The sequence below is a fragment of the Lepidochelys kempii genome, chromosome 11, assembly GCF_965140285.1.
Source record: "Lepidochelys kempii isolate rLepKem1 chromosome 11, rLepKem1.hap1, whole genome shotgun sequence".
NCBI classification, from domain to species: Eukaryota; Metazoa; Chordata; order Testudines; family Cheloniidae; genus Lepidochelys; species Lepidochelys kempii.
In genome coordinates, this window is record NC_136390.1 from 80191127 (window position 1) to 80479484 (window position 288358).

The following is a 288358-nucleotide window of genomic DNA, read 5'->3' on the forward strand; positions in this document are numbered from 1 at the left end:
TTCAAGTCAAGAGGGCTTGATGAAATGCATCCTAGAATACTCAAGGAGCTGACTGAGGAGATGTCTGAGCCATTATCTTTGAAAAGTCATGGAAGATGGGAGAGATTCCGGAAGACTGGAAAAGAGCAAATATAGTGCCAATCTATAAAAAGGGAAATAAGGACAACCCAGGGAATTACAGACTAGTCAGCTTAACTTCTGTACCTGGAAAGATAATGGAGCAAATAATTAAGCAATCAGTTTGCAAATGTCTAGAAGAAACTAAGGTGATAAGTAACAGTCAGCATGGATTTGTCAGGAACAAATCATGTTAAACCAACCTGATAGCTTTCTTTGACAGGGTAACAAGCCTCGTGTATAGGGGGAAAGTGGTAGACGTGGTATATCTTGACTTTAGTAAAGCTTTTGATACTGTCTCACATTCCCTTCTCAGAAATAAATGAAGGAAATGCAACCTAGATGGAGCTACTATAAGGTGGGTGCAAAACTGGTTGGAAAACCGTTCCCAGAGAGTAGTTATCAGTGGTTCACAGTCATGCTGGAAGGGCATAACACCTGGGGTCCCACAGGGATCAATTCTGGGTCCAGTTCTGTTCAATACCTTCATCAATTATTTAGATCATGTCATAGAGAGTACACTTATAAAGTTTGTAGATGGTACCAAGCTGGGAGGGATTGCAAGTGCTTTGGAGGATAGGATTACACTTGAAAATGATCTGGACTAACTGGAGAAATGGTCTGAAGTAAACAGGATGGAATTCAATAAGGACAAATGCAAAGTACTCCATTGAGGAAGGAACAATCATTTGCACACATATAAAATGGGAAATGACTGCGTAGGAAGGAGTACTGTGGAAAGGGATTTCGGGGTCATAGTGCATCACAAGCTAAATATGAGTCAACAGTGTAACGCTGATGCAAAAAAAGCTAGCATCATTCTGGGATGTATTAGCAAGAGTGTTGTAAGCAAGACACGAGAAGTAATTCTTTCGCTCTGCTCTGCACTGATTAGGCTTCACCTGGAGTATTGTGCCCACTTCTGGGCGCCACATTTCAGGAAAGATGTGGACAAATTGGAGAAAGTCCAGAGAAGAGCAACAAAAATGATGCTCCCCGGCCCTGATCTGGCCCAGCCAATGGGAGCTGCACCTGTGGGCAGGGGCAGCGCATGGAACCCCCTGGCCACCCCTAAACCTGGGAGCTGGACATGCCGTCTGCTTCCCAGGCACAGCGCCACCAACCGGACAGTCAATGGCCCAGTGAGCGGTACTGACTGGCGCCACCAGGAGCCCTTTTCGACCTGGTGTTCCAGTCAAAAACTGGACACCTGGTCACTCTAGGCTCTTACTACAGCCTGACTCTGACTTCTGGCCTGGCCTTGGGGGGAAGAGCTGTAGCAGGGGCCAGGGCCATGGGGAAAGAGGAGGGCAGGCGGCAGGGGTTGGGGGGAAGGAGGGGCAGGGGATGTGGACACTGAGGGGCTCTTGCATGTGTCCTGCTTTTGCCTTTTGAAAAGGTGGTCAGCCTAGTTCAGAGCCCAGCTACTGGTTCAGGCCATACAGGCGAAGTAGGGGCTCCAGCTGGGGACTTGGTGCTGAGCAGCTCAGCAGCATCAGGCCGTAGGTGGTTGTGAGCATGCCCACTCTCAAATTTAGGGGACTTTACAGTTGAAATGCTTACAGGGTTAGGATGCAGCTGAGCAGGGGCTTTGAGGATCTAAACTTTGGTCTTGGGTGGCTAAGGTGGCCTTTAGGCACCTAAATCCCTTTGATTCCTTTGTTGACCAGCTTAGGTGCTTCTGACAATCCCTGTAGGCCCCTGTCCACATATGTAGGCGCCTACATATATTTATGGACCTGGCCCTAGATGCTATTGTAAACAGTTTCCATAATATTAAGTAAAAAACAGAAGTATTTGCTATATAACCATTTAGTTTAACTATTGAAAAGTTAAAGTTTTTGTGGTCGCAAAAGGGGCACTGCCAACTTTAATCAGATGCAGCCAAAATTTCTTTTTTCCTACTGTTGGTTTCAAGAAGGAGGCGTGGTAGATATGCTGGAGGGTAGAGATAGGATACAGAGGGACCTAGACAAATTAGAGGATTGGGCCAAAAGAAATCTGATGAGGTTCAACAAAGACAAGTGCAGAGTCCTGCACTAAGGACGGAAGAATCCCATGCACAGACTAGGGACCGAATGGCTAGGCAGCAGTTCTGCAGAAAAGGACCTAGGGGTGAAAGTGGACGAGAAGCTGGATATGAGTCAATAGTCGCCAAGAAGGCCAATGGCATTTTGGGATGTATAAATAGGGGCATTGCCAGCAGATCGAGGGACGTGATAGTTCCCCTCTATTCGACACTGGTGAGGCCTCATCTGGAGTACTGTGTCCAGTTTTGGGCCCCACACTACAAGAAGGATGTGAAAAAATTGGAAAGAGTCCAGCGAAGGGCAACAAAAATGATTAGGGGTCTGGAATACATGAGTTATGAGGAGAGGCTGAGGGAACTGGGATTGTTTAGTCTGCGGAAGAGAAGAATGAGGGGGGATTTGATAGCTGCTTTCAACTACCTGAAAGGGGGTTCCAAAGAGGATGGCTCTAGACTGTTCTCAGTGGGAGCTGATGAGAGAACGAGGAGAAATTGTCTCAAGTTGCAGTGGGGGAGGTTTAGGTTGGATATTAGGAAAAACTTTTTCACTAGGAGGGTGGTGAAACACTGGAATGCGTTACCTAGGGAGGTGGTGGAATCTCTTTCCTTAGATATTTTTAAGGTCAGGCTTGACAAAGTCCTGGCTGGGATGATTTAGTTGGGGATTGGTCCTGCTTTGAGCAGGGGGTTGGACTAGATGACCTCCTGAGGTCCCTTCCAACCCTGATATTCTATGATTCTATGAAAATGTTCTGGCTCAAAAGAATAATGCAATATCTGGTTACAGAAACAAGAGAATCTCGACTAGACGTAGAGACATTATTTTATCTTTGTCTTTGGCACTGAGGTAACCACTCCAGGCATACTGTGTCCAGTTCTGATGTCCACAGTTCAAGAAGGATGTTGATAAATTGCAGAGGGTTCAGAGAAGAGCCAAGAGAATAATTAAAGAATTAGAAAGCTGCCTTATAGAGGAGGAAATGGTGTCACAGAAGCAGTATGATTCTAGGATAGAAGCCCCTCATGCTGTCCCCACTTTGAGAGCCCCAAGAAAGATGTTGTGGGGTTTGGGAGGGATGGAATTCCTCACCTCTCAGCGAGATAAGGGCACGGTGATGGCCCATGCTCGTTCCCAGCCAGCCTCTTCCTCACGCCTGGGAAATGCTCTCCACGGTGGTGGATTTTTGTGGGCTTACCTGTAGAAAGGCAGGGTGAGGAAGGGACACTTCACTATTAAAAAAGCTCTGAAACAGTAACCCCTGGAGTGAGCAGCGACTGACCTCTGCCATAGGACAAGGGTATAACCTTTGGTAACCCTAGTCCAGATCACGTGACTGGGACTAGGCTGTAAAATTTCAGTTTCTTGCCAGCTGCTGCCCCCGCCGCATGCTTCCTGCCCAGTCCCCCTTCAAACTGAGGGATTCAGGAAGCATGTGGAGCGGGCAGTAGCATTCCCTCGTTCCCCTGAAAGCAGGTGACATGACAGAGAAACCAGAGGGAGTGAAATCCTTCAATCCGCATGTGGCAGGGGCATGGGAGAGCTGCAGTCCAGTGCTGTGGGAACATGAAGGGGACACCCTGATAGGCAAAGACATTCAGTAATTCTAAGAATACTATGGTCAACATAAGGGAAAGGCAGAAAATAAGGGAAAGGCCAGTTGGGAAAGGCACAAAACTTGCCACCAGATTAGACAATTGAGTATCATGTTACAGACCTACATGACAACACTAAGTCACGTGAATCTGAACAGTAAATAAATGGACCAATTAGAGACAGAATTACTTGTAATATAACCAGGTCAAAGCAATCACATGATGCCGTGGGGTGCAGTGTAATGCATTCAATAAAGGAACCATTTTACAAGCATATGTCACTCTTGGCACATACTGCAAAAAAATACTAAAGCAAAATACATTCTTGAACATACAGCTGAAGGACAAATCTATGCTGATGATGATGCAGGCAGAGCTCTTGGCTGAGGTTCTTAATAAATATACAAAGCAAATATCTGGTTGGTGATAGTAGAAGTAAATGAACAAAAAATTAATCTCAAAATAGATACTCGACCTGACTGCACTGTAAATTACAGGAGCTTACAGAAGGGTTAATTACTCACCATAATGGCCACTCTTGCTCTGGTCTCATCCTAACATTACTCCATTGCTGATCTCTCTAACAGGCCCCCCATCCTGTCAAATAGCTCTGCTCCTCCCTCACTGAATCCCACACTTGAATCTGCAGCCACCTTTGTCTCCCTCCTTAAACCCTTCCCCCAACCTCTCATCCCTCTTTACATGGAATCTTGCCAACATCTTCAGAAGTTGAGTTAATCCAACATGACCTCCCACTCCCTGCTACCCCTCAACATGCACTCCTCCTCACCTGTCACTGACACTGAGAATTCCTGCCTGGTCTCCTCCTTCCATATTCCCCTCCCAGACCTAGGGATAAAACCCACAATTCCTGATTTCCAATATTCTCTGACTGTCTGTCTAATAGTTATGTGACCCACGGGGTTAAGTCCCTCTCTTGTGGCTGGTTGACATAAAGAATAGCAACTCAAGTGACAGGAGTCTATGCTAGGTAACTGAAGAACCAGTTGTCAACCCATGTTGATGAGCCACATGGGAGGAGATCCTTGTGGCTGCATGAAATAGTTTGTTTTTCCCAGTTGTTGGTTTATTTTAATGGTTTATTTAATTCACACCATGAGAAAACATCCCTTAAAGCAGGCTTTCTTGTTAAAATCTCTATACACTATCAATTATGGTGACATGTAACAAAATACAGGTGTTCCATGTTTTGATAATGTTTCACACATTTTGATTGTGGGTGACACACTGACAGATCTGAGGTTGACAGACAGGGTGCGGTAAAGGATAGTGTTTTCAGATGAGGATGCTGCTGCATGTTTGTATGTGACAGAAAAGAAGGCAGAGGAGAGGTTTAGGGACATGATAATACATCTGATCTCCAAAGGTATTTAGGTGCTTGATTCCCACTGATTTCAGTGGCATTTACAGAATAACTGAGAATCTGGGCCAGGGAGATCAACATCTGAGGGGGGTTGGGCAAGGGGAACAGGTTGAGGGATTGAAACTGGAGAATAAATCATAGAATCAATCATAGAATCATAGAATATCAGGGTTGGAAGGGACCCCAGAAGGTCATCTAGTCCAACCCCCTGCTCAAAGCAGGACCAATTCCCAGTTAAATCATCCCAGCCAGGGCTTTGTCAAGCCTGACCTTAAAAACCTCTAAGGAAGGAGATTCTACCACCTCCCTAGGTAACGCATTCCAGTGTTTCACCACCCTCTTAGTGAAAAAGTTTTTCCTAATATCCAATCTAAACCTCCCCCACTGCAACTTGAGACCATTACTCCTCGTTCTGTCATCTGCTACCATTGAGAACAGTCTAGAGCCATCCTCTTTGGAACCCCCTTTCAGGTAGTTGAAAGCAGCTATCAAATCCCCCCTCATTCTTCTCTTCTGCAGGCTAAACAATCCCAGCTCCCTCAGCCTCTCCTCATAACTCATGTGTTCCAGTCCCCTAATCATTTTTGTTGCCCTTCGCTGGACTCTCTCCAATTTATCCACATCCTTCTTGAAGTGTGGGGCCCAAAACTGGACACAGTACTCCAGATGAGGCCTCACCAATGTCGAATAGAGGGGAACGATCACGTCCCTCGATCTGCTCGCTATGCCCCTACTTATACATCCCAAAATGCCATTGGCCTTCTTGGCAACAAGGGCACACTGCTGACTCATATCCAGCTTCTCGTCCACTGTCACCCCTAGGTCCTTTTCTGCAGAACTGCTGCCTAGCCATTCGGTCCCTAGTCTGTAGCTGTGCATTGGGTTCTTCCGTCCTAAGTGCAGGACCCTGCACTTATCCTTATTGAACCTCATCAGATTCCTTTTGGCCCAATCCTCCAATTTGTCTAGGTCCTTCTGTATCCTATCCCTCCCCTCCAGCGTATCTACCACTCCTCCCAGTTTAGTATCATCCGCAAATTTGCTGAGAGTGCAATCCACACCATCCTCCAGATCATTTATGAAGATAAATGAGTTACACAGAGCTGGTGACTGGGGTAACAGAAGCGATGGGAAAGGGTAGTGAAAGAGGTGGAAATGAGGGTTGAAAAGGGCTGAAAATGGAAGGATCTTGTCAAATTTCTTGGGAAAAAATCACGAGGCCCTGGGTGGAGAGAGAGAAGGATTGAACTACAAGAGAAGGCTTGAAAAGGTAGTCAAGGATGGTAAATAGGTGATGTGAATTGTAGGCATAGGACTCAAGGACGGAAGCTGTAGTTTTTTTGCAAGAAACATAGAGGTGAAGGGGAACAGGAATGTGTTTATGTGAGCAGGGGTCAGGAACAGCACTGCAGTGAGAAAGGGGGTCAGAGAAATAAAGGGTTGCAGGGGGGTAAAGTTGAGGAATTTGACTACAGAATCAAGGAAAGGGGAAGGAAAGGGGGGTGCTTAAAGCTGAAAGAGATTGGGGATGGTAGTGAATTGGAGGGCATGGAAAGACCAGGTGAAAGGCAGAAATGCAGGGCCTGGCAGACTGTTACAGGTAATCAGATGGTGACTGGAAACTAGTTAGTAAGAGGTTTGAGAATAAGTAGATCTCAGTGAAGATAAGGAAATGGCCTCATTGGTGTATAGGAGACTTGATGGTCAAACAAGAAGGTGAAGGCAAGAAAATGGAAGGCTAAAAGGTTGGACAGGTTGTCAACTCAAAAGGTGAAGTCACCAAGGTAGATTCTGAAGAGAGGAAGAGCCACATGTCAAAATCAGAAAGGAAGGAGTCAGAGAGTTGATAGATATCAACAAACTTGGTATTATCCAAAAGCTTCATTAGCAAGCAACTGCATATCTAGTAGCATCAAAATGGCAAATTTGTATTCATTGCTAAAAACAGAATTAATTTCCATAAGTGGATCATCTAAAAAAGAAATCTTTTACATTTTCTTGAGGTTTCATCGGAGTCAGTTTTAGAAGGAAGATGTGTGAGAATCCCTTTATAAATGTTCCAGCAAGGATAAGGGAGTATGATGGAGAACAAAGGGTGCTTTTATATTTCACTGTTTGCAGTGTTGCTGAAACTGTGTTGGTCTCAGCATATTGAGAGACAAGGTGGGGGAGGTAATATCTTGTATTGGACCAATTTCTATTGGTACAAGCAACAAGCTTTCGAGGTTACACAGAGCTCTCCTTCGGGTCTGGGAAAGGTTCTTCAAGTGTGACAGCTAAACACAAGATGGAACAGAGAAGGAGTTACCACGTTGCAAGAGACCATTCAGGGTGAAGTGGGCAGTTATACGACAGTCATAGGATGAAGGAGGGCTAGTAGTTTACAGATTGTTGCAATGAGTCATAAAGCCAGTGTCTTTATTAAGTCCATGATATTTGGTGGCTAGCAGAGTTACGTTTTACTAGAAAATTAATGACCAGATCCAGTATGAACTACTTCAGGGTAACTGCAATCAGTTAATTTGCAGTTAAAAACTGGTGAAAACAAGCCCTCAAGTCAAGCCTACACAGTTCTTGTACTGATACAACTATTTGGGTTCAAGGTGTGATTTTTTTTAACCCCAAGAGTTATACCTGTACAATCCCTAGTTAGACACAGTTAGATCAGTATAGTTTATTTCCCTTCCCATATGGGAAGAGCTATACCAAGAAAACACTCCCTTATCTCAGTATAACTCCACGCTGGGAGTTGTATCCTTTCATTATTGTTAAAGGATACAGCTTTTGTTCAGACCAGCCCTTAGAGAGTGAAATCCTCCCATGTGTGCAGGGCTAGGAATATTAGCAGTCTGTAACATATTCCTGTGGGAGCATGAAAGAGACTGAAAACGACTAGACAAAGTCACTCAGAAATCTCAAGGGTATGATGATCCATACAAGAATGGCACTTGGGAAAGGCTCGTTTTCTTTACAAGAAACTAGCTGCCATCTGAGACCACTGACCATTGTGCTACAGACCAACATAATAAAGCTAAGGCCAGGTCTACACTAGAAATTCTTGCTCACATAGCTATATTGGTCAGGGGTATAATGAGATGTGATTTATGCGATCAGTAGCTGTGCCAGCAAGAGCCTGTAATATGGATACCAGCAAAACTGCATCTGCAGTAGGAGCAGGGCAGTATACTGGTCTAGCTGGTACAGCATAGCACTCTTAGTATAGACCTGGCCTGAACCAGATGGATCTGAACAGTTAACTGGTGCAATGACCTAGAGAGTCAATTATTTATGGTATAACAGAGCAAGGTCAAAGCAAACTTATTGCAAGTAAGGGTCTTGATTTTGGAACCAACAATGGCTAAAATGCTTGCTGATGAAAGTTACATGCCCCATACTTCACCTGGAGGCCTCCCCCTATTTGGGGGAACAGTGTCTCCCAGTTGCTACCAAGAAAGATGCCTGGACCCTTTTCTTTTACCCAGATGGTGCGGGACGAGGGGCTCACTCCCCTGGGGGGGGGGGCAAACAACTTAGTTAGTTTTAGGAGAGAGAGGGTACAGGGTCTGAGAGAGAGGGTGACAAATTTGCGACTGGGAAGGGATGATGTGGTTGCTCGCAGTGACCAGTGTCAGCAGGGCTTAGCAGGCCTGGAGCTCCCTTCCAGTCTGTCCTATGTTCCCAGGACCTCGTGCTCCCGCGGGCCCGCTGCTGGGGGCAGGGAGGGGGCTCCCCACCCCCACGCACTTTGATGTAGCCCCTGGTCTCGGAGGCGCCAGGGCGGGGCGCAGCTGGAGGCGGGACACGGGGCGGCGCGGGCCAGGGTGCGGGACTCCCTCCGGCAGGTGCGTGGCGGGTTCGCTGGCTCGGGGGCCGGGGGAGGGCTCTTCCCCCCGGGCCGGGGGCCGGTGACCCCGGGGGCCTCCAACGTGCTCTGCAGCGCCGGGGCTCGCTCGTTTCCCGGCCAGCGCAGGGGCCTGGGTCTCCTCAGGCTCCCCCCCAGGGACACGTAACCCTGTGGCCTCCCGCGCTCCGTCCCCGGGCCGGGCCGGGCCGGGCCGGGCCACGCAGCGCCGCCGCCGCCGCCGCCCCCGGAGCGGCCCCCGACCCGCGCCCTGCACCTGCCGCCCAGCCCCCGCCCCCCTCGCGCGAGGGCACGCGCCACGCTGCGGATCCCGGGCGGGGAGCAGAGGCGCGTGCACGGCGCCGCCCCGCCCACCAATCAGCGGCCGGGGTGGTTCCTCTGACTCCTCCCCCGCGGGGCCGCCCGGCGGCCTCTCTGTCTGCGTCGCGCGCGCGCCAAGGCCCGCCCCTCGCCTCCTGCGGCCCCTTCAGCCCGCGGCCCCGGCTGGCGCGAGAGGCGCGTGAACGCGTTGGCGGGCTCGCGCCTGCAGGGGCCGTGGAGCAGCGCGCGTGCGCGCGGGGCCGGTCGGCCTGAGCCGAGCAGCGCCGTTGCCCGCCGCCGCCCGCGCTCAGTGTCGGCTGAGGGGAGCGCGAGGCGGCCGCCGCCCGCTGGTGAGCGGGGGGGCGGGGGGAGCCGCAGGACCCGCGGCCAGGTGAGGGGCGGCCCCGGCGGGGCTCGCCGCGGCTCGAGGGACCGCCCCGCCCCGCCGGGACCTGTCCAGGTCCTGACGCTCCGTCCCCGGGCTGCGCCGGCCCGCCGGAGGCTGCGGAGCGCTCGGGGCGGGGGTGCCGGCGGCGGGGCGGGCTCGGGGTGCCGGCGGCGGGGGCCGGCCCCGGGGCAGGGCGACGTCCTGTTTCGCTGGACCCGCGGCGGGTGGCGGGGCCGGGGCGGGGGGACTCGGGTCACAAGCCCGCCGCGGCCCCCCCCCCCCCCCCCGGGCTCCCCTCGCCCGGGCGCGGTGTCCGGGGAGCGGGACTGGCTGGAGGCAGAGGCGCTGAGGAAGCCGCCTGCATCCCCGGCATGTTTGGGGCGGGCGAGGCTGCGACTTGCTGAATCCGTAGCGCAGGTTTGCTGGGGCGCGCTGGGGGCCGGGGCACCGCGCTGGGGGCCGGGGCCGGGGTTGGGGGGCCGGGGCTGGGGGCCCGGGGCCGGGGTTGGGTCTCTCGCTCGCTCTCTCTCTCTGCAGGGAGTTCAGACAAGATTAGGCCCAAAGACCGCTGGCGATTTTCAGTCCATATGTGTGAGGGGTCGCTAGCCGGCTTTGCTGTGGCTGTGGGCAGATGCAGGGAAGACTCTTCAGAGGGTCCGTTTCTAGCTACCTAAAGTCCCTCGCGTCTGTCTTCGTGCTCTGCCGAGTTAAAACGCAACGTGTATTTTGTTCTGGCAATTCATATCCTCGGTAATTGCCTTTAAAATCAGTTGTGTAAGTCTACTCACTTCTCGCCACTCAACATATTGATAGCTAAAGCTGGAGGTTTTGGTTTTGGTTTCTTGATGCTTAACTAAAATGCAGTTTAGGAACCTAACATGCAACCAATGCCTCTGATTTGGGATTAGAAAATAGTATCGTTCAGTCACATTTAGAACACCGATTCAAAGACAAAGGCTCAAAATGGCTTTAAAGTACTCCATGTTCACTAAAATTACCTTTTAAAATTTATCCTTTTAAAAAAGTTGATGAAACACTATAAAAACTGACCAGGATCATCTGATCTTTAAATGTAGTTCATTGATGTGTGAGTACAATATTTTCATGCTTAATCTTCTATGGTGCAATGGTCTTAGGGAGTGGGTAAGGTGAGGGGATTCCACTTTAAAATGTATTTTTTTCAGCAGTTCGTTCTTGCATTTCCTAACTGTAGATTTATTTAGGGTTGTTTATGCATAGACACTGTCAACAAAACTTTTGTCTTTCATGGGTAGTTAAAAAGTCCCCCCACGAAGGACAAAAGTTTTGCCGACGCGAGTGGCAGTGCGAACGGGGCTTTGTCGCCAGGAGCGCTCTCCTGCCGACAAAGCTAATGTTGCTCGTGGGGTTGAAAGTATTTTGTTGGCAAAAATGCAGACAAAGTACCGAAAAAGAGCGTTTACGCACGCTGACTTTTAGCAACAAGGATGTGTCGACACAGCCTTGTCACTAAAAGCTGCGTGGCGTAGACAAGCCCTCAGAGTGGTATTACTCTAACAAACTCAAGTTCAAGAAACTAGTAGAATTGAGGGGTCCTGTCTGTAAAGAGCAACAATTAGAGAGGGATTGGGGGGCTGACTGAAGAAGATGCAGACACACACATACATCTCAACCAGCAGACAATAGTGATGTAAAGAGAAGCACAATTCCCTGTAGAGTAGTTGGTGATGGGGGCATGTGGTTTAACTAATTACAGAACTGAAAACCTGGACTACCAAGAAAGATTTATGCTATGCAATTTGAAACGCGATTAAGGTATTTGAGCACTGGGCTAAATAAAATAAATTCCTTAAATTACTTGTAATTTCAGAATTTCATTGGTGTATAGAATATTTCTTTTGGAGTGGCCCACAAGGGGTGAGAGCATCACAACATTTTAGTTATTAACAAATTTATGTTCTCCTGGTGGCTGAGATAGTTGTACCTAAATGTTTAATTACACTTGTGCATAGCTAATGGTCAAAGAACCCTTAAGTTTCTACTTTTCCAGTTCTGTAATCTAAAAATTCTAAAATAGTTTAGTGCTGCAAATTCACAGTTTACTATGTGGTTTGAATGTCAGCGGATGTAAGAAACTATATAAAATCTTTGGAGAAAATTAAATAACCCAACAAGGGTACCATGGCGAAGGAGGAAAAGAAAGTCTTTTTATTATAAGTCCACCATATCCTGCTTTTCTATTACCGTTAAGTATGTTTTTTAGAACTAACTTCACCTACATTAGGAATTCATTGTTACACTGAGTGCTCTGAATTTGTGATGTCTCAGGATAACTGAAGTGTGCCACCAGCAGGCTGCTGCATATTGGCTTCCAGCTGCATAATTTGCTTTATATATTACAAATGATAGTCCACAAACCTTAAGGACACTCCTTACTAAAAAAGGGAATAAAGTCTATTCTAACTAGCATCAGCTTATTAATTTTTTCATTTGATTTCTGAAATATTGTGGTTAAAGAAATGAATTATGCTGGTATGTTAACATGTTAGTGATACTTTTTTAAATGCTCAGTTATGAAAGAAGTTTACAGTGAGGTATATTTGTAGTCCTACCTAATATACATGGTGGTATTCTAAAATTATTAATTGCTTAATGTAATTGCTCTTCTTTACACCCTCACAGAAGAGTTTTATGTTCTGAACTAGCATGTTTTCAAAGTAAATATAGTGGTCTTGAAAAGATTAGCTTGTAAGCTTTTTTGGACAGGGAGAGTGAAATGTATGGAGCCGGCTGTAACACTTAACAAATATCAGCTATTACTAGACAGTAAAGTGTTCTGTTTCTTTGCAAAATAAGTATGGCAGGTGCAAAACAAACTTCCCCATTCTCTCCAATTTACATTGTAATTCTGTTCTAGAGATTTCTAGGAACGCTTACGGTGCAGAGGGCAAATTAGTCATCTTGGACCGTCATTGATCGCCCTCTTAGGCCTTGTCTACACTACAGGGGAAATTCGATCTAAGTTATGCAATTTTAGTTATGTGAATAGCGTAACTCAAATTGATGTAGCTTAGATCTACTCACTGTGGGGTCCACACTACGTGATCTCGACAGGAGATGCTCTCCCGTTGACTCCCCCATCTCTTCTCCATCCAGTGGAGTACAGAAGTCGATGGGAGAGCGATCTGCAGTTGATTTAATAGGTCTTCGCTAGACCCACTAAATCGACCGCCGATGCATCGATCACTGCTCGTCGATCCTCTGGTAGGTGTAGACAAGCCCTTAGACATCAGCAAGGGGCCTGACACAAAATGTTTAATAAATACCAATCTGGGCGGATAAAAAAGATTTTAAAAACATCCCATTTTTAATTTAAAAATTGTTTGCTTCAGTTTTTAAATTAAAGCAGATTTTTATTTGCATGTTGCTAGTTCTTTACTTTCTTCCCATTTTGTAGTCTTAAATTGCTAAACTGGGCTTTGTATATTAATTCCCTAGAATTTCATATTTTCCATGGAGGTATTTTCTACAAGAAGTATCCCATTTAAAATGTTCACTATGCTGGAAAAGAAGTCCAGAGCCTCATTAACATAGTTATTATGAGAACAATTGCAAATAGATAAGAAAATAGCCCATGCTGTATTTTCAGTCAGCATTGCCTGCTGATATATCAGGCTTCTACAAATCAAGAAAGTTGAATTGCATCATCCAGGCTATGCTTCATCTGAGGTTGAAGTCAGTGGGCCTTGTGCTACTAGTTCTAGTTCTTCATGATGTGACAAAGATTCTGTGCCACTAAGAAGTTTTTAATAAAAATACAATTTTAGCCTGTTATGCACTGAATGTTATGCAGATACAGGTATTTAACTTTAAGCCCATTGATAGCCCCACTGAAATCAGTGGGGCTAATCATGTGTGTAAAATCACGTATCTTCTTAAATGTTTGCAGGGTCAGGGCTTCAGTTGTAAGTATTTCATTTTTTTTCTTGTAGCAGCTCAATAAACTCAAATAAGGGACTCTTTCAGTAGTATGTCTTTATATACTTAGTTAATTATACATTAGTTTAAAAAAGCTTCAGCCTCAATTAAATCAATGATTTTAAAAAAAGTGATTTTTATATTGCTTCACCCTGATCATTAGATAACTCTTAAGTAGTGGTCTCGTCTGGATTTGAACTGCTGACCTAGAGGTGCAAAGTTCTATGAACTATTGCCGATCATTGAACCATTCACTTCATAGAAGGTATATTTTAATAACTTCTTGAAGTTAGTTGCTGTGCGACTAGCTGAGATCTATTCCTTGTTAGTTTTTCAGACTTTATGCTATCGAGAGAGCTGTTGCTAGAAAGGTTCTGAATTGCTGTATCCATTTCTAATAATTTCTAGCCAATCTTCAGAATTTCATTTTTAATATCTTGGACTCCTGTTCGATATTGTTCTCTTTTGAAGAGGAGAACTGTATGTGTGTATAGATTAATTACTGTAGAATAAAGAGCACCATGGCTGCTCTTTGAGGTCGAATGGCTTTGTTCCCTGATTGTTTAAAACAAGCTACATTGATTTTCCTAGCATGGCTTTGCCATCTGTTTCTCTGGCCTGTGTATACTTAGGTTTCATTATTTCTGGAGTATTTGGTTGGGTCTAGTTGGATTTTAAATTGGCTTCACAATTTTTTTTTTTTTTTTTTTGGGGCAGGCCAAGCTGTTACATTTTAATTTGGGTAAAATCTGTTTGTTGAAGGGTTTTTGTATTTTAAAATTCTTTGAACTATAGCTAAAGTGAGTTAACATAAGTCAACTTAATTATTGTTGCAGATAAAAACTAATTTGTTTGATGCTGCTTTTTCTTCAGACCAGTTTTAGATGATAGGAAATGTTTTAAAGATTTGAAGTCAAAACTGCCATTGCGATGGTATCAGATACTGAATCAAAACAGTATTTTTTGTGGCTTTCCTCACAATGTTGCTGTAAGTGGTGTTTAAATGTATGTAATTAGAAACAAATCGCTTTCCATTGCGGCATGTAGTAGTTAGCTCAGGGTGTCATATTAACACTTCATCATTTTTGCCCATATTTGAACTTCTTCTGTTTCCATCCCTGAGCATTTCTTTATTTTTTTTAATTTTTTTAAATTACATGACAAATTTACATTAAATATATCAGAGTTTTTCAACCTTTTTTCCCCACGTATAGCCCCAAAAAGAGCTGCTGTTTGTTTCCAGGTTCCTAATCCCACAGTACTTTGTAGCTGCATGCATCCTACACTCTCTTGTAGATTGCTGCCGCTAATTTTTGCACATTTAATTGAATATATTTTTCCAGAGATTGAGGAAGATTGTTGTGCGCTTGGGTGGTGGTGGAAGAGTGGCTGCTGCTTGTTGTAGATCCTCCCTTTTTTGTGCATTCCTGCTTGACCCCTTTGAGGTCTGGACAGAACACTGCTTAAGAATTTTTCATTCAGCTGATTTCTATAAGCGAAGGAACCTTGTCATCTCAAACTTGTCAAAAATGTTACAGAGGTATGTGTCGTTTTGAGCAGTGTCGGTCATAAAGTTGGATCAAGTCTTTAAAAGCAAAACTGTTTTTTGAGCTATGCTTTCCATAAGCTCTTCAGCTAGGTGCTAAATAGCAAAGATAAGACATTCCACACACATGATTCTAAATTAGTCTTTTTATTTTTCTGCTAGCAACTTTGAATGCTCAACTAGCACCAGAGCCAATGTGATGCACCTAGCATGCACCATGTTGGAATTTCCCTATTAGCTTTGAGGCTACTGAAGAAGCATAGAGATGAGGCTTGGGGGGCTCCGAGCAGGAGGTAGATGACATAATGGTAAAAATGCCAGAGCAATGTCTACTTCTACCCCTGATTGAGGGCTTGTCTACACTACTGCACGAGGTCGATCTAAGATACGCAACTTCACTGCGGTAAGTCGACAGCTGAAGCTCTCCTGTTGACTCTGCTTGCACTCCTCGTTCTGGTGGAGTACTGGAGTCAACGGGAGAGCGCTTAGCGGTCGATTTATCACGTCTATATTAGATGTGATCGACCCCTGCTGGATCGATCGCTGCCCACCAATCCGGCAGGTAGTGTAGACAAGCTGTTGGTTTTACCAGTAATGAATTAAATGATCCCATTTTTCTTAGTGTAAACAGGACCTATTGGTTTGAGTTAAGTATGTGGTACAATTTTGCTTACTTGAAAACACAGTAACACATTTGCCATGCTGTTTGACTCCGTATAAAACCTTGCTGCTTCTTCCATCAGGAGACTGTTCTACAGTAGAACCTCAGAGTTACGAACTGATCAGTCAACCACACACCTTATTTGGAACCAGAAGTATGCAATCAGGCAGCAGCAGAGAGATGACAACCCCCCCCCCCCAAAATACAGTACAGCAGTGATGAGCTGCCAAAATCTTAACAACCGGTTCCCTATAAAAAGTTATGATTTAAGGGATGTGCCACAGTACGTATTTTTTGTACCTTTTTCCATAAGAAATGGCAATGCATTGAGTCATTGGGAGTCATACTTAACAATAAAAACAATTTTTTTTACGTTTATTACAATAGAAACAAAGTATTGCTTTCTTAAACGAATTTAAAATACATTTGAAAAGAAGAAAATATAAAGAAGAGATGTATGAGTAAGCAAACGATAATAATATTTAAGAATGAAATGTCTATTATTCTTGTATTTTTAAAATATTACCTGTGAACTACTTAAGTTGTTAAAAATAAAAAGTGTAATATATTCATGTTGAAGTATACAATGCAACAAGCAATATTTTAAAGAATATTTAAGTACATTATTTATTACTAATTAGGTAGTAATTTCCAAATGGCTTCTTGATCTTCTCCATAATCTTTCGTGTTGGATACACAAACTCTGGTATCTAATGTGGATCGATGACTTCTCATCCATGCTTTAACATATGGTATTGGGTTCCAAGAACTTAGTGGTTTTCCCAACAAATAGATGGTCATAAAGCTTGAGATACGTTTAATTGTTAAATTCGCCCTTTTATTACTAAAAATAATATTCATCAATGAAAAAGCTCTTTCTGCTTCTGCAGAACTAATTGCAATTGTGTTCATAATTTGCTTTGCTTTCCTTATTGTTTCCAGATCAGGAAGATTTTTTAAAATCCTTTACATCAACTACACATTTTATGAATTTATTTAATTCATGCACTTTTTCTTCTCCTGATTTCTAAAGTAACCTGACTTCTTCAATATTCCATGAAATGGGATCCATAACATTGAATAATTCACCTGTTTTAGGTGTATTACTAGAATGACCTAAATTATCTTCTTTATATTTAATGTGATTTTCGTTTACTAATCTTGCCTTCATTTTTTAAATAATACACTCTATTACTTTGTCTCATGGCAGTGATTTAAACCTTACATTATCTTCAAACTCTATACATTTAAAAGCATCACTTTCTATCATTTCATTAATTTTATTTTCTTATATACTAAAACTATCTTTTAATTGTATGAAAAAATCAATTGTTCGTTTGATTAGCTTATCTGCCTTTGTTAAACTCAGTTGTCTCGCCTGCAGTGCATTTGATAATCATGCAAGTTCATCCAAAATGTCAATCGAAATGTTAATGCCAAGTCTTTTAAAAATTTTGTTTTTCAATCTTTTTTCCATGCCAGAAAATGTCTTATTTTTGGAAAAATAAATAAAAGAGCTGGATAAGCTCTCCAGACCACTTTGACAGCTCTAAGGCTACAAGAAGCCCATCGTGGACCAAAAACACTGCCTATTTTGATGATTTCAATATATAGTTCTTCAGAAACTTGTTTAAGTTCAAACTGTCTTTTATTTGACTGATGAAAAATTGCCTAAATCTTGTCCAAAAAATCTTGATAATGGCTTATTTATTGATATCATTTATAGCATCATCCAAAGCCAGTTGTAGCTGGTGATTCAAACAATGCCAAATTATAATGTTTGGAAAAATCTTGAAGCAGTCTTGTAGCAACTCCAGATTTATGTCCAAGCATGGTGCTTGCGCCATCAGAACAAAATCCGATTAAATTTTTCTTTAAATATTCTGTGTCAAGTCCTGTATCAGTTAATATATTTCTCAAAACATTATAAATATTTTCTGCTTTTGAAGAATCTTGTAATTCACATTTTATAAGACTTACAAGCACAGTTTTACTTGAAATTGTAGAAGCTTATTCAATAATAATACAAATCTTTGAATTGTTTTAGATGATTTTACTAAAAATTTGTTTTCTTATTAATTCAGCAATATGCTCTACGATTCTGATGGCTGAAAATCGAGAATGTAGGCCATTCCCTAAATCGGTTTCATTCTTAATTTGTAGCTCCACTTCATCCTCCATATCCGATATTGATCGGTTTCTTTTTACTAAGCTGTAAACTATGTTGAAAATTTTGCTGGTTATTGCAATATTTTGTTCAGTAAGTTTATCAATCACTATAGTGAGAGTTTCTTTTTTTAGATTCATTGAAAATATTTATAACTCTCAAATGAGAGCTTGATTCCAAACGTTCCTTCTTTTTTTCCCCTAATGAAGCTTGCTGAACTTTATCTGTTCCAGATGCTTTAATAGTACACTTTTGCCATTCTGAAGAAATGTGTAAAGATTTTCCTTCAATGACCCTCAAATGTGACATATTTGCACAGTGGAAACAGCCAAGTTTTTTGCCTTCAATTATCAAGCCATTATATTTCTTTAAAAAAATATTGTGCTGCTTGGCAGTCCAACAATTAGGTACTACATTTTCACAATCATGTAAATCCTCTTCCGTTGCAGACACATTTTCAGATGATTCAACATTTAAGGTATTTTCATCACCAAAATTGTCATCGGTGTTTTCAGTATTTAAATAATTATTTTCACTACTAGAACTACTGACTAATCATAGAATATTGGGGTTGGAAGGGACCTCAGGAGGTCATCTAGTCCAACCCCCTGCTCAAAGCAGGAGCAATCCCCAACTAAATCATCCCAGCCAGGGCTTTGTCAAGGCTGACCTTAAAAACCTCAAAGGAAGGAGATTCCACCACCTCCCGAGGTAACGCATTCCAGTGTTTCACCACCCTCCTAGTGAAAAAGTTTTTCCTAATATCCAACCTATACCTCCCCCACTGCAACTTGAGACCATTACTCCTTGTTCTGTCATCAGCTACCACTGAGAACAGTCTAGAGCTATCGTCTTTGGAACCCTCTTTCAGGTAGTTGAAAGCAGCTATCAAATCCCCCCTCATTCTTCTCTTCTGCAGACTAAACAATCCCAGTTCCCTCAGCCTCTCCTCATAAGTCATGTGTTCCAGTCCCCTAATCATTTTCGTTGTCCTCCGCTGGACTCTTTCCAATTTTTCCACATCCTTCTTGTAGTGTGGGGCCCAAAACTGGACACAGTACTCCAGATGAGGCCTCACCAATGTAGAATAGAGGGGAACGATCACGTCCCTCGATCTGCTGGCAGTGCCCCTACTTATAGATCCCAAAATGCCATTGGGCTTCTTGGCAACAAGGGCACACTGTTGACTCATATCCAGATTCTCATCCACTGTAACCCCTAGGTCCTTTTCTGCAGAACTGCTGCCTAGCCATTCGGTCCCTAGTCTGTAGCGGTGCATGGGATTCTTCCATCCTAAGTGCAGGTCTCTGCACTTATCCTTGTTGAACCTCATCGGATTTCTTTTGGCCCAATCCTCTAATTTGTCTAGGTCCCTCTGTATCCTATCCCTACTCTCCAGCGTATCTACCTCTCCTCCCAGTTTAGTGTCATCTGCAAACTTGCTGAGGGTGCAATCCACACCATCCTCCAGATCATTTATGAAGATATTGAACAAAACCAGCCTGAGGACTGACCCTTGGGGCACTCCACTTTATACTGGCTGCCAACTAGACATGGAGCCATTGATCACTACCCATTGAGCCCGACAATCTAGCCAACTTTCTGTCCACCTGATAGTCCATTCATCCCCCCCATACTTCTTTAACTTGCTGGCAAGAATATTGTGGGAGACCGTGTCAAAAGCTTTGCTAAAGTCAAGGAACAACACATCCACCACTTTCCCCTCATCCACAGAGCCAGTTATCTTGTCATAGAAGGCAATTAGATTAGTCAGGCATGACTTTCCCTTGATGAATCCATGCTGACTATTCCTGATCACTTTCCTCTCCTCTGAGTGCTTCAGGATTGATTCCTTGAGGACCTGCTCCATGATTTTTCCATGGACTGAGGTGAGGCCGACTGGCCTGTAGTTCCCAGGATCCTCCTTCCCTTTTTTAAAGATGGGCATTACATTAGCCTTTTTCCAGTTGTCCGGGACTTCCCCTGATCGCCATGAGTTTTCCAAGATAATGGCCAATGGCTCTGCAATCACATCTGCCAACTCCTTTAGCACTCCCGGATGCAGTGCATCCAGCCCCATGGACTTGTGCTCGTCCAGCATTTCTAAATAGTCCCGAACCACTTCTTTCTCCACAGAGGGCTGGTCACCTCCTCCCCATGCTGTGCTCCCCAGTGCAGTAGTCTGGGAGCTGACCTTTGTCATTTTATTGGAAAACCAATCACTAATGCTTTTCTGGCGTTTCATTATGAAGGGTAAATAATATTGAATAGAAAACTTTAATCTTCGAATAACAGTGCAGTTAGTATTACACACTGAAATATCACGCGCAATTTACTAGAAACAAACAGACCGACTATAACTCACTGGTCTTGTTGAATCGGATAGAAAACAGTTGAGCAAGTGCACGAACGAGGCAAGTGCGATCCCTGTTAATAAAATAATAAACTAGACGTTTGTCTCGCGTCAGGACGAACTTGGATGCAACTGAGTTGCAGCCTGTGACGACATTACATGCGCATGCATGTAGCAACATAAATCTTGACCTATCTGTTGTAGAAACGGCTCTTTAACGGCTAGAATTGTGCATCCCTTTGCATTTGAAGTTTATTTTATATACCATATTACAGGGGTCGGCAACTTTTGAGAAGTGGCGTGCCAAGTCTTCATTAATGTAAGGTTTCCCATGCCAGTTATAAATTTTACATTGACAAGAGCCCCCAGTGGAACCCCAGACTGGCAGCGGCCTAAGCGGGGCTGGCGGCCAGGTGACTGGAACCCCGGACCAGCAGCGAGGTAAGCGGGGCTGGTGCCTGGTATTCCAGGTCAGCAGCAGGCTGAGCGGGGCTGATGGCCAGGACCCCGGCTGGCAAGGGGCTGTCAGCCGGAACCCCAGACCATCAGTGGGCTGAGTGGGGTGGCGGACAGAACCCCAGACTGGCAGTGGCTCACCTGCCTCCGGTCTGGGGTTCAGTCCACCAGTTCCTGCCAGCTGGGGTCCTGGCCGCCGGCCCCGCTCAGCCTGCTGCTGGCTGGGGGCTCCGTTCACCCAGGCCAGCAGCGGGATGAGCGGGGCCAATGGCTGGGACCCCAGCTGGGAAGAGGCCAGCAGCTGGAACTCCAGACCGGCGGTGGGCTGCGCGGGGCCGGCGGTGGGCTGCGCGGGGCCGGCGGTGGGCTGCGCGGGGCCGGCGGTGGGCTGCGCGGGGCCGGCGGCCGCCGGTCTGGGGTTCCGTCTGCTGGCTCCTGCCAGCTGTGGGCCCGGTTGCCGGATCCACTCAGTTCCATTCACCCAGGCAGGCAGCAGGCTGAGTGGGGCCAGCGGTGTGGCAGCAGTGTGTCAGTAAAAATTGGCTTGCATGCCGCCAGTTGCCAACCCCTGCCGTATTATTTTCTACACTGTTTTAAGATTATTCGATTTTAAGATCATTTTATAACATTTGTTTTCATAACTATTTTTAACAACCGGTTTTAAAAGTGCTTCAAAATTTAACAACCGGTTCACGCGAACCGGCTCCAACTCACCACTGCAGTACAGTACTGTGTTAAACATAAAATACTAAAAAAAAGGGAAAGTTTAAAAAAAAAATTTGATAAAGTAAGGAAACTTTTTCTGTACTTGTTTCCTTTCAGTTAAGATGGTTAAAAGGTGCATTTTTCTTCTGCATAGTAAAGTTTCAAAGCTGTATTGAGTCCTTGTTCAGGGGTAAACTTTTGAAAGAACAACCATAACGTTTTGTTTAGACTGTGTAACTCTGAAATATTCATAACTCACCACCTCCATTCCTGAGGTGTTCATAACTCTGAGGTTCTACTGTAGATGTAAAATGTGTCATGTGCCAGGCTGTAGTGTCAATATGGGAGCTGGCTACACTTCTGGGGATGGAAGCAGGCCAATGTTTGGGAAGCAGGACATGTTTAGAATAATTAATGACAAAATAGCTTTTTAAAACTAATTGTTTATCTAATGCTCACTTGTAGTGCTAGCTACCTCTAAAAATATGCAGGCCTCCTGTGTAATAAATCTTTTACGTAAACAGTCATGTCTTGAATGACAGTTGATACTTTTGGAATGCTACTTACACACTGTTGCAGACTTTTGCGATTTTTATGATGAGTAATATGATGTAGCCTCTGTTGTAAACAGTCTTGCCATGATGAGAAGCTCTGGCCTCACAATTTTGGGAAAGAAAACCAGGTTGTGAGAGACTTCTCCAACAATTCCCTGCAAACCCAGACATCATGAGTTCTAGTCCCAGTTCTTCCATGGGCTGATGTTAATATTTTTGTATACCCTTATGAGAATATAGCTCAAACTGCTGTCTTGAGGGTATAACTGTAATTTGCCTATTTCAGAGGTAAGATAGCTGAGAGCTTGCACAAGATCACTACAAAAAGAAAAGGAGTACTTGTGGCACCTTAGAAACTAACCAGTTTATTTGAGCATAAGCTTTCGTGAGCTACAGCTCACTTCATCGGATGCATACTGTGGAAAATACAGAAGATGTATTAACATTAAGATATAAGAACATCTTCTGTATTTTCCACAGTATGCATCCGATGAAGATGTTCTTATATCTTAATGTTAATACATCTTCTGTATTTTCCACAGTATGCATCCGATGAAGTGAGCTGTAGCTCACGAAAGCTTATGCTCAAATAAATTGGTTAGTCTCTAAGGTGCCACAAGTACTCCTTTTCTTTTTGCGAATACAGACTAACACGGCTGTTACTCTGAAAGGTCACTACAGACACAGTTGGGAATAGAACCCCAGTTTCTAATATAACAGAGTAAATTTTTATCTACTTTACCACACAGTCTTTGAGACTGGGTGAATCTGTAGCACATGCTAACATAGTGTGGCACTGTGCCTTTACCAGATAAACCTTTACATGTTATCTAAGACAAGAGATCTGATTCTTCAGGTGAAGTGGTAGAGGTTCATGCTTTTACATCTATAGGTCCTGAGTTTGTTCCCCAGAGTTTACCAAAATAGGGGCATTGTTGCATTTAGTTATGCTATCTGTAACTACAATATCACAGTCTGTTTCTGGAGCAGGCTGAGAAATTGTTTTGGTAAGCTTATCTTTCAAAAACAAGCGTCATTCTCAAAGATGTAACATTAACAATTATGGGGAGTGGATGTCTTAAAGCTTTGCTAATGAACTGTAGAGGCTTTTGCCTGTATGTCACCAGTTTTGAATCCTGCCGAGTTCAATCAGGATGAATTGTCCTTATCTAATGGATTTTTGGTAGCCCATGTATGAAATGAGTTTGTGTTTCCTGTGTCCAACTCCCACATAACTAACTACACTTTGCACTAGATTCTAAGCTCTTCAGAGCAGGAACTGTCTCGTACTCTGTGTTTGTACAGTGCCCAGCACTACGAGATCTGTAAGCTGGCCAGAGAATTCTACATAAGAACGGCTATACTGGGTCAGACCAAAGGTCCATCTAGCCCAGTAGCTTGTCTTTGGCTACTGTCAGAAGACAGGATACTGGGCTAGATGGACCTTTGGTCTGACCCAGTATGGCTGTTCTTATGTCTTCCGACGGTGGCCAATGCCAGGTGCCCCAGAGGGCATGAACAGAATAGGTAGTCATCAAGACATCCATCCTTCACAACCTCTAGCGAGAGCTCCTGCAAAGGAGTCAAAGTTAAACATGGTTAATGTACAAAGTTAAACATCATTTAGTTTTTTTTCCTCAAAGTCATAAGATTTTTTTTTAATCTCATATTTTAGGTATCTGACCTGATTTTGGAAGTTTTGGAATTGTAATACGGAGAATGTACCAATAAGGCTATATACTATAAGCACATCTGTATATGATGTCCCAAGGCATTTGGTGCCAATAGTAATAAGCTAAAGAAAAAATTCTAGGCCAAAACCTTTATCTTGGGCACACAGATGGCTTGATATTCACAGGTGTTGTTTCAACAACTTCTACTGAAGACAGTGGATGAATGGGGCCGAAATACGGATTTTGGTGCTTAAGGTTAGGTACTAATGTTACATTTGGTTTTAGTTATATTTGGTTGTAGAGGCCCTTTTCAATGTGAAATTGAAATTTATAGCATACTATAAAGGACCTTTTAAAAAATGATCACATGAGGAAGCTTAAATTACTTTTTAAAACCACAGTTTCTTTTGTACCTACATTGAATGTGGCTATTTCTTGGCTGTTACCTATCTTTTAATAACAAAGAATGCATTTTTTCCCTTCTGTTAGAATATATTATTAATATTCTTTTGCATTTTAAGGATTTTATATAAATGGTGGACTTGAATATTTGGAAATCAGAAACTAATTAAATTCATTTTAGAAGATGGTGAAAATATTAATATTTAGTTTCATGATTTTAGTTTTTTAATCAGTAAAAGAGGTTTGTGTGCAGGATTGAGGTTTTTGTAGTTTGCAGGAGCTAGCTCTGAGTCTCAGACCCAATAACTGACAAGAACAAGGCGTTTTGGAATCCAGTTTTTAGAGAAGGGTCTAAAATCTACACTGCCACATGTAACTGCTATTTTATTTAATTTTCTGGGACAATTTTGTTACAATGGTATCAGCAACTATGACCTTATCACAAACAATATCACTCCATGCAGTGATAGAAATACCTGAGTCAACTGTAACATATGGGGTGCCAGGTATGTGTACAGTAGGATCTCAAGTATTTGAGAAGAGTGGAGAGTTCCAGCAAGCCTTTTTGAAGACAACCCATGGAGACTCCTGTAGGATCCAGGCATCATTTCAGAAAAATGGGGCGGAGTTGTCAGCATTTTGGCTTCCACTTCCTTGCTGAGTCAATGACTGCTTGTGGGAGGTTAGTGGGCTGGTCCTATCCCATAGTGGGCAGGGATGTGACATGACAGTCCTATTTCAGGGAATGTAGGGGGTCTCACTGAAGGCTGGTCATCTCAATGGCAGCAGGCCTGAGGCAGGGATTGAGGCGCAGCTCGCTTTGTGGTCAGCTCTGGCCCAGGTTGGTAGCTGCTTCCTGTCTTGACAGCAGTGAAAGGTGTTGGTGCCAGAGGCTGTTCAAGGTAATCTGCTGCCCCCCTTCTCATTGGCCTAGGGCGACATATTTTGCCTGGCTGCTGGAGGGAAGGCTGGACCAAATTAGAATGAGTGGCATTGTGATCTGGTTGCAGCCGCACTCAAATTTGGCCCTCCCACTCCTCTGTTGAGAAAGAGGGGTGGTTGAGCCAAATATGCCACTCTAGGAAGCTGTGCTGAAGAGCATTGATCTGGAAGAGAATCTAGTAGAATCAGAGGTGTGATGTCAGAGAAAGCCAGGAGCTGATTTGATGGATCTTTTGTTTTCTAATACCTTTCCAGACTATTGTGGACCTTTACTTCCTTAGAAGAAACAGGGAAAGAGTGAGAGCTAAGGCTTAGAGCAGAGATACTATGTATTAGAGCTGTTTGCAGAAAGATGGATGAGGATTTGAAGTTCCACTTTAGAGAACTTTATGATCTGGTCTACAAAAATTCCTTCAGAGATCCTGCTTCTGCCACTTGAGTCATGATTTTTCTGTGCTGAGGGGCTTTGGCAAAAAAGTTGAATGTATTTTGGGGATTGACAACCATGTAATGATTTTTTTTTCCTGTTGAACCAGATATAGTTTTAAGGAGATTATGTTTATGCCTTTCTTCCTTTCTGGAGTGGTCCATTCTAAGGTCATTCTTTTCAAGGGATTTTTCAATACAAAAGTCAGCTTTGTCCTTTCATCTCTCTAAGGGGATGTGGGTTGGAATGAGCTGAGAGTTTGGATCTGTTGTTTTTAGGGACACTGATAAAATCCAGGTATGTCCTCAGTGCACTCATTCAGGAAGGGATAGCATGAATAATCAGAATCGGAGTGCTTTAAGAGTGAGTGGAAAATAGGTGATGAGTTTGGGGACCAGTTGCAATGCCTGACTCGGAATTTCACACAGGTTTGTGCTTTTTGTTTTGGAAGTCTTGAAATTGTGAGAACAATTTTCTGTGGTTTATAACTAGGTCAAATCTGGATAGACTTTCACAGGGAAAGTAAATGGCATCTCTGATTTTAGGACAATCCTTCTGCCAAATTTCAGCTACTTACTCCAAACCACAGGTATACTAAAGCTGTTAACTTTTCTATCTGATTTTTATTTTTCACTATATTAATGTAGTTTTGCCAACCTCATTTTTGCAAAGGGCTGATCTGATTTAAGCTCGAGCAAAAGGGAGGGGGAAAAAACCTAATCTGAGGCAGACACCAGGCATAGAAAACTTCTGCCCATGCCGCTTGACAGTTATATGTTTTAGCCACAGGTATTTTTAGTAAAAGTCATGGACAGGTTACAGGCAATAAAAGTTCATGGCCCATGACCTGTCCATGACTAGTACTATATGCCCCTGACTACATCTTGGGGGAGGGAGATGGGGGTGGTCGTGCATGGCCCAAGACCTCTGCTGGTGCTGGGGGCGAGGGGAAAGGATTGGCAGGCTCCCTACCTGGCTCCATGCCTCCCCAGAAGCGGCATCATCCCCCTCCCTCTGCTCCTCGGTGGAGACATGGCCAGGCAGCTCTGTGTACTGCCTCTGCCCTGAGCTCTGGCTCCGCAGCTCCCATTGGCCAGGAACTGTGGCCAGTGGGAGCTGCAAGGACAGTGCCTGCAGGTGGAGGCAGTGCACAGAGCCCCCTGGCCATGCCTCCGCTTGGAGCCAAGGGATGTTGTCGCTTCTGGGGAGCTCCCCCAAGGTAAGCGTTGCCCAGAGCCTTCACCCCCTCCCACGCTCCAGCCTTGAGCCCCCTCCCACACCCAAACTCCTGCTGCTGTTGGGGGCAGGAGGCGTGGTGCCCTGAGACTGCCCCAGCAGCAGCCGGTGAGGCTAGCCTGGGGGCTGATCAGATGGCCCACAGGCCCGCCACACTGGCTGCTGCAGAAGTCACGGAAAGTCACAGAATCCATGACAAACTCACAGCCGTGGTTATAAGCAACTGAAAATGGGGTTTAAAATAGAAATTTTTATATGCAACCTTAATAACAGGCATTGTTGTGGCTCTGCCTACAATGTAGGCTCTTATTTAAGTGCATGGTTGCTGAGGTGCTGAGAGCCTGCAGCTCCCATTCCTGTTGAATTCAGTCGGAGCTGCAGATGCTTAGCATCTCAAAATGGGGCCACTTTCAGGTACAGTAGAACCTCGGTGTTGGACACCTTGGGAATGGGGGTTGTCAGTAACTCTGCAATGGTCCGTAACTCTGAACAAGATGTTATGGGCCTCAGCCACAGGGGAGTTGGGGCTGCAGCCGCAGGGCTGGGGTGGGTGTCAGGCAGTGTTCCCTCTAATTTTTGACAGGCCGTGTACACAAAATAATTTCTTCTGTGCAAATTTTTGTGCGCGCAGTGTTTAGGATCTGTGTGCACGCGCACACGCACACAGCTTAGAGGAAACAGTGTTGTCAGGGCTCAGGGTGGGAGGGGGTCGGGGCTTCTGACCCTAGGGGCCGCCAGGGCTCAGGGCTTTAGACTTGGGGGAGCGCTGGGGCCTGGGGCTTCAGCCCTGTGGCTTCGCGTCTGGTTTCAGCTGGGTGGAGTGGTGCTGGGATCGGAGCTTTAGCTATGGGGGAGTGCTGGGGTTGAAACAGGTGCTCCTCTCCTAGCTAAAGACCTGGTGCGCCCTCCCCCCTGGGCTAAAACTGGGAGTGGATCTGTCAGGCTGAAGCCCCGAGCTCGAGTGCTCCTCCCCTGTCTAAAGCCCTGAACCCCAGAGATCCCGAGCGTCAGAAGTCCCGAGCTCCCCTGCCTCTGCCTGGAGCCCTGACATCTCCCTCCCCTGCCACAGTGGCTGAAGCCCCAAGGCAGTACAGTATTTTCTTTTTTTTTGGGGTCTGTGCTGCTGGCTGATCTGGGGTGTCAGGTAGACTGGTAAGTCTGTAACGCTGGTGTTCGTATCTTTGAAGTTCTACTGTATCAAATATTCAGAGTCCTAACTTTACACTTGAAAATTTTGGTCAGTTTCTAGTAAACTTTATTTATTGGTTCTCTCTACTGCCATAATGCTGCAGTGTTTGGGTTGCAAATTGAAGGGAAATGATTATTGAAGACAAAACTTTTCATGAATTTTTTGAAATCAGTGACATTTCAGTTAGTTTTGTAAAAGCTTTTTGTTTGGCTCAAAATGTAGTGTTCGTAAAGTCTGTTTACTTTGCATTTTTCTCTAATGAAACTTTTCTTCTATCTAAAGTATTGAGTTTCTAGGGTTAATATGAAAGACACCACTGCTACACCACTGATTGGATCTTGTATAATCTGTAACTCAAAAGGCTGTTCAGCCAGCTCTACTCATTCAGAAGCTGTTCGCACAAAGATTAACTGGAACACGTAGGATGAATATTTTCATTAGGATTTTCGGAACCACATTTAAAAATAATATTGGGTCCACATTTAAGCTAAGTAAAAACAAGTTTTTACAAAACTGCACTGTTTTCATGATTAAAAATGCATTGGGAAAATGTCTTGCAAAACCATAAGGGAAGTTATTTGTTTAAAAAGATCGCATGACTAGTGTGTGAGAGTCAACAAGTGAACTAAGTGAACAAAAGTGAAATTGATTAGTTTGTTTCCATTGTGCAAGCTAATAGAAATGCAAAAGTAAATACTATGAGTAGTGAGAAGTCTTAAAACTATGATTTAATGTTGCACAGGTTAAAATTATTAGTAAAATAGGTAAGTAAATAAAAAGCTTTTAAACCTGACATTGTCCTTCTAATCCATGTGCAGTATGAGACTTAGTAATAAGTGCATTCTTGAATATTTTTATTGATTGAGCTCCAAAGAGACAGCAGCACAGTTTTCTTGCTACCCAGTGAAATCACGAAGAGCTGGACTAAGTGGGGGACCCTCAGAACACAGCATCGCAGAAGTGGTAGTGAGCAGCAAGCAGCAGCAGTGATAACAGAGGCAGGGATGAGTGGGAAAGAATGTATGTTTGGACATATCTTCTGTGTATAATAGAATATAGCTGTTAAAAACAACTTGAGTAGCTGTTTTTACAAAGTATTCTGTGTATCGGAGAATGGTCCCTAAATACTTGCACTTTTCCATTTTGTGCAGTAATGAAGATTACTTTGCACCATTCATTTCTTTTAAAAAAAACCCTAAGATTAGTGCTGAAGTCGTCTAATCCCTTTTAAGAGATACCATATTGAGCCTTACTTTGCAGTGCATTGCAAACATAACAGTGGAATGCATTGCTTGATACAGCTCCCTACCCGCTTTTCAGGGGTGGGAGCTAGACCCATGTAACTGCACCTCTGAAATCGAGGTCTTTGCTGACTAATGACAATGCTTGGGGTGCAGTGTAGGAAAAGAGTGGCGTGGTAAAGAGACATTCGTCCATCAGACTTTTACAAAGCAAAGAGGGAAACTGAGACAAAGGACATTGCCCAATGTATTGTGCTGTGGGTATTTCAAATGCTTATGGTTACATGCTTTTGAATTGTGGTTGTGGTGTCTTCCCAAATGAATTCTGGGTTCTCTTTCCTTTTTAATAAAAGTTTTCTTTTGTTATACACAGACTCTGTGCTTGTGAGTAGAACAGTGTTGCTTCTTAGAGGCTCTCAGGAGGATAAAAGGGACTTTCCTGCGTACATAAATAAAGTGCTCTGCATGGCCCTCCCTCACCACCTAATCCAACAGGGAAATGAAAAGAGGATGACAACTCTACCTCTGTTTATTGTACCTCTACTTCTTCTCATACAAGTAAAACAATGAAAACTAGATACTTTTGTCTTGTCTTGGGGATGGGATGGTTACCACCTTTAAATTTAAACGTTTTAAGAGAAAATGCATGCACATACTTATCAGAGTTCCCTTCCCCTTTATCAAGCTTATCCATGCTCACCTGGAAGGGCTGGCTAGAGTGTGATGGAATCTTGAACAGGTCCTGGCTCACAGTATTACTAGAGCCTCTCTGCATCCTCCTTGCTGTTCACTGCAGTGGTCTTTGTCTCTGGCTTTTCTGAGGTATCCACAGTAGTCTGTGGGATGCTGATGAGGTCTTTGACAAGAATGGCATGCAGTTCATTGTAAAAGCAGGAGGTCTATGGAGTAGCACCTGATCTACTGTTGGCCTCTCTGGCCTTACGGTATCCTTGGTGAAGTTCCACCACTTTCAAGTGGCACTGCTGCTGATCCCTGTCATACCCCTTTGACTGCATTCCCCATACAATTTGTTCATAGATGTACACGTTTCTACGGCTGGTCTGTAGCTCTGCTTCCACAACCTCTTCACCCCACAAGCCCAGGAATCATAGAATCATAGAATATCAGGGTTGGAAGGGACCCCAGAAGGTCATCTAGTCCAACCCCCTGCTCGAAGCAGGACCAATTCCCAGTTAAATCATCCCAGCCAGGGCTTTGTCAAGCCTGACCTTAAAAACCTCTAAGGAAGGAGATTCTACCACCTCCCTAGGTAACGCATTCCAGTGTTTCACTACCCTCCTAGTGAAAAAGTTTTTCCTAATAGCCAACCTAGACCTCCCCCACTGCAACTTGAGACCATTACTCCTTGTTCTGTCATCTTCTACCACTGAGAATAGTCTAGAACCATCCTCTCTGGAACCACATCTCAGGTAGTTGAAAGCAGCTATCAAATCCCCCCTCATTCTTCTCTTCTGCAGACTAAACAATCCCAGTTCCCTCAGCCTCTCCTAAGTCATGTGTTCCAGACCCCTAATCATTTTTGTTGCCCTTCGCTGGACTCTCTCCAATTTATCCACATCCTTCTTGTAGTGTGGGGCCCAAAACTGGACACAGTACTCCAGATGAGGCCTCACCAATGTCGAATAGAGGGGGACGATCACGTCCCTCGATCAGCTCGCTATGCCCCTACTTATACATCCCAAAACGCCATTGGCCTTCTTGGCAACAAGGGCACACTGCTGACTCATATCCAGCTTCTCGTCCACTGTCACCCCTAGGTCCTTTTCCGCAGAACTGCTGCCGAGCCATTCGGTCCCTAGTCTGTAGCTGTGCATTGGGTTCTTCCGTCCTAAGTGCAGGACCCTGCACTTATCCTTATTGAACCTCATCAGATTTCTTTTGGCCCAATCCTCCAATTTGTCTAGGTCCCTCTGTATCCTATCCCTGCCCTCCAGCGTATCTACCACTCCTCCCAGTTTAGTATCATCCGCAAATTTGCTGAGAGTGCAATCCACACCATCCTCCAGATCATTTATGAACAAAACCGGCCCCAGGACCGACCCCTGGGGCACTCCACTTGACACCGGCTGCCAACTAGACATGGAGCCATTGATCACTACCCGTTGAGCCTGACAATCTAGCCAACTTTCTACCCACCTTATAGTGCCAGCCCATACTTCTTTAACTTGCTGACAAGAATACTGTGGGAGACCGTGTCAAAAGCTTTGCTAAAGTCAAGAAACAATACATCCACTGCTTTCCCTTCATCCACAGAACCAGTAATCTCATCATAGAAGGCGATTAGATTAGTCAGGCATGACCTTCCCTTGGTGAATCCATGCTGACTGTTCCTGATCACTTTCGTCTCATGTAAGTACTTCAGGATTGATTCTTTGAGGACCTGCTCCATGATTTTTCCGGGGACTGAGGTGAGGCTGACTGGCCTGTAGTTCCCAGGATTCTCCTTCTTCCCTTTTTTAAAGATTGGCACTACATTAGCCTTTTTCCAGTCATCCGGGACTTCCCCTGTTCGCCACGAGTTTTCAAAGATAATGGCCAATGGCTCTGCAATCACAGCCGCCAATTCTTTTAGAACTCTCGGATGCAACTTGTCCGGCCCCATGGACTTGTGCACGTCCAGCTTTTCTAAATAGTCCCTAACCACCTCTTTCTCCACAGAGGGCTGGCCATCTATTCCCCATGTTGTGATGTCCAGCGCAGCAGTCTGGGAGCTGACCTTGTTTGTGAAGACAGAGGCAAAAAAAGCATTGAGTACATTAGCTTTTTCCACATCCTCTGTCACTAGGTTGCCTCCCTCATTCATTAAGGGGCCCGCACTTTCCTTGGCTTTCTTCTTGTTGCCAACATACCTGAAGAAACTCTTCTTGTTACTCTTGACATCTCTCGCTAGCTGCAGCTCCAGGTGCGATTTGGCCTTCCTGATTTCACTCCTGCATCCCCGAGCAATATTTTTATACTCTTCCCTGGTCATATGTCCAACCTTCCACTTCTTGTAAGCTTCTTTTTTATGTTTAAGATCCGCTAGGATTTCACCGTTAAGCCAAGCTGGTCGCCTGCCATATTTACTATTCTTTCGACACATCAGGATGGTTTGTCCCTGTAACCTCAACAGGGATTCCTTGAAATACAGCCAGCTCTCCTGGACTCCTTTCCCCTTCATGTTAGTCCCCCAGGGGATCCTACCCATCCGTTCCCTGAGGGAGTCGAAGTCTGCTTTCCTGAAGTCCAGGGTCCGTATCCTGCTGCTTACCTTTCTTCCCTGTGTCAGGATCCTGAACTCAACCAACTCATGGTCACTGCCTCCCAGATTCCCATCCACTTTTGCTTCCCCTACTAATTCTTCCCGGTTTGTGAGCAGCAGGTCAAGAAAAGCTCCCCCTCCCCCCCAAGTTGGCTCCTCTAGCACTTGCACCAGGAAATTGTCCCCTACGCTTTCCAAAAACTTCCTGGATTGTCTATGCACCACTGTATTGCTCTCCCAGCAGATACCAGGAAAATTAAAGTCACCCATGAGAACCAGGGCGTGCGAGCTAGTAGCTTCTGCGAGCTGCCGGAAGAAAGCATCATCCACCTCATCCCCCTGGTCTGGTGGTCTATAGCAGACTCCCACCATGACATCACTATTGTTGCTCACACTTCTAAACTTAATCCAGAGATACTCAGGTTTTTCTACAGTTTCGTACCGGAGCTCTGAGCAGTCATACTGCTCCCTTACATACAGTTTTCAGAGTAACAGCTGTGTTAGTCTGTATTCACAAAAAGAAAAGGAGTACTTGTGGCACCTTAGAGACTAACCAATTTATTAGAGCATAAGCTTTCGTGAGCTACAGCTCACTTCCTCAGATGCATATCGTGGAAACTGCAGCAGGCTTTATATATACACAGAGAATATGAAACAATACCTATTCCCACCCCACTGTCCTGCTGGTAATAGCTTATCTAAAGTGATCATCAGGTGGGCCATTTCCAGCACAAATCCAGGTTTTCTCACCCTCCACCCCCCCACACAAATTCACTGTCCTGCTGGTGATAGCCCATCCAAAGTGACAACTCTTTATACAATGTGCATGACAATCAAGTTGGGCTATTTCCTGCACAAATCCAGGTTTTCTCACATCCCCCCCACCCCCATACACACACAAACTCACTCTCCTGCTGTTAATAGCTCATCCAAACTGACCACTCTTCAAGTTAAAATCCAAGTTAAACCAGAACATCTGGGGGGGGAGGGGGGTAGGAAAAAACAAGAGGAAACAGGCTACCTTGCATAATGACTTAGCCACTCCCAGTCTCTATTTAAGCCTAAATTAATAGTATCCAATTTGCAAATGAATTCCAATTCAGCAGTTTCTCGCTGGAGTCTGGATTTGAAGTTTTTTTGTTTTAAGATAGCGACCTTCATGTCTGTGATCGCGTGACCAGAGAGATGACAGTCCCTACCCAGGCCATTTAGTCAATGTTTTATGTGTAAAATGTGTACTGTATAACCTGTCATTGTAAAAAGTGTGATACAGCAGGGCCAGAGGGCAGCAGGAGAGTGGTCGATGGGAGGTATATAAGCCCTAGGATGATCAGAGCCTTATTCCCTGTGGACTGGGGAAAGGTTATGACAGGTTAATTGGAGCACCTGGAGCCAATTAAGGCCCTGCCCCAGACCTAATAAAACCCCCTACTTCAGTCAGACAGGGAAGGGAAGGAGAGTTGACTAGAGTTGGAGGAGTACTGTTGTTAACCAGAAGACCAGAGTGCGGATAAGCAGCCCGCAAAGCTGAAGGGGCTGGGATCTGGAGTAGGGGGAGGACCTGGGTCCCTTCCCCGCTCCTCTCCCTCGCCCCCATGGGGGCACGAACAGAGCCCACAATGCCCAAGAAAAGGGGCAAGGGGAGGCACCCTGACCCATCATACTAAGGAAAAGCACAGTACCCACCATAGTAGTGTCAGTCATTTGCCACCAAAGGTACACCGTTTAGGCAAAAAGAGCATTGTCAAAGATGAGTGTGGTGAAGTTGTTAGCACATTCCATTATTTTGTCTGGGGAAAAATTCCTTGGTATGAAGTTGTTGCTCTTTCCTCTCTTCCATTGACCTTGGAACAGAAATGGATCAGATCATGAAAGATCTAGTTCTGTCACCTGGAGATGTTGTGTTGCCTACAGATCTCTCAACCACTTCCAACTCTGTAGAGTGTGCCAGTGTTCAGCACTTACATAAATTCTGCATGTTTCTGACTTAAAGCGGTTAAAAGAGTGGTTTGTCTCTCTCCCTTTTTGAGCCGTGTCTGTCTTAACTCCTATTTCTGAACCTGAAGACAGGAAAAGAGTGAGGGACCTGGGCTGCAGGGGAAAAATCAGATAAGATCAAAGAGAGAGAAGGGTTGGGAAGGATTTGGGGGTGGGGGTGGGAACTGGCGGGGATTCCTCCCAGCTGCTTCCTTAGTGGTTGGCTGCTCAAAGTACTCACTCCCTTCCATTCCCTGCTGAGGGGCCAGGATAGGGGCACACTGTTCCTTGCCCACTCTTCCTCTCCATTTCCCCCAAACTGGGCAAAGGCAGGGACCCACCAAATAGCTCCTTCCTATCTGCATACCTGTCTGCTTCCTCCATGTAGAATGTGTAGTAGGGCCCTTTATCCCCATAACCCTCACTGTCTACTTCCCTTCCACTCACTGTTTAGCACGTCCATGCTACATTTTGACCTTTTGATACACATTTTAGAGAGCTCTGCAGCACATCTTGTGTCTAGGAAATTGTGGCATGAGTGGTTGTGCTTTATAAATTTATGAATCAATAAAAATCAGTATGACAGAATAAATACCTAGTTTGAGTACTGGCAAAATAATTGATTTTTTCTATGGTAAATGAATCCTCAAAATACTTTGCCTCTTTAGAAAATTGTCAAAATAGTGTACTTTGATAATCTGTGAGCTGGACAGGAATTCCTTAATTTAAACTTCTATAAAAAGAGCTGTGTTTAATATCTAAAAATTCAGCATACAACATATGAATAGATAACTGCGCAGTATTATACAGGTAAGAAATGCTTTCACATGACAGTTTTACATTTCAGAAATTAGTGACATTGGTTGGTAGACTGAACAAGAGTGTGAATTTTTTTGCTATTTAGAATTAGAGAAAAGACTCTAAAACTTGCATAGCAAATTACACGAAACTTCTCGTAGCTAAAACACTTCCTGTTTGTGTACTTGGATAACAAACTTTTTGTTCCTGGATGTCTCAAAGGATGAAGAGTAGTTCTTGATCTCAGTCTCATTAGTTGGTTTCACAGTGTGATAGTTGCAGAAGCCAAAGATTGAAATGGTCATGGAGGCCTTTACTAGCCTTACCTCTAGAGGTGATCCTTCTAGAACAGGGCTTAGTGGTGCATTGTCAGGGCAATATAGGGAATCTTGCATTGTCAGAGTTGCTGTTCTGTGAAAAACTGACTATTCTCATGGGCTATCTATTAATCTTTTTGCTGTCAGTAAATTAATTCAAATCAATGAAATCTTTATGCACATTCAGAAATGTCCATCCAGACTTCTTAGAGACAAGGTGGGTGAAGTAATATACTATATTGGACCAGCTAATATTACCTCACCCGTGTTGTCTCTCTAATATCTTGGGGCCAACATGACTACAACACTGCTGCATACATCCAGACATATAGCAGATCTTCCTAACTAGAAACAGCACTGCTGAAAACTGGTACCAAGGATTCTCTTTCTTCACTGAGCCTCAGAGGTCTCAACAGCATGATGCTACTTCAAATAAAGAGATCCATTAATAATGGAAAAAGCTAGTGAAGAGAAGCAAGAAGTGTCTTGCTTGTGGGGCTCAGCTGTTCAGGCATGCTTACTGTGTGATTGGCTCACTGTTCCCCTGCTGGCCTCATATCTGATAACAGGGACATCAGCTTAGCGGTCCTAAATGCTCCTCAGCCAAGAGACTGTCATAGATCTGTCTTCTGAAGGACAAATCAAAAGCCTGTTATCAGTAGATGATGTAGCTGGACTATTCATTCCCTCCACCATCTCAGCATCTACTCACTGCATAACTCTCCTTCACATCCCTCCACAATGTGCACTAATCCTGCATTACCATTGGAGATAACCCACAGTCAGTTGAACGGATGTTTTACTAAACAAAAACTTAAAAACAAATCACCTACTGTTCCGCTGTGCATCTCCAATATGTGTGCACAGCACTCTGTTTAATGGTTGTCTAGGTTTGTCTTGGCTTGTATACTCCTCAGTGTAAGGACTTCTACTCCATATTACTATGATGCTAAGTACACTGTTAGTGCACCACAAATAACTAACACAGAACTATCATTTTTAGAGCAGAAACAAGGATCTAGAAAGCTTTCCAACTTTGAGGGGGTATACCTCTATGTGGAACACAGAGGTTGTCTTTCGCTTTTAAAAATTTTCACTGGTGATAGTTGAACTGTAAGAAGGAAAGCTGCAGGAGGACGACATTCTGGAGGACAGTCAAGATATTCCTAATTCACTGGTTTGTGGAGGGAGGCGAGTGCAGTGGCAATGTGCATTCTGATTAAAAACAAACAAAACAAAAAAAAAACCCCAACCAACTGTTCTTCAAGAATGCTTCAGGAGACTACCATGCCATTCATACTCTTCTGACTGAAGGGAATAGATGTAAATAAGTCATAATTTCCTTTCAAGAAGGAATATATTAGGAGCATTGTTTTAAAAAAACCAAAAAGACTGGCTTCGATGGCTGCCTTTTCTTTTGGGTCCATCTACTACTTTCAAGCAGTCTACACCAAGCAGTGCTGTATGATGCTCTGAAATAATGCATTGAGAGCAGAGACTAAGTCTCAATGTTTCCTTGTATTCCCCCGTCTGTCTGCATCTCTCTTGTCTTTTATTGTAAGCTTCTTGGGGCAGGCATTGTCTTTTTCTTCTGTGTATATACAATGCCCAGCACCATGGGGTCCTTGTCCATTACTAGGTTCTCTTAGGCACTACAGTAATGTATAAAATACATGCTATTTCTCACTATGTGCAAATACCACCACAGATCAATGGGTCCTTCTCCAGTACTAAAGGAATGCTCAATAGAACTTGCTTCAAATCTTTTTTCCTTTGGTGTCTCCAAAATAGCTTTCTGCTGATGTCTACTTCTTCATTCTCAAAATAACAGGGTTTGATGCCTGCTGTTGATATGAGACTCCTTCATCAGAGGCAAGCATTTTCATGGGGTCATTGAAGTCCATCACCAGGTGGTAAATTGCAAGGGAATATATCATCATGTACACTATGCAGATTTGCTCTTAGTATAACGGTTTTACGGATTCCCTTTATTTTCCTATTCTGGGGCACCTTACCAACACCACACAACGTTTTCCAGCTTGGTGTTGATAAAGCATCGCTGGTGCCCTGCCAAGTGTTGTGATGTCATAGAAGAGTTGGTAATGCTTAGGTAACCTAGACACAGCTCTCAGAAAACTCACTAAAATATAATGGTGGTTCAGCAACAGCTTTTAGATCGGGTAGGGTTTGTTTCCCTGTACCTTAACTACTGGCTAATCAGAGCTGAGTTGGAACACTGCCACATTAGTAATATGGTAAGTCTGCTGCTGGAAAAGTATGACTGAGTCATAAACCAGGGCATGCTGTTCCAGCTCAAGAGCTAGTGTAAGTATGTTCCACTTCCAAATTCAACTTTGCAAAGTCTCTGACTGAAGAACTACCAAATTATAGAATAAAGTCTCAACTCTCCTATATAGACATTAGGATCAGCAACAGGCTGGTCCAAGATAGTACCCTCAATGTATTTCCATATGTACATCCTATATCTCTTCCATCAGCATACTGATACGGTTTCACTGTACTGAGTATGAAGTCTGTTTTCTGATGTATGTTTCAGTGTTAATAAACATTTTGGAAATTACATTAATCTCTCAATTTTGCTGTTTTCCACTGAGATCTAATCTGGCAATTTACAGGGGAGTGATGTTGCTGCAACAACTCATTGTATTAGATGCTTGGCTAAAGATCATCCCTAAGCTTTTGTAAAAGCAGCTATAAGAATTAACAAGACAAATTTCCCTTTAAGGTTTTACTAGTTTCCATTAGGTCTGATAAGTGGTGTGCATGAGATCCAGGCTTGGAGACCACTATGTTAAATGCATCTAACTATTTATCTGCATACTACCTAGCCCCTCTTCTCTCATTTCCAGAAAACTGATCCCAGATACAAACCAATCTTCAACATGGAAGTTTGAAAGGCAGTAGCTGTTTTGAATTTAAAGTGTAGAAATGAAAAGGAGTACTTGTGGCACTTTAGAGACTAACCAATTTATTTGAGCATAAGCTTTCGTGAGCTACAGCTCACTTCATCGGATGCATACTGTGGAAAGTGTAGAAGATCTTTTTATACACACAAAGCATGAAAAAATACCTCCCCTGACCCCACTCTCCTGCTGGTAATAGCTTATCTAAAGTTATCACTCTCCTTACAATGTGTATGATGATCAAGTTGGGCCATTTCCAGCACAACCTCAGCCTGGTCCAGTCCACACAAGAGATCCACTTCCTGGACACTACAGTGCTAATAAACGATGGTCACATAAACACCACCCTATACCGGAAACCTACTGACCGCTATTCCTACCTACATGCCTCCAGCTTTCACCCTGACCACACCACATGATCTTGTCTACAGCCAAGCTCTGCGATACAATCGCATTTGCTCCAACCCCTCAGACAGAGATAAACACCTACAAGATCTCTATCAAGCATTCTTACAACTACAATGCCCACCTGCGGAAGTGAAGAAACAGATTGATAGAGCCAGAAGAGTTCCCAGAAGTCATCTACTACAGGACAGGCCTAACAAAGAAAATAACAGAACGCCACTAGCCGTCACCTTCAGCCCCCAACTAAAACCCCTCCAACGCATTATTAAGCATCTACAACCTATCCTGAAGGATGACCCAACACTCTCAAAAATCTTGGGAGACAGGCCAGTCCTTGCCTACAGACAGCCCCCCAACCTGAAGCAAATACTCACCAGCAACCACATACCACACAACAGAACCACTAACCCAGGAACCTATCCTTGCAACAAAGCCCGTTGCCAACTGTGCCCACATATCTATTCAGGGGACACCATCACAGGGCCTAATAACATCAGCCACACTATCAGAGGCTCGTTCACCTGCACATCCATCAATGTGATATATGCCATCATGTGCCAGCAATGCCCCTCTGCCATGTACATTGGTCAAACTGGACAGTCTCTACGTAAAAGAATAAATGGACACAAATCAGATGTCAAGAATTATAACATTCATAAACCAGTCGGGGAACACTTCAATCTCTCTGGTCACGACTGTTGAATTGGAATTCATTTGCAAATTGGATACAATTAACTTAGGCTTGAATAGAGACTGGGAGTGGTTAAGTCATTATGCAAGGTAACCTATTTCCCCTTGTTTTTTCCTACCCCCCCCCCCCCCGTTCCTCAGACGTTCTTGTTAAACCCTGGATTTGTGCTGGAAATGGCCCACTTTGATTATCATACACATTGTAAGGAGAGTGATCACTTTAGATAAGCTATTACCAGCAGGAGAGTGGGGTGGGGGGAGGTATTTTTTCATGCTTTGTGTGTATAAAAAGATCTTCTACACTTTCCACTTTATGCATCGGATGAAGTGAGCTGTAGCTTATGAAAGCTTATGCTCAAATAAATTGGTTAGTCTCTAAGGTGCCACAAGTACTCCTTTTCTTTTTGCGAATACAGACTAACATGGCTGTTACTCTGAAACATTATGCAAGGTGTAGAAATGAGTAATCACTATCAGTATTACATTTACCTTCCTTGGTGCTTCATAATACTGCATATTTTAAGTTCACTTAAGAATGGCCCTCCTATCTAGACCATATTCTATTTGCATTCTGCCTTTCCTGTGTTCCCCAAGTAATTTACTATCAGCCAGATTTTTGAATCTATGAATGTAGCTGCCTTGATGTGAAGCAGAGAGACTTGCTGGGTTTTGGTTCAAATTTAATACGGAAATGTCAATCTTCATATATTTCATCTGTATTTAAATTTTATTTTCAGGATCTAGTAGAAAATAACAGATTTCTTCACACATATAACTATGCTCTCCCTGTTTATTTTAAAGTTAACTATTTTAGTTTGAATGCTGTCAAGAAAATTTCACTATGTACTATAGTGGGAACAAATTTGACTAAATTGTCCTTTATAAGATAACTCAGTAGAAATTGCAAAGAAATAGCTATATTTTATAATTTCACTTTATTATTTATATTCCTGCAGAACCTAGCTAATTACATTGTTTATAATAAGAAAGCATCTGAGTGTTTATTTTAACAATTCTGAATATTTTCCAAAAATGTAAGGCCAGTTCTTTGCATCTAGACCAGTTTTAAAATAAAAGGGCCATCTCCAAGCAAACTTAGTTGTTTCATTTGTTAGGGTGATCAGTTCCTTTGAATAGACTAGGACGATACTTGGCACATATCCAGAGTCATTTCAAATACACATTAGATAAATGAAAATTTTGGTCCTTATCTGAACTTCTCTTTCCTATCACTATGTATATTGGTTTGATAGGTATTTGGGAATAAAAGGGGTATTCAGATTGAGGACATCACTTTTTGTTGAAAGCTGTTCTCAAAGAGGAAGGACTTTCTCAGGATGGTCTGTCTCTGGATTTGCCCGGTCTCCTCTGGAGCATTGTTCTGTAGCTGGATCCCTTTGACAGAGAATACTTTGTCCCTAGTTCTTAAATGCTTTGTGGCCTGCATTATCTCAAAGAAGTGCAGCTGTCATGGTGGTTCATAGATCAAAATTTGGTCTCTGATGTACCTGAGACTTGATTCATTAATTGCTTTGAAAATGAGGTCCAAGGGAGGGACTTCAGCAAGGGTCTGATGTGCTTACAGCAACCTGAACCATGGAGAAGATGGGCAGCTGCATTTTGTACCAAGTGGAGCCTGTGCATAGTCTTCGCATTCTGGTTTGGGTACAATCAGTTACTGTAATCCAGCCTGGAGGTGACAAATGCATGGATTACTTGACCACATTCTGGTCTAGGAGGAAGAGATGAAATTTTTTGTCAAACTGAAAGCGAAAGATGCCATTTTCATGCTGTCTGGTATGTGGCTCACAACTGAGTGTACCAGTCTCTGGTCAGACTGTCAGAAAAAGGGCAGACACCCCAAACTGATGGTATAATATGTAATTAGATTTTACCAAGCCAGTAACGGGTGCTCCTGAATCACTATATTAGTATTACAATGGAGCCACAAGCAATCCTCTTCAGCGCATCTTGCCACTCAGACAAACTGGACTTCTGTGATGAAAGGTTATTAAAACGAAAAATCACCTCACACTGTGTTTTTTCCAACCCCAAAGGGTCAGTCAATCACCCCAGGTCAGTGGATACTCCAGATCTCACCAAAGACAACGCTGAAGCCACTTTCTCTAGTAAACAGACTATAGATTTATTAGGTAAGAAATAGAAATGAGTTATTGACAGGTTAACATTGGTAAAATATATTAACAATTGAGTTAGAGTTTGCAAATCCAAATGATAGCAGAGATGTAGTATCTGCTAGTTTCCCATAAGTCTCTCAGGGCTACACAAAATGGCTTTGGGGATCTCTGTCCAATCGCTCAGAATTTCATCCTGTCAGAAATCATCAGTCCAGAGATACAGAATTGCTCCCATGGTTCATTTTTATAGCTGTTTTCCCCAGAAAGCAGTCTGGCAGGTGTTCCCATCACAGCATGGATCTTCCTTTGTTGGCTAAATGTAGGATAAGTCTGTGGATTTTCCATTGTTAAACACACTGACCCATGCTTTGAAGTTAGCATGTTTCTTCATTTACAGTTCTAAGACTCCAATCCTGTTTGATGGGCAAATGCCAAGTACACACAATATGTTAGCCAGAAACAATCCTTCATTAGTTTTTATGAAGCTTTACACATTAAGTCAATTCTCATTCTAATGTTAATAAATACTTTTGATCTAGGGTCATCTAATTACAGGCTATACATAAGGTAATGCGATCGTAAACAAGAAGTTATAGGTAAGTGAACTATTCCTTTGAAAGGTTTCAGAGTAGCAGCCCTGTTAGTCTGTATTCACGAAAAGAAATGGAGTACTTGTGGCACCTTAGAGACTAACCAATTTATTTGAGCACAAGCTTTCATGAGCTACAGCTATAGCTCACTATACACTATAGCTATAGCTTACGAAAGCTTATGCTCAAATATATTCCTTTGAACTATACCAACAAGTGAATTGGCCTGATCGCATTACAGTGCTTTTTGACACTTCGTAGATTCCTATTAGCATGCAAATGATTAGCCTGCTTTGGTCTGAGCTGGCAATCTGCTAGACAGCATCACAGATGTATTTGCAAACTGATGCAACCTGATCATCCAAGTTTAGCAACGAGTTCCAAGGGTTCTTTGACGAATTCAGTGGAAGGCGGAAACATCTTTGGCTAGCTCTTCTCAAGTGTTTCTTGTTTCTGACCAGCATCTCTTCCATCTTGCCTGTGTTCATATTCAGCTAGTTGTTTTTTATCCAAGACCTAATTTCCTGTTGGCATTCTCACATTGAAAGAAATGGCAGTGGTTGTATCCATTGAGAATAAGATATAGAGTTGAGTGCTATTTGTTGAAAAGCCCTTGGTGTCGCACTATCTCACCCAGTGCCAGCATGTAGATATTGAAGAGAAGCAGGGATAGTATGGATCCCTGTGGGACACTGCACACGACAGACCTGAGGAAGGAGCAGTTACCATCACCAGTCTACTTTCTGCTGGAGAGGAATGATTGGAGCCACTGCAGTGCTGGGCCATCAACCCCTGTGATGTCATGTAGGTGTCAGTAGTACCTTGTGCGTCCCCTGTGTCAAAGGCTGCAGTTCAGCAGTATGAGAATTGTAGTCTTAATTGTGTCCATGGCCATGAGGTCATCTTTTTATTGCCACTTAGAGCTATCTCTGTGCTGTGCCCCAGTCTGAACCCTGATTGTAAGGCATCAAGGATCTTGAATAATGTCACATGTTGGGTCTTTGTTTAAATTAGTTTGTCAGTTTATCCAGGAACAGAACTCTGGAGATGGGATGATAGTTGGAGAGTTGGCTTCTTGAAGATTGCATTTTTGAGGAGTTTGGTAGGAGTCCTTCTCTGAAGGCAACATTGATTATTTCCATTAGTAATGCGTATATTTGTTCTTCACTGGCTTGAACAAGCGTCACAGGTTCTGACTCGATAAATTATATTCATTACGTGTGATGGTGCCAAAATCAGTCAGGATGGTGGGATAGATTTGTTGATTGATTTTATCAGTGAAGTATGCTGACAGTTGTTCAGTGGCAAATGGCACATGAAATTTAATGTGGATAAATGTAAAGTAATGCACACTGGAAAAAATAACCCCAACTATACATACAATATGATGGGGGCTAATTTAGCTACAACTTATCAGGAGAAAGATCTTGAAGTCATTGTTGATAGTTCTCTGAAGACGTCCACGCAGTGTGCGGCGGCAGTCAAAAAAGCAAACAAGATGTGAGGAATCGTTAAAAAAGGGATAGAGAATAAGACAGAGAATATCTTATTGCCCTTATATAAATCCATGGTACGCCCACATCTTGAATACTGGCGTACAGATGTGGTCCCTTCATCTCAAAAATGATATAGGGGCATTAGAAAAGGGCAGCTAAAATGATTAGGGGTTTGGAATGGGTCCCATATGAGGAGAGATTAAAGAGGCTAGGACTTTTCAGCTTGGAAAAGAGAAGACTAAGGGGGGGATATGATAGAGGTCTATAAAATCATGAGTGGTGTGGAGAAAGTGAATAAGAAAAAGTTATTTACTTGTTCCCATAATATAAGAACTAGGGGCCACCAAATGAAATTAATGGGTAGCAGGTTTAAAACAAATAAAAGGAAGTTCTTCTTCACTCAGCGCACAGTCCACCTGTGGAACTCCTTGCCTGAGCAGGTTGTGAAGGCTAGGACTATAACAGTGTTTAAAAGAGAACTGGATAAATTCATGGAGGTTAAGGCCATTAATGGCTATTAGTTAGGATGAGTAAGGAATGGTGTCCCTAACCTCTGTTTGTCAGAGGGTGGAGATGGATGGTAGGAGAGAGATCACTTGATCATTACCTGTTATGTTCACTCCCTCTGGGGCACCTGGCATTGGCCACTGTTGGTAGAAGGGATACTGGGCTGGATTTACCTTTGGTCTGACCCAGTCTGGCTGCGCTTATGTTCATGTTTGGGTCTGCTGTCTGGGCTGTGAATCTGCAACTTAATGTCCTGACTTTTTTGGAAAACATAACTGTGTCATCTTAATATAGCTGTATGAAATAACAATAAGGAATTAAATGTTAATTACACAATATTGCACCCACTAATTACATGATACAGCCAAGTGGACATTTAGTTGGCATCCAGTTAGAATGCTCAGGCATTGTTCAAATTGAAAATAACTTGGTAAGCAATTGGAAGAGTGATAATAGCGATTATAAAAAGACCAGCCAGAGGGTGCCAGAATATCTGTGGTAGCTAGGACAAAGCTGTTTGAATAGATCAGGCCTTCTGATGGTGGCAGGAGGAGTGACAGACTGTGGAGTCTGAGGGGAAGAAAGGAGGGAGCAAAGGAGATAGAGTAATGGCTGTAGGAGCTCTCCATGGTACCCTGGGAAGAGGTAGATATTCTGCACAGTATTCTTGAAATGGGATTTGAATCCTAGTATTATAAAATTTAAAACTGGCAAACCTTAAAATGAAAATAGAAGTCCAATTTTCATAATGGCAAATATGTAGACAACTCTAACTTTGCTCTAAAATCCTTTGATCAAATTATAGTCCTGAAATCTAGTTGACTGTTAATTCATAAATACATATCGTGAGATATGCAGAGCACTCACTTATATAATCATTTAAGGCATAGTAGAACACCTCTTCTTCCTGCAAAGACTTTTTTGGTAATTGAACAGAAATGCAAGAGGAAGGAATAGGAAATGAACTTATCTTACTCTTTTGTGCAACAGCTTATACAAGCCTGTTATATTCACAGCAGTGCTGCTTAGTTATTGTGACTCATAAGTATTAATAATTGTACACTAGAAATAAGTCATTTGAGCAAATTAGAACTTAGCTTGGCTTTTAGATGATTATTTCATTCTTTTCATCCTGGATGGTGTGCTGCTTGTGTTTCTAAGAGCCTTCTCATCCTTCAGAAAGGGATGAACTCTTGGTGGTAAGCCTTCTTAAAGAATTATCCTTGATGGCATGTGCCACATTCTGAGTTGCTTGGTTTGCTTTATAATATTTTCTCATATTCTGAAGCAATATCTGGGCAGTTAGAAAACAGTACGCATTCAAAATAGTCAACTTAAATATCATTCATGGTTCCCAGTCCACTTGTTTTAATCTTTACAATACCATTGTCATTAAACACTTCAATATTTTCAGGACACAGATGCTTAAATGAAATAAGTTTTTAAAATTTTATTTTACTACTCGGTGAAATGTTGTTGAAAAGGTGAGAGGAGTTGATAGACACACATACCTGGATTTTCCTCAGCCTTTATTAAATGTAAAAGGCTACATTAATGAATCCTTAAGGATGAAAAATTAAAACAGGATCAATAAAATTCAAAAGTTAAAGATCCTGCAACTCCTTTAACTCAATCACATTGAGTATTCTCTTACAAATATACCTGCTTAGGCAGAGAGAAGATAGTATATGCAATGTAACCATTAATATTTCTGTAGAAGTCTGCTTTTTAATTTTTGTGTTTAAATTCTTAACCTCAATATTGAGTTAACGTACATTTTCACATTTATTATGTTTTTGGTGAAAATACATATATGGAATGTGAATGTTGAAAAGCAAAACCTCAGTTGTGCATAGGTGTATAATTTGCAATGTTTATTTTCCTATATTTGCAAATGTGCAGCAAATAATTTGTTGATACTAAATAGCAAATATAAGGATTGTTATGTGATCCTCCTGACTGCCAGTCACTTTTTGTAGAATGAAAGATGGAAAAGTTAGCGTGATAGCTCCTTCTACTAAGAAGCAAGGAGGAAAAGCATGGACAATTTCATTGTCCCCCAGTCTCTTCTTCCCAGTTCTTTTGCTACTTTTGATGTGAAAGAATGGAGTCTTCACCTCTTTTTCTTACTCTGTCTGTTTCTGTTCCCTCATATCTCTTCATTCATCCTTTACTAAGAAGATTGTCACATATTTGTCTATGAGATCTCTTGCACTCCATACATCTCTTGAAGTTGGGGGAACTTGCGTAGAAAGGGAAAACGGAAGACAGTTTTTCATTTGAGAGTCAGAGTCATTACCCTTCTCTCTGTGATTTGATACTGGAGATACCAGACATCCCACTTCTGTACAGGGAGTGGACACCGCCTCCAGTAGTTCCATCCCTTCTCTACCGGGCTGCTGGAAAACATGGCAATATTGCATGTTTTTATAGATCTCTCCTTCCCACTACACTTCAGGTTATGTCAGCTACCATCTCATTTGCTAGCCAGTTGATATACATTTGACTTGGGTGATCTCAGTAATAGAAAAAAACACTGTCCTATCTTTCAATACAATAGTACAATCACTGGAAACTGATGCATAGGCTATATTTAAGGAAATTAAGTTGTGCTAAAGAAGTTTAAGCAATTGTTGTATCCATGTCAATAGCTCAGGTCTCAAGTAGCATCATTTAGATGTCAGAGGTAACACAACCAAATCACTCTTTCCTTTCAAAAAGAAAAGGAGTACTTGTGGCACCTTAGAGACTAACCAATTTATTTGAGCATGAGCTTTCGTGAGCTACAGCTCACTTCATCGGATGCATGCCGTGGAAACTGCAGCAGACTTTATTTATACACAGAGAATATGAAAAAATACCTCCTCCCACCCCACTGTCCTGCTGGTAATAGCTTATCTAAAGTGATCATCAGGTGGGCCATTTCCAGCACAAATCCAGGTTTTCTCACCCTCCACCCCCGCACACAAATTCACTCTCCTGCTGGTGATAGCCCATCCAAAGTGACCACTCTTTACACAATGTGCATGATAATCAAGTTGGGCTATTTCCTGCACAAATCCAGGTTTTCTCATATCCCCCCCACCCCCATACACACACAAACTCAGGTCTGCAGTTTAGTTGTGGGAGAGGCTGTTGCCACAGCAGCTGTGCAGCATAACCCAACACAGGCAGCTGGACTGACTTTCTGTATCCTTGGAGACTTTGTCAACCCTACAGATATTCTAAGCTTCCCAGGATTCCCTCCACTGCTTCAGCTCAGAGTACCTGCAGAGCTCCCGTGTTTCACGTGCTTTTTGTGTCCTCATCCACCAGAACCTGTAGCCCTCATGAGAACTTGGCTAGCTTCCCTGAGTGATCTGCTTCCCTGCTTTTTAGCTTTCCCAGTGTGCAAATCTCTTGCAATAGGGGCAGTTGATATAATCACTGGTGTTTAATATTCATAATGAGTCTGAAATAGGACAGTCCAATAGTTGCTGTTACAGTAGCCTTCAGGAAAATATTCAATTGCTGCCCTCTAGTGGACATGCCTAAGGAATTCGGACTGGAAGCGTAATTCTTGCTATACAGTGGCATTGCATTGTAAAAACATAACATTTCTGAGAAGCGGTAGAAAACTAACTATGCTTATTAGTCCACAAGTTCATCATCTTAGTTATAGAGTAAGTATACAAACAATATCTATAGGTATGATGGAAGTAGGCTGTGTTTTGGAACGTACTGAAGCTTGGGGATTTGATTAGTTTGTGCTATTCAGGTCAGATGCTAAGTGAAAAAGATGAGTATTGACCTGAAAGGTACCATGGACTTAGGCTCAGAAGGAGAATTTGTTCCAGGTGGTGCAGCAGTATTGGGGAGACACTTAACTTATAGTTGAGGGACAAGAGTACAGAAAGATGATGGTATCTGAGGGAATTTAGGAATGGGCTGAAGGACTGGATGGGCTGAGGTTAAGGCAGAATCCATTAAATGGGGTGGGGGTGGGAGTTGCACTTCATCCTTAAAAGAAACCCAGTAAGGTATGAAGATGGTCCTCCTTCTAGGTGGCTATTGGGTGCACTTGGGCTGGATTTAAAAAAAGTATTTAAGAATATCATAAACTAGTCAGTACACATGTTGATCAGACAAAGTAGGCAGGAATGATCAAAGACTGGAGGGTGCCTTAGGTGACAGGGCAGATTTGCAGACCAAGGAACCAGCTGTTGAGTTGAGTGACTGACTCGTTCTTCACAACATGAGTGAATTGGAGATGGAGGATGTAGAGCTCTTGTGAAAAGCTATCATAATTGGTCTTAAATTTATTTAACTTACCATAATGACCTAGAATGCTATGGTATATTCTTTTAGTAAATGTTAACATGTAGAATACTACATGTGGAATTATTTTATTTTTCTACCATGCTGATCTCTTATGTGTAGGAAACATCCAACCAGTTGCTTGTCTGGCTTTGGTTTTATGGTGCTTGAACTACATCCAGTTATAAATACAATTTTTAATTATCGGAGATTACCCTTTAAAAGAAAAAACAAAAGAAAAATTAGAGACTAACCAATTTATTTGAGCATAAGCTTTCGTGAGCTACAGCTCTCTTCATCAGATGCATACTGCAGAAAGTGTAGAAGATCTTTTTATACACACACAAAGCATGAAAAAATGCCTCCCCCCACCCCACTCTCCTGCTGGTAATAGCTTATCTAAAGTGATCACTCTCCTTACAATGTGTATGATAATCAAGGTGGGCCATTTCCAGCACAAATCCAGGGTTTAACAAGAACGTCGGGGCGGGTAGGAAAAAACAAGGGAAAATAGGTTACCTTGCATAATGACTCAGCCACTCCCAGTCTCTATTCAAGCCTAAGTTAATTGTATCCAATTTGCAAATGAATTCCAATTCAACAGTTTCTCCCTGGAATCTGGATTTGAAGTTTTTTTGTTGTAATATCACAACTTTCATGTCTGTAATCGTGTGACCAGAGAGATTGAAGTGTTCTCCGACTGGTTTATGAATGTTATAATTCTTGACATCTGATTTGTGTCTATTTATTCTTTTACGTAGCGACTGTCCAGTTTGACCAATGTACATGGCAGAGGGGCATTGCTGGCACATGATGGCATATATCACATTGGTGAATGTGCAGGTGAACGAGCCTCTGATAGTGTGGCTGATGTGATTAGGCCCTGTGATGGTGTCCCCTGAATAGATATGTGGGCACAGTTGGCAATGGGCTTTGTTGCAAGGATAGGTTCCTGGGTTAGTGGTTCTGTTGTGTGGTGTATGGTTGTTGGTGAGTATTTGCTTCAGGTTGGGGGGCTGTCTGTAGGCAAGGACTGGCCTGTCTCCCAAGATTTGTAAGAGTGTTGGGTCATCCTTCACCTGCACTCTACATTTTCTGCAAAAGCTGCATGGTGGGTATTGAATGAGGTAGGAAATGGCGAGAAGTAAGAGGATGGTCTTCTTGTTAAGGTGGTGAGTCACTCACGAGAACTGGGCTCTATCCCAGAGTTTGCCGCAGACTTGCTGTGTGTTACTGAGCAAGTTATTAAATGCACTGATTGTGTGATCTTCATGTTCTTGGTGCCCAATTTGAGACATATGGGGTCTGATTTTTTTCAGAACCAAAACCAGAGGGACTATCAAACCTCTTATCAGAATTAATAGCAATAATGTCCAGAGCAGAGAGAGATGCAGTTTCTTTCAAGGAAGTTCATATAAAGGATACACCTCAGCTGCTACTTTTTTTTCCTCTGCTTTGATCTTAATCCTAGTTTGGTACTGTCCCAGAAGTCATTGTTTTCAGACTTTACAGAACCAGACAAGGAAACTCACTTGCATATGCAAAAAAGACCCAGACTTCCTGAATCAAGGGTCCCTTCTTAATCCTGATCCCTAGAGTATTTGCAATTGACAAGCCTGGGTTATAGAAGAAAAGTGTAATTCACCAGTGGTTCTCGGTTAGAGTCATTGATATGCTTTTAGTATCCAGATGGGACTCAACTATAAAAATCCATGTATTGTTTTGGTCAGCTTTTACTTTTGGTATGAGGGGAACAAGAATCTCAAAGGTCTGGACATCCTGACTGATGAGAGTTTCTTCAGGATGATTTCAGCAGACTCCTGTAAAGAAGCAATATGTAGCAAGAAAAAAAAAACATCCCTCAGAAGCATTCTTATACAGGCACATCAGTATCCTTAACTGAACATCCACAAGACTCCTTAAAAAGGCCAGAGCGAAAAGACTGTGTGCAAATCCTATTTCCTAAAATCATATGTTTCTAGGTATCTAAACTCTGGCAGTTACTTCATACTATCTGTAGATTAAATTCTGCTTCTCCAGAGGCGATCTTCAAAATCCTGGTTTTGAACAGTGGAACGATTTTAAATTCAATTTTAAATCACTTTAAAAATCCTCAAAGCTTCAACCTAATTTGAAAACTCGTGCTACTCCATTGGAAGACTAACATTCATAACAAACTAAATTATCAATCCTATTTTTAAACATCACCAAGAGTGGGGGTATCTCATTTGAGTCTTACAAAATTGCAGTGAACAAAATATTGGAAAATTTGGGCCTTGATCTTGTGAAAACACTTACGCACAAAGAAACTTTACTCACATGAATAGTCCCAATGACTTCAGTGACACTGCTTGTGCTTAAAGTTAAGCAAGTGCATTCGTATTTGCAGGATCAGAACTTTATAACAGCAAAGTGTCATAAAATTTTTGACTACAAAACAAAATTATTTCAATATTAACAAATGAAAACGGAGACTTGTGAATTTTTTCATACACACAATCTCAGATGTTACTAAATATTTTCATAATTCAGCCTGTTAAACATAATTGGAATCCTGGTCAAAATCACAAATCAATTAAAACTGAGTCAGTTAAATTTCATTGAGGGTGCTTTTAAGTCAATCAAAATAAGAATTCTTGAAAATGAAAACCGACTTTGAAGCATGATCTGTTTTCATGAAGTTTCTAATCTTTGGGAGCCCCAGGCCTAATGATGAATGTACTCAATGGGCACCTGCAGAAGAAGCCACAGCAGTTAACTGCTGAGATGTTACCTTAATGAACTGCATCCTTGTTTTCTTCTGGAGCATTTACTTGATTTTAGCCTCTGAATAACTCTTGTATTTTTCAGTATTTCATTGGAGAACATGACGTTTGAAGTGCAGGAGACTTGGCTTGCAGTCAAATGACTAGGAGTCTGGTGGCACCTTAAAGACTAACAGATTTATTTGGGCATAAGCTTTCATGGGTAAAAAACTCCACTTCTTCAGATGCATGGAGTGAAAATTACAGTTACAGGCATAAATATACTGGCACATGAAGAGAAGGGAGTTACCTTACAAGTGGTCAGGCTTGACAAAGCCCTGGCTGGGATGATTTAGTTGGGGATTGGTCCTGCTTTGAGCAGGGGGTTGGACTAGATGACCTCCTGAGGTCCCTTCCAACCCTGATATTCTATGATTCTAAGTGGAGAATCAGTGTTGACAAGGCCAATTCAGTCGCTCTCAGTCCCTATTGAAGCCCAAATTAATGGTGTTATGTTTGCAAATGAATTGTAGCTATTCAGTTTCCTTTGAAGTCTGTTTTTGAAGTTTTTCTGTTGAAGGATGGCTACTTTTAAATCTGTTATTGAATGTCCAGGGAGATTGAAGTGTTCTCCTACTGGCTTTTGTATGTTACCATTCCTGATATCTGATTTGTGTCCATTTATTCTTTTAGGTAGAGACTGTCCAGTTTGGCCAATGTGCATGGCAGAGGGGCATTGATGCCATATATCACATTAGTAGATGTGCAGGTGAATGAGACCCTGATGGTGTGGCTGGTGCTGTTGGGTCCTATGATGGTGTCGTGAGAGTAGATATGGAGACAGAGAAGGCAACGGGGTTTGTTACAGGGATTGGTTCCTGGGTTAGTGTTTCTGTGGTGTGGTGTGTAGTTGCTGGTGAGTATTTGCTTCAGGTTGGGGGGCTGTCTGTAAGGGAGGACTAGGCTGCCTCCCAAGGTCTGTGAGAGTGAGGGATCGTTTTCCAGGATGGCTTGTAGATCGTTGATGATGTGCTGGAGAGGTTTTAGCTTGGGGCTGTATGTGATGGCCAGTGGTGTTCTGTTATTTTCCTTGTTGGGCCTGTCCTGTAGTAGGTGACTTCTGGATACCCATCTCGCTCTGTCAATATGTTTCCTCATTTCCCCAGGTGGGTATTATAGTTTTCAGAATGCTTGATAAAGATCTTGTAGGTGTTTGTCTCTGTCTGAGGGATTGGAGCAAAAGCAGTTGTATCTTAGGGCTTGGCTGTAGACAATGGATCATGTGATGTGTCCTCGCTTGATGCTGGTTTCTGGTATAGGGTGGTGCTTATGTGACCATCACTTATTTGCACTGTAGTATCCAGGAAGTGGATCTCTTGCGTGGACTGGTCCAGGCTGAGGTTGATGGTGGGGTGGAAATTGTTGAAATCCAGGTGGAATTCTTCAAGGGCTTCCTTCCCGTGGGTCCATATGATGAAGATGTCACCAATGTAGTGTAAGTAGAGGAGGGGCGCTAGGGGACGAGAGCTGAGGAAGCGTTGTTCTAAGTCAGCCATAAAAATGTTGGCATACTGTGGGGCCATGCGGGTACCCATAGCAGTGCTGCTGACTTGAAGGTATACGTTGTCCCCAAATCTGAAATGGTTGTGGGTGAGGACAAAGTCACAAAGCTCAGCCACCAGGTGTGCGGTGGCCTCATTAGGGATACTTTTCCTGACAGGTTGTAGTCCATCCTCATGTGGAATATTGGTGTAAAGAGCTTCTACATCCATAGTGGCCAGGATGGTGTTTTCAGGAAGATCACCACTGCATTGTAGTTTCCTCAGGAAGTCAGTGGTGTCTCGAAGACAGCTAGGAGTGCTGGTAGCGGAGGGTCTGAGGAGAGAGTCCAAATAGCCAGATAATCCTGTACAGCTGAGGTTATGGGGCAAGTGATGCTATTTGTTCACTATTTCAGCCTGTACATGTGTGTGGAAACACATTATATAGAAGTCCAGTCTGTCATTTTGACCATCAGGAGGAGTCCACGCAGAATTCCTCTTCTTGTCGTGTTGGTAGGAGGGTCCCTGTGGGTCAGTGCACTGTTCAGTGGTGTGTTGAAAATATTCCTTGAGTCGGAGATGGCGAAAGTAGACTTCTAGATCACCGCAGTACTGTATTATGTGCATGGGGCTGGTGGGGCAGAAAGAGAGTCCCCAAGATAGGACAGTCTAAGTGTGTGGTTGGATAGATTAACAATATCTTTGGGTGAGTTAAGGGTACCACAGTTGTAGCCCCCGGTGGCATGTAGGAGTTTAGGTAGTTTACTGTCCTTTTTCCTCTGTAGTGAAGCAAAGTGTGTGTTGTAAATGGCTTGTCTTGTTTTTGTAAAGTCCAGCCACTTTACCAAGTTTGTGTGGGTTTTGTATGAGAGTCTCCAGTTTTGAGAGCTCATTCTTGATCTTTTCCTGTTTGCTGTACAGGATGCTGATCAGGTGGTTCCTCAGTTTCTTTGAGAGTGTGTGGCACAATCTCTCACCATAGTCAGTGCCGTATGTCGATTGCAATGGATTTTTTACCTTCAGTCAAATGACTGTCGGCAGAAATCCATTTCTACACAAAACCTCTTCCTCATACTTCAAAAGTATGTGTTGATTCTGTTGCAAGTAGAAACAGGCACACATGGGATTGATCATATGCTAGAAAATGACATGGTGCTAAAGCCTGATGGTAATTTTCAGAACACACATACACACTGCCATTATGTAAATGCAGTTTAGTAAAAGTTTCTCAGTCTTCTTGAACTCTTCATTTTCAGAATTGAACAAGAATTCCTATGCACATAATATAGTGCCATTGCTACCAGTTTTAATATTTAGACCAATTCCGTAGAAAATCTCAGACCACTTTTTTTTTTTTTACCATTTAATTTGGGCCACTTTGAAATTTACTTTCAGACGGTATGTATGTTAAAATATTCCACTTCATTTCTCGAGGCATGACAAATGTATGACATGTATCCTGTTTGAATTTGGCAGCTACTGGAATATAGTTAGTAACAAACTTAAATTTTTCTTCTAAAGGGAGATGTATACATATACACGTGCACTTTAAAGAGAATATAATTTCAAGTTCTCTCAATGGTAAAAAAACAACAACCCACATTTGTTTCTCCAGCACTGAAAGAACTTAGCTGGTGGCTAAAAATGTGGGGCAGGAGTTAGTCGTAGGGCCCCAAACAGCATCTGACTGCCTCTGATTTCCACAGGAAAGTGGCACAGTCTATTCATACATACAGAATTAGTGGAGAAGCTACTACCAAGGAAATCAATGGTAAGAAAAGGAGTACTTGTGGCACCTTAGAGACTAACCAATTTATTTGAGCATGAGCTTTCATGAGCTACAGCTCACTTCATCGGATGCAGTAGCTCACGAAAGCTTATGCTCAAATAAATTGGTTAGTCTCTAAGGTGCCACAAGTACTCCTTTTCTTTTTGCGAATACAGACTAACACGGCTGTTACTCTGAAATGGTAAGAAACTTTTCCTTCCATCTTCTTTCACCCACCCAGCTTGGATGGCCGGGAAGGTAAGGAAGGACTGGGTTTGTTTCCTCTTATAACAATATATTGGCTGTGTAGACCTTGAGATGTCATTTTGTGCTCCTTGGAAATTACTGTTCTTTAAAGACCTGAAAAAGAAACCAGTATATTGTGAATCTCTGGACAAGTTCAAGCTATATCCTGGAACTTGAGTATGAATCTTCTAGATTTCAGGTACTTCAAACAGCTACTTGATATTCTACACTCCTGAAAGCATTTTGCATCTAGGGCAGGGGTAGTCAATTATTTTTTGTCAAGGTATATTCAAGGTCCAGACCCCCACCCAGCTCCCCTCCCATCCCCTAACGTTATTAATTTCAGTTACAACACAGAATACAAAGTATACAGTGCTCACTTTATATTATTATTTTTGATTACAAATATTTGCACTGTAAAAATGATAAAAGAAATAGTATTTTTCAGTTCACTTCATACAAGTACTGTAATGCAATCTCTTTATCGTGAAAGTGCAACTTACAAATGTAGATTTTTTTTTTGTTACATAACTTCACTCAAAACTAAAACAATGTAAAACTTTAGAGCCTACAAGTTCACTCAGTACTCCTGGGGGAATTCGGTGCCAAAAAAATTAAAAATTTCTACGCACAATATTTTAAAATTCTGCATATTTTATTAGTCAAAATAACACAATATTATCACAGCAGTTTCAATTATTTTTGGTCATTTATTTCAAAATACCTGTCAGCAAGTATGTCTGTAACAATACAGACAACAACAAAAATTGTTTTTTTGACAAATAGATTCCTTATTAGGAATATTAATACAGAACTCTGAATAATAATTCATTTAAACTACAATACAGAATCGTATTTCCCACGCCCCTCAGAAGCAGTTGAAAGGCTTGGGGGAGTCAGGGGTAACAGAGGAGCTTAGGGAGAGGGAAGTAAATTGCTGGGAAGTAGCCTGGGTGTGAACTTGGAGGGTTGTTGGGTATGGGTGGGAAAAGTACGGAACAGTTTTTTTGGGGTGGGGAGGGATTGTTAGGGAGCTTCCCCCATGCAGACCCTGGCTAAACCCTAGCCTCTCCCATTCTGTCAGGCACATCTGTCCCTGTCCCCATGTGTTTCTGCACCTCCATTTGTTCTTGCACCCCCCGTCCACAAGTCCCTCCACCCCCACTCAGACATCCACTCCCCTCATCACCATATGGCCCTGCACCCCTCCCCCTGGACCCATGTGGCTCTGTATCCCATCCAACATCTGGCTCTGTACCCCGACCCAGCCACTCCCGTGTCCCTGGTCCCCCTCCCCCGTCCCCATATGTCTCTGTGACCCCACCCCACTCCCCTGTCCCTGTGTAGCTCTGCACATACTCCCCATCACCATGTGGCCCTGCACCTCCCTCCCTGCTGTGGCCCTGTGCCTCCATTCCCATTCAGCCCCTGCTCCAGTCTGTCCTCCCCCACTAGCCCTTATGAGCCCCTGTGTGACCCCCCACCCCAGCACCCTGTCTCCTGACCTGGCCTGACAGGTGCTGCAAAAAAGTTAGGCTCTTTCTCTTTTCTCTCCTGGCCAGGAGCTGCTTCTATGGTCTAACACCACAGCGCCCTCTGGTGGGCAAAAGGTGGAATCACAGTAATATTTCGGCAGAAGCTTTTTTCTGCGCAAAAAATTTAAAGTATGCATGACTCGTTAATTATGTGCGCGCACAGTAGTGCAGAATTCCCTCAGGAGTATCTCAGTTCTACTTCTTGTTCAGCCAATCACTAACAAAACAAGTTTGTTTACATTTATGGGCAATAATACTGCCCAATTCTTATTTGCAGTGTCACTTCAAAGTGAGAACAGGTGTTCATATAGCATGTTTGTAGCCGGCGTTGCAAGTTATTTACATGCGAGATATGCTAAATATTCGTATGCCCTTTTATGCTTCAGATACAATTCCAGAGAATATGTTACCATGCTGATGATGCTTGTTAAAAAATTAAATTTGTGACTGAACTCCTGCGGGATAATTGTATGTCTTCTGCTCTATGTTTTACCTCCTGTGATGGGTTGGATCACCTGATGTGCTGGGGTCCCACTGGTTCCGCCCATTCCACCAGCCTGGGTTTCCTCACCCTGTTATAGCTGTGCCAGGCCCTCATGCTTTCCTTAGCGCACACACACAGGTAAGGCCACACCCAGCTGCAGACACAGACTGAAATCAGCTCTGTGTGGGAAGATTCAGCTTGGGGATTTACTCAGCTTGGGGATTTACTCAGCACTGACGTGCAAGAGAGATCTGTACAGAACAAACTCATAAAAATCAACCCCTCCCTGAATGTGGAGAGAGAGATGCACAGCTTTTTGCTCCCCCTTCCCCCCCGATATGAATTGTACAAACTGGGATTTGTAATAAATAAAAAAGTTTATTAACTACAAAATGTAAATTTTAAGTGATTAAAGGGAGAGCAAACAGAACAAAGCAGATTACTGAGCAAATTAAACAAATCATACAAACTAAGCTTAATACACACAAGAAACAAGTTACAAAATATAATTTCTCACCCTAAATGTTCACTTTCAGGTGACATTGTAAACAAGAAGTAGGCAGCATTATTTCTCACAAATGTAAACAAACTTGTTTGAGTGATTGATTGAATAAGAAGTAGGACTGAGCGGACTTTGTTTTATTTTTGAGTGCAGTTATTTTTTGTACAGAATTCTGCATTTGTAAGTTCAAGTCATGATAAAGAGATTGCACTACAGTACTTGTATAGATGCATTGAAATACTATTTCTTTTTCTTTTTTACACTGCAAATATTTGTAATAAAAATACAGTGAGCGCTGTACACTTTGTATTCTGTGTGGTAATTGAAATCAATATATTTGAAAATGTAGAAAACATCTAAAGTATTTAAATGAATGACATTCTATTATTGTTTAACAGTGCAATTAATCGTGATTAATTTTTTTAATCCCTTGACAGCCCTATTATACTTATATTTATTTCATCTTATTGTTTAAATCAGGATATTATGCGACCTTCATTTTGTCCTAATCCACCTTACTCCTATGACGCAATAGCCCCACCTGGATTTCTTGGGCCATTACATTTCATTTGAACCCAACGTTTTCTGGAAAAATTATTTCTCAGTTTAATTCTCTGGCAAGAATAAAGGCCTTCTAAGCTTTGAAAGCAACATGCAGTTTTTTAGTAATCTTGTGTAGCAGTTAAGATTTAAGAATTCTGGAAAATTTCACCATCTAGCCTTAGAACACATTTTACAAGATTCAGAGTAGCAGCCGTGTTAGTCTGTATCTGCAAAAATAAAAGGAGTCCTTGTGGCACCTTAGAGACTAACAAATTTATTTGAGCATAAGCTTTCGTGAGCTACAGCTCACTTCATCGGATGCATAACTGAGCTGTAGCTCACGAAAGCTTATGCTCAAATAAATTTTAGTCTCCAAAGTGCCACAAGTACTCCTTTTCATTCCACAAGATATATTCCACTTCATGAATGGAGACTCAGATTCGTGAGAGGGAACTAGAAAAGCAGTTGTAATCTACATATTTATACTGCAGAATTTGATTTTATTTTTTAGCTAAAAAAGTGGGAGTGAAGCGGTGGGAGAGGAAGGAACATGGATTTTAATTGAATCCTTTCTTTCTGCACCTGTGCAGAGAGCAGGGCAGAGCAACTTGCTTAGAAGACCCCAGAGGCATCTAGAGGAGAGGTGTAGTTACTGGACATGCTCAGTAACTGTTTCTGAAGTTGTACAGATAGATTCCACTAAGCGCAAGCAATCTTGCAAGTTTCATACATTGACCATCTGAGAAATGAGGCAGTGAGAGTTCAGGGGAAAAGGTTATGCATTTAGGAGTTGGAGCTAGCCCAAGGGACTCAGCACCTGTTTAATGCAAAACCAAGAGAGGTCTTCTGTGCAGACTGCATCCCGGTACTTGACTACTTTATATGTGTGCTAAAGATTCCCTGATTTGCTAGGCACCAAAGAGATAATTAGCTAATTAGCTATTAGCTGAGGGATTGAAATTTGCTGCTGGCTGAAAGAATCTTTGGATTGTTTTGTTTAAGAGATTCTGAAGTGTTTGGAGGGGAGCCAGGATCCATTCTCCTGAGGCTCTGGGGGAATTCAGGAGAGACACGGGTTTTGAGGCTATGCTATAGACCAGAGGTAGTCAATAGGTGGACCACAGGCCAAATCCATACCATCAGATGCTTTTGAACTGCAAAATCTTATTTACTTATTATTATCAGTATTGTTATTGTGGTGTGAAAAGTGTTTTCCTGGAGTCTGGACCTTGACTATACCTTGATCAAGAAATTTGGACCTGAGAAAAAATAGACTATCCCTGCTATAAATACAGAAATTGTCTCTGTGAGAAGATCAGAGGGGAATATGTCTACAATATGAACTACAGTATAAAAGTGTACATGTTCTGTTGAAAACTTGCATTGAAATTTATGTAACAGCAACAAGATTGAGTAATGTATAAAGAACATAAATAGGTTTACTGCCTAATAGTTTTGTTTGTTTGCAAGTATTCCAAATACCAAAATTATTCCAACATTCGTAAATGTTGTGTATGTATTAGGCATACCTCTGCTCTTTCATAAATTATTACAGCATAAATGTGCCATCATCCTCAGATATGGCACTTGGTCATCGGGTTCTGCAGCGTGCTATCCTTGACCTTTGTTGCTACTTCACCTGCTCCATTTCTGGATTAGCTGCTTGCTAATTCCTAATAGTCCATTCCAGGCTGATGGATTGCTTGTGTATGACAGTGTGAATTTGTCCTTACTTGTACATTTGTCTTCTCTGAATGAGGAAATTAATCTGTTTTTATTCCCCCCACCCCACTTGTGACAATATATTTTAGTTTTATCATAGAACTTCAAACATTTGAAGCTATCTACTGGGCCTGTGGTGCTGATTTGGTTTGTACAGGGGGAGCACTTGGGTGCCAGACCTTCTATAAATTGAGCGGCCGCCTAATTGCTTGCAGATGAGCTTACCCAACAGTCTCTTTCAGACTGATAGGGTAGATTTTCTGATCTGAGAAGGCAAATTTACAGGTAAGGACCAAATTGTCTTATACCCTTTTACTACTCTTTTAATATATAGAATGGGGTCAAAATTTGTTTTATGTATTTCTGAAAATGTTTTGACTTTCCATCTTTGTTGGTGAACTCCGGCAAAGTTTGGAGGACTAGAGCAGTAGCATCAGGATAAACTGAAGCATGAATGCAGATCATAGAATCATAGAATATCAGGGTTGGAAGGGACCTCAGGAGGTCATCTCGTCCAACCCCCTGCTCAAAGCAGGACCAATCCCCAACTAAATCATCCCAGCCAGGGCTTTGTCAAGCCTGACCTTAAAAACTTCTAAGGAAGGAGATTCCACCACCTCCCTAGGTAACGCATTCCGGTGTTTCACCACCCTCCTTCTGAAAAAGTTTTTCCTAATATCCAACCTAAACCTCCCCCACTGCAACTTGAGACGATTACTCCTCGTTTTGTCATCTGCTACCACTGCGAACAGTCTAGATCCATCCTCTTTGGAACTCCCTTTCAGGGAGTTGAAAGCAGCTATCAAATCCCCCCTCGTTCTTCTCTTCCGCAGACTAAACAATCCCAGTTCCCTCAGCCTCTCCTCATAACTCATGTGTTCCAGTCCCCTAATCATTTTTGTTGCCCTCCGCTGGACGTTTCCCAATTTTTCCACATCCTTCTTGTAGTGTGGGGCCCAAAACTGGACACAGTACTCCGGATGAGGCCTCACTAATGTTGAATAGAGGGGAACGATCACGTCCCTCGATCTGCTGGCAATGCCCCTACTTATACATCCCAACATGCCATTGGCCTTCTTGGCAACAAGGGCACGCTGTTGACTCCTATCCAGCTTTTTGTCCACTGTAACCCCTAGGTCCTTTTCTGCAGAACTGCTGCCTAGCCATTTGGCCCCTAGTCTGTAGCGGTGCATTGGATTCTTCCGTCCTAAGTGCAGGATTCTGCACTTGTCATTGTTGAACCTCATCAGATTTCTTTTGGCCCAATCCTCTAATTTGTCTAGGTTCCTGGGTATCCCATCCCTACCCTCCAGCGTATCTACTTCTTCTCCCAGTTTAGTGTCACCTGCAAACTTTCTGAGGGTGCAATGCATCCTCCAGATCATTTATGAACATATTGAACAAAACCGGCCCCAGGACCAACCCTTGGGGCACTCCACTTGATACCGGCTGCCAACTAGACATGGAGCTATTGATCACTACCCGTTGAGCCCGACAATCTAGCCAACTTTCTGTCCACCTGATAGTCCATTCATCCCTCCCATACTTCTTTAACTTTCTGGCAAGAATACTGTGGGAGACAGTGTCAAAAGCTTTGCTAAAGTCAAGGAACAACACGTCCACTGCTTTCCCTTCATCCACAGAGCCAGTTATCTCATCATAGAAGGCAATTAGATTAGTCAGGCATGACTTTCCCTTGATGAATCCATGCTGACTGTTCCTGATCACTTTCCTCTCCTCTGAGTGCTTCAGAATTGATTCCTTGAGGACCTGCTTCATGATTTTTCCATGGACTGAGGTGAGGCTGACTGGCCTGTAGTTCCCAGGATCCTCCTTCTTCCCTTTTTTAAAGATTGGCACTACATTAGCCTTTTTCCAGTCATCCGGGACTTCCCCTGTTCGCCACGAGTTTTCAAAGATAATGGCCAATGGCTCTGCAATCACAGCCGCCAATTCTTTTAGCACTCCCGGATGCAGTGCATCCGGCCCCATGGACTTGTGCTTGTCCAGCTTTTCTAAATAGTTCTGAACCACTTCTTTCTCCACAGAGGGCTGGGCACCTCCTCCCCATGCTGTGCTGCCCAGTGCAGTAGTCTGGGAGCTGTTCTTGTTCGTGAAGACAGAGGCAAAAAAAGCATTGAGTACATTAGCTTTTTCCACATCCTCTGTCACTAGGTTGTCTCCCTCATTCAGTAAGGGCCTCACACTTTCCTTGACTTCCTTCTTGTTGCTAACATACCGGAAGAAACCCTTCTTGTTACTCTTAACATCTCTTGCTAGCTGCAACTCCAGGAGTGATTTGGCCTTCCTGATTTCACTCCTACATACCCAAGCAATATATTTATACTCTTCCCTGGTCATTTGTCCAATCTTCCACTTCTTGTAAGCTTCTTTTTTGTGTTTAAGATCAGCAAGGATTTCACTGTTAAGCCAAGCTGGTCGCTTGCCATATTTACTCTTCTTTCTACACATTGGGATGCTTTGTCCCTATAACCTCAATAAGGATTCTTGAAACTACAGCCAGCTCTCCTGGACTCCTTTCCCCCTCATGTTATTCTCCCAGGGGATCTTGCCAATCAGTTCCCTGAGGGAGTCAAAGTCTGCTTTTCTGAAGTCCAGGGTCCGTATTCTGCTGCTCTCCTTTCTTCCTTGTGTCAGGATCCTGAACTCTACCATCTCATGGTCACTGCCTCCCAGGTTCCCATCCACTTTTGCTTCCCCTACTAATTCTTCCCGGTTTGTGAGCAGCAGGTCAAGAAGAGCTCTGCCCCTAGTTGGTTCCTCCAGCACTTGCACCAGGAAATTGTCCCCTACACTTTCCAAAAACTTCCTGGATTGTCTGTGCATTGCTGTATTTCTCTCCCAGCAGATATCAGGGTGATTGAAGTCTCCCATGAGAACCAGGGCCTGCGATCTAGTGACTTCCGTGAGTTGCCGGAAGAAAGCCTCGTCCACCTCATGCCCCTGGTCTGGTGATCTATAGCAGACTCCCACCACGACATCACCCTTGTTGCTCGCACTTCTAAACGTAATCCAGAGTCTCTCAGGTTTTTCTGCAGTTTTGTACCGGAGCGCTGAGCAGTCATACTGCTCCCTTACATACAATGCAACTCCCCCACCTTTTCTGCCCTGCCTGTCCTTCCTGAACAGTTTATATCCATCCATGACAGTACTCCAGTCATGTGAGTTATCCTACAAGTCTCTGTTATTCCATCATAATCCTTGACTGTGCCAGGACTTCCAGTTCTCCCTGCTTGTTTCCCAGGCTTCTTGCATTTGTGTATAGGCACTTGAGATAACTCTCTGATCGTCCCTCTTTCTCAGTATGAGGCAGGAGGCCCCCCCCTCGTGTGCTCCTGCTCGTGCTTCCTCCCAGTATCCCACTTCCCCACTTAGCTGAGGTCTTTGGTCTCCTTCTCCTGGTGAACCTAGTTTAAAGCCCTCCTCACTAGGTTAGCCAGCCTGCTTGCATAGATGCTCTTCCCTCTCTTTGTTAGGTGGAGCCCGTCTCTGCCTAGCACTCCTCCTTCTTGGAACACCATCCCATGGTCAAAGAATCCAAAGACTTCTCTCCGACACCACCTGCGTAGCCATTCGTTGACTTCCACAGGGAGGATGGACGAGAACACCACTTGCACCTCAAACTCCTTTATCCTTCTTCCCAGAGCCACATAGCCTGCAGTGATCCGCTCAAGGTCATTCTTGGCAGTATCATTGGTGCCCACGTGGAGAAGCAGGAAGGGGGAGCGATCCGAGGGCTTGATGAGTCTCTGCAGTCTCTCCGTCACATCATGCATCCTAGCTCCTGGCAAGCAGCAGACTTCTTGGTTTTCCTGGTTGGGGCGGCAGATAGATTACTCAGTCCCCCTGAGGAGAGAGTTCCCGACCACCACCACCCGCCTCCTTCTCTTGGGAGCGGTGGTCGTGGAACCCCCATCCCTAAGACAGTGCATCTTATGCCTTCCAATCGGCAGAGTCTCCTTCCGTTTCCTTCCCTCAGATGTATCATCTAGTCCACTCTCCTCATGAGTACCTGTGGAGAGAACATGAAAACGGTAACTTACCTGTATCTGTGTTGCTGGTACATGGACGCTCCCCTTTTTTCTTCTGGAGGTCACATGCTGCCAGATTTCTTTACCGTCCTCCTGTCCCTGCAGTGCAGCTTGCTCTGAATCTTCAGAACGTTGTGTCCGAAGAAGCATATCCTGATGTCTGTCCAGGAAATCTTCTGTTTCTCTTATGCAATGCGGGGTCGATACCTGTTGCTCCAGACCTTGAACCTTCTCTTCCAATATGGAGACCAGCTTGCACTTTGTAGAGACAAAGTCGGTTCTGTCCTGTGGAAGAAAGACAAACATGGCACATCCAGTGCAGGCCACAACAGCTGAACACTCCCCATCCATATTACCTTCCTTCTACGAGCTTCCTCAGGAGTTGTAGTAACTACTCAGAGAAGCCGGCAAGATGTAAGCCTCAGTGGGCTCTCCCCAGGCAAATTCCCTCTGTTAGCCTCTCTGCTGTTCGCAGCTCAGTTGGTTCGTAGATCTGTTGTTGTCTAGGGGGAGACAACGTTGAGTGCTAGGTAGTCAAATTTAGTGTGAATTATTTGAATCCGGTTCCCTCTTAATTTAGAATTGGGTAATTGCAGCTCAGGTTTCTGATTAGTCTCCCTTCATTAATTTTATTGGAGGGAAGTCAGGGCTTAGATCTTAAAAAACAAAAAAAGGTCTCCAAAACCCAACCCTTGCTGAAGCTGTCTTTATAAACAAGAAGGGGCGTAAACATTATTATTGCTTTGTAGTTCATTCTTTAGAGTTTAAGGTGGTTTGAAATTTTAAGCTTCCATAAGAATTTGTCAGCTTAAGCACTTAGCTTCCTGTAAGTGCTTAGCCAACTTTTATCCTGAAGACAGTTTAAGCAGTGAAGGTGCCCCAAAGCTAAAGAAGTTACAAACGCCCACAACCTTCTTACTGATTTTAGTTTTGAGTTAACCTAGAGAGAACTATCTTGTGTTCACATACACATCTTTAAATCTTCATATCATAAATAAACTTAACCAATTTTCTCCAGATTTGGAATATTTCTTTTATTTTATGAATATTGTAAACAACTAAAGTTTAAAGTTTATAATTTCTGCCATTTGAAAGTTTATATCTAAGCAAAAAAATTTTAAAATGTGGGCAAAATACTGAATACTGAAATATTTAAATATGAACATACATTAAAAAAACCCACTTAACTATAAACAAGTGAGGAAAGTTTCAACCTAATAATTTGAGAAAATTATATGAGTAACTCAGTGGGGGGCGAAGAGGGTTGGAATGGAAACACTTTCAAAATTTCAGCCATAAGTATAGTTACAAATGCTTTAATAGACACTGAATTGTTTAATGAAAAACAACTGAATAATTCTAGACAAAAAGTTGTAACTCCATAATCAAGGCTTAGTTGAGTTTTGACTTAAAGAAGGAATTCAGCAACTCTGACTTCATGGATGAAAAATACAGCGTATCCTCCTGTAAATTATGCTACTTTATGAGTACAGAATGCATTTTCTGAAGATTTACAAATTGACTAGTTTGAATTCCAAAGAGGATGGAGCTTGGCTGTTCTCAATGGTGGCAAATGACAGAACAAGAAGCAATGGTCTCAAGTTGCAGTGGGAGAGGTCTAGGTTGGATATTTAGGAAAAAGTATTTCACTAGGAGAGTGGTGAAACACTGGAATGGGTCACCTAGGGAGGTGGTGGCATCTCCTTCCCTAGAGGTTTTTAAGGTCAAGCTTGACAAAGCCCTGGCTGGGATGATTTAGCTAGGGTTGGTCCTGCTTTGAGCAGGGGGTTGGATTAGATGACTACCTGAGGTCTCTTCCAACCCTAATCTTCTATGATTCTTTAATTCTATGAATTTAAAAAATAAATAAATGACTCCTTTAAGAGATTTGCTACTCTGTATAAGGCCTTTTTGTCCTAATGCTATCTTAATGGAGCAGTGCAGATTTTACACCCTTCCCATGTAGTTAAAACCCACTGAAACCTTGTGTGTAGGCTACATTTGAAGAACTTCTTTTTGAATTAATGGTCAGTTTTGTCCATTATTTTTCATAACTGACAGTTTCTCCTTCAGCAGAGCTCAAGAAAAAAGTTCTGCTTGAAAAGATTCTATAAAAACTGTCCATTTTCAAAATGGCTGACATCTCCTATCACTGTCGATAATACTGAGGCCACACTTAGAAAAAATAATCCCTGCCTCCATTCACCTTATTGTCACAATGCTCTCTTCCACGCCCTCAGAGTACAGGAGGCCTGTCGTATTAATTTCAATGGAATAAACAGGCCCAGAGTCAATGGTATTCATATGACCCTGTCAGTGTACAATATTAAACAGTTATACAAAGCCTGGGATACAGAGACCTTGGCTTGCTTAATCTTATGACACACACACTATTAATAAAAGGTTAAAAGATTTGAAAAGGAGAAACTGTTAAAACATTTGAAATGTAAAGTACAAAAGAAGCCTTTTGTTTTAACAATATTCCATATTCCCTTTAGTTGTAGAGAGATTTTTAGAAGAACTCTCATCCTCTTGTGAAAGTCTGTCTTTGATGGGATTAATGGTAAAAACTGTCCTTTGGGGGAAGGGAGGAGGAAGGGGGGAAGAAAAAGTGTTAGTTCAGATGGGCTGGAGCTGTTGTTGCTGTTGCTGAAGTCCATCCCTGTTTCCTATAAGGTGCAAACACAGAGTGGGAGAGAAGAGAAGAGCAAAGATAGCAAAGCTTTGGGCAGCTGCAGAGTGGCATAACCATTGCTGATAAAATTTGTGGATGACACACAGGTTGGCAGAGTGATAAATGATGACCAGGCATTCACACAGATTCATCTGGATTGCTTGGTAAACTGAGCCCATTCAAACAAAGGGCATTTTAATATAGCCAAGTGAAAGGACATACATCTAGGAAGAAAGAATGGAGACTATATTTACAGAATGTGGGGACTGTATTCTGGAAAGCAGTGGGTCATACTGGACAAACAGCTGAACATGAGCTCCTCATGCAAAGTGGTGGAGAAAAGGGCAAATGTGGTCCTTGGATGTTTAAATAGTGGAACCACAAGCAGGAGTAGGGAGGTGATTTTATCTCCATATAAGGCATTTGTGAGATAGATGCTGGTCTACTGTGTACAGTCTGGTTTCCACATTTTAAAAAGGATGTTGAAAAATTGGAGAGGGTGCAGAAAAGAGCTGCAATTCCAGTGTTAGAGAAAATGCCTTACTGTGAGATACTTAAGAGTTCAGTCTGCTTTTAGCTTATCAAAAATATTGAGAGATGACTTGATTAGCGTTTAAATATCTTTATGGGGAGAAAATACTGAGTATTAAAGGACTCTTTAAGCTAACAGAGAAAAGCATGGCTCAAGAACCACTGTCTGGAAGGTGAAGCCAGACAAATTCAAGTTGGAAATGAGGCATAGATTTTTAGCAGAGAGGGTGACTAACTATTGGAGCAAACAAATAGAAATGGTGGATTCTCCATCTCTTTGTGTGTTCAGGTCATTAGTGGATGCCTTTCTGGAAGTTCTTCCAGTGAGCTCCCTATGTGGATTCCAAACGTGGATATGCATATGCACCATGCGCTGGAGCAGGAACTGTTCATAGTAGTGTCCACTGACTCTCACGTGTGTCGACCACGTGGCGCGTCCAAGGCTTTAAGAGGCTCTGCTGGTCAGTGCTGCTCCAGTTCCTTCTTACTGCTGCATGGCCACAGTCGGAACCCCTATTCCTCAGTGCTTTTAGCTTGCTAAGAGAACTGTTCTTCGATTGTTGTCTGTAGATAGTTTTTCTAGTTGTATATAGTTGTCTGTTAGTTCGTTACTTCGCTAAATCTCCTTTATTGGACTTCTCCCCTTGCGGGGCTCCTCCCCAGCCAGGGTCTATGCCCTGGCAAGCCAGGTTTAAATATTGTGCTTTGTGCCTATGCTCCTTCTCTGTGAGTGGTGAGTACCAACATTACCTCTACTGTTTGGGCGAAGCTCGTATTGCTACCCGGTGCTCCATCTGCCACTCTTTCCCGGCTCGGACTTGAGAGGCTAGGGAACTTCACCTCCGCAAGTTCCTTATGCAGGAGGGAATGTGCCCACATGCACAACCAGATCTGGCACCGACGGATCCAGTGGAGTGCCACTTGTACCAGTGGTGTGCACTGCTCTGGGCCCTTCCCAGCCAGCACCAATGGCATGACTGCAACTGCCCAAGACCCACTGTGCTCACAGGAAGCACAGCCTTGGGCAAAAAGGTGGCTCCCCAGTGGGGACTGCCTCTAAATGCAGCATTGTCTCCCCAGGCTGTGCTAGGTCGGGTGAGAAGTTGTGCGTTAACCAGGATGCTCTAGCACTGAAGAAGTTCAGATCAGAGTATAAGTCGAAGTACTGCGCTCCATTGGCCCTGCCGCCATCACCTCTTGTCCCATCCACTCCACTGGAACTGTCTGGACTTGCATGCCTGGTCCCACGTACATTGGGGCTCTTGTCCCCTCTCATGCCGGTGGTTGAACTGATGTTGCCACATGCCAGCTCCCCTCCATGCTCTGGGCCTCATCACTTCCAGACTGCCGTCTCCCACAGATGAGCTGCTTCTTTTCCAGCATCCTGCTCCACTGTGTCTCTCTGCCGGGCCCTTCCACAGAGGAACCTTTTGCTCTTGGACTGTCTACCCTTGTCTCATCCGAGACTGATGGTTCTGCCCCTACCGGACCTGTCTTCAGCCTCTGAGTGGTTCTCCAAGCCAGACTCCGCCTTCTTGCCCACATGGTCATATAGCCTGGACCCACAGTGCCACCCATACCATCCAATGTATGCTCTGCTGGTCGACCTGTGCTTTCACTATCTGCAGGCATGGCCGATACCTGGCGACCCCTATGTCTGGCCATACTGGGCCACTTGGGACCCCTACCATGACCAGGGAGGGCAACCATGCCCTCATCATCATCCATCCCCGATGCACACCATCCCTCCCTCTGTCTATGAGGAGCCCCAGGACGTTCTGGCCCTGCCGGCACATATGGTACAGGTGGTACCATCAGACCCTCCAGTCTCTACTTGCGCCTCTTCCTCCCTGGACAATGCACTTATTCCATCCTCTGTCTCTTCCCCTGCCGACCACCTGCAATACCAGGGTCTGCTTTGACGGATGGCTACGGCCCTCAACCTGCCTGTAGAAGACGTACAGGACCCCCAGAGCCAGTTTCTGAACATACTGCAACCCCCCGGGCCCTTTCTTACCTCCCTGCTTATTCACAAGTCCATTTTATAACTGGCCTAGATGGTCTGGCACACCCTGGGCTCTTGTGCCCCTATTCGCAAGGGGGTAGAGTATCGTTATTTCATGCCCTCCAAAGGGACAGGCTTTCTGTTTACTCACCTGCCACCGAACTCACTTATAGTCCACACGGTGACTGAGCGCAGCCCATAACAGCATTTTAAATCTATCCCCCTTACCCCGATCACACCGCCAAAAAGCTGGACCTGCTGGGCTGCAAGGTCTGCTTTTCTGTGGGTCTGCAATTCTGTATTGCCAGCTACCATACCATCCTGGCGAAGTATAACTTCCTCTAATTTTTAAAGCTTGTAGAATTCCAAGCCTGCCTCCTTCCAGAGAAGCAGCAGGACTTCCAACAACCTTCTGGACAAAACCAAGTTGGTTGCCAAGGAGGCTCTCCAGGCAGCAGTTGATGCTGCTGATACTGCGTCCCTCTCTCTGGATTTGGGGTTTGTCCTCCACTGTGATTCCCGGCTGCAATGTAGCGGGTTTCCAAAAGAGTTCCAGACTATACTCGAGTATGACAACTCCCCTTTGATGACAACAAACTATTTAGTGACAAAACCGATGAATTCCTGCACTCCTTTAAGGACTCTTGTATACCCAACGACCGGAGGGTGGCACATATCTCAGCCCCAACCCACAGGCAACAGAAGTTGACCTTCAGACCCTACCCTTGTGCTGCTTACCAGTCCTAGCCTCAGTGTCCATTGGAACTGTCTCGGCATTGCCGGTGCTCACAGTGACCCTGCTATACCACTCCTGCTGCTCCTGCCACTTCTGCCTTCCTGCAATGTTCCTCCAAGCAGCCCTTTTGACTCCTTCCCCGAGAAGTGTGAACCTCCCTCCACCCTTCCAGTCATCCCCCAGGTTGTTTTTGGGGTCATCTCGCCCTCTTCAGTTGCAACTGGGGTGTGATTACCACCAATCTTTGGCTGCTGGGCATTGTTTGTTTGTTGGGGTACCTTAGAATTCCTCTCCTTTCCACCCTGTCACCAACCCTGGGGACCTCTGGGAAATACTTCCCAGTACCATCTTGTCCAAGAGGAAGCGGGTGCCCTCCTCTGGAAGGGAGCCATAGAACGTGTTCCACGGTGCTACCACAGTCATAGTTTCTGCTCCCCTTACTTTCTCGTACTGAAGAAGGCAAGTGGTCTCCGTCCCATTTTGGACCTCTGGTTGTTCAATAAATTTAACCACGGATTCCATTTTTGGATGGTCACGCACCCCCCATCATACCTCCTCTTCCCCCTTGTGCCTCGTTCACGGCTCTCAATATGAAGGATGCATATTTCCATATAGACATCCACCCCACTCATTGCAAATTCCTCTGCTTCATGGTGGGGCGTTCCTACTACCAATTTCAGGTCCTTCCCTTTGGGATTGCTACAGCCCCCTGCATATTTACAAAGGTTTTCGCCGTCATGGCAGCCCACATGCATCTCCTGAGTCACTCTGTATTTCCCAGCTAGACGATTGGCTTCTCGTGGCACTATGCTGGGCCCACCTCTTTACCATTATCTGGACCCTACGCATCCTCTCAACACCTCCATGACCCCACTCTCCACTCCCTATTTCATCTCTGGAGCATGGCGTTCTGGGATCTCTTCGCAACACCAGAGAACCACAAGCTTCCCTACTTTTGCTCTAGGGGCACCTTTGGACTGGGTTTCCAGGGTGACACCCTTCTTATCCCATGGACCACTGACCTCCACTATGCCTTTCCCCCATCCTCTTGCTTCCCCAAGTCCTGCTCTAGGTACGTCATGACCAGGCAACAGTTATTCTTATTGCTCCTTTCCTGCTTCTTCACCTTTCCATTCGCCCTTTGATCCGTCTTTCAGTCCTCTTGGATCTCCTCTCACAAGCTCACGGTCACCTGCATCACCCAAACCCAGGTCCTCTCCATCTCACAGCGTGGTATTTGGATGGAGCTCATGCATCAACAAGTTCTGCTCTGCCCCCGTCTGTGACATAGAATCATAGAATCATAGAATATCAGGGTTGGAAGGGACCCCAGAAGGTCATCTAGTCCAACCCCCTGCTCAAAGCAGGACCAATTCCCAGTTAAATCATCCCAGCCAGGGCTTTGTCAAGCCTGACCTTAAAAACCTCTAAGGAAGGAGATTCTACCACCTCCCTAGGTAACGCATTCCAGTGTTTCACCACCCTCTTAGTGAAAAAGTTTTTCCTAATATCCAATCTAAACCTCCCCCACTGCAACTTGAGACCATTACTCCTCGTTCTGTCATCTGCTACCATTGAGAACAGTCTAGAGCCATCCTCTTTGGAACCCCCTTTCAGGTAGTTGAAAGCAGCTATCAAATCCCCCCTCATTCTTCTCTTCTGCAGGCTAAACAATCCCAGCTCCCTCAGCCTCTCCTCATAACTCATGTGTTCCAGTCCCCTAATCATTTTTGTTGCCCTTCGCTGGACTCTCTCCAATTTATCCACATCCTTCTTGAAGTGTGGGGCCCAAAACTGGACACAGTACTCCAGATGAGGCCTCACCAATGTCGAATAGAGGGGAACGATCACGTCCCTCGATCTGCTCGCTATGCCCCTACTTATACATCCCAAAATGCCATTGGCCTTGTTGGCAACAAGGGCACACTGCTGACTCATATCCAGCTTCTCGTCCACTGTCACCCCTAGGTCCTTTTCTGCAGAACTGCTGCCTAGCCATTCGGTCCCTAGTCTGTAGCTGTGCATTGGGTTCTTCCGTCCTAAGTGCAGGACCCTGCACTTATCCTTATTGAACCTCATCAGATTCCTTTTGGCCCAATCTTCCAATTGGTCTAGGTCCTTCTGTATCCTATCCCTCCCCTCCAGCGTATCTACCACTCCTCCCAGTTTAGTATCATCCGCAAACTTGCTGAGAGTGCAATCCACACCATCCTCCAGAGCATTTATGAAGATATTGAATAAAACCGGCCCCAGGACCGACCCTTGGGGCACTCCACTTGATACCGGCTGCCAACTAGACATGGAGCCATTGATCACTACCCGTTGAGCCCGACAATTTAGCCAGCTTTCTACCCACCTTATAGTGCATTCATCCAGCCCATACTTCCTTAACTTGCTGACAAGAATACTATGGGAGACCGTGTCAAAAGCTTTGCTAAAGTCAAGAAACAATACATCCACTGCTTTCCCTTCATCCACAGAACCAGTAATCTCATCATAAAAGGCGATTAGATTAGTCAGGCATGACCTTCCCTTGGTGAATCCATGCTGGCTGTTCCTGATCACTTTCCTCTCATGCAAGTGCTTCAGGATTGATTCTTTGAGGACCTGCTCCATGATTTTTCCAGGGACTGAGGTGAGGCTGACTGGCCTGTAGTTCCCAGGATCTTCCTTCTTCCCTTTTTTAAAGATTGGCACTACATTAGCCTTTTTCCAGTCATCCGGGACTTCCCCGGTTCGCCACGAGTTTTCAAAGATAATGGCCAGTGGCTCTGCAATCACAGCCGCCAATTCCTTCAGCACTCTCGGATGCAACTCGTCCGGCCCCATGGACTTGTGCACGTCCAGCTTTTCTAAATAGTCCCTAACCGCCTCTATCTCCACAGAGGGCTGGCCATCTCTTCCGCATTTTGTGATGCCCAGCGCAGCAGTCTGGGAGCTGACCTTGTTAGTGAAAACAGAGGCAAAAAAAGCATTGAGTACATTAGCTTTTTCCACATCCTCTGTCACTAGGTTGCCTCCCTCATTCAGTAAGGGGCCCACACATTCCTTGGCTTTCTTCTTGTTGCCAACATACCTGAAGAAACCCTTCTTGTTACTCTTGACATCTCTGGCTAGCTGCAGCTCCAGGTGCGATTTGGCCCTCCTGATAACATTCCTACATGCCCGAGCAATATTTTTATACTCTTCCCTGGTCATATGTCCAACCTTCCACTTCTTGTAAGCTTCTTTTTTATGTTTAAGATCCGCTAGGATTTCACCATTAAGCCAAGTTGGTCGCCTGCCATATTTACTATTCTTTCGACTCATCGGGATGGTTTGTCCCTGTAACCTCAACAGGGATTCCTTGAAATACAGCCAGCTCTCCTGGACTCCTTTCCCCTTCAAGTTAGTCCCCCAGGGGATCCTGGCCATCCGTTCCCTGAGGGAGTCGAAGTCTGCTTTCCTGAAGTCCAGGGTCCGTATCCTGCTGCTTACCTTTGTTCCCTGCGTCAGGATCCTGAACTCAACCAACTCATGGTCACTGCCTCCCAGATTCCCATCCACTTTTGCTTCCCCCACTAATTCTACCCGGTTTGTGAGCGGCAGGTCAAGAAAAGCACCCCCCCTAGTTGGCTCCTCTAGCACTTGCGCCAGGAAATTGTCCCCTATGCTTTCCAAAAACTTCCTGGATTGTCTATGCACCGCTGTATTGCTCTCCCAGCAGATATCAGGAAAATTAAAGTCACCCATGAGAATCAGGGCATGCGATCTAGTAGCTTCCGTGAGCTGCCGGAAGAAAGCCTCATCCACCTCATCCCCCTGGTCCGGTGGTCTATAGCAGACTCCCACCACTACATCACTCTTGTTGCACACACTTCTAAACTTAATCCAGAGACACTCAGGTTTTTCTGCAGTTTCGTACCGGAGCTCTGAGCAGTCATACTGCTCCCTTACATACAGTGCTACTCCCCCACCTTTTCTGCCCTGCCTGTCCTTCCTGAACAGTTTATAACCATCCATGACAGTACTCCAGTCATATGAGTTATCCCACCAAGTCTCTGTTATTCCAATCACGTCATAGTTCCTTGACATCACCAGGACCTCCAGTTCTCCCTGCTTGTTTCCAAGGCTTTGTGCATTTGTATATAAGCACTTGAGATAACCTGTTGATCGCCCCTCATTGCCAGTATGAGGCAGGAGCCCTCCCCTCACAGACATTCCTGCCTGTGCTTCCTCCCGGTATCCCGCTTTCCCACTTACCTCAGGGCTTTGGTCTCCTTATGCATAGGCCACGCTCGCCCACTCAGGCCTACTACCAGGCCAAGTGGTGGTGTTTTATTGCATGGGTGCACTGTCACCATCACCCCATTGACTCTGCCTCTATTCCTTTTCTCGTTGACTACCTCCTTCACCTACGCCAGTCGAGCCTCACCAACTCCTCCATCTGCCTCCACCTGGCAGCACTTACTGCCTTTCTTCCCACCTGTGGATGGGTTCTCTGTCTTCACTCACCCGACCACCTCCTGCTTCCTTCATGGCCTTCTCAATGCTTTCCCCACTGTGTATAAACCTACCCCCTCTTAGGACCTTAACCTCATTCTGCCCGCCCTCACTGAGCCACCCTTTGAACCACTCACAATCTGCTGCCTTGCCCACTTTTTCCATGAAAGTGATCTTCTTGATGGACATCACATCCATGAGATAAGTTAATGAACTGTGGACTCGCCATTCATCATCTTCCACAAAGACAAGGTATCCCTCCAGCTCCATCCCAAGTTCCTTCCCAAGGTGGCCCCCCCATTTCACCTCAACCAGTGTGTGCATCTCTCAGTCTTTTACTCTAAACCGAAAGCCTTTTATCTCCAACACACGCATGCCTTCCAAGTGTCCCCTTGACTCTTTTTTGCCATTTAGAGGGCTGCCAGAGTTGCGCGCACTCTTCACAGCGACTCTCCAAGTGGATCTCCTGCTGCATTGCAAACTGCTATATACTCTTCCATGTCTTTCCCCGCTCCCTGAAGTCACAGCACACTCTACCCGGGCATATGCTGTGACATTAACTTCCTTGTGGATGTTCCCTGGAATGACATTTGTAGGGCTGCCACCTCGCACCTTTTCCACCCATTATGCCATTGCCCAGCCTCGGCGTTGGATGCTGCTGTCGGTCCTTAAGACTGTGTCTTCTGATGAGCCCTTGTGCCTGCCTCCACGCTGAGCACTGCTTGCTACTCTCTCATGTTGGAAATCCACATAGTGACCATCATTCGAAGAAGAGGAGAAGGTTACTTACTGTAATTGGAGGTTCCTCGAGATGTGTGATCCCTGTCTGGATTCCAATCCCGCCCTTCATCCCCTCTGATTCAGGCTCCTCTGCTTCCTGGTAAGAGGGAACTGGAGCATTGTCAACCTGCACAGTGTCTTAAAGCCTTGGACGTGGTTGACACATGTGCGGGTCAATAGACACTACTATGAACAGTTCCGGCTCTGGCTCATGGCACGCAAGTGTATCCATGTTTGGAATCCGGATAGGAACCACACATTAAATATTTACAGAATTTGATATCAGTTGGCTGTAATTTGGGGTGAAGTGATTCCCTGTATGCATATACGTATGTGTTTGTGAGGTATTTTTATTCTGAATGAAAGGCCTATATAAGTGTGTGTGATAAAGTTAATGAAGCAGAAAGACTAATTTGATTTGAAATAGTGTATCGTATACCATTTGAAAAAGGTTGGCAACTTTAATAACTTAAGTCTCAAACCTTTTGAGAAGTAGTGATTTGAGATGGTTGTAAATTAATATTGAGCAATTAAAAACTTAGAAATTATATCCATCTCAAACTTGATTCCAAATTAAACTAAAATATCCATACATGGTGGATACAATTTTAGTTCAAAATTACATGGATTTTTTAAAATTCAAACTATAAACCATGTTACCTTTATATTGAAATTATTTATGAAGCTAGCAGACATTCTGCTTAGTCTTCAGTGCCCTCAAGTGGTTACCTTTCATTTAGCACCTGTTGAAGTGTGTGTAAACTTCGGTAGTCTCTTTTTATAGTATGCTTGTATATGCGGTTATAATATGCACCACAGCATTTCATATTCTTTTTCACTTAAATGTTGCTTGCAAAAATGTACAGATATTGGACAGCTGACTGAGGAGATATCTGAGCCATTAGCAATTATGTTTGAAAACTCATGGAAGATGGGAGAGATTCCAGAGGACTGGAAGAGGGTGAATATAATGCCAATCTATAAAAAAGGGAATGAGGACAACCTGTGGAATTACAGACCAGTCAGCTTAACTTCAGTACTGGGAAAGATAATGGAACAAATAATTAAGCAATCAGTTTGCAAACACCTAGAAGATAAGGTAATGAGTAACAGTCAGCATGAATTTGTCAAGAACAAATCATGTCAAACCAACCAAATAGCTTTCTTTGATGGACTGACAAGCCTAGTGGATGCGGGGAAGCAGAAGAAGTGGTATATCTTGACTTTAGTAAGACTTTTTTGATACTGTTTTGCATGACCGTCTCATAAACAAAGAAGGGAAATATAACCTAGATCAGTGGTCCCCAAAATTTTGAGGGTTGTGCCTTCTCCTTACCGCTGTCCGCACCCTCCTGGAGCTGGGAGTGGGGCTGCAGCTGGGGTTGAGGGGGGGAAATGCAGACAGGGATAAGGGGGCTGGGGCTGGGAGTGGGACATGGATGGAGCCACGGCCAGGGGCTGATGCTGGGAGTGGTACTGGAGCCACAGTCAGGCCATGGTGGGGGCTGGCAGCCAGACCCCTGGCTGGATGCAGAGCTGTATTGAGGCTGGGGGGCGGAGCCATGGCTGTGAGGCGGGGTTGCATGCCGCTCCCTCCCTTCCCCTTGTGGTTGGAAAACTGTTCCCAGAGAGTAGTTATCAGTGGTTCACAGTCAAGCTGGAAGGGTATATTGAGCAGGGTCCTGCAGGGATCGATCCTGGGTCTGGCTCTCTTCAGTATCGTAGAATCATAGAATATCAGGGTTGGGAGGGACCTCAGGAGGTCATCTAGTCCAACCCCCTGCTCAAAGCAGGACCAATCTCCAATTTTTGCCCCCAATCCCTAAATGGCCCCCTCAAGGATTGAACTCACAACCCTGGGTTTAGCAGGCCAATGCTCAAACCACTGAGCTATCCCTCCCCCCATTGATTTAGATAATGGCCTAGAGAGTAAACTTATAAAGTTTGCAGACAATACCAAGCTGGTAGGGGTTGAAAGTGCTTTGGAGGAAACAATTAAAATTCCAAATGATCTGGACAAACTGGAGAAATGATTGGAAATAAATAGGATGAAATTCAAAAAGGACAAATGCAAAGTACTCCACTTAGAAAGGAACAATCAATTGCACACATACAAAATGGGAAATGACTACCTAGGAAGGAGTACTGCGGAAATAAATCTGGGGGTTATAGTGGATCACAAGCTAAATATGAGTCAACAGTATAACACTGTTGTAAAAAATAAGCAAACATAATAGTGGGATGCATTAGCAGGAGTGTTGTAAGCAAGACACAACAAATATTTTTTCTGCTCTACTCTGGGCTGATGAGGCCTCAGCTGGAGTATTGTATCCAATTCTGGGTGTCAAATTTCAGAAAAGATGTGGAGAATTTGGAGAAAGTCCAGAGAAGAGCAACAAATATGATGAAAGGTCTAGAAAACATGACCTATGACAGAAGATTGAAAAAATTGGGTTTGTTTAGTTTGGAGAAGAGAAGACTGAGATGGGACATAACAGTTTTCAAGTACATAAAAGGCTGTTAAAAGGAGGATGGAGATAAATTGTTCTTGATTTACCTCTGAGGATAGGACAAGAAGCAATGGGCTTAAATTGCAGCAAGGGCAATTTAGGTTGGACATTAGGAAAAACTTCCTAACTGTCAGGGTAGTTAAGCACTGGAATAAATTTCCCAGGGAACTTGTGGAACCTTCATCATTCCAGGATTTTAAGAGCAGTTTAGATTAAACACCTGTCAGGGATGGTCTAAATAATACATAATCCTGCCATGAATGTAGGGGACTGGACTAGAAGACCTCTCGAGGTCCCTTACAGTCCCACACTTCTATGATTGGTACTTTAATCATAGACGGTACGTGTCTCTTTTGTTTGGGGAGGCTTATGCGAGCACCAGAAGCTCCCTTGAAGTGGGGGTTGTGATGGGTTGTCACCTCCAGGGTTCAGTCTGGGAGCCCTGGGAACCGCTGTACCCTCTAATCCCCCAGCTGGGCAGGCTTCTCTCACACTGCTTTGCTGGAGATTCAGCCAGCCTCACCAGGCCCTGTTATCACCCAACATGACACCAGGTGGCACCACACACCCAACTGAGTTACCTGAGTGCTTTAACTAAGCCACTCAAGGACATATTGTGAATTTTCCAGCTACCCTGCCTTGCATCCCTGCTGGAGTATAAACCCAGAATTATACCGTTTTACACTGCACAAGGATCTGTACAAAATGAGCTCCTCAATATAGTTCTCTTTCCCCTCGTTGTGGGAAAGATATGCACAACAAGCTTGTGTGAACCAAACTGAGATTTTTTTTTCCCCAGACACTTCACTCAAAACACACTGGTAAAGATGAAACATAAAACAAGTTTATTAACTACAGAAGGATAGATTTTAAGTGATAACAAACAGATCAAAGCAGATTAGGCTTAGCTTGTGGTTTTGTTTATTACTAGGTAAGCTACCAGATAGGATTTGAATCCATAATCTCTCACCCTGACTGATGATACAAGCAGTCCACCAAGTTTCCATACACAGGCTAGAAATCCCTTTAGCCTGGGACCAGCACTTCCCCCAGTTCAGTCTTGGTCCTTCAGGTGTTTCCAGGAGTTCTCTTTTGTGGGGAGTGAGGCAAAGAGATGATATCGCTCACTGCCTTATATAGCTTTTCCATATGGCGGTAGCTCTTTAATCCAAATTGAGTTCCCAGTCCAGTTTGTGGAAAAATACAAGTACCAAAATGGAGTTCAGTGTTGTGGTCAGGTCACATGCCCTTGCAGGCCTTGCTCAGTCATAGCGGCCATTATCCATAGGCTGCCTGGAGTGTTCCCCGGAAGCTTCTCCTAAGGTCTGTTGTTTCCCCTAATGGCCCATTACCCTTCACAGCCAGCTGTCTAGACTGGAAGCATCTTGCCTAGTGGGTGTCACAAAGGTGTAACTACATTTGAAATACATCTTATGGAAGAATAACCACCAGTTTTTGGGTGTGTGTGCCCCTTTTCCCAGCAGCTTGTTCTGAATTTGGTATTCTCGGTTGTGACCCACAGAGGCACAGTGACAACCAGTCAGCCTAACTTCAATACCTGGAAAGTTACTGGAACAAATTAATCAATTTGTAAGCACCTGGAGGATAATAGGTTTATAAGGAATTGCCAGCAAGGATTCCCAGAAACAAATCATGCCATGCCAGCCTAATTTCCTTCTTTTACAGGGTTACTGACCTAGTAGCTGGGAATCACAGAATCATAGAATATCAGGGTTGGAAGGGACCTCAGAAGGTCATCTAGTCCAACCACCTGCTCAAAGCAGGACCCATCCCCAATTAAATTATCCCAGCCATGGCTTTGTTAAGCCTGACCTTAAAAACTTCTAAGGAAGGAGATTCCACCACCTCCCTAGGTAACGCATTTCAGTGTTTCACCACCCTCCTAGTGAAAAAGTTTTTCCTAATATCCAACCTAAATCTCCCCCACTGCAACTTGAGACCATTACTCCTTGTTCTGTCATCTGCTACCACTGAGAACAGTCTAGAGCCGTCCTCTTTGGAACCCCCTTTCAGGTAGTTGAAAGCAGCTATCAAATCTCCCCTCATTCTTCTCTTCCGTAGATTTAACATTCCCAGTTCCCTCAGCCTCCCCTCATAAGTAATGTGTTCCAGTCCCCTAATAATTTTTGTTGCCCTTCGCTGGACTCTTTCCAATTTTTGCCACATCCTTCTTGTAGTGTGGGGCCCAAAACTGGACACAGTACTCCAGATGAGGCCTCACCAGTGTCGAATAGAGGGGAACGATCACGTCCCTCGATCTGCTGGCAATGCCCCTACTTATACATCCCAAAATGCCATTGGCCTTCTTGGCAACAAGGGCACACTGTTGACTCATATCCAGATTCTCGTCCACTGTAACCCCTAGATCCTGTTCCGCAGAACTGCTGCCGAGCCATTCGGTCCCTAGTCTGTAGCAGTGCATGGGATTCTTCCGCCCTAAGTGCAGGACTCTGCACTTGTCCTTGTTGAACCTCATCAGATTTCTTTTGGCCCAATCCTCTAATTTGTCTAGGTCCCTCTGTATCCTATCCCTACCCTCCAGTGTATCTACCTCTCCTCCCAGTTTAGTGTCATCTGCAAACTTGCTGAGGGTGCAATCCACACCATCCTCCAGATCATTTATGAAGATATTGAACAAAACCGGCCCCAGGACCGACCCTTGGGGCACTCCACTTGATACCGGCTGCCAACTAGACATGGAGCCATTGATCACTACCCGTTGAGCCTGACAATCTAGCCAACTTTCTATCCACCTGATAGTCCATTCATCCAGCCCATACTTCTTTAACTTGCTGACAAGAATACTGTGGGAGACGGTGTCAAAAGCTTTGCTAAAGTCGAGGAACACCACGTCCACTGCTTTCCCTTCATCCACAGAGCCAGTTATCTCATCATAGAAGGCAATTAGATTAGTCAGGCATGACTTTCCCTTGATGAATCCATGCTGACTGTTCCTGATCACTTTCCTTTCCTCTAAGTGCTTCAGAATTGATTCCTTGAGGACCTGCTTCATGATTTTTCCATGGACTGAGGTGAGGCTGACTGGCCTGTAGTTCCCAGGATCTTCCTCCTTCCCTTTTTTAAAGATGGGCACTACATTAGCCTTTTTCCAGTCGTCCGGGACTTCCCCCGTTCGCCATGAGTTTTCCAAGATAATGGCCAATGGCTCTGCAATCACATCCGCCAACTCCTTTAGCACTCTCGGATGCAGTGCATCTGGCCCCATGGATTTGTGCTCGTCCAGCTTTTCTAAATAGTCCTGAATCACTTCTTTCTCCACAGAGGGCTGGGCACCTCCTTCCCATGCTGTGTTGCCCAGTGCAGTAGTCTGGGAGCTGTTCTTGTTCGTGAAGACAGAGGCAAAAAAAGCATTGAGTATATTAGTTTTTTCCACATCCTCTGTCACTAGGTTGTCTCCCTCATTCAGTAAGGGCCTCACACTTTCCTTGACTTCCTTCTTGTTGCTAATATACCTGAAGAAACCCTTCTTGTTACTCTTAACATCTCTTGCTAGCTGCAACTCCAGGAGTGATTTGGCCTTCCTGATTTCACTCCTGCATGCCTGAGCAATATTTTTATACTCATCCCTGGTCATTTGTCCAATCTTCCACTTCTTGTAAGCTTCTTTTTTGTGTTTAAGATCAGCAAGGATTTCACTGTTAAGCCAAGCTGGTCGCCTGCCATATTTACTCTTCTTTCTACACATTGGAATGGTTTGTCCCTGTAACCTCAATAAGGATTCTTGAAACTACAGCCAGCTCTCCTGGACTCCTTTCACCCTCATGTTATTCTCCCAGGGGATCTTGCCCATCAGTTCCCTGAGGGAGTCAAAGTCTGCTTTTCTGAAGTCCAGGGTCTGTGTTCTGCTGCCTTCCTTTCTTCCTTGTGTCAGGATCCTGAACTCGACCATCTCATGGTCACTGCCTCCCAGGTTCCCATCCAGTTTTCCTTCCCCTACAAATTCTTCCCGGTTTGTGAGCAGCAGGTCAAGAAGAGCTCTGCCCCTAGTTGGTTCCTCCAGCACTTGCACCAGGAAATTGTCTCCTACATTTTCCAAAAACTTCCTGGATTGTCTGTGGACCTCTGTATTGCTCTCCCAGCAGATATCAGGGTGATTGAAGTCTCCCATGAGAACCAGGGTCTGTGATCTAGTAACTTCTGCGAGTTGCCGGAAGAAAGCCTCGTCCACCTCATCCCCCTGGTCCGGTGGTCTATAGTAGACTCCCACCACAACATCACCCTTGTTGCTCACATTTCTAAACTTAATCCAGAGACTCTCAGGTTTTTCTGCAGTTTTATACGTGAGCTCTGAGCAGTCATACTGCTCTCTTACATACAGTGCAACTCCCCCACCTTTTCTGCCCTGCCTGTCCTTCCTGAACAGCTTATATCCATCCATGACAGTACTCCAGTCATGTGAGTTATCCCACCAAGTCTCTGTTATTCCAATCACATCATAATTCCTTGACTGTGCCAGGACTTCCAGTTCTCCCTGCTTGTTTCCCAGGCTTCGTGCATTTGTGGATGTGATATATTGATTTTAATAAAGCTTTTAACACAGTTCCACATGATATTCTCATAAGCAAACTAGGGAAATGTGGTCTAGATAAAATTAGTATAAGATGGGTGCACAACTGGTTGAAAGATGGTACTCAAAGAGTAGTTATCAATGGTTCACTGTCAAACTGAGAGGATGTATCTAGTGAGGACCCAGAGGAGTCAGTCCAGGGTCCAGTATTCTTCACTAATGACTTAGACAATGGAACGGAGAGTATGCTTATGAAGTTTACAAATGGCACCAAACTAGGAGCGGTTGCAAGCACTTAGGAGGACAGGATTAGAATTCAAAATTTGGTCTGAAATCAACATGAAATTCAATAAAGACAAGTCCAAATTATTACACTTAGGAGGGAAAAATCAAATGCGCAGGTGCAAAATGGGGGGGTAGCTACCTTCATGGTTGTACTGCTGAAATGGATCTGGAGGTTATAATGGATCTCAAATTGAATATAAGTCAACAATGTAATGCAGAAGCAAAAAAGGCTAGTATTCTGGGGTATGTTAATAGGTGTTGTATGTAAGACACAGGAAGTAATTGCCTACTCACTACTGGTGAGGCCTCCTAAGGCTGGGCACCACACCTTAGGAAAGGTGTGGACAAACTGGAGAGAGCCCAGAGAAGAGCAAAAAAAATGATAAAAAGTTTTGAAATCCTGACCTGTAAGGAAAGGCCAAAAAATCTGGGTATGTTTAGTCTTGAGAAAAGAAGACTAAGGGGGAACCGGATAGCAGTCTTCAAATATGTGAGGAGCTGTTATAAAGAGAACAGTGATCAATTGTCCTCTATGTCCCCCCCCGCCTCCTCCTAACCCTTTTCATCATGAAAATTTCTTATGACTTTCCTTTTCAATAGCTCTAATTGTTTGCAACAAGCCTTTGAAATTTGCCCAAGGGTGGGGAATGGGGGGGTGGTGAGGGAGGAGCAGCTAGGGATACGGCTTTTGCTAATTGCAGGTAAATCCATTCAGTTCTAGAGCTCAGTGCATGCACCGTTCCCCAGTACCTCACTGCAGCATTCCACAAGCCCCATATTGACAAGCAAAAAAGACGGCATTTTTCTTTTTTTCAAAATGCCCTGCTCAATATACCCTTCCAGCTTGACTGTGAACCACTGATGATTACTCTCTGGGAACAGTTTTCCAACCATAGGGGGCAGGGAGGGAGCGGCATGCAGCCCCGCCTCACAGCCATGGCTCCGCCCCCCAGCCTCAATACAGCTCTGCATCCAGCCAGGGGTCTGGCTGCCAGCCCCCACCATGGCCTGATTCCAGTACCACTCCCAGCCTCACCCACTGGCCGCGGCTCCATCCATGCCCCACTCCCAGCCCCCTTATCCCTGTCTCCATTTCCCCCCCTTGCTGTAGCTCACGAAAGCTGATGCTCAAATAAATTTGTTAGTCTCTAAGATGCCACAAGTACTCCTTTTCTTTATGTGTAGATGGGCGTCTTCCATGGTCCACTGTGAGTTAAGTGTACCTTGATGAGCCATTTAACTTGACTAGTTCCTTCATAATGTGCTGGCTAAATAGCTTGTTACCACATGAGCAAACATTTGAAATACAGGTACATAGTTAATATTTATAACCTGAGATACAAAAATGATACATTCATACAACTAGCATAATCATAGTCAGGAAATCATAACCTTTCCATAGATACCCTACTTGACATACTTTGTACAAGTTTTGTTGCAATTATATAACAGTGATAGCAATGATGTGTGTGGTCATATTTGAATTAGATAACGTAACACTGGTCTATAATTTCCTGGGTTCTCTTTGTTCCCCCTTCTTAGATATAAGTACTCTGTTAGCTCTTCTCCATTGTTCTAGGACCTCCAAGAGTTCTCAAAGATAATTACTAATGGTTCTGAGATTGCTTCAGACTTCAGTACATCTCACATATCTAATATTCTTTAATCTGTTCTTTCCCTATTTTGGTGTGTGTTCCTTTTTGACATTATTGACATAAACTGTGACCATATAGATTATTGTTGCAACCAAGGTCCTGTAGTGGCACCAAATATTGTAGAAAGGTTTTCATGTGAGGTGTCTATAAAAAGGTTATGATTTGCTGGTTATTATTATGCTATCTGTATGTGTGTATCATTTTTGTAGTTGAAACTATCAATATGTTAGTTATGTTCTTGTATCTCAATGTGTTTGATTCTAAATAGCCTCATTAAAGCATTTGGATAGTTTCTTGAGAAAGCAATTTGCAGATTAAGTGCCCAATCAAGAAACACTTAACTGACAGTGAATTTTGGGAGACGCCAGTCCACATCTGAGCTTTCCTGCGAACGTTCAAACTAACATGTAAACAAAGGCATAGGTCTGCAAACTGAGTCATGCATGGACATGTGACTGCCCATGTGACTCCAGGCTCCATCTTGCTGCTGTGTTTTTCCACAATAAGAACCAAGGGAGAGAATATAAAAGGCACTTGAAAACCCATCCATTTTGTCTTCAGTCCTGCTTCTTACTTCTGGAGGAATGTTGCTTCAAACTGAAGCTCAGAACAAAGGACTGAATGACCCATCCCAGTTGTGGATATACTCCAGAGACTTGATTTGAACCTGCAGTTTATTCCATCACTGCTACAAGACTGAACCAAGAACTTTGCCATTACTGTATGTAATTGATTCAATTTAACCAATTCTAGCTCTCATCTATATCTTTTTCCTTTTATGAATAAACCTTTAGATTCTAAAGGATTGGCAACAGCGTGATATGTGGGTAAGAACTGACTTGTATATTGACCTGGGTCTGGGGCTTGGTCCTGTGGGATCAGGAGAGCCTTTTTTCTTTTATTAGGGCATTGGTTTTCATAACCATTCGTCCCTGTAACGAGTGGCACTGGTGGTGATACTGGGAAACTGGAGTGTCTAAGGGAATTGCTTGTGTGACTTACGGTTAGCCAGTGGGGTAAAACCGAAGTCTTCTCTGTCTGGCTGGTTTGGTGTGCCTTAGAAGTGAGAAAACCCCAGCCTTGGGCTGTAACTGCCCTGCTCTAAGCAATTTGTCCTGAATTGATACTCTCAGAAGTGTCCCACCAAAGGCAGCATCATTACATCCTTTTCTCTTGTTGTTAATATTAATTGTGTTAAGTATCTGGTCACCATTAACATTTTCAGTGAACACTGAAGCAAAATAGGCATTAAACACTTCGGCTTTCTTAATGTCGTCAGTTGGATGACATTGGAATATTGTTGGAATATGTTTCTAAATAAAAAGCCTCCCATTCTTTGCTACTGTCATTATTAAAAAAGTAACATTTTCTTAAGAAAGGACACCAGAAATATGGGGCAACCCAGTGTTAGTATAATTTTAGATAACAATCGGAACTGTCCGAGGAAGAAATGTTTGGCTAAAAGCAGGGTTCAATTGAGATGTTTGAATTCAAGATAAAGTATTTTCTGTGAACTAAAGACACAAGAATCAAATGTGTGTGTGCAAAAATCAATTGAGCTTCGTGTCTATGGGACTATTTCGGGGTGGGGGGGATTGATGAAGGGGCACGGGATATGGTGCTTACAGCATGCTGATAAATCTAATCCAGGGTCCACTGAAGTAAATGGAAATCTTCTCTCTGTCTTCAGTGAACATTAGACTGGGCCTTGTCTCCATGTCACTTCCTTCATTGCATCATCCTCTAGGCAATATCCTTAAGATATTCTGTCACTTCAACTGTGCTTGTGTCTTCCAATGATTCTGAACATCATGAAGTGTTTTAAAAAAAAATCTGATGTGAATTAACCAGACTGTGGGTTTGTCTACCTGGGAACACTCAGGAAAATTAACCCAGATTAATTTTTAAAGTGGATTAGTTAAACCACATTAAACCGCAGTGTGGATACTCTTATTTGGAATTAAAATGCCCTTAATTTGGTTTAGTTTAATGGACTGAAGTGATCAATGGCTCCATGTCTAGTTGGCAGCCGGTGTCAAGTGGAGTGCCCCAGGGGTCGGTCCTGGGGCCGGTTTTGTTCAATATCTTCATAAATGATCTGGAGGATGGTGTGGATTGCACTCTCAGCAAATTTGCGGATGATACTAAACTGGGAGGAGTGGTAGATACGCTGGAGGGCAGGGATAGGATACAGAGGGACCTAGACAAATTGGAGGATTGGGCCAAAAGAAATCTGATGAGGTTCAATAAGGATAAGTGCAGGGTCCTGCACTTAGGACGGAAGAACCCAATGCACAGCTACAGACTAGGGACCGAATGGCTCGGCAGCAGTTCTGCGGAAAAGGACCTAGGGGTGACAGTGGACGAGAAGCTGGATATGAGTCAGCAGTGTGCCCTTGTTGCCAAGAAGGCCAATGGCATTTTGGGATGTATAAGTAGGGGCATAGCGAGCAGATCGAGGGACGTAATCGTTCCCCTCTATTCGACATTGGTGAGGCCTCATCTGGAGTACTGTGTCCAGTTTTGGGCCCCACACTACAAGAAGGATGTGGATAAATTGGAGAGAGTCCAGCGAAGGGCAACAAAAATGATTAGGGGTCTAGAACACAAGACTTATGAGGAGAGGCTGAGGGAACTGGGATTGTTTAGTCTGCAGAAGAGAAGAATGAGGGGGGATTTGATAGCTGCTTTCAACTACCTGAAAGGGGGTTCCAAAGAGGATAGCTCTAGACTGTTCTCAATGGTAGCAGATGACAGAACGAGGAGTAATGGTCTCAAGTTGCAGTGGGGGAGGTTTAGATTGGATATTAGGAAAAACTTTTTCACTAAGAGGGTGGTGAAACACTGGAATGCGTTACCTAGGGAGGTGGTAGAATCTCCTTCCTTAGAGGTTTTTAAGGTCAGGCTTGACAAAGCCGTGGCTGGGATGATTTAACTGGGAATTGGTCCTGCTTCGAGCAGGGGGTTGGACTAGATGACCTTCAGGGGTCCCTTCCAACCCTGATATTCTATGATTCTATGATTCTAAACCAAATTAAGGCCACTTGAATTCTGAGTAAGAGTATCCACACAGGATTTTTATGTGGTTTAACTAATCCACTTTAAATTCACATCTTCCATTAATTCAGATTAATTTTCCCGAGTGTCCTCATAGAGACAAGCCGTGAGTTAATGCAATATTTTAAAAAATGGCTCTTGACTTTAATTTATTTTAAGTGATCTTATGTAGTGCAGCATCTCCCTCTCATGGAACAAAACTAACATTTGAAATATTCTAGTTTCTGCATGAGAAAAGAAATCAAACTTGCTTAGTAGAAAAACCTTTATCCAAATACTGTAGAGGTGGTGTCTGTTTATGTTCAAATTGTACTTCTGCAGCAATACATCGTTTCTGAATTCTTGATTGCACAGCTGTTTAACCACAAATATTACTGTGGAAATAGTTTCTATGACTTATAGAATTATAGAAGATTAGGGTTGGAAGAGACCTCAGGAGGTAATGTAGTCCAACCCCCTGCTCACAGCAGGACCAACTCCAGCTTGGTGATACCCACAGCCATTTTGGAATTTGTCAATATAAACAGAAAAAATATTTTTAGGCACAGATGCAAGTATTACGATCCAACTAGTTTTTTATTCTGCATAGATGACAGCCCTGCCGGCTTCGTTTCTCAAGGGTATCTTTAGGGTATTTTAAATACAGCTTGCGGTTGTGTGCCATAGTAGGCGTGATTCTTTTCTGCACCCTTATGTTAGATACAGGAGAGCATGAATGGATCTGTGCTCTGCCCAGCCCTGGCTGCAGGTTACAGCAACCTCAGGGGCTGCTCTAAACTGTGCCAGCTGATAGGAATTCCCAAGAGGTTCTCCACCATCTGGGGATTTCCAGAGCGAATTGTTCCCTTGCTGGTGCTTTCCTGGTCCCCTCCCTGTGCCTGAGTGCTGCGTAGTAGTTGGCTCTGGTAGTTCTGTGTCTGCTGTGCGGACGCCTTAGCTGGCGGCTTGTGGCAGGTATCCACTCCCTTTGTGCAGCCTGAATAGAGCAAACAGGGAAGATAATCTCCTGCTAATAATGGTATGTTTTGCCACATGAACTGTAATCAGTGATTATAGGCCGAATCACCACCAAAGCAGCTTTGTCCCTTTATGGACAAAAAATTGCCACTTACTAAATGGAATGTGTTTTTTCTTGGATGAATCTAAGTGTGGTTGTTTTTTTGTTTTGTAGGTTGCAGGACCAGCGCGTGCTTCTAAGAGTTGAAGAGGTAAGCAGTAAATGAGCCAATTTAATGGCCTTTAATTAAGAAAAAAATACTTATGTTTACAAAATTATTACTGAGAGATTGTGTGGTTTCTAATTGATATATATTCAAGTTTTTTATGGAAGAAAATGTGTGTACACAATGAATTCTTCTGTCTTAAAAAAAATGTTAAAAAATCAAACATTTAAAACGTTTGTTTATAAATTCATTCAAGAATTAAAAGGTACAACTTTTAAATTTACAAAACCAAAACCAAATTTTTCAGTACAATAAAATCCTGAATCAGGACTGAAAATAAAAAACATGATATCCTGAAATATCTGATCTCTATCAAGTGAAACTGCATTTTAAAAGTTTACTAGTTCACTTAGTCCTGATTCTGCAAATCAGTATTTATCACATAAATAACTCTTACTCACACACTGACTATAATGAAATTACTTGTGAGAGCAAGGATTTCTTGTGTAAGTCAGGTTTGAAAGATTTGATACAGTATTTGTATCTAGTTTGGTATATTGTAGCAATTAGCATCAGTATGGTTAGTGTAAATTATTTTGGAAGATTTAGTGGTAAACTTGTGACATAATGAATGGTTTTTGTTTTATTTATGAACTAGAGGTCCCATCCTGCAACCTTTTCCTCATAAAAATAAAACCTGTTAGCGTACTATAGTGGCTGCTAATTGTACTCACTGTAGTAATGTTTTAAGCCAGTTAGCATTCTAGTGACTTGTTTGAATATTTTTTTGTTGTTTAAAAAACATTCACCTTTCAGACTGAAATTTTCTAAGCAAGGTCTGTGGCTGAATGTAGCAGATCAAACACTCATCCGTGCGGTGCCTCCTGCTGGTTGTCCGGGAATTAGCTCTTTGCAGGCTCAGAGCGCCTCCTGTTGGCCAGTGTCTCTCCTGCCTCAGGTCCCCGTGTCCCTCCCGGACCTTAGTGCCCTTTACTTTGGGGTTCTGTCTCCCCTCCCAGAGGCACCCCCCACTGTCTATGCCCACCTTGCCTCAGTGGCTACTGCCAGTCATCATCTAGCCCCCTTTCTGTAGGGCAGACTGCAGTCCTTAATGGCCACTCATCACTAGCAAGGGGGTTGGACCAGCTGCCTCTGCCTATCCCCGGGCTGCTCCTCTGCTGCCCCAGTACCTCCTTAGGCCTTTAACAGGGCCTCAGCCGGGGGAGTTGACAGGCTGGAGCTCCCCAGCTCCTCTTGCCCTTCCCCAGCACTGCTCTGCTTCCGATACCTTGTGCTCCCAGGCAGCCAGGTCCTTCCCACTCCAAGGCTGGAGTGAGACTGACCCAGCTCCTCCCTTAGCTGTTACATCAGGGCCAGCTGTGGCCTGATTGGGTGTGGCCCCAGCTGTGGCCGCTTCCCCAGTCAGCCTCCCTTTCCCCAAGTAGTAACTGCGGTAACTGCCCCACTACACTGAAGGTGAATATTTTCATTAGTGTGTGAGAAAAATCCCTTTAGCAGTTCTTCTGGTATGGAAGAATAGACAAAATACTCTTTCAATTAACCCCCTTCCCCCATTCTGTCCTTTTTGCTGTTCTTTTAATAGCAAGCCTCTAATCTTCAAAACCACTTAAATAGATATTAATAAGGTCCTATTCAATTTGTGATATTGTAGAAATTGTGAATCTCGCAATATTAGGCTTCGATTGCAATTTTGACAGCAGGTGTCCCAGCTATCAGTTCCGGGCGGCCAACAGCGGGAGTCCCCACTGTCAGCTTTTCCAAATTATTGCAAATAATAAGGACCATTATTTTTCTGCAGTTTTCCATGTCTGGCCCACAACTCAGCCGCAATTATTTGACAATTGTCCTGTGATTCAAGTAGGGCCTTAGGTATTAATTCAACTGACATACATAAACTACCCTTCTTTACACAGCAATACTTGGTTGTAGCTAGTTTATATTTTTTCCCAAAGTACAATAAAATGCTAACAGTATTCACCCAAAGATCCAGAATATTCTGGTTTTCTGGCTGAAATGGTATGTCATCCTTTTCACTTTCAAAATGTTGTTTTCTTGGTACCAAGCCCTACATCTGTTTTTTTCATCTGGCAGTATATTGGGGATCAAGAATTTGGCAGAAGTCTTTCAGAAATATTAAGTTATTATGTAATTAAAGGCTGTGTTGTAATATGCAAAGATTTGTATGCAACCTTAACTTTAGCATTTCCTGACTTTTGTGTGCTTAATTTTGTAATTTTAATGCTTTAACATAGTTTTTAAAGTGGAATCCTGTCAGTGGTGTTAATTTTATGCAATGTGATTGTGTTAATTGTCTTTTTTAATAATATATATTTTTACCTTCCCTTTAAGACCCAATTTAGCTAGAAGCACTCTTTTCAGATTAAGGTTTTTTTTGAACATATTACTGTAGAAATAAGTTTAAGACATTTTTTGGGAAAAAATAAAATTTTAGAGCTTTTTTCACTCACTGGAACATTACAAGAGAAATACAGTTGTGTATGTAGTCTGTAACATTAGAGGGTGCTGTTGGATTGCATTTCTGTATTTCAGGATTTTAACAAAACATGCTCTGTAGTCTATCGTTTACAGTACTAAATCAGTGGTTTTACTGTACAGTTCAGGCATTCTGGGTTAGTGACATGAGAATTTGTTTTACTGTGCAAATCTTATTTGGCCTATTACAAAGTTTAGCAATTGTACTAACTTACTGTAGTAAGCCCGCATAGACCTGGAGTTAAGTGAGCTGGCTGACTATTTAGAATAGCAGGAAGGTTGGTGCTGATGTACTGTAATAAAACATATGAAACCATTTTCCTTTATTCTGTTGTGCAAAAGGGGTGGAACACTTGGCTCAATCACTTAGTCTTGGAATAAAATGGTCCCTTTGACGGTGTTACCATTATCATAGTTGATTTAACTTGGGTGGGAATGAGTAAAAGCAAGATAGTAGTGGCTGAACATGCAAGTGAGAGTGAAACTTAGACTATCATTTTTATTGATCTGTGGAGTTATATTACATATGAGCTCAATCAAACGTGAAGTGATATCCTTTTGCTACATAAGTTTCCAATTCTATCTTGACATTGCACCTAATTCTCTTTTTTGATCTAGTGGTTCCGTAGCTTAGTTGAGAAAATAAGTGTTTATCAGTCTAGAGAATTATCAGATACAAAAGTTGAACCCAACCTGCCCCAAAATTAAATCATTCCATGTGACTGTAGGAAACATCCAGTAATTTCATACCTCTAATCTTCCCACTGATTTCAATATTTATCTTTCCTTCATTCTCTCTACTCTCACCTTCACTGTGAAAATTGAAGTTACTGAGGATTAGGTTCTATCCAGTGTTCTAGCTCCCTGCATTCATTTTCTTGTTTGATCTTCAGCCCTAGATCTGTTTTCCCACTCAGTGAGCACTGAACCTTCTCTGATCTTTTCATAATCAAATACCCTCTTTATGACCATCCAATCTCTTTTAACGGCCCACTCACCAATGAAGGGGGTCCCTCTCCATCTCATTTGTCTTCAGTTCCTTATCCTCCTCCTCATCTTCTCTTTTGTTACCTAGTGCTTCCACGGCACACTTATCACCATGGAGGACAGAGGTCTAATGGGAAGTTAGAACATCAGAAAGGGGTAACTTTTTAAAATCCGGTTTTCATTTATTTTATTTAAATTTATATAAAACATAAACAAGTACCTCTTAAGGGCTCTGGCTGCCTTTGCCATATACTCAGATTTAATACAAAAAAGAATCAATTCATCAGCCTGCTCAGAACAAGAAAGAAAAGAGGGACCCCCTCTGTGTACAAATACCAGCCTTCAACACACCCTTCCCTTGCGAGAACACTGAGAAAAGAGATGGGTTTTGCAATGTATCACAGCGATTTTCCTCCCCAGGAACAATCTGTTGTTCCCTACCCAAGGGGTTGTTTCCTCTTTCTGTCCCACCTCTGCAAAGGTCGAGAGTCAGGGTCCCCTGGGGCAGTACTCCAGTTTCCACAGTAGGGGGAGGCAGTGGATTTGCCTCCGTAGCCACTGACTCTTGCCTCTGTGTGTTTGCACTTAAGCCAGTTTGGCGCTCTCAACCTGTAGGGGAGTGGGCAGATTTTCTCCCTGCTTCCCCTCCCAATACGGGTCCATTTGTATTCTCACACACACCTGGGCAGTGTCCTAAGGTCACCTCCTTGTCATTGGAAGAGGGAAGGCATCTCCAACCTACTTTTCCCAGCTAATTCATTTGTATTCTTACACTCTTCAGCTGCTGTGCGTGAACAGAATTGCCTGAGCTTGCTCCAGTAGCAGGACTGGACCCTGACTCAGACTTGCAATGTCATTCCCCAATAAAATATTAAATGGAATATCCTTTAATGTTTCCCCAACCATCATTCTCAAGCCTTCCTAGCTCTTGACAGGGATCATGACAAAAGGCAAGGCAAATAACTTTACCCTTGGAACTCTTATCTATATCTGGCTGCCTTCCAGAACCTCATTTGATTTCACCACATGGGGCTTGACTAGGGTATGAGCAGTGCCTGTGTCTCTCCATTCCTAGAATGTCTCCCCATTAATTTTCACATTTTGCCCCCACTGGGGATCTGGTGTTTGTTCCCATTAGAGTGTCTGAGGTGTGAACTCAGCACCATGTTTGCTGTATGCCCCAGATGAGCTGACTAAGGCACACAGTTAACTCCATAAATTCGAGGTGTAGTCTGGATTGCTAATAGGTTAGTCCGTTGTGGCGCACTGTCAGCAGCCTAATATGTGGTTCCTTAGCAGTTAGCTCACTTGTTCTTTGTTCCTTGATGGTTAAAACACCTCAGATCTCTGGGATTTCTCTGAGGGGGCTAGCTTGGTCTAGTAGCTGCTTCCATCTTGGGATTTGTCATAAATATAAAGGGAAGGGTAAACCCCTTTGAAATCCCTCCTGGCCAGGGGAAAGCTCCTCTCACCTGTAAAGGGTTAAGAAGCTAAAGGTAACCTCGCTGGCACCTGACCAAAATGACCAATGAGGAGACAAGATACTTTCAAAAGCTGGGAGGAGGGAGAGAAACAAAGGGTCTGGGTCTGTCTGTATGCTGGGTCTTTGCCGGGGATAGACCAGGAATGGAGTCTTAGAACTTTTAGTAAGTAATCTAGCTAGGTATGTGTTAGATTATGATTTCTTTAAATGGCTGAGAAAAGAATTGTGCTGAATAGAATAACTATTTCTGTCTGTGTATCTTTTTTGTAACTTAAGGTTTTGCCTAGAGGGGTTCTCTATGTTTTTGAATCTAATTACCCTGTAAGATATCTACCATCCTGATTTTACAGGGGGGATTTCTTTATTTCTATTTACTTCTATTTTTTATTAAAAGTCTTCTTGTAAAAAACTGAATGCTTTTTCATTGTTCTCAGATCCAAGGGTTTGGGTCTGTGGTCACCTATGCAAATTGGTGAGGCTTTTTATCCAACATTTCCCAGGAAAGGGGGGGTGCAAGTGTTGGGAGGATTGTTCATTGTTCTTAAGATCCAAGGGTCTGGGTCTGTAGTCACCTAGGCAAATTGGTGAGGCTTTTTACCAAACCTTGTCCAGGAAGTGGGGTGCAAGGTTTTGGGAAGTATTTTGGGGGGAAGGACGCGTCCAAACAGCTCTTCCCCAGTAACCAGTATTAGTTTGGTGGTGGTAGCGGCCAGTCCAAGGACAACAGGTGGAATATTTTGTACCTTGGGGAAGTTTTGACCTAAGCTGGTAAAGATAAGCTTAGGAGGTTTTTCATGCAGGTCCCCACATCTGTACCCTAGAGTTCAGAGTGGGGGAGGAACCTTGACAGGATTAATCACTTTTCATTGCTGGGGTGCATCTGCATGTCCCCCTCCTGGGTCCCATACTTGACCACTTTTCTCTTGGGGTTCCTCCCAGAACCCGACCTACTGTCCCCATACTTGTCTGCCAGGCAGCTTGTGGTCAACTGCCCACATTTTAAAGTCATGGGAACACAGATGATAAAACTCTTACAACACAACCATTTCATACAACCTATCTAAGGTGGGGACTTTCTACTTTTGCCCCATTTGTGGCGGTAGTCCACAACTGAGTTTCCATCTCCATATAGAATTGTAGAACAGGAAGGGATCTCAAGAAGTCACCTAGTCCAGTCCCCTGCACTCATGGCAGGACTAAGTATTAGCTAGATCATCCCTGACAGATGTTTGTCTAATCTGCTCTTAAAACCACCAGTGATCGAGATTCTACAATCTCCCTGAGCAGTTTATTCCAGGGTTTACGCACCTTTGTAGGAAGTGTTTCCTAATGTCCAACCTAAACTGCCCTTGCTGCAATTTAAGCCCATTGCTTCTTGTCCTATCCTCAGAGGTTAATAAGAACAATTTATCTTCATCCTCCTTTTAACAACCTTTTATGTACTTGGAAACTGCTATCATGTCCCCTCTCAGCCTTCTCTTCTCCAGACTAAACACACCCAATTTTTTCAATTTTCTCTCATAGGTCATGTTTTCTAGACCTTTCATCATTTTTGTTGCTCTTCTCTGGACTTTCTCCAGTTTGTCCACATCTTTCCTGAAATGTGGTGCCCAGAACTGGACACAATCAGCACAGAGTAGAGTGGAAGAACTACTTCTCGTGTCTTGCTTACAGCACTCCTGCTAATACATCCCAGAATGATGTTCGCTTTTTTTGAAACAATCTTACACTATTGATTCATATTTAGCTTGTGATCCACTATGACCCGCAGGTCCCTTGCTGCAGTACTCCTTCCTAAGCAGTCATTTTCCATTTTGTATGTGTACAACTGATTGTTCCTTCCTAAGTGGAGTACTTTGTATTTGTCCTTACTGAATTTCATTGTATTTATTTCAGACCATTTCTCCAGTTTGTCCGGATCATTTTGAATTTTAATCCTATCCTCCAAAGCACTTGCAACCTCTCCCAGCTTGGTATCATCTGCAAATTTTATATGTATACTGTCTAAGCCATTGTCTCGATCATTGGTGAAGATATTGAACAGAACTGGAACCAGAACTGATCTCTGCAGGACCCCACTCAATATGCTCTTCCAGCTTGACTGTGAACTACTGATAACTACTCTTGGGGAACGGTTTTCCAACCAGTTATGCACCCATCCTATAGTAGCGCCATCTACGTTGTATTTCCCTAGTTTGTTTATGAGGAGGTCATGCAAGACCGTATCAAAAGCCTTACTAAAGTCAAGATATCTCCCCCTCTCCCCCTCCCCAAAGCTTGTTAACATGTCAAAGAAAGCTACTAGGTTGGTTTGACTTGATTTGTTCTTGACAAATCCATGCTGACTGTTACTTATCTTCTTATTATTTTCAAGGTGTTCGCAAATTGATTGGTTAATTATTTCCTCCATTATCTTTCCCGGTACTGAAATTAAGTTGACTGGTTTGTAATTCCCCAGGTTATCCTTATTTCCCTCTTTATAGATGGGCACTATATCTCTCCTGTCTTCAATGAGTTTTCAAAGATTATCGCTAATGACTCAGATATCTCCTCAGTCAGCTCCTTGATGTATTTCATCAGGCCCTGGTGACTTGAAAACATCTAACTTGTCTAAAAAAGAAAAGGAGTACTTGTGGCACCTTAGAGACTAACCAATTTATTTGAGCATGAGCTTTCGTGAGCTACAGCTCACTTCATCGGATGCATGCCGTGGAAACTGCAGCAGACTTTATTTATACACAGAGAATATGAAAAAATACCTCCTCCCACCCCACTGTCCTGCTGGTAATAGCTTATCTAAAGTGATCATCAGGTGGGCCATTTCCAGCACAAATCCAGGTTTTCTCACCCTCCACCCTCCAGGACAGTGGGGTGGGAGGAGGTATTTTTTCATATTCTCTGTGTATAAATAAAGTCTGCTGCAGTTTCCACGGCATGCATCCGATGAAGTGAGCTGTAGCTCACGAAAGCTCATGCTCAAATAAATTGGTTAGTCTCTAAGGTGCCACAAGTACTCCTTTTCTTTTTGCGAATACAGACTAACACGGCTGTTACTCTGTAACTTGTCTAAGTAATTTTTAACTTGTTCTTTCCCTATTTTAGCCTCCGATCCTACCTCATTTTCACTGGCATTCACTTTGTTAGACATCCAATTGCTGCTAACCTTTTTGGTGAAAACTGAAATAAAAAGTAATTTAATGCTTCTGCCATTTTCACATTTTCTGTTATTTCTCTCCCCTCTCCCCCATTTAGTAACGGGCCTACCTTGTTGTTGGACTTCTTCTTGCTTCTAGTGTTTTTGTAGAATGTTTTTTTTTTACTTTTTATGTCTCTAGCTAGTTTAATATCGTTTTGTGCCTTGACCTTTCTAATTTTGTCCCTACATACTTGTGTTATTTGTTTATATTCATCCTTTGTAATTTGACCTGGTTTCCGCTTTCTATAGGACTCTCTTTTGAGTTTCAGATCATTGAAGATTTTCTGTTTAAGCCAGGGTGGTCTCCCACACATTGGGATAGTTTGCTCTTGTGCTCTTAATAATGTCTCTTTGAAAAACTTCCCACTCTCTTGAACTGTTTTTCCCCTTAGACTTGTTTCCCAAGAGATCTTACCTACCAACTCCCTGAATTTGCTAAAGTCTGTCTTTTTGAAATCCATTATCTTTATTGTTCTGTTTTCTCTCCTACCATTCCTTAGAATCATGAACTTTACCATTTCATAATCACTTTCACCCAAGCTGCCTTCCACTTTCAAATTCTCAACCATTTCTTCCCTAATCTAGATATAAATCATCCTCTTATTCTTCTGAACCTCTCTCCCCTCAAAAAGCCCCTCTTTCTTTAAGCCTCTGGAGTCAGTTAAAATTTAAGGGGCAAGGCCATTTTATATTGGCACATATTAAATTGATTGAAAACTGGTTAACTGATACGTCTGACAGTGTAATTGTAAATGGGGAAACATCACTGAGTGGAATGTTTGTAATGAGGTCCTACAGGGCCCGGTTCTTGGCCCTACGCCATTCAATATTTTTGTCAATATATGGAGGAAAACATGAAATTGTTTTTGATAGTTTGCAGATGACACAAATTGGGGAGTGGTCAGCAATGAAGAGAACAAGTCACTGATAGTGATTTGGGTCGCTTGGTAAACTGGGTGCAATATGCATTTCAGTTTGGCCAAATGGAAGGTAATATATAACAAAACAAAATGTAGACCATACTTACAGGATGGGGGATTATATCCTGGAAATCAGTGAGTATGAAAAAGTATGAGACTCATATTTGATAATCAGCTGAACATGAGCTCGCAGAATGATGATGTGGCTAAAAAGGCTGGTGGGATTTATCTGGCTATACTGGAAGAAAGACAGGACAGGTTGGGTATAGTTTAGTTAGGCTGCACCTTTATTATTAGATGTCTGGGACTACTCGGCAGATAAAAGTGTACAGTACAGGTAACTCCATCATTTCAAAATTGACCTGGAGGCTTCTGTCAGCTCCCCCACCCCCAGCCAACCTGCTGCTGGGACCTTACCATCTCTCCACTCCCTTGAATGAAGGTTGAGGTGGCTTATAAAGGAGGCGGTGGTCTGCTCCCTGCTGTGCCAGTCATAGGCGCCCTAAACCCCCTTGTTCTGGTCCTTTAACATATACCTCATTTAAATCCTTTACCAAACCATTTGTCTGATTACTGTATCCCCTCCCTCTGGAGTACCTGCACAGGACATCCACCCGACAATTACACAATGAGTTGTGATATCATAGCCTAACTCCTATTCCCTACTCGCCCTAACAAAGCCCCCCCACCCCCCTCAACCCGCTGCAGGAAAGGCCAAAACCGCCCCAAGTCCCCCTTGGCCAATCTGGTTGTGAGGGGAAAATTCCCTCTCAGCCTCCCTGAGAAAGGAGCAGCTTGTAGAATGCCCACAGTGGATCCTGACCAAATCTGGTATTTTGCCATTTCCAAGGGTGGGAGGGTGAGTGCTGCTCTGCCTGGTTTGGGGAAAAGGGGACTTCTCCTACTGGCCTTGTCCTTTATCAGCTCCGTTCCCTTCTGGTCCCTGGGGGATGAGACAGCATCACCATGCTGATTCTCTCTGCTTCTGCAGCAGTGTCCGTGTCTCTCTATCCCACTTCCCACCCTAAAGAAGTATATTCCTTCCCCTAGTAAGCCAGACGGGCCTGTCACTTTGGATGTATATGTGGGGTAGAAGGGGAGATAGACATTGATATCTCACTGCATTTGAGAAGGCTTGTGACTTGAATCAGGTTTTCTCTGCAGATCAGCTCCATTTTCAGGGAATATTGAGTAGGAGTAAGGAGGATTTATTATCTCTGTTTTGCACTGGTCTGACCACTACTGGAATACTGTGTTAAGTATGGTGTTCTCAATTCAAGAAGGATGTTCAAAAATTGGAGAACATCCAGAGAATAGCCACAAGAAAGATCAAAGAAAAGAAAAAATTGTCCGATAGTGAGAGATTCCAGGAGCTCAATTTACTTATCTTATCAAAGAGAAGATTAAGGTGTGACTTGATTATAGTCTAGATGTATCTACATAAGTGCCAGAAATGTGATGACTGTCTTTAGCCTAGCACAGTGGTTTTCAACGTTTCTTCATTTGTGGACCCCTAACACATTTCAAATGAAAGTGTAAATCCCTTTGAAAATCTTAGGCATTGTCTGAGGACCCCAGGGTTCCACAGCTCATAGGTTCAAAATGACTGTTCTATGGTAACAACAACCTTCCATGGGCCCCTTAGACATAGTCTGCAGGCCCTCAGAGATCCGTGGACCACAGGTTGAAATCACTGGTCTAGTGGACAAAGGTATAACAAGATCCAATGGTGGGAAGTAGAAGCAGGGCAAATTCAGACTGGAAATAACGTACACATTTTTAACAGTGAGGGGAATTAACCACTGGAATTAATTACCTAGGGTTGTGGTCGAATCTTCATCACTTGCAGTTTCAAAATCAAGATTGGATTTTTTTTCTAAAAGATATGCTCTAGTTCAAACAGGAATTAATTCAGGGATGTCCTACAGCCTATGTTATGCAGGAAGTTAGACTAGATGACTTCAGTGGCCCATTTTGGCCTTAAAATCTATGAATAAACTCTATATTGCTCATAATCCCCACAGTCTGTACCTTCCATTTGGCTATAGGCCCCTGTGGTTTTTTCTACCAGTAATGGGATTAGAAGAGGGAGCTAATCTGCAAAGAAATTCAGATTTGAGTGAAAAGCCTTCTCAAGCCTCTTATCAAAGGTGAAGCGATGGGCTTTAATACCCTCCTTCCTTAAATTGGGGCATCAATTTAGCATCTGTGCTCTCTGCGGAGTTGGCATTCTGTGTTCCATCCCCAGTTATTGTTTATGTGCTTTGGCTAGGGTTGGGGTGTGCTCCAGGTGTGCCTCCTTCAGCTTCTGTGTAGAGTCCATTGTCCCAAGGAATTGCATTGGTCGTTGAGCCATTCAAAGGCAATGGCACTGCTAGGAGAACACCCAGTGTTCCAGTAGAAAAGAGTCCTTCATTGTTGCTGGTCCTTGTTAGCTATCTCATTGTTGGTACTTGTCAAGTGTCCCATCCCCTACCGTGAGCACACAACATCCAGAATAGACCCTGTCAAGATTTGACTGGCTTTCGACACCACCTGGATGTCTTAACCCAAGATGGAGGTTACAGTGCAAGGTGAAGGGTATAATTGAAAATGGCATTCACCAAACAAAATGGAATTCAGTTTGTGACAGACATAACCCACAACCTGTCATAGAATGTTTCCCCAAAGTCAGTGGATTTGGACTGTTTTGGACAAAGGAGAATGTGGAATGAATTCCAATGTTCAGGTCCCAAAGAGAATGGCCTGCCAGCACCTCTCTCCTAACTGTAGGAGCTTGAACACCCATGCTAACAGTGTTGCAGCAATGGAGAGAGGCAGTCTGTGTTAGGTAGATTCCAAGCCATTTAGGGCTTTATAAGTGAAAGGACCTAAACTCTACCTGAAAACAGTAGTCAGCAAGGTGAGTTCTGGGTGGTTTTTCTCACCTAAAAAGAAAGTAATTCAGAAACTGCCAGAATGCACATAGAACAGTCAAGGGACCCAAGTCAGTCCCTTATGAAGATAACTGCCCTGGCAAACTTCCATGTGTTGCCAGCTATGTAAGGGCGCGATGAAATCTGGGTAGTGAACTAGGGGAAAAATGAGAGTGGTTTAATGTATTGGACACTGGACTGGGATTTGGGGGACCTGGATTCTACTTCTAGCTCAGTCACTGACCTGCTGTGTGAATTTACACAAGTTACTTTACCAGTCTGTGGTTCTTTTCTCATCCCAGCCATTGTCTTGTCTCAGTTGGGACCTTGAGATGCTACTGTAATACAAATAGATAAGGGGAAGTAATGAGAAAGGATGGGAAGAGATCTAGGAAAACAGATAGAGAAGGGGAGACAGGTCTAATAGGAGGGATTATTTGACATGCATTTAAGAGGATTATGTAGTCAGGACTTTATCAATATCAATATCAATATTTGACCCCATCCTGATTATTTGTGTGTTTTGTCATTCCCTGCTCTTCTGCATACCAACCCACAGGCCTTATTTATGCTGTGTGTGTGTAATTTCCAATCCAGGAAAGAGAGAAGTAAACTGGATGATATAGGACTATATAAACCTCATTAATGCTATAACACGAAGAGCTGGCTGAGTGTTTAAATCCTTCTGTCCTGAGGTATTTGTCATTCTTTTTAGGTGACATGCTTTAGCTAGTGATCTCTGAGAAGCTTGAGGACCTCTCACAAGCCAGGCGATACTTCGGCTGTCAAGCATAGCTGTCTTTCCAGCCTGCTCCCCAACTATTCCCCCCATTCTTGAGTTGCGCCTAAACTCAATGAATGGCACTACTGTGGGGTCAGGGTTCTCCACTTATCTATGTTTCAAGTCTGCACTCCAAATACTGTGTTAAGCTTAAGTAAAACAAATTCATATTTTTCAAACAATACCTGCTGAAATACTGTGGAACCATAGCTGAACCGTAGCTCCAGCACAGTGTTTCTCAACTCTGGTCCACCACTTGTTCAGAGAAAGCCCCTGGTGCGCCGGCCTGGTTTGTTTACCTGCTGTGTCCACAGGTTTGGTCGATCGCTGCTTCCACTGGCCACGGTTCGCCACTCCAGGCCAATGGGGGCTGCAGGAAGGGCAGCCAGCACATCCCTCGGCCCACGCCGCTTCCCGCATCCCCCATTGGCCTGGAACAGCAAACCGCGGCCAGTGGGAGCTGCCATCGGCCGAACCTGCAGAAGCGGCAGGTAAACAAACCTGCCCGACCCGCCAGGGGCTTTCCCTGAACAAGCGGTGGACCAGAGTTGAGAACCACTGTTCTAGCACCTCCTATTCTATTTGATATCACGGAAGTTTTACACATTCGGCTTTGGCCCCAGAGGCACCCTTCCAAATTTCAGCCCCAAAAGAATTTATTTGAATATTTGAGAAAATGTGAACAATAAGGCTTATAATGGTAACTGTGATAAAAGCTTAATTTACCTTATGTAATGGCATAAGCAACAATAAAACTTTTGTCTAACTGGAAACTGGAGATAAGAAAATGTTGTACAAGTACTTTCATTGGAATTTAGAAACTTGATGTATACTGTTAAGCAAAACAAATAGAGCTTAATTTATGTTATGTACTTAATATTTAAACTAAAGTTAAGTTAGTCTTTGTATAAAGTGACATCTCAAGCAGTAAATCTTATGTATCTTATTACAGATCTCTTGATCTTGTGAAAACTGTACATAGGGCCTGTTCTTATTCTTCTTCGAGTGCTTGTTCATGTCGATTCCAATTAGGTGTGTGTGCACAGTCGTTGGAAGGTTTTACCCCTAGCAGCCCTCATCGGGTCAGCTGTGGAGCCCCCTAGAGTGACACCTTCATGGCGGTGAATATAGGACCCTGCTGACCTGCTGTCTCTTCAGTTCCTTCTTACCACCAGTGACAGTTGTTGGAACTGTGGTCGCTTGCCTTAGCAAATGCTTCCCCTAGTGATTGTAATTGAGCTTTCTGTAAATAGTTTAGTTAGTGTAAGTTACTTAGTTAGTTAGCTAGGTGTGGGAGGCCTTCCCCCACCCCAGTTTGTCTCCCCTCTTGGGGTTCAGGGCATGCCTCAATTCCAAGGGTTTAAACCCTGTGGAACCTGCCACAAGCCCATGCCAATGGGCAACCCCCACAACTATTGCCTCAAGTGCCTGGGGGAGGTGCATCAAACAGATTGGTTCAAGACCTGTAAAGGGTTCCACCCATGGACAAAAAAAGAATGGGACTTCAGGCTGAAGCAGATCCTGATGGAAGCAGCCCTCCATCCCCAGATGGCTCCAGGCTGGCAGGAGCCAGCACCAAGCACCTCTGTGCAGAGTGCTCCGGCCTCCATTCCAGCGGAGGGCAATAAAAATGATTAGGGGACTGGAACACATGACTTATGAGGAGAGGCTGAGGGAACTGGGATTGTTTAGTCTGCAGAAGAGAAGAATGAGGGGGGATTTGATAGCTGCTTTCAACTACCTGAAAGGGGGTTCCAAAGAGGGTGGAGCTCAGCTGTTCTCGGTGGTACCAGATGACAGAACAAGGAGTAATGGTCTCAAGTTGCAGTGGGGGACGTTTAGGTTGGATATTAGGAAAAACCTTTTCACTAGGAGGGTGGTGAAGCACTGGAATGCATTACCTAGGGAGGTGGTGGAATCTCCTTCCTTAGAAGTTTTTAAGGTCAGGCTGACAAAGCCCTGGCTGGGATGATTTAATTGGGGATTGGTCCTGCTTCGAGCAGGGGGTTGGACTAGATGACCTCCTGAGGTCCCTTCCAACCCTGATATTCTATGCTTCTTTGAAGGACTCCGGCCATAGAGATCCTCAGCACGAACACTCCCTGGCGCTGAAGCATGCGTAGACAGCACAGCACTGCTCGCATTCTCTGGTGCCACATAAGTGGCACAAGAAGGTGGACAGAGGGCGTTCGCCAACATCTAGAGCAGCCAGGTTGGACAGTGCCACCAGGGTGCATCCCATGCATGGGCACTCAGCGCCAGTCTTGCAGGAGCCGGCACCTTTTGGACTTGCAAGGGGGGTCTGTCGAGTCCAGTGCCGTTGGACTCCCCTGCTTGAGAGTGCCAGGGGAGAAGCTGGAGCTGCCTTCCACCCCAGACACATTTGAAGTGGCCAGGGACTTGATTGCCATGATGGCTCCACAGTCCCGTCAGCCAGGATAAACCTCTAGCGCTGCAATGCGCAGCACCGTCCAGAGGCAAGACCGCAATGATGAGGCGCTGCTCGCTGTCCCCATGGCACCAATCCCTGCGGCATCGTTCCCCAACACTGTCCTCGCAGCACCACACCCCATGGCAGTGTTCTCTGGCACCGTCCCACTCGGCACCGCTGTGGTCTTCGCTAGGGTGACTAGATAGCAAGTGTGAAAAATCGGGATGGGGGTTGGAGGTAATAAGCCTCTGTATAAGAAAAGGCCCCAAATATCGGGACTGTCCCTATGAAATCAGGATATCTGGTTACCCTAGTCTTAGAGCTCTATGTCCCAGTCATCAGACTTAGAGATGGAGTCCTGCTATTTGCGGCGCAGACACAGGCAGGATGCGAGGATGGTGCCGTGGCAGGGGCCTGCACCATGACCATTCTGGACCCCCATGGGCCTACCATTGGTCCAGGGCACGCACTCTAAAGGTTCCCAGTTTGAGGTATCGGAAGGACGTGTGCCCCTGCCAGCCAGGGACCATCCCACCCCTCAGGGCTCTGAAACAGCTTAGGTGAACGGCACGGAGCCTTGTCCAGGTCCTGGGTCCACGACTGGCACCGAGGCCGCAGTCAGCGCCAAGAAGCACAGCACCGAGCAGGACGAATCGAGGGAGCCGGAGGCCAAGAGGGCCCGGTATCGCCTCTGGCTACTTTGTTGTCCTCACTGGACGAAGCGGTAGCGGGGTCTTCATCCTCTGGGCCACCCCCTATCAATAGTAGAGCGCATCAGGCACAGGCGCCGACTTTCCAAAGTGCTGGGGGGTGCTCAACCCCAGGCTCTGTCCCCAATCCACCCCTTCCCGCCAGGCCCCACCCCACCCCACCTGTTCTTGCCCCCGCTCCGCCTCCTGCCCACCTCTTCTCTCCCAGTTCCCCTCCCCTAATCCCCAAAGCCAAAGGGGCTCTCAGACCCATCCTCTGTCTGGAAGGTCTCATCAGATTCATGAAGAAGTTGAGCTTCCACGTGGTCTCTCTAAATGTAATCATTCCACCTCTGGATCTGGTAGACTGATACCCATCCTCGACCTCAAGGATGCGTACTTCCACATCTCTCTAATTCCAGCCCACAGACGTTTTCTCAGGTTTGTGGTCGACTACAACCATTACCAATTTGCAGTGCTCTTTTGGTCTGTCAGTGGCCCCTCAAGTGTTTACCAAATGCATTGCAGTCATAGCTGCCTCCTGCAATGAAGGCAGGTGCAGGTATTTCTGTACCTCGGCAACTGGCTGCTCAGGGGCCGATCAAGTGGAACTCCATGTCAATTTGGTAAGATCTACCTTAGGCAGGCTGGGTCTCCTTCTCAACGAGCACAAATCAACCCTATCCCCTATGCAGAGGATAGAGTTTATTGGAGCAGTGTGAGACTCGGGTCAAAATGACCGACAACATACAAAGATTCAAGCAGTACCCCACCACCACAGCGAGGAATTGCTTGAAACTCCTTGGTCACATGGCAGCGTGTACGTATGTGGTACAGCATGCAAGGCTGAGGCTCAGACCTCTCCAGGCCTGGCTGACATCAGCCTATTGGCCAGGGTGTGATAGTTTGGACAAGATGGTCACCATCCCAGTGTCAGTTCTTGAATCTTTCCACTGGTGGCTCAACCCACAGAAGGTACGCGCGGGAGTCCCCTTTGCCAAGCCCCAGCCCTCCCTGTCTCTAGTGACAGATGCATAAGCATTGGGGTGGGGTGCTCACCTGGGAGACCTTCAGACTCGAGGTTTCTGTTCCCAAGATGAACTCTCACTCCACATCAATGTCAAGGAGCTGAGAGTGGTCTGCCTGGCATGCCAGACCTTCCAGGCCCACTTCTAAGGGAAATGCGCAGAGGTGATGACAGACAACACAACTGCAATGTTTTATATAAACAAGCAGGGTAGAGCTCATTCCTCCCCCCTGTGTCGGGAAGCCCTCAAGCTATGGGACTTCTGCATAGCCCACTCAATTCACCTGGAAGCATCCTATCTCCCAGGTTCTCAGAACGAGTTGGCGGACTATCTCAGCAGATCCTTTCACAATCACGAGTAGTCTATTTGCCTGGACTTGGTGAACAATATTTTTCAAAGTTGGGGCGTTCCCCGAATCAACTTGTTCGCCACAAAGAGCAACAGAAAATGCCTACAGTTCTGTTCCTTCCAGAATGATAGTCTGGGCTCCCTTGTGGATGCGTTCCTCCTCCCTTCCTGACGTTTCCACTCATCCACAAGGTTCTGCTCAAGATCTGCTGGGAAAGGGCTGTGGTCATTCTGATAGCACCAGCCTGGCCTCACCAGCACTGGAATGCCATGCTCCTGGAGCTATTGGTGGACACCCCAATCTCATTGCCCCTGCTTCCCAGACCGCAGCCGCCTTCATCATCGCAGCCTCAAGTCTCTTCACCTCACCGCTTACAAGTTTCTTGGTTAATCCCGACAGAGCTAATGTGCTCTGAGGCTGTTAGGGAGGTCCTACCTGGCAGTAGGAAACCTTCCACCAAGGCCACCTACCTAGCCAAGTGGAAAAGATTCTCAACCTGGTGTTCTCAAGTTCACGCTCTCCTGATGCTGGCACCTATACTTTTCATTTTAGACTACCTACTACATTTGAAACAGTAGGGCCTCTTGGTATCATCTCTCAAGGTCCACCTGGTGGCCATTTTGGCATTTCATCCATGAGCGGCTGGCCGTTCAGTCTTTGCCAACCTCATGGGCAGTCGTTTTCTGAAAGGTCTTGACAGACTATACCCGCAGGTTAGACAACCAATCCCAATTCAGGACCGTAATCTGGTCCTGTCCAGACGAATGCCCTCCCCCCTGCCCTTCAAGCCCCTAGTGACTTGTTCATTGCTCTACCTATCATGGAAGGTGTCATTTCTGGTCTCCATAACATCAGCAAAGAGAGTGACTGAGCTTAGGGCCCCATCCCTCCTTATATGTTTTTTTATAAGGACAAGGTGCAACTTAGGCCTCATCTGACCTTCCTTCCAAAGGTTGTCTCCCAATTCCATGCCAATTAGGACATTTTTCTACTGGTCTTTTACCCTAAGCCTCACGCAGATAGTTGGGAACAAAGACTACACTCCTTGGATGTTTGACGAGCACTGGTCTTTTACATTGAATGCATGAAGCCGTTCTGTAAGTCGAACCAGTTGTTTGTGGCAGTTGCAGATAGAATGAAAGGCTTCCTGGTGTTGTCACAGAGAATTTCATCATGGCTCACGTCCTGTATCCGAGCATGCTATGATCTGGCAAAAGTACCAGCCCCTGTACTAACTGCATATTCCACAAGAGTGCAGGCCTCCTTGGTAGCGTTCCTGGTCCAGGTACTGATTCAGAAGATTTGCAGAATGGTTCTCTCTTTCACCTCTCACTATGCTATTACCCAGCATGCCAGGGACGATGTGGTATTCAGCAGAGTGGTGCTTCAATCTGTAATTCCATAAACTCCGATCCCACCTCCTAGTTAGGGCTTGGGAGTCACCTGATGGGAGTGGACATGAACAAGCACTCGAAGAAGAAAAAATGGTTACTCACCTTCTCGTAACTGTTGCTCTTCGAGATGTGTTTCTCATGTCCATTCCAAGACACACCTGCCTTCCCCTCTGTCGGAGTAGCCGGCAAGAAGAAACTGAAAAGGCAGTGAGTTGGCAGGGTCCTATCTTCACCGCCATGAAGGCGCAACTCCAGGGGGCTCCACAGCTGACCCAACGGGTGCTGCTAGGGGAAAAACCTTTCAATGACTGTGCATGCAGTGTGCACACACCTAACTGGAATGGACATGAGCAGCACATTTCGAAGAACAGTTACGAGAAGGTAACTGTTTTTTTTTCCTCACCTTCTCCTAAGCCAAAATGAGGCAATGTAAATGTACGCAGGAGCCAGGTTGTAGTAAAGATACAAATTTAGGAAATAACCTAAATTATGGGAACTCTTCTGAGAAGTGGATCTGAAATAAATTAACATACAACAAGAGAGCTGATGAACAATTAGATGTAATCTGCAGTTCATGGCACACAAATTTAACATAATTAGGGTACCGTTTGTTTTGCTATGCTGATAGATTTTTAAATTACTCAGACTTTCAATAAAGAAAAAAAAATATGGTGTTGGGAAGATTTACTGTGTGTTCTTCCTCCTCAAATAATGCAGGTCAATAACAGGCTGGGTTGTCAGTTGGGGAAGCCTGTGGCGTGATGTCCATTTACACCTATTGAGACTCCGGCCCAACATATACATTGTTGTGTTAGGGAAGAAAATTCAGTAGGCCATATTTTGATCTTAGTTACACTTGTGTAAATCCAGACTAACTTCAGTGTTACTGTAAATGATGTAAGAATCTAACCCAGTACATTTTGATACTGACAGTAAAATGAAACCCGATTTAGAACCAAGGATTGTAATGTATGTTCTTGCTGCTTCTTAGAGCTTGTACCACCTGAGGCATGTTGTGCATAATCAGGATTAATCACCGAATTTGGTCTGCTGGTTGGATCATTAGCTTCCCCGGTGCATGCTGGGTACTGATGGGGAGATGCTGATCCATGCCCCCCTATGTTCTTGCTTGAATAACACCACCTTTTCTTTTTTGCTTTTCTTTCATAGATCTCAGAGTGCTTTACAAAGAGGTCAGTAATATTATCCTATTTTACAGATGGCAAAAGTGAGTATTCTAGTACTTTACCATAAGATTAGTATTAAATATAGATTCAATATTCCTTTTTTCTAAACTTATTACTGCTTTGCGTAAAGAGGATTTTTAGTCTAGTTTTCAGTTTTATTTTTTTATTCAAGAAGTACGACTTTTACAAACAGTCTGTTATTGAGGAGAACAGTTGCAGTTGCACCTGAAGACACAGGGCAGAAGAATCTTTATATGTATATATATAAACTTTTTTCAACAATGGATAACAACAGTAACATATTCAAAGTTTTCTTTGTACTAGTATAGTACATGTCCTCAGTAGTAGCTACAGATCTGGATGTAAGATTGTCTTGTAAGTGATATGAGTAAGAGAAGTATAATGTTGAAATTGAGTAATTGACAACTTGAGTGAAAAAAATTATTCTTGTGCTAGAAAAGATCTCTAGAAGAGAGCAGCTATTAAATATAAATCATTCAATTTTGGGCAAAGGGTGATTTACGAAATATTTTGCTGTATCATTCCTTTATGGTCACTACCGCTGTCTAATGAAATCTTCTGTTGTGGGGGAGAAAAACCCGCCTCACTAAGTATAAGGTTAAGGCACTGGAATGGGACCTACAAGACTTGGACTAAATTTCTGAATCTGTGTTTAGATTTTCTGTATGACCCTGAGCAAGTCGTTTACTGTGTCTCTCAGTTTCCATCTATAATATGGGGATATTACTTCCTGCCTTTTGTCTGTCTTGTGTGTTAGTCTGTGAACTCATCGAAGTAGGAACTGTCTCTTACCACATGTACTTTCAGTGTCTTGTGCAAAGGAGCTAGATTGGTGCTACTATAAAGCAAATGAGAGCAAACTCTGTTATCTGTATGCTTAAGCAGGAAACATTCAACCTCATAGGAGAAGATTCTCTGCTATGAAGAAACTTGACTCAATTTCCAGCCTCTTAGGTTGAGCAGATTTGTGTGGGTGTTTGGCCCTGGATCCTAGGAGAAAGGGGCAGAAATCAAGGTTTTATATATTGCTAGTTCTGTGATGTCCAAGAACCAGATTCAGAAGAGGATGGCTGCGGAGCAGTAACCCAATTTTGGCTCCCAGTTTTAGGTAAAAGCTTTTAGGTAAAAGACAGGTCAAGGGGCAGGGCGGTGGGGGTTTCAGAATAAAAATGAGAACTTTCCAGTGTAAAATGCAAGTATTGTGATGAGGGTAAGCATTCTTCAGGAAAGATGCCCTGCTGAAAGTACTGGAAGATGGATCTGGAAGTTTTGATACAGAATTTCTTCCTTAGGATCAACTTGGCTGGGCAGTGCAGGTATAGGATAGGATATAACTCACCTGTCCAGTTTTGGATGTGGACATACCGGGAGGAGAACACCTAGTCCCATTTTTGAGAAGGAATAGGCAGGTTGATTTGTTTGAAAAGCATCAAGAAGTCTGATCTGGAGGGCAGAGGGCTTATTGGGATCACTGGGCTAAAGGATGGGATAGAAACCTAAGGGATGAGAACCCAGGAGAAACACAACTGAGAATTCAAGAAACCACCTGTTGCACCAGGAAGTTGAGAATTCAAGCCCACATCTCTACAGAATAGAGAAGGAGGCCACTGTCCGGCGGCAGTTTGTCTAAGGGCGGAAGAGGCAGTGGCTTGGGTTCAGTAAATTTGCTTAGAAATAAAGGCAAAAGGGGTTGTATGGGAGTAATCCTGTAGGTGGGCTCTGAACTGCCTACACAGGGAAGAAAGCAACAAAATCAGTGGTGGCATTGTTAGGGTCCATGGGAAGGTCCCCAAGAGATGGGAGACCCTTTTCTGAAACGCATAGCAAGAAGAGAAAGAGGGCTGCCTTACTACAGTTAAATGTGTGTCTTGACAGTTTTATTGCCTGTTTCTTAATCAGTTTGTTTTTTCCCTAGTTAGGTATTTTACTTTTTTCTGATTGGGTAAGGGTTAATTGTTTGTTTATTATCTGCACTATTATGGTTCCTTAGCAGGTCAAAACTTTAGCCCTGGGGTGTGACTGCCTTAGCTGTTTGGCCTTTTTCTGCTGATTTGTCATGGCTCATGCTTACAAGATGGAAGGGTTGTGTACATTGTGTAACAAAACTCCAACCTTGCTGCCGTTGCGTGGAGTAAGGGCATTCCCCAATTTCCTAGTTGAGTGCTCTGATTGTGTGGGCTTCAAGTCTGCAGCTGAGAAGCAGAGAGATGTGCTAGAGGCTTTAACTGTTTGCAAAGCGCTTTCAAATTGAGCACTCTAGATTTGCCTTTGTCTGGTCTGATTTTGGTTGGAGCATTGGGCAATCTAACTCCTTGAACTTAGGGGCAAGTCAAACAATAAATATGCAAGATTACAGTAGTTCTTTCAAGACTGTACAATATATATATATTTACTAACCAAAGGAAAGGCTAATAAGGATACCCAATCTGGTAAATGTTACTAAAGATTATGGTTTTGTAACTCCTAGTTAAAAATGAAGCCAACAGCCCTGCAAACATGCCAGTTGGGACAGAATGCAGCAGACCATGCAATGTATCTCCCTCTTTGCACTAGCTCCTCATTGAATACAGCAATATTTAGTATCTCTCTTGTGGTATTTGAAGTCCTCTGTGGGTTTAGCTTAAACTGCCTGAGAAGATGTTTAGGGCACAACTGTCTATTACTTTGTGTTTTTACAGTAATTTACACAATGGGTCCTCTGCGTGTGACTGTAACTACAAATAAATAATCAGTTTTATATTTACCGACTAAAATAAATCATGGCTGTTTGTTCCATTTAGTGTTGCAGAGTGAATACAGTTGTGGGGGAGTAAGATTATATTTTGGTTCATGAAACAACAGATTTGTCAAACTTAAGTTCCATTTCCAGAGTCTCTATTATTAGTGGTGATGTATAAGGCTATATAATCTTTATGGGCCTCTCAGCTTTCGTGTGAAGTTGCCCTTTTTCTATGTAGAACGGTAAAATCAACTTTTCAGAGATTTTAGAGAAATTCAAACTTTCTGCTAGTGTTTCACTGTCATATGTGCAGAGACAAGCCTGAAAGCTGTGGATGGGACTGAGTTGTCTCTCCGAGGTAGAGCTGAGCCTTCAGGAGGGAGGGAGGCCTGAGGCTGGGGTGGAGCCAGCTTGACGTAGTCTTGAGCTCTCAGAGACTTTGTCTGCAGTTCATATCACTGAGAGCAGAGTGGAGAAAGGAAAAGAAAATGCAGGAGCTGAGAAGAAAGGGGGCTCTCTTCTCTCCCAAATAAAATGGTACTGTTTTCTCATGTGGACAGAAGGGCTGGGTCCTTTTTTCTGCTAAGTTCTTGTTCTTTGTGTAATGTCCCGATGGGTGCTCCACTGTAGGTGCATCTGTGCCCCTGCTCCTCTAATTGGAAATTTTAGGTAGCGGCATCCATTTGGCCTGCTCATGTGCCCTCCCTCCCGCATGGTTTGCCTCGAGGTTATCTAGTACTGTGCAGGTGAATTGCCCTCAGTTCCTTCTCAACCACCTTTGGCCTCGAATGGAGTAGGTACTTCTCTTCCTTTTTCTGTGTCATAAGAATAATTATGCAATAGAACCTCAAAGATACGAACACCAGAGTTACGGACTGACTGGTCAACCGGACACCATGGGGAACTGGAAGTAAGCTATCAGGCAGCAGCGGAGACCAAAAAACCCGACCACCAACAAAACAAACCAGCAAATACTGTACTGTACTGTGCCTATATTGCACCTTAAATGTAGGCACATCTGGGCTGCCTGTCCCCACCCTCACTCTCTACTCCCCATGGTGTGGGGCAGCCACTTACAGGAAGGAGGTGGTGAACACTATTTTCCCCTTTCCCTCCCCCCGTGGCTGGGAGGGGGACAAGCTTGCAAGCTCAGAGCCCAGGAAAGCATTTCTAGTTGCCATTACCTCAGGTTGATAGGAGAAATAGTGTCCCTGATGGCATACCTGCCCTTCATGGTCTTTTTTAAAGACAAAGTCACATTGAGGCCAAATCCCAAGTTTCTCCATAAAGTAGGCTCCCCACCTTTCATATGAATCAACTAATCCATCTTCCCATTTTTTCCAAAAACCTCATCATAACAACAGGGAGGCAATTCTATATACGCTAGATGTAAGAAGAACCCTAGCATTTTATTTGGACAAGACTAAGGACTTCGGAAGTCTCCTAAACTCTTCCTTTCATTCGCAGAAAGATCCAAAGATTCTGCAATGTTGGCTCAAAACCTCTCCAAATGGGTCTCTGGTAGTATTTATTAATCACTGTTACCAGGTGCACAATCTGCTGCTCCTGTTGGGAACCTGCACGCACTCCACAAGATCAGTTTCTAGCTTAGTGGTGTTTCTTAAAAATGTTCCCATCTTGGAAATTTGCAGAGCAGCGACCTGGGCCTCTGCCCATGAGATCACTGGAGACTCAGCCTCTAATGCCATCTTCGGCTCCATAGTACTGTCTTCAATAATAGACCCCACTCCGAAGCCGCAGTCCTCCATAAAAGATGCTGCTGTGAAGTCACCTACAGTGAAGCAACCATAGGAACACTACTTGAAGAAGTTACTCACTTATGCAGTAACGATTGTTCTACGAGATGTGTCCCTATGAGTGCTCCATAGCCCTCCCTCCTCCCCTCTACTTCGGAGTTCCCGATAAGGGTCTCTGTGGTAGAGAAGGAACTGAGATTCACCCATGCAGCGCTAGATCGCCTCGAGGGAAACCATGAGGGCACATGCACGGGCCAAACGGACACTGCAACCTAAAATCTCCAATGAGAGGAGCAGGGGTGCAGATACACCAACAGTAGACGCACATCTCAAAGAACCATTGTTACTGCACAAGGTGAGTAACTTCTTTTCTTTTCCAGATTCCCATTGCTGTGATCATTTTAGGAGAAGAGGGTCTCCCAAACACTGTTAACAAATAGTATCCATCTTCTGTGAATTGAAGCAGGAATTCCCATTCTCCTAAATAGTTTTTCCTCTTCCGCATTTCTGAATGGTTTAATCCTCCTCAGGTCCATACAGACTTTAGCTATCTTCCTTGCTCTCCAGGTAAGCGACTACTGACATACTTTTAAATTGATTGTTGTTGTTCAGTGTATGAGAAAATTAAGTTAACCCTTTTGAGTTATAAGAAGGTAAATATATTTTTCCTATTCTGAGTAACACATCCCCCTACTTTTTTTAAATAAGGGACATGGGAGTGTTTCTAGTCCTCAAGACTGTGCAGAAAAAAACTTGAGAATGTAAATGGAATGTAACCAATGCATGATGTCTGCCTGAGCCTGCAGGCTGCATTTAGCAGAGGGGGAAGCAGCAGCCCCTGCAGTCAGAAAGAAAACTACCCGTCCCTATCTTACCACCAGAGAAGACCAGGCCTCTGCTGCCCTACAATCATAGAAATGTAGGGCTGGGAGGGACCTTGAGAAGTCATCAAGTCCAGCCCCCTGCACTGAGTCAGGACCTAGTAAACCTAGACCATCCCTGACAGGTGTTTGTCCAACCTGTCCTTAAAAGCCTCCAATGATGGGAATTCTACAACCTCCCTTGGAAACCTATTCCTGTGCTTAACTGCCCTTATAGTTGGGAAGCTTTTGCCTAATATCTAACCTAAATCTTTCTGCAGATTAAGCCTATTCCTTCTCCATGTCCATTAAAGATAGACAAGAACGATGGATCACCATCCTTTTTGTAATGGCTGTCAACGTAGCCGAAGACTTACCAAGTCCCTCTTCTGTCTTCTTTTCTCAGGACTTAACATGCTTAGTTTTTTTTTTCACCTTTGCTCATAAGTCAGGTTTTCTAAATCTCTTACCATTTTGTTGCTCTCCTCTGGACTCTCTTCAGCTTGTCCTCATGTTTGCTAAAGTGTGGCATCCAGAACTGGACACAGTACTCCAGCTGAGGCCTCACCATTGCCAAGTAGCGCAGGACCCCCCATATCTTACATACAACAATTCCGTTAATACACCTCAGAATATTAGCCTTTTCACAACTGCAGTATATTGTTGGCTCATATTCAATTTGTGGTGCACCATAACGCTCAGATCCCTTTCAGCAGCACCTAGCAGTTAGTCCCCATTTTGTAGTTGTGCATTTGATTTTTTCCTTTCTAAGTGTAGTACTTTGCACTTATTGCTATTGAATTTCATCATGATGATTTGAGACTAATTCTCTTATTTGTCAAGGTCATTTTGAATTCTAATCCTATTCTCCAAAATGCTTGCATCCCCTCTCAGCTTGGTGTCCTCTGCACATTTTATAAGCATACTCTCTGCTCCATTATCCAAGTAATTAACGAAATTATTGACTAGTACTGGACCCAGGACTGACCTCTGCAGGACGACAGTAGCTGCGCTCTTGCAGTTTGACAGCAAACCATTGATAACTACTCCGACTACTCACTTTGTACTGGAATGGACCTGGTCATTTTAGAGGGTGTCTTGGATGTCTTTCTGTGTTCTGTGACTTGACTTCTTGATGGGGACTCAGATGTCCTTCTGGGCTCCTCTAGTGTTTTGGCTGTAGGATTTAGTTGGGAGTGTGGTGGTTGCTTCCCATGCATCATCCGTGTGTTGCACCAAAATGAGAACTCTTAGAGTAGATTGTTCCTCTCATTTCTTACAAAAAGAAAAGGAGTACTTGTGGCACCTTAGAGACTAACACATTTATTTGAGCATAAGCTTTCGTGAGCTACAACTCACTTCATTGGATGCATTCAGTGGAAAATACAGTGGGGAGATTTTATATACACAGAGAACATGAAACAATGGCTGTTACACTGTAATGAGAGTGATCAGGTAAGGTGAGGTATTACGAGCAGGAGAGCGGGGGGGGGGGGAACCTTTTGTAGTGATAATCAAGGTGGGCCATTTCCAGCAGTTGACAAGAATGTCTGAGGAACGGGGCGGGGGGAGGAGGGTTGTATTGTCCATTGTCTACAGCCAAGCTCTATGATACAACCACATTTGCTCCAACCCCTCAGACAGAGACAAACACCTACAAGATCTCTATCAAGCATTCTTACAACTACAATACTCACCTGCTGAAGTGAAGAAACAAATTGACAGAGCCAGGAGAGTACCCAGAAGTCACCTTCTACAGGACAGGCCCAACAAAGAAAACAGAACGCCACTAGCCGTCCCCTTCAGCCCCCAACTAAAACCTCTCCAACGCATCATCAAGGATCTACAACCTATCCTGAAGAACGACCCATCACTCTCACAGATCTTGGGAGACAGGCCAGTCCTTGATTACAGACAGCCCCCCAACCTGAAGCAAATACTCACCAGCAACCACACAACAGAACCACTAACCCAGGAACCTATCCTTGCAACAAAGCCCATTGCCAACTGCGTTCACATATCTATTCAGGGGACACCATCACAGGGCCTAATAACATCAGCCACACTATCAGAGGCTCGTTCACCTGCACATCTACCAATGTGATCTATGCCATCATGTACCAGCAATGCCCCTCTGCCATGTACATTAGCCAGACCGGATAGTCTCTACATAAAAGAATAAATGGACACAAATCAGACATCAAGAATTATAACATTCAAAAACCAGTTGGAGAACACTTCAGTCTCTTTGGTCACTCGATAACAGACCTAAAAGTGGCAATTCTTCAACAAAAAGACTTCAAAAACAGACTCCAACGAGAGACTGCTGAATTGGAATTAATTTGCAAACTGGATACAATTAACTTAGGCTTGAATAAAGACTGGGAGTGGATGGGTCATTACACAAAGTAAAAGTATTTCTCCATGCTTATTCCCCTCCTCCCCCCGTCACTGTTCCTCAGACGTTCTTGTCAACTGTTGGAAATGGCCCAGCTTGATTATCACTACAAAAGGTTTTTCCCCCCTTCTCCTGCTGGTAATAGCTCACCTTACCTGATCACTCTTGTTACAGTCTGTATGATAACACCCATTGTTTCATGTTCTCTGTGTATATAAAATCTCCCCACTGTATTTTCCACTGAATACATCCGATGAAGTGAGCTGTAGTTCACGAAAGCTTATGCTCAAATAAATTTGTTAGTCTCTAAGGTGCCACAAGTACTCCTTTTCTTTTTGCGGATACAGACTAACACGGCTGCTACTCTGAAACCTGTCATTTCTTACAGTCTTTGATCAGCAGTGAAATAATGAAGTGCTCATATTTAAATAGTCATCACTGGGCATGCAAGTTAATGCTCCATTGAGAGAAATGGGAAAGTTCACACTTCTCTTAGTACTGGTTTTTGGCTTTCTGCAGACCCAGGCAGACATCACTATGTTAGTTACATTCACTTAGTTTGAAAGTTTCCTTCTCAACCATAAGGGTTAGAGACTTCATGATTAATAATAAAAAATCTGAGATTCTGGAGAACAAGACTGCAGCCTTGGGGGGGGGGGGGGGGATTGCATGATTGTTTACCCACTCAACTTGAGCCCGAATAATTTTTATCAAAGTTTTAGGAAAATTTGAAGATGCCAGTGAGAGAATGCACCGTAAAAGAAAACTTCATTTGAAAGTGCATGCCCGACTAGCTATCAAAATACACTTTTTCAATTCCTTAAGTCATGAATTCATTTTTGTGCTCATTTTTGGTAACATGTTGGCTACCAGTTGGCCAAAGCTTATCTTATCAGAAAACTATGATCCGTAGTTGTGTGTGTGTGTCGGGGAGAAGGATGGGAATGACACGTATTTCATAGTGACAGAATAATGTGACAGGAAAATGTTGGGCAGCCACAGCAGAATTTAGTCTCACTGTGTGGTAGAATACAAGGAGTCTTACATAATCCCTCTGATAGCATATGTTATCTGCCCCTGTTGTGTTTGGTCTATGTAGAGGATAACAGTTTACTGTTGCTACTAGTTATTCCTTTAGTCTAATGTGGATATAGGGCCTGTTGTCAACCTTGTTGAATTACCAGGCGTGGGGGTTCAGTATAGTTTCATATGCTATAAACCCTGTTTTCTTCAGTGTATGTAATTTTCTAGCCTTTTTATAAACAATGTTAATGTTGCAATGTCCAACACTCAAAAGTTAGAATCTGTGTGTTAATCCATCTATGTAAAACAAAGTGTCTGTATACATAGTCATGTTTATATTATGTTCTTCGAGTGATTGCTCATGTCAATTCCAAGTAGGTGTGTGCACGCCATGTGCACGGTCGCCAGAAGGTTTTTCCCCTAGTGTTACCTAGCGGGTCAGCTGTGAAGCCCCCTGGAGTCGCGTCTTCATGGAGGTGTATATAGGTCTCTGCCGACCCACCGCCTCTTCAGTTCTTTCTTACTGCCAGGGATGGTCCTTGGAGCAGCTCCTCTCTTGCTAACAGCAAGTGATCCCCTAGTGGACTTTTTTCTTATTGTTATCTGTAAATAGTTAAAATCTTAGAGTTAGTTCAAATAGTCTAGTTAGTTTCGTCCCCAGGCGGTATCTGACCCGAAGTCCAGTACTTTGGTGTGGAGCACGCCAGCCTTGGTAAGAGAAACCATGGTGCCGAGAAAGGACTCTGGCTGCAGGGACCCTCGGCACCGCCATTCCCCAGCGCCAAAGACCTCTTCCAGTCCGAGTGCCTGGCACCACTCCCATTCACCGGTGCTGCACAAGAAGAAGAAAATAGAGAGCGGTCGCTCTTCCATTAAAGTAGTGGAGAGAGGAGGCACCAGTGGGGAGTGCCCCGTGCTGGGACACCTTGCCCCAGCTCCAACTCAGCCAGCATGTTGACTCCAGCCTCACAGGAAGGTCTGTTGCGTCTGGTTTTAGTGGACTCCCTGGTGCAGGAGAGTCAGAAGGAGGACATAGACCTTCCTTCTATACCAGACACTTTTGGGGCAGCTAGGGAGCTTATTCTGGTGACGGTGAGTCACCGGCACTGGTGCCACAAAGAGGCACCGTGCTACTTTGGGGCAAGCTGCTGCTGCTGAGGCACTGCTCATCCTCACCTCGGCACTGCTCCCTGGCACTGTCTCGCTCTGCAAGGTCGCCAAGGTCGGAGTCCTCATCGGACTTGGAGGTGTAGTCGCCTGTAGGGGAAGCCGGCACTGTTCCTGGTACCACTCGAGGCAACAGGAAGGGCAGCTGCTACCCATGATGTCCTGGCTTCCACGGTGGCAGGCACTGGCTCAATGGCCCTAGTGGGCCCCTTGGGCCTACCACCAAGTCCAAGGGCCAGGGTCCAGATCCTTGTCAGTGCCTTCGGAGGCATGGGTCCCTCCATCATCGACTTCAGTAGCCTGGGAACCTCTGCAAGGGCAGGAGATGGACACGCAGGTTGGCACTGAGACCACTGTGGGACCTGGCACTGGGGTCAGTACCTAGACGGGTTCAGGCCCGGGAAACAGCACCACCCCCTGCACCACACAGGGCGTTGCAACACAAGGGGATCCCCACGAACCAGAGGGACAGGAAGACTCGGTGCCCCCGCAGGCATCCTCGGCATCCTCCCCAGATGAAGCGGTGGTGGGTACCACCACGCTGCCTGCCATGGACACCAGGGCACACCAAGAGTTGCTCAGGAGGATAGCTCAAAACTTGAGCATGCACGTGGAGGAGGTCTCAGGAGACTGACCCTAAGGTGGATATTCTGTCCCTGAAGGTCCTTCAAGGGTGGCTTTGCCCCTCATTTAGACTATCCATAACCACTAAGGTGGTAGAGGGGTAGAAAGGGTAGAGAGGATATATTTTGTGCCCTCCAAGGAGTATGAGTACTTGTTTACCCATCCTCAACCAGGTACTCTGGTGGTGGAGGTGGCCAACCAGAAAGAAAGACAGGGACAGCTGGGGCCGACCCCTAAGCAAAGAGCAAATACACACCTCCATGAAGGCTCAACTCCAGGGGGCTCCACAGCTGACCCAATGGGTACCGCTATGGAAAAACCTTCTGGTGACTGTGCACACGGTGGACAGACACCCACTTGGAATGGACACGAGCAACACATCTTGAAGAACAACAGTTACTAAAGGTAGGTAACCAGTTTTTTTACAGCTATCCATATATACATATAATATATGCATATTTACCTGTGTAAAATAGAAGCATATATATATATAAATATCTGTGTGTGGTATATAAAGTGGAAAGCTAAAACTACACTAGTGCTACATTAAGTTGGAACAGTTAAAATGAGTCAACAAGAGTCAAAATGAAGATTCATGCAGGAACCTTAATATGTTGCTTGTACCTATCATGTAGTATTATTTTTTTTTGCCACATTATACCTTTAATATATTGTTCAGATAATTGCTACAAAATATAAAGGAAGAGGTACAGTCTGAGTTAACCTTGCTGTTGGAACCTTATCTTTTGTGTTTTCTTGCTTAATTTTACTGTAACAGTGATACAGGTTATTTCCATTTTATAACGGTGAAAGGAAAAGACAGACTGTAACTAGTTGGTGTCCTCATCTCTGGAAATATATGTTCAGTTTCATAAACCTGTCCCTCCTTGCTCTCTCATTTTCAAAACAATCTGTAAGGGTTAATTGTCACATGTGCCTCTTGCGGATAGTAGGAATGAACTGCAGTGTTTAGTGTACTGTGCAGTTAATCCTGCAGTTTGATGAATGGACCTTGAATAGACAAGGAGAGTTTGTAGTGCTGACATGTTAACACAAGAGTTAACTGTTCTCATTGCTTCTGTGGCTTGCTGAAATAAATCACTGTAGTAACACAGTGAGTTTTTGAGACAGAGTGAGATTTAGCACTCTGGCAACCTGAGCTGACTGGATTGTAGCACTTAGCCTGCATGGCATCTCTGCTAACTGGGACTTTGAACATGGGGACCTTCTTCAGCATTGTGAGGCGTCGCTATAAAAGGAGACGTAAGAAACGTTCTGAGAGGAAAGGTAGTATATTAATTTTTGTACTGTCAAAACAGAATATTGGTGAGCTTTTACAAATAGAAAAATGCATTGTAGAAATGTTTTCAGATTATACTGAAATGTAAATACTAAATATAATTTTTTCATACATATCTTTAAAAAATCATTTCTGTAACACTTTTTTAATTATGTTTGAGTATTGAACACCAAAAGCAATAAGCTTCAAATGGAAATCAATTTTCCAATATATTTCACTTTCCTTCCAGGCTTTCAAAATTCAAAATATTTATTTTTAGACAAACATGTGGAAGCCTTAAAGTTGCACAGCTTTTTGTATTTTACTGCTTATTTTATCCCTAATGAATTGTTTCATGTGTCAGACTGTAAGCTGTCTGTCTTGTCACTGGATATTCATTAATCAGCTCATAAAATGTGCTTCTTCTGTCTTTAAAATTAGCCTGTCTTGAACAGCAAGTATAAATTGAGAGCTGCTAAAAGTCTCCTTTATCTTTTAACTAAATTTGTAAGAAATCTGTAAAGTATCCAAACTATTAAAATCTCATTTAGATTGCATTGCTATTCATCGAACTACACCTTTGCTGTTTAACACATTTAGATTAGGTAAAGAAGGAATTATTTTATTCCTTAAAATCTGTCAACTAGCTTACATATCTCTTGAAAACAAAGTGCATTAATGAGAACCCTGGTATAGGCTCGTTATAATTTCTTGAAGTATTTTGTACTATTTGTATCTTTGTACAATTAGAAAATACTGAATTGTCTCTGGAGAATAATATGATATCTGGAAAAACAGAACATTTCATATATGACACTTCATAAAAATACATAAACCTTGTAGAAAGGTGTAATTCTGCTGCTGTAAATGTTATTTTTCTGATTCCATTTGTATCTGTGCATATCTGTAATTCTTCTGTCATTTTTGTATCTGGTTGATTGGTATGGCTGGCATGTAATGTATTTAGAATTACAGGCATTCTTGTCAAATGCTGCTCTTTGTATTTTAGAATATGGCAGTAGATACAGCCCTATATAGATGACATTAACTGCAGTAACTGTATTTAGTTACCAAATCTATTTTGTGTTTTTGATTAAATACATCAAATAACTCTAAAACAGTGATCATATATCTGAAAATACAGCAGAAGACTGTACTAACTGAAGCAATATCTCTAGGGAAAAATGATGGCTTGCAAACTGGAATTTGGTTTTTCATTATTTAGATTCCATAAGTGGTAATTAATTTATGTAAAAACTGAGTAACTCAACCCAAATCACTAACAAAGTTGAGCTGGCATGTTGGCTATATCTTATAGTACCTTTACCCTACTGCAAATCCCTGCTAAGCAAATATTTAAATTTTTTCTTGACTCTTGTCTTTTGTTTGAAAATACATTTTTTCCCAGTGCTTTCAAAGTTTAGTATTCAAATATTATGGATCATATTTTAGAACAGGCAGGAGAGGAAAAATTAAGAGGAAGGCTAAGGGCTGCATCCAGACAACTTAAATGGACTTTGGATCATGCCTATAGTGAGAAGATAATGATTATCTGACAAGACAACTTGAATCTGTGTAGAACTCTGTGCATTTTGTCACTGGACAAATTTCACTAAAAATCACTGATGGATAAAATAGATCATTTTTAGTTTTGATACTAGTGCATGCAAGCGTTACTCATTTTTCAGGTTCTGAAAGCTCTCTGGGTTAGTAGTGGATTAGTAGTATTGCATGAAGTGCATATTCCCTATTGCACATACATTCAAATCGATCGTGCAATGTTTTTTTTATTAAGATCCTTAAAATAAAATGTAAACATTGTATTGGAAAGTCCAATCAAGCTATGTTAGTTCTTTCTCTCTTATGTCCCATCTTTTAGATGAATTTAGAAAAAAATTATGTTTGTCAAAGTAGACTGGTGACATGATCCACGAATCTTGTAAAATAATACATCTGTTTGAGTCAAACTAGAAGTGTATGGAAGGAATATTTAAGCTCTGTGAATAACTGTATAGGGATGAAGAAATAAAACAGTTAAAAGAATAAAGCTTCAGTGTATAAAGTGCTATAGAAGATAGACTAGTTAAGGATTCAACAAAAACTTTTTACCAAATCAACACACACTTCACTTTAAAAAAACAAACAAACAAACAAACAAACAAAGCTGGAGATTTCTAAATCCCTTTAGAGACCTGCGAACAAGACTAGATTTATTGTACAGTGTGTTTTCAAATAATGTTAGGGATTTCTAAAGAGCCAAATCTTGGTCCCAGTGAATTTAATGGATGTTTGTCATTAACTTCAGTGGGGCTCGGATTTGTCTAAACGTGCTCTTTGGTTCTGTATGTATTTTTTTTATTCTGTTCTTGAACATTTGTTTACTGTTGACACCACTGAAGTGGAAATGTGAGTTTTACAAGGTGGCTGGTTTTTGTTCTTATATAATTAATTAACTATTTTGTAACAATTTCCTAAAATATAAAAATGTTTTGGTAGATTAATTTGGCATTTAAAAGATGAGGAATCTAAAATTCTGTTTATTATTTTAAGTAATGTGACTGATTAGAAGACATGATAATCAAAACATTGTTCTTCAGAATGTAATCTGAATCAGATCGGCTTGTGGTTTGAAAATTGATCAAGTTTGGGTTTGTTCAAAAGGGGAGCTGATTTGGGACGGCGGATGGCTTAATTTTAATTCTGTTTCTAAAACCTGTAATCCAGATTTTCCAATGTCTGTAGCACCCACTAGCTACTGTTCTCAATGGATTTGTTGAGAACTGAGCCGTCATGAAAATCTATCCCTTATGGCCCAATCCTGTTTCAACTGAGGCCAGCAGAAAAACTCCCATTGACTTTTTTGGGAACCAGAAAGCAAAATTAGACTCTTTGTTATACATACTTTCCTAAACCATGATCTTTACAGTTCTATTGTATTAATTTCAGAGATCAAGCATTAAATGGTGTTGTAAAATCTGTCATGGTCCAACATGAAACAGCGTAACAAAGGTTTGGAATTTTTTTTTCTACAGAGGCCTTGGTTTCACTTGGTTCCTTGGCAAACACCCAAAAGCATTAATTCTAAAGTTGAAATTTTATTGATCAAACACAAGAAAGAATAAGCAATTAAAACAAGCATGTATATTGAAATGGGGAAATTGAGTGATTATGGAAAACAAATGATCATAACCTTTAAAATCTCTCTCCTTTTTTGGAGACAAAATATCAGCATGTCATTTTCAGAACAATCTGTCTCTGATGAAAAGGAAAAGATTAATTCTACTTTTAGTCCTGATGTGTAAAGTGCATTCACTTCTGTTTCTAACAAACACAGACACATGGTGGAGGAGAGGGGATCGAAAAGATGAGGAAAATACAGCTTTTGTTGATGTGTATATATACCTACTGCTATGCTCTTATTATTAGAGAATGGAATTACTGTCCATAGAGATTCTATAGTACACTTTTTGGTTCATTTAAGATTTTTACTTCATTTTATTCTATGCTTTCTTTCACATATAGTGCCACTCCCCCACCAGCACGACCTGTTCTATCCTTTTAATATATTTTGTACCCTGGTATTACTGTGTCCCGTTGATTATCCCCATTCCACCAAGTTTCTGTGGTGCCTATTATATCAATATCCTCATTTAATACAAGGCACTCTAGTTCACCCGTCTTATTCTTTAGACTTCTAGCACTGGTATATAAGCACTTTAAAAAATTGTCACGTTTTAGCCGTCTGCCTTTACATGATGTAATTGAATGAGACTCTTTTTCATTTGACTGTTTCTCATCAAATGCTACTTGTATTTTATCATCTTCTATCTTCTCCTCCTTACTAGAACATAGAGAATCTCCATTTAATAGACCCTCCCCTAAGGGATGTCTCTGTCCGAACCACGTGCTCCTCTACACCTGTTGGCTTTCCCTCAGCCCTTAGTTTAAAAACTGTTCTATGACCTTTTTAATGTTAAGCGCCAGCAATCTGGTTCCATTTTGGTTTAGGTGGAGCCCATCTTTCCTGTATAGGCTCCCCATCTCCCAAAAGTTTCCCGAGTTCCTAATAAATCTAAACCCCTCCTCCCTACACCATTGCCTCCTGAGTGGTTTAGGTGGAGCCCATCTTTCCTGTATAGGCTCCCCATCTCCCAAAAGTTTCCCGAGTTCCTAATAAATCCAAATCTCTCCTCCCTACACCATTGCCTCCTGAGTGGGCTCTTGGAGCACAGGTGCAGCATAGGTGTGGGGCTGCACCTGTGCTCCAAGTGCCCACTCAGTCCTGACAGCTGAGGGCATAAAGGCAGGGCAGATACAACCTGCAGTCAGTTCCTTCACTAAGAATCCCCCAGGGGTAGGACTCTGATAAGCAGGGATGGAGGGAAAGCTCTGGAGTCCATGCACACAACACATCTCAAAGAACCAGTTACTTAAAATAACTGCATCCGATGAAGTGAGCTGTAGCTCATGAAAGCGTATGCTCAAATAAATTGGTTAGTCTCTAAGGTGCCACAAGCACTCCTTTTCTTTTTGCAAATGCAGACTAACACGGCTGCTACTTTAAAACTTAAAATAACTGTTCTTTCTTCAAATGATTGTTCACACATATTCTACTCTGGGTGAGTAACAAGCAGTTACCCCAGTGCTAGGAGGTGAGTGAGCAGAGGCCTTCTTGTAGAATGAACATAGGACTACCCTGTGAAAACAATCATTTGACCTGGCAGCTTGCATTAAGGAATAAGGCATGGTAATAATGTGGATCAAACATCTTGCTGCTGCTTTACATATTTCTGATACAGAATGTTACCCAAGCAGGCCACAGGGGCTACCTAGGCCCTAGTAGAATGAGTTCAACCTGTCCAGATGGGTATTTTAGCAAAAGCTGGAAAGTTCTGACACAGTGTGAGACCCAATGACTCTGGCTGTCCCTTTACCCTTTCAGCAAATGCCATGAAGAGTCTAGGTGTACATATGGATAACTTGGTCCTGTCCAAATGAAGCTCTCATAACATCCAATGCTTGAAGTCTCATTTTGTTTGGGGGGTGGGAAGGAATATGGGTTAGGGAAGAAAAGTGGTGGGGGATTGGGAATAGACTGATGTGGGAGTCCTAACCATCCGGAAATGTCAGGTGAGGCCTGAGAGCAACTGGGTGTAAGACCCTACATGGGGGGCCTGCCATTAGTCTCTCCTATCCTAACTGATACCACCATGACCACCAAAAAGTCTGTCTTCATCCATAGCTGGTAAAGAGAACAAGTAGCTAATGACCCAAAAAGGGAGGCTCCATCAGAGCAGCCAACACCAAACTGAGGTTCCAGGAAACAATGTCTTGAACTGCAGCAGGTACCAAAGGTGTACCTACCTCCTATATGCTGTCATTTCTCTTTGAAGATTGGATGTTTTCCCTGTGGTGGGGAAAACACCACAGGAACCCAACACTTTAGCATTTAATTTCAGAAAGGGGGACTACACAAAAACGAGGGAGTTAGTGAAACAGAAATTAAAAGGTACAGTGTCAAAAGTGAAATCTCTGTAAACTGCATGCAAACTTTTTAAAGACACCATAATCGACGCTCAACTTAAATGTATACCCCAAATTAAAAAAACCTAGCAGGAGAACCAAAGAAGTGCCACCGTGGCTAAACAACTAACTAAAAGAAGCAATCAGAGGCAAAAAGGCATCCTTTAAAAAGTGGCCATTAAATCCTAGTGAGGAAAATAGAAAGGAGCATAAACTCTGGCAAATGAAGTGGAAAAAATATAATTAGGAAAGCCAAAAAATAAATTGAGGAACAGCTAGCCAGAGACTCAAAAAGTAATAGCGAAATTTTTTTTAAGTACATCAGAAGCAAGAAGCCTGCTAAACAACCAGTGGGGCCACTGGACAATTGAGATGCTAAAGGAGCACTCAAGGAGGATAAGGCCACTGTGGAGAAAGTACATGACTTCTTAGCATTGGTCTTCACTGCTGAGGATGTGAGGGAGATTCCCAAACCTTAGCCATTCTTTTTAGGTGACAGATCTGCGGAACTGTCCCAGATTGAGGTGTCATTAGAGGAGGTTTTGGACCAAATTGATAATCTAAACAGTAATAAGTCACCAGGACCAGATGGTATTCACCCAAGAGTTCTGAAGGAACTCAAATGTGAAATTGCAGAACTACTAACCGTAGTCTGTAACCTATCATTTAAATCAGCTTCTGTACCAAATGACTGGAGGATAGATAATGTGATGTCAATTTTTAAAAAGGGCTCCAGAAGTGATCCCGGCTATTGCGGGCCGGTAAGCCTAACTTCAGTACTGGGCAAACTGATTGAAACTATAGTAAAGAACAAAATTGTCAGACATGTAGATAAACATAATTTGTTGGGGAAGAGTTAATATGGATTTTGTAAAGGGAAATCATGCCTGACGAATCTGCTAGAATTCGTTGAGGGGGATCCAGTGGATATAGCATACTTAGATTTTCAAAAAGCCTTTGACAAGGTCCCTCACCAAAGGCTCTTAAGCAAAGTAAGCTGTCATGGGAGGAGAGGGAAGGTCCTCTCATGGATTGGTAACTGCTTAAAAGATAGGAAACAAAGCGTAGGTATAAATGGTCAGTTTTCAGAATGGAGAGAGGTAAACCGTGGTGTCCCCCAGGGGTCTGTACTGAGCCTAGTCCTATTCAACATATTCATAGATGATCTGGAAAAGAGGGGTGCACGTTGAGGTGGCAAAATTCGCAGATGATACAAAACTACTCAAGATAGTTAAGTCCCAGGCAGACTGCAAAGAGCTATGAAAGGGTTTCAGAAAACTGTGTGACTTGGCAACAAAATGGCAGATGAAATTTAATGTTGATAAATGGAAAGTAATGCACATTGGAAAACATAATCCCAACTCTACATATAAAATGATGGGGTCTAAATTAGCTGTTACCACTCAACAAAAAGATCTTGGAATCATTTTGGATAGTTCTCTGAAAACATCCATTCACTGTGCAGCAACAGTCAAGAAAGTGAAGAGAATATTGGGCATCGTTAAGAAAGGGATAGATAATAAGATAGAAAATATCATATTGCCTCTATGTAAGTCCATGGTATGTCCACATCTTGAATACTGCCTGCAGATGTGGTCGCCCCATCTCAAAAAAGTTATATTGGAATTGGAAAAGGTTCAGAAAAGGGCAACAACAATGATTAGGGGTATGGAACTGCTTCTGTATGAGGAGAGATTAATAAAACTGGGACTTTTCAGCTTGGAAAAGAGATGACTAAGGGGGAAGATGATAGAGGTCTATAAAATCATGACTGGTGTGGAGAAAGTAAATAAGGAAGTGTTATTTACTCCTCATAACACAAGAGCTCGGGATCACCAAATGAAATGAATAGGCAGCAGGTTTAAAACAAACAAAAGGAAGTATTTTTTCACACACTGCACAGTCAACCTGGGGAGCTCTTTTTGATACTAAACTGGGAGGAGTGGTAGATACGCTGGAGGGGAGGGATAGGATACAGAAAGACCTAGACAAATTGGAGGATTGGGCCAAAAGAAATCTGATGAGGTTCAATAAGGATAAGTGCAGGGTCCTGCACTTAGGACGGAAGAACCCAATGCACAGCTACAGACTAGGGACCGAATGGCTAGGCAGCAGTTCTGCGGAAAAGGACCTAGGGGTGACAGTGGACGAGAAGCTGGATATGAGTCAGCAGTGTGCCCTTGTTGCCAAGAAGGCCAATGGCATTTTGGGATGTATAAGTAGGGGCATAGCCAGCAGATCGAAGGACGTGATCGTTCCCCTCTATTCGACATTGGTGAGGCCTCATCTGGAGTACTGTGTCCAGTTTTGGGCCCCACACTTCAAGAAGGATGTGGATAAATTGGAGAGAGTCCAGCGAAGGGCAACAAAATTGATTAGGGGACTGGAACACATGAGTTATGAGGAGAGGCTGAGGGAGCTGGGATTGTTTAGCCTGCAGAAGAGAAGAATGAGGGGGGATTTGATAGCTGCTTTCAACTACCTGAAAGGGGGTTCCAAAGAGGATGGCTCTAGACTGTTCTCAATGGTAGCAGATGACAGAACGAGGAGTAATGGTCTCAAGTTGCAGTGGGGGAGGTTTAGATTGGATATTAGGAAAAACTTTTTCACTAAGAGGGTGGTGAAACACTGGAATGCGTTACCTAGGGAGGTGGTAGAATCTCCTTCCTTAGAGGTTTTTAAGGTCAGGCTTGACAAAGCCCTGGCTGGGATGATTTAACTGGGAATTGGTCCTGCTTTGAGCAGGGGGTTGGACTAGATGACCTTCTGGGGTCCCTTCCAACCCTGATATTCTATGATTCTATGAGAGGAAGTTGTGAAGGCCAAGTCTATAACAGGGTTCAAAAAAGAACTAGATAAGTTCATGGAGGATAGGTCGCCCAATGGCTAATAGCCAGGATGGGCAGGGACAGTGTCCCCAACCTCTGTTTGCCAAAAGCTGGGAATGAGTGACAGGGAATGGATCACTTGATGATTACCTGTTCTGTTCATTCCCTGTGGGACACCTGCCATTGGCCACTGTTGGAAGACAGGATACTGGGCTAGATGGACCTTTGGTCTGACCCAGTGTGGCCGTTCTTATGTTACCATCTCCATTACCATTTTAGCCATGAAGTTATCTGCATTAGTAACCAGAACACATAATACCCTCAGTTTCAATATCTTTGAGTTTATCCCTCTTTCCCGTTCAACACATCGCACTATTATATTCCATACTGAATGAAAGCAAAACTCCTCTACATACATAATTTTCTAAGAACTCGAATGTATTTTGCTTGAGAGCTACATAGGCCTGATTAACAATTATTTACTGACCTCATAAGGTGCACGTATAGTTTCATGCTCTCCCTGAGCAGCCCTTGTCTATACTAGTAGTTCCCAACCTTTTCTTTGCCACGGGACGCCTCGATACCTTTGTTTATGTTGAGGTATACCACCATATTGTCTCCAAATGAACTCGCCCTCTTATTGCCTCAATTTAAGCTGCTTACTACTTTTGCCATTCACAGTCTGTACAATACAGTTAACAGTATTATAGTCTAATCTCACACCAGTTCAGTGCCCAGGCCCCACCCAGTTTTGCCCCCCAGTTCTGCCCCTCTTAGCTCCCCCAACTCACCCCCAGCCTCCACCCCCTTTCACCTCACCTCCGCTTCTTCTGGGGTTCTTTCCACCTCCCAACCCTGGGGGCTGCAGTGGGGTCCCTGCTTCCCTTCCAGGCTGAGAAGAGCAGCTCCAGGGGCTCTGCCCCGTGCCCTGCCAGTGGCTGCAAGGGGGAGAGGCAGAGGAGCTGACCTGTTGCTCACAGGAGGGAGAAGACCGAGATTCAGCTTTGATTGGTTGCTCTGTCCCTGGAGGAGGTGGGGCAGTGAGGCAGACAGCCAATAGAAGATGGCTTTCCCCTCCCCTGCTTGAATCCCGCAGGAGTCAGATTTGCTCTTAACCTGGCTTTGTGGAATGGAATGTGACACACATACATAGTATTTGAAAGGGGCCTCATCAGTGGTGAGCTGGAGCTGGTTCGCACCGGTTCGCTGGAACCGGTTGTTAAATTTAGAAGCCCTTTTAGAACCGGTTGTTCCGCGAGGGACAACTGGCTCTAAAAGGGCTTCTAAATTTAATAACCGGCCAAAAGTGGCGCCTTAGGCGCCGACTCCATGGGTGCTCCTGGGCTGGTTTACCCAAGGGGAAAATTTGGTGGGTGCAGAGCACCCACCGGCAGCTCCCCGCCCCACGCCCCTGGTCCCAGCTCACCTCCACTCCGCCTCCACCTCCTCCCCTGAACGTGCCGCCCTGCTCTGCTTCTCCGCACTCCCAAGGCTTCCCGTGAATCAGCTGTTCACGCTGGAAGCCTGGGAGGGCTGAGAAGCAGGCGGCGGCTTCGCGCTCAGGCCCAGGGAGGCGGAGGTGAGCTGGGGCGGGGGAGCGCGAGGAGGGCCGCCCATGCTGCGGCAGGTAACCTGGGGGGCGCGCAGGGGAACCGCTCCTCACCTCAGCTCACCTCCACCACCCTGGGCCTGAGTGCGAAGCCGCCGCCTGCTTCTCAACCCTCCCAGGCTTCCCGCCGAACAGCTGATTCGCGGGAAGCTGGGGGGGGCGGAGAAGCAGAGCGGGGCGGTGCCTTCAGGGGAGGAGGCGGAGCGGAGGTGAGGTGAGCTGGGGCCAGTGCGGGGCGGGGAGCTGCCGGTGGGTTCTCTGCACCCACCAAATTTTCCCCGTGGGGTGCTCCAAGGTTGGAGCACCCATGGAGTCAGCGCCTAAGGCGCCACTTTTGATGTGATCAGTGGGGGGAGCAGCCACTCCCCCTGCTTCCCCCCCCCAGCTATGCTACCCCCCCCAGGAGCCAGAGGGACCTGCTGGATGCTTCCTGGGAGCTGCCCCAGGTAAGCACCTCCAGGAGTCCCCACCTCGCCCCCCGGCAGGTCCCTCTGGCTCTTAGGGGAGGGGTGGGTACCCACTACGGTGGCCCACGAGACCCTCCTGCCCAGTTCTGGGGGCAGACACGGGACGGGGGTGGATGGGGCAGGGGTCCTGGGGGGGGCATCAAGGAGCGTGGGGGGGTGGATGGGGCAGGAGTCCCGGGGGGCGGGGTTGGGAAACAACCCTCTCATGGGGTGAGGAGGGAACCAGTTATTAAGGTTTTGGCAGCTCATCACTGGGCCTCATGCTGGAGAGCAAAAGTACAGAATGTGATCCAGCTCTAACACTAATTAAAATACAAGGAAAGTATATTTTGTTTTCACATGGACCTTTTCAAAAAATTCCAAGCAATACCTGTTCGGGCCTCATGGCACACTGGTTGGGAAACACTGGTCTATGCTACTGTTACATGATTATGTCATAACCTTATTACCACACAGTTTGGTTGTGCCTATGTAGATCAGACCAAATCATGTTATTACCATGTTAATGGAATCGTTAAGGTTTATTTCCCTTAACATGGTTGTAACATGATTTGCTCTGGTCCATGAAGATACAACAAAAATGTGTTCTGACATGTTTAGGACGAAACAGTGTTGTGGCTGGGGTCTCAAATAGGTGTGTAATTGTAATATAGACAATACAAGAGTGGTATTCCCTATGCTGATGACTCATCACCATATATATAAACTGCATCCAAAAAAACTATGTGAAAGAATATTGATTGCAAAATCAAGCAATCAAAGCCCAGGCAATGCCAAAATTAAGGTTTCCTGTACATACCTGATTCAGCCCTCTCGTAGATATGCACTGTGATACAATCTTTCATTACATATTTTTCCACAATTATTTTTCTATTTGTTTTAGTGTATTTTAATGTAATTTTCTAAGCTTTAAAAAAATTTAATAGGGAAAAAACAAAATATGGTTCCATATTGATCTCCCCACATGGGTCAACAGCAGTGCTGGAAGCTTTAGATTCACAACAGTCCTCTGCCACTTGAGCTAATGGAGTAACTGATCACAGCCTTCTACTACTATCTTCTACGTGAAGCACCTTACCAGAGGGGTTGGAGATGTGCACTTTGCCAGTGGGTTTCATCACAGTTTTTCCTAGACACCAGATGAATTTTGGAATTTGAGATGCCTGGGGTCAATTCCAGGCTCTGTAAGGAATTGTCTAGCAGTTATAAAGTTTTCTGTCCCTGCCCAGCCTCTCCCTGTCCCTTTATACTCCTACCGCCTCACTCCCCATCTGCTGTTGCTCCTCCTGTTCCACCTGATTATTGCCCCCTGTTGTTCCCCCCACTCCCAATGCCTGGCAAGTGCCTCTCTCTCACCTTCCTCCTTTTCCTGTCCGTTTTTCTCTTCTCACTCCCTTCCTACCAGGGGCATCACAAGGGGAGAAAGCACAGAACTCTTCCAGCCCTGTGGAGACAATGGCAGGGAGAGTGATCCAGGACGGGGGAGGGAGGGAGGAAAGGAAGAGCAAGCTCCTGCCAGGGTGGGGGAATGGAGGAAAGGAAGAGCAAGCTCCTGCCAGAGCTGGTGAACACAAAATGTGCCCCCCTGAAAAGGGGTCAAAGTTAAATTTCTGTACACGACCCTGCTTCCTACTATTTCTGAACTTTCAGCATTTGAGTTAAGCTGCTTCCTTCTTGCTCCCTGTATTCCAGAAAGGTGTAATTGAGAGCGTGCTTTTAGTATTTCTGTATCTGGTACCAAAGCAGCCCCAGCAGCCAGGAGGAGCAGTTGCTCAGAAACTCCTTCTTAGTTTCTATAGCCCTGGGATAGAACATGCTGAGTCTTTGGATGGTGCATATGCTTTCCAGTTGCCACACAGGAGCTGTGAGAGAATGCAGCACGCTGAGTGCAGTTGGAATCTGCAGCTAATTTAGCTGCCATACTCTAACAAGTCTCTACTGAACATGTGTGAACTGAGATTTTTCTCTAACCTTCTACTCAGAAACTGTACTTCAGCTGTTTTAGCTGAAACTTTAGAAAAGAAAGCAGATACACAGTATGAAAAGAACCTGAACGGTTAAAGTTTGGCGAAGTTCCAAGCAACCAAAAATGGGTGTTATAATAGGAAGTGCCGGACCACATTAAGCACAGGCATCACTGTGTTGATAAATTGGTATTTGATGTTAATAGATTGGAGAAGGTTCAGAGAAGAACCATGAGAATGATCAAAGGATTGGAAAACATGCCTTATAGTGTTAGACCCAAGGAGCTTAATCAATTGAGTTTAACAAAGAGAAAGTTAAGGGCTGACTTGATCAGACTATAAGTACCTACACTGGGAACAAAATATTTGATAATGGCCTCTTCAATCTAGCAGAGAAAGGTATAACATAATCCAAAGGCTGGAAGTTGAAGCCAGGCAAATTAAAAAATTAAAGAAGTTGCAAATTTTTACATGAGAGTAATTAATCATTGCCATAACGTACCAAGAGTTGTGGTGGATTCACCATCAGTGGCAATATTTAAATAAAGAGTGGATATTTTTGTAAAAAATCTGCGCTACTTCAAACAGGCATTAATTCAGGGGAGTCCAATGGCCTGTGTTAGGCAGGAGAACATTCTAGAGGATCACACTGGTCCCTTCTGACCTTGGAATCTATGACTCTGCTGCAGCACAATTCACCACACACCCATCCCCTGCTCCTGCCTGCCAATCCATCCCCCCAGACCTCACATCTCTGCTGCATCATTGGTTCCCCCTGGTTCACTGGCTTATTGGTTCCTTATCTTTAAGTCTGTCCCCGGAATGGATATAGTAAGGAGCAGGAGAGAGAAGATACAGTGATTGAGACTTTGAACCTGGGATAGGAAGTATAGTAAAATTGAGAGTGGAAATAGAGAAAAGAGTGGGAGGAGAGATATTATGAGGAAAAGAGGAGCAGTTCATATATGAAAAGATACAGTTTGAAATTGTCTGGAGTTCGAAGTAGAGATGACAGAGCAGCAGCTTGAAATGTGAAACTGAACAAGAGGGAGAAAGGTCAGATGGAGAGGTAGATTTGACAACTATCAGCATAGAGTTAGTGGTTGAAATAATGGAAGAGGCTGTGTACACCAATAGAGAGAGGAGAGAAAGAAAATGAAAGAACTAAGAACCAAACCTTGGGGGATAACACATGAAGAGAAGATAAATAACTGTTAAAGGAGATGGTGGAGGAATGATCCGGAAGATAAAGAATCAAAAGAATATAGCTGTGGAAACAGAAGAGAAGTTGCAATGGGAAAGTGATCAACCATATCTGAGACAGCAGACAAACCAAGAAAATTAAGTAGGTGTGGAGAGATAGCCAACACTGGGAATTAAAAGTTTCGAAAGCATGGGATGAGAGAGGATGTGATGGGACCTCTGTGCCCCCTTAACCCTTCAGCCAGGGCTGACTCTCACAATGCTTTACTAACCTTCATAAAGCAGCAAACCCCTCCAGGCCCTGTTATCACTCAGCACAACAACACGTGGAGCCCCACACCCAGCTAGATTGCATGAATCCTCCCAGAGCCACTCATGAATCACACAGGGAAAGCACCAGCCGAATCCTCCCAACTTCCAGCACTATACCTCAGGAATATACTATCTTGCACTGCTCAAGACGAGCAGTGCAAATTTATTAATTGGTTCACCATTTCATCAATGGAAAGTGGATATACACCAGACTTTGCAAACCTGAGCAGACACACTTCAGGGTAACTCACTGGTAAAGATAACCAGTTAAACAAATGTATTGACTGCAAAAGATAGATTTTAAGTGATTATAAGTGATAGGCAAAAAGTCAGAGTACTTACCAAAATAAAATATAAACACACAGGCTAAACTCTCAACCCTATTAGACTGGGCAACATCTAGATTAAGCAGTTTTTCTCATCCCACTAGATATTGCAGTCCTTAATATACAGGTTTGTCCCTTAAACCTGTGCCAGTCTCCTCTGTTGGAGTCTTCAGTCTTCTTCTGAGTGTCTTTGTTGCTTGCAGCATATGCAGGGGCAGGAGAAAGGCCAAGCATGGAGTCCCATGTTCTGTTTTATACCCTCAGTCCCATGTACTTGGAGAACACAAGTCAAGGCATGTCTGTTGGACATTGCTGAGTCCCCAGGCAAGGTTGCGCAATCCCCCTGGTGTGGCCTCATGCAGGTGAGTCATTGACTTGTAGTTCCCTTGCTGGACAATGGCTGTTGATGGCTGTTTGATACCCTGCCTGGGCGTTGGTTACTTTCCTTGCTGTTGTCTCTGGGGAGCTAATATCTGGCTGATTCCCCAATTTACAGCATGTTTTAGGGACAACCATACTACACAATCTCATAACTTCACATGCACTAAAGATATACATATTTAGATAGAACAGTGACTTTCAGCCAATCATAACCTTTTCAACAGGGGAGTGACAGTGGTCAGTTTTCATGAATTTGCAGAGGTGCCAGTTTATATTTTAAAGCTAAAATCTAACAAACTAGGTTTGCCAATTGAATAAGTGTTATAGCCAGTATAGAATGGAATCTAATAGGACAACATATTTTTATTGAGTTCAAGGAGTGTTAGTTTACTAATTTTATTGCTGGGTTCTTTTCAGTCAATTTACAACTTGAACAGTGTTTCTCAAATCAGACATTAGCTTATTCTTAACCAATCAACAATTTATTAATTCACTCAATAATAGTATACCATTTATGTAAACATTTTTGGATGTTTTCTACATTTTCAAATATATTGATTTCAATTGCAACACAGAATACAAAGTGTACAGTGCTCACTTTATGTTTATTTTTATTACAAATATTTGCACTGAAAATACAAAAAAAGTATTTCAATTCACCTAATACAAATACTGTAGTGCAATCTCTTTATCATGAAAGTTTAACTTACAAATGTAGAATTATGTACAAAAAATAACTGCAAATGTACCGAAACAAAACAATGTGAAACTTTAGAGTCTACAAGTCCACTCAGTCCTACTTCTTGTTCAGCCAATCGCTCAGACAAACAAGTTTGTTTACAGTCAGCCTCACCTCAGTCCCTGGAAAAATCATGGAGCAGATCCTCAAGGAATCAATTCTGAAGCACTTAGAGGAGAGGAAAGCGATCAGGAACAGTCAGCATGGATTCACCAAGTGCAAGTCATGCCTGACTAATCTAATTGCCTTCTATGACGAGATAACTGGCTCTGTGGATGAGGGGGAAGCAGTGGATGTGTTATTCCTTGACTTTAGTAAAGCTTTTGACACGGTCTCCCACAGTATTCTTGCCAGCAAGTTAAAGAAGTAAGGGCTGGATGAATGGACTATAAGGTGGATAGAAAGCTGGCTAGATGGTCAGGCTCAACGGGTAGTGATCAATCACTCCATGTCTAGTTGGCAGCCAGTATCAAGCGGAGTGCCCCAAGGGTTGGTCTTGGGGCCGGTTTTGTTCAATATCTTAATGATCTGGAGGATGGCGTGGATTGCACCCTCAGCAAGTTTGCAGACGACACTAAACTGGGAGGAGTGGTAGATATGCTGGAGGGTAGGGACAGGATACAGAGGGACCTAGACAAATTGGAGGATTGGGCCAAATGAAATCTGATGAGGTTCAACAAGGACAAGTGCAGAGTCCTGCACTTAGGATGGAAGAATCCCATCTACCACTACTGACTAGGGACCGAATGGCTCGGCAGCAGTTCTGCAGAAAAGGACCTAGGGGTTACAGTGGACGAGAAGCTGGATATGAGTTAACAGTGTGCCCTTGTTGCTAAGAAGGCCAATGGCATTTTGGGCTGTATAAGTAGGGACATTGCCAGCAGATCGAGGGACATGATTGTTCCCCTTTATTCGACATTGGTGAGGCCTCATCCGGAGTACTGTGTCCAGTTTTTGGCCCCACACTACAAGAAGGATGTGAAAAAATTTGAAAGCGTCCAGCGGAGGGCAACAAAAATGATTAGGGGACTGGAACACATGACTTATGAGGAGAGGCTGAGGGACCTGGGATTGTTTAGTCTGCAGAAGAGAAGAATGAGGGGGGATTTGATAGCTGCTTTCAACTACCTGAAGGGGGGTTCCAGAGAGGATGGATCTAGACTGTTCTCAGTGGTGGCAGATGACAGGACAAGGAGTAATGGTCTCAAGTTGCAGTGGGGAACATATAGGTTGGATATTAGGAAAACCTTTTTCACTAGGAGGGTGGTGAAGCACTGGAATGTGTTTACTAGGGGGGCGATGGAATCTCCTTCCTTAGAAGTTTTTAAGGTCAGACTTGACAAAGCCCTGGCTGGGATGATTTGGTTGGGGATTGGTCCTGCTTTGAGCAGGGGGTTGGACTAGATGACCTCCTTGAGGTCCCTTCCAACCCTGATACTCTATGATTCTATGATTTGCAGGAGATAATGCTGCCTGCTTCTTGTTTACAATGTCACCTGAAAGTGAGACCAGGCATTCACATGGCACTGATGTAGCCGGCATCACAAGGTATTTACGTGCTAGATGTGTTAAAGATTCATATGTCCCTGCATGCTTCAACCACCATTCCAGAGCACGGGCAGCGTGAGGGAGCCCCTGGAGCTCCCTGGTCCCTGCAGATGCAGGGGATCCCCACAGCTCCCGAGCCATCGCAAGCGTCAGGGGAACCCTCGCAGCTCCCCCGTCTGGGGGGAATCCCCCAGAACTCCCCAGTCCCTGGGTAGCGGGGAATTCCCCACCGCTCTCCAGCTGCCACAGGCGGGGGTCCCTCCCAACTCGCAGCCATGGGGTAGGAGCCGCAGCTCCCAGCCACAGCAGGGCAGGGTGTTCGACCCTCCTCCCTTCCTGATTTGTCATGGACATTTTTAGTAAAAATCAGGGACAAGTCATGACTTCTGTGAATTTTTGTTAATTGCCTATGACCTGTCTGTGACTTTTGCTAAAAATGTCCTTGACAAAATTGTAGCCTTACTTACAATCTTCTAAATTTGGAGGACCTACTCCATACATTCTTTGATCGTACATAGGCATTTTACAGTATTTAGGACTTACAAGAGACATTATCCACATAGAGAAGGATGTAGATCTGACTCACAATGCAAATAAATATGCAGCTTCTAATTTGGGGTGAAAGACAGCTCTATTTTATTGATCCATGGTCTCTGTGATTTACAAGGAAAACAATGTATAGTTTATCATTTGTGGTGAAAACATGTGGTTTGGATATCTTGGGGTAACAAGTAGCTCATCCAAGTGGACTGTCAATATTATAGCCAATCATTTCTGGTTTGCTTGGCTTGGTAACTTGGAGTTCTTTCCAGCTAGGTTGGCAAGGAGAAAGAGGTTTTAACTATCTGCAAATTATGAGAGATTTTTGCCTAAATGATTAATAATTTTAGCTAAGCCATTTTGTTTGTATTCATGGGGAGAGGAACTCCTGACCTTGGCTGATCTGTGAGTACTTAGACAGAGTCTCATGTGGTGTGAACCATTTTCTTACTTTACTTCCTAGGTGAATTCTGTTTTGGTATAAAAAGAGATGTATAACTCTTCTAATTTTTCAGGGGCAGGAGGAATCAGTAGTTATTAATCATTCAAGGCATATCTGTTTATATATATCCCTTGCATAGGAACTGAGTCAGTGACTGTGCACTACAGCAGATTTCTTGTCAAATGCAGTGGGTTTGGTTGCCATACATATTTGCGATTATAACTAAATTATAAAGTGCTGTCGTACTCCCAGTGTATAACTGATATGGTTGGAATTGGTGCATGAGGAGTAGCGTTATGGACAAAGGACAGATCACAAAGTGATTTAGATTTCTCACAAAAGGGACCCCAAAAAAGTGAGATAATTTAGTGAAAAATTGGCATAAGGGTTTATTTTGAACTCTTATTTTTTCTTTGTACTATTCCATTTTTCATGAAATCATCTTAAAAAATTCAAATAGTGCTCACAGTTTACATTCTGCATTCTGGTTTTCTCCATGTCAAAGAGATTTTTACAAAATAAAGTTTTAAGTTTCCTTTTAAATGGAAAACTGTAAGCGAGTCTTCTCTGTTACGGAACTACTGCTACACTGGTCCAGAGGTTTGTGTTATCGTTCCTCTAAACAGCAGGAGGTGAGGACAGAATATTAAGACTCTAGCAGGCTGCTGCCAAAGGAAAGAAGAAAGAAACAGGCCTTGGAGGACTAAAGGATGCACTGGTTATTAATCCCCTTTCTCTAGGCTTGTGAACTTATCAGATAAAGTGATTTAAATGTAATGTAACTAAGGAAGCCATCAACCTCAAAGATGTTTGGAGAATCTTTGTGAACTCATGTGACGAAGTTTGGATTGGGCTGATCAAGGCCACAAAAAATTAGAGTCAGAACCATAGGTTAGAAGGGACCACAAAGGTCAACTAATCTAACCCCCTGCCAAGATGCAGGATTTGTTAAATGCTGTGTGTGGAATGCTTGTTGAATGGAACACTGAGCACCAAACGCCCGTCAGCTTTGGGAAGTTAGGATTTGAATCTAATTCCAAAACTCGACTTCATAACTCAGATTGCTACCATTATACTCTTTCATCCTTTTGTGAACATCTGACAATTGTTTGCAGTTTATCCATTTCCATTCTCCCAGGTAGCTGAGTTTTAAATATGCTTTGAATATGGTATCTCTGCTTCTAATTACACAAAATCAAAGTGTTGCCCTGTTGTCAGTCTAGAGAAATTAATTTTCTATTTACTTAACTGTGAAGACAATTACATTACACAATGTGATAACAGGTAATCTGGTTGGTCATGGCATTAGTCAGTGTGGTATATCTTTTGTTGGCTAATTTAATTTTAAATATTCAGACACAGCCTGCGACCTGAAACTTGTGTCACCTTAATATAGATAAATAGATATATGTACAATTTAGGATTGCACTGCTGAGATTGTCCTCTTTAATAGAAGTGTTTTTATATTTACATATAATCATAAGTCCAAAGCTTGAGTTTTTTGTTTAATGTTTATTTAGGTTACACTCATTCCTTACTCTGGCACACCCTCAATGACTTCAGTGGGAGTTCATTTGTGTGAGGCCTGAGAAAAAACTGACAACGAACCTCAGCAGTATGGCGATCCGGGGAAGTCCCGGACGACTGGAAAAAGGCTAATGTAGTGCCCATCTTTAAAAAGGGGAAGAAGGAGGATCCTGGGACCTACAGGCCTGTCAGCCTCACCTCAGTCCCTGGAAAAATCATGGAGCAGGTCCTCAAGGAATCAATTCTGAAGCACTTAGAGGAGAGGAAAGTGATCAGGAACAGTCAGCATGGATTCACCAAGGGCAAGTCATGCCTGACTAATCTAATTGCCTTCTATGACGAGATAACTGGTTCTGTGGATGAAGGGAAAGCAGTGGACGTGGTGTTCCTTGACTTTAGCAAAGCTTTAGACACTGTCTCCCACAGTATTCTTGTCAGCAAGTTAAAGAAGTATGGGCTGGATGAATGCACTATATGGTGGGTAGAAAATTGGCTAGATTGTCGGGCTCAACGGGTAGTGATCAATGGCTCCATGTCTAGTTGGCAGCCAGTATCAAGCGGAGTGCCCCAAGGGTCGGTCCTGGGGCCGGTTTTGTTCAATATCTTCATAAATGATCTGGAGGATGGGGTGAATTGCACCCTCAACAAGTTTGCAGAAGACACTAAACTGGGAGGAGTGGTAGATACGCTGGAGGGTGGGGATAGGATACAGAAGGACCTAGACAAATTGGAGGATTGGGCCAAAAGAAATCTGATGAGGTTCAACAAGGACAAGTGCAGAGTCCTGCACTTAGGATGGAAGAATCCAATGCACCGCTACAGACTAGGGACCGAATGGCTAGGCAGCAGTCCTGCAGAAAAGGACCTAGGGGTTACAGTGGACAAGAAGCTGGATATGAGTCAACAGTGTGCCCTTGTAGCCAAGAAGGCCAGTGGCATTTTGGGCTGTATATGTAGGGGCATTGCCAGCAGATCGAGGGACGTGATCATTCCCCTCTATTCGACATTGGTGAGGCCTCATCTGGAGTACTGTGTCCAGTTTTGGGCCCCACACTATAAGAAGGATGTGGAAAAATTGGAAAGCGTCCAGCGGAGGGCAACAAAAATGATTAGGGGACTGGAACACATGACTTATGAGGAGAGGCTGAGGGAACTGGGATTGTTTAGTCTGAGGAAGAGAAGAATGAGGGGAGATTTGATAGCTGCTTTCAACTACCTGAAAGGGGGTTCCAAAGATGATGGATCTAGACTATTCTCAGTGATAGCGGATGACAGGACAAGGAGAAATTGTCTCAAGTTGCAGTGGGGGAGATTTAGGTTGGATATTAGGAAAACCTTTTTCACTAGGAGGGTGGTGAAACACTGAAATGTGTTCCCTAGGGAGGTGGTGGAATCTCCTTCCTTAGAAGTTTTTAAGGTCAGGCTTGACAAAGCCCTGGCTGGGATGATTTAATTGAGGGTCGGTCCTGCTTTGAGCAGGGGGTTGAACTAGATGACCTCCTGAGGTCCCTTCCAACCCTGATATTCTATGATTCTATGCTATTTTCCTAGGTCTCATTTCTGTGGGTTATTAGGATATTGAATCCATCATCTTATTACTTATTCCTCAAGCCAGTTCCTCGTCTTTAGTGGCATACATTTTACCATTTGGCTCCTTTTTGTCTGCACCTTGTATTTCTTCTTTCTTCTTTGAGTGCTTGCTCATGTCAATTCCATTATAGGTGTGTGTGCCCATGTCCATGGCCATTGGAGCTTTTTGCCTGAATAGTATCAATAGGGTCAGCTGTGGCATCCGCTTGAGTGCCACGCTCATGCATACATTTATTAGGTGCTGCCAGCCCTGTGCCCTCTCAATTCCTTCTTACTGCCCGTGCTGGTTAGTCAGAGCACCTTTCCCTCACCTAGCAAGGGTTAGCGGTTCTTCGTCTTCGGTCTTTGAGCCTTAGGGCCTTGTAAATAGTTTGTTTACAGTAGTTATTTGGTAAGTAGTTGTTAAGTATCAGAGTAACAGCCGTGTTAGTCTGTATTCGCAAAAAGAAAAGGAGGACTTGTGGCACCTTAGAGACTAACCAATTTATTTGAGCATAAGCTTTCATGAGCTACAGCTCACTTCATTGGATGCAAGTAACATGCATCGGATGCAAGTTAAGTAGTAGACTTTGCCCTAGGAGTGGCATGCCCCGGTCTCTGGGCTTTAAGTCCTGCTCTGACTGCAACAGCTGAAGCAGCAATTTCCCAAGGGGATTTTTCTATAGTCAGCTGAACTGAACATCTATCTACATATTATGTGATCCTCCCATAGGAGATATTTCAGCTTCACATGCAACAGACAACATTCTCAGTATGTTGCTTTATCTTTTCGCCTATCTGCCCCTAACCCTAGCCAAAGTGCTAACTAATATTGTGGCTTTCATTGAGCAGAAAAGGGTTCTTATATAAACATTCCAAGATGACCAGCCCATCAGAGCACCCTTCCTGCAGAAGGCACACAAAACAGCTCTTTCACAGTTGATTCTTTTCTGGAGCAACACGGATTGGTCAACTCTGACATGAACGGAATAACTCCAAGAAGTCTATATTAATTCTGGGGAGAGTCATAGATACCAAATGCCACACAAGATTATTTCTATAAAAGTTTTTCAGATGCTGGTGGTCACAATATCATCCATTCTCCATTCACATCTAACAGGGCTCTGATGTCTCTTGGTCCGGATGATGGTCTCTTGCAAAAGCAGACTGTTGTGCGGTGAAGTTTCACATGTTCTGTCCAGCATTTTCTTATTTTCCTGAGCCCACGAGACCCATCATCCCTGTCCTACATAGTCCCAATGCCAAAGCAATATTGATATCTTTCTCTTGGCAGCTAAAAGAAAGGAAATACTCAGAGAGCTGGGGTATGTCAGTGTCAGAGAGGGTAGGTGGAGACAATCTACACAAGCTTCAACAGCAAGGAAGCTCATCCAGGAAACAGTTTCATCTGAGGATAATGGCAAAACAGAGCTCCAACAATGTATCAATTAGCTCAAGCTCAGGGCAGTCATGTACTCTAAGAGCTGTAACACCAATCCTGCTCAGCCAAGATATACTGATGATGTTCTACAACACTGACAGTGGCTTGTATCAACAAGGAAACAAGTTTCAGGTCCTGAGACCAGCTATGAGCCTCTAATTTGCTCTGTTCCTACGTGAAGAAAGAAAAGAAATAAAATCAAACAAAATAACAATTTGCTGTCTTTCAAAAACTAACTTAAATAAATATCATAGCGGCTCATTAAGCAAGCAAAGGTTAGATCCAGGAGAGTGGAGAGTCAGACACTGGGATGCCTGCCCATCAGTTGACTTATTTGCATCATCCAGCAAAGGTTTGTGTGTGTGTAGTCCGTTGGTTCGATGATGACATTTTCATGCTATCTTTTTTGTGGATTCTGGAGTGACTCTGAAGTCCAAAGCATGACGCACGTGCTCGTGAGCAGATAGGGCAGACAAAGTCATTGATGAGCTTCTTGGTAGTTATAGCAGTAGTAAGACGCTTTTCCCTTGCAGCTAACAATCGATTATTTCTGTCCTTTTCAAAGGCTTGAAAAGCTCTGAGTGTTCTATGTCACCATGCTGATCTATTTAACACAGTCTTCTCAAGATCAACCAGTTTTATTGCACCAAAGTGTGTGCTGTTCTTGATGCTGTCCTTGTAGTGCTTTCTGGGGCGGCCTTAATTCCAGTGTCTTCATGCCAATTCTCCATAGAAAATTTTTCTGGAGAGTTGATGTTCAGGCATTCTAATGATGTGTCCAACCCAGCGCAGTTGGGCTTTTATCAGCATGGCCTCGATGCTTATGGCATTTGACTTTTGCAGAACCTCCAGGTTGGTAATTTTGTTCTGCCAGTAGATCCCCAAAATGGCTCACAGAGACCGCATATGGAAGGCCTTTAGCTGTTTGATATGCCATTTGTATGGTGTCCAGGTCTCACAGCTGTAGAGGAGAGATGTGAGCACAAAAGAATTATAAAGTTTTATTTTTGTTGAGAGGGTTATGTTGTGGGATTTCAGGACTTTGTTACGTAGCTTTCCTAATGACTGACAAGCTTTCTGTATCCTGTTCATGATCTCTTTCTCAAGAGATCCATCATGGGAGATGTTGCTGCCGAGATAGGTAAAACTGTCAACTTACTTTAGTTGGATTCCACTCATGGAGACGCTCGGGGATATGCCCCAGAGCGGTGATGAGATGATTGGTGCAACCCACAGGCTGATTGTGAGGCCAAACCATTTTGATGCTTCAGCAAAGCGAGCTACGATGCACTGGAGATCTCCCTCCGTGCGTGCTAGGAGGGCACAATCATCCGCAAAGAGTGCTTCTCTTAGTCGTAGTTTTGTTCCTTTTATTTTTGTTTTAAGCCTTGTAAGACTGAGCTGTCGTGTCTTTATCTGATGTATATGCCTCTGTTGAGTCCATTTGTAGCATGATGAGAACTTGGGTGAAGAAGAGGTTGAACAGTACAGGGGCAAGGACACAGCCTTGTTTGACTCCATTTGAAACGGGAAAGGAGTCAGTGAGATCTCCATTAAAAAGTACTTGACCTTGCATCCCCTCATGAAATAAATGAATGATCTTTACCAGTTTTGGTGGGCAACCAAGTTTGCTAAGGATCATCCATAATCCTTCTCTATTGACTGTATCAAATGCTTTTGTCAGATCAGTGAAAACACTAAACAGATTCATGTTTTGTTCAATAAATTTTTCTTGTATTTGCCTGATACTGAAAATCATGTCTATGGTGCTACGGCCAGGTCTGAATCTGCACTGAGTCTTGGGTAGATTGGCTTCTGAGACAGCTGAAATCAGTTGGTTCAGGAGGACACGAGCAAAGATTTTTCCAGCAACCAATGAGAGAGATATCCTCCGGTAGTTATGACAGATTATTTTGCTGCCTTTATTTTTAAATAAAGGAATAATTGTGGCATCTTTGAAGTCTTGTGGCATTCCTTTGTTGTCCCAGATGTCAGTAAGGATCTTCTGGAGTGTTGTTACCACGTTTGGAGCTGCAGATTTATATATTTCTGCCAGTATTCCATTTCTGCCCGAGTACTTTCCTGAGCTCATCAAACATATTGCCTTTTCTATTTCTTCAAGTGAGTGTGGTGAGTCAAGGTGGTGCTGAATAGGCTTTTGAGGTATCTGATTAATAGCACTTGTTTCAATTGGGGACGGTCTGTTCAGTAGTTAGCTGAAATGTTCAACCCATCTCTGTTCTATGCCATGTTTGTCTTTGATGACTGTCCTGCCATCAGCCATCATGAGCGAATTGTGCCCACTTTTGAAAGTCCATAGACTAGCTTCAAGGAATCAAAGAACTTTTTTGTTTCCTTTGTTTCTGCATACATTTGAGTGTCTTCTGCTACTTTCTTCCACCATTTATCTTGTATCAAGCGTAGTTGTCTTTGTGCCAACAAAGGTACAAAAGTTTTATTCAAGATGATGAGAGTAACAGGCCAAAGCAAGGATCATGCACTTTCATCAGTGGCCCAAAACATTGTTTGTATGTCTGTAGTTGTTGCTGCTGCTATATAGAGTTCCATAGGAAAACTTAAAAAGAGAGACAGAGACAGAGAGAGAAAGCAGAAGTGGTCCTATGTTGTTGCTAGTCCTCAGATCTAATTCAGGTGGCCCCCTTATGGAGGAAGGATCATCTCTCACAAGGATCATTTTGACAGGTTTCAGAGTAACAGCCGTGTTCGTCTGTCTTTGCAAAAAGAAAAGGAGTACTTATGGCTGGATCTAGCTACATGGTAACTAAAACATGCTAATTAAAATAGGTTATTTGCATGTGTTCATAAATACCCATTTAATCCTGAGAATGTATTCCACAAAAAGGGCATTTTCAGGGGCTTGTTCTATCTGTAAGGCACAGTGTAAAATCGTTAGCATGGATCCAGTCACGTCCTGAGTGAAATGTATTTTTGGAGTATATACAGGAAGGTTTTCATGTGGGCCTGAATCTTCACAATGTAATAAACCAAGTGATGGCCATTTCTAGTGCGCTAGAGAGCAAGTGGGTGGAGGATTTTGTTTCACCTGGATGTAGGAAGATTAGTTGCCTCATTTCTTTGCCCTGTGCCAAGAGGTCCTTCTTGGGATCTAAATTTTGTATTAAATGCCCTGACCAAGCATCCCTTTAATCCCTTGTCTGATATGCCTCCCTCCCAACCCCCTGCTATCTTTAAAGTTGTCATCCTGGTTGCAGTCACTTTTCAAGAATCATTTTGGAGTCCTGTTCCTCTCATGACAGCAAAGTTGTGCTGTGAGTGAGTAGAATCCTTAATACCTAACTAAACACTATTCCACAGGTCACAAGAAACTGTCTTTTCCCCCATCTTTTGCCACACATACAAAACACCCTAACCCCGCTCCCCCACACACAAAATCACCCTTCTGGTCTACTCTGCATATCACGAGACCTGTAAAAATCCACATTGGACATTCTCTGTTGTTCTATACCACTCATAAAATAAAAAAGCTGCCAAGGCTTCCGTTTTTAGATGATAAAATTGGTGTATTTCAGAAGTTTTCAGAGGTAAAAAGCAACTTTCCCCCCCAAAATCTCTCTGCTCATTCAAGTAGATGGAAATCGGAAGGATAATATGCAACATATAAAGAGATGTAGGGTGGCAACCTGGGCATTTGTTGACACCTTCACTAAGTTTTACAAATGAAACATGCATGCCTTATCAGTCCCTGGCGCTGAAGGGAGAGCAGTGCATACTATGTTCGCCCAGTAACGCTTCAAACAATACAGAATACAAAAATCTACTCATTCATCCTTTGTTTTCCTCCCTTGAGACACACTGATTAGACATCCCATTGTACTGGATCTGCAGACTTTCCCATTGAAGAATGGAATAGAATGTGTTAATTTACCCTAGGGTTGCCAACTTTGTGCTGGAACCTCCACTGCCCTGCCTCTTCCCCCTGAGGTCCCTCCCCTTCACCTGGGGCCTTACCCCTATTCTCTCCTCTTCCCCTCTCCCCCTCACTTGCTGCTTTTCCCCTCCCTCCTGCCCAGGTCGGAAGGGACTCATCTGTGGAACCGGGGGTGGGACCTGCAGTTGCCCAACACAGATAGGAGGCAGCCTCGGCTAAGTAGGGGCTGGTGCAGGTGATAACCGGTACCTCCCCCATCTGCAGTAACCAAACTTTGGGTGTCCAGTAAGTAGGTCTGACCGGACACTGTCAGGTCCCCTTTTCAACAGGACTTTCTGGTAGCAAACCGGACACCTGGCCACCCTAATTTACCCCAAAATTTCTTTTCTTCTACCAAGAGAATCTGCAGATCCCTCTCACCCAGCACAAGGATAATAATTCTAAGGGAAGGCTTGAATTCTCACATCTTCCTTTGTTTTCTATTTGGTGCACAATTTGTCTTTCTGCTAGTAGCTGGGGTGAAATTTGAAGTTCTGCAGTAGGAAAAGTGTGTGATAATTTCTGTTTATGTCTGATTACCTGTTAATGCTTAAATGAACTAGCTCCACGGAGCAACTTTGGAAGTATCTCAGGCTGCCTTGTTCTCTGGGAGTGGTGTCACTCCTAGCCTGTCTTGATTGACAGGGCCAGTTCTGTCCCCACAGAGCTGCAAACAGAGGTAAGACCCATTGTAAGTGATCCAAAGATGTTACTTCCAGAAGAAAGAAAACTTTTTAGGTAAGTTAAGAATTCTCCTATTTCAGCTATTTCAGCTTTTCCCCCAGGTTTTCTGCTTCCTCTAGAAAAAACACTGGTAGGGGGATTTAGGATGGGCGGAAACTGAGGGTCTCCTTGCAGCATTTCCTTTAACCCATTTTTATCTGATTGGGTCTCTTGCTCGCCAGTGGAATGGATTCCTCCCCTAAACCCTGCAGCTCTGTGGGGATCTACCGAAAGTAAGGTCTATCAACATGGAGACATCATAGTTTTGTGCTGGCCTGGAGTCCCCCTTTGGCTCCTGCCTGTCTCTACGTTCTTGGTTCCAATATAGCCACACAACAGGCTGTATTACTTTTTTACAGCTAGTCTGTAAGGAGATAGTGGAGCTGGAGGTGGAAAACAAGTTGAATGTCCATCCCCTCCCCTTATCTCATCTCAGCTTTCTAGTTCCTAATCCCTGCACCACACAAATCCTGACCCCCCAAAGAGTCTTCGCAAGACCCCAAGAAAGGAGTTATGTGCATGGATCTTGCGGGAATAATATGGACCTTGGTACCCTGCTACCAAGGATTCACTGCGAAAGTATGAAGCATGTTGAAACCTCTCCTCGGAGACTGACCATTGTTTCTTCAGTTATGTCAGTGCTACTGGGCAAATGAGTGGGTGTTCTGAGACTGGCTGTCCCGGATCCAGCTCTTCTGCCTGACAGTGCGTGTGGCTGCCCACTAAGTCATCAGGCTTGCTCCAGCAAGGTACTTTAAATAGTTATTTGAAAGGGAAAGCATTGCTAGGTGCTTGCATTTTGCTTCGTGTTGGCTTTTTACATTTAAAAAAATGTGTACAGATAAATTTGGAGTTAATGGGATCTGAGTAAACGTTGATTTACATATGGGAGTAATCGGAGATGCCTGTGGACAAACTAATTTGAAAGTTCACATCTTCTGAAGGTCAACTAGCATCACACATTTGTGCAGATAATTTAGATAATTAAACAGTATTATCAAGTGGTGACACAGACTGAATTATGAGTGGTATGGACATCAAGCAAACTCACAGATTGGGATGCTTCACTTCTCTCAGGCTATTTCATCTTCCGTCCAAAGTATAATCTCTAATTTCAAAGGTGCAGACACGTGCTATTGATATAAAGCTACAAGAAAAGGAGTACTTGTGGCACCTTAGAGACTAACCAATTTATTTGAGCATAAGCTTTCGTGAGCTACAGCTCACTTCATCGGATGCATACTGTGGAAAGTGTAGAAGATCTTTTTATATACACACAAAGCATGAAAAAAATACCTCCTACCACCCCACTCTCCTGCTGGTAATAGCTTATCTAAAGTGATCACTCTCCTTACAATGTGTATGATAATCAAGTTGGGCCATTTCCAGCACAAATCCAGGTTTTCTCACCCCCTCCCCACCCCACCCCACACACAAACCCACTCTCCTGCTGGTAAATAGGGTAACAGGGGACACCATCACAGGGTCTAATCACATCAGCCACACTATCAGAGGCTCGTTCACCTGCACATCCACCAATGTGATATATGCCATCATGTGCCAGCAATGCCCCTCTGCCATGTACATTGGTCAAGCTGGACAGTCTCTACGTAAAAGAATAAATGGACACAAATCAGATGTCAAGAATTAGCACATTCATAAACCAGTCGGAGAACACTTCAATCTCTCTGGTCACGTGATTACAGACATGAAAGTTGCTATATTACAACAAAAAGCTTCAAATCCAGACTCCAGCGAGAAACTGTTGAATTGGAATTCATTTGCAAATTGGATACAATTAACTTAGGCTTGAATAGAGACTGGGAGAGGCTAAGTCATTATGCAAGGTAACCTATTTCCCCTTGTTTTTCCTACCCCCCCCACCCCAGACGTTCTTGTTAAACCCTGGATTTGTGCTGGAAATAGCTCACCTTGATTATCATACACATTGTAAGGAGAGTGATCACTTTAGATAAACTATTACCAGCAGGAGAGTGGGTTGAAGTGAAGCTCCGATGAAGTGAGCTGTAGCTCACGAAAGCTTATGCTTAAATAAATTGGTTAGTCTCTAAAGTACCACAAGTACTCCTTTTCTTTTTGCGAATACAGACTAACATGGCTGTTACTCTGAAACCTGATATAAAGCTAGCAACTCTTTGCTGGTTTATCTTTTTATAATGCTGTAAAGGCTGTTACATTTTCGTATGATGATCATTTATATTATTATCTTTATAATAATTTTAAGTTGTACTACTGTAACATTATATTGTTACAAACTGTTACGATATTCTGTAGATCTTACTTCTACTAATGAACATTATATATTTTCTGGGCCAAATTCTGCTCTCAGCAACACTAACATAAATGCACAGTAACTTCATTGACAGCAATGCAGTTTTCTGGGTCAAACCACTCTCCTCTGTGGATGGTTTCTCTGGCGGTGAATGCACCTCCCCCTCTCCAACCCGTCCTAGTTGTTCTGCCCAGAGATTTATGCCTGAGAATTGTGGAAAGGACCAACGGTGGGGCTGCGATTAACATGTATCTTTTATGTTCAGGTTTTTAGACTGTAACTATCGTGGTTTGTCTCCCCATCCTCAGCTGCCAATGATAAATATCTAAAATGTTGTCGGAACCTGAGACTGCATTCATTTTTGCATTCCCCTCTCCACACTGTGGAAAACTCCCTTTAAGACTTTGTTTTCTCTACAGAGTTTTGTCGACAGAAGTAATCTTTCGTAAACAAAATAAGGTAAGTGTACACCCACAGTGTTCCTTCCGCCGATAAAACTCTCCTGCTTTGCCGACCAAAATAAAACCACCTCAACGCGAGGCGTAGAGCTTTTTGTGGCAAAGTTATATTGACAAATTGTCAGTATAGGCACTGCGCTTGGTTATGCTGATGTAAATAGCCTCCAGGAGGCATCCCACAATGCCCATCCTGACCATTTATGGTCAGCAGTTTGAACTCTGCTGCCCTGCAGCCAGATACACCGGCATCTGCCCCTTCCCCTTTAAAGGTGTGGGAATTTTTGACGTTCCACTTCCTGTTTGCTCGAGCTCCTATCACATCTTCCCAGCGAACTATGGTGACTCCGTAGCGAACGCTCCCTGCTTGGAGCACATCTGAGTTGGTGGATCTGCTGGCTCTGTGGGCAGAGGAGGCTGCTCAGTCCCAGCTTCACTCCCGCTGTAGGAGCTTCGATACCTACAGTCTGATTTCTTGTGGCATGTTGCATAAGGGGTATGAATGTGACACGCATCAGTACCGTGCAAAGATTAAAGGTGCTGAGGCAGGCATACCAGAAGATAAGGGAGTCATTTCATCACTCTGGCATTGCACTGAAAACCTGCCGCTTCTGTAAAAAGCTGGATGCCATACTCAGCAGAGTTGCTGTGCAGTATTCCTGATGTAGAGCTCCAAAGCATTTTACCGTTTGTGGATCACAAATAACGAGTATATCGGTGGTGTGCATTTGATACATTTATTATATTTATATACTACTGAAATTGCATGGAAGCAATGCGAGCATGATGCTTTTCGTATTTTTCTGTTAATATGTTAATACCATGTTACTACTGGTTTTTTAAAATACGGTTTTAAATCTCTGTTGGTCTGACACTTGTGCACACTGTAGAGCTAAGTATATTCCACACCATTTTTTGGTACTAATTGTGTTGTATTGAAATTTGAATTAGACATGTAAATGATCTGTACACTAGCAAAAGACCATCTTGGTCCACTTGGAATATTTTCTGAATTCACTGCTATTTGCCCATTCGGTTTAGTTTAAAAAGTAAACCTGAAAAATACCAGTACATATTTATTGGAGGAAGTAATATTAATACTTTGAGCTAAGAAGATATAAGGTGTTATGTAAAGAAGGATTTACAAAAATGAAGTGCCACAACACCCTGTGAACAAATTAGGTAGTATTACAACATTTTACATTTGGAAAAACTGATGCAGGTAGAATTTAAATGATTTGCCTACATTCACACAGCCATGACGGGTAGAGGCAGCCAGGGATACAGCCTAGAACTTCTCATAAATCCCATGTTTAACCATTCGACGCACTTCCCTTAAAATTTGTTTTGTTTTGCCAACGGAGACTGTGCAGTTAGTACTTCTTCCAAACTTTTACTTATGCAATCTTCATACACTGCACACACATTATATTGATATTTTGAACATGATAGTTAAAAGGTCTCTACTAAGGGACACATCTTGACCCCTGGATACACAGCAGTAGGAGGCCCCTAATTCTCCATAACAGCTTACCCCCTCCGAAGGATATCTAGGCTGCTACGTAAGATGAATGTGGCATCATGCCAGAGGAGAATTTTATGGCAGGATTTGAAGAAGGGCAAAGTGATAGCTTTGCAGAAGTAGCAGTATAGGAGAGAATGTGAAAATGTTGAAAAATTTTACAAATGAGCAGTCAAGACTGGCAGCATTTTGGGTGCAAAGGGGGCAGATGTCAATGTCTCTCTACAAATGAGATGATAGAAGTGTGTGGATAGGCCATAAAAAACCTTTGAAAGCAAATACAAGTAGCTTTGTGTTTGATTCATTGGAGTGCGGGGAGCCAAAGTAGGGATGGAAAAGGGATGTGTGAGAGACAAGGTTGAGGTGATGAGCCAAGATAAAGTCTTTGCAGCAGCATTATGTGTAGATGTAAATGGGGCAATATGGGTTTTTTCAAGGCCAGAGAGGAGAACTTTGCAGTGGTCAACATGTAGGGTGATGAGGGCATGGATGAGAGTTCATTATCATGATATCTGAGCTCCCCCTGCAATAAGTTGCACAATAATATTTCACATATGCTCTTTGCAGATAGATGAGTTCTCAGTCATCTTGCTCTAGAAATAAAAAGCATCATTGCCTGGATTTCTTCCAGTCATTTTTCAGGGTTCTCATTATACATGAGAGATTCTATAAATAGGTCACTAGATAGAATTGCATTCTCTGCTTAGTCATTTGGTTACAGTTAGTATTCTGCCTAGAAAGAAAATGCTGAATTTGGTCTCCATTCCCCTTTTCTATTTATATGGTTACTTTCCACAAATAGAACTGTGTATGTGATTTATTATCCCATTTTCTGTGGTGTTCAGGTTTTTATTAAGTACAACAGATGTGCATCTGGAAGGTTAACTGATATTGTAAACTGGACAAAAGCTTTATTGTAGAAAGGTAATTCTCTGTGTTCCTAATTTTGCAACATTACACAGTTTCTTTTAGACTTACTCTGTAAATAATTTAGCTGAATTAATCAGTCTGCAGTTATTAACTACCAACCAACTTTGCTATAGTCAATACTTTTTTGAGGGGTTAACTTTTTGAGAGAACTTAAATTATGAGAACAAATGAAGTCATGCATATGCATGCACAAATGCAACTTTACCATTATAACTTTTGAAATATACTACTAAGTGTATATATATATATAACATCATGTATAAGTAGGAGCATTGCCAGCTCATCAAGGGATGTGATCATTCCCCTCTATTTGGCATTGGTGAGGCCTCATCTGGAGTACTGTGTCCAGTTTTGGGCCCCACACTTGGCATTGGTGAGGCCTCATCTGGAGTACTGTATCCAGTTTTGGGCCCCACACTACAAGACGGATATGGAAAAATTGGAAAGAGTCCAGCGGAGGGCAACAAAAATGATTAGGGGGCTGGAGCACATGACTTATGAGGAGAGGCTGAGGGAACTGGGATTATTTAGTCTGCAGAAGAGAAGAATGGAGGGGGAATTTAATAGTGTCTTTCAACTACCTGAAAGGGGGTGCCAAAGAGGATGGATCTAGGCTGTTCTCAGTGGTGGCAGATGACAGAGCAAGGAGTAATGGTCTCAAGTTGCAGTGGGGGAGGTCTAGGTTGGATATTAGGAAAAACTTTTTCACTAGGAGGGTGGTGAAGCACTGGAAAGGGTTACCTAGGGAGGTGGTGGAGTCTCCTTCTTTAGAGGTTTTTAAGGTCAGGCTTGACAAAGCCCAGGCTGGAATGATTTAGTTGGGGATTGGTCCTGCTTTGAGCAGGGGTTGGACTAGGTGACCTCCTGAGGTCCCTTCCAACCCTGATATTCTATGATTCTAAGTTTTGTACAGAGAATTATTTCCATTTTGTAGTCTTCCATTCATGAAAATATTTTGGCAAGTGTTCTGATAATGAAAAAGAAAAAAAAATTATGTACAAGAAAAGAGTTATACCTCAGTTGGGTTGACTCCAGCAGAGCTGCCTTGGTAGTTGTCATCTCAAAATGATTTCAGTAGCAGAACTGGCCAATACAACTGTGTGTGATAGCTTAGTTCTTAGTAGGTGTATTAAGTACCTACTCCCTCTCAACCTCACTTTGCCTGTTTTGGGGATAATTCACAATATATTGATCAAAAAAATAGAATTTTAACATTTGCAGTTTTCCTTTGAAATATTGTTGACAATATTAGCATATCACTGGTCTCATTTTCCTTAACAAAAACATTTTTGTCTTTTCAGCATTTTGTAAAGAGCAATTCAAAAGCATTTTGGCACTAACATATACTTTAGGAGCAACTATCTTACAACTACAGTATTACTGTGTATATTAGGGATCTCAAACTCAAATCACCACTAGGGCCACATGAGGACTAGTACATTGCCCCAAGGGCCACATCACTGACACCTTTTCATATAAAGATATCAAAGCCCCGCCACCTCTGCCCCCATCCCCACTCCACCCATGAGGCCCCGCCCCACCCCGCCTCACCTCTTCCCTGCCTGCACTCCAACCCCTTCCCCAAAGTCTCCACCCCAACTCCGCCCCCTCCCTGCCCCAATTCCAACCCCTTCCCCGCCTCTTCTCCACCTCCTCCCCTGAGCATGTAGCTCCCCACTCCCTTCTGGAAAGTGATAAGCATCGCCAAACAGCTGTTTGGTGGTGGGAAGCGCCTGGAGGTTGCCAGAGAAGCAGGGACACAGCGTGCTGTGGGCAGCGGGTGAGAGGAGTTTGGCAGCCACAGGAAATAACTTGGGTCGGGGGTTGAGGAGCCAGGGAGCTTGGCAGGCCGTAGCAAATAACTCCACGGGCCACATGTTTGAGATCCATAGTGTATATTCTAGTAGAATGCAAAGGTCATTAGATATTTTCTTTTTATATTTTAAAATGATTTTCATGCTTGTAGAAGGGTCTGAGAAACAAGTCTTATTTATCCACAGAAGCTTTACCACATTTCTAGATATTTGCATTTGTTAATTGACTGTATTTTATTTAGTTATATTTTATTCAGAACATAGTAATTGCTAGACTCCTGCCATTGGGGAATATTGCAATAGTTCTTGCACCTTCTTGTAAAAAATGAGTTCTATTAAAGTGTTGATTAGTGAGACATCAGATAGTAAGATTAACTGAATTTATTAAGCTAGATAACTCTAACTAAAGAATATAACAGCCCATTACAGAAAGGGGTGAGGTTTACCACACCAATCTGGACTCCAGTCTGCAAACTCAACTTAACCCAACTTTGGTCATGCTTTTTCAGGTCTTTATGTGTAACTTGTTTACCTTGTATTACAGTTTGTGGTATAACTGCATGACTGGTACCATCCAGTCATTGACATATGTCAACTTGTTGACAGTACAGCTTATATCTTCCATTATGTTCCAAATTTCCATCATAACAACTTTAACCAACTTACAATAGAGCTTAGATAGTGAAAAACAAATCTTTCATATACCTGTGCTGTGAGTAAAATTCCCCTCAACCATTTCCATTTTCTTATACCCTTTCATGTGATTTCAGTTACAACTTAGCATAGCAGAAAACAATTTACATACAATAGGTTGTGAAGGTATATCATACTAATTTTTTTTTTTACTCTATAAAGAGTCTTAACTGGTACATTTCCATCATCTTTCTCTTAGCGTTACTTGCCAAACTTTATGGGAGTCTTGCATGACAATTCTTTTAGCATAGCCTTGGGGAATTCTTGGGCTTTAGGCCTCTGTACTAAAAATCCTCTCAAGCATCTGGTACTGGCCACAGCTGGCGACAGAATACTGGTCTAGATGGAAAACTCTTCTGACCCAGTACAGCAATTGCTGAAGCATGAGAGTTTCTATCTATAAGCATGTGGGACTCACCCCTGCGGCACCTCCTGCTGGTGTCCTGGGAATTAGCTCTAATTCCAGCCTTGGAGCACTCTCTGCAGGCCAGTGTCCTGCTTACACGAGGCCCCCTTGTCCCTCCTGGACCCGGTGCCCCTGGCAGTAACCCTCACTTGCAGGGTCTCCCCACCCAGGGGAACCCCCACCTCCTATCCCCACCTCAGACTTTGGCTACTGCCCAGTCACTATCTAGCCCCCGTTCACTGGGGCTGACTGCAGTATATAAGCCACACATCCAGTTTTGGGCCCCACACTACAAGAAGGATGTGGATAAATTGGAGAGAGTCCAGCGAAGGGCAACAAAAATGATTAGGGGTCTAGAACACATGACTTATGAGGAGAGGCTGAGGGAGCTGGGATTGTTTAGCCTGCGGAAGAGAAGAATGAGGGGGGATTTGATAGCTGCTTTCAACTACCTGAAAGGGGGTTCCAAAGAGGATGGCTCTAGACTGTTCTCAATGGTAGCAGATGACAGAACGAGGAGTAATGGTCTCAAGTTGCAGTGTGGGAGGTTTAGACTGGATATTAGGAAAAACTTTTTCACTAAGAGGGTGGTGAAACACTGGAATGCGTTACCTAGGGAGGTGGTAGAATCTCCTTCCTTAGAGGTTTTTAAGGTCAGGCTTGACAAAGCCCTGGCTGGGATGATTTAACTGGGAATTGGTCCTGCTTCGAGCGGGGGGTTGGACTAGATGACTTTCTGGGGTCCCTTCCAACCCTGATATTCTATGATTCTATGATTCATCGCAGGTAAGGGGGTTTGGACCTGCTGCCTCTGCCTACCCATGGGCTGCCCCTGCAACCCCAGTACCTAACTGGCCTTCAACTAGTCCCAGCCTGGGGGGTTTCCAGGCCGGGGTTCCCTTGGCCTTCCCCCAGCCCTACTCCACTCTAGGCACTTGGTTAGGCTCCCCAGCAGCCAGACCCTTCTCTCTCTACAGGCAGAGAGAATCTGTTTGGACTCCTGGCTCGCAGCCTCTTATAGGGGCCAGCTGGGCCTGATTGGGGCATGGCCCCAGCTGTTGCTGCCTTCCCCAATCAGCCCAGACTTCTTGTCCCAAGCCACAGCCCTCTCCGGGGCTGTTCTAAGCCCCTGCGGACAGGAGCGGGTGTCTACCCCGGTACACTATCCTTTCCAAAACTCTTTAAAAATATATTTAGTCACTGTTATTCCCAAACAAAAACTGAAGGAGTTATGGTTATGAGCAAATATCAGTAACTTAATGATATAAATGTTACAGGAATGTATTTTGAGGATAATTAGATAGCATAACAAATTTAAGAAAATCACACTTAAGGTTAAACTTAAGAGATATGGAAACATGTTAAGGAGAGGAAATGCACAGTTAAGGCATATGTCAATGATAACACTGTCCTGTAGGAACTGCATGTAGTAACTATGCAACTGTGATTCATGCATTCTAGTATTGGTGGGCAGAGATTAGATTAAACTGATATTTAAAGATACATTTGGTTGTTGCTCTCTCTATTTTTTCCTCTTATTGTGTTAGTACAGGGTAGTGTTATGATTGTGTTGGCCCTCTCCTTCAGGTCTTGCATGTTGTTTGTGTCTAAAAAAGATTCCATTGTAGGGCTTCCTGCAGGAGGACCAGCAGACTGTCCAAGCTCTCTTCAACTGGAGCAGGGACTTGAATCTGACTCTCTTACATCCCTGGTAAATGCCCTAGCTACTGTGCTGTGGAGTCTCCCTCTGGCACAATGAATATTTAGTTTTTATACAAAGTGGAACAACTTCAACAGGCTAGAGGACATAGCCCCATCCCAAAATACTCAAGCATCAGGGCAGTCACTTGGGATGTGGGTGACCTGGATTCAAGTCCCTGCTCTAACTCAGGCAGAGTGGGGATTCAAACTTAGGTCTCCCACATCCCACAGGAGTGCTCTAACCACTGAGCTGTTGGCTACCATACAGTAGGATTTCACTGTCTCCCCCCTGTCTTTGGGGTGTGTGGTGGGTTTTTTTTCTTTTTGTGTGAATGGACTGACTTGTCTTAGGTGCCTAACTCCAGGAGAGGATTCACGGCGGAGAATCCTGAGCAGATATAGGCACTTCCTGTCAGCCCGTAAGTCAGGTGCATAAAGGCTCAGCTCAGATCAGTAGGAGATAGGCACCAAAATATCTCTGAGGATCTGAGTCTAAGCCCCAGCCCTTTTCTCTGCATTTCACTCCTGATTTGTTTAGGCGGCTCGCTGCTCAGTTGCTGGCTTCTGAGAATCCTTTTGTTGGGTGCCGAGCTTTCCCCATATAATGCATAGGGAGCCTGTGCACTCAACTTCGGGCAGAGAATTGCAGCAGGCAGCAGGGTGCCTGGGAGTTGGGTGTTTCACTGCTCAGCATTGGAATACCTACATACCTTTGAATCTAGCCCAACATGCTGATAGAGTAAGAGGGCCTTTGGTTACTTTTTTTCCACTTAAGACTTCAACCCAGAGTGTAGGCCTAAATTGACTTAATGGCTCTAACTAAAGATGGCACTTAAAAAGCTGCATGGTGCTTAAGGGTTAACACTGTCTGTTCCCATGTTTAGTAGACCTGCCTCTGGGCTGTCTGACACACATGGTGGTAATACTGCATCTATTCTAAATACACCCTTCTCTGTTTAGCAACTATGACATGTAATGGCAGCTTTGGGGTGGGGGGGAGGCATCCTTCAAGTAAGGGAGGACAACACTATCACATACCCAGAAGAGAAATTCTGCCCCAAATGCTGAAAGGAAAGGACGTGGCCCTATGAAACCACTGCCCCCCTTTCCTGCCACGTGTAAAAGGTTCCAATACTGCAAGTTACTTTGTCCCCATTTCCATTTTAAAAATAAAAAAGACCTTCAGCACTTACTGTGGCCTCCTCTCATTTCTCTTCCTATGTGCCATTGTGGTCTGGCTCCTTTCCTCTGCTGCAGCAATCTTTAGAAAGCATGCCAGGTTTCCATTGTCCCTCTACAGTCTCTTATCTTTCCCCTCCAGCCTTTGCTCTATGTGAAATTCTCCGCCCCCCACCATTTTCTCCTCTAATGACTCCTCCCTCTCTCTAACACCACCTCTCTCTAAACTTTCCTTCCTTCCACATCCAAGTCTCCTGGAACACCTAAAACTCCCCTAGTCTCTTCTCCTTTCCCTCATACTTACCTCATTCTCTCCTTTTCCCACCAAAACCCCTTATACTGTCCTCTTCTCTGCAAATCTGCCAATCTCTCCTTTCCCTCATGGGAAATGCCTCATTTCCCAACCTCTTTCCCTGCCTCATACTCCCTTTATCCTCTTTTTCCCCGCATTCACCAGTCTTTCCTCTCTCTTATCCCAAACCACCTGATTCTTCATTTTGATTTTTCTGCTATTTTATTGTTTGTTGTTACACTGTACTAATCAGCGTGATAGTCCTCCTTCTCCCCCAGATCCTCCAGTCTCTCATTCCTCTCCTTCCAAACCACTTCATTCTCCTCACTATGCCTAGTGTCTCCTCTCTATACAAGACTGACTTCCTCAGTCTCTTCTCCCTTTCACAAATCACAGCTCACTTTCTTCTCTTCCCAACCCCCTCCTCCTCCTCTCCCTGGTGGCCTGTACTGGTTTCATTTTAAAGCTGTGAACATCGTATGGAGAGCTTCACATGCTTTTTTTTCAAGATGAAGTACAAGGAACCATATTTATTATTCATGCATTTCCATTTCCTGCCTTTATAAGAAAATGTGTGTGCTCTTTGATTTGATCAATACAGGCATTTGGTAGGTGCCTGTATCAATGTTTGCAAGAAATGTGTTATACACCTAAAACAGAAATTCACTGACGAGGCTAGTTATGGTCTTTAACAAAAGTGGGGGTTTTACTTAGTGTTCTTTTCAGTCATCATATGCAGTCCAAATGTATGCTGAAACTATAAACACAAAGCATGAATTCCAAATGGAAATCCATTTTTATCAAATTTTTCATTTAATTGTGGTTACTTATAGACTCATAGGACAAGTCTACACTTCAGCGCTACATCAGAATAGCTGCTCCGATGCAGCATTAGGCATGCTGGCATAGTTACTCTATCTCTGCGAGAATTGGCAGCTATGTTGTGGGGAGAGCGTCTCCCGCCGACATAGCACTGGTGTGGTGGACAGTGCAAAACTTGTGTCGCTCCAGAGGGGAGGGTGCTTTTAACACCCGATTGATGTAAGTTACAATGACTTATGCGGTAGTGTAGACCGGCCCATAGACTTTAAGGTCACAAGGCGCCATCGTGATAATCTATTCTGACCTCCTGCCCATCATTGACCGTAGAACTTCAGCCACAGACTCCTGTAATAGACCCATAACCTCTGGCTGAGTTACTGAAGTCCTCTGATTATGATTTAAAGACTTCAAGTTCCACAGAATTCACCATTTACTCCATTCCAAACCAGCAAGTGACCCATGCCTCATGCAGCAGAGGAAGTCAAAACAAAAATAGGGTCTCTGCCGATCTGACCTGGAGGGAAATTCCTTCCCAACCCCAAATACGGTAATCCGTTAGACCCTGAACTAGTCACCAGGGAAAGAATTCACTGTAGTAACTGAGACCCCTTCCCATCCAGTGTCCGATCTTCAGCCCTTTGAGATATTTGCTACTAGCAGTCGCAGGTGGGCCACATGCTCGGCCTGCTGGCGGGGGAGGGGTGCTCTGTCCTGCTGCTGCTACGCCTCCCCCCACCCCCGGCACTTCCAACTTGCTCAGCCCTCCCCCCGGCAGCTGGGCCAGGGCGGGAAGCTGAGGGAGTGGTACAGAGACGCTTCTCATGCCAGCTGACTCCCCTCAGGGTGTCTGCGAGAGAGCCCGGCTGGGGAGGTGGTGGCAGCCCACCCCCTCCTCTGCCTGCCTGGGCCCAGCTGTGTGGGAAATGTGCTGAGGAAGGAGTCTTGTGCTGATTTTTTAGCATAATTAAATGTCTGGAAAGCATAGAGAAGATACCACGCGCTGTAAAGGTGCAAAGTAGTAAGATTATAATCGTCTTGTCTCTTGTTGTAATGTGATGTCTATAGACTTCCCTGATTTTCAAAGACACCGAGCATCCATTGGTCCCGTTAAAGTGAATGGGTGCTCAGCACTTCTGAAAATCCAGACCATTATTCTTGTAACATAACCTCAGGTATTGCAAGTAACACCAAGATATTCAGGCAGTCCACATGTAGGGAAGAGACAGCACCATCTGTTTCTCTCTCCTGCGGATATGGTCTTCACCATCGCTATTCAGCAGCACAGCTTCTAGAAGGATGTTGGAGCAAAGGCTGGCTTTATGTATACAAATGTCTAACCAAACCCAGTCTTTACCACAAACCCCCTCTTTCCAGGAACTGTCCTTTTAAGTAGTAGTACCTGCTCTACCCTGCATATGATTTGCCTGGATTTTCTTGATGTTACCTGCAACATCAAGTTGCCAGTATTTTGACTTTGTCCTTTTTCCTCTGACTTGCTGGAGGGGAAGCATCTCTCCACTGAACCAGTTCCAGAGGTGCTGTCACGTGTGACCTTTTAACTGGTCACATTCCTTAAAATAGTCTGTTGGTGCAATAGACAAGGAAATGACCACATTTTCCAGTGAGAGTGCATAGTTTATATCTTGTAAGTATACGAACCAGGGAAAGTACAACAGATTAAAAACAGTATGCCCTTCTAGACAGTCTGCCATCTGAAAATGTAAAAATGCTTGTAAACATTAATGGGTTCTTAGCATCTCCATATTTTTGAGCTCGAGAAATAACATTACCCTTCTGTGGGAGAAAGACACACAGAGTTGTTCCTGATTGCACATGATTGTGGGAGAGCCGTGGAAACAACCCCGATCTCCTGACTCCTAGTCCCAGGCCTTCATCATGTGGGCTCTTTCATTTTACGTAATATAAGCTTAAAACACCCACTCTCTATTTTTCAGATAGAAGCCGTCTACGCCAGTCAAGAAACCAGCAAAAGTATTTCACTATGGATATAGATGATGAAGAAAATATGAGTAAGATATGTATATTTACATAATAAACAATATAGTCCTTTCTGCAAGAGCCATTTTCCTTGCAGCTGGGTGGGCATACAGAAACGATATGAATACAATGAGAGGAAATTTCTGTGTGTGTATAGTTCACTTTATACTTGTGTTCATTAAAAAAGAATTTCCATACTGGGAAAGCTTTCAAATACATTCTGATTAACACATAATCCAGTTACCCTTCACGTGACTGATATCTTCATACCATGATCACTAATCGTCCAAGATATTTGTATTTCAAAACAGCTTGCTCCCTCTTAGCCTGTTTTCTCCTACTTTGAACCTGCAGTGAAGTAATGATGATTAATTAATACATCTATGGTTTGCACTGAAGAAATGCGGAGTGATATACTCTATTGATACGACACGCGCGTACCCTGTGTAGCATACTGTCTCCTACAAAAAACTAGATGTCCCAACACCCTTAGCTCTATGTACTTTCTACCTAATATCCCCAAATGCCACCCTGCAGAAGAACTGGAAGTAGAGATTACAGGACTATCCTAAACTCATATGAGGTCTGGGTTAGTGTAAGAGAGGAGCTCCTGCCTCTTATAGTCTTCCAGCTAGATTACAGGCTGAACAGAGATCTTATCTGCCCTAAGGATCAGAGCCTTTGTGCGCCAGGAGCGTGCCTGTAGCAGCCAGTCAATCAACAGGCAACAGACGACACTAACCTGAGAGGAGTGGTAGATACGCTGGGGTAGGGCAGGGACAGGATACAGAGGGACCTAGACAAATTGGAGGATTGGGCCAAAAGAAATCTGATGAGGTTCAACAAGGACAAGTGCAGGGTCCTGCACTTAGGATGGAAGAATCCCATGCACCGCTACAGACTAGGGACCGAATGGCTCGGCAGCAGTTCTGCGGAAAAGGACCTAGGGGTGACAGTGGACGAGAAGCTAGATATGAGTCAACAGTATCTTGTTGCCAAGAAGGCCAATGGCATTTTGGGCTGTGTAAGGTGGGGCATTGCCAACAGATCGAGGGACGTGATCGTTCCCCTCTATTTAACTTTGGTGAGGCCTCATCTGGAGTACTGTGTCCAGGTTTGGGCCCCACACTACAAGAAGGATGTGCAAAAATTGGAAAGAGTCCAGCGGAGGGCAACAAAAATGATTAGGGGACTGGAACACATGATTTATGAGGAGAGGCTGAGGGAACTGGGATTATTTAGTGTGCAGAAGAGAAGAGTGAGGGGGGATTTGATAGCTGCTTTCAACTACCTGAAAGGGGGTTCCAAAGAGGATGGAGCTCGGCTGGTCTCAGTGGTAGCAGATGACAGAACGAGGAGTAATGGTCTCAAGTTGCAGTGGGGGAGGTTTAGGTTGGATATTAGGAAAAACTTTTTCACTAGGAGGGTGGTGAAACACTGGAATGCGTTACCTAGGGAGGTGGTGGAATCTCCTTCCTTAGAAGTTTTTAAGGTCAGGCTTGACAAAGCCCTGGCTGGGATGATTTAGTTGGTGTTGGTCCTGCTTTGAGCAGCGGTTTGGACTAGATAACCGCCTGAGGTCCCTTTCAACCCTGATATTCTATGATAGATGGAATGAGATTTGAAGGGAACAGAGATCATTATTACTTTTGGGGTGTACCTGGGGGAGGGGAAACTAGGTAAATTGGGCAAGAAAGAGAGTTTGGGAAACCTGGGAAAGGGATAGGAATTGTGAGGACATGGGGTACAGGAGAATGGAGGGAGGGAGGATAAAGTAGATCAAATATAAGGGTTTGTGAAACAAGAAAGAGGGAATGTATAAGGAGATAAATCAAGTAATGGAAGAAAGTAAAGGAAGAAAATTGTACAGTGCTCTGGTCCCCAGCTATTTAGAGTAACAGATTGTTCTCATTAACGGTTTAGTCTTGCTCTGGCTCAGATTTAGCAAAGCATTTAAGCAAATGTGTAGCTTTAGATATGAGTAGCCCCTTGGCTTCAATGGAACTCCGCAAGGGCTTAAAGTTAAGCACATTTCTAAATGCATTGTTGAATTGGTGTGAAAGTACTCAGCCTCCTGCAGGGTTGAGCCCTAATTACCTACAGGAAGAAATACTGCCACCACATTATTATGCAGTTATCTCATTTTAAAGGTATTTGGTCTTTTAACCATCCTTATTTTTTGTAAATGATAATGAAGTAGTGTATATGTGTTGCTCTTAAAGTACTGTGCATGAAAATCTCCTATGCTTTACTGTAAATTGTTCGATGCTGTTTAAACATGAGCATTTGTTTATTCTGGCCCTGAATTGTAAAGCTAACATATATCATACCCTTTCTTTGATAAAGACATCCTAACAGTACAGCAAGGCCTTGTATGGGAAAGATACAATTTTACATGGGACGTTACAGTGCATTTTTATTGGGAAATCAAGAAGCTGGGCTGTTGTAAAATGACTTCATTTTATTAAAATTTATTCTTCTGGGCTGTGTTTCTTTAATTAAAATACTAGCTTGGGTTGGCCTGTGTTTGCTGCCAGTTAAATAAATTTTCTTGCATATTCAGAAGATTTTAATGTAGAGAAGACAACGGAATCAACTAGACATTTAAAAACAACAAAATGATCAATTAGCCAAAATTCATTCAAACAGCACAAATAGGAAATGGCAGCAATGCCTTTGCCTTTCAACTGATGTAGGAACTACTAGAATCCCATAGTGCTGAATTGAAGTTTGTGAACTTTCCTGGAAAATAGTTTCAGTAAGTAGAGATAAATATTCCTGAACCCTTATCCCTTACTATTACCTTGCAACTAGGGAGGCCATGACACATTCATATTGGGTTTGTCTTTTTATTTATTTTTTTTAAGCCTAGCCTGTGCTCTGGAGGCTATGTTGAGAACAAGATCAACAATTTCCAAAAGACACTCCCATAATAAGGACTAAAAGAAGTCAGAGATGTAATTTTGATAATTCAAGTGAATTAAAGAAAATACTACATAATTAAATAGGCAAGTTCTAACTGAGTATGCCTGAATACAAATAAAAATGGCCCTGTAGAGTTTGAGGAAAATGTTATTTTTTTATATTGATGTCCTGTAAATTTCCTTATTCAAAATATTTAATATGTCTACAACTTTTTTAATTAAAATGAGAAATCAGTTAAATGCAATAAGCTTTTCATCTTGTCATATAAAAATGTCACTGCACCAAGGACGATGCATGAAGCATATGGTATAATCAAGGGATGTCTAAGGGAAACTAAATACAGCCAGTTACAGTTGGATGATGATGTCATGTATGATACAGAGGAGTCTGTGCATTTGTATGTCTCCTTAGTGTGTGCGTGCGTGGGGAAGGGATTTTATTAAGGGTAAAATTCTTCTAAATAAATTTGATAATATAACCTTTTAAATTATGAAAAAATCAGCCCATCTATCGTTGAATTCTACAAATATTAATATTCGCTATCTTTCTGCACTTTTAAATCACATGGAGCTGCAGCTTGTAATATCAGAAGTTAGCTATTAAAGCTTATATTTTTTGTGGAACTACTTTTTAGGGAAATCTTGACAGGAGAGGAAGGTGGACATATGCAATATCATAGCCTCCAACTATAATCTTTATTTTACCTGCAGAGACTAAAACTCACAAAATTGGTTGTGCAAAATTTGAACGCAATGGTTATATTTTTTTCCTAAAATAGGGAAAAAATTGAAAAAACACTTGTTGGGATTTCAGGTGAAAGTGGGTATAATGCCTTTTTGTCTTTTATGCATTGAAGGTGTGGAGAAGGTGGTATAACAACACAGAATCATAGAATCATAGAATATCAGGGTTGGAAGGGACCTCAGGAGGTCATCTAGTCCAACCCCCTACTCAAAGCAGGACCAATCCCCAATTAAATCATCCCAGCCAGGGCTTTGTCAAGCCTGACCTTAAAAACTTCTAAGGAAGGAGATTCTACCACCTCCCTAGGTAACGCATTCCAGTGTTTCACCACCCTCCTAGTGAAAAAGTTTTTCCTAATATCCAGCCTAAACCTCCCCCACTGCAACTTGAGACCATTACTCCTTGTCCTGTCACCTTCTACCACTGAGAATAGTCTAGATCCATCTTCTTTGGAACCACTTCTCAGGTAGTTGAAAGCAGCTATCAAATCCCCCATCATTCTTCTCTTCTGTAGACTAAACAATCCCAGTTCCCTCAGCCTCTCCTCATAAGTCATGTGTTCCAGACCCCTAATCATTTTTGTTGCCCTTCGCTGGACTCTCTCCAATTTTTCCACATCCTTCTTGTAGTGTGGGACCCAAAACTGGACACAGTACTCCAGATGAGGCCTCACCAATGTCGAATAGAGGGGAACGATCATGTCCCTCAATCTGCTGGCTATGCCCCTACTTATACATCCCAAAATGCCATTTGCCTTCTTGGCAACAAGGGCACACTGTTGACTCATATCCAGCTTCTCGTCCACTGTCACCCCTAGGTCCTTTTCTGCAGAACTGCTGCCGAGCCATTCGGTTCCTAGTCTGTAGTGGTGCATTGGATTCTTCCGTCCTAAGTGCAGGACCCTGCACTTATCCTTATTGAACCTCATCAGATTTCTTTTGGCCCAATCCTCTAATTTGTCTAGGTCCCTCTGTATCCTATCCCTTCCTGCCACCATATCTACCACTCCTCCTAGTTTAGTATCATCCACAAATTTGCTGAGAGTGCAATCCACACCATCCTCCAGATCATTTATGAAGATATTGAACAAAACCGGCCCCAGGACTGACCCTTGGGGCACTCCACTTGATACCGGCTTGCCATCTAGACATGGAGCCATTGATCACTACCCACTGAGCCCGACAATCTAGCCAACTTTCTATCCACCTTATAGTGCATTCATCCAGCCCATACTTCTTTAACTTGCTGACAAGAATACTGTGGGAGACTGTGTCGAAAGCTTTGCTAAAGTCAAGAAACAATACATCCACTGCTTTCCCTTCATCCACAGAACCAGTAATCTCGTCATAGAAGGCGATTAGATTAGTCAGGCATGACCTTCCCTTGGTGAATCCATGCTGACTGTTCCTGATCACTTTCCTCTCATGTAAGTGCTTCAGGATTGATTCTTTGAGGACCTGCTCCATGATTTTTCCAGGGACTGAGGTGAGGCTGACTGACCTGTAGTTCCCAGGATCCTCCTCCTTCCCTTTTTTAAAGATGGGCACTACATTAGCCTTTTTCCAGTCGTCCGGGACTTCCCCTGATCGCCATGAGTTTTCAAAGATAATGGCCAATGGCTCTGCAATCACAGTCGCCAACTCCTTTAGCACTCTCGGATGCAACGCATCTGGCCCCATGGACTTGTGCACGTCCAGCTTTTCTAAATAGTCCCTAACCACTTCTTTCTCCACAGAGGGCTGGCCACCTACTCCCCATGCTGTGTTGCCCAGTGCAGCGCAACAGAAGCAGTGGAAAGAGTTATAATTTATTTATTGAGTTGAATTTTTTACTGCTCCACGTTAAGTCCATCCAATGCTCTGAGTGTCCTTGGCAATCTTTTAAAAATGTTCATAATAATAAAAAGACCCATCGGTTACCTCAGTATAAAACCAGATAACCCTGCAACAGTATCAAAATATAAAAAATTATTTGACCTCCCCTCAAAATCCCTTCTCCCCACAAAATCCATCCCATTGCCCAGACCTACCCATCAGATTGTGTCTGAGAGAGAAGAGACGGGTCTTGCAGCACACCCTGAATTTGAACCATTCAGGTTGATGAATCCCTTTGTGGCTGTACTGATCTCTTTCTGTTTTTTCAAGTTTCTTCCCACAAAACTATCCAGAGAGTGCTCACCCATGTGTAATTGGTCTCAACATGCCTGTTGCAAGGGAAGTTGCCCTTGCTAAGAGTTCCGCAAAAAAGTTAATGAGAACAGCAATAAAGAGGATGCCAACATTTTTGCAGCTGTGCCTTAACCAAGTGGGTGAAATTTAGGCATGAGAGGGATAGCTCAGTGGTTTGAGCTTTGAACTGCTAAACCCAGGGTTGTGAGTTCAATCCTTGAGGGGGCCATTTAGGGATCTGGGGCAAAAATTGGGGATTGGTCCTGCTTTGAGCAGGGAGTTGGACTAGATGATCTCCCGAGGTCCCTTCCAACCCTGAGATTCTGTGAACAGAGATCATTCTTTCTCATCAGATGAGGGGACTGCCCCGATGGCCCACCTTACCTGCATGTATTTGTTAACCATGTCTTTGGCCAGGAAACTCTCAAAAATAAACAAGCACACTTATAACAGATGCCTCCTCTCTTCAAAGAGGTAACTGTTTTCTTTGTAGCACGCCTTCCTTCTTTATTCTGGTGCCTTATACGTAGTAAAGCTCCAGGGAAAGAACATTTCAGTGGCAAAACTTGTTTCTTCTTCTGCTGACAACGTCAATGGCTGATCCTATCAGACTTGATTTTTGCCAACTCAGATACTGCAAAAATGGCTGAAATCTCCTGTTCACCCTGGAATATTTTTTAGTGTACATAAAACAAATTAGCTTGTCTGAGAAACGACTCACTCTCAAGTTGTCTGGGGCCAAGATTTCCAAAAGTTGGATCCTGCAGTCAGACATCTAAATCCATACTTTGACTAGTTTGCAAAAGTGCTGCGCACAGAACAGCTCTCATTGACCATAATGGGAGCTGTGAGGTGTGCAGCACTTTTGAAAATCAGATAGATGCTTAAATACATATTTAGAGTTTAACTTTTTGAAAATCTTGACCCTAGTGGTTAAGTGACCACTGGAAGAGTGTGTATCTTCACCAAGGAGAGGTTCAAGTAGACATCTATTCACCTGTTCAACACAAAAGCTGATTTGAAGAAGTTGTATCCATTTTGCTCAGTGCAGTGTTTTAACAGTTCAGATAGTGAACCCTTTCTTGCAGTCTGTCAGCTAAGAATTTTACTTGCCAATAAAGTTGTTGATATTGATATTTCTGAGCATGCTGCTGGTTCTAATGGATATTTTGTTGAAAACTGTGACAGCAGCAGCACAAGATCTAATGTCAGGTTATAAACCAATTTCTTTTCATCGTGTTTTAGTACTCGTTTCACATTCAAATGAGTTAATTTATAAGCTAGATTTTCAGAGGATCTCAGCTGCCGTTTGGGCACCTTTATGAAGTGACCAACTTTTCAAAAGCTCCTATTTAGGACATCAGGAGCAGCTGTGGGCTGAGCGCTTTTGAAATGCTTACCACTTCATATAGTGGTCTAAATGGCAGTTGAGCTCTTTTCAAAATCTGATCCATAATCTTTAAATAAATATTAATACTTAAATATAAAAGGTTTTGTTTCCAGATTCAATTACAGTAGAATCTCAAAGATTCAAACGCCAGAGTTACGGACTTACAGGTCAGCCAGACACCCTGTGGAACCAGAAGTAATAAACCAGGCAGCGGGGAGACAAATTAAAACCAGCAACTACTGTACGGCCTCGGGGCTTTAGCCCTGGGACTCAGGGCTTCTGCCTTGGGGGTGGGGGTGGGGGGTTAGGTCTGCAGCTGCAGGATGGAGGTGTGGGTCAGGGCTCCAGGTGGGGGTGGGGAGGCTCAGGGTTTCTTAGCCTCGGGAGCACCAGGGCTCAGGGCTTCTGACCTGTGGAGTGAACCAGGGCTCAGGGCTTCATCACCACGGGGGGCACCGAGGCTCGGGGTTTCAGCCCCGCGGCTCTGTTCCCAGCTTCAGCCCCCGGGAGGCGCCAGGGCTTTAGCTAGAGGGGAGTGTCAGTTTCAGCCCCAGCGATTCCCCCATAGCTAAAGCCCCAAGCCCTGGCACACACACCCCCCAGCTGAGACCAGGAGCAGAGCCTTGGGGAGCCCAAGCCCCAGCGCCCCCCGCAGGTCAAAAGCCAGGAGCAGAGCCACAGGGTTGAAGCCCCAGCACTCCCCCCAGGTTTAAGGCCGTGAGCTCTGGTGCTTCCTCGGGGTAGAAGCCTGGATCCCCCTCCCTGGAGCCTGAGGTGTCTGTAACTCTGAGGTTCTACTATAATATTAAAGACAGTTAGATCCGCATTCTCCTTCACAACTTCCTTGAAGAGTTGGTCTTATTGTTACTGGTTTAGAACCCTTAATGAAAAGAAATTTATAGATGGAGGCCATGATTGGTATTTTATATCTAATAATTTCCCTTTAGTTTACAAATTATACCATTTCATAGTGAACTTCTGATGCCACATTCGCTGTTCGTTAAGTAGTTTTATTAAATTATGTTACTTAAATTCCCTCAACGCAGTACTACAGTATTATAAAAGAAACAAAACTTCATGAATTAACATGTTGTGTTGACTATTATAATCCACTAGTATATATACTGTGTACAATACCATTTGAGGTTCAACTTCAGAAATCCTTTTCTGATAAAATGAATTGCCAGAGCATGTTTCTAATGATCAAACTATTAGTAATTTGGGAATATGAGTGTTCCCCAAGAAGATTTATTTTACTTCTATTTGCCAATATTGTACCAATTTTTATTGTCCAATACCTGTTCGTTAACAACGTGTATGTTTCTACTTTGGCTCTTTCTTTTGATCTTTTATTCTTTTCGAGCACCGAAAGGAGTAACCTATCGAGCTTTTGCTGGAGGATGTTATAAATGAAAATTTAGTAACCATTCCATCAGCTTTGTAAACTGGGTGAAGTGGTGTGTGTGCACCAGTATTTGGGAAAATTAAGCAAAAGTTTGAAATCCATCAAAGTGCAAGAAAATTTCCACTTTGTTTTGTTTAAATTCTGGATTAATTTGTATAATCTGTTATCATTGTGGGTGTATTATATTGCTAGATATTTGAAATCTTTAAAACTGAAAGGCTGGAAACTCTTAAACTACTAAAATTGCATTTTAATTTACATAGACTAGTATAAATTCAAACTCTTTATTTGCAGCAGTTTCTTCACCTAACAAAAATTAGGATTTAAAAGCTGCAGCAGGAACAATTCTTAGAACTAACTCATAGTATGATATCAGCACCCAAGTTCGTAATTTCAAAAATATTATGTTAAAGTAATTTAATAATTTAATTTGTTTTTATATAAACAAATCAGTTCCATGAATAATTATCAGTGTACAACATGATTAATTTGTCAGGTTTAACCTGAACATGTATTACAAATCTTCTTGCTTTCTAATACTATCTTAATAAAGGATTGCTGTGTCTTAAGGGGGATGTTTGGAATAGGAACTCTGTCTAAAATAAAAGCAATTGCTTTTCCTTTGCAAAGAATTATAAAGTTGTGTGTAAAGGACTATTAGAAATATAAAATTTCTTGCTAGATGATAGTACAAAAAACATATATATTATTCTTCTGGAACAACATAATTTAAGCATGATTTTTTTAACAGAATTCTGAGGAGAGATGAAGTATGTCTATTACAGACTTTACTTCCAAGTTTTGAGGATTGATATCAGAAGAATAAATATGGGCACTGAGTTTGGCTCATTCCACTCTGCAGTGCATGTTTACAGTCTAATCTAACTACCTTTGAAGTCAAAAGAAAGAAAGAGTCTGACTGGCTTCAGTGGGAGTTGGTTCAGGCTGTTAACAAGTCAGCGTGGTTGGGTGAAAAGCTCTAGTTTCTTGTTGGAGTCTTCTCGGATGAACATTTAAATGATTCTAGATAAGTGCCCAGTTACCAGAAGTTAGTCATTTAAAGTTAGTCATATTGTTAAAATGGACACAGTTAAATATCTATATAGGTGATATATAAGTAGGGTTGTTTCAAGCAAATGAAAAGAAAAAGGTATATACAATATTTATGCACTCTTAAATCAGTGAACCTACAAAAGGAGCTTGTTATTTTTATTAAATTAATTAAATTACTCAGATTTTATATAACTTCTCTTTTTAAAATAAATAAAAATCATGTAAGATGCCATACTTGAGCCACAACATGAGCTTAAAGTGAAGAGGTTTGAATTAATATGAAAACTTATATCTCACTAGTACTCATCTTAAATGTTCCGTTTATTAGTTATTAATGGAAGGATTTTGAAATATAAGTATCAAAAATGTTGATTAAAATTATAAATAATCTTTCTGGGTTTAGAACATTTTTCAGAACAAAAGTAATTTAAAAATAGACCTTTTGTCTCAAAAGTAATCTGAGTGCAAAATAAAAATGGTGCAAATTTTTAATCCCAGTATTAATAAAAATGTCAAATGCATAATTTGTAACTCAGACCTGCACCTGATACTTCTTGGGTTATTAAAATTATGGTTTTTTGTTTGTCCTGCAAAGACATAAACCTATAAGCACACATCACTTCCAGTTACAAAGATAGATAAAGGAATCTATAAATTTTGCATTTACAAGATCCTGCAACGAAGGCATTGTAAGTTACTCTTTCTGGGCACCACAGGTTCAAGCAGCACTGATGTTAAAGAAAACCGCAACATGGACAACGTTCCACCTAAGGATGGCAGTGTGCAAAATACCAGGGAGGGGTCTCAACTCTCCAATGGTGGTGGTAGCAGCAGCAGAAAACGCCCATTGGAGGAGGGCAGCAATGGACACTCCAAGTTCCGCCCTAAGAAGAGGAAGAAAACACCAGGGCCTGTTTTGCCAAAGAATGCTCTGATGCAACTGAATGAAATTAAACCTGGTTTACAGTACAAGCTTCTATCCCAAACAGGACCAGTTCATGCCCCTATTTTTGTGATGGCAGTTGAAGTTAATGGACAGGTGTTTGAGGGATCTGGCCCTACAAAAAAGAAGGCAAAGCTTCATGCTGCTGAAAAGGCTTTGAGATCTTTTGTTCAGTTTCCAAATGCATCTGAAGCACACCTAGCGATGGGGAGAACACTCTCTGTAAACACAGATTTTACATCTGACCAAGCAGACTTCCCAGACACACTTTTCAATGGATTTGAAACACCAGTTCAGACTGACAATTCCTTTTATTTGGGGTCCAATGGAGATGGATCTTATAGCTCCAGTATAGACTACAGTCTGTCCTCATCCACTGTGGCCGGTACTCTTATCCAGTCCCCTCTTCCCACACCATCACCATATCCATCCACCAGTGGAAAGAACCCTGTGATGATTCTGAATGAGCTGCGGCCAGGGTTGAAGTATGAGTTTCTCTCAGAAAGTGGAGAAAGCCATGCTAAGAACTTTGTGATGGCAGTGACAGTGGATGGTCAAACTTTTGAAGGATCAGGAAGGAACAAAAAGCTTGCAAAGGCTCGGGCTGCTCAGTCAGCTCTTGCATCCTTATTTAACATGCAGCTGGACCAGACACCATCTCGCCAGCCCATTCCCAGCGAGGGTCTCCAATTACATTTACCACAGGTGAGAAATCTATACATTTTTCTTTAATATGTTTAGGCAGTTTCCCAGACTACATCAGCTGCTCATTTTTTAAACATTTCAAAGAATATTTCTGGTGTTAATGCTGTTTGTTTCATTATGTGATCTCTCCACTAATAATCTACCAGTGTGGAATCATCTTATTCAATTAGAAAGAAAAAATGCCACATTGTTGATTTTGTTGATCTTAAGTGCATGGTGTGTAATACAGTTCAAGTTCTAGTTTAGTGGTGGTTGGTGTTAAGGGAATCTTGGAACAATTGTTTTGTCTCTTGTTCTGCTGCAAAGCCTGGATTGTGAGTTGAAGTCAGGATTTATTGCTCTAGATTGTTTGACTACCTGAAAACAACTTTTACCAAAGAAGAAAATCACTTTCAGCTGCAACAAATGCTCAGAGTGAAAGGTGTTGAATAGTGGTTGTCAAGGAGAGGTTAAAATACGAGGGAAAATAAGGTTAATACAGGAGTTCCTTATTTTGACTATTTGACTAAAAGACAAAATTTCAACACACAATACCAAAGAAATCTGGAAATATATATGGTATAAATGGACTTTGCAATCATCTACTATAGCAGTTACAAGAAGTTTACAATTGCCTTCGAAAATATGTGTAAAATAAATATTTTTAACAAAATAACTAATAGGATATCCTAAGTATTGAGCATACTAAAAGTAGTCCAGTAACATTTGGTAGCTGCAAAGGTAACTTTATTGAGCTATCAATGAGAAAGCTAAAAGAGAGTCTACAGTCCTGGACACTAAAAGTTCAACTTATTTCCCCTAGGTCCAGCAGGGTCAATTCATTGAACAATATTGAAGTTCCTTCAGGACAGATGAAATTAAGTCTTTAAAAACTATATAATGATAGATACCAACAGTTCCAAAGGACAGGTTTTATGAACACATTTTAGCTTTCCTTTTTAGTGGTGCTTATTGTGTTAGGAAGAAGCTTGAATGGTCTGCCTGTTGTTATGTGCAATATTGTTGTAGCTGTGTTGGTCCCAGAATATTAGGGAAGCAAGGTGGGTGAGGTCATATCTTTTATTGGACCAACTTTGGTTGGTGAGAGAGGCAAGCTTCTTCCCAAAGACCTCTGTGTAAACTTGTCTCTCTCACCAACTGAAGCTGGTCCAATAAAAGATATGACCTCACCCACCTTGTCTCCCTAATTGCTCTCCAAGAGCAGTCTTGGCTGAGAGACCAGGTTGGTATGCTACAAGCACAGGATATCTCTTCCCCTCATAATGCTGATGATTGTGGCTGCTGGATGCAGGTATATTGTGCTGAAAGGGTTTTCCTGGGGGCTGGGTGGAAGTGGCCAGTAGTTTGCTGGGACTCAGGAATTGTAATCTCCTTGACCAGAATTTAGAAATGTATACTGTTCTTGAAAATATCAAACTTCATTATCTCCCCTCTTAGTCCATTATTTTCTGTACTTTTATAGTGTAGTGTATAGTATAGTGTAGTGTAGTGTAGCTTGTTAGCATGTCAGAATTTAGAAATATGTATGGGGGACACAAGTGGTCTCTTAGCCTTTGCTGGGGAATTGAATCACCCTGTCCCCACACTGATCAATATAGCTGCTCAGCAACAGAGAAGGGAGTTTGTTGTGCCGTGTTAAAACAGGTTGACACACAATCTCTTCCATAGCTCTTCGTTGCAGTGCAAGTCCACAACACCCTGACTTGGCGGTGTGGTATAATGCTCACTTGAATCCTTAACACCTTAACTAGTAGTTGCCACATCTGGGTAAAGTGGGCAAGTTACTATTACTGTTAATACCTCACAAAAGAGCAAATCCAAAGCCCTCTGAAGTCAGAGTCTTGCAGTGGACTTTTGATCTGAGCTCTATTGCATTTCTTCACTTTTGAGTTTGTTTACAGCCTATTATCATATTTACATGTTTTGAATTTAATTTTAAAACTCCATGAAATCAAAGGAGTTACATCAGGGCCCATTATATTTTACTGAGATGTTGGGAGATGTCTAGTGGGGTATTTAAGGTGTTGGTATTATGTCATGCTTTATTTAACTTTTTCACTTATAGTCTAGACCAGTAATTTTCAAACATTGGGTTGAGACCCAGTACTGGATCGTGGATTGCAAGGCACTGGGTCACCTTGCTCAGCACCCAGGGTACCTGGCAGCCGGCCAGTAAAAATTAATAGTCCCTACGTGTTCTGACACCGCACTGCACCCTTGAAGTGGCCAGCAACAGGTCCGGCTCCTAGGCAGGGGGGTGATGGGGTTCCACGTGCTGCCCCCACACCGAGCATTGGCTCCGCATTCCCATTGGCCAGTTCCCGGCCAATGGGAACTTGGGGGGTTGTACCTGTAGGTGAGAACTGCACAGAGCTGCTTGCACGCCTCCGCCTAGGAGACGGACCTGCTGCTGGCCACTTCCAGGGCGCAGCGCGGTCCACGGTGCCAGGACAGGTGGGAAGCCTGAGTCTGCACCCTGGCTGTGCTGCTGACCAGGAGCTGCCAGAGGTAAGCCCGTACCCCAACCCTGCGCCCCAATCCCCTGCCCCAGCCCTGAGCCCCCCTAACCCAGAGCCCCCTCCTGCACCCCAAACCCCTCATCCCCAGCCCAGAGCCTGCATCCCCACTCCCTGCCCCAGCCCAGAGCCCCCTCCCACACCCTGAACCCCTCATTCCTGGCACCACCCTGCAGCTCTCACTCCCACACCCCAACCCTCTGCCTCTGCCCTGAGCCCCCTCCCACATGCCAAACCCCTCATCCCCAGCTCCGTTGGGTCATGGACATCTACAGTTTTCTTCAACTGCATTGCCAGAAAAAAAGTTTGAAACCACTGGTCTAGAAGAGCAGGTAAACAGCATGTTAAATCTGGAGATGACTCTAAATTGGGAGGAGTTGCCAACTTTATTGAGGATAGAGAAAATACATATAGGGGCCAAGACACATTAGAAAACAGACAGAAAATAATAAAATGATCAAATTGGGAAATTGAAAACTAATATATCTAAGTGAAAACAATCCAGATACCAGATGTTCGAGGAAAGGGTGAAAGCAGTCATGCCAAAAGGCACTTATGAGTACTACTGGACAGCAGGATGGAAATTAATTTTCACTGAAGGATAGCAAGGTAAAAAAAGAGAATGCAGTTTGGGCTACATAAGCTGAGACACCATTGCATCATGGAGCTGGGAAGTTATAGTCCCTACTCTGTACAGGTCTGTGGCATCTGCGTCTAGTATATTTCCACGGTATGCATCCGATGAAGTGAGCTGTAGCTCACGAAAGCTCATGCTCAAATAAATTGGTTAGTCTCTAAGGTGCCACAAGTACTCCTTTTCTTTTTGCGAATACAGACTAACACGGCTGTTACTCTGAAACTAGTATATTATAGTCAATTTCTGCTTCCTTATTGCAAGAAAAATGGTGATCTAGTGGAGAGACTCTAGAGAAGGGAAGAAAATGATTAGGGAGATGGAGGAGCTGATTATCAGGAAATACTAAGCATTAAATATGTATTGTTTGGCTAAGCAGTGATTAAAGGGAACAATCTGAAGGATGTGTAGATCTTTTGCTGTTCAAATTACCTTTATTTCCATGTCAGAAAATACACATGTTTCAGCCTCTTTAGGTTGATATTGGTAGCTTTGAAACTTTAAAGTACATGGCTTATCATAAACCTGTAGAACTGGCAAGGAACCGAAGCTGATGAGAATTGAATGGAGGAGAACTCAGCTGTTCTGAGATGTGTGATTAATATGTTGAGATTACCTGAAAAGGCAAAAATGTCAAATCTTTGTGGTCAAAGTGGAGGAGCTAACATTATTAGATATTTGAAAATTGTGAGCATACGTTTTGGTATCTAATACTAGAAGAAATGAATGTGTTCAAGCACCAAGACCTAGGCTTATAGGAATTGAACATTTCATGATGCAGTGAAATGAAAAGTTTTGTGTTTGTAATTGTCAGCATTTCAGAGGGTTGATCAGATAGGAGGAAAGTATTGTTCATCTGACTAGTGTTATGTTTCAGTACACAGATGGCCTACAATTGTAGTGTAATACTTTGCTGTTGCAAAAAATATCTGAACCCCCCCCAATGCCCTCAGTTAATAAATAGCTAACCATAAGAGTTTTCATTATGTTTTTTCTTTTATGCATTATTATTCTGCAGTATACCAAAATAAAAAACATAATTAGGTCAGATATTCTTACATTGAGAGCAATGTGGATGTTGACATCATGCTGAACACTTCTATAATTTATGTCCTCTTATTTGTTTCTTGAAATTATGTAGGCTTTTCTAATTGATTGTTAAAAAATGTTGATGGACAGAACAGCTGCCTAATTACCTAATTTCTTCAGTGTTGTCGAGATATTTATTCAATTTGCTGGTAAAAGTATTTGGTCAGAAATAGTGTGGAGAGCAGGCCTGAGGGAACGGTCAATGTTTCTGTTTGTATTACAAAAACTATGCTGTTGATCTTTCAGTGCAGTTAGAATAGTCTCTCTCTCTCTCTCTCTCTCTCTCTCTCTCATTTTAGCTCTGATTTATTATTTATTATTGAAAATCTGCTTTTAGTAATCAGCCAAAAGAGTGGTGGTAAATTTTCTCTGCCTAGAGTAACTAAAGAAATCACAGACATCTCAATCTAAAAGAGCATATCCTACCTATGGCCTTTATTCATTAAAGCTCTCCAGCACATGCTTAAATTTACCCACATGCTTAAGTCTCATTGATGTCAATGGGTGTAAATGGGAAATTTATTTTTCCATATACTGTTAAAATAGGAGGCTTCAGTGGAGCTGTGCCGGTTTGCACTAGCTGAGAATCTGACCTATGGTTTTCAGTTTGTTAGACATTACTCAGCAGCACCTTTCATCAAGTCTCTCAGCTGAGCTTTCTGTGTAACTAATGATGAAGATCAAAAGAGAGAGATGGAAAATTTGTGAGCAGCTTGATGTATCTAAGAGCCTTATCCAGCAAACATTTACTCCAGTGCAGATGCTAATCTTGTGTACAGTTCCATTAACTGTAATCTGCAAGTCAGGTAAATATGGCCAGTGTAGTGTGTCTCTCCACCTGTTGGAAATACAAGTCACTTTTCTGTTGTGGTCTGAGTATTTTATATAGGCAGCAGATAAAATGATGTCTGGAGGCAAAATGTGTGGAATATCCCTCTCTGCTTGGTATTTCCATAATTTCAAAGCTTTGGATGGGCAGGTAATGCCCTAAAAGAGCTGCTTGTAATGGAGATCTGGTTTCTGGGAATGTACCTGTAGCATTAAACTGTTTCCTGATTAGGAACACAGGAATTGCCATACCTGATCAGATCAGCCATCCATCTAGTTTAGTATCCTAACTCTTATCGGTGATCAATACCAGAAGCTTCAGAAGGTCTAAAATCCCATAATGGACCACTGTAAAATAACATGCCTATTGGGGAAGTTTCTAATCCTCAAGCAGTGAATCTTAACTTTGGGCAATGAGCAGGGTGGATAAAATTTGATCAGATTTTTGTAGTTTTTATAAATAATATTTACTTAAATCAGGCTTTTTATTTAAATACAGGTTTATTTTTGTGTGGATAGAGAGGAAAGCCCACATCTTAGAGAAGTTCTGTAGTAAGAAGCAACATGATTTAGAAACAGCCTGGATTTGTAAACCTAGAGAGGTGACTGAGTCAAAGCTGAAGCCCAGACTATGGGTCTGAGTGATAGGTAGCATGGTGATGTTATGATGGTGGTTTTCTCCACAGTAACTGAGGAAAAGATGAAGGGGAGGGCTTGGCAGGGAAATAATCACAAGCTCAGTTTGGAACATGTTGACCTTATGCTGACAGCTGAAGATCCACAGAGAAAAACAGGCAGAGATTTTACTTTAAATGAAAGGATACAGGTCCAGAGTAAACAGGTAGATTTGTGATTCATCAACATAAAGATGATAGTTGAAGTGTTCCTTTTTAAACAAAATCACATGCATGTAAGATGTGGAGGGGGAAGAGGAAGGATCCCCACTGAAGGTTGGAGGGGGGAATATCGAAGATCTTCCAGATCGAACAGTGAAGGAGTGATTAGAGAGGTAAGAGGAAAATGAGAAGACTGAGTCACCAAAGTTGAAGTAAAACAAGATCTGCAGATAAGCACAGCTGTGTCAAAGGCATCTGACAGTCAAGGAGGATGAGAGTGAAATATTAGTTCTAAAAAATGGCCATGAAAAGGATGTTATAAACTTTGCTGACAGCAGTTTCAGTGAAGCTTAGAAAGTGGAGGCCAAATTGGAAAGAATCTAGGATGGAATTGGAGCAAAGAAATTCCAGATAGTAGTTATAGATAACACTTTCAATGAGCTTAGAGATAAAGAGAAGAAGGGAGACAGAATGGTAATTGGAGAGAGAAACAGTGTCATGGGTGAGTGGTTTTTAAGGGGAGGAGGAATGAAGAATGCTTGTATTTAGAGTGGAATCACCCAGAAAAGAGGGAGAAGTGGAGAACGGTGAGGGGGGAAATGAGAACTGGTGTCAAGCCAGGAGATGGGGTGGGATAGGGTCACTGAAGCAGGTGGGGCAAGAGGAGGAAAGTGGATGACAAACCTTGGTTTCTGTGACACAGGAGAAGTAGGAGAGAGTGATGAAAGAGGGAAAGTGGTAGCCATTTCAAAGCTTCTGTCTCCATGCATCCGTGGGTCATGACTGAGAATACCAAATCCAGGACAAGCTGCTGGAAAAAAGGGCAGACAGACCCCAAAACTGGTGGTTATTCTTCCATGACATATACCAAACCAGCAACAAAAGTAAACTTCTGTCTCACCACACTGGCTAACAAGAAGTCAGAAATGCAGCCTCCTTAGGTATTCCAGTCCTAGATTCGCAAAAAGAAAAGGAGTACTTGTGGCACCTTAGAGACTAACCAATTTATTTGAGCATGAGTCCTAGATTCAAAACCCAGACACTAGACGTAATGATGAGTGGTTATTTAAAACCTATTTCATCAAACAAAAGGGTTCTTCTGGTCCCAGAGGAGCGGCCACATACCTAGGTCAATATATAACTCAGATCTTACCCAATAGTCACACTGTTGCCAGTCCTTTAATATCTAATATCTAAAGGTTTATTTATAGAAAGAAAGAAAGAAAGAAAGAAAGAAAGAAAGAAAGAAAGAAAGAAAGAAAGAAAGAAAGAAAGATGAGAGTTAAAATTGGTTAAAGGAATCACATACATACAATAATTGCAAACTTCTTGGATCAGGCTTGTAGCAGTGATGGAATAAGCTGCTGGCTTGTTAAGTCTCTGGTTGCTTCCAAATCATGGGAAGGTCCTCAGTCCTTGGGTTAGAATGCTCCCGTTAATACAAGTTCATCATAGTCCAGAGAGTTGAGCAGCAAAGAAACAAAATGGACATGTTTCCAGGGCCTTTTATAGCTTCTCCCAAGTGAAGGGAAACCCATTGTTCTCACTGTGGAACGTTACAGGTAGCAAGATGGTGTTTGGAGTCACATGGGCAAGTCACAAGTCCATGTATCCTTCGCTTTGTCATAGTAGAGGCCATCCCCCATACTCCAGTTAGAATGTTCACATGAAAGTCCATTAAGTTTAGATAGGCATCTTCCAATGTGAGTTAAGTGTTCTTTGTTGGACAATCCAATTTGAATAGTTCCTTCAAGATGTGCAGGCTAAATACCTTGTGGGTGTTACTACATGAGCAAACATTTGAAGTACAGGTACATAGTTAGTATTCATAATTTCAAGTACAAAAATGGTACATGTTTTTAAATAGTATAATCATATTCAGCAAATAATAACCTTTCTATTGACACCTTACTTGTATAAGATTTATTGCAATTATATGAGAGTGGTAGCAACAATGATCTACATGGTCATATTTTAATCAGATAACGTCACACCTTCTCAATACATCTTTGAGAAAATCAGTATGATCTTGAGCAGACAGAGAAGTTAAGGGAGAAGGGCTTAAGGAGAGAATTAGAAGTGGCGAGTACGTAGCTGAGGTTTCAGGTGGGAAGACAGTCAGGGTGGAGAAGCGTGCTTGGCTAGGAAGCTGGAAAAACTGAAGGATGAGAGAACAAGTTCATAGCAGTGGAAATCAGCCTGGTCCAGGACTGCCATCACAGAAGACCTACTTCATGAAAGCAAGAGCCGAGGAAATGGAATTTCTTGTTTGTTTTTCTGTGCTTGTCTTTTTATGCTCTAAATTCCCTCTTTTATTTTCTAAATTCCTGTTTAGATTTTATTTGCCAGAGTTTATATTTAGGGCCCTACCAAAGTCACGGTCCATTTTGGTCAATTTCACAATCATAGGATTTTTAAAATTGTAAAATTTCGTGATTTGAACTATTTAAATCTGAAATGTCACAGTGTTGTAATTGTAGGGTTCCTGGCCCTAAAAAGGAATGGGAGGAGGGGATTGCATGGCTATTGTGGGGGTTGCGGTATTGCTACCCTGACTTCTGCGCTGCTGCTGGAGCCCCATTCTGAAGGCAGAGCCGCCTCCAGCACCAGCGCAGAAGTAAGGGTGGCATGGTCTGGTATTGCCACTCTTACTTCTGCGCTGCTGCTGCTGCCGGTCAGCAGCCGCCGCTCTCCAGCCGCCCGGCTCTGAAGGCAGCAGAGAAGTAAGGGTGGCAATACTGCGACCCCCATACTTTATAACTTTGTGACACACACACACCCCCACAACGCCCTTTTGGGTCAGAACCCCCAGTCTGAGAAATGCTGGTCTCCCCTGTGAAATCTGTATAGTACAGGGTAAAAGCCCACAAAAGACCAGATTTCACAGGGGGAGACCAGATTTCACAGTCCGTGATGTGTTTTTCATGGCCGTGAATTTGGTAGGGCCCTATTTACTTACTGCTCTCTTCACTTTGGTTAGAATTTCTTGAACCTAACTCTTTGCCATTTAACCATACTTTTTTCCTCCTTGCTTTCCTTTTTCTGTTTTGTTTACAAGATTGCATGTCTTCTAGCAGTGATTAAATAGCTACCATGCTTATTATAAAGATGTTAATAGTTTATATTAACATCCATGTGTGTGCAGAAAACGTTCTGTCAAAATTCGTAAAGTTGTCATTTTATCCTTTCATAAATAGCTCATTAAAACTTACCTCTGCTGTGATGGCTACAAATCACTGCCAGCTGGCACTGGTCAGGCAAATGGTGACCTTTGACTTCTGCTTCTCTAATTAACTGTATTCATTTTTATTCATCTCATCCATTCAATTCATCCCCACTCCATTTGTCTTTTTGTCTACCTGTTGCATCCTCTGTGACATGTAAATTGAATCGTGAGCTCTTTGGTTCTGGGGCTGTTGTCTGAAGTCTGTACAGTGCCTAGCAGAGTGGGGTCCTGAACTCTGTGTCTCTGAAGCAAAGTCATTAAATGCTTAGAAATCCTGCTGCGCAAACCCTGAGCAGGTCCTGTGTGCCTCAGTGGGTGGTGCTCAGTCAGGGAGTCCTAGAAAGCTCAAAGTATTGTGTATGATCTTTGCACTTTGCTGCTGCTGCTCATAACCCCCACATAGCTACTTTCTAGCCATCAGTGCCTGCACCTTATGCTGCAATTTAAAAAAATGTTTCACAAAGGGCCAACTATTCACATCCATGAGCCTTGCTGAATTCTGTGATTACATATGGCTGCTGTTTTCTGGGGTTCTTGGCTCAGTCCCCTTTTCCAAATTCTTTGTTTGGTCCTTTTTACCTTACATCTGACTGTTTTATTTTTATGTGACCCACAATGTGTATTTGAAGTCATGTTTTTGTCACCACTCCCCTCTATTGAGGTATGTGTTCTGCTCCTGTGGATCCACACCAAAATCATTTATTTAGTAATTCACGGGTTTACAGTTTAGTATACTGTCTGCACAACAGCGTTCTACAGTTTCCATCATGATCTCTGCAGTACCTTGACAACTGAGAACTTTTACACATTCTCAAATTTACTACTCTTTGTATGGCTTAACCTGGGTAGGGAAAAAATAGTGACATTCAGAAATACATTCCATATGCTTTCCAGATTCTAAAACAGAATGAAACACTGTTAGAAAAATACAGGCTAGTAGTTCATATTGCAACACACAATAACAAACAAAAAAATTCTACAGTATGACAGTGTACGATAGAGGACCACAAGATAACGGAGAAGGCAGTGGGAAAATCACTTCCTACAGTGGTTTTAGGCACACCACTCTGGCAGCTCCCCACCCAGCCAGTGGCATGTGATGGTTCATGGCTTCTCAGAGGTGTAGTGGGACTTCAGGATCTTTAGTGCCCATTCTAGTTGTAACCCATTCAGTTTTGTTTCCTTTTCCTTTCTGCTGGTTAGATCTTTTTTGTTTGTTTGTTTGTTTGTTTGTTTTTCTAACTGTTGTCTTCAGGTATAGCCATTTTTTTCCAAATAGGCACGGCCTTTCCACATGTATTGAAAGGTTCCCAGCTTTGTATGGCAGCTGAGGGGACTGAGCAGTAGATGTGGACGTTGTTTGCCCTGACTTGTACCTGAGTACCTACATGTGCGCCGAGCATGCAGTGGAGTTCATCAGTGCACAACAAGATCATGATGAGACTATTGTATGTAACAAAGTGCTTCCTGGGTAAACAGCTCTCAACAGGGAGCCCCAAAGTACCAGTGTGTCTGTGGAAGGAATACCCTTTCACATTTTGAGAGCACTGATGTGATTCAATCTGGTTATCTGTTGAATGACAGGCTAGCTGTCATTTTGCAGTCTCACAGAGGCTGAGCGCTGGCGCAACTCATCAGAGGATTCTTTACTGCCTTGCTCTATCTGTACCCAGCAGATACTGTACATGGGGCAGAGATTACAGTGTGTGATTCAGACATTTAAAGTGTCAGCTGCACTGTTCTCCCTCAGTGCCATTATTTGCATTAGACCTTCTTTCCTACTTTAACATTTGTTGCTCTTTGTAGCTGCTTATCTGGGTCATCACTTACCGTTTTTTATCCCGTGCTACTGTGTTGCTGCTTTGGGGTGTTCTTACACATTTGTGCAATGGTACTTGAGGAGACAACCACCAAAAGTGGGAAATGAGGTTGCTGTTTAGATACTTTTAGAGAGTGTGACAGTGGCTATGTTTTTCAAGTGTAGAATGTGACAAAAGATTATATGCAAGAAGAACGAGCAGTGTTACTCAGCCCTTTTTCATCAGCCTTAGCTGTCTTTCCTTGTCTGGGTTGTTAATATGGGGATAGGCAAGTCTTTGTGATTTGCAGATATTTCACAGCGATTAGGGACTGCTCCGCCAGCTAGGCTAAAGCCTCATTTCTTTGTGTGGGAACTGGGACGTGCCCATATTTGGGGAGTCCATTGCACAATTCCATCCAGCAGTATTGTGCTCTGTCATAACACCAGTATGAGTGCCAGAGCTTCCTCTCCACCACAGAGGGTCCCGCGCTTCCATTTAGCGGCAGGCTGGGATATTCCGCTTTTCCCTCAGGATCTTTCACACGCCCCTGGGCTTACTGTCCACACCCTGCTCCCAGAGCAGGGTTCCTCCCAGCCTCCCTGACAGGGGGAGTCGCAGGGAGCCTCTCAGTCTCTGGTTGCCCCTTCGGGTATGGTGGCAACAGACCAGACACCCAGCTCAGTCTCTCCCCTCTGGCGGGGTCTCTTCCCTCAGACCTCTGGGGCCCAGAAGGGCCGTCCTCCCTGTTGGGCAGGGATCTCCGGTCCTTTGCCTCTGTACCTGCGTGGCTTCTCTCCTAATGCTTGTCAGTGTCATCACTGCCTAGCTGTCCAGGAGCTCACCTTCCTCCCTCAGCTCCTATCGCGCACCCCTATCTGTCTGGAGGGGAAGCTTTTAATGGGTTCTGGCAGGCCCTTGGTTGGCCCCAGGTGTCATAATTAACCTAGAGTAACCCCTGTTCAGCTACCAAGTGAAAAGGGACCTGCTTATCCGGGGGCGAATATATGTGCCTTCCAGCACTCTCCTGTAGCCATCTGGCCTGACCCTGTCTCATATGACATCCCCTTGGCTGGTGGTTTCCAACTGCAAGCCAAGTTCTTCTGGAAGATCCATCAAGTTGTGGTTTGGGACAGGTTAGGTATGGTAATGTTAAAAACTAGATCTCCAGCTTTGCAGCTAGGAGACCCAATTTGTTGACTTGGCGGTATTCTTGAGGTTAAGAACTGAACTGGGACTCTGGTCTGGATTCAATGCTGGGCCTCAAGTAAAGCTTAAATTTTCTGAGGAACCTCCATAAAATCTGTTCATGAGTTTCTGAATTTGAATCATTTAACATAGGTCAGAAAAATTCACATTCCGCAGCTTGTGATCTTTCTAGCTTAAAAACTGAACGCTAGAGATAATAGACATTTTTTTATGGTGAGAGTTTATTTGGAGGTCTTTCTGACATCATGTAATTATTTTGTTAATGAACAAAAAGTAGGAAAAAATTGACAGCATTATTCATCATAATCAGATCACTGGAGAATGTGTTCTCTGTTGCCTACTGTCATTCTCTGATACAGTATGCAGAAGGATTTTTGCATAGTTAATGAGAGTAATACACCACCATCTTTTGTCATTTGCACACAGTAGTGCTTCCTGTATTGAAAGTAGTGGCTATTATGGTGTACAGGGAATGGATTTTGCTAGCCCAGTGGCATCTGTGTTTTGTCAGAAAAGATGATTTTCAACAGAGAACACCTACTTAGTCAAAGACCTGGATCTTCGACAGATCAGTGAGTTTTTTGTCAAGTATCCTGTTCATCATGAAACTGTTCTACTGGCACAAGAGCCTCCCCACCTGAGTTGGCTGAACTTTTTAAAGAAGGTCCTGGTCTTTGTGAAACTGTTCAGGAAGTTCAGTAGTAGAGTTCCTGGGCTGGCTGAATGGTTTTGCAAAGAACAGGATCTGCAACAAAACAGAGACGAGTTTCTTTGTGCATGTGCCCAGCTGTCTCAATAGCAAATCCTGTTCTTCATAAAAGAAGCCATAGTTGTATTAGATATCTTGTTTTAATCTATTGTCATTATTCTTCATAACTGAATCCTTATGTGCAATGGATAGCTAGTGAAAAACATGAAAAAGTTGAGTTTTCAAAAAGGACAAATAACAAGTAGAATTTGCTTAAATTTGCTTGATATATCCCTGTCATCTGCTTTGCATATATATATGCATATATGCTTTATTGTCAGTCTCTATAACGACAAAACCAGGACTGAAGCTAGCACCAAATGCAGCTTTCTCTGAGTTTTAGCCGGCGCCACTCAACAAGACTCTGGAAAAGTTCAAAGAGCTTAGGGTTATGGCCTGCAAGCTGGACTCATGTCCTCCTTGGCTAGTAAAGTCAGCCAGGAAGGAAATAGGCATTGAGAATTCTGCTAATTGTCACATTATTTCTCATCACTCAGTTTCCAAGGAAGATTGTTGAGAAGGTTGTGGTGAGTCAACTCTGACAATGTCTGGAGCCCTTGGGTTTCCTTGACCTATGACAGTCTGATGTTAGATCTGATTATGTTCAGGTGTCCATATTTTGTCTTTTAGATCTGTCAGCAACTTTTGGTACTTTTGACCATGAGGTATTCGTGACATGCCAGTGACCCTGTCTAGGGTAGAGAGAACAACTCTTGAGTGGTTTTGCTCTTCCCTGAGAGGACTCACAGGATAGTTGTGGACAAAGGCTTCTTAGTCCCATGAGCTCTCTTATGGATGGAACCTCGGGGTTTCCCTTACTTCACCTCTCCCCTTGTGTGTTGGGTATATGTGATCATTATGTGAGATAAAGTGGAAGTAGAGCTGCATTGTCTTCAGTATGCCCGTAATAAACAACTCTCTCTCTGTTCTGTCACATCTTGATGATGTGGTCTATCTGCTTTCCCAGTGTCGAGCCAAGCTTAGATGAGAGGTAGGTTCCCAAGGCCCAGTCTGTCTGTATAAGAAAAGATGATGATGACAGTAGGCTGGAGAAGACTATGAGAGAAAATATGGAGGTTATATCCATTCTCTGAATTGGGAGAGCATGCTCACCACTGCATGGTCAGATTCACAATTTGTGGGTCCTGTTACATCCTCTACTGCTTCTGGTTGTCTAAGTGATAGCTGTGGCCAAGAATGCCTTTTTGCCAACTGCGTGGTTGGCTAGAAGGTTTCAAGCATTTCCTTTGAACGTGGAACTTCCATAATCTTCTATGCCATTGTCATCTCCAAATTGGATCACTGCACTGTATTCTGTGGAATTACTGTACATATGAAAACTATTCAGCTACTTCCAAATGCAGTACTTTACTTATTTAGCAATATTTTTCACAAATAGCATCATTGTTCCATAGTCAGCGTTAGCTTCCAGTTTGTTTCCAAGTGAAATTCAAGATGTTGATTTTGACTTACAAACCTCTAAATTCTGTGTTTTCTGGCTACCTTAAAGATAGCTTTTCTCCTCACATGATAATATGTTGAGATCAGCTGTGGTGCTGGAACTAACAATCTCGAGATTTAAACAAGCTGGTGGTAGGTCATTTTAAAGGAGTTTTCCTTAAATCTGCAACTAGTCTTCACTCAGTCTGACAGACCGTAAGTTTGTTGACACTCAGGGCAAATTGCAAAGCCTTCTCTATTATTCCAGGCTTTCCTGAGGATTAAAGGAATAATACTTCTTTATTTTCGATGGACGTCATCGAATTTTATGTTGAAATTGTCCATTTAAAAATTGTATGTTTTTTGTAATAAAACAAAAAATAAAATAGTGTATATTCACCTAAAGCTAAGGGAATGGCACATTTTTATAAATGTGAAAAATAAATAACTATTTCTGGTGTAATAAAATATTTTTATATGTTGGTCAAGATGACCGATTTTTGTTGTATTTTGGCCTTATTTTCAGGCCCAGTGTTTAGGTCACTGAAATTAAATATTTTTGAGATACAAGGATAAAAACATGGACTCTTGTTTAGGACTTTAAAATGATGTATGTTGAGATAAAAGCGTTGAATCTTTCTGCCATTTCTTTGTTCTCCCAGGCCCAATTTTTCAAAATTGTCACTACTTTTCGGTCCCTCAGTTATTAGGTTTTCAGTTTTGGGTCCAAGAACCAAAACTCCAGTTGAAGTCTTTGGGAGGTGTTCTGCTCAGCATCCTGGAAAATCAGATGCTAGATATCTCAAGTAGGGCACCAAGAGTTAGTGGACACTGGGAAATCTTGGCCCTAATCAGTGGAGGATAAAAAATTAACAGTGTGGATGATTTTTTTCATCCATCATATTAAATGCCAACATTTAATCGTTGTTTCTTGTTTGATTCTCTCTAACGTGTATTTCTGTGATTCTGCAGGTTTTAGCTGATGCTGTTGCACGCTTGGTTGTGGATAAATTCAGTGATCTGACTGATAATTTCACATCTCCCCATGCACGTAGAAAAGTTCTTGCTGGAATTGTCATGACAACAGGTAAAAAAACCTAATCAGTACTATTTTTAAGTGTTCAGATGCCACGGTGATGGACACAATATAAATACCTCGATATTTAGAAAACATTTGTCTTTACACTTAATTTTTCTTTTCTCAAACTGCTCTGGTACATTTTTTAATGCATAATCATAATGATGGAGTAAATAATAGAATAACTGAAGTCAAGCCTTTGCAAGGTCTTTATTGTAGGCACTGCAGCAAAGTTCTTCTTCAAGTAATATCCCTTTAGGAGCTCCACTTCGGTGCGCATGTGCCACCAGTCACCTTCTATCAGAGATTTTCAGTAGCAGTGCCCCTTCTGCCCACGCACGCTCTATGCACATCCTCATGGTCTATATTGAGGATATATAGAGCTGCAAAGGCAAACTACACTCAGTTCCTTCTTGATCACCTTCCGCCTGAGATGGAACATAAAGCATGCCTGCTTCACTTACATGTAGTTAGTTAAACATAGTTTGTTCTGTTTCTTAGTTTAGTTTAGTTGTAGTATTTAGTTCAGGGAGTCTGTTGTTGGTTTTTCCCCATTTGTTCTTTCCCCGCTTGAGAGGTTGTTCTGGAATATGGGGTATGCCAGGATCCCCAGGCTTTGAGCACTGTCTTTCCTGCTGGGAAGCTATCCTAGTCAGTGACAGACAATCTCGGCACCTCTGTTGTTTGGGAGACATCCATATACGAGTCAAATATAAGATCTGCTTTTCCTGCAAAAGCAGATCTTGTAAAAATAGAGAAATAAAATTGAAATTGTTAATGATGGAGCAAGACTGGCCACCAACCCGGGCTCTGAGAATCCCCCGGTACACCAATCTTCAAGCACATTTAGTGCCCCTCTACCTCTGGATCCTGGTCACCAAGACCCTCAATGGATACAGCACCTGCTTCTGCATCTGTGGTACCAAGAGGCTTGTGCAGTAAGACTGTGTGTTCTGACAAGAGGAGCAGGAATGTTAGGTCTCCTACTAAAAAGTTTCGTTCACCAATCAAAAAAACTGTTCTGGAGACCTCAGGTCCCGAATGTGCACTGTTGAGAATTTCAGTGGTTCCAGTACCGTGAAATCATCTAAGGCTTCCTCTAAAAGCCACTCTAACAATAAGCTGGATTTGGTGCTGAAAACTTGTTCAGCATCAGGTGGTCATGTCCAGTCTAGTAGACATTCAACTTCAAAGAAGTCTGCACCATCAGACGCTACTGTATCTTTGGTATCTGTACACTGTCCCTGATCGCTCTATTGCTACTGCCTGAGTCTGAACATACTCAGTGGAAGCATTTAGTGCCCACAGCACCGATGCAATCTAGACAAGTCCCTACCTTGGTACCGTTGTCAGTCTCCACCGGATCCTTCTCAACACCCCTTCACATATCATCACTACCGCAGGAGTTAGATAGTCAAGGGATCTTTTTATGTTGGGGTCTCCATTACCTACTGGTACCATAAAGTTATCTGTACCATGATCTTCTGTGTTACAGGCTTCACATTTTTCATCAAGACCTCCTGCTTCACGGGCATCAACCATCTAGGGTGAAAGTTATCACCTTCTCTGAAATATGTTGAGGATGATTCTTCTGACTCAGGTTTCAATTCAGGGATCTCCTCTTTACTCTACAAGTCACTACTCTACTACTTAGAGACTTTTGGGGACAGACAACCTTGACCCCAATTTAGTTGGTGTGACCAGTGATGGGTGCCTTCTCCTATGCTCTGGAGCCCTACCAGTGACTTTATTGGGATCCCTGGGCCCTATATCACCAACAGTTCCTAAAGGTCCCAAGTCCCTCTCAGAGAGAGCACAGATAGAGGCATTCTCCTGCATCTTTGCTACCACCTCGTCACCTTGAGCCGTTAGAGTAGAACTTTGAGGAGCAGGAGGCAAGGGCTGATGAGGAGGTAACACTTCACACAAGTATTTCTTCATCATTGCCAGATGAAGCTGTAATGCCTCCGCCATCTTCCATTGCAAATGATTTTAGGCCGTTTTAGGAGCTGATGAAGGACATTGCAGATATGCTTCAAATTTGTTTAGAGGCGGTCCAAGACACTCATAAGCTCCTGGACATCTTACATAGTTCAGTTTTGTCACGTGTGGCCCTTCCTTTGAATGAGGCTTTATTAGAGCCTGCTAAGACCACCTGGCAGACTCAAGCTACAGCACCCTGTACTTTAAATGTGATGACAAAAATATTATGTTCCAGCCAGGGACTCTGAGGGACTTTTTTACACTTGTCACCAAATTCTTTGGTCAGAGAAGCAGTGAAAGAGCATGGTAGACATGCGAAGTCTATCCGTTACAACAAGGACCAGAAGTGAGGTTATCACTTCGGTCACAAAAGTTAATCCTCAGCAACATTACAGTTCAGAATTGCTAACCACAAAAAGTGGATGTCAAACTAGGACTCAATTAATTACAATAAATTGAACAGCTTTATAGAGCATTTACCAGAGGAGCATCGCAAGCAATTTAAAACCATCATAAATTTAAAACCATCATAATATTGCTCGGGCATGTAGGAATGATATCAGGAGGGCCAAATCGCACCTGGAGCTGCAGCTAGCAAAGAGATGTCAAGAGTAACAAGAAGGGTTTCTTCAGGTATGTTGGCAACAAGAAGATAGCCAAGGAAAGTGTGGGCCCCTTACTGAATGAGGGAGGCAACCTAGTGACAGAGGATGTGGAAAAAGCTAATGTACTCAATGCTTTTTTTGCCTCTGTCTTCACGAACAAAGTCAGCTCACAGACTGCTGCGCTGGGCATCACAAAATGGGGAAGAGATGGCCAGCCCTCTGTGGAGATAGAGGTGGTTAGGGACTATTTAGAAAAGATGGACGTGCACAAGTCCGTGGGGCCGGACGAGTTGCATCCGAGAGTGCTGAAGGAATTGGCGGCTGTGATTGCAGAGCCATTGGCCATTATCTTTGAAAACTCGTGGCGAACGGGGGAAGTCCCGGATGACTGGAAAAAGGCTAATGTAGTGCCAATATTTAAAAAAGGGAAGAAGGAGGAACCAGGGAACTACAGGCCAGTCAGCCTCACCTCAGTCCCTGGAAAAATCATGGAGCAGGTCCTCAAAGAATCAATCCTGAAGCACTTGCATGAGAGGAAAGTGATCAGGAACAGCCAGCATGGATTCACCAAGGGAAGGTCATGCCTGACTAATCTAATCGCCTTTTATGATGAGATTACTGGTTCTGTGGATGAAGGGAAAGCAGTGGATGTACTGTATCTTGACTTTAGCAAAGCTTTTGACACGGTCTCCCACAGTATTCTTGTCAGCAAGTTAAAGAAGTATGGGCTGGATGAATGCACTATATGGTGGGTAGAAAATTGGCTAGATTGTCGGGCTCAACAGGTAGTGATCAATGGCTCCATGTCTAGTTGGCAGCCGGTATCAAGTGGAGTGCCCAAGGGTCGGTCCTGGGGACGGTTTTGTTCAATATCTTCATAAATGATCTGGAGGATGGTGTGGATTGCACTCTCAGCAAATTTGCGGATGATACTAAACTGGGAGGAGTGGTAGATACGCTGGAGGGGAGGGATAGGATACAGAAGGACCTAGACAAATTGGAGGATTGGGCCAAAAGAAATCTGATGAGGTTCAATAAGGATAAGTGCAGGGTCCTGCACTTAGGATGGAAGAATCCAATGCACCGCTACAGACTAGGGACCGAATGGCTAGGCGGCAGTTCTGCGGAAAAGGACCTAGGGGTGACAGTGGACGAGAAGCTGGATATGAGTCAGCAGTGTGTCCTTGTTGCCAAGAAGGCCAATGGCATTTTGGGATGTATAAGTAGGGGCATAGCGAGCAGATCGAGGGACGTGATCTTTCCCCTCTATTCGACATTGGTGAGGCCTCATCTGGAGTACTGTGTCCAGTTTTGGGCCCCACACTACAAGAAGGATGTGGATAAATTGGAGAGAGTCCAGCGAAGGGCAACAAAAATGATTAGGGGTCTAGAACACATGACTTATGAGGAGAGGCTGAGGGAGCTGGGATTGTTTAGCCTGCAGAAGAGAAGAATGAGGGGGGATTTGATAGCTGCTTTCAACTACCTGAAAGGGGGTTCCAAAGAGGATAGCTCTAGCCTGTTCTCAATGGTAGCAGATGACAGAACGAGGAGTAATGGTCTCAAGTTGCAGTGGGGGAGGTTTAGATTGGATATTAGGAAAAACTTTTTCACTAAGAGGGTGGTGAAACATTGGAATGCGTTACCTAGGGAGGTGGTAGAATCTCCTTCCTTAGAGGTTTTTAAGGTCAGGCTTGACAAAGCCCTGGCTGGGATGATTTAACTGGGAATTGGTCCTGCTTCGAGCAGGGGGTTGGACTAGATGACCTTCAGGGGTCCCTTCCAACCCTGATATTCTATGATTCTATGATTCTATGATAAATGAAGGTCAGCTCTCAACAAGAACATCATTGCAGGCCTTCTTAGATGCAGCTGATACTGCAGCCTGGTTCATTTCCACCACAACTGTGATGCGACAAGCATCTTGGCTCCAATTGGCTAACTTCTCTAAGGAAGTACAGAGTATTGTTGAGGACCTTCCTTTTGATGGTGTCAAGCTGTTCTCTGAGTCTGCTGATGAGTTTCTTCACACTTTGAAAGGTTTGATTTAAACTCGTAATCATCTACTCTACTGGAGCCTACAGTCTCACCCTCCTTTCCCACCCCCCTTTTGGATACCGTGTTTACCATTTCCAACCTACATGGGAGAGAATAATATCCAACAAATGGGTGTTGGAGATCACAGTGCCTGATTATTCCATCCATTTCATCTCCATCCCTCCCTCCTACCCTCCTTCCTCATCCCTTTTCAGGGATCAATCTCATGATCAATTGCTGCAATAGAAAGTTGCCTCTCTTCTATGCTTAGGGCCCACAGAACCAGCTCCAGTCCAGCACAGGAGAAAGGGTTTCTATTAGAAGTACTTGCTGGGTCCCAAAAAGAATGGAGGATGGAGACCAATATTAGCTCTAAAGCATCTAAACAACTAAGTGAAACCACAAAAATTCAGGATGGTGACCCTTGCAGCTATAATTCCTTCTTCAGATTCCAAGGATTGGTTTGTGACCCTTGACATGTATTTTCATGTCACAATTCACCCCCTCACAACAGGTTTCTTCGTTTTACGAAGGACAGGTTCGCAATCCTAAAAAAATCTAATTTCAAAGGTTCAGGTATGTCCTTAAAGCTCAGCAAGAAATTGTCTCCAACTATTAGAACATATGGCAGCTTGTACCTTCGTAACCCAAAGCTCCTGGATACATCTTCAGTGCTTCCAGGGATGGCTCAAGGCAGTTTATATGCCGAATAAGCAGTCAAGACAAACATATTTCTGTTCCCCATTGTGTTTTGGACTCAGTCAATTGGTGGAAGGACCCCTTTAAAGTCTGTGCAAGAGCCCCTTTCATGCAACCTCCTACTACCATCATTATAACATTAGATGTGTCCCTTTTGGGATGGGGAGCATATCTATGGTGTCACAGCATTCAAGGTAAATGTTCTTCTCAAGATGACAGGTTTCAGAGTAACAGCCGTGTTAGTCTGTATTCACAAAAAGAAAAGGAGTACTTGTGGCACCTTAGAGACTAACCAATTTATTTGAGCATAAGCTTTCGTGAGCTATAGCTCACTTCATCGGATGCATACTGTGGAAAGTACAGAAGATATTTTTATTCACACAAACCATGAAAAAATGGGTGTTTACCACTACAAAAGGTTTTCTCTCCCCCACCCCACTCTCCTGCTGGTAATAGCTTATCTAAAGTGATCACTCTCCTTACAATGTGTATGATAATCAAGGTGGGCCATTTCCAGCACAAATCCAGGGTTTAACAAGAACGTCGGGGCGGGGGGGTAGGAAAAAACAAGGGGAAATAGGTTACCTTGCATAATGACTTAACCATTATGCAAGGTAACCTATTTCCCCTTGTTTTTTCCTACCCCCCCCCACCCCCGACGTTCTTGTTAAACCCTGGATTTGTGCTGGAAATGGCCCACCTTGATTATCATACACATTGTAAGGAGAGTGATCACTTTAGATAAGCTATTACCAGCAGGAGAGTGGGGTGGGGGAGAGAAAACCTTTTGTAGTGGTAAACACCCATTTTTTCATGGTTTGTATGTATAAAAAGATCTTCTGTACTTTCCACAGTATACATCCGATGAAGTGAGCTGTAGCTCACGAAAGCTTATGCTCAAATAAATTGGTTAGTCTCTAAGGTGCCACAAGTACTCCTGTTCTTCTCAAGAGTGTCCTTTTCACATCAACCTTCTAGAACTGAAAACAGTCAGAAATGCTTGCACAAATTTCGTTCCACTGATGAGAGTCAAATTGATCAAGGTCATGACAGACAACATGGCCTGCATGTTGTATATCAATCAACAGAGTGGGACATGCTCTCCCTTGCTTTGTGCCAAAGGAATAAAACTCTAGAATTTGTGCTTCTTACCTCCCAAGTATACAGAACACCATGGCCAACCATCTCAGCAGGCACTTCTCCTGGACTCACGAGTCCTCAACAGCATATTTCTAACCAGGTGGGGCTTCCAGAAGTGGATCTCTTTGCCGCCACCATCAACACAAACTGCAAAAAATTCTTCACGGCAGGGTGGGACTCAATTGAAGTATCCCTAGAAACACTGAAGTTGTAACCAGGTGTGCTGGGTTACAAAGATACCAGTTGTCACTAGAAGATGCCTTCCTTATTTCAGGGATGAAGGGCTGCCTTTATGCATACCCACCCACACCATTGCTTTGCAAAGTACTGAACAAGATCAAAAAGGACAAGGCTAACATCATTTTAATTGCACCAACTTGGCCAAGACAAGTGTGATATCCTTACCTGATTTGACTTCTCATCCACTGCTGAGAACTCCAACCAGTTGCTTCCTGTTGTCTCAGGATGCTGGTCAGACACTTCACCCCAACTGGAAGTTGCAGGCATGGCTCCTAGATGGTTCTTAGGAATAGAGACTTCCTGTTCAACAGAGGTGCAGCAGGTATTGTTAAACAGTAGAAAAGCATCTGTGTGATATACTTATTGTCAGAAATGGAAGATATTTGCCCACTGTGTACCCATCAACAAGTTTCTCCTGTTCACTCTTGTCTTTCCACTATCCTTGGCTATCTATTGGAATGTAAAAGGTCAGGTCTTACTATGATGTCCATCAAGGTTCTCTTGGTAGCTGAAACAACATTGATACTTCTGTGAAAGGTTTTTCAATTTGTACTCATCCCACAACATCAAGATTCCTCACAGCACTGATTAATCTTTTTCCATAGCTTAAGGAACCTATCCTGATATGGGACTTGAACTTTCTCATTAGTTCCCTTATGAAACACCCCTTTGAGCCATTAGTTACATGTTTGCGGCTTCACCTATCCATGAAAAAAGCTTTCTTGGTGACCATCGCTTCTGCCCAGAGTGTCAGAGAACTGGGGGCTTTAATGGCAGCTCCTCCCATCACTTTACAATATATGACAAGGAAGAAGTCTCATTTCAACCACATTCTAAGTTTCTACCTAAAGCGTCTTCTGAATTTCATTTTAATCAGACCATTCACCTTTAGTTTTTTCCCCTAAACCGCATCAGGCTAGGCAAGAAGCTGCCTTCCGTACCTTGGATTTCAGAAGGGCATTAGCCTTCTCGCTGAACAGAGCCAAACCATTCAGAAAGTCGCTCAGACTGTTCGTTGCAATTGCAGACAGATCCAAAGGAGCCACAATCTCCACTCAAAGATTTGAGGTGGATCTCTTGGCTTACTATCTCACGTTATGATTCTGCCAATATTCAGCCTCCTAGATTGTAAGCCCATTTTACAAGGTCGCAATCTACTTCTGTGGCATAACTGGATGTTCTAGTTGCTAAATTTGCAGAGCTGCAACCTGAACTTCAATACCTATTGTCTCCATGCACTATGCTTTGGTTCATTCCATTAGATCAGATGTGTCAATTGGCAATGCAGTTGTGTTCTCAGTATTAGACTCTGCTACAATGCTCCCTCTTCCCTGTGGGGATAGTGTTTGGGAGTCACCTGAACTGCAGCACGAACAGGGTCATTTCTCCAAAGGAGGAGAGGATACTCGCCTTGTGCAGTAACTGGAGTTTTTCGAGATGTGTGTCCCTATGGATGCTCCACTGCTTCCATTCTTCCCTCTGAATCAGAGATTCCTCTGCAGAACTTTGCAGTAGAAAAAGAACTGAGGGTGGTTTGCCCATGCAGCTCTGTATATCCTCGGTACAGGACAAGAGGGTGTGTAGATCACAGGCACAGGCTTGAATTGGCACTGCTATCAAAAATCTCCAGGTGCATGCACATCTGAAGTGGAGCACCCAGAGAGACACACATCTTAAAGAATTCCAGTTTCTACACAAGGTGAGTAACCTCTCCTTATTCCTGCACACACCTCTCTTTTTCACTGAGCTGTTTCACCATCTCCAGATAAGTTAAGTGAGTCTTCTGAGGCAAACCACATTCTATAAAATACACAAACCTTTTAAAATGAACTTTGAAAATAATTGTCAGGATGGTAAATTCATATATATCATTAGACTTGCATCTGAAGAAGTGGGTTTTTTACCCACAAAAGCTTATGCCCAAATAAATCTGTTAGTCTTTAAGGTGCCACTGGACTCCTTGTTGTTTTTATTATACAACAATACATTTCATGCATAAACTAGGTCATGTACAGTTTGCCTTTTAAATCTTTTCAAGTTTGCATTTTGTTTAGTTATTGTTACTGTGGTATACCTGATTCTTAAGTATGCTTGTACTTAATACAGAGATTACAGCAGTAAAATTACTTACTTGCAAACAGCAACTGTACAGATTTTAATGGCAACCACCGAATCTCCTGATTCAGCTAACAAGAACATTGCCAAGTATGCAAAGTACCATCAGAGTCTGAGCTTCTGTTTTCTGCTCATCTTATCAGTATAAGGATCTAGTGAGTTTGAATGAGAGAAGCTTTGCAGTCCTGATCACTTTTGAAATTCATTTTATTGAAATTCAGTTTTATGGATTATTAGTAAAGAGTCAAGTCTCATAAAGGAGAAAAACTAAAACTGAATGTTGTAATATACAAAATCCCAATGTGTCTAAGTATTACACAACAGGTAAAACACACAGAGTGTCTGCTCTGCGCTGATTGATTTAAAGGCTTTTAGATGGTTGGCTTGGGCTATTTTTTGTTTCCTTTCCCACATACATTTTATTTTGGGCTGGTTTTAAATACAAAATCTAACTGGGGTAGACTCAACAGAATGTATGAACAATAGGGGAACTACCTGTCCTGAATGTCAAGGGACATTCTGTAATATGTCATAAAACCTATCCAATAAGGTGTTTCTAAGAAGTATTTGGTCAGGTAGCAATTATGTTCCCAGGCAATAACCATGTAGAGCACCGTATATGTTCGTATCACAGTATGGGGTCAGATTCTCTCCTGCACCAAGATATATAGTTGATGCACGAAGACCATCAAGGAGCTGGTTTATGGTTGCCTAATTCTCAAGTTGATCCAGCCCTAACCTCATACAGAAACTAACTATGATTAAGGAACCAAATACCTGTGAATTGCCAGAGCTCCATCTCTCCCTCTCCCCGTCCTTGACATATACCCTCTTCAGGGGTTCTCAAACTTCATTGCACCGTGACCCCCTTCTGACAACAAAAATTACTACATGACCCCGGGAGGGAGGCCAAAGCCCAAGTCCAAGTCCCACCGCCTCGGGCAGGGAGGCCAAAGCCCAAGCCCAAGGTCTTCAGCCCCAGGCAGGGGGCCTGTAATCTGAGCTCTGCTATCCAGGGTTGAAGCCCTCAGGCTTCAGCTTCGGCCCCGGGTGGAGGAGCTCAGGCTTTAACTCTGGCCCCAGGCCCCAGCAAGTCTCAACCAGCCCTGGCGACCCAATTAAAATGGGGTCTCACACCACTTTGGGGACCCGACCCACAGTTTGAGAACTGCTGCCCTACAAGGAGGAGAGATGGAAGCAGCTGGCATAGAAGTTAGCTCTGCTGGCTATATATGATTTGAGAATTCCTCTCTTCTGGGAACATAGCAGGTGTCGTTTGCCAGATGTGGTCAGTTTCTGGTTCCTTTACAATAAATCAAGCATCACAAAGGAACGAAATCACAAATGGAAATGTGGCCCATGATTTTTTACCTTAAGTAAAAGTTTAGTGTTTTGTCCTTTCTCTGTATTTTTCATGCAGTTGTCCTTTCTTTTTTCCAAAGCATAGTCTGTCATCCTAAGAGACAATACACAGGATATTTTGCTAAATTTGCATATTAAGTTGTAGTGTGCAAAGTAATTATGCCAGAAATTAAGTCTTTGGATGTGCTATACAGCTCTGTTTTGCTATTCAAAATGATTAACTGTTCAAAAACCTGGTTTGCCAGTTGCATTTTTAAAAATCTAATTATATTTTCCTTGTGGTCCACATATTTTTCTTCCCTGGCATGCTTTCTAGTTTCTTTTAATGGGTCAGTGCCTTATAGTAAGACTAATTAATAAACCAGACATGATGTTCTTAAATGCTACCTGGGGGGCATGGATCAGCACTCATGTCACCCTCCCCATCAGTAGCCCACCCAGGCAAGGGAAGCTAATAATCCAAACAGTGGACCAAGTTTGGTGATGAATCCTGGTCATGTGCCACCTGAGGCATGTTGCCATATGCTAAGAAGAAATGATGCTGTCTACCTCCATGGGGCCAAGTTCTACAAACTGGAACTTAGCTTTCTATCACTCTGTCCCAGAGGAAATCTCCCTTTTTTACTAAGAACTAAATACCACAGAAGGTTACTTTCTAAAATTGGTTATAATTAAATTTTGCTCCATATGAATAACTTGATATTAGACCCTGTTCTTTAAGTTTTTCCCCTGTATGGTTAATTTTAAAATATGTTATAAAAACTCTGAATGAATAGAATTGTATGAAATCCAGAGACTTAAAGTACTGGTTACAGCCAAGCAGAGTATGCGCAAGTGCTGTGCCTTTCAAGCCTAATCTGCACAATCATTCCACCCATTCTGAGCCTCTACTTTACAGAGCTTGGCAAACAGTTTGGCAGTTTTGTGAAAATACACATGTGGGGCTAGTATCAGACCAAATTCATTCAGTATTCCCATGAGCCCTGATCCTGTAATGAGATTTATCCCAGTGAAGCCATGGACCTGCATGAAACCCCATTTAAGTGGTGATCCATCAACAGTACAAAGGAAAACTACAAAGCACGTTTCAGAGTAACAGCTGTGTTAGTCTGTATTCGCAAAAAGAAAAGGAGTTCTTGTGGCACCTTAGAGACTAACCAATTTATTTGAGCATAAGCTTTCGTGAGCTACATCCGATGAAGTGAGCTGTAGCTCACGAAAGCTTTTGCTCAAATAAATTGGTTAGTCTCTAAGGTGCCACAAGAACTCCTTTTCTTTTTACAAAGCACGTAATAGTCTTGCTGACTTAAATGGAACTACTCACATGTTTCAAGTTGAGCATGTGTTTGAATGGTTTTCTGGATTGGCATCTAAAATTTTTGACTTTAAATCACTTGGGCTAAGTATATTATTTTCATTGAAACTTGAAACTAGATAGCACTCTTCTTTGTAAAGAAAACTTTTCCCTGCTGTACCAGAAGATTCATGAAACTGGACTGAGTTTTGGAATTTTAACCTAGATTCAATCCCTCATCTCACTTCCATCTCTCTTCTCCTATCAGGCCTTAGTTTGTCCCCTTACTTTAAAGAGCTTTCTGCAGTTGGCCTGGTTTTTCCCCACCCACTCTTTCCAGGGTCTTCAAGAGGCACCAAAGGATTACTCCCCAAGATCTACTGCCTCCTGAATTCTGAAAAGGGTCTTTTGGGTTGAGTTCCAGAATTCACTTGGGGTATAGTTGAGGCTGTGGAACATTGGCATCAGATTTCAAATGTGGTTTGAACCTAAAGCAAATCTGAAAGAGCTGACCCCATGAACCTATGTGAACAAATTCCACTTCTTCAAGTTTACTATATCCATGCAAAGCTATGCCAAAAGGCTTTAAAAAATTTCTGATAATTACCAAAGCTGCGAATTTGCCCAAGACACTAGGAATATCACCTTATTCCTGCAGTAAGTGCCATGGGATCTTCCATCAGTGTAAGTTACCAGAACCTTGACTTTATATCTCATCCAAAAAATTGCATTTCCAAGAACATCATGCCTGCTATCATTGTGCTGGCATATTAGTTCAGTACTAACTGAGGAAAGTGTACCATCTAATGATACAGTCTCCCACAGTATTCTTGCCAGCAAGTTAAAAAAGTATGGATTGGATGAATGGACTATAAGGTGGATAGATAGCTGGCTAGCTTATCAGGCTCAACGGATAGTGATCAACAGCTCGATGTCTAGTTGGCAGCTGGTATCAAACGGAGTGCCCCAGGGGCCGGTTTTGTTCAACATCTTCATTAATGATTTGGATGATGGGATGGATTGCACCCTCAGTAAGTTCGTGGATGACACTAAGCTGGGGGGAGAGGTAGATATGCTGGATGGTAGGGATAGGATCCAGCAAATTGGAGGATAGACAAATTGGAGGATTGGGCCAAAAGAAATCTGATGAGGTTCAAAAAAGACAAGTGCAGAGTCCTGCACTTTGGACAGAAGAATCCCATGCACTGCTACAGGCTGGGAACCAACTGGCTAAGCAGCAGTTCTGCAGAAAAGGACCTGGGGGTTACAGTGGATGAGAAGCTGGATATGAGTCAATAGTGTGCCCTTGTTGCCAAGAAGCCTAACGGCATATTGGGCTGTATTAGTAGGAGCATTGCCAGCAGATTGAGGGAAGTGATTGTTCCCCTCTATTCGGCACTGGTGAGGCTACATCTGGAGTATTGCGTCCAGTTTTGGACCCCCCACTACAGAAAGGATGTGGACAAATTGGAGAGAGTCCAGTGGAGGGCAACAAAAATGATTAGGGGGCTGGGGCACATGACTTACGAGGAGAGACTGAGGGAACTGGGCTTATTTAGTCTGCAGAAGAGAAGGATGAGGGGGAATTTGATAGCAGACTTCAACTACCTGAAGGGGGGTTCCAAAGAGGATGAAGCTCAGCTGTTCTGAGTGGTGGCAGATGACAGGACAAGGAGCAATGGTCTCAAGTTGCAGTGGGGCGGAGGGGTCTAGGTTGGATATTAGGAAACACTGTTAGGAGGGTGGTGAAGCACTGGAATGGGTTACCTAGGGAGGTGGTGGAATCTCCATCCTTAGAGGTTTTTAAGGTCTGGCTTGACAAAGCCCTGGCTCCTGAGGTCTCTTCCAGCCCTAATCTTCTTTGATACTATGATTCTATGAACAGTATTCTTGCCATAGAGGTCGACTCCTCCTGCAAAGAGGAGCAATGGAGCCAGTCCCTGCAGACCCTTAGGGCACAGGATTCTACTCCAACTACTTCCTCATACCCAAGAAGAAGGGAGGAAGGAGACCAATCTTGGATCTCTGACACCTCAGCCGATTCATTTGAAAATCAAAGTTCCGCATGGTCACACTTGTGGCAATTCATACCTTCACTAGAAGGTGGTTCATGGCTGTAGGTATGCAGGATGCCTACATCCATAGTGACATACGTGTGACCCACAGATGATTCCTGAGGTTCATGGTGGGTCCTCGGCACTTCCAATACTGGGGTCTCCCATTTGGACTTACCACTGCTTCACGAGATTTCACAAAAGTTTTCTGTGTTGTAGTGACTCACCTCTCATGACAAGGAGTCCTTCTCTTCCCTTATCTAGATGATTGACTGCTGGTGACACAGTCCAGAGCAGCAGCTTGAGAATTGGCATCCCAGCTTCTTCTATTCCTCTCCTCCTAGGAGTAAGCATCAACACAGAAAAATCAACTTTACGCCCTACACTATCCCTAGAATTCATAGGAGCATGCATCAGCGTGGCCTCCACACACGCTTATCTCCCAAAAGACAGATTCCTGAGCTTACTGAACCTGATCACCTTAGTAACTTCCAGCCCCTTGGTATCAGCCAGAAGAACTTGCCTTTCCCTCCTCGGTCACATGGCAGCATGCACATACGTCATGCACTTCACTTGCCTAAGATTCGTCTGTCTCCAACTCTTGCTGCAGGGAGTCTACTCTCCCATGCACCAGTTCGTGGACACCATTCTCAACGTTCCACCAGAAATCCTCTCTTCCCTCTGATGGTGGACAAACCCACTCCACATTTGCTTCAATATGCCCTTCCTTCCATGCTCCACAAGTGTTACAATTATAATGGATGCATCACTCAAAGGCTGGGGTGCCCACAAGGGAGATCACAGGATGCAAGGCGCTTGGACCACTCGGGAAGCCAGGATGCACATCAACATCCTGGAACTTTGAGCGGCATGCAAGGCATGCCACATGTTCTTAACAACTATCTGTTCTCATCATGTCCTCATTATGTCAGACAACACTACTAAGGTTTACTACATAAACAAGCAAGGGGGCACGCGGTCTCGAGCACTATGTGTGGAACTGGAAATGGTGCATTTCACATCAGACCCTCCTGTCGGCAGCCTATCTGCTGGGAGCTCAGAGTGTACTGGCCAATGCTCTCAGCAGAAACTTAGTAACCTGCTACAAATGGGAATTGCATGACGCGGTAGATGTGGACATTTTCAGCCACTGGGAAACACTGATCAGGGACCTCTTTGCATCTCACCAACACCAAGCGCATTCAGTACTGTTTGAGGGGAGGACTCAATGTCCACTTGCAAGGGGACGCCCTGATCATGAACTGGTTGGACCAGATCAGCTACGGTTTAATATAGTGCCCTCTATTGCCACATGTTCTGCACAAACTCAGATGGGAGAGAGCGACGGTCATCCTGTGATTACTCCATATTGGCCTCCCCAGTTCTGGTTTCCTCTTCTTCTTCACGTGTCAGTGTCCATCACTCCTGCTCCCAACATTCCCGCAGCTACTCACGCAACACAATGGCACACCGAGGGCACCTCATCTCACAGTGTGGTATTTGGATGGATGCCTCTCCTAATGCAGGAATGCTCACAGGCAATCTGAGACATCCTCTCTAATCGCAGAAAGGAGTCCACAAGGTGATCCTACTAGGCCAAATGGACCTGTTTCACTACCTGGGCCCTACATAGAGGTCTTGACTCCAAGGCCATGGGCATCCCCATGCTATTAGACTATTTTCTCTCTCTAAAGACCTTAGTGCTCACTCTCAACTCCATCAAAGTACATATAGCGGCCATTAGTGCCTTCCACCCTCCCATGGAGGGGCACTTCGTCTTCACCCACCTCTTGACTACCAGATTCTGGAAGGTCCTTGTACACAAATACCCGTCCATCCAGGCTGTCACTCCTCAATGGAACCTCAACTTAGTCCTCACGTCATTAATGAACTCCCCCTTTGAACTTTTGGCCTCTTGCCCCCTGTCTCTTCTTTCTATGAAAGTAGCTTTTCTGGTCGCCATTACCCCTGCAAGGAGGGTTGGTGAACTGGTAGCTATGATGGAAACCCCCCCCTTTTACTACATTCCATAAAGACAAGGTCTCAATACACCTGCATCCTAAATTTCAACCAAAGGTGGTTTCCTGCTTCCACCACAACCAACCCACACACGTGCCTGCTTTCTTTCCCAAACCGCACGCCTCAAGTGAGAAACGGCAGCTCCACTCTTTGGATGTACGTAGGGCCCCTGGCCTTTTACGTGCGAAGAACAAAGTGTGGTATATGGTGTATTGCCCCCCTACTTCTGTGCTGCTAATGGTGGTGGTGCTGCCTTCAGAGTTGGGTGCCTGGCCAGCAGCTGCCGCTCTCTGGCCGCCCAACTCGGAAGGCAAAAAACCAGAGAACCGCTGTCACAGGAAATTTGTCACACTGTCACACCACGTGATTTGCAGGGTGCGGCTGGGGCGGGGAGTTTCAACTTCAAAACACTATACAGAACAGCAAATCTTTCAGTACATCATAAAAGACGTTACTTCCTAGAGGTTGTCTCTTATATCTTCTCTGTCCAGCTGGTTTAATACAATGCTATGAGAAAAGATCATTTATAGATCAGGTTTCCTTCTTGCTGGTCCGTAATTGCAGAGTTAATATTTAAAAAAAAAAAACAAATAGGATAAAGACTTATTTTACCTGTTTTGTTTTTGGATATGTAATTTTTTAAAAAAAGTGGGAGGTAGGTAATCTAAAACAGAAGTGCACTCTTTCATAAATTCCAGTACAACGGGGTGAGCACTCCATCACCTACTACAGGAATTTCCACGATCCGTAGCTGTGGAAATGGAGTCTCACGAGATTAAGGCTTAAAAAACTTACTCACAATAACCAGTCAAACGGAGTACAGAACATACAGCGCTTGGTTTGCCTGGGTTCTCTTGTTATAATTGTATAGCAACCACCTAGCAACTTCTGTGTTAGCTAAAAAACAAAAAGCAATAATAAAAATATATAAACAAGTGCAAAAACCATGGCATAAAGGATATAAATTTTGGACGTAGACATATATTGTCTGCTATTAAACAATCTTTACAAAAATAATTTGATTAGGCTAATCAGTATTATAAAAGATGATTCCAGTGCTTATTCTGAAGAAATTATCTTTATTAGGAATTAATTTGTAGAGTAATTCCTGTGCAAACTCTAACATTCTAGCTTTAACAGCATTACACATCTACAATGTCTGTCTCAGAATCAGCAAGAAAACATGCTTTATCTCTCACAACATGCTCTGTATATAGCCAGTAGGAGTCTGCCATATGTGATTTTACTTCGGGATAAAAAGCATAGAATCGTTCTTTATTCCTCATGACAGCAGCAAAACATCAAAATGTTTGCAGACAAATCAACACAAATATAGCGCTGCTCCAAAACTCTGAACTGCTGAGCTGCAGCAGGAGCTGGGGACAGATCTTGGAACCTTCCTGAGTTAAGTGAGATTAAGAATATGAATAAGGACTCCTTACAGCGTAAAGGTTTCAGGCTCAAATCTTTGGCTCCTGCTGGTAGGTTTCTGCATGCTCCCAAGAAGAGAGTAAGGGAAGGAGAGAACCTAAGCAGACCTAGGGGGAGATGAACTCATCTTGTCCTAGTGCAGAGAAGCTGAGAGATGGTAGTCACTGATAAAACTGACAGGTTTCAGAGTGGTAGTCATGTTAGTCTGTATCAGCAAACACAACAAGGAGTCCTTGTGGCACCTTAGAGACTAACAAATTTATTTGGGGATAAGCTTTCGTGCGCTAGAACCCACTTCATCAGATGCATGGAGTGGAAAATACAGGAGGCAGGTATAAAAATACAGCACATGAAAAGATGGGAGTTGCCTTACCAAGTTGGAGGTCAGTGCTAACGAGGCCAGTTCAATCAGGGTGGAAGTGGCCCATTCTCAACAGCTGACAAGAAGATGTGCGTATCAACAGAGGGAAAAATACTTTTGTAGTGACCCAGCCATTCCCAGTCTTTATTCAGGCCTAATTTGATGGTGTCAAGTTTGCAAATTAACTCAAGTTCTGCAGTTTCTCTTTGAAGTCTGGTTTTGAAGTTTTTTTGTTGAAGAATGGCCACTTTTAAATCTGTTATTGAGTGTCCAGGGAGATTGAAGTGCTCTCCTTCTGGTTTTTGAATGTTACAATTCTTGATGTCTGATTTGTGTCCATTTATTCTTTTGCATAGAGACTGTCCGGTTTGTCCAATGTACATGGTAGATGTACAGGAGAACCAGCTCCTGATGGTGTGGCTGATGTGGCTATGTCCTATGATGGTGTCCCTTGAGTAGATTTGCAGACAGTATTTTCCACTCCATGAATCTGATGAAGTGGGTTATAGCCCACAGAAGCGTATGCCCAAATAAATGTGTGAGACTCTAAGGTGCCACAAGGACTCCTCGTTGTTTTTGCTGATAAAACTGAGTGCGATTTCAGGCATCTAATCTGAAACGTATGTCTGAAATTATTTGTAAAATACACAGTAATAACTATCATAATGAATAACCCCTTCTCCCCTAGCTCCTCCCACACTTCCTTCTCTCCTAACCCCTGCACTCCCCTCCTGTGTCTCTTCTCCCCCAAACCCTTCTGCACCCCTTCTCCCTTAACTCCTCCTGTGTCCCTTCTCCCCAGTCCCCTGCACTCACCTCCTGTGCCCCTTCTCCCCAGTCCCTTGCACCCCCTCCAACGCTAGGTGCTCCTTGTGTCCAGATCACTTCCCCCATGTGGGCTGCATAAGGGAAGGGCAGGACAGCAGCTCCTGATGCTACACAGCCCTGGTGGAGAAAGTGACCTGGACGCACAGAGCGTCTGGTGTTGCTGCTCATCCCCCCCTCCCAGCCCAGAGGAACATTCTGGGGGGAGGGAGCCCAGCAGCAACACCAAGCGCTCCATGTGTTGCCACTCACCCCCCTGAACACATTTTTCCATGGGGAGAAGCAGGAAGAAATCTGGGCACACCCTCACGCATTGCCTCTGTGAATTTGCGGGGGGGGCAATGCCCCTGTGCCTCCTGAAAGTTCACCCATGTGCAGCACTCCCTGCTGTCACTCACTGTTCCGGGTGCTACCCTTCGCACCAGCAGCACACCTCTGCACTGCGCATGGCGCCCCCTGACCACGGCACCTGGGGGGTCACCCACCCCTAAGGCCAGCCCTGCTGCCCTTTACCACCTTAGTCGAAACGATGAGGCAATGTAAGGGCACATGCATGGACCCAAGGACATTACTACTTCGGAAAGCTCTGGCTGTGGGCACTTCGCTTGCACCTTGCCCTCAGTGGAATGCAGAAAGGGACCACACATTTCAAGAACCTCCAGTTCCAGGTAAGTAACCTCCGCTTTCAGATTGAAGCTTTTTTTGTAAAGAAAATGTTTGAAGAAAAATACTTTCTTTTTTAAGAACATGTTTGAATTCCAAAAGGAAAGTCAGTTATTAAATTTGTGTGCATTTAATTACATTTTCTTCCTGAAATTTGTTTCCCAGGTACAGATGTGAAGGATGCCCAGGTTATAAGTGTTTCCACAGGGACGAAATGCATAAATGGAGAATACATGAGTGACCGTGGTCTTGCATTAAACGATTGCCATGCAGAAATTATATCTCGCAGGTGCCTGCTTAAATTTCTTTACACACAACTTGAGCTGTTTGTAAGGTAAGTTTAAGGAGGCTGAGATTGTGCTATGAACATCATGTGTCTATCTGATGATTAGTTGAATTGTAACACAAAGCTAAGGAGTCCCATTGAAAAAATTATCATATAAAATAGCTGAAGTTACTGAAATTTTAAATTGAACGCTCTGGTCCCTGTCACAAAGTGTGAGCTTAACAGAAAAACACTCATTTAAGGAGGCATATCTATAACTATATTGAACTCTGATATTTTTATTATGGTTCAGAAATAGTGAGTTATGAATTAATCATGTCGTTCTTCAAAGTGTAAACACATTTTAGTTATTCAACTGTTCTTTGAATTGGTGGAAATAAAATTAAAATGCCATCAAATGGACTAGCAGATGTATAGTTTTGTTTCAGTTACTAATGGTCCTTTATAAGTTCACTGGGCAATGTCAGGTACTCTTTATTTCTTGTTTCTAACTTCTTTTCTTTCTGTATGGTTTGCAGTAACGCTTAGGTGACACATTTGATGCCATACGTTAATAATTTTAATGTATAGTAAGTTACACTGGGCTTAATCTCCTGCATTTGTTTCTCTTCAGGTTTTGACTACAGTTCTCTTCTTTGTTTATATTCCAGTAATAAAGAAGATCAACAAAAATCCATCTTTATCAAGTCTGAACGAGGCGGATTTAAACTGAAAGAAAATGTGCAATTTCATCTCTATATCAGCACCTCTCCATGTGGAGATGCTCGGATTTTCTCACCACATGAAGCAGCACAAGAGGGTATGATTCTAGCTATCAAGGAATTGCTTAGAGTATATTTGATTACAGACAAATGGCAACATTAGAAGTAAGCAGTCATTTTAATTCTGGCCTCTTGTATATGGATTTGGGGGGGGGAAGAAAGATCTCTTCTTGAAAATCTGGACCATTTACTTTAGACTAAATATAAACAGAAAAACTGGCCATTTGGGCTAGAAGCTAGAGCTGGGAAGATCCTGGGTTCTGTTAGGGATAAGCCAATAACTCACTTTGTGTCCTTATGGAACTCATTGGGCTTCCTCATCATTGCTGCCTTTTAATGATTTTTGTTGCTCTTCTCTGAATTTCCTGATTTGTTAATGAGACAAAGTGAGAGAGGTAATATCTTTTATTGGCCCAACATCTGTCAGTGAGAGAGCTGGTCCAATAATAGATATTACCTCATCCACCTTGTCTTTCTAATATCCTGGGGCCCACATGGCGAAACTACACTGATTTGTTAATTTCATTCTAGCACTGAAATGCCCAGAACTGAACTTCAGAACTAAATACTATATCTGAGATGTTCTTTCCTGAAAAGCTTGGTTTAATAGAAAATGTATTTTGGAGAATATTGTATACAAGAAAGATATTTGATGCTGTAGCTAAATTAAAATGAGTAATAGAAATCGGTACCAAACTTTGTGACCTTTTCCAAGATGGTTACCAGCATAAAAATATATTGCCTTCACTCATTTCATGACCACTGCTTCTGTACAGTTGTTTCTTAATTGACTTAAAACAATTTTTGTCATTCAGATCAGGGAGACAGACATCCAAACCGGAAAGCAAGAGGACAGCTACGGACAAAAATAGAATCTGGAGAAGGGACAATTCCAGTCCGATCTACTACTACCATCCAGACGTGGGACGGAGTATTACAGGGAGAGAGACTGCTTACTATGTCTTGCAGTGACAAGATAGCTAGGTAAGATATTAAGTGTCTGGTTTCTCTTCCCTATTATTTCGGTTTTATTCTGAAATGGGGACTCTGGTTACAGCTTGCATCCTAAAACATAGGTTGCTGGAGGGTGTACTTAATATCTGCTTTCCGCATAGCCTGAACATCTGGATGGATGGAAATTCTACATGGTCTTCAGATGTCATGTTGACAGTGTCTTGTCTGAGTCACTCATTAGTTGACCCAGGAGGTGAATGTAAAGGTTGTAGATCAAGCTCGTTGTCTAGACCCCCAGCATGAGATTAGATGCTCTGATTCTGCTCCCATTGAAGTCAGTGACAAAATTCCCATTGGCTTCAGTGGTGAGGCTCAAGCCCAAGAAGGATAGGAATCATTTATTCCATCCAAAACTTATCCCACAAGCATATTTTCTCTCTTCAAGGTGGTAGAGTGCCATAGAGTCTAATTCACTAAATTTGCTACTTTGTTATATCTGCATCATTTTGTATTGTTAATATCTTGAATAATATTATTATTACAACATGTAGCTTTCGTCAGATATAATGTGGTATTGGCAAAATACAACATGCATGAGTATGTTGTGTAAGTCATGCTTCTATATAACTTCGATCAAAATATAGACTGTGCCAATGTGCTGTAGATATATGTCTATATACTTCATATGTAAATGTACAATATCATTTTAAATGGCAAAACATCGTTAGTTAAGAACCTGTTACTTGGTTGATACAGTTAAATGTGACCTTTTTAAAAAAAATTAATGGCTAGAAAGCTTTTTAATAAAAGTAGTGTTTTCGTCTGTGAAAATGTGACACTGATTTATTTTTATTGTTTTAGTTATTGTGCTCTTTCATTAGTTAAAGACTTTGTTAAAATGTAAACAAACAAGCTCAACCAACCTATTGTCCCCCAAATTAAACAGCTGTATCCTCTGAAAAGTGTAGCAACCTCAGGGAAATTTTAGGAAAATGACAAGCTAGCTTTTCAAATCAGCTCTACATTTTCCCAGTACCCCATAGGGTCCCACAAATCACACAAAAGAAATGGCAGCTTTTCTTAGTTGAGGATATTGTGTATGTATGTCCTTTTATTTTTTTAATAAAAAATAGTTTATGCATTTTATCAAACCAGGATTAATTGATTAAAATATTGTTAGATACATTTGTAAAATACAAAGTGGGTTGAACCTATTCACTGTGCTGTATAAGCGTTATATGAGAATTAAAACCAGAGAGAGAGATCTACTTGCTTGATTCTCCATTCTCTGTCCTTGTGGGAGAACCAACAGGGTTCCTACAGTGTGTGAGAAATGTATGCTTTTATATGTTAAACTTCTATGAATAAGTCAGGACCTGTTGGGAGATCGCAAAAGCTCCATTTTGAAAATGTTACTCTACTTACAAACCTTCATTCCATACTGGTTCCAGACTATCCACTGATTCAAATACGGTTACACACTAAAAATTGATTCTATAAGAATGACATGCGCATTCCTTATTTATTCTTTACGATGACTGGCCACACAAATTTCCTAGCTTACAATTCAAGGTGACATACCTAACTGCCAACTCTGTAAACTCCATCTGAGACATGAAAACTGTGTTGTATTCATCACGAGTTAAAAAAAAACAGATTATTCAGCCAGAATTCATTTGACTATTTTGTTGATTCTGTGTGACGCAGAACAGAATCCAGGTCAGTCTCTCATAGCTAGTTGTAATTCAGGGGGGTAACCAGAGTAAAAATGTGAGTGTCACTAGAGAAAGCAGATGCGACCCTGAGACACATAGAGGGGATGCTGTATGAGGAGTAAGGAGGCCCAGTGTTTACATTTATAGTCATGTTCTGCCAATTTCACTTTTAATGGGTTTATTACTATGCAATTTCCAGTATTCAGTACCATACCATTACTAACCAATTTCAGATGCCATTGAGTTTTTTTTGGGATTTAACAAAAGATATGACACCATTTGCATTATTGAAATAATTTAATGCATAAAAACTGTCCAGTAATGAAACAAAAGTAACATTATGGTCAAACGTTTTGTATTTTGGTAAAGATAAAGTTTACTTGCATAGTAAATCCTCTAGTCTGGCAAAGACTATTGAGATAACTCTGCCCATAAAAGGTCATACAGGCAACTCACTGATTAAACTTTCTGGCTCCTGAACAGCTTCCTCTGTATATTCTAAGCTAAGCTACAATGTCACAGCCCTGTCCTCTGTCTCTGGTCCCTCAGTAGCAGCTTGCTACTGGGCTGGCTCGGCTATGAGCCTGTTAAGAATGCTGCAGGCCTCTAGGAAGTGCCTCTATCCATTCATGCTTTTATCCTCTCCATTCTTGTCTTCTCTCCGATCTTCACAATGAAGAGTCTGGAGTGGTCAGTGCTGCAAACTCAGTGCAGATCATTGACCATCTTCTATGATGGTGGGGAGCTAGTCCCACCACTCATCAAAATTAGCTCACCTCACTTACACCTGCCCGAGTCTCTCAAGCTGCAGATATTCCATTCCCAAACTTGATAACTCTTTGCTCCATAGAGATATCCTCCCAAGGAGATCTGAACATCCAAAGACTCTTTTGTATTTGAATGCTACTCACAAGATCATTATTGTTCTATATCAATCCTCTGTCATCCTACATCAGTAGATTAAGAGACAAACAGCATCATGATGCCCACTACTGTGAAGCAAAGAGATGTGAAGTTCTGCCCTTGATCACTTAGCCTCAGCCAGAACATCCTCTTACCAATGTTGTTTGCCTTTTCTCCTGAGTCTCCTATTCTTTCCTTCCCACTGCCTCTTTCACTCTATTTCCCTGTTGCAGGGTCACTAAAGAAGAAAAGGAGGTAAGAAATCTTGAGAGCTCTCCTTCAGGCTAGGAGGAGAGGGTGAAAGAGCAGAGCTCCGAGCCAGGACACTCAACCTTAATGCTACCCTGTAGTGACACCATGAGAGGAAAAGATATGAAAAAACTGAGTCTTTAAAAATCAGGATAATGTAGTCTGGAAGCACAGTCACTAAAATGGATTCATCATAATCGTGTGGTTATTGCATGCTGCACTGTACTGCAGTGGTAAGGTTGCTTGGGTGCCTTCGCTGTGCATTTCCAAACAGTAACATGATTACATTTCTTTTAAGTGAAACCTTAACACTGAATTTCCTAGGTTTGTGATACTTCTTTTGGGATAACTAAAACATTCCGGTAGTGTTTTTTACCCTTACAATGCTGATATATACATTGCACCTTAACTGCATATTCATGTAGGATTTTTGTCTGCAAATATCAACTTATAGGTTCTAATAGGACTTTACAGATACTAATGAGACAGGCCTCACAATCTGACTGAGACAGGGAAGTATTTGTGTCCTTGTTTTGATGATGGTGAGACTTAAGCACTGAGAGTTGGAGTAAGTTCAGGACTTATTTCCCTTGTAACTTCCCTGTTGCCCATATGGCACTCCTTCTATTCCCTGGAGGAACCCTTGTTTTTACACTAACAGTTTGTCTCTCTGGACTGGTGGGCTTCTCCATCCACCCTTTCTTTCTGCCTTCTCTTCATCCCTCACTTCTGTATTCCCCACCAATATGAGACTCTTCGAATGGGGTGATGCAGTGAACAGATGGCCAGCCCAGAGTCACTGGTCCATGGAGCAATGCAGGTTGAGTATCAGTCTTCTCAAGCTACACCTTTCATGTTGCTCTTCTGCCATCGGAGAACCTGGTACTTGAATTACTACATCCTGTTCCACTGTGACAGTCTAACTGTGATGACTTCTGTCGCCTGCCAGGGCAATTATCGGGGTACCCCTCTTTTCACACACTATATTTCTGGGAGTTTTTCTCCTTGATCCCCCTATGTCTGGATGGCGGCAAGAATGTCTTTGCATACTCTCTGCTCTCAGGATACCTCCAGCAGCCACAGGGTCTTGTAGTCTCACAGTAAGGAATGCCTGCCTTTTGAAGTTACTGCATGTGATGTCTGCGGTCTGGGTTTGAATCCACTGCCATAGGATAGAAGAAAATAGATACTTATGGCAAGGGGATATTACTTCCTATGAATTCTGTTTGTCATCTCCTTTTCTCCCATTCTGCATCCCACCCTCCTACCCTGTTGGAGGTTGGTGCCATTGCTTGTTTGTGAATTATTTGTCTCACTACCTTGCATTCTGTTCTTAGTCTGCAGGTCTCTTTAACAGGAGTGATGGGGACTGGCTGAGGCCTATATAGTCAGGAGTGGGGGCTCACAACACTTTACCTCCTTGCTTCCCAGTTGGTAGCACCGTAAGGCTTAGAGGAGTCTATCACAAACAGAATTACTAGTAAATAATTTTTAGACTCTTTCCCTTATCATAGAATCATAGAAGATTAGGATTGGAAGAGACCTCAGGAGGTCATCCAGTCCAACCCCCTGCTCAAAGCAGGACCAACACCAACTAAATCATCCCAGCCAGGGCTTTGTCAAGCCAGGCCTCTAAGGACGGAGATTCCACCACCTCCCTAGGCAACCCATTCCAGTGCTTCACCACCCTCCCCCCTGCTGAAAAAGTGTTTCTTAATATCCAACCTAGACCGCCCCCGCTGCAACTTGAGACCATTGCTCCTTGCTCTGTCATCTACCACCACTGAGAACAGCCAAGCTCCATCCTCTCTGGAATCCCCCTTCAGGTAGTTGAACGCTACGATCAAATCCCCCCCTCACTCTTCTCTTCTGCAGACTAAACAATCCCAGTTCCCTCAGCCTCTTCTTATAACTCATGTGCCACAGCCCCCTGATCATTTTTGTTGCCCTTCGCTGGACTCTCTCCAATTTGTCCACATCCTTTCTGTAGCGGGGGCCCCAAAACTGGACAAATACTCCAGATATGGCCTCACCAGTGCTGAATAGAGGGGAATAATCACTTCCTGCTGGCAATCTGCTGGCAATGCCCCTACTTATACATCCGAAAATGCCATTGGCCTTCTTGGCTACAAGGGCACACTGTTGACTCCTATCCAGCTTCTCGTCCACTGTAACCCCTAGGTCCTTTTCTGCAGAACTGCTGCCTAGCCATTCGGTCCCTAGTCTGTAGCAGTGCATTGGATTCTTCCGTCCTAAGTGCAGGACTCTGCTCTTGTCCTTGCTGAACCTCATCAGATTTCTTTTGGCCCAATCCTCCAATTTGTCTAGGTCCCTCTGTATCCTATCCCTACCCTCCAGCGTATCTACCTCTCCTCCCAGTTTAGTGTCATCTGCAAACTTGCTGAGGGTGCAATCTACACCATCCTCCAGATCATTTATGAAGATATTGAACAAAACCGGCCCCAGGACCGACCCTTGGGCCACTCCACTTGATACCGGCTGCCAACTAGACATGGAGCCATTGATCACTACCCGTTGAGCCCGACAATCTAGCCAGCTTTCTATCCACCTTATAGTCCATTCATCCAGCCCACACTTCTTTAACTTGCTGGCAAGAATACTAGGGGAGACCATATCAAAAACTTTGCTAAAGTCAAGGTATATCGCATCCACTGCTTTCCCCATATCCACAGAGCCAGTTATCTCATCATAAAAGGCAATCAGGTTGGTCAGGCATGACTTGCCCTTGGTGAATCCATGTTGACTGTTCCTGATCACCTTCCTCTCCTCCAAGTGCTTCAAAAGATTTATCACATTTATAGATCACATTTGTTGATCTCACAAATGATATTAATAAGAATAACTTTGGGCATAAAAGTGGGAAATACCACTTTTTGTCAAGTTTTTCATTCCATGGTAAATATAATTTCATTGTTCAACCAGTGCTGTTTTGGCATTAGACTGAGGTCCTGTAAACAAAGAATGCCTGAGATAAACTCTGATACTGCACATTCTAAAGGTTATGAATTTTAATTGCATAAAGCAGTTCCTTGTGTACTTCTATTACTGTACAAATAACAGGATGTTAGGAAGAGAGTTGTGAACATTCTACTTTGTCATCTGCTAAAGTTACGCGCCTTCGTTCCTGTTGTTGCTCCAGAGTAGTGTAAATAACAAGTGTTCTATAGAATCAATTTTTAAAAATTGCAGCATAAATTCCCATCCTCTTATTACAGCAAGAAGTACATTGGCAGAGTCTGTGCTTGTGTACTGATGCAGAATTAGACATATATTTATCTCTCTCATCTGTTCAGAGATGAAATCGGTTTAAATAAATACATTCAGAAATGTCAAGCGCCTGCAGCCCACTTGGCTATGGGCATATATTAGTTTGAGGCGGAAATTTGACAGCATAGCAGGGAAACCACGACTCTCCCTATTTGAAAGATTCTGATGTGAACCTGTGGTTTTCCTTCTCTCATATTAAATGTGAAAAGACTGAAAATAGAAAAAATCAAGAAGCACAAACGTGTGTGTAATGCTGAGGCAATGTTAGTAGCACAGATAAAAAGTGCATTCTGAATAAAGAGAAAAGGAATGTATATGGTAATTCTGCAAAATTCACCTAATGTACCATAGAGAGAAAATCCTTCAAACTGAGTAAATATTAGAATTTTTAAACAATTAATTTGTAACATCAGTGATACAACAGCAGTTGTATATGTTTCTGTATCTATATTAATGGCTTGTCTGATTGAATCCTTGAAACAACTGCATTGACAGCAACAGTCAGCTGGTAGGAGTTTAATTATATATTAACTGAAGTAGAGATTTGCACTGGAAACTGTTGGCCTCTGGTCTGAGAAGATGACTGACACACAGAAGGGTTTTTTCAAAGGAGGTGAGAGGGGCACTCTGTAACAGGAAAGTGCCAGTGCTCTCTTTTGCACACCCTGAACATGAGACTGATTTCCAGAGGGCCTGAAGGGGTCTCAGAAGCAGGAGAGATAGGAACCCTGCGGCCACACCACTGCTCGTCCAGCTGGAAAACCCAGTCCAGCTAGGAGAAGGGGACATGAGGTACCTGAACTGCAGCTCTTGTGAGCCTCTGCGGCAGCATTTCTAAGCCAGTGTGGGTTTCAATTTTAGATGAAATTTTTCAGATGTTCGGGGGTTTTTTGATGGCACATCATAATTTCCATAGCTTTTTTTTTTTAATTTCTTTGTGCCAAAAACCCAATTTTCTATCAGTAAAAAAAGAGAAAGGGGAGAGAGAGCGAGAGAAAATGTTGATGGAAAATTTTCAACCAGGCCTAGTTGGCAGTAAAGCTGATAACAAAGACAAAAGCTGCATTACAGGTTATGCAATTCCTCCTTCATAAAATAAACAGTGATTATGGAACTTCATTCACTCAGATAATGATAAAGAGGTATGTCATATGACAGACCAGGACTAATCTGTACTCTCAATCTAAAACCTAATCTTGCATCTCCTTGTTCAGTTGAGTAGCCCAGTTGAAATCAGTGGGACGACTTGAATTAGTAGGAATTGCAGGTTCAGCCCTTCTGTAGTTCTAAAAGCTAACTTTAAAGCTTGAATCATACAAGCAAATCGCCTTAATCTTTGCCTTTTGCTTGCAAACCCCTAATTGCTGTAACTATTCAGTAGCCAGATTTCTAAATAAAATGGCATCACTTATGTCTATTTTTTCTAAGAGAAGCAGCAGCAGCTAATAAACATAGTAATGAGAACAATGATAAACTCTTAACCAGAGTGGTGATAGTGAGAGTCACTATAACAAAACTTGCAACCTCTTATCTGTAAAAAAGGGCTGGATTGCTACTTTGAATTGTACCTTTTAATTGCCATTTTCATGTTTAGGCACCTTTTCTAATTGTTTCTAGGACAGGATTACAAAGTAATCAAAGAAATTCTGATGCCTGATCAAACAGATTGTTTAAACATAATCTTTGGCTAACCTTGGTGATTATTAAAATGAAAGCCTGACAAATGCCTTCTATCCATGGAGTGCTCTACATCCGTATTTCTCAATGGCCAGACCCTGAGATCTCCATGACACAGCTTAGGAAGGCAGCAAGCCTGTCCCCTGTATCAAAAAGGCTGAGAAACACTGCCCTGCCTCATGAAAGGCTGCTCAGAAATTAACGTCAGTTCTTAATCCCTTCTGTATATGCTTGCATGCCAGTATTTCAGGGCAGCACTTCCCCATATCAGTTTGAATGGCTTCTCCTTGCATTGTGTGTAACTCACAAAAGTGCAGAGTTGTAGTTAGAGGAATGTTGCATATTGCCAATTACTTTACTTTTTCGTATGACTGCACAAAAGTTTAAAATGGAAATATATGTTTAAAATGTCATTTCTATTTTATAGCTTTAGAAAAGCTCACGAAAGGGAGTTGATTGCCAGCCCTATGAACTTAAACCCACAAGCACGAGCAGCGCAGGTTTTGTGCACGGCTGTTCCACAGAAACCAGATCTTAGGCTGGGAAGCGGTCTTCATGCCCATTGAGGCCTCTGTTCAGCAATACATGAGAACACATGTTTAACTTTAAGCACTTGAGTAGTCAGTCCTATTAACTTCAGTGGGATACTCAAGTATCAGGGGATAGCCGTGTTAGTCTGTATCCACAAAAACAACAAAGAGTCCAGTGGCAGCTTAAAGACTAACAGATTTATTTGGGCATAAGATTTCGTAGGTAAAAAACCCACTTCTTCAGATGCAGTGGGATACTCGTGTGCTTGAAGGTAAGTATGCGCTTAAGTATTTTCCTAGACCAGGGCCTCAGTCTTTATTCTCTCTGTTAAGGGTGAGAAAGGATTGAGGGACAGAGGTAGCCATGTGTTTGTGACGTGGCTCTCTGGCCTCTACGAACTGAACTAAGATCACCAATTTATTTCACGTAGGCTTTGTGGACTTTTGCTCACAACTAAGCTGAAATGAAGTTGAACTGATGACCTACTGGTGAAATATTTATTTTTCATTACCAGTTTCATGAGCCATCCAATCCCCCTAAATATAGCACTGTGCCCTTGGGCCAGATCTTGTGTCTTCCCTACTGCAATGTGTAACATTGAAAAGCTAATCAATTATTATAAACCTATTCTTATAAACCTATTCTTAAGCCAGGTGGGAGAGGGGTAGGTTTGTGTTTGGTTTGTAAATCAGGTGCAAGGCCACCTATATTTGGTTTGGAGGCAGCCACTTTCTCTTAATATTTTATACACTGATTTGAAGAGAGCACTTTTCATAGACCCCATAATACTGCAGGGACATGATGCATCCTGTGAGGTTACTAAACTCTGTGGCTAAATTTTGCTCTCCCACCTTTGTAACCTCATTGTTTGCGGTGAAGATAAATGGATGTAGATGAGGAGAGAATTTTGGCCTGTTAACTTCAAAAATTTGGGCTCTAAATTTGGGCCCTAAATGTACATGTCCATGAAACAACATTGAGAAGATGTTTGTGACCCTTTTAAAAAATAATACTACAATATACTTAGAAAATGAGAAGATGCTAATACGCGATGTCATGTTTGTGTTCATGAGAGTGAAAACAAATAGTATTAACTTCAAAAGCAAATATAACCTGGAAATTGGCTGTAAAAACGTTGCCTACGTACCCCTGTCATTGTGTCTTGGTTATGACCTACAGTATTTCCATTCAAGTCCCATGTTTTTCTCAAACAGAAAAACAGCCTGAATCATAGAAAATTGCTCAATCATTTTGTGGTATTGAAAAATATCCACAGTGATTCTGATGGGGCTAGTATGATCATTTTTAGTTGTGAGCGAAATCAAATTTGAATCTAGTTTTCTAGGCACAAATGCATTTAAGAGATTTAGTTTTGCTTTAATCAATATAATTTTTAAACCAGCCCAGATGTTAGTTTTCATCTTCTGCACTGAGTAGGGTCACCGAATTGTGTAGTTGAAAAACTATAGATACTTAACAAAGGCAGGGAGAAAGGCGGCAGGGGGAAGGTTTTGGTCAGGGTCACAGAGGTGTGCACAGGAAGGCTTGGGTTAGGGTCACACTATGCATTCTGGTCTTCCTGGTAGGGTTTTTGAAATTTAAATGTAATAGGCTGGGCTTGTGGAAGCTGTCCTTAATTTGAGTGCACATAGATTACAGGTGCAATTGTAAGACCGAAACTGACATCGTTTGCCCTTGAATTCATTCCAGTTTTGTATTAAATAGTGCTACCTCTGTATTTGCAGTAGTCCATATGCTTCCTCATACGTGGTATAAGGAATACTGCAAATACTGAGGCAACACCTTGGCAATTGGAATATTGGTAAGGAGAACCATTGTGAGGTATCTGGTCATCTAAATATCTGCTTGTGCCAGCAAAATTCTAATTCTGGTAAAGTCTGGAAATGTTCTCAGTGGATCTAATTCTAAAATTGTGACTGACTTCTCACATATAAAGATGATCATTAATGTAGTCTTTTATATATAATGTGTATGTAAAGTGTTATTCTGTTGTAAACCTTGTTTAGCTTTAAAACTAATGAAATACATTTGAAATAATTTTCTCACAACTCCTTTATTTTTATTTTCCAATATTTGGCTAACAAATATAATGTAAATATGATATAAAATATGCCTTAATCTTTCCCTTACACGTTTTGCATTACTGCAAAATGCTGCTTGCTCTCCCAGTAACTTGGGACAAACATTTTTAATGACAGGTGAGTAAACTGGTATATGGTGTTTTCATGTTCATCCTTACTATAGTAAGCTTGAGCTTTTTTAGTAATGTTACAGGGTTCTTACACAGGGTTATAAGTTTAGGATTTCGTTGACCCTTTTTAACAATTGTGTCCTGTAATCTTTGGCCTGGGCTGAGAATGTGGTGGAGCTGTGCCATCCCAGCTGGAGCTCAAAGAAGTACAGTGCCTCAAGCGTGTGCTTCCCTCTGCTGCCCCATCTGTTCCTGGCTCCTTACGAAGGGCTGCTAACACCACAAGCCCCATGCTTAGATGAGCCCAAGAACTACAACTGTAGCTAGTTCCTATGCAAGGGCACCAAATTGTACCTCCCCTCCTTCTTCATCCACTCGGGGGCCGTTAGGGTTAAATTTGATATATTAATTTTGCAGAAATATTCTGCAGGTGCACTGCAAGACAGAGACTGATCCAAATACCCCAGAATGGGGATTGAGGTTTTTTAAAGTCTTTTAAATGCTTGGCAGTCATCTAAATCCTGATGTATTTGAACATGGGTGTAAAAGGTAGTTTACTCCTGCACATATTGGTTCCATACCAACCTGACCTACCCTAAGGATGGTCAGACCAATGCAGACAAGGCTTCCACAGTCAAAATCTGTGAAGCTGCTGAAAGGGGCAAAGACTGTGTGCGTATGAGCTCCTAGATTAGAGAATCCCTTTGCAGAGCCCATAGACACGATAGCGGTTGTGGAGTTGCAGTTATCCATTCAAAGCAGCAATAGAGGAAGGGCGACTTGTGGGTGAAGGGGACAGAATTGTCTCCTGTGGGGAGGAGGAGAAACTTTGGGAAGTGTCCTGCATCCCGACCCTGGGAAAGGGGACTTTCCCACTGACGGATCTGTTTTGAAGACATCAGTGCTCACTTCAAGCTAAGAGCTCTCATCCTGTCCTGTGTGACTGACATTCACTCAGCTGGATAGATCTCATCCCTCTCCCTACACTAGGACGTTTGGAGAGGCCCCACCAGCTATGGCAGTGGGGAACCAGAGTCATGGACTCTGCCTCTGAAATTGGGCCTTGGCTGCCATATCGCAGATTTGCAGCACCTGCTGATGTTCAGGACTCCAGGATGTGCTTCACAGGCATGGTGTAACGCTGTGCTGTGGGACTCTGGCTGGGTACACAGCTACAACAAAGTCAGGCTTTGGGCAAGAGGGGAGACTGAAAGTCGAGTCCATTGAGATTGTCTCCTTTTCTTTCTAGTCAAGATTACTTGTTCTGTTAAAAAGAAAGTGTTTTTTTTTCCTTCCCCTTAGGTGGAACGTGTTGGGTATTCAAGGATCCTTACTTAGCCTCTTTGTGGAGCCAATTTACTTCTCTAGCATCATCTTGGGGAGTTTATATCATGGGGACCATCTATCCAGAGCAGTATACCAGCGGATAGCAGAGATAGAAGATCTACCACCTCTGTATACGCTCAACAGACCTTTACTTAGTGGCAAGTATCTAATGGAGAAGGCTGTACGGTAACTGAATCTGTTCCAACAGTAACATAATTTTGCAATTCTCAACCCTTTGCAAATTATGTACTGTGAGCAAGTTGCTTTGTGACTACAGCAAGGAAGTTATGACCCAAACCTGAAATTAAGCTATAAACAGCTAGAATTCCTATTACAGGACCCCCTTTGTGTGTTACAAGACCCTAACAGGAGTTTCTGTGAACTCTTCTATGTGAGCCATTTCCTGTGGCTGTATTTATCTGCAATTTTGAGAATGCAGGTCCCCCAGCAATACATTAGAAAAGATGAAAGCCTGGGTTTGGTGAAATCTCTCTTCCTTTCCCACCCACAGAATAGTGTGAGGTTTCAGTGTTTCTGCTCTTGCCATTGGAGTTATTTGTTGAGCCATCTCCATCATGTTAACAGTGTGCCAAGATACACAAACATTTGTTTCTCAATTCCTAGATCAATAATCAACTCAAAATGGACAGAGAAAACTTCCCAGCTGTCATTGGTTGCATTTTCTTCCTGTCATCAAGCTCTGCTGGCTGAAGTATATGGGTTGGGGTGCAGGTGGGGGTGAGGGCAACAACTCGAAGTGCAGGCTGGGGGTGAGGGGTTCAGGGTGCAGGAGGGTGCTCTGGGCTGGGACCAAGGGGTTCGAGGATGGAAGGGGGGATCAGGGCTCGGGCAGGTGGTTGGGACGTGGGTGGGGTCAAGGGTGCAGGCTCCGAGTAGCACTTACCTCAAGCAGCTTCCAGAAGCAGCAGCCTGTCCCGCCTCCGGCTCCTATTCAGAGGTGCAGCCAGGCAGCTCTGCACACTGCCCCATCTGCAGGCACTGCCCCTGCAGCTCCCACTAGCCGTGGTTCCCGGCCAATGGGAGCTGTGGGGGTGGCACTTGGGGTGGGTGCAAACCGCAGAGCCCCCTGGCTGCCCCTAAGTGTAGGAGTCAGAGGGGGGACATGCCGCTGCTTCCAGGAGCCACGCGCAGTGGGGCAAGCCCCTGACCCCGCTCCTCGGCTGGAGTGCCGGAGTGGGACAAACCCTGCTCCCCAGCAGGAGCTCGAGGGCCGATTAAAACATCTGGATGGCCAGATGCAGCCCCCGGGCCATAGTTTGCCCACCCTTGCTTTAGAGCCTACAAGCCCACTCAGTACTACTTCTTGTACAGCCAATCACTCAGACAAACAAGTTTGTTTACATTTGCAGGAGATAATGCTGTCCGTTTCTTGTTTACAGTGCCACATGAAAATGAGAACAGGTATTCGTATGGCTCTGGTGTAGCCGGCATTGCAAGATATTTACGTGCCACATTTGCTAAAGATTCATAATCCCTTCATGCTTCAGCCACCATTCCAGAGAACATGCGTCCATGCTGATGACGGGTTCTGCTCAATAACAGTTCAAAGCAGTGCAGACCGACACATGTTCATTTTCATCATCTGAATCATATGCCACCAGCAGAAGGTTGATTTTCTTTTTTGGTGGTTCGGGTTCTGTAGTTTCCGCATTGAAGTGTTACTCTTTTAAGACGTCTGAAAGCATGCTGTACACCTCGTCCCTCTCAGATTTTGGAAGGCATTTCAGATTCTTAAACCTTGGATCAAATGCTGTAGCTATCTTTAGAAATCTCACATTGGTACCTTCTTTGCATTTTGTCAGATCTGCAGTGAAAGTGTTCATAAAATGAACAACATGGTCTGGGGCATCATCAGAGACTGCTATAATATGAACTATATGGCAGAATGCAGGTAAAACAGAATAGGAGACATACAATTCTCCCCCAAGGAGTTCAGTTACAAATTTAATTAACGCCTTATTTTTTTAACAAGTGTCATCAACATGGAAGCATGTCCTCTGGAATGACCAAAGCATGAAGGGGCATATGAATGTTTAGCATATCTGGCATGTAAATACCTTGCAATGCTGGCTACAAAAGTGCCATGCGAACACCTGTTCTCACTTTCTGGTGACCTTGTAAATAAGAAGCGGGCAACATTATTTCCTTAAAGGTATGCAAACTTGTTCGTCTTAGTGATTGGCTGAACAAGAAGTAGTACTGAGTGGGCTTGTAGGCTCTAAAGTTTTACATTGTTTTGTTTTGAGTGCAACTGTGTAACAAAAAAAAATCTACATCTGTAAGTTGCACTTTCATGTTAAAGAGACTACACTACAGTACTGGTATGAATTTCAATTGGTATTCTATTGATTAAAACGGCAATTAATTTTTTTTAGTTAATCGCATGAGTTAACTGCAATTAATCGACAGCCCTAGTCTCAACCACCCAATCGACAAGGTTTTACAGCTGTAACATCCTCTTCGGATGCCCCCTCTCCTATTTTCAAGCTTCATGGGATGGTATAACATCGGACGATGGGTTTTGGAAGCCACAACATCCAGTTACGCTATCCATTTCAAATCTATCCCTCCACCCATTCCCCCTCCACAGACTTATTTAAGGACCCTTCTCATGATCAATTGCTGGTGCAAGAGATTGCCTTTCTTGTACATTTAGGAGCAATAAAACCTGTTCTTGTACAGCATAGGGGAAAGGGAGTCTATTCAAAGTACTTCCTGATACCCAAAAAGAATGGAGAGTGGAGACAAATTTTGGATCTCAGGTATCTAAACAGATAGGTAAAACAGCAGAAGTTCAGGATAGTGATCATTTTAGCAATAATTCCCTCATTAGAGTTAGGAGAGTGGTTCATGATTCTCACCTGGAGTATGCACATTTTCATGTCACTATTCACCCTTCACATGAGGTTTCTTCATTTTCTAATGAGCAACGAGCACTACCACTACAGAGTGCTCCCTTTTGGCCTATCTTCTGCCCCAAGAGTATTCTCAACAATTCTGCATGGTCAGGGGCAGGTCACATCAAGAAGTGTTGACACCAAAGATGACATGTTCTCTGTTCCACAGCCTGGGCCTTCAAATCAACCTCAAAGTCTACAGTGTCTAGATTTCATAGGCGCTTCCCTGAATGAATTGACAGGCAGAGCATACCTCCCTTCCAGAAGATTTCTTGCACTAATGAATCTCATCTCAAGAATTCAGGGCAGTCCTCAAGTAACAGTATTCTATTGTCTTCAACTGCTAGGACACAGCTTGTATATTCGTAGTGCAACACCCCGGCTTACATCTAAGAGGCCTCCAGGAGTGGATTTGAACAGTTTACAAACCAAGAAAGCACAGCTTAGGCTCACTCAACGATAGCAGTGAAAAATGTTTGCCTATACTTTCTACATACAATCAGATCCAAGTCAATAAAGATAAGGACAGACAATGTGGCATTCATCTGTTATGTCAACCATAAGGGAGGAGCATGTTCCCCATATGTCTGAACCAAAGTGATAAAACTCCTAGAATTGGTGCATATCCAACCAGATAGTCAACTCAGTTTCATATCTCCCAGGTATTCAGAACACCGAGGCAGACGACCTCAGCAAACATTTCTTCTAAATCATGAATGGGAACTGAACTCCCGAGTCCTTCACAAGATATTCTTAGCTTGGAGGTTCCAAGAGGTTGATCTGTTTGCCATAGCAACCAACACAAAATGCATCAGGTATTGCTGCAGAAGGGGTCTTGAACCCCAATCCCAAGGAGACACTTTTCTCATCTCCTGGATAAATGGGTTTCTTTATGTATATCCGCTGACACCGTTACTACTAGAAGTTCTCAACAAGATCAGGCCAAAGCCATACTGATTGCACCAATGTGGTGATGAAAAGTTTGGTCTCTCTGTCTGACCAGACTCACCTCTCACCCTCCATGGCAGCTTCCATTCATTCCTTGCCTACTGATTCATGATGCCGATCAAACTCTTCACCCCATCCTAACAAAAGAACGGGCACACACACACCCCATTTATGGTATTCATCAGAGAGAAGGTTGTGCTATGGGCCCATCCAAGATTTTTACCTTGGGTGTCCTCAGAATGAATTAATCATTCATCTCCTGTTTTTCCCCTAAAGCCACATCAGACTAGTCAAGAACCCATGTTCCATACCCTAGATGTCAGGAGGGCATTAGCTTTTTACTTAGATCGGACCAAACCTTTTAGAAGATCTCCAAGACTATTTGTATCCTTTGTGGACCAAAACAAGCATTCTGTTATTTCAAAACAGAGATTATCAAAGTAGATGTCTGGATGTATCAATATCTATTTAACTGAACTCATTTTCAACCCCTTTGAGAGTGACTGCACATTCAACAAGAACACTATCTGCATCTCTAGCCTGACTTAAGGATGTACCAACTGCAGACATTCACAGAGTGGCAACTTGGTCCTCTGTTTGTACTTTTTCTAGCCATTATGCCTTGGTGCTTGCTGCAAGATATGACACTGCTCTGGGCAGTGCAGTTCTCTCCTCTGTATTGGACTCTGTTCTGAACCACCTGCGTCCTTAGCGGGGTACTGCTTAGGAGACACCTGAAGCAGAGCACCCACAGGGCTGATACTCAGAGGAGGAGGAGAGGATACTCACCTTGTGCAGTAGCTGGAGTTCTTTGAGATGTGTGCCCCTGTGGGTGATCTGCTACCCACCCTCCTCCTCCTCTGCTTCGGTGTCTCCCTTTTGGGACTTTGAAGCGGAGAAGGAACTGAGGGGAGTTCGCCCACACAGCCCCATATAACATCAGTGCGGGGCACAGGAATGTGTAGGATGCATGCATGGGCTGAAGAGGCATTGCTATGATCAAAGACGCAGGGTGCAGGCATAGCTGAAGTGGAGCACTCACAGGGACACACATCTTGAATAACTCCAGTTACTGCACAAGGTGAGTAACCTCTCCTTATAGACTCAAAAAACTTAAGCTACTTAGCTCAACACAGACAAGGTTAAGGGGTGACTTGATTACAGTCTATAAATATCTACATGGGGAACAAATATTTAATAATGGGCTCTTCAGCCTAGCAGAGAAAGGTCTAACATGATACAATGGCTGGAAATTAAAGCTAGACAAATTCAGACTGGAAATAAGGCGTAAATTTTTAATAGTGAGAGTACTTAACCATTGGGACAATTTCCCAAGGGTTGTGGATTCTCCATCACTGACAATGTTTAAATCAAGATTGGATGTTTTAGTATGAGATCTGCTCTAGGAATTACTTTGGGGAAGTTCTCTGGCCTGTGCTGTACCTCAGGTCAGACTAGATGATCATAGTGGCTTCTTCTGGCCTTAGAATCTATGAATCTTTGATAGCTGCAACAGCACTATATTCCTAGCACCATTGTGAGGCTCCAGTATTACTGTCTGATGTGATCTTGTTACAGATCTTTCTACAATCTCTTTACTTCCCTACCATCACCAGGACAAGCATGCATGGATTTTCAGATTTCTGAGAAAGCAGACATGCACAACTGAGCATGGTAGCAGCAGATGACATCTTAGCTGCACATTCCCCATAAATAGTAATGGAATGTGCATGGCTAAATCCTCAGGTAGCTGTTGAAAATCATGGTGGTATTTTAGAACCACAGCTATAAGAATGCCTAACAATATGATCTGTATAGCACCACCCAATCACTCCTTCATCTATAAACAACTAAGCAGGAATTTTCACATTTTCATTATTATGTACCTCTTCCCTTTCAGGTATTAGCAATGCAGAAGCCCGCCAGCCAGGAAAAGCACCTAATTTCAGTGTAAACTGGACAGTAGGAGACACTGGTCTTGAAGTTATTAATGCCACAACTGGCAAGGATGAGATGGGTCGTGCATCTCGCCTTTGTAAGCACGCTTTGTACAGTCGCTGGATGCGTATTCATGCAAAGGTACATGTCCAAAGATAGGAGTGGTTTTTTACTGCTGGGTTTCAATTTTGCTCAGTCTCATAACCACCTTTCTAATAAAAGGTTGTAATGTGCTGGCTTCTTGTATTGTAGCTTTTGCAAGTGGATATAAAAAACCTTCTCTAAAACATTTTCAAAGTTAGTAATAGGTGTGTTACTGAACCATGGGTAAAAATGGGGAAGAGAGAAGTCTTGCTCCACATTTTCTTTATTATGGTCATTTCTAGTGTAAATGTATGTGAGGATCTAATTACCTGCCTCTAGAACTAAGTAAAGTAAAAATGTTGACTCCTTTGAGCTTTGCTTATAATTTTAATGTACTGGACAACATAGTCTCTTTTAGTAGCTCTTCCGGAGCCGAGCACACGGAACACTAAGGTTAAAAACCAGTAGAGCTAAGATTTGCCAGATCATACCCTGAGACCATCCTATGACATAAGAGGTGGGGTCTGTTGTCTGTGGGGTCTGTAGTTTAGTGTGAAGAGGCATTCCTGTTTGAGTACATGTGGGGTAAAATCCTAGCCCCATTGAAGTCAAAGGTAGTGGCTTCAGTGGAACCAGGTTTTCTCCCCTGGTCCTCCCCAGAAGGTGCAGGTAAAAGTCAAAGAATTGTTTTTTGAAAGTTTGGATTTCTTTGCCTCATGATCGTTGATAAACTCTATAAAAATGGAAAGATACAAGCAGTAGACCATGATCCTTAGGGTTCTCCCAGTCCTCTCTTCAAAGCGTCTGTATTGATAGAAGCAAATAGCACCTTGAGCCAGTCATTTCCGCAGAATCAGTATTCCTACAACAGTCCTTTGAAGTCTATCATTTCTTATTGTAGTGCAGCAAGGCACTGAAATTTAGACAGCTGGGTGCTGAGATTGTGGCATAAGCTTGTCATTCACTTTCACTAGGTTACACATAGGCCTTCCACCCGTGCTGCACAGGGTATGTGTATCTCCTGCTTAGGGCCCTGGAATACTGCTTCCCTCCCCCAGCCCTGCTGTCAGGGGAGCCTCTGCACAAAGGTGGGTGGGAACTGTCCCATGAAGAGTAGAAGGGGTGGGTTTCAAAGAGAATTGCAGCCAGTTGCTATCAAGCAAAATGACGATGGTTTCAGTTTGACCTTCAAGGTGCTTATGGAAATGAGTAGATCCTCAGGGTTCCCACTGGACCAATAGTTTTGCTATGAGCTGTGAAGTGATATGTAGTTGGATACAAATCAACAGTAACGTTCTATCTATAGAGTGTTTGTCATTCTTTCAAATTGCTGCACTCATTCTCTCGTTTTTCTTGATTCTGGTTCCTGGAATGGCTTTGTGTAATGGTTTGTTTTCTTTCTTTTTCTATTTGTGCAGCTTTCCTCTAGCCTGCGTGCAAAGATCCTCAAACCAAACCTGTACCATGACACTAAGCAGGTGGCCACTAAGTATCAAACGGCCAAAGAATGTTTGTTTAAAGCGTTCCTGAAGGCAGGGCTTGGAGCCTGGGTGGAGAAACCAATAGAGCAGGATCAGTTTTCTCTCACTGTCTAATTCATGGACTGCACATCACTTTGGAACAGGGGGTCATTCTGGAAATCCTGGCGTCCGGCATCGTTTTCTGGCATCAGCTGTCAAAGCATCTTTTTAACACTTTGAAACTAACTGGCAAATTGTTGTTATGTTTTGCTCAAATATTGAAAGTCAATGATAAGTTGCTACAATAATTCTATATTTTGTTATAAAAATCGTTTTGGTTTACTTCTCTAGAAACTCCTGTTACTGTAGAAAAAACTGCAGTAAGGCTTTCTTTAACAGTACCAGATGACTCATATTTTTCTGGGTTAGAAAAAATTCCTTTTTTTAATGCAATATAAGCAAGTGCATGAAAACATGTAGTAGATTGCATTAGGTTTTACACTGCATTTTTTTAGTCTGTAGCTTAATTTAATCAAAAAAAGCTACAAAGCGAATTTCTGCGCTTCTGTTAGCTTGGTTTTTCTTTTAATTGCAGGGTTTTAATTGCAGAGCATATAGGTGACAAAGCCAGAATGGATTTTGGACAGCTAGCTTTTCCCTTCTTCCTTGCTCTTTAAAACCAGCTGCTGAAAACGTCATGTCTTTGATGTACGTATTTATTAGTCTGTGACCTGGTTTTTAACATACAGCTTTTTATTCTGTTTTTTAAAATACCTTTACCTCCCATTTACATGCATTGTAAAGTCATCATTTTTTACCACTGTAAACTGGAAACAAAAAATAAGTATTTGTAAGTTAAGAAATTTAGTCTGTAGTGTACAAAACCTGTTTAGAAGTAGGCAGTTTGTATATCCCAGGAACTCATGCGAACACCACCATAACATTAACAGTAATGTGGCAACTTCAGAAAAACAGTTTTTCGTTTTGGAGAAATAATTCTGCTTTGCCAAAATAACCCATTCGTAGAATATTAATTACAGTTTTTCTCAAAGAAATGAGAGGCCTACTGAAGATGAAAGTATTGTTAAACTTCTTTCTTGTGGTCTTCAGAGACTTAACAACTGGACTGTTGGGTCCCCTGAAGATTTTATTGGCTGTAGCTTCACATACATGATGATCTATAAAAGTCTTATTTCTAAGTTTTGTTTGCTCTAGTATATATTTAGAATGGTATTTTATTTATAAAAGCTCTTTTTTGTTAAAATTTTCACATATGCTAGATGTGAAAATGAAAAATAGCAGGGAAAATACTGCCAGGTCTGTTAAGTCAATGAGTGCATAGACAGCACTTTTAGAACAATTTGTAAGCGAAATGGAAGGCTGACAATGGATTGAAAAAATCCTCTTTTTCTCAGCATACCAGGTATAATTCTCTAGTTATGTCCAATATGTCTAAGTACACGATGTGACATGTGTGTATCAAAGATATTGTGTGTACAAATTCCGAAAAACACCTCAAAGTATTTTTAAGTCCTATTTTTAAAATAATTAGTTGATAATAGCAGTAACTACCTCAGCACAGGGCATTTCCTGGGGAGTAGCGGCTCCCTGGGTGTTGTGGAAAGTGATGCAAAAACTCTTTCCAGCCAGTTATGAATGTGCTGGAAATGCCCTGTCCTGCAATCATTATTGCTCAATTATGAATCAAAGTGAAAAAAATTATCAAGACTAAAAGTTGCCTGAGTATTGTATTAAACCTCCTAATTAGAGTCTTAGTAGCAATACATTAATGTGTAAAATAAACTCTTGTAGGGGAAAAACATTCAGAATGTGTGAAGGCAAGTAATGTACATGCTCTTTCAAAACACAAGATTTACATTGTATCTGTCTTTGCAAATGTCTTTGGCCCTGAACCTGCAAACTCTTTTGCAATTGCTTAAAGTTAAGCATAAGTAGACCCACGGAACTGCTCATTTGCTCAAAATTAAACGTGTGCATAAATTTTCAGGATTGAAGCCAAAATGTGGAGCAAGAACTGTAAATTAGAGCAATTTATGAATTTTCTAGCTGGTCTAACCATGTGGATATTCTTGGAATTAGTCTTACTTATTAAATGAAATCTCTGTTTTAAGGGACTCTGTCTACTGATGATTTCACTTTGCAATCTTAATCTATTTTTACCAATCTTTTTAAATTTCTCATTCAGAAGTTGAGCTCTCTTCAAATTTTATTTTGAAGTTCAGGCAGTTATTAGGTGAGATTATTTTTGTATTGATGAAGTCCTGAATGTGAGTAATATATTTAAGTATTATTGTAGGCATACATTTTAAGACATTCAAATTTACTATGAATATATGGAAACTATAAGTGAGAGTTCCATGCAGAATTCTTTTTGATAAAAAGGGAAGCATTTGATTGATATGAGGAATGAGTTCTCATTCTTTATAGTTCTAGGGTTCTCAAAAATGTTTTCCAGGATCATGTGCAACCCATATCTGTCCTCTGGAAGCCAATGGCTTTCCGCATACCTGCTTATTTATTTTTGTTCGGTAATATTGAAGATCAGAAGTTGGGGGAAGAAGTGTTCCTCTAAAAGATGTATTTGAGATTGTTATATTCAGCTAAATTCTGCCATGTCCCTCTTTTGTCATTCTGTGCTCCTTTATATTCTTGGCCTTTGTATTCTTTGTAATACTCCTGTATTCTTTACAGATGACCATCATCAAGCATGGATGGCTTTTTATGCATTTAATTGTAAATGATTGCAGAGGATAAAGGCAACATGGCTGCCAACAGCTGTTGAAATTTGGGGTTGACCTTTCTCTATCGAGCATTTAGCTTAGCATTTATTTTGAAAGGTTGGATGGTCTTCTTGAATATCTTCACTGTGCGATTTAGTATGTCATGGTTGTGGTGGCTAATCTTAGCAAGGATTTGTTATGCAATCCTGGGAATTCTTGGTTTTTTTTAAGTTGATATAAGGGTATATCTCAGGTTCGTCACAAAATTTAAATGAGTAACTTTAAAGTTAATAAATACTTGAAGAAATATAATTTAAAATGTTTTTCCAAATGACATTCTAGCTATAATAAAAGATAATAGGTTAGTAACATAGAACGCTGTAAATGTAGGGATTTTTAAAAAAAAATATTCTGTAGGGGTGTGGAAAAGAACTTGGACGTGGAGGTGAAACTTGAAGCATTTGGTTATTTCTGTGCTCAGGATTTAATACCCATAGAACATTTCCTGTCACTTGTTGATGATGAATCATACTGTCTTCACATTAATATGCTAGCTCTTTCCTATCCCCCCACAAAGCTCCCAGTCCTTTAGCGTAGTTAGTGATAAAAATTATGATAGTTAAATAGTGTGCAACTTACACACATACAACAATGGGCTCCCTGCACAGGTGACAGTTTTAGTATCTTCCTCGTGCTAGATAGTACAAAACACACTAGGGTAGAAAATAATTAATGGGGGGTATCCCTCAGAGTAGCAGCAGATCTTTATATGGTACCACTCCTGTGTCCTCATTAAAACCTAAAACAACTCACGACTGAAATTTCAGGCGCCTTAGAGCTGCATCACTGGGGTTTTGTTTTACCAGTATGCAGCTCTGAAGTTAAGTATTTTATCCACCTAAAAATATAAACGATCTTTCAACTGGATATCGTGTATATACAAATGATAATACTTTCTGCTGGTGAAGGAATAAAATTATTAGTTGTGGGCTGCTGATCCGAGCTAACAGTGTTAGGAATGAAAGAGTAAAGGTGACATCATGAAAACTGTTTTCTTTCCCATCTCTCCCAAAGACAATTTTTTTTTACCAGGGGAAAACGATTTCAGTTTTGAGACATTTTGAGTTGAGGTTGCCACATAACTGAAGTGGAACTTTCTTTTTCTTTCTTTCTTTCTTTCTTTCTTTCTTTCTTTCTTTCTTTCTTTCTTTCTTTCTTTCTTTCTTTCTTTCTTTCTTTTTAAATAATATGCTGAAGTTTCTCCATACATTGAAAATTATCTTTTTGCCTTTCACCAAAGCAAGCTTTTTCACTCCAAGGGGATACTTACAAGTCTTTGCATTTTCATCATAATAGAATGTCTGGTATGAAAATCATCCTGAAGTTTTTTGAATGGGAAGGTGAGCTGTGATTCAGATATGTGATGGGAATCAAAATGTTTAAAGTTATTTAAAATATAAAAGTGAGCCCACAGAAATAAAGTGTAAACAAAATGTATAAAATATATTATCCTGTCTCCAAATCGCTGTGTGGTTTTTGGTTTTGTTTTTTTAAAGACAGGCAGCCTTATAACATATGATATCAGCTGAATTGAAAGTTTTTTGGTGCAATTTACAGTAATACTTGGGTACAATCCCAATCAGATATAGACTGGACATGATGAAAAGTGCTACATAAGAGCGTGGTATGGTTTTTATTTATTTATTTATATGCATATTAAGAATATCATAGAAGATTAGGGTTGGAAGAGTCCTCAGGAGGTCATCTAGTCCAACTCCCCTCTCAAAGCAGGACCAGCCCCAACTAAATCATCCCAGCCAGGGCTTTGTCAAGCCGGGCCTTAAAAACCTCTAAGGATGGAGATCCCACCATTCCCATTCCCGTGCTTCATCACCCTCCTAGTGAAATAGTTTTTCCTAATATCCAACCTAGACCTCCCCCACTGCAACTTGAGACCAATGCTTCTTGTTCTGTCATCTGCTACCACTGAGAACAGCCAAGCTCCATCCTCTTTGGAACCCCCCTTCAGGTAGTTAAAGGCTGCTATCAAATCCCCCCTCACTCCTCTCTTCTGCAGACTAAATAACTCCAGTTCCCTCAGCCTATCCTCATATGTCATGTGCCCCAGCCCCCTAATCATTTTTGTTGCCCTCTGCTGGACTCTCTCCAATTTGTCCACATCCTTTCTGTAGTGGGGGGTCCAAAACTGGATGCAGTACTCCAGATATGGCCTCACCAATGCCGAATAGAGGGGAATAATCCCTTTCCTTGATCTGCTGGCAACTATATATATATATATATATATATATATATATACTAATGTAGCCCAATATGCCATTAGCCTTCTTGGCAACAAGGGCACACTGTTGACTCATGTCCAGCTTCTCATCCACTGTAATCCCCAGGTTCTTTTCTGCAGAACTGCGGCTTAGCCAGTCAGTCCCCCAGCCTGTAGCAGGGCATGGGATTCTTCCGTCCTAAGTGCAGGCCTCTGCACTTGTCCTTGTTGAATATCCAGAATTATCATAATTAATTAAGCAATTTTGAAAGGGATATTAAATCTCATACTTTAAAGCTTAAAGCAATTACAAATTAGGATGAGCCCTAAAGGGCTTGGGTGTCAGATTACCCCACCTGTGCTACTCAGGGTTTTTACACCTTCCTGGTATTCCCCATTGTCAGAGACAGGATACTGGACTGGATGGACCTTGGGTCTGGCCCAACCTGGTAACGCCTGTGTTCTGTGCTGGTGAGAGCTCAGAAGCCACAACACAGAGACGAGAACTCTGGAACTTGATTTTGGAATTCATTTGTCCAAATTAGGAATTGAACCTTCTTATATATCATCTGGCCCATCACGCAGTGTCACTCATCTTTACATTATAGCACATTTCTCAGCAGGCTTCCACCTTCTGATAAACAAGCAAGAAAGGAACCAGAGCTGCTCTCAAAGTTATGTGCCTAGCAGCATTTATATTCAGATGGTCCTGTGGGCTTATTTTGCACAATTTTATTATACAATTCTGCCATATACTTTTAAGGATGTTAATTTTTAAAATAAGTTTTCTTTTGAATCTTTTGCATAAAATTGACATTGCAGTGGCCCAGATTGTCACTGTTCATGCTGGGCAGAAGTCTTTTATGACAAGCACAGAGACTGGCAGAGGAAGGTGGCTCAATTTCAAACACTAGATTGGTTGCCTAATCAGTTTCTGACTGAAACAGACAAAATCGAAGGAAGTTCTTGTTTTTCTTCCTAAAGCACAAATGGCCTTGTAGGATGTAACACTCCATTCCTACATGCACTGTCAGCTCCCAAAATGTGTCAAAGGAGGTAAATGCTATTAGTGTAAAAAATACCTTTGAAAATCTGGCCCTGTGTCTTTCATAAACTGGGTAAAGATTTTTTTTCCCTCCACTATTTCTGTAATGACGGAATAAGCTGTACTGACAACAGAACTAGAAGCAAATTATGGGTGTTATCCTGGCTCCATTGAAGTCAGTGGCAGAGCTCCCATTGAGTTCAGTGCATCCAGGATTTCATCCTGTACATTTAAATATTGTTGACTTTAATAATGAAGCAAAACAAAATCATTTAAATAAATATCAAAAGTAACACTGATTTTGAAATCCCTGTACTGACAATTTTGTACTCTGGCTGCTAATCATGCCAACAGTGTAGAAGAAGGCTTTTGTGAGTGGTCATGTTTTGTTTTTGTTTTCTTTACTGAAACTATAAAACAGATATAAGAAATGTAATTTATGTACGTAACAATCTAGCCCATTTGGAGACAGCAGATGTGACATTTTAAAGATTTTTTATCTTTGAGTGACAGAGTCTGTTGTCTAGGAAGCCCAAAATGTCATCACATTGCTTTTTAAAATGTTTTCAATATTATCATGCACAGACCAGTCTAGTTGCAGTCAGCAGACACAGGGTTAGAAGATTAAAATACAATGTACATAAATTGCTCTATGTTATTTGCATGAAGCAGTTACTCTTGCCCTATTTCTGACTTTGTGATGTTGTGATGGCAACACACCTGCCTTTAATAACTGATAAAGGGATATTAAAAGAGCACTGTCAAATACTTTCATGACAATGTTTATTTTTGGGTGTCCTCTCCATCCTTCCTAATCCCTCCTTAGAATATGCACCTTAGCAGTGTCTATAAAAATGTTATTTTCCTTGGGCCACAAGCCCTCCCCACTCCGGCCCATAGTGCTACTGAAACACACTCCACCGGCTACCCTAACTAATTACTCTGCTTTGCATACTACCTTGCTTTGTTTCATTCATTACCATTTGTACAGAGAGTTGAAAACACAAAGTTATATAAATACTAAGAATTATTATTTGTACATCGGTATAGTCAGTATCAGAAAAATGTACCCTGATCGGAGAGCTGTGTCACTTATCATCAGAAGTTGTAGATCCAACACGCCCAGCACAAAACATTGTGTGGGTCCTTCCAACGCCTCGTTATCATGTTCGTTACATCATGAAGAATACTCCAGAACAATTCCAGTACTTTTTTTGAGGCTACCATCTTGTTCTCTGTAATCTCAGCTTTCACTTAAAACAAAAAATCAAAACAAATAGGGCTTATTTACAGCTGGAAATTTACTAAAATGTCTATGCCAGAGCAGCGCCCCCTGATTCTGGAATAAGAGTGCCTTTTTCTGAGTTAGCTTATTCCATGTCCAAATCCACTATGGAAGTGGATTAAACTAAATCAGAATTGGGCACTCTTAGTCCAAAATAAGTGTGTCCACACAGGGCTATTGCGGTTAATTTCCAGATGTTGACAAACCCTAGGTCTCTTACCCTGATTGCAAGGAAAACCAGAAAATGTGAAGTACACACCAATATCCTTGATGTGTACACCATAATCTGTAGAGAGCCTAAAACAATAGCTGTAAGAAGTGTGAACTGTCCCTGTGCCCCAATGGCATGCTGACACAAATGCCTAATTACAATAATTTAAGTTTCAGAGTAACAGCCGTGTTAGTCTGTATTTGCAAAAAGAAAAGGAGGACTTGTGGCACCTTAGAGACTAACCAATTTATTTGAGCATTTGTTAAAACAAGGGGCATCCGATGAAGTGAGCTGTAGCTCACGAAAGCTCATGCTCAAATAAATTGGTTAGTCTCTAAGGTGCCACAAGTCCTCCTGTTCTTTTTGCGAATAATTTAAGTATCAGCATTACTGGGAAAAGGAGGGGAGAAACTCACACACAGATCTGCACATCTAGCCCAGTATCCTGTCTTCTGACAAGTGGCCAGTGCCAGATGATGCAGAGGGAATGAACAGAACAAAGCAATAAATCAAGTGATCCACCCCCTGTCATCCAGTCCCAGCATCTGGCAGTCAGAGATTTAGGGACATCTAGAGCATGGAGACACATCCCTGACCATCTTAAATAGCTATTGATGGACCTATTCTCCATGAACTTATCTAATTCTTTTTTAAACCCAGCTATACTTTTGGCCTTCACACCGTCTTCTGGCAACGAGCACCACAGACTGACTGTGCATTGTGTGAAAGAAATACTTCCTTTTGATTGTGTTAAAACTGCTGCCTGTTAGTCTCATTAGGTGACCCCTGGTTCTTGTGTTATGAGAAGGAGTAAATAATACTTCCTTATTCACTTTCTCCACACCAGTCGTGATTTTAGAGACCTCTATCATATCATAGAATCATAGAATATCAGGGTTGGAAGGGACCTCAGGGGATCATCTAGTCCAACCCCCTGCTCAAAGCAGGACCAACACCAACTAAATCATCCCACCCAGGGCTTTGTCAAGCCAGGCCTTAAAAACCTCTAAGGATGGAGTTTTCCCCTCATGGTCATTTCTTTTCTAAAATGAACAGTCCCAGTCTTTTTTCCCCTCATGAGGAAGTTGTTCCATCCCCTTCATCATTTTTCTTGCCCTTCTCTGTAATTTTTCCAATTTGAATATAGTTTTTTGAGATGGCCCCACCAGAACTGCATGCTGTGGGTGTACCATGGATTTATATCATGGCATTATGACATTTGCTGTCTTATTACCTATCTGCCAGTCATCTGGTACAGAGGCTGATTTCAGCCATCGATTACATACCAGAGTCAGTAGTTCTGCACTTCCATATTTGAGTCCCTCCAGAACTCTTGGGCGATATACCATCTGGTCCTGGGGACTTATTGCTGGTTACTTTGTCAACTTACATGGGGAGTTGAGGTTGGCACCTCCAGGCATAGGGTTCAGGGGGCAGAGTTCCCACCCACAGGACCCCTGCTGCGCCGGTGTTCCAGAGGTGCACAGGGAACAGAGGGCCCTGGTGTGCAGCAACAGGGACCTCAATTCCACCTGTGCACAGGTCTCTGCATGTGAATTTCCTTTGTCTTTCAAGCACACCCCTGAGGCTGGCTGGTGGGGGGCTTGGCCAGCTCCCTAGCACCAGAACAGGTTTACTCTTTCCTGGATGCGAAGCATCGTTGCAGACAATATTAGCCCTTGCTGCGAGTCTCAGTGAGTCTGACGAGGGGTCACCCTGAACAATGGTGCTCCAGAAACAGCCACTCCCAGAGAGCACCCTGCAAACCTCAGGGCCCAGAGAGCCACCCCCTCGTCCCAGAGAAAAGCTTCATCACCACGGACTATTAAAATATACACTGCAGCCCTCACCTGCATTGTCACCAGACATCCCCCATCTCCCTGCCATTTCCACGGGGATAAGCTGAGCAGAGTGGTATGCACAGGGACCTGAGTGCTGGGAACCATGGGTAGATCTCAGGGCATAGACTCTATTACCAATTTTAAAATAGTGAATCTGCGCGCTGCCCTGGTCCACAGCCCTGCAGCTTCTGGCACAGACGCCTCATGTAGTCCTGATGAGACAGCTGTGTGCGCCCCATGCCTGTTCTCTCTCCTTGTACAGCAAGGGGAGTCAGGGCCGTAACCGCCTCCTTGCGCTTTGACCGGAGCAAACCGGGCTCAAGGGAGCCTGGCGCCTGGCTGGGACACTGCTGCAATGCGGATAATAAATGGCAGGAATATTTCAGACTAAGAGACCAGGAACATTTCACCCACAAAGAGACCAGAATTGAACCGATCCGCATGCAGGGGTTTGGTCCTGCAGGGGCATGAGCCCCATCGTCGTTTTTATAGGGAGCAGCTTCTCTCTGCTTGTTTTTCTTCCTTCTTTTGAACTGTGGCTTTGTCAGCTGGCCAGCCAGGTAAGCTGCTGCAGCACGAGCCGGCCTGTGCCGACTCGCATTCTGTGTCTCCACGGGGCCTGCGTGAGCTTTCCCTGTCGCACGGACGTCCTGCTGGAGCTGTGCGAGAGGCCTGCTCAGACCTACCCGCCGGGCTTAAAGCACGGTGTAAGTAACACAGAGGTGTGGCACTGCCTTCTGAGTGCAGGGTTTCCTGGGTTTTCTGCTCTCACTGCCTCTCCTTTGGCCCAGCCCGGGACCCCTCATGGCCCCACCTCTCTGCTGTTTTGCTCTTGGAGAGGGAAGTTATGAACCAGCTGCCTAGAGCCCAGTCAGCTTTCTCCTATGATTCTTAAAACCCAAATATGAGCAGACAGGTTATTGCTCTTACAACTCCATTTTCTTCTCATCCTGCTGTAAGCAGAGACCTAATTTTGTAGGTTGTATGAGTTATGCTTGCTTTGCTTAGGTCCCTCTCTGCCCCTGCCTTCACATCCCTGTGGGGGGCCCAATGGGCTTTCTTTGCTCAGCACTGGGCAAGGCTGGATTTACAGCCCTTGAGTCCTGTTTGTGATCGGTCCCAGCATTTACCCCGTCATTCCCCCGGAAGCTGGAGTCACAGCCTCTGCCCTACTGACAGCCCATGGAGGGAGATGGGGGAAGCCAAGTCTCCACACAGCATGGCATAGCATTGCTACTGCCCAATCTCTATCAGGCTTTCCTGTTTTTCTCTTAAGTGCTCTAGACTTGACTTCCTCCTAGACCTTAGCAGTGAACCCTCCGCCCCAGAATAGCGGGAGTGGCTCTTCCTGAAGCAGTGTGTAAAACATCTGGGGTTCCGGCAGTGTTCCCTCAGCCATACCTTGGAGGTGTTGGCTTGTATTATTTTAACTGAACAGAAGAACGGCCAGACTGGGTCAGACCAAGGTCCATCTATCCCAGTATCCTGTCTTTCAACAGTGGCCACTGCCAGGTGCCCCAGAGGGAATGAATAGAACACAGAATCCTCAAGTGCTCCATCCCCTGTCGCCCATTCCCAGCTTCTGGCAAACAGAGGCTAGGGACACCGTCCCTGCCCATCCTGGCTAATAGCCATTGATGGACCTGTCCTCCATGAATTTATCTAGTTCTTTTTTGAACCCTTTTATAGTCTTGGTCTTCACAACATCCTCTGGCAAGGAGTTCCACAGGCTGACTGTGCATTGTCTGAAAAAATACTTCCTTCTGTTCGTTTTAAGCCTGCTGCTTCTTAATTTCATTTGGTGGCCCCTAGTTCTTGTGTTGTGAGAAGGAGTGAATAACACTTCCTTATTTACTTTCTCCACACCAGTCGTGATTTCATAGACCTCAATCATAGCCCCCTTTAGTCGTCTCTTTTCCAAGCTGAATAGTCTGGGTCCTGTTAATCTCTCCTCATACGGCAGCTGTTTCATACCCCTAATAATTTTTGTTGCCCTTTTCTGAACCTTTTCCAATTCCAATGTATCTTTTTTGAGATGGGGCGACCACATCTGCACACAGTATTCAAGATTTATATAGAGGCAATGTGGTATTTTCTGTCTTATTATCTATCCCTTTCTTAATGATTCCCAACATTCTGTTCGCTTTTGTGACTGCCGCTGCACATTGAGTGGATGATTTCAGAGAACTATCCACACTGACTCCAAGATCTCTTTCTTGAGTAGTAACAGCTAATTTAGACCCCATCATTTTATATGGATAGTTGGGATTATGTTTTCTAATGTGCATGACTTTGCATTTATCAACATTGAATTTCTTCTGCCATTTTGTTGCCCTGTCACCAGACATGCCAAACCCATGGAAAAAAAAGCAGAAATTAGTCTTGTTTTTGGCTTAATTGGCTTGTGAGCTGCTTGTTGGCTAGTTTTTGTCTTATTGCTTATTGTAGCTTGTTGCTTCTTTTTTTTTGATTGGCTCCCAGCAAGTAGGGACAAGGGGGAGGCAAGGAGGAGAGTGAGTCGGGGTGCACGGGGGGCCCACCACAGTCCCAGACTGCATCCTGGGGGGATCTAGTCAGATAAAGTACTGGGGGGATCTAGTCAGATAAAGAATTCTTAGGGATTGGCTTGTTTTGGCCTTGTTTTGAAATGGGATTAGCTTGATTTTTGGCTTACTGTGACGGTGGGGGTGCTTATTTACTGTGTGAAAGTTGGCAACTGTGCCAGTCACCCAGTTTGGGAGATCCTTTTGTAGCTCTTTGCAGTCTACCTGGGACTTAACCATCTTGAGCAGTTTTGTATCATGTGCAAATTTTGCCACCTCGCTGTTTACCCCTTTTTCCAGATCATTTATGAATGTGTTGAATAGGACCAATGTTCCTTCTAATTTTTGACAGGCCGTGTGCCCAAAAAAAACTTCTTCTGTGCAAATTGTTGTGTGCACGGGGTTTCACTGTGTCCACAGGGTTTAGGATCTGTGTGCGCACGTACACGCTCACAGCTTAGAGGGAACAGTGAATAGGACTCATCCCAATACAGACTCCTGGGGGACACCGCTATTTACCTCTCTCCATTACCCTTTGTCTCCTATCTTTCAAGCAGTTACCAATCCATGAGAGCACCTTCCCTCTTATCCCTTGGCAGTTTACTTTGCGTAAGAGCCTTTCGTGAGGGACCTTGTCAAAGGCTTTCTGAAAATCTAAGTACACTATATCCACTGGATTCCCCCTTGCTGGCCCCCCAAAGAATTCTAGTAGATTGGTGAGGCATGATTTCCATTTACAAAAACCATCTTGACTGTTCCCCAACAAATTATATTCATCTATGTGTCTGACGATTTTGTTCTTTACTATCGTTTCAACCAGTTTGCTTGGTACTGAAGTCAGGCTTACTGGCCTGTAATTGCTGGGATCACCTCTGGAGCCCTTTTTAAAAATTGGCGTCACATTAGCTATCCTCCAGTCATCTGGTACAATTTCACATTTGAGTTCCTGCAGAATTCTTGGGTGAATCCCATCTGGTCCTGGTGACTTATTACTGTTTAGTTTATCAATTTGTTCCAAAACCTCCTCTAATGACACCTCAATCTGGGACAGTTCCTCAGATTTGTCACCTAAAAAGAATGGCTCAGATTTGAGAATCTCCCTCACATCCTCAGTCGTAAAGACTGATGCAAAGAATTCATTTAGTTTCTCCTCAATGGCCTTATCGTCCTGGAGTGCGCCTTTAGCATCTCAATCATCCAGTGGCCCCACTGGTTGTTTAGCAGGCTTCCTGCTTCTGATGTAGTTAAAATTTTTTTGCTGTTACTTTTGAGTCTTTGGCTAGTTGTTCTTCATATTCTTTTTTGGACTTCCCTAATTATATTTTTACACTTCACTTGCCAGAGTTTATGCTCCTTTCTATTTTCCTCCCTAGGATTTAACTTCCACTGTTTAAAGGATGCCTTTTTGCCTCTCACTGCTTCTTTTACTTTGTTGTTTAGCCACGACGGCTCTTTTTTGGCTCTCTTACTATAGTTATTCAATTTGGGCCTCTATTATGGTGTCTTTAAAAAGTTTCCACCCAGCTTGCAGAGATTTCGCTTTTGGCGCTGGGCCTTTTAATTTCTGTTTCACTAACCTCCTCATTTTTGTGACGTCCCCCTTTCTGAAATTAAATGCCACAGTGTTGGGCTGCTGTGGTGTTTTCCCCGCCACAGGGATGTTAAATTTAATTATATTATGGTCACTATTACCAAGCTGTCCAGCTATATTCACCTCTTGGACCAGAAGCTGTGTTCCACTTAGGACTAAATCAAGAATTGCCTCTCTCCTTGTGGGTTACAGGACTAGCTGCTCCAAGAAGCAGTCATTTGAGGTGTCAAGAAACTTTATCTCTGCATCCTGTTCTGAGGTGACATGTACCCAGTCAATATGGGGATAGTTGAAATCCCCCATTATTATTGAGTTTTTTATTTTAATAGCCTCTCTCATCTCCCTGAGCATTTCACCGTCACTATCACCATCCTGGTCAGGTGGTCAGTAGTATACCCCTACTACTATATTATTATTTGAGCATGGAATCACTATCCATAGAGATTCTGTGGTACAGTTTGGTTCATTTAACATTTTTACTTCATTTGATTCTATGCCTTCTTTCACATATAGTGCCACTCCCCCACCAGCATGACCTGTTCTGTCCTTCTGATATATTTTGTACCCTTATGTTACTGTGTCCCATTGATTATCCTCATTACACCAAATTTCTGTGATGCCTATTATATCAATATCCTCATTTAATACGAGCCACTCTAGTTTATTATTTAGACTCATAGCATTGGTACATAAGCACTTTAAAAACTTGTCACTTTTTAGCTGTCTCCCATTACATGATATAATTGAATGAGACTTTTTATCATTTGACTGTTTCTCATCAGATCCTACCTGTATTTTATCATCTTCCATCCTCTCCTCCTTACTAGGATATAGAGAATCTCCATTAATAGACCCTCCCTAAGGGATGTCTCTGTCCGAACCACGTGCTCCTCTGCACCTATTGGCTTTCCCTCAGCCCTTAGTTTAAAAACTGCTCTACGACCTTTTTAGTGTTAAGCGCCAGCAATCTGGTTTCATTTTGGTTTAGGTGGAGCCCATCCTTCCTGTATAGGCTCCCCCTTTCCCAAAAGTTTCCCCAGTTCCTAATAAATCTAAACCCCTCCTGCCTACGTCATTGTCTCATCCACGCATTGAGACCCTGTGGTTCTGCCTATCTAGCTGGCCCTGCGCGTGGAACTGTAAGCATTTCAGAGAATGAGACCGTGGAGGTCCTGGACTTCAATCTCTTACCTAACAGCCCAAATTTGGCCACTAGGACCTCTCTCCTATCCTTTCCTATGTCACTGGTACCTACATGTACCACGACCACCCATTCCTCCCCAGCACTACACATAAGTCTGTCTAGATGTCTCGAGAGATCCGCAACCTTTGCACCAGGCAGGCAAGTCACCATGCAGTTCTCCTGGTCATCGCAAACCCAGCTATCTGTGTTTCTAATGATTGAATCTGCCATTACTAACACCTGTCTCTTCTTAATCACTGGAGTTCCCTCCTCCGGAGAGATATCCTCAGTGCGAGAGGATACCACAACATCATCTGGAAGGAAGGTCCCAACTATGGAATCGTTTCCCTCTGCTCCAGTTGGATGTTCTCCTTCCCTGAGACTTTCATCTTGCTCAACAGCACAGAGTCTGTCTGATCAGGGGTGGGACCATTCTACTGCGTTCCGGAAAGTCTCGTCTATGCACCTCTCTGTCTCCCTCAGCTACTCCAGCTCAGCCAGCCTGGTCTCCAAAGCCTGTACATGGTCTCTGAGAGCCGGGAGCTCCTTGCCCTGAATGCACACATACACCACCTGCCCATAGGGCAGGTAATCCTACATGCTGCACTGGATGAAATAAACGGGGTAGCCCCCACTCTGCTGCTGGTCTTCTGCCTGCATTCTCTTTTTACTCCTGAAGTTAGTTCCTTTGTTGAAGTTTGTTTTTATCAGGGGTTTTGTGGCGTAAGTTTGAGGAATGTTCCATGTTTCTAGCCCCCCATTCCCCCTGTAAAGTCCCATGCACAAGTTCCCTGTTAGCCGCTCCTGTTCACTAGCTCCTCCGGTGGCTTAGGAACAGGCTTTTTAAAGCCCTGGTCTCCCTGAGCAGCCCCACCCCCTGGTTAAGGGCTGATGGGTACTAAAGGGCTTAGGGGGTCACAGCCTCATTAAGAAGCTCTCAGCTCTCAGCCTTGCCTAGCAGGCCGCTAGGCTCAGCACCCACCCGGTCAGCACACGGTCCCCTGAACAAACAGACCACACGGACTATTTCAGTCCAGCAGCAAGCACACCACAACAAACACAAACACACACACACCAGACAACAAACTTACCCCATGGGTCACGTCACTGCTCCTCCTTCACCTGGTGAAGTCCTTTGGAAAACTCCCCTGGTTCCCCCTCCTGTTCGCTCCTGGTTCCCCCTCCTCTGGTCACTTAGGAGCAGGCTGGTCTTCCTCTGTAACTGAAGATGCCTGTCCTCTGCGCCATACCCCTTGCTGAGAGAGGTTCCTGCTCTCTCCAGGCCGGGGGGACCAGCCCAGGAGGGGGCAGCCTGGGCGCTAGCTGGAGGTAAACTGTCGCAGGGAGGCTGGGCCTCTCCAAAGGGCAGTGGGTGATCCAGGCAGTGGAGTGCCAGGCAGGTCACTGAGTCAGGTATGTGAGAGTCCGTGTCCGCACAACACCTGGGTCCAGAGTCGCACTCGCCTGCATCATTCACTTGCCACAGCTGTCTCAGCAGGAGACAAAGCAAGGGGGTGAGGGGAGCAGGGTGGGTGCCAGGAGGCCCAGTTGGATAACCAAGCTCTGCCTCTCCCTTGTCTTCTCCCAGGTGTCAATGCGATGGCAGCTTTGTAAATCGAGCTTCGTAAAAACCCTGGGCATGGGACTCAGGGGCTTGGCAGCCACACTGGGCATCATTTCAGGTGCACATCTGGCAGCATGAGTCACTGTTCACTTTCTCATGGAGACTCTATATTGGTTATTATTTTGTTCATCTGCGATAAGGCAATTTCCTCCTGTATTTCCTAAATGCTGTGAAATGTTTGCCTTTTCCCATGCACCATCAGAGCTCAAACGAATTCCAGAGCAGTTCTCCCAGAAGTTCGGAGGGGTCCGTGTTTCGTCTGCATTTCCCCAGTTTCTGAAAATGTGCTCTTTAAACATACCTCGAGGGCCTCTGGGGTGGTGCTACCAAACAGCCAACAGGGAAGACCTAGAGGCCAGATTTCCACCCTGGATACCCTCTCTGGTTGTTCTGGGACTTGGAAATCCCACCTTCTACAATGCCACACCAATTGTCTAACGTTCCTGATCAGACCTACGAGGTGACCTATATTGAGACAGATCAGTGGAGCGGAGAGTGGGCAGGTCACAGAATAGGGCTGGGGGCTGGGTCACCCCTGGAAGTAGAAACAAACACTATGGTTAGGGCCCAGCCAAATTCAGGGTCTTTTTTGGTCAATTTCATGGCCAGGGGATTTAAAAAATCGTAAATTTCATGATTTTAGCTATTTAAATCTGAAATGTCACAGTGTTGTAATTGTAGGGGTCCTGACCCAAAAAGGAGTTGTGGGGAGGGGTTGCAAGGTTAGTGGGGGGGTTGCGGTACTGTTACCCTTATCTCTGCGCTGCTGCTGGCGGCGGGGCTGCCTTCAGGGCTGGGCAGCTGGAAGGTGGCGGCTGCCGGCCAGGAGCCCCGTTCTGAAGGCAGAGCCCCCCAGCACCAGCGCAGAAGTCAGGATGGCCTGGTTTGGCATCGCCACCCTTCCTTCTGCGCTGCGGCCGGCAGAGCTGGGCCCTGCATCAGCAGCCGCCGCTCTCCGGCCGCCCAGCTCTGAAGTCAGCGCAGAAGTAAGGGTGGCAATGCTCTGCTCCTCCCTAAAACAACCTTTTGATCACCGTACAACTCCCTTGTGGGTCAGGACCCCCAGCTGGAGAAATGCTGGTCTCCCCTGTGCAATCTGTACAGTACAGGGTGAAAAGAGATGTGCCTGCCGCTCTGAGGCTCACGCTTTCTAGCTGGGTCTGAGCCTCTCTGGGCTCCGGTGCGGAGTCCTAGGAGCCAGGGTCTGCAGAAGCACTTCTCAGTGAAGAAGATTTGCTATAAAAGGTTTCAGAGTAGCAGCCGTGTTAGTCTGTATTTGCAAAAAGAAAAGGAGTACTTGTGGCACCTTAGAGACTAACCAATTTATTTGAGCATGAGCTTTCGTGAGCTACAGCTCACTTCATCGGGTGTAGTTCACAAAAGCTCATGCTCAAATAAATTGGTTAGTCTCTAAGGTGCCACAAGTCCTCCTTTTCTTTTTGCTATAAAAGGGCGTGCTCTGTGGCCAGGGCTGGTTTTTAGGAATGCAGAGATGCATTTCACCCTCCTGAATGGGGCACATTCCATAAAGGGTCAGGATTTTAACTGAAGTTGATGGACTCCCGTATATTTTATTGTGATGATAAGAGAGGTGAAGATTAGCTCAAAGCAGAAGGAGATGCTTGCATTTCGAGAGTTGACAGGCATGTTTAACCAAAGCCGGAGAAGGATGACCTTCAATTCACAATTTGTTTTTCCTCTTGCCTAGAAGCTAATCAGCTTAGCTCCTGGTTGGGTGAAGGAGAGAGATAGGAGATCTCTGTATTGGTAATGCACCTTTAGAAATAGGCTTTTTGTAAGAGGCACTTATCTGTCACTCTGAGCCTTCCACACAAACAGCCAGCGTTAATACAGAGAAATCAAAGGCCAGGCACGTGCCAGGTTTCAAACCATGCAAAAGCAAACACCATCAAAATTAGAGCATTTGGAATATTTCTGAGGAGAACTGGTGATTAGAAGTTGGATGTTGTCACCTGCCAAGTATTATGCTCCCCAACACCTTAATAATTCTTATCTGTTCCAGCCACATGGTGATCAAAACTTGGCACACTGGGGACATGACTCTGTGTCATATCAGCACCCAGCACCTGTGCGACGTAAATGAGACAGAAAGTAATCTCGCCAGGATTACCTGTCTGTATGTATATTGGAGACCAGCAAAAAATGTCATGAATAAACGCTTGTTCTTGGTGACAAAAAAGGTAATTTAAGATAGTGCTGATTAATAGTGAGTAGACAAGTCTATGGAGAAGAAACCCATTAAGAAAATTCTTTTTGTGTCTCAGTTTTCTTCTCCATATTTGTACTGTCTGTTGCCTTTTCCCTCCCCTTCAAAAAACTGAAACATCCTGAAATTGCTCACAGGAATTGGGCATGGAGTGGAGCAAACTGGATTAGCTGGGACACATCATTTAACTAAGCCCCTCTGGAATTCATTTAAACTGACAGTTCGTTTATATTTCATCGAGAATGGAAATCGTTTTGCAGATTAAGGACAGAAGTGATGACATTTGTTTGACCTACAAGAGTGGGTAGGAGCAAGCCTGCTAGAGGAGGCAGGGCTGCTGTGTGCAGTGCGAGGCAATCTTAAACCAGTAGGAAAAGCAAAAGGCTGTTTAGATTTTCCTTCCATTCCCTGGTTAACCCCTCCTGTCAACCCGAGAGGACAAATCACTTTAACGGGACATTTCAGGCTGGATTTCTCAGCAGGATGGGGATGTTTTGGGAGGTGGTTTACTTGGGCCCGGGACCATTATATGTTACTTTTATTCCAGCAGCACCTTGGAGCCCCAGTCAAGGGTCAGGACCCATTGGGCTAGGAGGTGTGCAGGCAAGAAACAGACAGTCCCTGCCCCAGAGAACTCAAATATTGCTCATCAGACCGGTTGCAACAGGTGGATAAGAGCCCAATGGAGGGTAGTGTGGAAGTATAACATTGTATAAGTATAGCGTTGTATAAGGGGACATGCTGGATACATTGTATATGAGAGGGCATGCCAAAACATGTTACAAAGTATCTGAGGGAGCACATGTAGGGACAGTTAGCTTTTGAATGGAGACGCAATTAAGATAGAGCCAGCACGTCTAAGAAGCAGGCATCAGAATGGAAGGTGTGAAGGGCAATTAGTTAAGTTAACTGGAAGCTGTTAAAGGAGATTGTTAAGGGTGGCAGGTAACTGAAGATACGTGACTGGTCTCAGGGATCTCGAAGGGTGGTGACTAAAATCTTTTTCTTCTTTTGTCTGTAACTTCTCTGTAACTTGTTCTCCAAAAAACTGTATAAATTAAGAGACACAAGCCCCACTCGGGGGGCTCACTTCTAAATGTATTAGCAGAGCAGCTTTGCTAATAAAACAGAGTGGTCTGATAAATTGTGAGTCTGAGTCAAACTTTGAAAATTTGGAGGTTCCTCCGAGATGGCAAGCGGCTTCACTGAGGCTGTGTGATCCCTGACTGCCTTGCAGGACGATTGTGGCAGCCGGCGCCTGGACGCTTAGTCCAAGCGATCCTCCACAAGACAGAAAGGTACACAGCAGCAGCGCAGTCTACGCCATTGAACTTGTTGGTTCCCACTCTGTTCGGGTAGGGGTCTTTGGATCCAGCTTCTGGAATGAGACGTCTCAGGTAATTATTATTTTTGTGCTTTAACCGCTTTGAGGATTGTCTTGTCTTTGTGTCTATCTGTCTTCCCCATGGTGTGTGTGTGAATCTGGGAGCCATCTCTGTCCGGAGACTGGCTGACCCACGGGTCCCCGTCCCCACGGTCTGAATAAGTGGAATCTGCGCAGCTGCAGCCGCACCACGCCTTGGGTATAACCCCTGGTGTGAAAGCAAGGGTAGTTGAGGCAGTAGCCTGTGGGCTCCTTTCTGTGTGTTGCACCGGGCACCGCTCTGCTGAGCCCGAATTTCCTTCTTTTGTGAGTGCTGTGTGAAGTCCTCCTGGATGGGTAATCAGAAGTCTAAGGTAGAACAGTTCCCTAAGGGAACTCCAGCTTATTTTATGTATTTTAGGAGGGGTCCGGACTCTTGTAGGTTTCTTGAAAAATGGTCCAGATTAGCTCTAGAGAACCCCAAATTACAGTGGCCACTGTTAGGTTCTTGGGACAAGGATAGAGTGGACGCTTTAAAAAGCAAACTCGTCCTCCCAAAAAGCAAATTGGAGAGAGGAGAAGTAGACTGCTTCATGCAGTGGTGGGAAGAGGCAAATCGTAGATGGACTGAGGCAAAACTCACCTCTCTTAAAAATTCTATCCAAAAACTAACAGTTCAATTGGATGCAGTCTCTCCCATCACTAGTCCGAGCGCTCCCCTTTGCCCAGTCCTGTGCAATGATCCGGATCAAACCCGACCCCCACCATACTCCTGCGCAAATCAGAAATCAGAAAAGGAAAAATCTTCAGTGACTACAGATAATGAAAGTGAAGAAGATACCCTCATTGGCCTCGCAGCTCTGCAAAATATTATGAAGAAGAAATCCAAAGCAGACTGCAAAGATTCTCTTGACATCTCTTCTTGGAAAAGAGAGCCTGATGGGAGGTTAATGAGAGATTCTGATCAAACTGTTGTGGCACCCTTACGAGTCCTTAAAATGGGAGAAAGTGAGTCCATATGGGATTATAAGCCCTGGACTCGTACGGAACTTTTATCTATAGTTAAAAGTTTTCCCAAACCACAGGAAAACTCTGTCAAATTTGCTGAGGAGTTTCTGTTAATCTGTGAAACCTATGAACCCTCTGAGACAGATCTCCTCCAACTGTGTAAATTGTTAGCTCCTGCCAGTTATTATGAAAAATGGTTGGCTGCCGCAGACTGGCCAGCTGAGGCACGCCACTCAACCATAAAAAGTACTGGCCCAGATTCGGCATCCAGAGACCGGTGTATGGCTCTTTGGAAGCGCCTGCATCAAGCCATTCCCAAAGTGTGGTCTCCTAAAACAAACTGGACAGCAATACGTTGCTGTAAGCAAGGGCAAGGAGAAAGCCCAGGCGACTATAGGTCCCGGCTAACTGATATTTTCCTACAACATTCAGGAATACAAGAGCCCGATGTAAATGGGCAGGGGGCCTTGGCACATGCATTTGTTGATGGTCTTCTCCCTGCCACAGGCAGCATGTTAAAACGAATAAGTGTGGGATGGGAGACTGAAACCATGGACAAATTGCTGGCAGTAGCAGAGCATTGCCACCGCACTTTAAAAGGAAAGGAGGAACAGTCCTCCCAAAAGTTAATGGCTCTGCAGATACAGCATTATTCAGGACTAAGCAGACCACACCGGGGACACGGACGGGGTTGCGGAAGGGGGCGGGGGGCTGGATTAACTGGGGTTTGTAACTACTGTAAACAGTCTGGACACTGGAAGAAAGAGTGTCCAAGACGACCTAATAATTGTATGGGAAATCAAGTGAACCCCCCGCTGGTTCCTCCAGCTGATCCGCAACCCTATTTTTCACCCCAACAATGACGGGATGCTGGGGAACCTCACAAAGTTTTAGCTCCCTTATTACCTCTGTCCCCTACTGGAGAATGTGTCCTGACTGTAAATGATCTCTCTCTCCCTTTCCTTGTTGATACTGGAGCTTCTCTTTCTACAATCCGCACCAGTGACTTGCCTGAGGTTCCCCGATCTGGAAAATCTGTGTCTGCTGTTGGCATTACAGGGATCCCTACCTCTTTTCCCCTCTCAAAACCTTTGTCTGTTCAGGTCCGTCCCCTCTCTGAGGAGCATGCATTCCTCCTCTCTGATTCCACCCCTGCAAACCTTCTGGGACGGGACTTGCTATGCAAACTTGGCTGTACTATTTACTGCTCACCTCTCCTCTGCTCGCCTCACTAGGTATGAACTTTTGCTGCTTTCAGCCTCACATATCACTATTAAGCGCTGCTCCCGGTTAAACCCTGCTACCCTCCTTCCTTTACCTAGTGATGTTGAACCCCATGACTGCCTTGCAACTGTCTCCGCTATCACTGTCCCGCGCCCCGACCTTTCAGATGTACCTCTCCCTAACTCTGACCCGGTATTATTCACTGATGGGTCCTGTTATAGAAATGACCAAGGCCACCTTCTTGCAGGGTACGCGGTGGTCTCTCTCTCTGAGACCATAGAAGCTGCGCCCTTACCCTCTGTGACCTCTGCCCGGGTGGCTGAACTGATTGCTCTAACCCGTGCCTGCTTTCTAGCCAAGGGGCTCTCTGCCACTATTTTTACTGATTCTCGGTATGCCTTTGGGGTTGTGCATGACTTTGGCACCCTCTGGCAGGCTCGAGGTTTTCTTACCTCTACTGGTACCCCTATCAAGAATGGCCCCTACATTGCCGCCCTCCTGTAGGCAGTTTTACTACCGTCTGCCTTGGCAATTGTTAAGTGTACTGGCCACTCAGCGGCAGACACCGAGGTGTCAAAAGGTAATGCACTTGCTGATGCTGCTGCAAAACATGCCGCCACTATAAAACCTTCACCAGAAGCGTTTCTTGGTCCCCTCTCTGTCTCTGTAACGCCGCCATCCCTGTCTCATCTCGCTCAGCTCCAGGATTCTGCCCCAGAAACAGAGAGAGACTCCTGGAGTGCTTTGGGTTGCTCTTTGCATTCTGATTCCCTTTGGCGATCGCCCACCGGTACCTTTGTAGCCCCCCTCTCACTCTACCCGTCTCTAGCCGCCCTGCTACATGGTGTTTCGCATGCCGGCAAGGAGGGGATGGTCTCTGCTATGAGTAAGGCAGGGCGGTGGGCTCCCCATTTCAGCTCCTTTGCAACCCGCCACTGTGCCGCTTGTGTTACTTGTCAAAGCCACAATGTCGGCAAATCTGTAAAAGTAATTGCGCAAATCCTGTTGCGCCCCCCACACCCAGGGGAGAAGCTCCTACTGCCCCAAGAGTCCCCTCGCTCTCCCCCCTGTGCCCTCTCAAACCCGCTTCCACTACCTGCTTTCCTTTGGCAGGAAGCTCCCTGGCCCTTCCTCAGGCCTCGCATGGCTGACGCTGGAGCTCTGCAGGGCTGGGCACAGGGCTGGGTAAATGGCTGGTGTGGTCTAGCTGCCCTTCCAAGTTAAAGAAGTGTGGGCTGGATGAATGCACTATAAGGTGGGTAGAAAGTTGGCTAGATTGTCGGGCTCAACGGGTAGTGATCAATGGCTCCATGTCTAGTTGGCAGCCGGTATCAAGTGGAGTGCCCCAAGGGTCGGTCCTGGGGCCGGTTTTATTCAATATCTTCATAAATGATCTGGAGGATGGCGTGGATTGCACCCTCAGCAAATTTGCGGATGATACTAAACTGGGAGGAGAGGTAGATACGCTGGAGGGTAGGGATAGGATACAGAGGGACCTAGACAAATTAGAGGATTGGGCCAAAAGAAATCTGATGAGGTTCAATAAGGACAAGTGCAGAGTCCTGCACTTAGGACGGAAGAATCCCATGCACCGCTACAGACTAGGGACCGAATGGCTCGGCAGCAGTTCGGCAGAAAAGGACCTGGGGATTACAGTGGACGAGAAGCTGGATATGAGTCAACAGTGTGCCCTTGTTGCCAAGAAGGCCAATGGCATTTTGGGGTGTATAAGTAGGGGCATTGCCAGCAGATCGAGGGACGTGATCGTCCCCCTCTATTCTACATTAGTGAGGCCTCATCTGGAGTACTGTGTCCAGTTTTGGTCCCTCCGCTACAGAAAGGATGTGGACAAATTGGAGAGAGTCCAGCGGAGGGGAACAAAAATGATTAGGGGTCTGGGGCACATGACTTACAAGGAGAGACTGAGGGAACTGGGCTTATTTAATCTGCAGAAGAGAAGAGTGAGGGGAGATTTGACAGCAGCCTTCAATTACCTGAAGGGGGGGTCCAGAGAGGATGGAGCTCGGCTGTTCTCAGTGGTAGCAGATGACAGAACGAGGAGTAATGGTCTCAAGTTGCAGTGGGGGTGGTTTAGGTTGGATATTAGGAAACACTGTTTCACTAGGAGGGTGGTGAAGCACTGGAATGCGTTACCTAGGGAGGTGGTGGAATCTCCGTCCTTAGAGGCCTGGCTTGACAAAGCTCCAGCTGGGATGATTTAGTTGGGGTTGGTCCTGCTTTGAGCAGGGGGTTGGACTGGATGACTTCCTGAGGTCTCTTCCAACCCTAATCTTCCATTCTATGATACTATGTGTCTTGGGATGGGAGGCAAGCCGAATAAGTCAAGACAGGCTGGAGTGCCCCAGGGGACCGTCTGTGACTCCGTCATACAACTGTTGTGGTGTTTCAGGAGTTTGCAGTTGTTACTGAGCTGGTGAAATGTAATTGCGGAGCATGCCGCCAGCTTGGGGGCTCTGCCCTGCTTTTCGACAGTCTGCCCGGAAGCTGGCACTCACCGGCATGAAGCGCTCTCGGCAGCATGACCAGAAGCAGCTGCAAAGAGGTAACTGGCCATGATTGCCCTCTGTGATGAGCCCTCTGGTCGGGAGTGACTGGCCCTGATTACCTTTGCACAGTCATCCTGGGTGGAGGTGAGTTATAGCTTTGGTGGGTAAGTAAGGCCACGTGTCCACACGCTCACTTATGTCAGCAGAACTTACATCACTCAGGGGTAGGAAAATACACCCCCGAGCGACATACGTTTTGCGGGTGTAAGCGCTCGTGTGCATCGCACACCCACTCTGCTGCCAACCCAGCCAGGGCGGCTCGTTGAGGTGGTTTTACTGTCTCACTGGAGGGGCTCTCTCCCGGCGGCACGGCACGGCGACACCAGCCCTCGCTCAGCTGCCTCCGTGCTGCTGTACGCTCACGCGTGTAGCCCTGGCCTACGGTGGCCTTGGTCTCCTGAAGGCTCATCTCTGTCACGCCTGAGCGCGTGCCCCGCGGGGGTGTGACTCCACAGTGCATTCGGACGCTGGGCTCGAGCCTGCTACCACACCCTGGAAGGGCCCAGTGTGCCCGGATGAGCTGCCGTCTGCAGCAGGAGCATGTGGAAGCATGCTGGAGACGCTGACTGCGGGGGAGCAGGGTCCACGTGGCCAGTTAGTGCACGGCAGATTTGGGCCCCAGCTGCTGCGTGCTAAGTCGCAGTGTAAACACATGGCCACAGCTATGGGCGTGTGATGTGAAGTGCTTCGGTCCCCACGAACAAGCAGGCCAAGGCTGGCACAACGTATATTCCAGCGCCGTCCCTGAAGACAAGAGGAGGCATTGTCAGAACCTGCCCTGTCACCCTAGCTGTTGCCATTGTGAAATCACTCCAGACTCGGCTTTGGCAGGGGTGGTGTGCGAACCTAAACGAGCAAACACACGCCCCTGGCATGATCCATCACAGGTGCCAGTGTAACGAGAGGGCCCTTGCTCTAGTCTGGTCCATTTTGTGCGACTTGGATGGTTTTTGTCAGGCTGATTGTCTGCTAAGCCCCTGGTTTCCCAAGGCTCGGCACCCACATTCAAGCCCAGAATTGCTCAGCATGCTTGGGGCACGCAGGGTGCTGAATGGCCTTGGAAACTGGCCCTGGGGTCACCGGGATCTTCCAGCTCTGGGAACGCCATCCCGAAGGAGGCGCTGAGCCCTGCTCCAATGGGGACCGGTGACTGGTTCTGAGCCACTCAGACGTCTCTTTCAAACCAGTGGAATCTGTGTCCAAACCCTGAGGAATCTCTTCTCCGTGTGCTTAAAATGCTTTGTGCCGCTCTGATCTACCTTCCTCCGCCCGGATGCGCTACCGGGGTCCATAGGGGTGACTGTGCTGCTTATGTGCGTCTCTGGGAAAGCTGGCTGAAGAAGGGGTTGAGTCCAGTCGCTTGCAGATCACAGAGAATTTAAAAATCAATTAGCCCATTTCCTCACCTCTCTGTGGAGAGCTGTAATGGTGATGGTAGTGAGAATCGTCAGGCTGAAACGAGAAGCTTTCATTGTTTGTCTGTTCCATATATTGAACACAGGAAGGAGGTTTTGTTCCTGCTGCATCTTCTTCTGTAACTTCCCACTCAGCCCCGGCCTCTGATCAATGGCTTTATTACAATAATGGTAGCGGATCAAATACAAAGCCCTGGTTTGTCATATAATGCCTCTGAGGTAAATTGATTTGGTGCTACCTCGGGCGGGGTTGAAACCCTTTCCATGCACTCGTGGGTACAATAAGGGAAGTGTCTAAAGCCCTGTGGTGGCCAGGCAGGCTTCAAAGTGACAGGCCACGATCAGCATTACGAAGCCTGCAGTGGGCACTAGGCAGTAATGCCATAAGGGCAAGAATTCCCAGCAGCTCTAGGCCTGGGTGCAGATTCTGTAGGACCCGCATTAATGGCTGCTGTAGCCCAGGACCTGCGCCGGAGGGCAGAGCTTGACTCCAGAGTGAGGCTGGAGTTCTGGTACTGTCATTTAGCTGCTTTGGCAATTGCAGCTTGACCATTTTTCTTGTTTCCTTTCTGCTATCTGGCCTTTCTAAAGCTCCCAGGGCACACTACCTGGGGAATGGGGAGTGTGTGTGGGAGGAGTGGGGGGATTATTTTAGGCATACTCAGTTCTGTTGCTCAGCTGCACTTGCAAAAGTGATCAGAGTCCAAGTTTCAGTTATGTTCCCCAGGAAATGGTGAGGGACTGACTTCAGTGGGAGGCAGGAGCTGGGCTTTAGCCTCTAGGGGTCTGTTACAAGCCAGTGCAAATTAGAGCAGCTGGAAGGCTGCTCTAATTTATGCTGCGAGGAGGACAAGCTGAGGAGCATAAAGCTGGTGCAAGGCCACACAGATTAAACACTGACAACCAAATTCTGATCCCAGTTACCCGACTGAAATGGAGGGGCTTGCTCTGGATAGCTGGGGCAGCCCAGTGTCTCTTCTGGCTAGAGGAGTGCCGGTACACGCTCAGTCCCCTGGAAAGAGAGGGTGGGGCCTAGACAGGTTTGACCCGGGTGATTTTCAAAGAAGTGCTGTGGGGTCTTGTATGTGTCATCAGGAGACAGGTGCGGGGAACTGAGTTGACCCTCTCAAGGAGGTAGCTCTTCCTTCACGCTGTATTGGCAGGACAGTATGTGGTGCCTCACTCCTCCGTGTGAGAAAGGGCCCAAGATCTGCTGCCCTGCAGGTCAGATCTGACCAACCCACCCGTCCCGGGGGTGCGATTCCTTTATTCCTTTCTGCAGTGCTCGACCGAGCCTGCAACAAGCCAGCTCTTCTCTCTCCGCGCCGATCTCCGCACAAGACTAGAGCAGAAGGTGGGCTCTGGGGAGTGAGTCTCGACCACGCCCTGCAGTGTCGTGCCAGGCACAATGGATTAAATGGCAGGTTTCCTGCGGCTCTCACCCGCTGGGGATCAGGCAGCCAGGGATTTTGAGCCTTACCAACTCCATTTTGGCAGCAGCCATAATTCAAATGTACAATGGCATTTTTACTCCTGGGTTCTCTTTGATTGAAAAGGTTATTTGTGATACGGTCCCTCTGCTCTCTTCCCCTGCTTTCTCCGGCCTTAGTGCGCCTCTGCTTAAGGGTTCACTCACATCGGATACAAACCTGAGACTGGCGTCCTAGCTAAATGCCGTGTCTCTACTTTCTCATTGAGGCGGTGGTTGGTATTGGCCGTCCAAGGCTCCTGTGAAGAGACATGAGGAAATCAGAGCCCATACACCACAGACTCCAGCCTTTGCCAGGGCGAGTAGCCAAAGCTAGAGGGAATGTCAGCGCGTGGTGGGAGTTGTCGCCTTAATGCCCGTCCTGTGTCCACAGACGTGGGCTGTGCGGGCCGCTCAATGCTCATCCAGGAGGTGGCAGAAAGGAGCCTTTGCGTTTTAGTTGGCTATGCAGCGTCTGAGCCCCGGGGCAGGAGTACCCTGGGGTGGAATTACGGGGCAGACACAAACTCGTGCTCCTCTCTGCATGTCTCTGGGGGGTTGCAGATCTGGTCTCCCATTAATATAGCCCAGGCAAATCCGGGTTTTCTGTTCCCCGCCAGCTTGTCAGTTACTCGACTGCACTAAAATAGCCGAGGCTGAAATAAGTCCTGGTACAGAAACCGCAGCTTTTCTTCAAGAGTCTTTGAGAAAAATCTCTTTGCTGCTCTGCCGACGAGGGAGTCGAGGCGCGATTTTCCCTTTGAAACCCCACCTTTGGCTGTCCCTCCACATTCACCCTGAGTTAGGGGCCAGTGTCCACAGGGCCCTGCTGGCACCATCGGCCATGGCAGCTGTTGCTCAGTGTGACAGAGACAGCAGTCTCCGCGGAAGACCTTATTGTGTTGTGTGCGTGCGTGTGTATTATAGTGGGCTGGGATTGTACGTAACCTCCTGGGGCGGGGGAGGTGTGACCGCTCTGAGACCTGGCAGTTCAAAAGTCTCAACTGAGAATGTGTCCCAGCAGGTGGTCTTTGGGGACCGGAGGATTTCCTGGGGAACCCCTCGGGGGAGGGGAGTGCAGATTCCCCACCCCTGGTTATTCCAAGATCTGCCCTAAGGAGAGTGCCCAGTGTCTGCTGATCACTTGTTACGTGAGGCCACGCTCAATGGAGTTGGGGTTGGGGTGATCTCGAGCATGCGTGTAGGATGGTTTATGGTGTAAATGCTTTTCTATGTAATGCTTTTAGCTTAAGAATTGACGTGCACGCTTTGGGGCTGTGTGGGAACTTGTAACAGCGGCAATGCACTGGTCGCGGCCCGCGGTCAGAAAGCAAACTGCAGGCACTGGCCTTTTAGGCAGCCTGCCTCTCTGGGGAACTCACGGTGTAGGCAGGGAGCTATGCAGCCTTAAAATCTCCGTTCAGGAGGGAGAGAGAGACGCAGGTCTCCACCCAAGGGAGGTGGTGTGCTTCAGAAAGGTTCTCCCTCTCCAGCCAAGTTGCGTGCCTCACGCTGTCGGCCTATTTGCATCCTGAGTCAGGGCTAAATAAGAGACTGAAATCTACAAGCCAGGAAATCTGCAGGCTGAACCAAGCAGCAGGGGATTATGAATAAAGACAGAGGATGCGTCTGGTATATCTGGGGGTGCAGAGGAGCGCACTGGGTCCTTCACCAAGGAGCTAAGCTGACAGCACGCATGTCTCAGGGAAGGAGGGTCACAGCCAGCTGGGCCATCAAGCCCTGCGTGGACTTTGGGTGAGTGCTGTCATCAGATGCTGGCTGCGCGTGTGTTCTCTCTGCGGGCTGCCCTGGCTCTGGCCAGCTAACCCGGACAGCGGGCTCCGATCGAACGGCCCAGTAGCCCCCGTCCCGTTAGTAGCGAAGGAACTCGGTTGTGCCTATAATCGCTACAAGTACACTAAATACACGTGTGCCTGTGACAATGGACGCAGCTCAGCGCGTGGCGGAACTTTCCACTGCCCCCTCGGCGGGGCAGAGACGCTCCCTCTGAGCTACGTCTTATAGACCAGTACAAACAAGTGACATACCACCCCGCTGACGCGGTTAGGTACCACCCATTCCTTGTACAAGTTGGTTTGATCAAAACATCTCAATCCATCTCTCTGTCATCCTGACGTTCTCGTTAGGCGGGGTCAGTGTGTCCCTGTTATCTTTGGAGGGGGTGGTTTGTACCATACTTGGTATGGGCTGTTCTGGGACCTCCCTTCTGAAATGTGTTTGCGCGAGTGTCCTGTCCCGAGCACTTCCCAGGCACGTGTGTTTTTGCAGCACCAGCCAGGGTCCGTGAGCTTGCAGGACATGTTTTACGGCAGGGCCTGCCTGGTGCTCACAGCCTGAGTTTTTCTAACTTTGCTTTATATCAGCAAAGCTTGCCCACTGCTTTAGCTCAGGCCTCAGGCCTCCGTCTCCGGCTCTCTCTACTTCAAACATTTCTCTACTCGACATGAGGCAGATAGTTAATTAAGTTTAGGCTATAGAATGCATGTTATGATTTTATTTTATAGGTAACCCATGGGTGGGCAAACTATGACCCGGGGGCCACATCTGGCCCTTCAGACATTTTAATCCGGCCCTCGAGCTTCCACCAGGGAGCAGGGTCCGGGGCTTGTCCCGTTCCGGTGCTTCAGCTGGGGAGCGAGGTTGGGGGCTTGCCCTGCTCTGCGCATGCTCTGGCTCCATGCAGCTCCCAGAAGCAGCTGCATGTCATAGAACCACAGAATATCAGGGTTGGCAGGGACCTCAGGAGGTCACCTAGTCCCACCCCCTGCTCAAAGCAGGACCGATCCCCGACTAAATCATCCCAGCCAGGGCTTTGTCAAGCCTGACCTTAAAAACTTCTAAGGATGGAGATTCCACCACCTCCCTAGGGAACGCATTTCAGTGTTTCACCACCCTCCTAGTGAAAAAGTTTTTCCTAATATCCAATCTAAACCTCCCCCACTGCAACTTGAGACCATTACTCCTCGTTCTGTCATCTGCTACCACTGAGAACAGTCTAGAGCCATCTTCTTTGGAACCCCCCTTCAGGTAGTTGAAAGCAGCTATCAAATCCCCCCTCATTCTTCTCTTCTGCAGACTAAACAATCCCAGTTCCCTCAGCCTCTCCTCATAACTCATGTGTTCCAGTCCCCTAATAATTTTTGTTGCCCTCCGCTGGACTCTTTCCAATTTTTCCACATCCTTCTTGTAGTGTGGGGCCCAAAACTGGACACAGTACTCCAGATGAGGCCTCACCAATGTCGAATAGAGGGGAACAATCACGTCCCTCGATCTGCTTGCAATGCCCCATCTTATACAGCCCAAAATGCCATTGGCCTTCTTGGCAACAAGATACTGTTGACTCATATCCAGCTTCTCGTCCACTGTAACCCCTAGGTCCTTTTCTGCCGAGCCATTCGGTCCCTAGTCTGTAGCAGTGCATGGGATTCTTCCATCCTAAGTGCAGGACTCTGCACTTGTCCTTGTTGAACCTCATCAGATTTCTTTTGGCCCAGTCCTCCAATTTGTCTAGGTCCCTCTGTATCCTGTCCCTACCCTCCAGCGTATCTACCACTCCTCCTAGTTTAGTATCATCCACAAATTTGCTGAGGGTGCAATCCACACCATCCTCCAGATCATTTATGAAGATATTGAACAAAACCGGCCCCTGGACCAACCCTGGGGGCACTCTGCTAGATACCGGCTGCCAGCTAGACATGGAGCCATTGATCACTACCCATTGAGCCCAACAATCTAGCCAACTTTCTACTCACCTTGTAGTGCATCCATCCAGCCCATACTTCTTTAACTTGCTGACAAAAATACTGTGGGAGACAGTGTCAAAAGCTTTGCTAAAGTCGAGGAATAACATGTCCACTGCTTTCCCTTCATCCACAGAACCAGTAATCTCGTCATAGAAGGCGATTAGATTAGTCAGGCATGACCTTCCCTTGGTGAATCCATGCTGACTGTTCCTGATCACTTTCCTCTCATGTAAGTGCTTCAGGACTGATTCCTCGAGGACCTGCTCCATGATTTTTCCGGGGACTGAGGTGAGGCTGACTGGCCTGTAGTTCCCAGGATCCTCCTTCTTCCCTTTTTTAAAGATTGGCACTACATTAGCCTTTTTCCAGTCATCCGGGACTTCCCCTGATCGCCATGAGTTTTCCAAGATAATGGCCAATGGCTCTGCAATCTCAGCCGCCAATTCCTTCAGCACTCTCGGATGCAGTGCATCCGGCCCCATGGACTTGTGCTCGTCCAGCATTTCTAAATAGTCCTGAACCACTTCTTTCTCCACAGAGGGCTGGTCCCCTCCTCCCCATGCTGTGCTGCCCAGTGCAGCAGTCAGGGAAACTGACCTTGTTCGTGAAGACAGAGGCAAAAAAAGCATTGAGTACATTAGCTTTTTCCACATCCTCTGTCACTAGGTTGCCTCCCTCATTCAGTAAGGGGCCCACACTTTCCTTGGCTTTCTTCTTATTGCCAACATACCGGAAGAAACCCTTCTTGTTACTCTTAACATCTCTCGCTAGCTGCAACTCCAGGTGTGATTTGGCCCTCCTGATTTCACTCCTACATGCCCGAGCAATATTTTTATACTCATCCCTGGGCATTTGTCCAATCTTCCACTTCTTGTAAGCTTCTTTTTTGTGTTTAAGATCAGCAAGGATTTCACTGTCCCCCCTCCGGTTCCTACACGTAGGGGCAGCCAGGGGACTTCGCATTTTTCTCCCACCCCAAGCACCGCCCCCGCAGCTCCCATTGGTTGGGAACCACGTAGGAACCGGAAGGGGGACATGCCGCTGCTTCTAGGAGCTGCTTGAAGTAAGTGCCACCCAGAGCCTGCCCCCCTGCCCCCTCCCAAGCCCCAACCCACTGCCACAGCCTTGATCCACCTCCTGCCCACTGAACCCCTTGGTCCCAGCCAGGAGCACTCTCCGGCACCCCCAACCCCTCATCCCCAGAGCCCACACCCCCAGCCGGAGCCCACACACACACACACACACACCTGTGTACCCTGGGAAGTGACATAATACCCTGCAGCAGACGCTGAACTTCTGAACCAGCCAATCGGGACCCTTTGGGTTTTAGAGACCCATCCATGCCACACAGGGAAAGCAGCCAGTGTTATGCCTCCAACATCTGGGAAACTCTCACTTACTGTGCATAAATGTCTGTGACCCACACCCACTCCTTGTGGTGCTCTGTCCCCCTCTAGTGGACACACTGTGACCCACACCCACTCCTTGTGGTGCTCTGTCCCCCTCTAGTGGACACACTGTGACCCACACCCACTCCTTGTGGTGCTCTGTCCCCCTCTAGTGGACACACTGTGACCCACACCCACTCCTTGTGGTGCTCTGTCCCCCTCTAGTGGACACACGGTGACCCACACTCACTCCTTGTGGTGCTCTGTCCCCCTCTAGTGGACACACTGTGACCCACACTCACTCCTTGTGGTGCTCTGTCCCCCTCTAGTGGACACACGGTGACCCACACCCACTCCTTGTGGTGCTCTGTCCCCCTCTAGTGGACACACTGTGACCCACACTCACTCCTTGTGGTGCTCTGTCCCCCTCTAGTGGACACACGGTGACCCACACCCACTCCTTGTGGTGCTCTGTCCCCCTCTAGTGGACACACTGTGACCCACACTCACTCCTTGTGGTGCTCTGTCCCCCTCTAGTGGACACACTGTGACCCACACTCACTCCTTGTGGTGCTCTGTCCCCCTCTAGTGGACACACTGTGACCCACACTCACTCCTTGTGGTGCTCTGTCCCCCTCTAGTGGACATGCTGAGGTTAAGCCTGCTACAGTGGGGGCTGGCGGAGCCCAGCCTGTGCTTGAAGATCCCAAGGTTTCAAGACCAATCTCAGCTGCCAACACCGCACGCTGGGACCTGGTGTCACATGTCCAGTGATGCAAAGCGGGCACTCAAACTCCTTCCTCTCTCTCCATCACGTCCAAAGTCCGAACCCCATGCCCAGGCTCCAGGCTGCCTCCCACTGCAGAAATGCTTCCTGGAAATCGGTTTTTAAGAGCCTCATTGGAGACTCCAAGACTTTAAGCATCAGGGAAACAACCCAGCAAGAAAGAACAGGTGTAAAGGCTCCATGCTAGTGAGCTGTTTGTGCTCTCCATGGCAGAACCAGCTTGACCGGACCCAGCTGGAGAGCTGTTCAGCAGCCATGCCGGCAGGCTTCTTGGCAATGGAGCATGTACAATGCAGAAACCAGAGCCGCCCCCTCTGTTCAGCTAACTGGCCACCCCCCGCTCCCCCAGGCATGCACGTCAGCACACGCAGGCAGCCTCCATGCTCCCATTGCCGCGACTCCACTCCCTGGCTCTGGCTTGGCCCAGCTGGCTGCTTTTTGTCACTAGAGTAAAACGTTCAGGTTCCCATCGGCCTTGATTGTCAAATTCGATTTGCCGCCTTCACTCCTGCGGCCTGGAGGTTCCCCCCTTACAGGGAGCCAGGTGGGACTTTGCAAGGCCGTGGCTGGGCTCAGAGGTAGGGCAGTAATGGTGGGGGAGGGGGTGAAGCACAAAGCTGGACTTTACCTATGATTGAGTGTGTTCTGGCAGCCTGAACGAGGCTCCTGCTGGCAGGTAACGGGATCCTTTGTCTGGTTCCTTGAAGGAACTGATCAGCTGACACCTCAGCTTTGCGCATAAATCTTCAGCTGAACAACTGGCAAAGGGCCTGTCTACACCGCAGGGTGGCACCTAGAACCTGTGGCAGGATCCGTTTCACAGCAGTGGCTCCCTTGCCTGGCTGCTCTCTCCAGAGCAGACAGAGCAGCCGTTGGGTACTGAATTTTAAAATGCCATCTGTGGGGCTTGTGAACAGTTTATTTAAAGGGTGCTGGACTGAGAAGGGCTGCTGTGCTGGGCAAACCACAGCATTTATACGGGTCAGCTTCTAAGAGCCACGTGGAGCAGTGCCCCATGCCTTAAACGGCCCCACTGAACAAAGGGACCAAGTGGAGCGCTAAGGTACAACGCAGTGGGAGCGTATCGGAACCTGGCCCATGGATCTTTATGCAGACCACGCACTCTGCAAACAGTAAGTAGTTAATCCCACAACACCCCCTACTAAGGAAGTAGGCTAATATTATCTCTCTTACAGATAGGGAAACTGAGGCACAGAGCAGGACTGATCTTCCCAAGGTCACACAGCAAATCAAGTGTAACTTTTAAAGCCAGGACTAAGAACAGTTCCCTAAAGTGGGGGCATTAGTGCATGAGACTAAGCGGAATGTCACCAGACCTGCCGCACTGCCATAGCGTAGGCTGGGATTACACAGCTCAGCGGTTCCCTCTTTCAACAGTAGGGTTCATGTCTCTCTTGTGACAGGCTGGGTTTTCTGCTATTAGCGGGTGCAGACTCTGGGCCTGTACCAGCCATTGACTCTGGGGTGAGGAAAGTTCAGCGCATCTTCTGGCATTTCTCTGAACAGCTCCCACCGTGTTTGCTAGGTGTCTCCGCGTTGTGTTTGTCCCGAATAAAACAGAACTTGCTGATACACGGTGTCAGAGTAGCAGCCGTGTTAGTCTGTATTTGCAAAAAGAACAGGAGACTTGTGGCACCTTAGAGACTAACCAATGTATATGAGCGTAAGCTTTCGTGGTGGCTAGTGCTTGTCACTTCGTTTCCTTGGGAGAGATTTGAAGTAATTGTTGCCTGTAAAGCAGCCAGCTTGGAGCCCCTCAGGGCTGAGAGTGTGACATTTCTGATACTCCACCCCTTATCACACTTTGCCACGTCCCAGAGCTGGAGACAGCCTAATGTTATCTGCATGGGGGACAGATGACAACCGTTCTCCAGCATCGGCACCCAGGTCAGGTTTCAGTCCTTTCCGGTGGCCTGCGTGTACACACCCCGAAGAATCCAGGGGGTGCGGAATCATCAAGCATACACCTGGGATACGGGCGGGAAAAGGGAATCAGGTGTCGGAAACTGGCTGTGCCATGTGACTGTAAGATGCTGAGGAAAACAGCCCCAACATTGACCAGCCGCAGAGTCGGGTTCTGGGGGCTCAGGGCCAGTCTTGGAATATTTCATTCACGCAGCTTGGCACATCTCTCCCCTGCATGGTGTTCTCATGGAGCAGCCAGGAGGGGAGAGCAGGCTTGCAGGGGGCTCTCTGCTCCCCAGCCAGCCCTGGAGCCCTGAGCCACAGGCTCCCTCTGACAATTGGGTCAGTCGTTTTATCTTTCTGGCCCCTGCTGCTTTTGCATTGCGGGCAGACACCACACTGGCCAGACTGGTCTTGGCAGAGTGCATAAACACATGCCTGAAGCCCCGCAGAGTCTCTTGAGCCTGTCAGCAGCACGTCCAGGCTAGAAAGAGGGTCTGGGTTAAAAAATCCAAACGAGCTGTGAGGGCAGGGGCGATTTGCTCCGGGTGTCTATGGAAGTTGGGGCTCACTCCACCCTGATGCTCCCCTTGCCGCTCTCCTCTCTGTAGGCAGGTTTTTTCTAGCAGTCACAGAAACGTACACAGGCAAAAGGACAGGGGAGAGTCACTTAATTTGCTTTAAAATAAGCAGAAGTAAATGTCAGGCCAGGTTCCCTCTCCACCCCTGTTCTTTTTGCGGATACAGACTAACACGGCTGCTACTCTGACCCCTGTAAAGGAGGCTTAGAGGGTCCTTTCCCTTGTTAAAACAGCCCTGTGGGCAGCAATGCGAGCATTTCCCACCCCTTTGCCCTGCTCCCTGACACTGAGGAGATCCAGCCACAGGCATCGCCTTTGTGTGAGCAGAGCAGGGCAAGTGAACCCCATTCCTCCCAGTTCATTGCCTGGGGGCTGTGTCAGCAAAGCACGTCGTCGTCACACGCTTACCCCTAAGCGCACCGAGAGCCCCCGGACTTCACTCAGACGCCTCACACGCTCCAAGCGCCTCCTCTGCTGGAGTGGAGGTTGGAGCAGGCCAAGTGATCAGCACCTTGCAGGAACAAGCCCTTGGTGCCTTCCCAAGCCCTTTCCCAGTTAGCACGGGGCCCAGTTTGGCTGGGGGAGATTCCTCACTGCTATAGCCTACAAATGCCTGGGGAGAACGTGCACTTACAGTGCAGGCTGGGGCTGGGGGCTAACACAGAGGACAGCTGCAACCTTGAGTCCTTTCACCTCTAGATCCAGCTATTGCACCTTGGATGGCCAATTGCAGAGCCAGGTGAACCAGGCACAGCGAGAGTGGCAAGTCCCCATGAACACGGTGGTCTCATTAGCCCCCCTAAGAGCGACCAGTGCAGAGCTGAGCTCCATCTCTCAGACGGGCTTTGCAAGGTGTTGTATATTTTAATCCTTTGTATGCCATTTGACAGGCATGGGGGAGGAGGGGCATGTATAAGAAGAGGGGAGTATCCCTTTAAATAGTCTGAGCCCCCGAGCTGGGCTCCCTGCGGTCCCATGTCGCAGAGCGGCAGGGTGTCGCTGTAGCTGTGTCCATTTAGTAACCACGGTTATTTGGAAGCCACCGTTCTGGTCTGGGTCCCTCTCGCCTAACGAGCAAAAGACACAAACCTGCCTCCTACGAGGCGCAGCGGAACGTGCTTGGCAGCAATGCGCTGCGCCTGGGAAGGTGGCCGCCGGAGCTCTGCCAGTCGGTCTCCGGCACGGTGTTCCCTTGCCGTCCGGGGGGCTCCGCTCCCTGTCGCCCTGGCCACGGCTCCTCCCATGCCCTCTTCCCCTCCAAACCGTCTTTTCAGCTCCTGCTTGCTCACACAGCCCTGGGCCTGGATGAAAAGCCTCTGAGACAGTCATGCTGGGTCAGCTTTTCAAGGACCCTGTGTGAAACTCTTTGCATAAACATATAATAACTAACTTCCTCCATGCCAACACCTTATTATGTCCGGTACAACGCAAAATACATGCAGCAGGGCATCTTTCCAAAAGGCATCAGCAGGGGGAGGGGCTGGGGTTGGGCCAAAGAAATTTGCGTCTTGCTGACTTTGCTCTGTGGTATCAAATCTGACAAATAATGAACGAAACAAAGAAGTTTCCAGACAACTGGCAAATTAGTGGGAATGTGAACTGATAGTCCACGTGTCTCAAAGATGTTGGAGGTGTAAATATTTCCACCCCAGAGTTTATGGGTAAGTGAGTATTCCTGTGTCTGCAGTAAGACACGTTGTGCAAATGAGCATCAGTGTCAGTTTCACGTATCTATACAATAACAAGAAATGAAAGTGTTTACGCAGGTTTCAAACATTTAAAATCCTCAAAAACAATGAGGAGTCTGGTGGCACCTTAACAGATTTATTTGGGCATAAACTTTCGTGGGTTAGAACCCACTTCATCAGATGCATGGAGTGAGAATTACGGATAGAGGCATAAATATACAGGCCCATGAAGAAAAGGGAGTTACCTTCCAAGTGGAGAACCAGTGTTTAAAATCCCGGAGCCCAGGAGCGTGGGTGGGAAATAAGGTGCACTGATTTTGACAAATTGGAAAATTAAATCCGATGTGACATATTCCTAAACTCTTGCTAGTCACTCTTTTGCTACCAACCACGTTTTGTTTGCCCAGGGCTTTGTGGAAAAGCAGACCTGTGTGTGGCTTCTACCGTGTGACTACGAACTAGGCTGGTTTCAGCTGGAAGTGGGAGTGGCAAACCAGACCATTGAGCGAGCAGAGTTGAATGTCAAAGCTAACCTCAGGCACATCAAGTAAAGCATAGCCCTGTGTGAAGCCACGCGTCCTCCTCACGTGCACGGCATGACACAGCCATTGGGTTGTCCCACAGCAGGCACTCCATAGCAGTGGTTCCAGTGGGGCCTGGCCTGTTCGGGGAATCAGTGGAGTCCACGGGTCTGCACAGCCATTCCTCACCACAGCTCGCGTATGCGGCAAGTGACAGAAACCATCAAATGCAGCTGTGAATAAACTGGCAAACGGGCTGATCACCCAACGCATGAGCAGACCTGATGTGTAGCCAAAGATACAGATGGATACAACTGGCCTGGGCTCTAGTGCAACAGAGACACGAGCCAGCCAGTTCCACCACGCTGGCTAGCATGGGTGCGAGGGTGACGGCAGTGCTGCCCGGCCGCCGTAAGAGACTCAAAAGTCAAGTGGCTTGTCCACTTCCACTTTATTACGGTTACTATTGTCCAGTCAGGGAACAGAAACAATACCATGTGACTAGCCTCACCACTCTCATACTTAGGGCCCTACCAAATTCCCAGTTCACTTTGGTCAATTTCACGGCCACAGGGTCTTAAAATTGGTCACTTTCATGGTTGCAGATGTTTACATCTGAAATGTCACCGTGTTGTAACCGTGGGGTCCTGATCCAAAAGGGGATCGTGGGGGGGGGGGTCCTAAAGCTGTTGTAGGGGGGCTGCAGGATTTGCCATACTCACTTCTGTGCTGCCTTCAGAGCCCAGCGCTGAAGGAAGCAGTTGCGGAGTTTCCTGCAGCTGGAGGAGGCTCCCGGAGGTGGAGGTAGGTCCAATCTCCCCAGTGCTGCTGGGAGCGACACAGCCAGGGGCTCCTAGCTGCTAGTCAGGGCCAGTGATGGATTAACGCATGGGCACACAGGGCCTGTACCCAGGGTCCCCAGGCAGTTTGAAAAAGGAATGCCTCAACCCCCGGCAGTGGGGTGCAGGGGGAAGCAGCAGCCCTGGCAGGAGCCATGGGGGAGAGGGAGCGAGCCCTGGCAGGAGCTGTGTGCGGGCGGGGGCAGAAGCTCTGGAACTAGGGCGCCCTGAGCCTGGGCAGGAGCTGTGGAGGGGCGCAACCCCCAGCCCGGGCGCCCCCAGCCCCAGCAAGAGCTGCAGGGAGGGGGCAGCAGTCCAGAGCCCAGCTCTGGAGCTGCTGCCGTGCAGGAGTGAGAGTGACCATCCTCACCGCTGTGCGGCCTGCGGAGTGGGGGCTGCCAAGTCCTGTCCCTCCCCAGCCTGGCTGACGTCGGGGAGATCAGATTTCATGGAGCAGGGATTATTTCATGGTCTGTGACATGGTTTTCACAGCTGTGAAATTGGTAGGCCCTATGTGTACTGGTAAACGCTGTCCATAACCCACCCAGAGGCTGCCGTTAGTCTGAAAAATGACGTATAGTGAACAAACCTGAAAAAAACCCATATCTAAAGCCCAAAATCTTTGCCTAAGTCATGTGACCAGCTCTACGTCACAGGGCTTGTGACTGACACATTAAACTCACAGAGCATGTCTGTGTCAGGGCAAATCATTGGCTTGACGGGCACAACTTTAATTGGATTCCAAACCCACTGGGGAGAACAGTCCTTGGTGTATTTCACCACCATGGTCAGCTCAGCTGATCGATGCCCTTATGATTTGGCCAGACGTTATGACAGGAGAAATTTCAATGGCTGATGAACGCTCTCACGGTGCAAACTGACAGCCTCTGTCAGGACTTGTTACCCAGCTGTTACCAAAAATATATTGTGATATAAGTGATGCTGTAACACTTGACAAGGTGTCCGCTACAGTAACTTCAGACAGCTCAGTTAACTGTGGGGGGGATAGCTCAGTGGTTTGACCCTTGGCCTGCTAAACCCAGGGTTGTGAGTTCAATCCTTGAGGGGGCCATTTAGGGATCTGGAACAAAAAAAATGGGGATTGGTCCTGCTTTGAGCAGGGGGTTGGACTAGATGACCGCCTGAGGTCTCTTCCAACCCTGGTATTCTATGAACTGAAGGTACTGGACTGTAGGTTTGATAACTCATATCTCATGTTGCAATGTACTTACTATATGTCGCTCTGTAACTGTAATGTCATTGTAAGCAGAGTCAGGATGAGCTCCACCCTGACATCTGGTGGTGAGGTGTGGCAGGTTGTGGAAGAGAACTTCAGGGGCTGATCTCATTTGCATAGACACACCCACCCTGCCTAGAACGAGACCATAGCTGCCCAAATGGTCACTTTGGCTGCTGTGGGATCCCCAGTGACTCTGTTATTGGGGCAGGAAGAATAAATTGTTATTACCCTGATTATGGGAATCAAGGACAGTGGAACTGTGCTTGGCCTTTTGTTATAATGGAGGGACTCGCCATCAACTAAGTAGCACTCGCTAGGCAAGAGACATGGGGTCCAATTCTCTGTGAATTGAGAGGCTGGGAACAGGTATTAATACTTGGTGGCATGGGCCCCCTGGTGAGGGCATCACATGCTAATTGTACTGCCTTCTCTCTCCACTGTGGAATATCAGAGCTAATTTTGATTCCATTAGGAGTCTAGTTACAGGCTGCTGAGCTGAATTCACTTTGGGCTAAGGGTGCACCAGCACTGAGGCTTGCCTATTACAAGCTGAAATCACAAAAGAGCTAAACTTACTAACAGCTGAAATCACTGAGTGTTGTGTTAAGTAGTGGGGGAGCCTGAAGATATATGGTGGAGCAGTTTGCGGGACAGCGAGTGGAGTGGCTGGTGGAGCAGAGCAGTTTGTTGGAGGCCTAGAGCAGCCCATGGGGCAGCTAGCAGAGCCCCATGGAGAGGTGGAGCCATCAGCTTTAAACCACATAAGGTGCCCCTTAATGCCCCCCCCCCATCTCCACCCAGGTTGGGAGGTAAAACTCTGCAGATAAACTTTCGAACTCTGGGGCTGCCCTGACCAGGGACAGAGACTTTTGGGTCGTTGGACTTTTGGGACTTTGGATGATTTGGGGTTGCTGGACTCAAGAACCAAAGGGAAAGGGGCATGCCCCAATTTGCTTGGGGTGGGTTTTTTGCTCCTGGGTTGTGTTATGAATCCTGTTGGTGGTGTTTCCCCAACATAATGCCACATGGTTTCTCTGTTATTAAAAGGCTTTTTGCCACACTCAGACTCTGTGCTTGCGAGAGGGAAGTATTGCCTCTGGGAGGCGCCCAGCGGGGGTGGTATATATTTGTCCCAGGTCACTGGGTGGGGGCTCGAGCCGGTTTGCATTGTGTTATTGGAATGAAACCCCTAGATACTGAACCCGGCCCTTGTTGCTGCCAACTCTGACGGGCAGACGGGTTACATCATTAGTCTGCTACACAGCGCGCCTCTAAATATCTAGGAGTCTGCTGGTTGCACAGGCAGGCAGCAATTTTGCATTCAGTTCAGTGCAGCTGCCAGAGGAGATGCATGCACTATTTGCTTTCTAATGCAGGCATTACTTTTGTTCTTAATTTAGAATAAATCACTGGCCAAGAAGATTGGTTTGTGTGTGGAGAACCATAGCACCCAGGCTCAGAGGAGAAACTGATCTGAGACGTGTGGGGGTTGGGGAGGGAAAGGGGAGAAGGCGGAAGGGGAGAGAAATGCCATGACAAACTTTTGAAGTGTGGAGTCCTTGTCCTTTGAATAAGGGAGGGAAGAGGTGGATGTTTGGGCCTAGGATGGGGGCAGGACAGGGAGTCTGCATGGCTGGGCTTCTATGTCTCTCATTCAAATACATCCACTCAGTCCCAACACTTACATTCTGTCTTGCAGAAAATGCTGGATTTGATGATAATTCTCAGCTGTCTTTGACTGCGGGTTGTGTCACCGTCTGCCCCCTGAAATCAGCAAGAGGCTTAGGAAGGAGTAAAGTACCTCAGGGACCCTTTTAAAACCCTGGCTCAGCACAACTGCCTGCCCCGTGCCGGAGCCTGGACGGGAAAGAGTATGGTGCAGGACCAGCCAGGCCCGACTTCATGCTTTTCTGAACAGCTGACTCTTTTCCAGGCAGAAGTTTGCCAAAGTTACGAGTAGAGCGAATGCCCAGCTAACTGCCGTCCTCTGGAGGGAGCGGCAAACCCTGAGTGCCAGCCGATGGGGCAGGTGCTGCAGCTACAAAAACGCCTGGCATGGAGGGCTGAAGGAAATGGAGAAATGCTACGCGGGGAGATTAAAAGCCTGGAGAATATGTAGCCGTGACAACCACAGCCCAGGGCACTTCAGCTTCAGCTAAGGAGCAGGTGGCTGCACCTAAGGCCATGAGACGCCCAGCAAGGTCCCCAGCCAATAGTCAAAAGAACAGGAGGACTTGTGGCGCCTTAGAGACTAACCCATTTATTTCAGCATGAGCTTTCGTGAGCTACAGCTCACTTCATCGGATGCATGCCGTGGAAAATACAGTGGGGAGATTTATATACACACAGAGAACATGACACAGTGGGTGTTACCATACACACTGTAATGAGAGTGATCAGGTAAGGTGAGCTATTACCAGCAGGAGAGCGGGGGTGGAGGGAGGAACCTTTTGTAGTGATAATCAAGGTGGGCCATTTCCAGCAGTTGACAAGAACGTCTGAGGAACAGTGGGGCGGGGGAATAAACATGGGGGAATACTTTTACTTTGTGTAATGACCCATCCACTCCCAGTCTTTATTCAACCCTAAGTTAATTATATCCAGTTTGCAAATTAATTCCAATTCAGCAGTCTCTCGTTGGAGTCTGTTTTTGAAGGTTTTTTGTTGAACAATTGCCACTTTTAGATCTGTAATCGAGTGACCAGAGAGATTGAAGTGTTCTCTGACTGGTTTTTGAATGTTATAATTCTTGACATCTGATCTGTGTCCATTTATTCTTTTACATAGAGACTGTCCAGTTTGGCCAATGTACATGGCAGAGGGGCATTGCTGGCACATAGAATCATAGACTTTAAGGTCAGAAGGGACCACTATGATCATCTAGTCTGATCTCCTGCACAACGCAGGCCATGGAATCTCACCCACCAACTCCTGTAACAAACCCCTAACTTATGTTTGAGCTATTGAAGTCCTCAAATCGTGGTTTAAAGACTTGGTAAAACAGACCAAGCTGTAACTCTGCTGAAATCAGTGAAGTGCACTGACTTTAACAGAGTTAAAGCAGGGATGAATTTGCAACACTCAGACAGCTTGCACATTGGTAGATGTGCAGGTGAACGAGCCTCTGATCGTGTGGCTGATGTGATTAGGCCCTGTGATGGTGTCCCCTGAATAGATATGTGGGCACAGTTGGCAACGGGCTTTGTTGCAAGGATAGGTTCCTGGGTTAGTGGTTCTGTTGTGTGGTTGCTGGTGAGTATTTGCTTCAGGTTGGGGGGCTGTCTGTAGGCAAGGACTGGCCTGTCTCCCAAGGTCTGTGAGAGTGATGTCAATGACTCAATGTTTTTGCTGAAGTACATTTGTATGAACAGACTGATTTGAGATGTCCATGATGGGGTTTTTTTCGGATGCAAAAAGCAGGGGAAAGGCCCCCAGCTGGAAGCCACAATTTCTCAGCCCAGTGCTCGGCTAGGAAGGATGCTGGGACTTCCGGGCTGCCCCCCGCTGGTGTAGCACTATGAATTCAGTGCAGCTATGCCAATTCTGCTAGCTGGGAATCCGTCGCAATGCCCCTGGGTGTCGTGTGGACACCACACAACTACAGGGTTTTGCATGCACCTCGGTACAGTGTCAGTGGCTTTTAATCCTTTTTACGGCTAGACGTGACCACTGTGACCAGCCACCTGCATGACACATGCCACAGAACCACCCAGCCTATAAGTTGGGTGTGAACTAGACTGCAGAATGCAGCAAGCATCCAATCTCATTTAAAGTCTTCAGTGATAGTGAATCCACCACCTCCCTTTGTGGGCTGTTCCAAGAGTTAATGGTTACATTTCCAGTTCGAACTCTGCTGACTTCAGCTTCCAGCCATTGGCTCATGTAAAACCTTTGTTTGCTAGATTAAAGAGTCCTTTCACTGTCTACGTACTTATAGATCATGGTCACGTCATCTCTTAACTGAAACCAACTGGACGGAGCTCCTTGAGCCTTTCACCGTAAGGCAGGTTTTTCAGACAGCGAATCATTCTTGTAGCTCTTCTCTGAGCCCATGCCATTTTTTCAACATCCTCAGTGTGGATGCCAGATCTGGACATGATAACCAAGGCCACAGCTGAGCTAACAGCACCTCCTCACTGCTATGTGTTATTCCCTTGCGTGGACATCTGAGCCTTGCATTCACCCTCATGGCCACAGCATTGCCCTGGGAGCTCAGAGGCTTGTGATTGGCAGCAAAGATCCCTCATTCCTTTCCAGAGTCACCGCTTTGCAGCCCTGTCTCTTCTGCTTTCCTATAACAACCAGGACACATAGAACTGTAGAAAGACTACAGAGCTGGTTGAAATGTTATACATGAAAAATGACTTTTTTCATCCAAAAATGGCCTTTTAGTTCAAAAACCAAAACTTTTTTGTGAAAAATTGTCATTATTGAAAAGTTTGTGGGAAATGGCTGTCTCTGACTGCTGAGCAATGGAAACAAGGTCACATTAGTTTGCAAAATCGTGTTCCAGTTTTCAACCAGCTCTAGACCACTATTGCCCTGGGGCGGAAAGAGAGAAATCTCCATGAGGCACCCGCTTCTTCCCCTGCAGACCCGCATGCCTCACTCCCAGACCCATCGCTTTCCTAACCTGCGAGGGAACAACTGCCGCACTGGTCCGCTGGACCTTGACTGACGTAGAACGTCCCTGCTAGGGTCTCAGGCCCTAGCGCAGCCAACTGGCGTGTGCATCCTCAGTCTCACCGTTTGAAAAGGAGCTAACTAGTTAGTCTCTGTATGAGGTTTATGGAGGGCGGGTTTATGCACATGCGTATAGTCTGGTGAGTGCAGCCACGAAATGCATGCTTTGCAGTGGGCTCCATTGTCACCCGGGCCGTGTTTCTGGCTGTTACGTGGACAGACAGAGCAAACGTTTTCACAGGTGGCGAGTTATATGGGCCCGTGGTGCCCGTGCTCCACCAATATTCGGGAGCGTGGGCCCGGCTCCACCAATGTTTGGGCTTATATTTTCAGAGCTGTCCCATCCATAGGACGGACCGGGGCAATCGCCCCCAGCCCCGTGCTTTGGGGGGCCCCTCGCTTCAGGGAGACGCAGGGTCCAGGGTGGCCTGGGATGGGTTGTGGGGGGCCTGGCTCACAGTGAGCAACGCAGCCCCAGCCCACCCCGCCTCTTCCCGCTCCAGATCTGACCCCCTCCCACCCCCACTGCACCCCTTGCCCCAAGTCCCCGCTCCACCTGTTTCCGGCTTCTGCCCCCTCCCCCAAGCAATGCCAGGAGCCAGCGGGGGGCGGGCTGGGGCCAGGTTGCCAGCTGCTGCTGGCACCGGGTCCCCTGCTAACCTCCCAGACCGCCCTGGACCCTGCAACCCCCTGGGGCCCGGGGCTTCCCAAAGCACAGGGCCCGGGGCGGTTGCCCCCGTCTGTCCTATGGATGGGACGGCTCTGCTTGGACCTATTCTGGGCACCACCAAAAATTATACAGACCTGGTGCCCATGAAAGTTTTGAGCATTTGGCACCTTGTGTTTCTCTCCCGCCCCCTGCTTGCCAGTGCAGCGCGCCTGGGCGACCAGCTGCTGTTTTCTCTGCCATGGCTGCTGCGCGCTTGACAAAGCTGTTTCCTGAACTCGTTCATCACGCGGACTGCACCGCTCTCCGTGGTGCTTTGACCCCCGCCAGCTCCCTCCCACGCCAGCAGCGGAGCAGGGATGCCAAAGGAAGTCCATTCTGCTGCAGTCTCCTTTGGGCCCAGCTTCCCCACAGGACCAGCCCAGCAATTTCAGGGCATGTTAGCAGCAGCGAACGCCAGGCAGATAGCCTTGCCGCCAAGCCCATTCCCACTCTTCCCCACGAGACCGATTTCACCCGAACGTCTGGGTTAGTTCTGGTACCGTTTACACTGGGGTGTTTTGATTTCACCCTGATGAATGGCTGGAAGGGCTACGCGGTGACAGCTGCAGGCTGGGGCTTGTGAAAGGACAGCCAAGAACTGAAGGCACGACACAGCAGGACAATCCAGCGTTGGGGTTAGCGAAAGGGAAGCCAGGCCAGGGCAAGCCAAAACGAGCCATGCAGCGCAAGGCCATTCGCTCGCTGTCTCACTCGTTCTCCTCTGAGAAGCCGCAGACCAGATACGCTACACGGAGGCAGACTTCAAGACCTAACAGTGAGAGGGTGCCTCCCTGGAGCTGCAACAGTGACTCACAGCGCTTTAGGTACTGACTGGCTACAGGGCTGGAGTCTCCGCAAACTCTGTTAATTCCCTACGTAAAGCTCTGATGTCCGCCCCTAGCCTAGTACTGACCTGCTTTAAACACCTCTTGTTCTCACCCACCCCATGTTCCAACCATGCCAGCGCTCCCTTCTCCTAGGTCTATTTGTCTTCACACAACACAGCAGCTGTGTTTAAGGAATGCTACATAGGCACGCAAACGTTAGGAAATGCCAGATTTACAGCTGACCCCACAACCAGAATTCTGGCCCCTTGTGTGTTCACCCTCCTGGGCACTGAATGAAGCAGGGCCTGTGGAAAAATTCGTATATGATCATGGGATTAGACACTGCCTCGTAATGCACACATGCAAGAGAGGGGTGAATTAAACTTGCACCAGCAACCTTAAAGCTGGCATTTCTTCACTTCTGAGTGCTTGACTTTGCCACATAAATAACAGCATTTTAAACGTGTGTGTCATTTCCTAGGGGTTTTTTTTTAAAGAAGTATGTAAAAATTAAACTAAAGTTCTATTATGGGCCACTGTTGATCACCCAGCTACCAGCTGGGTTTGAACCCTGAGCTTTCACTGCAGTACACACTGTTCCCGCTACAGGTCTGATGCTGGCAGCTAGCAGCAGACGAAGGCTGGTGTTCCAGAGCAGTGGGTGGGTAGCTGGGTCCAGATGCCGGGTCCAGCAGGTGGTCAGGGGAGCTCCTGCCGCAGGAGGTACTCCCTGAGGCATGGGAGTTGTGGGTGCTCCCCTCTTCTGAAAGCAGGCCTTTGCGTTGGGTGCTTAAATATGGATTTAGGAGTTCAGCTTCAAGCCCCATAGTTGAAAATCTTGGTCTAAAAAGTGCCAAATTTTCACAAGTGCAACCATGCATGACTGACAGAAGCCAGGTGTGTAACTGGGGCTTGCCCACCCACATGTGCGTCTGTGCACACACACACACACCCAGGCTGTAACACATCAGGGGCACATATGTTTAAATGAGGGGGGGGTGTGTTCACACATATGTGCATTGTTGCACACGCAGCTTTGACAGTCAGGCCCATAGCAGACAGTGCAGTGAACTTCCTCCTCCCCAAAGGTGCTGGGAACCAGAAGAACCTTGTAGAAAACCCTGATTGTCCATACACACCCGCTGAGCTGGGCCAAGACTGGAATGAGCTGCAGAAACTGCCCTCGCGCCAGACCACTTGTGCGTAAACAGAGGGGATGTCAAAGAGGCCATGTCTTAAATCTCGAGGACCCAAGCCATAGTGCTACTGGGCTACCCGTGTAACGTACGCCCTAGGAGAAGCGCCGTTCTGCGCTGGCTGAGGTTCTGTGGTGGCTCTGGGGAGCAGACCCCCTCGCATGCCTGCAGAAGTAGGGAGGGGACACGCCAAGGGCAGATGGTGAAAGCAACGTTCTTGGCTACTGCTCCAACCTGAAACTCTAGGTGCAGGGGAGGTGCCTGTAGGACTGCAGTGCTAGCTGGCAAATCTCGGTACTGAAAGGGATGCAAATGTGATGGGCCCCATCTTAGCTGGCCCAGGGACGTCCACAGCTAAAAGCATGAGCGGCTCTGGCTTGTGCTAAGAAGTCGTACTGGGGGCAGTAGCAACGGGTCTCCTTTGTGGCTTAGCACAAAGGGGCCCCGCAGTGCACCCTCCCCAGGGGATTACATACAGCCCAAGGGTCCGGAGCCAGTGGGCTGACCTGAATCTGGCCATTTCCCCCAGCCTGGCCACTGTCTTAGCTGCGCTGAGCCTCAGCCAGTTCACTCTTAGCCAACCCCTCATTGCGGCTGGGGCATGAACTCCGGCTGGTGCTGAGACCCAGGCAGAGCCCCCAGCCCACGAACGTACCAGGGAAGGGCTGGATGACGGCGGAGGAGCCTGCAGTACTCACTGGGCCAAGGGGCACTTCGCCAGAGCACCGTTCCGTGGCTGAGCGCAGCCAAGCCTGATGTGAAGCAGGGGAGGGGCAGGGGATTGCAGGGACTGGCTGGCTGTCACGCAGGGAGGGGAATTTGTGCCAAGCCAGCCAGGCAGTCGCAGGAGGGGCTCAGAGAATTGCCAACAGCTGTTTCATAGATACTAAGGTCTGAAGGGACCATTATGATCGTCTAGTCCAACCTCCTGCACAACCCAGGCCACAGAACCTCACCCACCCACTCCTGCAAAAAACCTCACACCTATGTCTGAGCTATTGAAGTCCTCAAATCGTGGTTTAAAGACTTCAAGGAGCAGAGAATCCTCCAGCAAGTGACCCGTGCCCCATGCTACCGAGGAAGGCGAAAAACCTCCAGGGCCTCTTCCAATCTGGCCTGGAGGAAAATTCCTTCCCAACCCCAAATATGGCGATCAGCGAAACCCTGAGCATATGGGCAAGATTCATCAGCCAGATATTACAGAAAATTCTTTCCTGGGTAACTCAGATCCCACCCCATCTGATATCCCACCACAGGCCATTGGGCCTATTTACCATGAATATTTAATTACCAAAACCATGTTATCCTATCATACCATCTCCTCCATAAACTTATCAAGTTTAATCTTAAAGCCAGATAGATCTTTTGCCCCCACTGCTTCCCTTGGAAGGCTATTCCAAAACTTCACACCTCTGATGGTTAGAAACCTTTGTCTAATTTCTAGTCTAAATTTCCTGGTGGCCAATTTATATCTATTTGTTCTTGTGTCCACATTGGTACTGAGCTTAAATAATTCCTCTCCCTCTCCAGTATTTATCCCTCTGATATATTTATAGAGAGCAATCATATCTCCCCTCAACCTTCTTTTAGTTAAGCTAAACAAGCCAAGCTCCTCGAGTCTCCTTTCATAAGACAAGTTTTCCATTCCTCGGATCATCTGAGTAGCCCTTCACTGTACCTGTTCCAGTTTGAATTCATCCTTCTTAAACATGGGAGACCAGAACTGCACACAGTATTCCAGGTGAGGTCTCACCAGTGCCTTGTATAACGGTACTAAAACCTCCTTATCCCTACTGGAAATACCTCTCCTGATGCATCCCAAGACCTCATTAGCTTTTTTCACAGCCATATCACATTGGCGGCTCGTAGTCATCCTATGATCAACCAATACTCCAAGGTCCTTTTCCTCCTCTGTTACTTCTAATTGATGCATCCCTAGCTTATAACTAAAATTCTTGTTATTAATCCCTAAATGCATGACCTGACACTTCTCACTATTAAATTTCATCCTATTACTATTACTCCAGTTTACAAGGTCATCCAGATCCTCCTGTAGGATATCCCGGTCCTTCTCTAAATTGGCAATACCTCCCAGCTTTGTATCATCCACAAACTTTATTAGCACACTCCCACTTTTTGTGCCGAGGTCAGTAATAAAAAGATTAAATAAGATTGGTCCCAAAACCGATCCTTGAGGAACTCCACCGGTAACCTCCCTCCAGCCTGACAGTTCACCTTTCAGTAGGACCCGTTGTAGTCTCCCCTTTAACCAATTCCTTATCCACCTTTCAATTTTCCTATTGATCCCCATCTTATCCAATTTAACTAATAATTCCCCATGTGGCACGGTATCAAATGCCTTACTGAAATCTAGGTAAATTAGATCCACTGAGTTTCCTTTGTCTAAAAAATCTGTTACTTTCTCAAAGAAGGAGATCAGGTTGGTTTGGCACGATCTACCTTTTGTAAAACCATGTTGTATTTTGTCCCATTTACCATTGACTTCAATGTCCTTAACTACTTTCTCCTTCACAATTTTTTCCAAGACCTTGCATACTACAGATGTCAAACTAACAGGCCTATAATTACCCGGATCACTTTTTTCCCCTTTCTTAAAAATAGGAACTATGTTAGCAATTCTCCAATCATACGGTACAACCCCTGAGTTTACAGATTCATTAAAAATTCTTGCTAATGGGCTTGCAATTTCATGTGCCAATTCCTTTAATATTCTTGGATGAAGATTTTCTGGGCCCTCCGATTTAGTCCCTTTAAGCTGTTTGAGTTTCTCTTCTACCTCAAATATGGTAATGTCTACCTCCATATCCTCATTCCCATTTGTCATGCTACCATTATCCCTAAGATCCTCTTTAGTCTTATTAAAGACTGAGGCAAAGTATTTGTTTAGATATTGGGCCATGCCTAGATTATCCTTGACCTCCACTCCACCCTCAGTGTTTAGCAGTCCCACTTCTTCTTTCTTTGTTTTCTTCTTATTTATATGGCTATAGAACCTTTTACTATTGGTTTTAATTCCCTTTGCAAGGTCCAACTCTACTTGACTTTTAGCCTGTCTCACTTTATCCCTACATGTTCTGACCTCCATAAGGTAGCTTTCCTTGCTGATCCCTCCCATCTTCCACACCCTGTATGCTTTCTGCTTTTTCTTAATCACCTCTCTGAGATGCTTGCTCATCCTGCTTGGTCTACAACTCCTGCCTATGATTTTTTCCCCCTTTCTTGGGATGCAGGCTTCCGATAGCTTCTGCAGCTTTGACTTGAAGTAATCCCAGGCCTCCTCTGCCTTTAGATCCACAAGTTCTTCAGTCCAATCCACTTCCCTAACTAATTTTCTTAATTTTTGAAAGTCAGCCCTTTTGAAATCAAAAACCCTAGTTGCAGATTTATTTTTATTTATCCTTCCGTTCAGTTTGAACTGAATTAGCTCATGATCACTTGAACCAAGGTTGTCCCCTACAACCATTTCTTCTATGAGGTCCTCACTACTCAGCAAAACCAAATCTAAAATGGCATCCCCTCTTGTCAGTTCAGCAACTACTTGATGAAGGAATCCATCAGCTATCGCATCTAGGAACATCTGAGCCCTATTATTATTACTAGCACTCGTCCTCCAGTCTATATCTGGGAAGTTAAAGTCTCCCATGATCACACACTTTCCATTAGTGTAAGCAGTGTCAGGATGAGCTCCACCCTGACATCTGGTGGTGAGGTGTGGCAAGTTGTGGAAAAGAACTTCAGGGGCCGATCTCATTTGCATAGGCACACCCACCCCGCCTAGAGTGAGGCCATAGCTGCCCAAATGGTCACTTTGGCTGCTGTGGGATCCCCAGTGTCTCTGTTACTGGGGCAGGAAGAATAAATTGTTATTACCCTGATTATGGGAACTGTGCTTGGAACTGTACGTGGCCTTTTGTTATGATGGAGGGATTCACCATCATCTAAGTGGCACTCGCTAGGCAAGGGTCATGGGTTCCAAAACTCTGTGAATTGAGAGAGGCTGGGGACAAGTAATAATACTTGGTGGCATGGGCCCCTTGGTGAGGGCCTTACATACTAATTGCACTTCCTCCTCTCTCCACTGTGGAATATCAGAGCTAATTTTGATTCCATTAGGAGTCTAGTTACAGGCTGCTGAGCTCACTTTGGGCTGACGGTGCACCAGCACTGAGGCTCCCCTACTAGAAGCTGAATTCACCTAACAGCTGAAATCACTGAGTGTTGTGTTGAGTAGCGGGGGAGCCTGAAGATATAGTGTGGAGCAGTTTGTGGACGGCTGGAGCGCCTTGTGGACAGGCTGGTGGAGCCGTTCATAGGACGGCGGGAGCTGCTGGTGGGACGTGGAGCAGTTCGTGGACCGGCTGGTGGAGCAGTTTGTGGGACGGCGGGAGCTGCTTGTGGGGAGCGGAGCGAAGCAGTTCGTGGGGCGGCTGGCGGAGCGGAGCGAAGGCCTATGGAGCTGTGGAGTGGTCAGCTTCAGATCATGTAAGGTGCCTCTTACCTCTCTTCCCCCCCCATCTCCACCCAGGTTGGGAGGTAAAGCTCTGCAGATAAACTTTTGAACTCTGGGGCTGCCCTGACCAGGGACAGAGACTTTTGGGTCATTGGACTTTTGGGACTTTGGGGGATTTGGGGTGGCTGGACTCAAGGACAAAAGGGAAAGGACACACCCCAGTTTGCTTGGGGTGGGTTTTTTTTTTGCTCATGGGTTGTGTTACGAATCCTGTTGGTGGTGTTTCCCCAACATAATGCCACATTGTTTCTCTCTGTTATTAAAAGGCTTTTTGCTACACTCAGACTATGTGCTTGCCAGAGGGGAAGTATTGCCTCTGGGAGGCGCCCAGCGGGGCTGGTATATATTTGTCCCAGGTCACTGGGTGGGGGCTCGAGCCGGTTTTGCATTGTGTTATTGGAATGGAACCCCTAGATATTGAACCCGGCCCTTGTTGCTGCCAACTCTGATGGGCAGAAGGGTTACATTAGTATTTACTTTATTAAAAACATTAAAGAGGGCTCTATCCATATCCAGATTAGATCCCTGCGGTCTCTAGCCCACCCCAAGCACTATCCCAGGGGAGGCTCTAATAGTTTTCTTCCCCAATGTAATTTTTGCCCAGACGGACTCAGTCTTATCCATTTCATCGCTTCTTATTTCTTTACATTCTACCTCATCCTTGATATACAGTGCTACTCCACCACCTTTACCTTTATTTCGGTCTTTCCTAAACAGCACATGCCCTTCAATACCCGTAGTCCAGTCATGACGACTGTTCCACCCTGTTTCTGTTCTCCCTAGAATATCTGGTTTCACTTCCTGCACCGGTAGGTCTAGTTCCTCCATTTCGTTACCTAGGCTCCTCGCATTAGTGTACAAACATCTTAATTTTTGCTGTTTGGCCTCGCTCACATTCTGTACCCGATTAGGCCCGGTCATTTTACTACCAGTATAACCTATTAGACTGGTATCCACACTGCCCTTCCTCCTTATATACATTCTCCTACCCACGGCTGTATCCTTTCTTACTTCGTTTTCTTCCCTCTCAAGGCTAAAATCCGGCGTGGAGATTACCTGGACATCTCCCAACCATCTCCCCCTAATTCCTAGTTTAAAGCTCTCTTAATCAGTTGTGCCAGCCTCCGTCCTAGAAGTCTATTTCCTTCCCTACTCAGATGAAGTCCATCCTGAGAGAACTGTCCTCTGTCCAGGAATGCCTCCCAGTGGCCATACATCCCAAAGCCCTCCTTATAGCACCACTGCCTAAGCCATCTGTTGATAGTCATAATCTTGTCACACCTTTGTTGCCCTTCTCTAGGAACAGGCAGAATCCCACTAAAGATCACCTGAGCCTCAATTTCCTTAAGCATCTTCCCCAGCCTAGTATAGTCTCCCTTAATACTTTCCAGTGAGAATCTAGCCGTATCATTTGTTCCCACATGAAGGATAATTAGGGGATTCTTTCCTGCTCCCTTTAGGATCCTTTTCAACCTCAGGTCCACATCCTGTATCTTAGCACCTGGAAGACTGCACACCCTCCTATTCTCTGGATCAGCTCTGGTTACAGGGCTGTCTATTCTTCCCAGTAAAGAGTCCCCAATCACATAGACCTGCCTTTTCCTAGTGACGGTGCTATTCTCCAGTCTATCCCCTGTTCCCTCTGGCTGCAAGTTCTTTCCATTCCTATTCTCCCTTGTAATCCTCTTTAACCCATCCTGTATCCTTCTGGGGCTCATATTTGGTGTAGTCTCCATTAACTCTTCCCCTTTTCCTATAGGACTAGCCGCTCTTCTCTTCTTCCTTGCCCCTCCACCTTCAGTGACTACCTGCTGAGCCCCTTCTTCATTTTCCAACTCTGCAAACCTATTCTTGAGCTCTATTTCTCCTTCACTAGCCCGTCTTTTCCTCTGCCTGGTTCTTTTAGTCACATGCTTCCACTGACCACTTTCCTCACCCAGTCTCCCCTCAGAATTCCCCAGTCCTGCTTCCATCTGCAAGTCTGAGCTTTTCCCTTCAGATACCTCATGTCTTTGCTCTATAATCTGCTCAAACCCCTTTCTAAACTCAACCAGACTTTCCACCTGCATCTCCAAACCTCGGATCTTTTCCTCCATCAGCTCGAGCAGACGGCACTTCATACAGACAAAGCTCTTACCAGGTCCCCCCTCCAGGATCATGGACATACCACAGCTTCCACATCCAGTCATCTTCATTGTGTCTTCCACGACATGGGTCACTCCCACTGCTGCCTCTGTGTCTGTCATCGCCTTCCCACCGAAATCCTGTTAATCTGGGAAACACAAACCACACCAAAACCCCACCCCCCCACAGCAAAAAGAAAACAACCCAAACAAGCACCACAAGACAAACTCCTCCTCGCACTCCCCTGTTTACAGCCCTGTTTGCTGGCCCCTATACCCCTGCAGCTGTCTGTTCTCCGGGGGGAAGCTCTCATTATGCACACACACTGTGACGGGGTCCTGGGGGTGCCACCTGGACTGTGGGACCCCTGAGCCCTCCCAACCCACCAGCCTGGGCTGTCCCTCACACAGTGCTGCCGTGTCAAGCTACAAACCTCCGGCAGGCCCTGCGCTTACACAGCCGACCACAGGCAGGGACACGAGCATTGGCACCTGGGGCTAGGGCTGTCTGCCCAGTGCCCTTTGCAGGTATGCCAGCCAATGGGCTTTCAGGTACAAGCCTGAGGGGGTGCTGGTAATCCAGGGAGAATGCGAACCTCTTACGGCAGCGTCTCCTGAGAGTGGTGCAAAGGCAAGGTCCCTCCCCAGCTTGCCCCTGAGCCTTAACATCCCATTGGACTGAGCATTAGTGAGTGACATCCTTGCCCTAATGACATCATTGGAAGTTTGGCCACTGAAGCTGGGATTTCACCCATTCGCTTTTGCCATGGAGGCAATGTCACTTCCTGGCAGCTTAGACTTACAGACAGCAGATGGGCTGTTGACACCAGGGGTGACAGGAGTCTCAGGGCGGGTGGGAGGACAATGTTTTTAAAATAATAGCTTCTGAAAAGCCACCAGTGGCCCCATCTGGACATTTCTGGAGCCACGTGTCTGTCTACTTGGCTTTGCGCAGTGTCCCTTTCCCATGCGCAAAACGGGAAAGAGGCGAATCTTTCAGCCATTGTAGTGTGAAATATGGCAGCAGGAGTGCCCAGCGGGGATGTGCATAACTCACTTGCCCTCTGGGCATGCATGCAGACTCCAGCTAGCAGTGCCGGGCACGGAAACTGGCTTTGGGGCTGAGTACATGTGCAGGTCCCTTTGCAGCATCAGTGCGCTGGCTGCATCAGATCAGCCTCTGACTTTAGGGGCAATGGGGAGTGAGGGTGGGGGAGAGACACTGGTGACGGGTTAGATCACAGAAACCCCCTGGGAACTGCCACCTGATGTGCCAAGACTGCTTCTGCTTTCCTGCCCTGTCAGCTTGGGACTCCAGCGCCCTGTCTTGTTGAGCCAGACATGCCAGTCCGCTCCAACACAGACCCAGGGTCTGAACCACGTGCCCCAAAACTGCAGACTTAACTGAAAGCAACTTAAGAAGTGTTCTTGTCTTTAACACTGAGATGCCCAACTCCCAATGGGGTCCAAACCCCAAATAAATCCATTTTACCCTGTATAAAGCTTACACAGGGGAAACTCATAAATTGTTCGCCCTCTATAACACTGATAGAGAGATATGCACAGCTGTTTGCCCCCCCCACCCCAGTATTAATACATACTCTGGGTTAATTAATAAGTAAAAAGTGCTTTTAGTAAATGCAGAAAGTAGGATTTAAGTGGTTCCAAGTAGTAACTGACAGAACAAAGTGAATTACCAAGCAGAATACAACAAAACATGCAAGTCTAAGTCTAGTACAGTAATAAAACTGAATACAGATAAAATCCTCACCCAGTAAGCTTCCTTTTACAGACTAGTCTTCTTCTAGTCTGGGTCCAGCAATCACTCACACCCCCTGTAGTTAGTGTCCTTTGTTCCAGTTTCTTTCAGGTATCCCTGGGGGTGGAGTGGCTCTCTCTTTAGCCAGCTGAAGATAAAATGGAGGGGGTCTCCCCAGGGTTTAAATAGACTTTCTCTCGTGGGTGGACAGCTCTCCCTCCCCCTGTGTAGAATCCCAGCTACAAGATGGAGTTTTGGAGTCACTTGGGCAAGTCACATGCCCCTGCATGACTCAGAACTTACAGATAGCAGCCATGGTTCACATGCTACCTTGAACGTACTCAAGTAGACTTCTTATGAGGATTGGAGCCTTCCAAGATCCATTGTTCCTTAAGTGCTTCTTGATTGGGCACTTAACTTTGCAAATTCCTCTCTAAAGAAGCTGACTAAGCTTACTTAGAAATCAAGCAAGTACACAGCCACTATTCATAACTTCAAATACAAAAATGACACCTGCATACAATTAGGAGGAATGTATTCAGTAGATCATAACCTTTACAGAGATCTGTCACATGGCCTATGTAGCAAGGAACATGTTCCCGTTATGTCAGATCTACAGTCATAGCCATATTTCCATAAAGCCTTATGGGAGGCACTGTCACAACGCTCACCAGCAGCTTTCTCACTAACCAACACAACCTGAAAAGCTGCATGAGCCTGAGTTTCCACTGCCCTGTGAGCTCTTCAGAGTTGGGCATTTTGGGAATAAAGCATGAATCCGAATTACCCAGCCACACCCACAGGGGCACGTTCCACCACCCTGCACTGTGGCGAATGGCAGCATGAGGGGGAGGGTCAGATGCTGTGGGTCAGACCCTGAGGTCTGCCAGCACTGCATAGCTGGACAGGGGGGCTAGGTGGCTTCCTCTCCGCTCCGTTGTAGGACGACTGGATGGCCAGCTATGCTGCCGGTATGCATTAGGGCGGCCCCAGGGGGTGCTCTAGAATCACAGAGTGTCGGGCCAGAAGGGGCCAGCAGGTCAGTCAGTCTGACCACCTGTATATCTTCAATGCACTGTAGCTCAAAGCAGTGGCTCTCAACCTTTCCAGATGACTGTCCCCCTTTCAGGAGTCTGATTTGTCTTGCGTACCCCCAGGTTACACCTCACTTAAAATCTATTTGCTTAAGAAATCAGACATAAAAATACAAAAGTGTCACAGCCCACTGTTACTGAAACGTGGCGGACTTTCTCACGGTTACCATGTCATTATAAAATAAATGGGTTGGAATATAAATAGTGTCCTTACGTTTCAGTGGGTAGTATGTAGAGCAGTATAAACAAATCATTGTATGAAATTTGAGTTTGCACTGACTTTGCTAGTGCTTTTTATGTAGCCTGTTGTAAAACTAGGCAAATCTGTAGATGAATTGATGTACCCCCTGGAAGACCTCTGAGTACACCCTGGGGTACGTGTCTCCCTGGTTGATAACCACTGCCTCAAAGCAGCACCCTGGAACCCCTATATTCACCACTGTGATATCTTTATATGTTCTTTACCTTGTGAGGTATCATTTAAAAAGTCTTGATCTGTTGTCCATTAATATCCTGTTGGATTGTATGTGCTGTCATTGTGTGAGGAGTTAGGAAGCTTTGCTATGTATGCACAGGTGCCGACTCTGTGGGTGCTTCGGGGCTGGAGCACCCACAGGGAAAAATTAGTGGGTGCTCTGCACCCACTGGCAGCCAAGGACCCCCCATATCCTGCGGCATCTCCTCCTCCCCTGCCCCTCAGTGCGCCGCATCCCCACTCCTCCACGTGCTTCCCCCTGGCCACCACCAAACAGCTGTTTGGCGGCATGCTGGAAAGGGGAGGCGGAGGAGCAGGAACGTAGCATGCTCAGGGGAGGAGGTGGGGCTGGGGCGTGGATTTGGGGAAGAGGTTGGAATTAGGGCAGGGCAGGGGTGGGGCCGCATGGAAGGGGTGGAGTTGGGGTTGGGGCAGAGAGGGGGGTCGAGCGCCCAGGGGAAAGCGGGGAAGTCGGTGCCTATGTATGTTTGTTACTGAAATACGTTGTGAGGTTGGGAACACCCACAGGCAGCCTTTCAGGTGCAACAACGGAGAGCCCAGACAGCATTAACGGCCCACAGTCCAGGCTCACCCCAGGGACCCCATCACAATATCACTGGCCACCAACACCACCTGCACACTACCCCCAACAATATCAATTAGCCCAGAGCCAATTAGCCCGAGGCCTTCGCCACGGCAGGGAAATGATTAGCTGAGATACACCCACATAATCCTGGTAAGTGACTGGCACCCATGTGCTGCAGAGGAAGGCACCTCCCCACCACGGTCCCTGCCAATATGAGTTTGGGGGGAAATTCCTTCCCAGCCCCACCTATGGGATCAGTTAGACCCTAAGCATGGGAGCAAGAACCAGCCAGCCAAGCACCTGGGACAGAGCAAGCTCGGGGCTGCCTCAGAGCCCTGGCCCTCCCCATCCAGTGTCCCATCTTCATTCGTGGCCATCCCAGACCCTGAAGAGGAAGGAGATTAAAGACAAACTGACCCCAGAATACCTTTGATGGGGGGAAGGAATCAGCTTCCTGACCCCTGCAGGTAGTTGGCTTGAAGCCTGAGTTTTAGGAACATAAGACGCGATCCAGAAGTGAGCCCCAAGCTGCTGAGCCCTGCCTCCACCCTCACCAGCAGCCCCATCAGACAAGCACATTCACAACTCTGTCCACCTCGCTCGTTAACGCCTACTGGGAGGCTGCTGCAGCCCCTCCCCCGTGGTCGTTAGACACCCCCTTCTCATTTCTAGCCGGAATATGTTCGTGGCCAGTTATTACATTTGTTCTTGTGCTAACATTGTCCATTAGCTTCACTAGCCCTTCACCCTCCCTGGTACTTAGCCGCTGTCAGAGGTATCCCGGCACCTCCCCATAAGCACCCCGCCTGGCTTGTTCGTATGGTCTATGCTACACGCACACCCAGGTTCTTTCCCTTTCCCCACATGTGCCCTGAACCGTCAGTTCCAGAACGTACCAGACGGGACACAGCAGCAGACTTCCGCACTGCTCCCCAGCCCCCTGAGCCCGCTTCTTATGGCCCAGTTCCTCCCAAATACAGCCTCCCAATTACTGAACCAACGGCCTCATTAGCCCAGCAACTGCACCCACCCGGCAGCGATCCCCAACAGACACAGGTTTATTAGCTTGAGAGAAGCCTGCAGCGGTCCCAGTGCTGTAGCAAAGTCAGTGACCAGGGATTTAGCCCATGCCTGTTTTTATGGCACGGTTCTATCGTGGGAATGCTGCCGTACGAGGGGGGGATTGTCACACTTCTCACTGGCAGCTAGACAGCTGGCAAAGCGAGCGCCCGCCATGGGCTCTGTGGGTCGCACTGCCGCTGTCCTGCAGGCTGTATTGTCATTTCCACCCGTGCCCCAGGGTCGGGGGGAGGTGGAAGACGCGTCCCATTGTCTCTGAGCTGAACCCTCTATTTAGCCTCTTCTTGGCACTACCCGCTGGGTCTACTCAAACCACTGCTGGCCGGGCAGAGCTGCTGGGACTGGGACCAACACACGCAGTGGAAGGCTTCGCCTTTTCTGGTCACCTGCTACCACATTATTCACATACGATTGCCCTTAAAGCTGGTGTATTGTAAGTTAATTGGTTGTGTCATTCTATCCCTGAACAAATGGCCCAATTTAATTATCTAGATAGCTCTCATACTGAAAGGAAAAAATTTCTCTGCAGGAGCTATAGAGAAATGGAAACCTTTATCTTGGAGGTCAAGCCTCCATTCCTGCCGCTGAAGCCTGTCAATGGCCTTTGAAGTTGACAGACTAATTAGAACATCAAACTGCTGTCTCTATTCATGAGGCAAAAAATTAAACAGGCCCAATTTGCATCATGACCTTCCGGATGCTCTGGTGAAGCTGCCCTTTCCCACTTAGCACCGGGGAGCCAGAGCTGGGGGAGAAGTTTAAATGTGTCAGCACAGGAAGAGACAATGGAAAATGGAAAGGTTAAAAAGGAGAGATTAGCTGGTTTTTCATAAAGAAGTCGGCCCAGAATAAGCGGGTTCAGCCTCAGGCAGCCCTTATCAGTGGCTTTGTTTTCTGTCTTCATGATGTAAATTCCACCCTCCCAGCAGCCCGGCTCAGTGGCCAGTCACTGGTTCAAATCCCACCCGGCTAGGCAAGGGCTAAAAGTGGGTCCCACTGGTGCTTACTTGAGACCTATCACAGAGGCATCCCTGGTGGGCAGGGCCTGACGGGCTCTCCCCACACTGGG

At 44.4% G+C, this 288358-nt stretch overlaps 1 protein-coding gene and 1 pseudogene across 11 annotated transcripts; one reads left to right on the forward strand and one right to left on the reverse strand.

Moving 5' to 3' along the window:
* Positions 1–9342: 9342 nt before the first annotated feature.
* LOC140895276 (E3 SUMO-protein ligase KIAA1586-like) lies at positions 9343–18144 on the reverse strand (annotated as a pseudogene).
* ADARB1 (adenosine deaminase RNA specific B1) lies at positions 9511–234710 on the forward strand. 11 transcript variants are annotated; one of them, XM_073306973.2, is made up of 16 exons: positions 9547–9635; positions 88155–88191; positions 108004–108026; positions 112898–113084; positions 146902–146974; positions 147590–147708; positions 149672–149711; positions 161022–161096; positions 171466–172397; positions 187695–187809; positions 206794–206962; positions 207565–207713; positions 208491–208659; positions 220507–220688; positions 226297–226475; positions 227837–234710. In XM_073306973.2, exons 8-16 carry the CDS (start codon positions 161069–161071, stop codon positions 228011–228013), a joined length of 2100 nt encoding a protein of 699 aa, XP_073163074.2. In that variant the 5' UTR covers positions 9547–9635; positions 88155–88191; positions 108004–108026; positions 112898–113084; positions 146902–146974; positions 147590–147708; positions 149672–149711; positions 161022–161068; the 3' UTR covers positions 228014–234710. The 11 variants fall into 11 exon arrangements, with proteins under 11 accessions (XP_073163082.2, XP_073163083.2, XP_073163074.2 ...); XM_073306972.2 differs by lacking the exons at positions 146902–146974; positions 147590–147708; positions 149672–149711; XM_073306981.2 differs by lacking the exons at positions 112898–113084; positions 146902–146974; positions 147590–147708; positions 149672–149711 and having other exon boundaries at positions 9511–9676; positions 108004–108061.
* The last annotated feature ends 53648 nt before the right edge of the window (positions 234711–288358 follow it).

What these genes read in the sequence shown, in the direction of transcription:
- ADARB1 (XM_073306983.2), top strand. Translation starts at nt 119,777, where the DNA reads ATGGCATCTCTGCTAACTGGGACTTTGAACATGGGGACCTTCTTCAGC. An exon ending in TCCAATTACATTTACCACAG is followed by an intron (nt 172,398 to 187,694) that starts GTGAGAAATCTA and finishes GTGATTCTGCAG; the next exon opens with GTTTTAGCTGATGCTGTTGC. An exon ending in CAACAGACCTTTACTTAGTG is followed by an intron (nt 220,689 to 226,296) that starts GCAAGTATCTAA and finishes CTTCCCTTTCAG; the next exon opens with GTATTAGCAATGCAGAAGCC.